Source organism: Myotis yumanensis, unplaced genomic scaffold, assembly GCF_028538775.1.
Source record: "Myotis yumanensis isolate MYYU_CA2020_CCGP unplaced genomic scaffold, mMyoYum1.0.hap1 SCAF_4, whole genome shotgun sequence".
NCBI lineage: Eukaryota > Metazoa > Chordata > Mammalia > Chiroptera > Vespertilionidae > Myotis > Myotis yumanensis.
Genome location: NW_027223755.1, coordinates 87,889,238 through 88,177,595, shown reverse-complemented (window position 1 = coordinate 88,177,595; position 288,358 = coordinate 87,889,238). Strand labels below are relative to the sequence as shown.

The 288,358-nt window shown below is 42.3% G+C and overlaps 3 protein-coding genes and 1 long non-coding RNA gene across 8 annotated transcripts; 1 reads left to right on the top strand and 3 right to left on the bottom strand.

The window, feature by feature from the left end:
• Positions 1 to 110,916: 110,916 nt before the first annotated feature.
• Positions 110,917 to 116,599, bottom strand: RPS15A (ribosomal protein S15a). Its single transcript, XM_070412914.1, has 5 exons — positions 116,503 to 116,599; positions 115,368 to 115,505; positions 114,741 to 114,820; positions 111,937 to 112,022; positions 110,917 to 111,050 (listed from the first exon to the last, which is right to left on the bottom strand). The coding sequence occupies exons 2-5, from the start codon at positions 115,498 to 115,500 to the stop codon at positions 110,957 to 110,959; spliced, it is 393 nt and encodes a 130-aa protein (XP_070269015.1). The 5' UTR covers positions 115,501 to 115,505; positions 116,503 to 116,599; the 3' UTR covers positions 110,917 to 110,956.
• A 3,231-nt stretch (positions 116,600 to 119,830) lies between these two features.
• On the bottom strand, positions 119,831 to 131,517 carry ARL6IP1 (ARL6 interacting reticulophagy regulator 1). The gene is made up of 6 exons (XM_070412913.1): positions 131,386 to 131,517; positions 129,532 to 129,665; positions 128,961 to 129,080; positions 124,916 to 125,033; positions 121,886 to 121,970; positions 119,831 to 121,461 (listed from the first exon to the last, which is right to left on the bottom strand). The coding sequence occupies exons 1-6, from the start codon at positions 131,419 to 131,421 to the stop codon at positions 121,343 to 121,345; spliced, it is 612 nt and encodes a 203-aa protein (XP_070269014.1). The 5' UTR covers positions 131,422 to 131,517; the 3' UTR covers positions 119,831 to 121,342.
• Positions 131,518 to 134,411: 2,894 nt separating this feature from the next.
• SMG1 (SMG1 nonsense mediated mRNA decay associated PI3K related kinase) lies at positions 134,412 to 288,126 on the bottom strand. 4 transcript variants are annotated; one of them, XM_070412908.1, is made up of 66 exons: positions 287,858 to 288,126; positions 273,809 to 273,910; positions 267,574 to 267,681; positions 265,252 to 265,307; positions 214,444 to 214,607; positions 212,861 to 213,016; positions 209,753 to 209,889; positions 208,740 to 208,798; positions 207,541 to 207,754; positions 204,777 to 204,902; positions 204,295 to 204,367; positions 203,069 to 203,166; positions 200,953 to 201,126; positions 198,970 to 199,194; positions 197,132 to 197,233; positions 196,206 to 196,475; positions 194,595 to 194,725; positions 194,272 to 194,433; positions 193,537 to 193,655; positions 192,985 to 193,072; positions 192,794 to 192,895; positions 192,229 to 192,369; positions 191,272 to 191,471; positions 190,458 to 190,654; positions 190,137 to 190,298; positions 187,310 to 187,464; positions 185,207 to 185,349; positions 184,863 to 185,064; positions 180,221 to 180,330; positions 179,435 to 179,582; positions 178,562 to 178,721; positions 177,689 to 177,809; positions 174,651 to 174,899; positions 174,028 to 174,312; positions 171,508 to 171,652; positions 171,252 to 171,390; positions 169,889 to 170,119; positions 169,602 to 169,779; positions 168,321 to 168,482; positions 167,586 to 167,803; positions 167,145 to 167,299; positions 164,484 to 164,706; positions 161,452 to 161,698; positions 160,591 to 160,820; positions 159,012 to 159,260; positions 158,386 to 158,524; positions 158,189 to 158,298; positions 157,865 to 158,083; positions 157,161 to 157,351; positions 155,799 to 155,971; positions 155,371 to 155,650; positions 154,634 to 154,906; positions 154,170 to 154,404; positions 153,681 to 153,907; positions 151,204 to 151,354; positions 150,910 to 151,099; positions 150,268 to 150,737; positions 148,065 to 148,202; positions 146,584 to 146,736; positions 144,951 to 145,130; positions 143,822 to 144,049; positions 142,980 to 143,191; positions 142,714 to 142,820; positions 141,795 to 141,974; positions 141,606 to 141,712; positions 134,412 to 138,875 (listed from the first exon to the last, which is right to left on the bottom strand). In XM_070412908.1, exons 3-66 carry the CDS (start codon positions 267,655 to 267,657, stop codon positions 138,798 to 138,800), a joined length of 11,031 nt encoding a protein of 3,676 aa, XP_070269009.1. In that variant the 5' UTR covers positions 267,658 to 267,681; positions 273,809 to 273,910; positions 287,858 to 288,126; the 3' UTR covers positions 134,412 to 138,797. The 4 variants fall into 4 exon arrangements, with proteins under 4 accessions (XP_070269009.1, XP_070269011.1, XP_070269012.1 ...); XM_070412910.1 differs by lacking the exons at positions 265,252 to 265,307; positions 267,574 to 267,681; positions 273,809 to 273,910; positions 287,858 to 288,126 and adding exons at positions 219,662 to 219,719; positions 245,166 to 245,253; XM_070412911.1 differs by lacking the exons at positions 265,252 to 265,307; positions 267,574 to 267,681; positions 273,809 to 273,910; positions 287,858 to 288,126 and adding exons at positions 219,662 to 219,719; positions 245,199 to 245,216.
• LOC139009020 (uncharacterized) lies at positions 245,783 to 266,324 on the top strand. Of its 2 annotated transcripts, none has more exons than XR_011471245.1 (3): positions 245,783 to 246,068; positions 248,402 to 248,512; positions 266,215 to 266,324. It is a non-coding gene; the product is annotated as an uncharacterized lncRNA (long non-coding RNA). The 2 variants fall into 2 exon arrangements; XR_011471244.1 differs by lacking the exon at positions 266,215 to 266,324 and adding an exon at positions 251,235 to 252,394.
• Positions 288,127 to 288,358: the final 232 nt, after the last annotated feature.

Sequence of the window (288,358 nt, the reverse complement as noted above, 5' to 3'; positions counted from 1 at the left end):
TCTCTGCATCACCGGGCATTAAAAAATATCTTTGGGGAACTTCTCAGAAGGCCCAGGCCTGTATTCTTGTCCTCAAAACATTTCCCCACAAACTCATCCACACCTATAGCTTGTCACCCCGGGGAAATGTCACACTATCTGGTAGTGTCAAGGGCCTCTGAAGGCAATTGATGTGACTTGCATATCTTTAATATTTTATTTTGGACATTCTCCAGTTACGTGCAAAGATCAGAAGATGGCATTTCCATTTTATAGGTTGGCACCGTTTTTATGGCCATGGGGAGTGCTTTGCCTGGTGGTATAGATTATAGTGTGTACTTGTTTATACTGAAATCGTACTTTAAAAAACCTTGCAGACAGAATTTGTTCTTGTATTATTTATTAATCATTGTATTATTTATTTGTATTATGACTATAGACCTACGTTTGTCCACCCCTAAACAGCAATACAAGTGGTCTCGAAGTCTAGAAAACCACTTTACAAAGCCAGTGTTTGAATAGCAGAAGCATCTTTTCCTATAGCAGCCAGCTAAGACTCTACCGCTGAAAACCCTCCACCGGTTCCCATCCCATCAGGAATGAAGTCCAAACTCCCTCCCAGGACCGTGCCAGGCCCAATGGGATTCACTCCACTCCAACCACCTGTGTTCCCACAGCAGGACCAGCATGTTGTCCTGCAGGCTCTTGCACTTTTAGTCTCTTCTGCCTGCACTGGCTCCCCCTCATTCAGATCCCAGTCCTAAGTGCCCATCCTTCTCAGACCTTCTATGGATACACCTGCTCCACACTTTTCTTGCTCCCGCTTGTGGCAGAATTCTTAACACATTGCGGATCGGTTGTTTTATTGCTACCTTTACCCAGTGGCCAGATAAGTTTCTATTGACTGAGTACAAAAAATAACAACATTTTACATAAATGTTAAAGGCACGCTTTAAAATTAAATATCCATTGCATTTTGAAGTGATTTATTACATGTTCTTACAAGCTAATGTCTTTTTAAAGTATGATACTTTGTAAAACACTGTGTAATGTGAAACGAGAATTCTCGTGATCCGTCCACAATGTGTTAAGCTTCTATGCCTTCTCTTGATCCTACAAAGCACCAGGCCAAGTTCATGCAGCCTCCTTTTTGCTCTCCCAAGGGCAGAGCTAAAGCTCAGGTTTATGGTCTTCCCCTGGCCTGCAGATTCTGGCTGGATTTCTGTGCATGCTCACTAGCTGTCCACCAAAGCTCTCTCTTGCCACCACAGGGAGTGAACACAGAAAGCCTGCCACAGGGTGTGTGTGTGTGAGTGGAGGAGGGGGAGGGGGCGGGGAGGAGTGAGGCACACAGAGCACTGGGATACCCATGTGCCAGCTGGGGGGAGTCCATGGGCAAGGCTTTCTCAGAGGCTCATGGGTGGGCTTCTCGATGGAGTCTACACCACAGTTAGTAGGATCTTCATCCCTTTAATGCCCTCTGCGGGTCCGATCTGCTCTTCTCCAGCCTCTTCCCACCCTAAGTGGCAGCTCACAACTCAGGAGTCTGCTTGGGGCACAAGCGGATTGGGCCTCCTTGGCAATGCCACCCCCGCCCCAAGCTGGGAAAGCCCAGCACTCACTCACACGCTCTCACTTTACCCACTGGAGAAATTGGGCTGAGAAGGTGTCACCTGGCACTGAGCTGAGCCACCTTGGGGGAGGGGTGATGTGGGTAAAGTCAAACTGTTCCTTATACCCTCTCCAATTTATCCAAACTCAGATTTTTTGCTCCAGCGTTGTGCTGGAACTTCTTGGATTCCACAAAGGCTCTCTCATCCATAGACGATTGTCCATATCAGTGTTCTCCAGGGCTCCCAGGCCATGGCTGAGAGGGGCCGGAGCCAGTTCATGGGCCCCTGCAGGCTCCACAGCCAGGACCGAGGCCTATGTGCCTATTACCCAGTGCCCACGGAGGGGTGGGGGGTGGGGGGCAAGACACCCCCTGCCCTCCTCAGCCTATGCTTGCTGGGTGTCTCAGCTCCCAAAAGGAACTCTTATCCATGGATAGATGTCAAATTGTAGTTGGGAGAGGGAATACAACAAGGGCTATTTTATTCTGTCATGTTGCTGACTTCACTGCTCTCTTGCCCAATTTTCTGGACCAGTTTTTGTACAAAACCTAGTCTCAACATAGACCCCTATGGTATTCAATACAGACCCCTTCAAACCACAGGCCAACCTCAAACATCTTAAATAGTTCTAGCTTAAGAAATAGTTCTGCTGTATTCACCTCATCCTTGTTTAAAGAAGGGGGATAACTGGCTCCGAGGCCTGCGGGCTACATAGCAAGTAGCATAACACAGATATTCTAAGTCAGTGCTCAGCAAAGTTCTGTAAAGTTCCAGGTAGTTAATATCTGAGGCTTTATGGGCTACACTATGACAACCCCCGGCTCTGCCTCTGTAGCGCCGAAGCAGCTATAGAAAATATGTAAATTTTCTGAGAGTAGTGTGGCTATGCTCCAATAAAACTTTATTTACAAAAACGGTGGTGGGTTTAGCAAAAAGTTAAACATAGAATTACCACATGACCCAGCAACTCCACTGCTATGCCTATTCCCGCAAGAATAAAAAGTTACACACGAATGTTCATACAGCCCTATTCATAAGGGCTAAACGGTGGAAGAACTTAAATGTCAGTCAACTGAAGAATGGATAAGCAAATGTGGTACATCCATACAATGGGATGGTATCCAGCCATGAAAAGGAATAAAGTATCGATTCATGCAACAACGTGGATGAACCTCAGAAACATTATGCCCAGTGGAAGAAGTGACAAAATCATATGTCACATGATTCCATTTATCTGAAATATCCAGAACAGGCAAATCCAGACAGAGAGAAAGTAGAACGGTGGCTGACAGGGGCTGAGGAGAAAGGGGTTTCCTTTTGGGTTGATGAAAATGTTTTGGAACTAGATAGAGGCGATAGTTGCACAACATTGTAAATGTACCAAATGCCACTGAATTGTACACTTATATGTGGAATCCAATGAACCAAATAAACTAACAAACAAAATAGAAACAGACTCATCGACACAGAGTACAGACTGACAGCTGTCAGAGGGGAGTATGTGGGAGGCGGGGAGGGGGGCTGGGTAAAAAGGTGAAGGAATTAAGCAAAAAAAAAAAAAACCACTCATAGACAACAGTATGATGATTCCCAGAGGAGAATGGGGGTTAGGAGGATAGAAGAGGGTAAAAAAGGGGATTATTGGTGATGGAAAGAGACTTGACTTTGGGTGGTGAACACACAATGCAGTTTACAGATGAAGTGTTATAGAATTGTACACCTAAACCTGTATAATTGTATTAACCAATGTCATCCCAATGCATTCAATTAAAAAAAGGAAAAATAAATAAAATGGTTAACTTTATTTATGTGAATTTTCCCTCAATTAAAAAAAAAAGTACAAAAGGAAGGAGGCATAGTTTGCCAATCCTTGTTCTAAGCTAATCAGCCAAGAAGGGGAGGGCCTGAAGCATAGCGTCACCCATGCGGAGAACACGCAAAGCCATCCTGCAGAGCTGGGGAGGGGGAGAGTGCAGTCTCACGCTTCCCGAAAACTAGCATCTGGCACCACATGCCTGTGAAGACAGAAAAGCTTCTAGGACAGTGGTTCTCAACCTTCCTAATGCCGCGACCCTTTAATACAGTTCCTCATGTTGTGGTGACCCCCAACCATAAAATTATTTTCGTTGCTACTTCATAACTGTAATTTTGCAACTGTTACGAATCGTAACGTAAATATCTGATATGCAGGATGTATTTTCATTGTTACAAATTGAACATAATTAAAGCATAGTGATTAATCACAAAAACAATATATAATTATATATGTGTTTTCCGATGGTCATAGGCGACCCCTGTGAAAGGGTCATTCGACCCTCAAAGGGGTCGCGACCCACAGGTTGAGAACCGCTGACATAGAGGAAAACATAAATACCAAACTTATGGAGCACAGCCTTACCGAGGATTTTACGAATTTGACCTCAACGGCAAGGAAAGTAAAAGCAAAACTAACTGAATGGGACTGTATCAAACTAAAAAGCTTCTGAACAGCAAAAGAAACCAACAAAACAAAAAGGCAACCATCCAAATGGGAGAAGGTATTCGCCAACAATACCTCCAATGAGGGGTTAATATACAAAATATATGCAAAGATCTCATACAGTTCAGCAACAACAACAAAAGCAATCCAACTTCTAAAAAATGGACAGACACCGCTCCCAAGAAGACATCCAAATGGCCAACAGATAAAAGATGCGCAACCTCATTAGGTATTAGGAAAATGCAAATCAAAACCACAATGAGCTATCACCTCACACCTGTTAGAATGGCCATTATCCACAAGACAAGTAGTAAGTGTTGGGAAGGTTGTGGAGACAAAGGAACCCTCACACACTGCTGGCGGAAATAGAAATTGGTACAGCACTACGGAAAACAGTTCCTCAAAAAATCAAGAATAGAGTTACCACATGACCTGGCCATGCCTCTTCTGGGTATCTACCCGGAAATTGTTAAAGCAATTACTTATAAAGCTATATAGTACCCTATGTTCATTGCAGCATTATTCGTGGTGGTCAAGACATGAAAACAAGTAGAATGTCCTTCAACAGATGATTGGATAAAGAAGATGTGGGACATATACTAGTATACATTGGAATACTACTCAGCCATCAGAATAGATGGAATACTGCCATTTGTGGCAACAGGAATAGAACTTGAGAATATCATGATAAGCTAAATAAGTCAGAATGAAAAAGTCAAGAACCATCTGATTTCACTCATATGTGAGATATAAAAGCAACAAATAAACAAAATAAATAGAAATTCATAGACAGAAACAACAGTACGGTAGTCACCAGAGGGAAGGGGGTAGAGGGAGGTAGAAAAGGATAACTGGGGTCAAATATATAGTGACGAAAGGACACTAGACTTTGGGTAGTGAACAGGTGGTGTATTACAGAATTGCACACTTTTATTAGCCAACGTCACCCCAATAGAGTTAATAAAAATGTTTTAATTTATTTGCACCTCATAGCCTCCTTAGCATCACTAATTAATATTCTCTCTCCAAACAAATAAGGATGGAGCAGGTTAGAGAACTACAGAAATACTGCTCATCACTGGAAATGAGGGAGAATAAACAGAATAAAAGGATTGGGGTCACTCTTGTGATTACTGTCATAACAAAATGCTCCCGAGGAACAACTTGGCAAAATGCACCTGCACCATAATGTCTGGCAGATTAACGGCTTCCAGACAATTACAAAAATAAAACCAATCTCAGGTTCAGTCACGGAGTTGAAACGTGGGGGAAATGCTCATTTTGCTCCAGCCACAATTCATGGCAGGCTTTGGGTTTTGTTTTGGCTTGTTAAACGCCAGCAATTGATTCTATAATGGGTCTCCTTACAATCTATTTCAAATACGCACCTGAGGGCACTGGACTCCTGGTGGCCCTGAGGCAGTGGCTTGTAGGAACTAGAATCTTCTGAGTATGAGAGATACAAGTTCAAATCCTGATTCTGCCATCAAGTACATACACGTGGCCTTGAGCAGTTACTTAATCACTCTGTGCCTCAGTTTCCTTGTCTGTAAAATGGGGGTAAGACACTATCTAACTTACAGAATTTGAAGGGGTAATGGTTCTAAGGCAATGCCCAGCGCCTGGCAGACGTTTCAGTAAGTGGAGGCTGTTGTGGAATGATTATTGTGCCGAGTTCCTTACCCAGCTCACGGAAAGAGAAGAAACACCACCCCTGAGTCAATCCTGCACCACGCCCACCGGCTTTCAGTAAATCTGTTTGAATGTGAATGAATACATGGTCCTGGTAACTGGTCACTCCTAGTTCTCACCCAGCTTCTAGAGCAGGGGTGGGCAAACTTTTTGACTCGAGGGCCACAATGGGTGCTTAAGCTGGACCGGAGGGCCGGAACAAAAGCATGGATGGAGTGTTTGTGTGAACTAATATAAATTCAAAGTAAACATCATTACATAAAAGGGTACGGTCTTTTTTTTTTAGTTTTATTCATTTCAAACGGGCTGGATCCGCCCGCGGGCCATAGTTTGCCCATGGCTGTTCTGGAGCCATCTCTCACTTTTTAAAGTGGATCTTCTTGTGTGCCCATTATAACAAGCCCTGTTTGACCGAAATATTAAGTCCTTGGAAGGGAACAGAGACGGCATAGAGCCCAGACCATTAACCTTAAGAGCCAGGATCAGAGAGAACGGAAGTTTCAACCATCGGCTAAGTGTGGTCTAAGGAGAAATTTAAAAACTCTAGGTAACAGAGGTCTCTCCTGGACTCAGCAAATGTTGCCCATTATTACTAACAATAACCATAATAATCACCACTCTGCAAGTGCTTACTATGTGTCTAGTGTTTAAATACATTACCTCATTTAATCCTCACGGCGGTACTACCATGCCTACATCCCTATTATTCCTCATTTTATTTTGAGGAAACTGGAAGCCTGGAGAGAAGTGATTCTCCCTGACTACCCGATTGGGAATTCAAACTCAAGGTATCGAGTTCTAAAAACCCAAGTATGTAACCACTACACGTATCGTCTCCCAAGCAAATACAGACCCTTAGACAGATGTCATAGGTACATCATCTGGAGTAGTTCCCTGGGGCTGCTGTAACCAAGGACCAAGGACCGCCAGTTGAGTGGCTTAAGCAACAGAAATGTATTGTCTCCCAGTTCTGGAGGCTGGAAGCCCGAGGGCTGTGAGGGGATAGCTGTCCCATGCCTCTCCCCCAGCTTCTCAGGGGCTAGTGGCAATCTCTGGCATTTCTTGACTTGTGGATCCTGCCATCATCTATCCCTGGTGCTATCCTTTTGTGCGTGTCTAGCTCTAAACCTCCTGTTTTTATAGGGACACGAGTCATATTCCATTGGGAGCCCACCCCCTGCTCCGGGATGGCCTCATCTTAACTGTATATGCTCCAGCCCTGTCACCAAATAAGTCACAGGCTGAAGTCTGGGGGTTAGGACTTCAACATGTGAATTTGTAGGGGACACAAGCTTATTTGTCCGAACTGGTTATTCTCCCATCTTCTGACCCAGGGGTGTGGGGCCGGGAGCAGGGTTTCTACACACTCAGAATGTACTGCAAGATGTAACTCTTCATTCCAAACCCCACGGAGCCATTTATCCCACATTAGAAAGGGGAATTGAAAAGGGACACCGCGCAACAGATGTCAAACCAAAGACAAATGCTTCCTCGGGGGCAACGACTTTCAGGGACTTCAGGGCGAGGCTTTGAAAAATGGACACCTGGGGAACAAAGGTTGAATTTTGGGAAATCATTGATAACCCCCAGACAACACCCAGCTTCCCCCATGATTATAAATTGGGCGGGGGGGAGGGGGGGGGGTGAAATGGAACTTCTATTGTGTGGCTTTCAAAGCCCTTGGTGGCCCAGAGCAGTGAATCATCTCGAAGGTAAAGCACTTCCTTCGAACCCTGGGGAAACAGAAGTAGGCAGATAAAAATGATAACTCGGGAAAGCAGATTTATGACCAACGTGGAACCTGAGCATTGCTTTTTTATATTCCTCAGGATGAACCAGTCCTGTGGCCCAATGGGGCTCAGAGCCTGGGACTGAATACCAAAAATAAAATCTCTCAGCATCTCCCCAACTCGTGCTGGAAATCTCACACAAGCCCCTTCCCAATCATTAATAAAGATGCTGTAAAATGTAGATTCCTTTGTCGAGCAATGGACATCAGTAGATAAACATTTGCTCATTCTTTCCACAGTTACTTCTGAGCGACCGCTGCCTGCTGGGCGTGGTCCTGGGTTCTGAAAATTAATACCTTGAGGAGGGTTTACAGATCAGGTGGGTCCTGGACTCTGAGTAATGGAATCATAGCTCTACAAGGGATTTCTGGAGTCATTTATGCAAACAGAAGGATGAGTGGTAAAGGAGATAAAGGAATGCATTTGTCATGTATTTCTGTCACGTACCATCGAATGAATTCCTCACAGCAACCTCTCAAGATGGCGTTTTCCTGGGAGCCAGTTATGAATCTCATTCCGACCCATTCTGTGGGAACCGTAGTGACTGAATTCCTCTCCTTTGGTCCAGCCTCATTTGTCTGTATACCTCTAGGAGCCACCATTTGGCTTTTGAGCTTCTCCTATCTAGATGGGGCCAAAGTTATTCAAGGAAGAAGGTATTTCCCCTACCTTGGGGATATTAACAGTCCTGAGCAGACTGCAGATGTATGAAAAGGTTACTTCCTCAGCAAAGGTCAGATCAAAAATATTTTATTAGGGCAGAGATAGAAAGTTGGCAACCCCTATAGGTCAACTCCTGCCTGTAGACACTTTTGTTGGGTCTATGTCCCCCCCTCCCACTCCCTCCACACCCTACTCACCTTCTTATTTTGAAAATTCTCAATCTAAAGAAAAGTTCAAATAACAGTATCAATAATATTCAGCTATCCCTAACATTCACATGTGCGTGCACACACACACACACACACACACATACACACACACACACACTCACTCACTTTTTTTCTGAACTATATGGAAATAACTTGAAGACAACAGAATACTCCACTCTGGAATACCTCTGTATGAATTTCTTAATAATAAGGACATTCTCCAATATATCCACAATACCATTATCACATCTAAAAAATAAACAATTAAACCATAGTATCATGTGATGCATAGTCCATATGCAAATTTCTCCAACTGACAAAAAGTATATTATAAAACTGGTGGCTAGTTCATTTTTTTGAAATTTGGAGACTTCACATAAGAATCAAGACTTTCAGTTTTCCTTGAAACATCTGAAGATCTGACACTAAGCCTGGATTCTCACATGAAAAAATATTAGCTAGAATTGAGTCCCCTTTAGACAAGATCTATGGTCTTCATTTCGCCACCATCTCCATCACTCATCATTTTCACCAGGCATCACTGGCCCCTGTGGAAATCTCTGTGATCCCTGAGAAGGGGCTTTCCCTGAGGTCACAGTGGAGCGAGCTTCAGTGCCAAATTCATCCAGGCCAACCCCTCTGTCACAAACACCAAAGACTAGAATTTAATAGGCATCTAATGTTGATTCAAAATGTCAAACACAGCATGTCCCAAGCTGATCTTGTCTCTTCCCAGAAACCCCATCCCATCCACAGCCTGTCCTCTACTGTGTGGAGTTATCCATGACTCCTATCTCTCTCACACACAACCATAAGAAATTACATTGGGCCCTAACCAGTTGGCTCAGTGGATAGAGCGTCAGCCTGAAGACTGAAGGTCCCAGTTTCAATTCCAGTCAAGGGCACATGCCTGGGCTGTGTGCAGGAGGCAACCAATCAATGATTCTCTTTCATCATTGATGTTTTTACCAGTATCTCTCTCTCCCTCTCCCTTCCTCTCTGAAATCAATAAAAAAAATGAATTAAAAAAAAGGAAGGAAGGAAGGAAAGAAGGAAGGAGAAAGAAAGAAAGAAAGAAAGAAAGAAAGAAAGAAAGAAAGAAAGAAAGAAAGAAAGAAAGAAAGAGAGAGAGAGAGAGAGAAAGAAAGAAAGAAAGAAAGAAAGAAAGAAAGAAAGAAAGAAAAGGAAAGAAAGAAAGGAAGGAAGGAAGGAAGGAAGGAAGGAAGGAAGGAAGGAAGGAAGGAGAAGAAAGAAAGAAAGAAAGAAAGAAAGAAAGAAAGAAAGAAAGAAAGAAAGAAAGAAAGAAAGAAAGAAAGAAATTACATTGGCTCTATCTTCAGACCAGAATCTGGCCCTTCTCTCCACCCCCACTGCTCACACTGTAGTATAATCCAGCATCGTGTCTCACCTGTATTATTACCATTGCCCCCTTTTAAAACATTAGTCCTAGGGTCAAAACCTTCCCAGATCTTACTTTCTTCCGTTCAAAATCAAAGCCCTTAAATGGCCTCAAAGGCTCCACATGATCTTGCCATCCATCGCCTTCCTGCTCTCTTCTCTTACCCCTTTCCCCAGGCCCTGCTCACTCTGCTCCTGCCACACTGGCTTCCTTGTTGTTCCTCAAATAAGCCGGGTACCCCAGGGCCTTTGCACTTACTGTTCCCTCTGCCTGTGACACTCCTTCCCAGATATCCACATGACTCACTCCCTCACCTCCTTCAATTCTTTGTTCCAATCTCCCTTTCCAAAGGAAGCCTGTAATGACCATTCTACTTAACATCGTAGCCCACTACCCACTGCCCTGGGACACTCCCAGTCCTCCTCTTACCCTGCTGCACTTTTTTGCCTAGAACAGATCACTTTCCACACTGCACAAATTTATCTATTGCCTCCCTCGCCCTGCTAGCATGTAAGAGCCAGTTTTGTTCATTGATGTATCCAAGCATGTGAAAAAGCACTTGAAATGGGAATGCAAAATGGGGCAGCCCTGTGGGAAGCACTTTGGCAGTTTCTCAACAAGCTGAGCATAGAATTACCCTATGACCCAGAAATTCCATGTCTCCCAAAATTAAAAACAGATACTCAAGCAAATGGTGCGTGAATGTTCGCAGCAACACTCTTCACATTAGCCCAAAAGATGGAAACAATTCGAATGTCCACCAATGGGTGAGGAGATAAACAAATTATGGCATACACATACGACGGAATATTACTCAGCCACGAAAAAGAATGAAGTGTTGATACATGTTACAATGTGGATGAACCTCGAAAACATCATGCTAGTCTTGGCCGATGTGGCTCAGTTGGTTGAGCATCACCCCATATACTAAAAGGTTGCCAGTTCACTTCCCAGTCAGGGCACATACCCAGGGTTGCAGGTTCAGTCCCAAGTAGGGTATGTGCAGAAGGCAGCTGGTCAATCTTTCTTTCTTTCTTTCCTTCCTTCCTTCCTTCCTTCCTTCCTTCCTTCCTTCCTTCCTTCCTTCCTTTCTCTCTCTCTCTCTCTCTCTCTCTCTCTCTCTCTCTCTCTCTCTCGCTCTCTCTCTCTTTCTCTCTGAAATAAAAAAGAAAACATCATGTTAAGTATAAGAAGCCAGACATACAATCTTTCCATTTATAAGAAATATCCCAAGGAGGTATATCCACAGAGACAGAAAGCAGGTTGGTGGTTGCCAGGGGCTGGGGGCTGGGGTGGGGAATTGAGGAAGTAACTGTATAATGGGGGGGTGTTTTTATTTGGGGGTGATGAATGTTTTGGAAATAGAGGTGGTGGTTGCACAACATTGTGAATGAACTAAATGCCACTGATTTGTTCACTTTTAAATGATTCATTTTGTGTTAAGTGAGTTTAACCTCTACTGAAAAGAGCACCTCAAAATATAGGCCCTCAATAAATATTCGTTGAACGAATGTGTGTGAATGGCCCTGAAAACAGTTCACACTAAAACATCGTCCATGGAAAAGCATTTTTGGAAAATTGGGGGCCCTTTACCAACCACATTTATTTACTTATATATTTAGTTAATCCTCATCAGAGGATATTTTTCCATGATTTTTAAATAGAATGGAAGGGAGGGAGAGGGAGAGAGAGAGAAAGAAATCAAGAAAGAAACATCAATGTGAGAGAGACATATCACTTGGTTGCCTCCCGCACGTGCCCAGACCAGGGCTGGGAATTGAACCTGCAACCCAAGTACGTGCCCTTGACAGGAATCAAACCCGAGACCCTTCAGTGTGTGATCTGACCCTCTATTCACTGAACCACACCGGCCAGGGCTATCAACCACATTTAAATCACGCTATTTGGGGGGTAAGTAAGCATCGGAGCAGGTGTCAGCCTGGGGAGTGGGGGAGGTGTCTCTGACCATGCCTGGTGGCCTCAGTTGAGTTTTATTACTCAGCTCATTGAGATCAGGAGACAAAGCTTTGGTCCTGTCAGGGGGGGAAAATCTTCCTGCCTTGGAATTTTCAGAACCTGCTGCCTTCCTTCATAGCACAAGACATTTCCGACTGCCGGGGGGGAATAAAGCCAGCGGGAGCTAGCCCCCTCTGCCTGCAGAGAGGCAGGAACATCGTCTGTCTCAATACTTCTTCATCAGAAGGCGTGTGGCTTGGGGCTTTCCTGGCTCTCACTGTGACCCGGGCCTCGGGACCACATTAGAGAGCATTACCATGGCGTGGAGAGGAGGCAGGAGGGAGAAGACAGGCTGCCAGACTGGCACTAAATTAAAAATAAAGCTCCCTTATTATATTCATAATTACCGGGAAGCTGTGACATCTTATTTTAAACCCCAGCTCCTTTCTTTTGTCCAGGATGCAGGCCGCTTCCTTCTGAATCCCCATTTTGCTTTGTGGACAATCTCTTTTTAGCATTCTGAGCATTTAACCTTGAAAAATAGTGTTGTTTTGCTGCTGTATTTTCTGATTGTTAGTCTCCAGGCATCTCCGTGGCATCTTTATAAATCTGCAGGAGCTGGTAAATATTTCTTGCCGACCAGCAGCTGAAATCTGAAAATACCAGCTCACTTTTTAGCTGTCAGGCAATTAATGTAATTCAAAGGAAATGAAAGGTATGGGCAACTGGGACTGCTTTTCATAACAGGAGGGTTCCTGGCTCAGGCTTAGAAACGCAGGAAAGAAGAATCAATAAAAGGCGAACAGAAAGGGTGGAAGAGGGCATGGAGTTCTCCAGAAACATTTTGTTGGCACCCTGGCAGCACCGCTAATCGGTGCCAGGAGCAGCTGATAAATACTGATGGTCAACTTAGGGATGGCCTAGACCACGGCATCCACTGGCCTGTAAGGTGCACCGCTGGACAGGTGAACTAGAAGAGAGCGCCCCCTGTGGATGGATGCAGCACTACACTAGAGCACACAACCTGATCAGAGAATTGGATCCCAGCCCTCTTCTGCAAACTCATGCTACAGCCAAAAGCCGTTGTGCAGGGCACCAACTGTACAGCTGTGTGGGGCAGCCCGATCACTCCCCACTTCCTCATCCTTCATAATATCGGCCTCCCATCCTTCCCTTCTAAGTGGAGAACCAAGTTTGTTAACCTTGGATCCAGAGGTAAGAGAAGTGGAATTGGCTATAATTTAATATGAGGAGTGAGTCTAGAGGTGGGAGGAGCTCCCTCGTGTGGTGATGCTGTTTCCTTTCTGAAAAAACCCTCAGCAAGCTGGAGGAGCAAAAAGTCTTTCCTTTAATGTGAGAAATAGACTAGCCATTAAAGACAGGGATTTTCCCACCCAGAGAAGGGTAATGCAATCAATGTCTGCCACCTTCCACACACTTCTAACTGGGCAGGCAGGGCTGCACAATGTATGGAGCAGCAGTCACATGCTACTCTGTGTAAACATTGCCATCCTTGACTACTACGGTGTGAATGCTGCCATCTGGGGTTGTGCAAGGAGGCAGCCTCGAGTCCCACGTGCAGTGCATCTGGGAGGCTCAGAGAGCACACCGGGTATATTGCAACCTACCTTCTTAGGAAAAAAAAAACACCAAGCTTTCACAACCCAGTCCATCAAGATAAATATAAAATCAATAAATGTATTTTTATATGCCAGCAAACATTTAGACAACAAAAATGCCTGCTTGCAATGTTTTTTTAAAAATCAAATACCTGGGAATAAATCTAGAAAAAGATGTAAGACTGGTACATAAAAACCTCTAAAGTGTCATTGACAAAAATTTTTAAACACCTAAATAAGTGGAGGGATAAATCATGGTCAGAGGTTGGAGGACTCCATACTGCAGTAAGATCAATTCTCTGCAAACTGACGGCTGGATTTAACCAATTCCAGTTGAATTCCCATTTGGTGTTTTTACACAAATTGAGAAACTGATTGTAAAAGTTATAAGTAAATACAAAGGGTCAAGACTCTAGGACAATCACGCAGTAGAAGGGTATTTCCTACCAGGTCAAATCATTATAATGACAGGAATTAAGAGAGTTATGTTAGCACAGAAATACATAAACAAACAAATGAAAGAGGACTGAGTCCAGAAACAGAACCATGTATCTAAAAACACTTGGTTTATGCCCTGGCCGGTGTGGCTCAGTTGGTTGAGCATCGTCCCATACACCGAGAGGTTGCCGGTTCAATTCCCAGTCAGGGCACATGCCTGGGTTGCATCATTGCTGTTTCTCTCCCTTTCCTTCTCCCTTCCTCTCAAACTAAAATCAATAAAAACATATCTTAATAAATAAATGCATTAAATAAATAAATAAAAACACTTGGTTTATGATAAAATGGCAGGATAGTGAAGAAATCTTTTTTCAGTAAATGGTGCCAAGTCAATTGGATAGCCACATGAAAAAAAATTAAGCTTGACCTGCCTCACACCATATATAAAAAATAAATCCCAAATGGTTTGTAGCTCTAAATGTTAAAAGTAAAATAGCTTGCTTCTACAGGATAACATAGAAGTGTATCCTCATTACTTTCAGGTGGGAAAAGATTTCTTGGGCAGATCCTAGAAAGCACTTACCATAAGATGAAGTAATTAGACTTTATTCAAATTAAGAGCACCTATGAATAAAAAGACACTATTGAGAGAGTGGAAAGGCGAGCCTCACAGTGGGAGAAGAAAGCTGCAGCACAGATAACTGAAAATTAAATCATACCTGAAGCATAAAAGAATTTCTAAAAATCAATGCCAAAAATAATAACTATCTATAGTAACCTTGAACAGGCATACCTTGGAGATATTGGAAGTGTGTACGATTCCAAACTAACACGATCAAGAGGCTAGCACAATAAAGTGAGTCACATGAAATTTTTGGTTTCCCAGTGAATATAAAAATGATGTTTACACGTTACTGTAGCCTATTATGTATGCAACACCATTATGTCTAAAAAATGTATATACCTTAATTTAAAAATATGTTTTGGTTATTAATTCTAACCATCAGCTGAGCCTTCAGCGAGTTGTAATCTTTTTGCTGGTGGAGGGTCTTGCCTCAATGTTGATGAAAACACAGTATCTCCAGGCACAATAGAGAGAAGCACAACTAAGTGAGGTATGGCTGTAGAAAATGGATAAAAGACTTAAACAGGCACTTCATACACGATTGATAGATAGATAGATAGATAGATAGATAGATAGATAGAGATATAGACATATAGATATATAAAATTGGCAAATGGACAGATGAAAAGATGTTCAACATTATTAGTCATTAGGTAAATGCTAAATAAAATCATGAGATACCACTACATACCCACCACAATGGCTAAATTTAAAAAGACTAACAATATCAACTGTTATTGACAGTGTCCACCAACCAAACTCTTGATCACTGCAAGAGGGAGTTTAAATTCACATAAACTTTAGAAAATTGTTTAGCAGAATCTACTAAATTCTAACATATGCTTATTCTATAACCCAGAAGTTTTACTCCAAGGTCTATTCCCCACAGAACATGTGAATCAAAAATCAAGTACAGAAATGTTTATAACAACACTTGTTTTCAATGTCAAAAACTGGAACTAGCCACAGATGTCGAACAAAAATGAAATCCTCCCGTATCATAAAGCCTAATATGACCAGCAGTGCAGCGGGGGGCGGGGCCGCCACCTGGCTCCCAGGCACTGAGGGAGCTGGGCGGGGGTCCAGCCTCGACTGATTGCCCCGCAGGCGGGATGGTGGAGCAGGTGAGGGGGCAGTGCCAGGCCAAGGAGGGGTGCCAGGCAGGGCTGCAGGGCTGTGAGCCTGAGGGTGCGAACTGGGGCCCGATCCCCTCAGGCCACCCTGAGGGACCCCACCCATGCATGAACTCATGCACCGGGCCTCTAGTATATAAATAAGTGGTGGTATATTCATACAATGGAATCTACACTAATAAAAGAGAAACATGGTAATTGGCGTACGACCACTACCCTTCCCATTGGCTAATCAGCATATTCTTATGCAAATTAACTGTCAGCCAAGATGGCGGCCGGCAGCCAGGCAGCTGGAAGCGAACAGGAGGCTTGCTTGCTGTGGACTCCAACGTTCCCCAGTGGCCTCTGAGCTTCAGTTGGAAACATAGTAACATTTATAGAAGATAAACAAAACTCCAGAAACCTCCTGTCAGTCAGCCGGGATCTCAGAGCTGGAGTCGCAACATTGTTTCGAATACAGAAAACAAAGGCCAGAAACCTGCTTTCAGCCGAGCCTCAGAGAGAAAGCCGGCTCTCAGCTCCCCTGACAGCCATAGAAGGTAAATAAATGCCAGAATAAAAAAAAAAAGAAAAAAAGGAGAGGTTTGGAGCTCCAGTCGCCCGCCAGCCTGAAAACAGCCCTCAGCCCCTCACCCAGACTGGCCAGGCACCCCAGTGGGGACCCCCACCCTGAAGCAACAAGATGGCGGCTAATTTGCATACTGAAGGCAGGCGGCAGCAGGCAAGGCTGTCTGCGGTCTGGGACCCGGATCTGTGACCCTGCCGGGCGGGATCAGCGGAGCCACGAGGCCTCCCGGCACCGGGATCAGCGTGACAAGGGGCAACGCCCAAACGCCCTGATTGCCCTGCGGCTCTGTGTGTGACAGGGGGCAGTGCCCCAACCCCCTGATCAGCCCTGCTCTGTGGGTGATAGAGGGTGGCGCCCCAACCCCCTGATTGCCCTGCGGCTCTGTGTGTGACAGTGGCGGCACCCCAACCCCCCCACGGGCCCTGCTCTATGTGAGACGGGGTAGAGCCGTACCTCCCCATTGGCCCTGCCCTGAGTGTGACAGGGTGTGGCGCCTCAACTACCCCCCACCCCCATGGGCCCTGCTCTGTATGTGACAAGGGGGAGCTCCTCAACCCCCTGATTGGCCCTGCTCTGTGTGTGACAGGGGGGCAGCTCCCCAACCCCCTGATCGGCCCTGCTCTGTGCATGACAGGGGGGAACTCCCAAAACCCCTGATTGACCCTGCTCTGTGTATGACAGAGTACGGAGCCTCAACCCCCCTGATGGTCCCTGCTCTGTGTGTGACAGGGGGCAGCGCTCCAACCCCCTGATCAGCCCTGCTCTGTGCATGACAGGGGGGAGCTCCCCAAACCCCTGATGGACCCTGCTCTGTGTGTGACAGAGTACGGAGCCCCAACCCCCTGATCGGCCCTGCTCTGTGTGTGGCAGGGGGTGGCGCCACAACCTCCCCATCCGCCCTGCTCTGTGCATGACAGGGGGTGGCACCCCAACTCCCCAATCGGCCCTGCTCTGAGCCCGACCAGGGGCTGCACCTAGGGATTGGGCCTGCCCTCTGCCACCCAGGAGCAGGCCTAAGCCAGCAGGTCATTATCTACTGAGGGGTCCCAGACTGCGAGAGGGCACAGGCAGGGCTGAGGGACCCCCTCTCCCCGCCCCCCCGAGTGCACAAATTTTTGTGCACCGGGCCTCTAGTACTATACAATAATGAAGATTAACGAACCATAGCTAGATGCAATTGCAAGATTAACCTCACATTGCTTGATTCCATTTATATATTTTTTAAGTAGTAAAAACTAATCTATGGTGTTGGAACTCAACATATAGAATACTTTTGTAGAGACGGGGACAAATGGTGTCTTGGAAGTGTTTGTGATCCAGGTGTGTCTTCACATTGTAATAATATATTGAGCCATACACTTACAGCCTGTACACTTTTCTTTAAACAGGTTATATTTCATTCAAGTTTCAAAAACAATTTTAAAAAACCCATTTCAGATGTCTTACCAGATTCTTCCCAGAACACTGAGATAGTTTTAATTACCCCCTCACCTGTACCTCAAACTCATTTCAATTGTTACACTCTCACAATCTATTACAATTTGTTTTCTTCCATGCTTGCATCCCTGTCACACTAAAACAGCCATTTTCAACCTTTTTCATCTCATGGCACACATAAACTAATTACTAAGATTCTGTGACACGGAAAAAAATATATTTTTTGCTGATCTGACCCAAAAAAACAGGTATAATTTTGATTCATTCACACTGGACAGCTGTAGTGTTGACAGATGTCTTTTTGTTGTTGTTAATCCTCACCTGAGGATATTTTTCCATTGATTTTTAGAGAGAGTAGAAGGGAGGGAGAAAGACAGAGAGAGAGAAATATCGATGCGAGAGAGACACATCAATTGGTTGCCTCCTGCATGAACCCCAACCAGAGCCTGCAACTGAGGTGTGTGCTCTTACCTGGAACCGAATCTGGGACCCTTCAGCCTGAGCGACACTCTGTCCACTGAGGCAAACCGGCTAGGGCACTGTTGTCATTTTTTTTATTTGACAACCTAAGGGAAAAGAGGTCAGTGCCCCTGACTAAATAGTCAGGTAGTGCATGTTTTAAGAAGTCGCAGGGGCCCTAGCTGGTTTGGCACAGTGGATAGAGTGTCGGCCTGCGGACTGACAAGTTTTGGGTTCAGTTCCAGTTAAGAGCACATGCCTGGGTTGCGGGCTCGATCCCCAGTGTGGGGTATTCAGGAGGCAGCCGATCAATGATTCTCTCTCATCATTGATGTTTCTTTCTCTCTCCCGCTCCCTTCCTCTCTGAAATCAATAAAAATATATTTTTTTAAAAAGTCTTGGGGCACACCACTGTGCCACAGCGCACCAGTTGAAAATCACTGCACTGTAAGATCCTAAACTCAGGAGCAAAAATGGGTTTTTGTTGGGGATGTCTAGTTGCTATCGATTAATTGCTGTTTGGCCATTCAGCCTACATTTTCCATCTGACAGTGCTCAGGTTGTGTTTTGAGGATCACTGTTCCTCAGCTCGTAGTCTGAGTGGCCTAAGTAGGGCTTAGTTCCCAGTCTTACAGGTGGAGGAAGTAACTCAGGTCCAGAACAGTCAGTGCACAGCACCCGACCTAAATCGAGCTAGTCCAACTCTATCAGTCTCAGTATTCCTTGGAGAGTACCAGACCGATGATGCTCGTCTTTCACTGAACATGAAGCTGAAGAATTGGGTTCCAGGAGCTACGTCAGCCATCCTGTAACCATGAAAAAGAGGTCACCTGAAAATGGAGCCAGCTCTGAGGAAGCAAAGCCTTGTTCAAAGGGACAAGACAGAGAACCCAGAGAGAGACCCCCACCTGTATGGTCAATTGCATTTACAAATGCATGAAGTCGATTTCGTAGAAAAGCAATATTCTTTTCAAAACATAGTTCTGAAATAATTGGGTAGCGATTTGCAAAAACAATTAAATAAACCTGTGTACCTTAAAGAAAAATTAGCTTGAAATGGATCAGAGACCTGAAAGTAAGACAGAAAACTATAAACCTCCTAGAATAAGACATGGAAGGAATTTTTTGTAATCATGAGTTAAGCCAAGATTTCTTAGACATGACACCAAAAACATGATTCATAAAAGAAAAAAATTTGAAAGCTTGAACTTCATTAACATTTTAAACTTCAAAGGACTGTCAGGATGATGAAAATGTAAGACACAGACTGGGATGAAGTATTTGCAAAAGACATTTCTGGTAAAGCATTGGCATCCAGAATATATAGAGAACTCTGAAAACTTAATAATAATAAACCAACAATATAATTTTTATATGGTGTTATGTTATTTTATTGCCTCTGGATTTTGTGTTCTTTTTCATACTTTTTTTTTTCAAAATAGGCTCTATTATATAGTTATTTTAGTTGGGTCTATTCATACTTGACCTATTAGGATTCTATCCAAGAATGAGGTTTATTTTCCAAATAAACATGAGCAGATTTTTTAATAGCAGCAGATATGAACAGACACTTCACCAAGAGGTGATACAGAGAACAAATAAACACATAAAAAAGTGATCAGCATAATTATTAGGAAAATGCAAACTAAAGCCACCTTGAGATACCTCTGCACACCTATTAGAATGGCTAAAATTAAAAATCAATGATACCAGGTAATGGTGAGTATATAGAGCAATCAAGACTGTCATTCACTGCTGATGAGAATGCCAAATGGTACAGCCACTATGGAAAACAACTTGGTAGTGTCTCACAAAGTTAATCACGGATGTACTATATGATCCAGCAATTCAACTACTAGGTATTTACCAGAAAATGAAAAGTTATATTCCTAAAAAAGCCTATGCACAAATGTTTGTAGTTCTATTTATAGTTACCAAAAAATGGTAACAAGCCAAATTTCCTTCAGTTGGTGAATGGATAAATTGCTGCACATCTACCCAGTGGCCTACTACTCAGTATTAAAAAGGGGTGATCTATGATACATGCAAGAACATGGGTGCATCTCAAAGGCATGATGCTGAGTGAAAGAAGCACCATACTCTAATATTTCATTGAAAAGGTGTTCTAAGCCCTGACTGGTTTGGCTCAGTGGATAGAGTGTCAGCCTGCGGACTCAAGGGTCCTGGGTTCGATTCCAGTCAAGGGCATGTACCTTGGTTGCGGGCGCATCCCCAGTGGGGGGTGTGCGGGGGGTGGCTGATCGATGTTTCTCTCTCATTGATGTTTCTAACTCTCTATCCCTCTCCCTTCCTCCCTGTAAAAAATCAATAAAATATATTTTTTTTAAAAAAAGAAAAAAGGTGTTCTAAGAACAAAAGTAAAATGATAGGTACTAAAAAGAGATTAGTGTTTGTCAGGGGCAAAGGGTAACAGGAGGAGTTGACTGCAAAAGGAAAAGAGGGGATTGTACGGGGAAGGGGAGATGTTCTATATACTGACTGTGGTGGTAGTTACATGACTAGACGTGTTTGTTAAAAACCCACTGAACTGTACACTAAAAAGGATGGCTTTTGCCACACATAATTATACCTCAATAACCCTAATCAAAAAATAAACAAATAAAACACACTGCTTTAAGCCTGAAGTGAGATTACCTCTTGGGCATTCAGGTTATGTAAGTGAATAAACCGCCTCTTATCCTAAACCACCTGGGTTAAGATTTTCTGTTGCTTGCCATCCAGCACTTAGATTTAATGAGGCTAAATGGTCTCCCCATAGTTCAAATTTCCCAGAAACCAGAGTGTTTAGTTAGAAATGGAAAGTGTGCCGTATGTGCTGCCATTCCCCCACTCCGCCCATGATGTTCATTAACCATCACTCATCCTTCATAGGAAATATGGCTTCAGACCTTCCCAACACAGGAGGTCTTGCTGTCATTACAGGCTGATGTCCGCTGCTTCTCCCTCCCTGTAACAGGTAGACTGTGAAGTGTCCCCCAATCCTCCCACCTCTTGCTTTTTGTGTCCCTGTTTAATCCTCTCCCTTTAGGATGGGCACGATCTGTGACTTTCTTCTAATCCACAGAATGTGGCAAAGCTGATGGGATGTCATTTCCATAAGTAGCTTACATGAGATTGTGACTTCCATCTTGCTGCCAGACTTTACTGCCTTCTTGGCTTGCATGCTTTGATGAAGCAAGCTGCCATACAGGAGATGCCCCCATGGCAATAGCCAACTAAGAACTGAATTCCACAGTCCAACAACTCCCAGGGAACTTAATCCTGCCAAGAACCATTAGGGCTTAGAAGGGGATTCTTCCCCAGTTGAACCTTCAGATGAAACCGCAGTCCTGGCCCACACCTACTAGTAAATTATAGCTTGTGAGAGATCCTGAAGTGAGGAGGCAGCTAAGCTGTACCTGAATTCCTGATCACAAAAACTGTAAAATGATGTGTGTGTTGTTTTAAGCTGCTAAATGTGGGTATAATTATTAAGCAGCAATGGGTAATTAATATACTCCCTATCACAACAATCTCAAAAGATGCAGGCAACTATGTAACCTCCTGGAAATACTTCTTTGTGGCATTTTCTTAACTGTACACTTAACTGATAATGACTAAACCTCACTCTGCTAACCTGCCTGTGGCCACTAAATTTTTCCCTAATTAACTGTGGACTGATTTCTTCAAATGAAAGCAAAGCATCTGTAAACACATTTTCTCTTCTTTCTGCTTATTTCTTGATATCCTAATAAAGCAAGTTAATATCTTGGAGCAATGTGGATAATTCTCATGCTGCAGATTAAAATTGAGTCACATAGATAGATAAAATTTGACCTTTTATTTGGAGTTGCTGGTAAGTTGTACTAGGAATGCCATTGTAACCGATGCCACTTTACTGAATCTCTCTCTTAAGTTCATTTGTTAATGTAGAAAAACTGCCAACTCTATTCTTTTTGCTTACTCTCTTCACCTTTTCACCCAGTTCCCCAAACCTCCTCCCCTCTGACAGCAGTCAGTCTGTTTTCTGTATCTATAAGTCTGTTTCTATGTTTGTTTTGTTCATTAGATTTCACATATAAGTGAAATCATGTGATATTTGTCTTCCTCTGACTGGCTTATTTCACTCCAGGTCCATCCATGCTGTGGCAAAAGGTAAGCGTTCCTTCTTTTTTATGGCTCCACAGTATTAATGTACCACAGCTTTTTTATCCATTCATCTACTACTGGGCACTTGGGCTGTTTTCAGATCTTGGCTATTGCAAATAATGCTGCTAATGAACACTTGATTGGTGTTTCAGGTTTCCTCAGATATATTCCCAGAAGTGGAAACACTGGGTCATAAGGCAGTTCCATTTTTAACTTTTTAAGGAAACTCCATACTGTTTTTCACAGTGGCTACACCAATCTACATTCCCACCAAGAATGCACAAGGCTTCCCTTTTCTCCAAATCCTCGCCAACACTTGTTTTGTTGATTTATTGATGATAGCCATTCTGACAGGTGTGAGGTGCAAATTATGGTTTTAATGTGCATTTCTCTGATGATTAGTGACATTGAGCATCTTTTCACATGTATATTAGCCATCTATATGTCCTCTTGGAGAAGTGTCTATTCAGGTCCTTTGCCCATTTTTAATTGGATTGTTGTTGTTGTTTTTTTGGTGTTGAGTTGTATAAGTTCTTTATAAATTTTGGATATTAACCCCTTCTCAAATGTAATTTTTGCAAATATCCTCTCCCATTCAGTGGTTACCTTTCCATTTTGTTGATGGTTTCCTTTCCTGTGCAAAAAGTTTTTAGTTTGATGCAGTACTGTTTTGTTTTTTTCTCTTGTTTCCCTTGACTGAGGAGATATATCAGAAAAAAATATTGCTGCAAGAAATGTTTAAGATATTACTTCCTATGTTTCCTTCTAGGATTTTTATGGTTTTGAGTCTTACATTTAAGTCTTTAATCCATCTTGAGTTTATTCTTGTGTATGATATAAGATGGTGGACTAATTTCATTTTTTGCATATAACTGTTCAATTTTCTCAACATCATTTATTGAATAGACTATCTTTACCCCATTGTATGTTTTTGCCTCCTTTGTCAAATCTTAACAGAACAAAATGGCATGGGTTTATTTATGGGCTCTCTATTCTGTTCCATTGATCTATATGTCTGTTTTTATGCTGGTACTATACAATTTGTATTACATAATATAGTTTGCTATCAGATAGCATGATTCCTCCAACTTTGTTCTTCTTTCTCAAGATTACTGTGGCTATTCAGAGTCTTTTGTGGTTCCATATAAATTTTTGAATATTTATTCTAATTATTTGAAATACACCATTGGTATCTTGATAGGAATTGCGTTAAATCTATAGATTGCTTTGAGTAGTATTGATATTTTAATAATGTTAATTCTTCTTATCCATAAATACAGCACATGTTTCCACTTATTTGTATCTTTTTTTTTTTAATCCTCACCCGAGGATATTTTTTCCCCGTTAATTTTAGAGAGTGGCCAAGTCCTTCTCACAGTCATGAGGCTGCTGGACATTGCCTCCTCCAGGGCAGAGAGGGGTATCTCCTGACCTTCACCTTGACAGCGATTTGAGGTCACTTGCTAGCCCTTTGTTCTTTGGCAAGTTATATTTCCTGTCTGGTTCAGGCTTTTCAAATGTAAAATGGGAATAAAAAGAGGGGCATCTGGGGTCAGTTAGAGGAGAAATGAGCATACGTGTGCGAGGTGTTCAGCTGAGTGCCTGGCTCTTTTTTTAATCTCGCACTGTGTTAAGATCCCCCTCCAGACCAGGAACTGTGTCTAATTCATTTCTGTATCCCCAGACCCTGCCATAGGACCTGACACTTAATACATGTTTGACAAACTTCAAAGGGAGAAAGGGAAGGATGGAGGCAATCCCTGGCTCAAAGATGTCCCAGTGTAAAGGGAGAGACAGATGTGTATGCAAATAACTAGAGCCCGATATGAAAAATACTATAAATGAAATGTTACGGAATCCCCTGGACTCAAAGGAGCAAGGGCCATCGACGGCTAATGACCCCGAGAAATATTGACAAAGGTGAAGCCTGGCTGAGGAGGAGCTCGCCAAGCAGAGCAGACAGATTGGGGCATTTCGGGCAAGGAGCGTGGCCCAGTGCTGATTCCCAAGCACAGGGATTACATTCTTACAGAAGATGGTGAGTTGACACAAATAAGTAGAAGCAGCAGAAGTGTTTAAAGAACATATGTCCTCAACATGAAAATAAGATAAAGGGATAAAGATAATGTGTTGAAAAGTATGTCTATTTTACCTTTGGTGAATAGCATAAAAAGGCAGAGAACCCCAAAGAGATTACCAGGGCTTTTTACATGCCTTGAATTAGCAGCAATCAGTACTATACAACTCATTTTCCATTTGCTGCCTCAAGACAGCAGGAAATGTTTTCAGGACCACCTCCCCGGCAACTGCAATAAGACGCTTACAAATTCATTTTGTTTTGTTGCAAATAACATGCCTGCTCAGAGGCATTTTTTTTCTCTATATCACTGTGGATCCACCCAAATGGGTCTTTTCTGATGTTAGCACTTGAATCTGTTAATATTCACTCCCTGGGGGGCCTCTTGTGTCCCAGAGACACAGAGTATATAAAGCCCTATTCATTTGATGTCCTCTTTTCAAAAAAAAATTTTTTTTATTGATTTCAAAGTGGAAGGGAAGAGGCAGAGAGAGATAGAAACATCAATGAAGAGAGAGAATCATCGATCGGCTGCCTCCTGCACACTCCCTTTTGGAATCAAACCCGAAAACTAGGCATGTGCCCCGCCCCTGAATTGAACCGCGACCTCCTGGTTCATAACTCTCCTGGTTCTTTGGCCTATGCTCAACCACTGAGCCACACCAGCTGGGCTGATGTCCCTTGTAATTTGGACATTTATCAAGTGCTTAATATGGGCCAGACATGGTATTAAGCGCCTTAGATCTATTACATCATATAATCCTCACACCCTCCCTGTGAACATACAAACAGCCTGGTATTTATCCTCAGATGATAGAGGAGGAAAGTGAGGATCATAAATATGAATGCACCCTAAGGCATCCAGCTAGCAAGTGGTAGAGGCAGGATTTGAACCCAGGGCTGTCTGACTCCAGAGAAAGAGCCTTCAACCATGCAGCTGTGCTACCAACTCCGCCTGGCCCAGGGGAGTACCTCCAACCCCTCCGGAATACTCAGGATTCTAGAACCTTGGCCATCCTGGTAAAAACCCCAGGCCAGGCCATACCCTGGGGCCCTTGGCACCTGGGATACACAGTTTAGAACCTCCTCCTGGAGACAGGGCTTTTGGTGCCAACACACCAGAAGGTTTGCTTTCCCTTTCCAAGACTCACTGCAGAATTCCTGCTCCTGCTCTACCATCCTCATCACCTCCCCCTTCCTCTCGCCACCTCTTGTTTCCTTCTCCAATTACACTTAACAGAGGGGGCTCACCTTCATGTACCTACAACCAGGATTCCTCTTCTTCCAAGAGCATGTTCAGTAACTTCATAGTTTTTTGAGATAGATATTGTGGCCTAATAGAGGCAGAGATGGAATATTCTCTAAGTGGCATAATTTATTTGAGCCACATAATACCAGATAGCTTTTTAAACACTCACTATGCTGAACTGCGCTTACTGATGTGTGAGAATTAGCTCATGGGAATCTCCTAACTACCACAGGCTGTATATAGGTACTCTTAAAGCACCATTATACAGACTAAGGCACAAGTGCTTAAATAATTTGGCTGCAGTCCTGCAGCAAGCAAGAGGCAAGGAGTGAACGGTTGCAGAGTGCTAGGGAAATAAGGGGTAAAACAGTGCTAGTCTCTCCTACAAGGCTGATGCTGAACAGGATAGTCTCCATTGGAGCATTCTTCAAAACACAATCTGGCCTTGGGGCAGCAGGCACTAACGTTCACTGCTAGTGGGAGCCCAGTTGGCTACCTCCCCCGTGGAGGACAATTTGGCAACAGCTATCAGAATTACAAACGCATGCACAGTATGACCCAGCACTGCCACTTGTGGACATTCTCCTTAAATATATGTAAAATCATGCATGCCTGAGGTTATTCATTGCAGTGTGTTTAGTCTAACATAGTTGGAGACAACCCAAAGTCCATTCGAGTAGACGGGTTGAATTATGCATGGCACAGCCTACAGTAGGGTCCTCTGCAGTTGAAAATGAAGAATGAGGAAACTCTCCATGTGATGAGAGGGTAAGATCTTCAGCACAAGTGCTTAAATAATTTAGTAAATAAGCAACCATGACTACCAAGGGCCACAGATGTGTGAAATAAGAGTTAAAATTAGTATTTGCTGATATATGTAAAGAAACTCTAGACATACATAAAAATGATGGCAGTGATTACTTGCTGGGGTCGGGGGACAGTGTAGGTAGAGACAGAGATGGGAAAAAGTTTTCACTGAAATTTGTCTTACCTTTTAGCTTTTTAGCCATGTGAATGTATTATCTATATTCCAAAAGATAAGTAAAAGAAAATGTGTTCCACCAAAAAAGGTTGTCCTGAGTTTGGCCACAAAGGAAAAGTACCTAGATCCGATATTAAAGGTACATTTTGGTTTTGCAAGAGCCCTAAGCCCCTAAAACACTGCTTTGGCTGACCTCTGCATCAGCTATTTTTGCATCAGATTGGATTTTACACCTCTCAGAATCACACCGCCCAATCCTACATGTAAAATGTAGAAATAAATCCTCCAAAACATTTTAGCCAAGGGAACATGGTTGTATTCTTGTTTTGCGCATCAGATTCCTTTAACTAGCTTTTCATCCCCCTCCAAATGCTGGTGCTACTGAAATGTAAAGGATTGCATTAATAGCAGCTACATTTAAATAATTGATGATTTGTTTGCTTAACATTCAGTTATTGCTTGATGTAAGAAGTCTCTGGTGCAAAATATTCTCTGCTAATAGCTCAAATAAAATTGATCATGTGAGGTGAGTGGTTTTCTGTTGACTTTTTTATCCAACACCACAGCATTTGCCTCACTCTTTATCCGTGGATAAGAATATTTGAGAATATATATCTGTGGCAATGCTTTTGGCCCACAAAACCAACACCAACTATTAATAGGAAAATAATACTTACACCCTCAAATAAAATGGAAAGACCTACCACTCTTTGACCCATGAGTCTCAGCCCTTAGGATTATTCACAAAACAGTCTGAAATCAGAAATGAGAACATGCCATCCAGGTAAGAAATGTCGAAAGAAAATGGGTTACGCACTCCAAGAAGCTATACAGGTGTTTTGGCCCTGAGGCTCGTCCTCAACCCCCTTCTCACCTGCACACATGTGTAGGACCACCCTCAGACCTGGGCAACGGGGGCCCCGTCCTGGGCACCTCTGTCACATGGCATCTGGCACCTAACACTGTCCAAGCACAACCCATTGCTCCAAACACCCATCCTCAGGAATATCTACTACTGTTCAGGCCTCAGAGAAACACTTCCCCCTGATTTTGACCTCTGTCCAAACAAAAGGCAACTGTGTCTGACAGCCTCAGGGTTTCTGTGGGGTGCCAGGGCCAAAGACGGAAATGTTCACTGCTATAGAGTGTCAGGATGACCCCAGGGGCAGGAGCACTTGGGTAAGAGGAGAGACAAACTAACTGACTTGTCAAATACTCCCTCTCAGATGGAGCGAATGCAATCGCTTCTTAGTATGGAACCATTTCCCCACAGGCTGATCGCCTACTTCTTGCTTCTCTTTGTGCTCCAGTTGGTGGCTCTGCACTTTTGCAGGGAGCAGGATGGCATTTGCAATCGTTGCCTACTGTGGCTGAAGAAAATGCTGTATTAAACAATTCATATTACTCTTAATTTTGTGTACGCCGAAGTCTGGGCCTCACACAGGACCCATAATATTGATTCTTGATCTTAACAACTGAATGGACATAGAAAATTAGAATTATGGATAGTTTTCAAATAGAAATATTCAATAACATCTAATTAAAATTTCACAAAATAAATTTCCACATTATTTAATTGTTTAATATTTGAATATTTAAATTATTCATGTATACTCATAATTTGTATTTTACCTGTTAGTCATCTTTTTAATATATTTTTATTGATTTCAGAGAGGAAGAGAAAGGTAGAAACATCAATGATGAGAAAGAATCATTGATTGGCTGTTTCCTGCAGGCCCCCGCCCCCCAGGACATGTGCTCTGACCGGGAATAGAACAGTGACCTACTGGTTCATAGGTCAATGCTCAACCACTGAGCCACACCAGCTGGGCTACCTATTAGTTTAAATAAATAATTCTGACTACCTTAGGAAGAAATAGCTTTTTTAAAAAAACATATCAAAAATAATCTTCTAATTTTTCAGTTTTTACCTTTACTACAATATATTTTCTTGGTGAAACTGTATCTAAATGTTGAGTATTTTGAATCCAATTAAACTTTAGCTTTAATCACTAAATTAGTAATGTAAATGTTAGTAAAAATCTTGATTATAGCCGAAACCGGTTTGGCTCAGTGGATAGAGCGTTGGCCTGCGGACTGAAGGGTCCCGGGTTCGATTCCGGTCAGGGGCATGTACCTGGGTTGCGGGCACATCCCCAGTGGGAGATGTGCAGGAGGCAGCTGGTCGATGTTTCTCTCTCATCGATGTTTCTAACTCTCTATCCCTCTCCCTTCCTCTCTGTAAAAAATCAATAAAATATATTTTTAAAAAAATCTTGATTATAAAAAAATTAGTGACTTCACTAAGATTAAGGCAAGAAAAAGAAATTTTATGAAATATATATAATTTATGAATTATACATACCTTTTTTTATTCATCCAAACATTGATAGCCAGTCCACCAATAGAATATAGAAAGTAACCAATAACTTAGTGAGTAGTCTTCAATATTGTGCCAACTTTCAGTCATATAAACATCTTGCCTTTCTTTGAATTTTTAATTTTATCATTATGAAGGCTTATTTACCAAGGTGGGAGGATAGAACATATATTGGATTACATTGAAATATGTAAAAACAAAGTATGTGAGCTTCTATTTGTACTCTTAACCCATACCTTGCAAATAGTAGGTGAGGGTCTGCACATCTGGACCTGTAGCACAGCTGAGAGAGACAGAGTAACGGTTGCATCCCTGAGCACATTTCCCAGAAGTGCTCCTCTTAGGTACTATGTTGATGGAATTATCATTAAGACTATGACAGATATTCTGGGAAGACAAGATATATGTTTATTGAGCATTTACTATGTGCCAGACACTGATTTAGATTCTGGGAATACAACAGTGAAGTAAACACAACTTCTGCCCTAATGGAAGGTATTTGAGTTGGGAAGGCAAAAACAAAACAAAACAAGATAAATGAGGAAAATGTTGGATAATGAAAAAAAATGTTTAGGATAAAATACAGCACAGGGAAAGAGTAGAGGAAGAGTTGGTGAGGTGAAATATTAGGTAAGATGTGCAAAGATTCCCATATAGATAAGATGACTATGGAGTAAAGACCAGAAAGAAGTAAGGGAGGAGCCATGAGGATATCTGGGGGAGGGTGAGATTCCAAGGCAGAGGAAATAGCTCATACAAAGGCCCCTAAGAGGGAGTAGGCTTGATATGTTTGAGGAACAGCAAGGAGGAATCCAGTATAGCTGATGCAGTGTATAGGTGGGAAAAAGTGTAGAAGATGAGAGCAAAGAAAGAAATTGGTGGGGACAAAGGGTGTATCCTGTAGGGTCTATAGATCATAGAAACAACTTTGGAATTACTCTGTGTGAGGGGGAAAGCCACCGAAGGGTTTGAAAACAGCAAGGACATAATCTGTTTTAAAGTTGTAAGCATATCTCTCTCTACTTGATGGGTGTGCAGAACAGACTATAGGGATATCAACGGCAGAAGCAGGCAGACTAGTTAGGAGATATCTGCAATTATCCAGACAAAGTCTATGGTTACTGGAACCAGAGTGGTAGTAGTGAAGGTGGTAGGAAGCAGTTAGATTCTACATCTGTTTTGAAGGTTGATTCTACAAGATCTGAGAATGGGAGATAAAAGAGTCAAGCATGGATTTTGGCCTGAACAACTGGACAATGCCATTAACTGAGATGGCCACAAAATACTGAAACATCACTTTCAATAAGTGGCACTGTAACAAGTAGGATTCTACATGCAGAAGAAAAAACTTGACCCCTACCTTACACCACAAACAAAAAAAATTAACTCCAAAAGAGTCATTGACCTAAATGAGCTAAACTAGTAAAACTCTTAGAAAAAAACATAGGAGTAAATGTCCACTAAGCAAAGTCTTACTAGATATGTCCCCAAAAGCATACATGACTAAAGAAAAGATAGGTAATTAGACTACATCAAAATTGAAAACTTTTGACATATGTAATACTTTCAACAATAAAGAATTATTTTTTAAAAAAATTGAAAACTTTTGTGCTAGTAATGATACCATCAAGAAATTGAAAAAACAACCTACAGAATGGGAAAATATTTGCAAACCATACATCTAATAAGACACTTGCATCCAGAATATACTTACAACTCAAAAATAAAATGACAAAAAAACAATTACAAAAATGAGAAGACTAGAAATAGACATTTCTTCACAGAAGATATACATGACGCATAAGCACATGAAAAGGTGCTCAAGCCCTAACCGGTTTGGCTCAATGAATAGAGGGTCGGCCTGCAGACTGAAGGGTCCCAGGTTCCATTCCGGTCAAGGGCATGTACCTTGGTTGCGGGCACATCCCCAGTAGGGAGTGTGCAGGAGGCAGCTGAATCGATGTTTCTCTCTCATTGATGTTTCTAACTCTCTATCTATCCCTCTCCCTTCCTCTCTGTAAAAAAAATCAATAAAATATATTTTAAAAAAAGAAAAAAGAAAAGGTGCTCAACATCATTAGCCATTAGGGAAATGCAAGTCAAAACTACAATAAGAGCCCTAACCAGTTTGGCTCAGCGGATAGAGCATTGGCCTGAGGACTGAAGGGTTCCAGGTTTAATTCCAGTCAAGGGCATGTACCTTGGCTGCAGGCTCATCCCCAGTAGGGGGTGTGCAGGAGGCAGCTGATTGATGTTTCTCGCTCATCAATGTTTCTAACTCTCTATCCCTCTCCCTTCCTCCCTGTAAAAATACAATAAAATATATTTTTTAAAAATAAAAATAAATAAAATAAAACTACAATAAGATATCACTTCATAGTCATGAAGTGTGACTATAATAATAAAATAAAAGAGAGACAGATATGGATAATTAAGACCATTATAAACTGATGAACAAAAATAGATACAGAGGCAGAGCAACATCGAATAGACTGTCCAACTACAGCAGGAAGGCCGAGGTGGGTTGGGGCGGGGGGTAAGAGATCAACCGAAGGACTTGTATGCATGCATATAAGTATAACCAATGGACACAAGTCACTGGGGGGTAAGGAAGGCCTGGGGAAGGTCAAGGGGAGAAAAAAAAAGGAGACATATGTAATACTCTTTGTAATACTTTAATCAATAAAAAAAATTTTAAAAAAGAGAGAGAGAGAGAGACAATAACAAATGTCGGTGAGGATATAGAGAAACACGGTGCTGGCAGGAATGTAAAATGGTGCAGCTACTTTGAAAAACAGCCTGGCAGTTCCTCAAAAGGTTAAAAACAGAGCTATCATATGACCCAGCAATTACACTCCTAGGTACATATCCCAAGATAAATGAAAATATGTCTACACAAAACCTTGTACACAAATGCTTACAATAGCCAAAACGTGGAAAAGTTCCAAATGCCCACCAACAGATGAATGGATAAGTAAAATGAGCTACGTCCATGCCATGGGTCGTTATTTGGCAATAAAAAGGAATGAAGTACTGAGGCATGCTCCAACATGAATGAACTTTGAAAATATTATACTGAGTGAAAAAAGCCAGTAAAGAATGGCCATACATTGTATCATTTCAGTTGTATGGAATGTCCAGGACAGAAAGCAGAGTAGTGGTTGCCTAGGGTTGGGTGATTGGTGAGAAATGGGGAGTAACTGCTACTAGGTATGGGATTTCTTTTTAGGGATGAAACTGTTTTAAAATTGATTGTGGTGATGGTTGCATAACTATAGATATTCGAAAACCACTGGATTGTACACTTTAAATGGGCAAATTGCATGCTATGTAAATTATATCACAACACTGAAAAGACAAAAACTAAAAGGCAGACACAGCCCGGTTGGTGTGGCTCAGTGGTTCAGTGTCAACCCAGGAACCAAGAGGTTGCAGGCTCCATCCCCGGGGGGCGAGGGGTGGGGGGGTGGGGGGGGGGGCGTCGCGGGAGGCAACCAATTGATCACGTTCCTCTCTCATGGATGTTTCTATCTCTTTATCCCTCTCCCTTCCTCTCTACAAATCAAATTTAAAAAAAAACAAAACAAAAAAAAACTTTTTTTTTTAAGGCAAGCATCAGTAAGAGAAACAAGGGCAACCAACTGGCTCTGTCTTTGTTGTGGCCTGTGCCTTCCAGCTTTGTCCTTGCCTGCCCCCATCGCTGGCTCCCTGCCCCATGTCATCATCTCACCACCCTAGAAAGAGAGGTGAAATTTCGCTCTAACCTTCACCACAATTTAATAGACAATTAACTTGAAATGTGTGTGTGAGCATTAAACCTAGCCCACTACCTCATCTCCCGCAGATTAGAAAGAGCCAGTGAAAATGAAATATTGTTCTCTAAGCTAATGTGTAATCTTTGTAAACACCAGCTTTTTAAATTTCCAGAAGCCACGCCTTGAGCGCCAGCCCACTATGGATTTCCTGGCCTGGGTGGAGTTCCTGCTATTAGTCCTCTCCTCTTTGTTTCTCTCCAGGTGTGGATGCCAGCGTTGTCTGCCCCCACCCCCACCCCCACAGCTGGTCCCCTCCAATTCCCTAAAACCTCCCTACGTGGGGGCGGGTGGGGACTGCTCCCCTTGCCGATTCAGCTCAGAGAGGACTGTGTGTGTATTACCAGGACCACGTGCCTGGATTTGATGGAAGTGGCGGCTTAGACACGTAAGCTCCTCACATATGGTTGAATAATCACAGATAAAAACTACTTTCAAATATGGTTAGGCTCCAACGGAAATAGACAGAGGCCAGAGGGAGCACAGCTCGAAAAAGAGCAAGGAGTTGGGCTTTGGGAGCCTAGAATAGGCGATTAGGCCTCCAGAGATCCCCAGGGACTTTCCTAGAGAAAATATTACAGTGATTCGTGCATCCTCTGCGCTGCTGTCTTTCCTCGTCTCCCTCCCTAAGCTTCGTGCTGCTTCTTTCCGCAGGTTCTCCTCTGGGAGCCGGGCAGCTCTTCCCGCTGTGGCATCTCAGCTCTGTAACCCAGGCTGCCTGTCACTGGCTCGCACGGAAATCCAGGAGGGTTTCTATTGGCCATGTTTTCTTCTAGCTGATATTAATTTGTGTTTCTTCACTGGTGTGTGCATTTGTTGCCGGTATCCCCACCATATACAAGCCCCACAAAAACAGCCAAAACCCAAGCGAGGATTATGTATTAGCCACTTTAAGTCCTGCACACATAGTAGCTTACTCAACCTTCATAATAATCATATGAGCTAGAAACTATCATTATCCTTTTTTATAGATGGGGACACTAAGCCCCCAGCCTCCAACCCAGTCAACTGTCTGGCCACAGAGCTGAAAATATTTACTACCTGGCCCTTTCCAGAAAGTTTGCCAACTCCTCGTCTAGAAACTTCCCAGTACCAAATAGGACTGGGATCCTTTAGGATATCATTAACATGGTTAACATTGGGGTCCCACTGGAGCCATTTAACTAGTGACCATTCATTCATTCATTCATTCATTGACTCAACAAATATTTATTGAGTACCCACTATGTGCCAGGCACTGAGCTAGGTGTTTTCAGTTTACAAGGATGAACAAAATTAGACAGGTTCCCTGCCCCTATGGAGCTTAGCTTCTGGCAGGGGAGGGACAGATGTTAGTACAATAATCACTTAAGTAAAATGGGAAATTCCCAGTATGATGAGACTATGAAGGAAACTCCTATGGTGCTGAGAACGCTCAACAGTGGGATTGTTCCCAGACCGGGGTGGGTGTGCAATACAAGAAGACGTCCCTCAGGAAGTGACCCAGCACACAGAGGCTTGCAGGCCACTTTCCAGCAGGTGCCTAGTGTCCAGTGAGAGAAGTTGACACTCGACTCGGGGCCAGAATGATGAGAATGAGCCCCCCACAGGAAGGCCTTGGGAGGAGCATTGCAAATACGTAAAGGGAGCAGCCCATGTATTACCTACCGATTCCAGAGGCAAAACGTGCCTTTACAAGGAAGAGGTCTGGGTTACCTCTCTCACTCAGGGCTCCAGCGTGCGGTCACCGTGAAGGATTCTTGGCACAATGTTTTCCCACAACCCAATCAAGGCTCTGACGTGAACGTTGCGTGTAGAGGAAAGATAGGGGTTGAAGAAACAAGCTGAACACCACCAAGAGGAAAGAAAGGTCAGACAAACCCTGACATGGGACATTCTGCAAGACACCTGATCAAGACTTCTCGATTTAAAAAAAAAAGAATTTTAATCCAATATGGCCTTAAAAGAGGAATCTCTGAGACTTTCTACAGGAAGACATCCACAGATCAGAAAAAAACATGTCAGACCACATTCCTCCATTTTTCTTTCAAAAAACATAATCTCTGCAGATGTAGGTGACCAATCCTTGCCCTTTGCTCCTAGGGTAGCCAGGATTCCAGTGGAACTAGAACAGGGATGCTGACTTGAGATCAGACTCTGCCTGGGAAATGGAGACGGCTGGAGTGGGGCCACGGCTGGTGGAGTCCCCTTTCCCTCTGGCCCTCAACTTTGGACAGGGAGCCCAAGATTGCTACCAACTCAGTCTTTCAAATTTAGTTTCCTCTTCCATTTGCATTTACTAATGCAAATTTTTTAAGACGATCTTGCTTTGGGGAAGCTTATAACAGCTGTAAAGATCTCTATTAACCATCTTTTATCAGTGAGATAAAGACCAGCTGTTTCACTAATTGCCCTTAACTGCTTGGGCTTGATTATTAATGAATGCCCTTGCCTTGAGTTCAAACAGCTTAATTAGCTAAAGTTAAGTGTTCCCCATAAATTTACTAACCTATGATAAGCTTTTCTTTAATAGGAAATGTGCAGTTCTTAATTAAATAGAATAATTTACAACTCCACGTCTATTATAAGTAATGGTTGCCCAGTTACCACGTTACCTAATTAGGTGATATTGAAATTTCTTCCAAAGGGGAATGGAGGGTACAGTTGAACGTGCCCTTGGACAAACCAATTTGTTGTTGGCAGCTCATCAGCGATGTGCAGTGTGGAGTTGTGGCTGGATCACGGCACTGGCATCAGGGCCAGTGTTTCCTCTGCCACTCACAAGGCGCCTGCTGCCTCACCTGTGAAATGAGGACCTAACTCCCTGCAGAGCCTATAGGGGGTAGATTGGATAGCATTTGCAATCACTTAACGAAGAAAAAGACTAGTTAATACCCTCTTTGAACTCCTATGGGGTCACATCTTTACAGGCAAAATTATTCCGTGGGACTAACGAGCAAGCACACAAAAAACATAATCATGAGAAAAGCATCAGGTAAACCCAAATTGGGGGACTTTCTAAATTGGGGAATATCTTGAGAGGTCATAAAAATAAAGAGTAAAAAACTGTCACAGCCCTAACCGGTTTGGCTCAGTGGATAGAGCATCGGCCTGCGGACTCAAGGGTCCCAGGTTCAATTCTGGTCAAGGGCATGTACCTTGGTTGTACATACTGAGTAGGAGGTATGCAGGAGGCAGCTGATCAATGTTTCTCTCTCATCAATTTTTCTAACTCTCTATCCCTCTCCCTTTCTCTCTGTAAAAAAATAATAAAATATATTTTTTTTAAAATTGTCACAGACCAGAGGTGACTGAGGATTCATGACATTAAATGCAATGTGATTCCCTGGATTGGATCCTGGATCAGAAAGAAAACATTAATGGGGGAAATGGGGAAATCCAAGTTAAGTCTGGAGTTTAGTTAATATGTGGCAATGTCTGTTTCTGATGTGGACAAATATACTACAGTAATGTCAGATGTTAACAAAGAGGGAAACTGGGGCAGGGAGCTGGGAGCGGGGAGGATAATATAAGGGAACACTCTGTACTATCCTTATAAATTTCTTTCATCTAAAATTTTTCCAAAATAAAAAAATTTTTAAATACTGCTTGCCTGATGGATAAGAGGAGCTTCAAAGTAGGTTTGTCCAACTGGTAAGTAAAACGTGGTCCATCCACACGATGGAATATTATTCAGCCATAAAAAAGGAATGAAGCACTGATACCTGCTGCAACCTGGGTGAACCTTAATCACATGTGAAGTGACAAAGTCAGACATCAAAGATCACATGTTAGCCCTGACCGGTTTGGCTCAGCAGATAGAGCGTCGGCCTGCGGACTCAAGGGTCCCAGGTTCGATTCCGGTCAAGGGCATGTACCTTGGTTGCGGGCACATCACCAGTAGGGAGTGTGCAGGAGGCAGCTGATCAATGTTCCTCTCTCATCGATGTTTCTAACTCTCTATCCCTCTCCCTTCCTCTCTGTAAAAAAAACAATAAAATATATTTTTTTAAAAAAAGATCACATGTTATACAATTGCATTTACATGAAACACCCAGTGGCTGGGGCAGAGAGGGAAATGGGGGGGGGGGGGGGGGGGGCGGTGCTTAATGAGCACTAGGTTTTCTTTGAGGTGATGACAATATTCTGGAACTAGACTGAGGGGATGGTTGCCCGACATTGGAGTTGTACTAAATGTCACCAAATTGTACATTTTAAAATGATTAAAACAGAGCTTTATGTTATGAGTATTTTACCACAATAAAAAATTAAAATAAAAAATAAGTTTGTCAAAATTAATTATGACAACCTTATTTTTTATTTTCGACATAATTGCCACAACTTTAAGGACCTTTCCTCGAGCTCTTCATTGTGAAGCCTCACTTTTTGGTACATCTCAGCAGGTCCCAACCGGGAACTGTACTTCTGTCGGGTGGGGAGGAAAGGAGACTAACAGACACTGGCTCCAGGCAGAGCCCATCACAGAATTCAACCCACTTCCATGGAGCAGCTGGCTGCTCCTTAGTGAGCAAGGACTGCGCATTAGCTGGAGGTCCCTGGCTCAACATTTAAATTTGCTTAATAACCATGCTCTGTCTAAAGGTTCTTTGTCCCCAAGGTCTCTCTTAGTTTTAGAATTCATGCCTGTTTGTTTTTCACATTTTGTAAGAGTTAAGGAAAACCTGGCTCATCAGAGTACCAAGTAAAATCAAGAAAAATAGTGATTCGTTCTGGTCAAGATGACAGCGTAGGTAAATGCAATACCTGCATCCGCCCAGACCACATCAAAATTACAATTAAACTAGAGAGCAACCATCATTCACAACCACCTGAGATCTAGCTGAACAGAAGCCCTACAACTAAGGATATAGAGAAGAAGCCTCGCGGAGACTGGCAGGAGGGGTGGAGACGTGGAACAGGCTGGTCCCACACCCACGTGTGGTGGATAAAAATAGGGAGGGTTGTCTCAGCTGCAGAAGTCCCCCCTGAATAGTGAAGGGTCCCAGCCCCACACCAGGCCCCCCAGACCAGGATTCCATGATAAGAAGAGAAGTCCCCATAATTCTGGCTGTGAAAACCAGCAGACACTTTGGCTGAGTCACATGGCGAGTGGCTGGAGTCCCAGGCAGTTCCTCTTAAAGAACCCACAGACTTACTCAGACTTACCCCCTCTGAGCCCCAGCGCAGGGACAGCAGCTTGAAAGGGACCTGGAACGTATGGGAGGAACCGAAGTGTCTGGCATCAGGGTGAGAGATGGAGGGGCAGCTTTCTCCCAGACAGAAGTGCAGGCAGAGGCCACTGTTCCTTTGCTGAGCCCTCCCCCCCAGAGAGACAGCAGGCAGGTGCCACATCTGAGTCTCCATCAACCTGGTTATCACTTTTTGCCCCCACTCTGGCCCTGGTGGTTCTCTGAGACTCTGCTCCACCCAACTTGTTGGCCCACTGAAGCTGTTTACAGTGGCTTTTCCATATGAATGGCCTGTCTTGGCTCATGCTTCAGGCTTTCCTAAAATCTCTAAAAGCAGCATTTGGCCACAGTGTGCCCTGTTCCTCTCACTAAGTGGCCCCAGGCCCAGCACTAGTAGCAGCCAGTCTTGGTTGGCAGCTTGGCCTATCCTGGGCATCTCCAAGCCCAGCACAAGTCACAGCCTTTTGCAGATCACTTTGTAGCTCATTCCCAGTGGCCCCCAGAAGAACACAGGCAGCAGCTGAACTTGACCTGCACCTTCTGGGAGGTCCCAAAGCCGGCACACCAGGTGGACAGTTTCAGAGCACTTTGAAACACCACCCAACCACCTCCACAAGCCCTTGCAGCTGAATGGCCTAGGGGTAAATCCCTCTACAGACGTGCCAACAGCAATCAAGTTTCAACTACAACTGGCAGGTGTACACAGCCCACATGGGGGCGGAGGGGAGTGGGGGGAAATATCTGGAATGCCCAAAACAGGGAGTCTGTGCCGCTGGACCCTACAGGACACCTACTAACCTAGTAAGCCCAGAAGATGTAGCAGCCCTACATAGAAACAAGTACAGGCTGCCAAAATGAGACAAAGAAACATGTCCCAGATAAAAGAACAGAACAAAAATCAGAAAAAGAACTAAACAAAATGAAGACAAGCAAACTACTAGATACAGAGTTCAAAGCACTGGTTATAAAGATGCCCAAGAAACCTAGGGGAAGAGTAGATGAACTTAGTGAGAACTTCAACAGCATAAAAAGGACATGGAAACATTAAAAAGAACCAGTCAGAAATGAAGGATACACTAACTGAAATGAAGACTAATTTACAGAGAATCAATAGTATAGTAAATGAAGCCAAGAATCAAATCCGTGATTTTAAATATAAAGAAGCAAAAAACACCCAATGAGAACAACAAAAGAAAAAAGAATCCAAAAAAGATAAGGGATGTGTAAGGAGTCTCTGGGACAACTTCAACCATACCGACATTTACATCATGGGGGCGCCAGAAGGAGAGGAGAGAGCACAAGAAATTGATAACCTATTTGAAAAAATGACAGAAAACTTCCCTAACCTGGTGAGGGAAATAGGCATGCAAGACCAGGAAGCGCAGAGTCCCAAGCAAGATGAACCCCAAAAGGCCCACACCAAGACACATCATAATTAACATGCAAAAAGGTTCAAGACAAAGACAGAATCTAAAAGCAGCAGGAGAGCCCTGGCCGGTTTGGCTCAGTGGATAGAGCGTGGGCCTGCAGACTGAAAGGTCCCAGGTTCAATTCCAGTCAAGGGCATATACCCAGGTTGTGGGCTCGATCCCAACTAGGGGGCATGCAGGAGGCAGCTGATCCATGATTCTCTCTCATCAATGATGTTTCTATCTCTCTCCCTCTCCCTTCCTCTCTGGAATCAATAAAAATATATTTTATAAAAAAAATAAAAGCAGCAAGAGAAAAGCAGTTAGTTATCTACAACGGACTGTCAGCTGATTTCTCAAAATAAGGGAGTAGCAAGAAATATTCAAAGTGTTGAAAACCAAGGACCTATAACCAAGATTACTCTACCCAGCAAAACTATCATTTAGAATTAAAGGAGAGCCTTCCTGATCAAGTAGCTCAGTTGGTTGGGACATTGTTTCAATACACCAAGGTTCTGTATTCAATCTCCATCCAGTACATACAAGAGTCAACCAATGAATGCATAGATGGATAGAACAACAACTTCATGTTTCTCTCTTTCTCTCTAAAGTCAATAAATAAAATAGAATCACCCAGCCGGCATGGCTCAGTGGTTGAGCATCAACCTATGAACCATGAGGTCATGGTTCAATTCCCGGTCAAAGCATATGCCCGGGTTGCGGGCTTGATTCCCAGTGTGGAGGCATGCAGGAGGCAGCTGATCAATGATTCACTTTCATCATTGATGTTTCTATCTCTCTCGCCCTCTCCCTTCCTCTCTGAAATTAATAAAAATATATTTAAATAAATAAATAAATAGACTCAAAGGACAGATCAAGAGCTTTCTAAGACAAGAAAAAGCTAAGAGTTCATCATCACTAAACCAGTACTGTATGAAATGTTCAAGGGTCTTCTTGAAGAAGAAGAAGAAAAAAGATAAAAAATATGAACAATAAAATGGTAATAAACACATATCTATAACAATTGAATCTAAAAAACAAAAGAAATGAACAAGTAGAACAGAATCAGACTCATAGATACAGAAAACATTTTGACGGTTACCAGATGGGAGGGGCCTTGGGGATGGCTGAAAAAGGTGAAGGGATTAACAAGTACAAATTGGCATTTACAGAACAGTCATGGGGATGTAAAGTACAGCATAGAGAATATAGTTAATAATATTCTAATAACTATGTATGGTGTCAGATGGGTACAAGATTTATCGGGGTGATCATTTAGTAAGTTATATAATGTCTAATCACTGGGTTGTACACCTGAAATTAATATAACACTATATGTCAACTGTAATTGAAAAATAAAAAAAATGATTTAAAAAGAAAGAAAAATGGTGATTAGATGCATAGGTCTCGGAATATTTTGGGACTTGGTCAAGCTTGAAGGGGCTCAGCCACAAATCTCTTGTAAAACCCACTGAGATTTATCTCAAAGTGGGCCATGACAGCTCAGGCTCCCTTTCTGGCAGAAGGCAGGAAGCAGGGAGAAAGAGACAGTGAAACCCCTTCTTGTGTCTGTACTGGATTGAATAGGGTTGCTCAAAATTTGTGTCCACCCAGAACCTCAGCATTTGAAACTGGGGTCTTTGCAGATGTAATCAGTTAAGTCAAGATGTCATCCTGGAAGGGGCGGGGGGGGCACTAAATCCAATGGCTGGTGTCCATATAACAGAAAGATTCAGATACAGAGACATGGGGGTAAGGCCATGTCACAGACATTGAAGGCGGAGATCAGAGTGGTGCGTCTCCAAGCCAAAGAGCTCAAAGGATTGCTGGCAACCCCAGATGCTAAGAAGAGGCCAAGAAGGACCTTCCCCTAAAACCTTCAGAGGGAGAATAGCCCAGCCCACACCTTGATTTCCGACTTCTGGCCTCCAGAGCTGGGAGGAATAAATGTCTACTGTTTTAGGCCACCAGTCTGTGTGGTTGCAGCAGCCACAGGAAACTAACACAGTGTGTATATCCTGCGTGCCTGGCCCCAAGGGTCGTGTGGCCCTGAGAAAATATACATCTCCAGTTTTGGCACACCCCACAAGAGTGGTTTTAAGCTCACATGGACTGCAAAAGAGGGGGATGGTTTAGCGACGGGGCCAAAGGGTTATACTTTGAACTTTATCATGACTGAGGAGTGTGAATTCAGTGATGTACAGATCTAAAACCATCCAGGCAGCTTGATTTTAATAGTTTACCTAGGACACCCGCCATTAATTAGGATGGTTATTAATGTCCCTGTCTAATAGATGAAGCCATATTAGACCTAAAATAACAAAAAATTATTTGCTCAAAATCACATCCCTATTAAAAGTATGTATCATTTGTACATTATAATGAATTCCACCATCACGCATTTGGGCAGAGTCGTGAACATTTTCATTAAAAGCTTTTGCATCATCTTGGGAAATCCTCACAGAGACCCTGGAACATAATATGACAGGAGGCAGTGCCCTCAGCACCCCAGATCTGTCTCTTGCGTCAACCATGTTTGGACGGAACAGACCCAGGGACGCCCCTTCTTCCCGCCTCCGGCCTCTCTCCAGCGTCTCATCCAGTCACCACCTTCAGAACCACCTCGGAGACCAGCCAACACGCCGTTTGTCTTTTCTACCTTAACTCCTTTCTGCCGAACAACCATGGGCTCCCAGATTCCTCAGAACTATCCCACCGAGGTGGAGGCTCCCACACCTACCTCTCTCGGGGCTTCTATTCCCACCGCGACGCTGTGGCTCTGGAGGGCGAGGCCCCTTCCTCCTCGAGTTGGCGGCGGGAGAAGAAGCGCGAGGCGCTGAGCGGCTCTTAAAGTGGCACAGCCAGCGCGGTGGCCGCCTTCTCTTCCAGGACGTGCGGAAGCCTCCCCAAGGTGAGTGGGCGACACTCAGGACGCCACGGAGCCGCCCTGGCCTTGGAGAGGAGCCTGAGCCAGGAGGCCCTGGTCCCGCCCGCGCAGACCCTCAGCTCCGTGACCTCCGGGGGAACCACTTCCGGGTGAGCAGGTGAAACTCATCAAGAACATGGGCGACACCTGACTCACCTCCGCAGGCTGCGGGCGCCAAGCTGGTGGGCGAGTATCTCTTCAAAAGGCTCCCCCTCAAGCACGACCAGGAGCCTGGGAGCCCAAAGGCCTTTGAGGGGCCCCTCTGCACCCCCTGGTGTCTGGCTTTTGCCTGAGCCTCTCCCCGAAACTACTAGCCATTCTCTTAGCCACTCTGAAGCCCTCTCCCATGCACTGGGCCCAATGAAACAATGAAGCTTTTTGCAGGGGAAAAACTGACAGAAATTTTTATCCCTGTTTCTCTAATGAAGCAACTGAGGGCCAGGTAAGTGTTTTGTTTTCTTCCCTTTCACTCACATCCCCAATCCTCTCTCCCTCACATCACACCACCCCTCCGCTCCCTGGAAATCCCTTTTGATATCTTGAATAGATTTTTCCAAATGAGTCTCGGTATTCATAAAGTCACACACAAGTATATGGATTTACAGACTCTACACAATACATAGGCATGTGTCATTCAGCCTCCCTCTTTCTCGTTCTACAATATGCCACGGAATGCCCTTCAAGGCATCCGGCATTACTCTAATTCGTCGTATTTTAATGGCTGCACAAAATTCCATGGTGTGGGTGTACTATGATTTAGTCAATCACTAATAAGCATTTGACTCTTTTTCAACTACAAACAATGTGGCAATAAATATCTCTCTACAAATGTCCTTATGTACTGTGGCTTTTATTTCTCTGAGATGGAGTCCCAGGAGTGAGACCTCTGGATCAAAAGGTATGTGTTTGTCTTTTTAACTATTTTTAATAGAACCAAGCAAGAGAATAGGAGTGTGGTTATCTAGAAAGGAGTTTGCAGGGGGCTTCAATGGTATTGGTGATGATCCAATTCTTAGGCTACAAGTGGGTTCACAGATGCTTATCTTATTATTTTTTAACTTGCATGTATGTTATTACCTATGATTTTTTTTTTTGGATTGCCATGATTTATTTATCATTGCCAGATTTCGGAGGAATTACATAAGGAGAAAAACATACTGATCTACTCTAAGATTTTCTGACTTTCCTTGCTAATTCCTTTTCATGGATTTAAAACAAAACAGCAACTGTTGGTGTAAAACTTTCTTTCTATGCATAACCATGCCTTAGACCTTCTATTCTAAACAGGCCTTTTCCAGCTTACTACCCCTGACATGGGCATGGTGACTCAGGCCTGCAAGACAGTATTACAGGCTGCCAACTCTTAGCTGTCTCTCAACAGAGACCAAAACCTGATGGGCACCGTTCCTGCCCATTTGGGCACCTGCCCTCTTGGCAGCTAGCCATCCTTTACTTTTGGGGGCCACCCCATAGTTCCCTTCCAGGACAGCCAGCACACATTCAAACCTGCAAGAGAATTAAAGGTCAATATAACATATCAATACAATGAAACATGATATTGGCATCATGGCCGCTTCAGGCAGCCAAATCCTACTAAAGTCTATTCTTGACCTTCCTATAAATTGTCCTTGTCTCTTTGGAGCCATGTCCATGAAGATGCAGGCATCATCTAAGTCTATTACACAGTATTGTGGGGGCTCCTGGCGACAGGAGTGATTGCGAGTCATGTTACCAGCATCAGGCAGGTCGAGCACGCTGTAGCTTGAGCTTGAGCGGGTTGCATTGATCTCGATCGATGCTCCATTTGGTGATGAAGTCTTCCCGGATCATGGATGGGTCCGCTGACCGGACGTGAGTGTGATGGACCCAGGTCACGATGCCATCTACCTTGAGAGCGGTGGGGGTCATCAGCACCACGGTGTTATTACCTATGATTTTTGATGTATATAAAATCCTATATAATAAAAGGCTAATATGCTAATCGACTGAACAGCGGAACAACCAGTCGCTATGACACACACTGACCACCAGGGGGCAGAGGCTCAACGCAGGAGCTGCCCCCTGGTGGTCAGTGTGCTCCCACAGGGGGAGCGCCGCTCAACCATAAGCCAAGCTCACAGCTGGTGAGCACAGCAGTGGTGGCGGGAGTCTCTCCCGCTTCCACAGCAGCGCTAAGGATGTCCAACTGACGGCTTATGGTTGAGCCGGCAGTCAGACATCCCCTGAGGGCTCCCGGACTGCAAGAGGGTGCAGGCCGGGCTGAGGGACCCTCCCCCAAGTGCACAAATTTTGTGCACTGGGCCTCTAGTATTATATAATAACTAGAGGCCTGGTGCACAGAATTTGTGCATAGGTTGGGTCCCTAGGCCTAGCTGGCAATCGGGGCCAATCGGGGCCATCTTGCCCAAAATGGGGGGAGGGACTGTGGGAGGTTGGCCAGCCAGGGAGAAGGACCATGGGAGGTTGGCTGGTGCGGGAGGTTGGCTATGGGAGCTCACTGACCACTAGGGGGCAGTTCCTGCATTGAGCGTCTGCCCCCTGGTGGCTAGTGCACATCATGTCAACCGGTTGTTCGGTCTTAATGGTCGATTAGGCTTATATATATATAGATTTTAACTAATCTGCATATTTTAATTTGAATAAATGTAGCCCAAAAAACTGAAGGGATTCTTATCTTCACCAACAAATAGGAGAGTAATTCTTTCCATGCTTCTTCACCAGTAATAGATGTGATTGGTCTTTCCCATTTTTTTCACAGCCTGAGAAAAAAATATCTATATCTCTTTGTTACCTTAATTTGCATTTCTCTGACACTGGTAAGTTTGATCATCTTTTCAGACCTTTGTCATCATTTGAATGGACATCCATTTGAATGGATATAAATGTCATTTTAAATTATCTACGAACCCTTTCTCATTAAGTAAAAAGGGGAAGGCTGAGACACAGGCCTTTTGGTCTCACCCCTCTAAATGATCAAGCTCAGAATGTTCAAAAACCACAAACAAAATAATGAATGAACATGAATGTGTTCTCTCTCATCTAAAGTTCTAGATGCCATGATGACATGCACAACCTACAGGAAATCCCCAAATGACCCCCAAGATCCCTGAGACACTGGACACAAATGTAACCTTCACGTGGGAATCCAAGAGACTAACATTATGGCCACTGCCAAGGTGCCATGGACTGAATGTCTGTGTCCCCCAAAATGCATATGTTGAATTCATAACCCCCCAGGTGATGATGTTAGGAGATGGGGACTTTGGGGGATGATTATGTCATGAGAGTGGAGCACTCATGAATGAGATTAGTGTTCTGATAAGAGAGCCCAGAGAACTCCCTTCTCCCTTCTGCAATGTGAGGACACGGGGAGAAGACGGCTGTCTATGAACCAGGAAGTCCTCAGCAGACACCAAATCTGCCAGGGACTTGATCTTGAACTTCCAGCCTCGAGCACTGTGAGAAATAAAATCCTTGTTTATGAGCCACCCGGTCTGTGGAGTTCTGTTATAGCAGCCTGAACTGACTGAGACACCAGATGAATGTGTCCTTTCCTGAGTGAGAGGCTACCTCTCCCCTGTGGGGTAGCAGGCACCCGCTCCCGCTCAGCTGGCTGGTCTCTTCCCATACCTTTCTCCTTGTCAGTATCAACTTGCAGGGGTTGGTGTTTCTATAAGAGCTCTACTCTAGCCCTAGCTGGCTTGGCTTAGTGGGTAGAGCATCAGCCTGTGAACTCAAGGGTCCCGGTTTCAATTCCAGTCAAGGGCACATGCTCGGTTTGCAGGCTTGATCCCCAGTAGGGTGCATGTAGGAGGCAGCCGATCAATGATTCTCTCTCATCATTAATGTTTCTATCTTTCTCTCCCTTCCTGTCTGAAATCAATAAAAATATTTTTTAAGAAAAGAGAGCTCTACTCTGTCCCTTCCTTTTCTCATGTTCCAGCACACCACAGACAGCTCTCCAGGTCAATAGCTAGAGAGCTAATTTATTTTTAATAGCTACATAACATTCCATAGCATACATGTGCCAACTTTTATCCAATCATTTGCTATTGATGGACATGCAGGTTGTTTCCCATTTGTTTTACATCTCATTGTTACAAACAGCACTAAGTTTTTTGTGTGTGTAGCTTTTGTAATTTTAGGTCAGATTCTTCTTCCCTCCAAATATATATATTTAACCTTTTCACCATACCTTCTTCAGCACCAGATATTATTGACTGTTGGGTTTCTGTTTTGTTTTGTTTTTTATAAAATTTGAGGGGTCAATAATGAAAAGAGAATTTCACTGTAGTAGTAGATTCTTTAGTTACCTTTCACATAGAGATCACTTGTAATTTTACAGCTAGAATTTAATTTTTATACTTTCCCATTCCCTTTGATCAACTGATTTATTGGCTCCTTTTTATTTCCTCCTGGGATTTAGCTATCATTAAAGAGCCAGAATTTAATTTCTAAAATTTCCAATTCCCTTTGAACAATTGATTTCTTGTTATCTATAGGCAAGGAGTTCAATATGATATGGGCCCTGACTGTGATTAACAGTCTTACAGGAGCGTTATGACATATGTAAATAAGTACAATTCATAAAATGTAAATACCACCGTGTAAGTATGAATGCCGCACTCATGGGATCCAGAGATGGGACAATTTTGGTTTAGACAGAAAGGCAACTTGAAGGAATGACATTAGAGTTAGGCGTTGAGGCTCAGGTCCAATTTTGACATATGGAAATGGGTAGTAGAAAGAACTGGAGAAGGGGGCAACCATGTATCTTTATTTTTCCAATCCCTGGCCAGGAATACAAACAAGTAACCTTGAACTGCAAATAGGCATTGAGTATGGGTGACTGTTGGTGAAATGCTTGTGTGGTGGTACTATGTATTATGCATGTCTTTATTATGTGAGACTAGAGGCCCAATGCACGAAAATTCATGCAAGAGTAGGCCTTCCTTCTCCTGGCTGCTGGCATTGGCTTCCCCCCGGCATCCAGGACCCGGGCTTCCCTCCTCCAGCCGTCGGCAGGCACCCAGGACCCGGGCGGCTTCCCTCCAGCCCTGGCTTCGTCCAGAAGGACATCTGAAAGGACATCCAGAAGGACATCCAATCTAATTAGCATATTACCCTTTTTTTATTATTATTATAGATATCATTTAATTCATGATGACAGAAAGTTAAGGCATCATGCATTTTTTGATCTAGCTATGACAGCACTACATGAAAGTAAATTTAGTGGAAATATTGAAAGATAAAAAGAAAAAGCTAAAACATGTTCCAATAAACTTCATTCATCCAACAAATAATAGATATTTTAGGTATAAGATGATGTAAAATGATGATGAATGTTAAGAAAGACAGCCAGACTACTACCCAACAGGAGGCTTATAGCCTAACGGGGAACATGAAAAAGTTTAAAGAGCAACAAAAATAAAATTCGTCACCTACCTGCCAGTCTTAGTTTCTCAATGCCATGCTCTTATCAAAGGAACAGAGCTCCTCGGAGAAATGGCTGATTCGAGGGCTGGGGCAGGGAAAATAGAAAACACAAGATAAAATGAAACATCTTCTGGTAATAAAAAGTAAGAAAATGCTCCAAAAAAGGAAGCGAAAAGCATGTCAAAGAAACACAGGAGCCAATTTGAAAGCGCCTGCCATGGGCAAAGCTGGAACAATTTGAGCAACAAAATAAATAGTGCTCTATTGGATTATAACCCAAAGTAAAAAATTAGTAACTCTTTGCCATGCATGTCAATTATGTTCCCATCCTATCTAATAAAGAGGGAATATGCTAATTGACCCTCACACTGTCGCAAAGATGGTGGTGCCCACAGCCAATAAGGAGGGAATATGCTAATTGACTGTCACGCCCTCAAAGATGGCGGTGCCCACAGCCACAAGATGGCGGCGCCCAGTCCCCTCAGCTCTGCCGGGGCGGCAGGTAAATAGCAAGGCAAGGCCCATCCCCAGGCAGTCCCAGCCGCTCCACGCACCTGCCTCCGGAGTCCCCCAGTCCCCTCAGACCCCCAGCCGCCCAGGGCTGGCCTGAGGCGCAGGCAAGCCTCAGATGGCAGCTTCCCAGCTTCCCAGGGCCTCCTGAGGCTCAGGTAACCAGGGCCGGCCGAGGCTTGCGCTGCCAGCAGTGGCAGCAGCAGAGGTGTGATGGGGCATTGCCTTCCCCTCATCGCTGGGTCACCTCCCGCCCCTGAGGGCTCCCAGACTGTGAGAGGGGGCAGGCTGGGCTGAGGGACGCCCCCCCCCCCCCAGTGCATGAATTTTTATGCACCAGGCCTCTAGTTATTTATAGTTCACTCTGTCTTATGCCTCAGAATTTTTATTAGTGCATGGTTAAGTCTGTCAGTTTTTTTCTTCTAAGAGTTCTGGGGTTCCCCCCTTGCTGACATACATTGACTTTGGATTCCAAGACTGACCTGCACAACTCAGAGAGCTCACTTGGCAAGTCCCCTTAGGGCATGAGCCATAAATTCACTACCAGCCACTTAAGAATCCATCTGCCCAATGTGTCTCTGTCTATTTCTCTCTCCAGTTGAACCTGGAGACACACCCTTTGGTCAATGGCCAACTATGCCAACACCTTTAGCCATGAAAATCTAAAAAGGCCCTGTCTGAGTGTGTCAGTTAGTTGGAACATCATCTCGTATACCTAGGTTGCAGGTTCGATTCCTGATTGGTGCTCATGCGGAAGGCAACCAATCAATGTTTCTCTCTCACATCAATGTTTCTCTCTCTTTTTCCCTTCTTCTCTCTCTAAAAATCAATAAAAACATATCTCCAGGTGAGAATTAAAAAAATACAAAATCTGAAAAAGTAATTGTCACCAATACCACTGTTTGCAGGAAAAGAGATGGGTGTTGAGAAAGTGCGAGAGTGAACTGGAACTTCCTTGCTAAGAGCAGGCCCACACAGATGCACTTTCCCCCCAACTTTTAATATTTTAAAACTTCCACTTTATGAAAAAGTTCTAAGAATGGTACAATAGGGGACCATACATTCATCATTTAGATTTGAATAATTGTGAACATTTTGTCACTTTTTTCAATTACTCTCTTCACACACATGTAAATAAACATGTGTGCATATATGTATATTATGCTGAATCATATGAGTTGATTGTAGACCCTTTGATCCCAGAGAGCTTGCCATGTATCTCCTGAGAACGAGACTGTGCTATGAAACTAGCGAGACATACTATGTTCATCTCTTAGAAGACCCAACATAGGAAAGATGGCACTTTCCCCAAAAATGATCTACAGATTTAATATCATTCCAATCAAAATTCTGCTTTTTTCATCAAACAATATACCATGAATATGTTTCCATATCAACAAATACTCTTCTAGAACATAAAAGTTATAGTTACAATGTCCCATTCTGGAGATTTACTATCAGTACAATACTGTTATCTGATGATCGATTCATATGCTAACTTGCCCAGTTATCCCTAAAATGTCCTTTAAAGCTGGATTTTTTTTTTTCCTTTTAGTCCAGGATGCAATCACAGATCACATATCCCATTTAATTGCCTTGTCCTTTTATTCTCCTTTCATCTAGAATAGTTCCCAAACATTTGTTTGTTTTTATGGCATTGATATTTTTGGAAAGTCCAAGTCAATGATCTTGCACAGCGCCCTCAATTAGGATTTATTGGATTGTCTCCTCATGGTATTTTTTTTTATTTATTTATTTATTTATTTATTTATGTATTTGCAAGAATACTGCATCGGTACTGCTGTGACAGTCCCCGTGCTCAGATCAGGGCGCATAATGATGTCGATTATTTGGCTAAAATGGTGTGAGCACATTTCTTTGCTGTAAAGGTACCTTTGCTGTGAATTAATAAATGATCTGTGGGGAGATGTTTTGAGACTAGTGCTATACTCTTCCCCATAATATTTCATCTCACAGGTTTTAACCTAGGTTGATGATTCTTGCATGAACTCATTATTCCCACAGCAGCTGCAAAATGTGAGTTTCTAAGTCTACATTCTTTCTACATTTATTAGTTGACATTCTTTGGTAGATAAGCACTTTCTCTCCTCCCTCTCATGTCTTTTTCCTTCTTAATATCAGTATGGACACATGCATCCGCCTTTAATTCCATGTCTTAAAGCCCATTACTATCATTATTAATTTTGATGCGCAGGTTATCCCAGATTTGGCCAGTGGGAGCCCCTTCAAGCTGGCTCCTGTATCACTGTGCCAAGCCTTCATCATTTGTGTTTTTGGGGGGTTTTTAGCAATCCATACTGTCCTATGAAAAAGACATTTCAGGTATACCTTGTACCTTTGCTGCCCCAGCCCTGGCATCAGCCATTTCTCCAAGGAGCCCTGGTAATGTTCAGTGGACAATGCTACGTAAAAACCGAGACCTGAGCGTTAGGCATGCTCACTGCTCCTGGGATATCACGCTTCAGCACTTTTAGCAAACATGTCACGGAACACCAAGTCCAGAGTCACCTGGACAGCTGTGACATCAACACAGGCCGAGTTCAGCCGGATGGCTCAGCTGTTGAGCGTCGACCCAGGAACCAAGAGGTCACCAGTTCGATTCCCAATCAGGGAACATGCCTGAATTGCAGGCTCGACCCCCAGGTGTGCAGGAGGCAGCCAATCAATGATGTTCTTCTCTCCTTGATGTTTCTATCCCTCTCCCTTCCTCTCTCTCTAAAAATAAAATCAATAAAAACATTTTATTTATTTTTTAAAAATATATTTTATTGATTTTTTACAGAGAGTAAGGGAGAGGAAGAGAGAGAAACATCGATGAGAGAGAAACATTGATCAGCTGCCTCCTGCACGCCCCCCAATGGGGATGTGCCCACAACCAAGGTACATGCCCTTGACCAGAATCGAATCTGGGACCTTTCAGTCCGCAGGCCGACGCTCTATCCGCTGAGCCAAACCGGTCAGGGCAATAAAAACATTTTTTAAAGACTCTTTAAAACAGGACGAGTTCAACATTGGAATCGAGTATTATTCTCAAAGTGCAGGAGGCACTGGTTGTTTTCGGCTGACTAGCACCCACTCCTCGTTGTTCTGATCACAGCACCCCATTTTCTTTTGGGGAAACCACCTCTCCCCTCTGTGAACAGTGTGGGCGGAGTGTAGATCAGTGTCATGAAGCCCTCCCCATATCCAGGAGGTGGGCATTAAGTCCCTAAATCAGACGGGTGCCCCGGGCCCAGGAGGACGCTGGGGGATCCTGAGACGGGTATGAGCCTAGGAGGCTTGACCACGCGTCCAGCGTTGACAGAGCCACGCGGCCTCCGAGGTGACACTGAACATCCCTTTCCGAGGTCGGCTGGTTTCTCATTTAGCGGAGCCTTTATCCCACACGGCCGAGAGCCTCCCTGTCTTTGTAAAAAATCCTCACACCATGGAGCCCATTTGGAACTTCTCTCCTTAATATCGGTTCTTCCCTTCGTCCGTTCCACCTCAGAGAATTCTGTTGTTTTGACAAATGTCCAGATGGCTAGTGATACATTTCCATCTCCTTCCCACGCCTCACAGCCAATACCCTGCTTATCAGCCGGCGTGTGTTTTATTTTTTCCTGAGGAAAAGCTTCTCAAACTTGGCTCATCTGTGTCAATCCCTGCGGGGTTTCTGTATTTGCCTGCTTGCTTGTTTTGTGGCGAGAAAAAAAGAAAAGCCTGGAGTCTTGGTATTTACACCTTCAAGTATTACAAAATCTGTTTATCTCCATTCTACCTTTTTTTTTTTTAACCCTTTCCCCCTTCTTTTCCTTGTTATTCTCCTAATGTCCAACATATGGGTGTTACACAACATAGTAAATATAAGTGAAAAGAAGGGACGGAGGGAGGAGGGAGGGAGAACGTGAGAGAAGTGCGGAAGGGACCAAAGGAAGATTCGCACACTCTCCAATCCTTCATAATGTAACAACAACAACAAAACCACCCACCGTACATTTTCTCTGTTTTGATGCCTAGGCTTTTTGAGTCACCCAACACTTCGACACTGAACTTGTTTGTGTGAGAAGGACTTGATCATTGTGCCATACCACTGCTCTGGGGGACATGGGGAAGCAGAGATGCAAGGGTGCTGAGCTATGGGTGTCACTGCCTCCTCCAAATGAGTAGCAGGAGATGTGGATTTCAATATGAACCTTGGGCGGGGGCGGGGGGAGTGACCAATGTGGTTATTTCAGGGTTACGGAAGACGAAGACACCAAGTGCCAGAGCCCGAGCTCCGCTCTCTGCCCCACCCTTAAAGTCTGAGCTTATGCCCTAGCTGGTTTGGCTCAGTGGCTAGAGCGTCGGCCTGGGGACTGAAGGGTCCCGGGTTGGATTCCGGTCAAGGGCATGTACCTTGGTTGCAGGCACATCCCCAGTAGGGAGTGTGCAGGAGGCAGCTGATCGATGTTTCCCTCTCATCAATGTTTCTAGCTCTCTATCCCTCTCCCTTACTCTCTCTGTAAGAAATCAATACAATATATATTTTTTTAACATTCTGAGCTTATAGGACAAGGTGGGAGGAGGTTCGGTGCTGGGTGACGGAAAGAAAACAGCATGGGGTGGGGGGGGGAGGTTCCCTAGACGCTACCATCCATTTTTCTGAAGTTTGGAGTCACAGACAGGCTTCCAACAGGGGAGGGAGTTGCCTAATGTCCTCCTCACTGAAGACGTTTTCAGCTCATCAATGATTTATCGAGGGTCAGTGCCATCTAGGAGGCAAAAATGCGCAAGCCCTCAAGTTTCTGCTCATAAACGAACCGGGGCAGAGGCCGTCCCTGTCCTCACCAAGGTGGTAACTCCCGCTGGTGCTCTACAATGTTTACAACCAGCGGTGTGCTTCACACCCTTCCCGGTGCACGGCCAGCTTCTGGTCCTTGTGCCAACAGGATGGGGTGCTTTTCCCCGACACCTGGAGTACTTACTGTTGCGGTGATTTCTGTGTGATTTTTGTTGAGCTGAGTGGATCATGCAAGACTGTAGAAAATGGAGTTGAACTTGAGACAGTACATACAAGTATGTATAGCATAGTATAAGGAGCACCAAGAAAAGCTATCCTATTTCCCAGATTCTTGCTACTCAAAATGTGGTCGCCACAGCAGCAGCACGGGTCTGACCTGGGACTTTGGGAAATGCAGGCTCTCTGCCCTCCCCCGCCCCCTCAGACCTACAGCTTCGGAATCTGCATCTTAACATCATTCCTGCTGATTCGTGTGCATGTGGACATTAGAAATGCAGTCACTTAGAACATGGAAGACCTTTCTCAATGAATGTGTGAGAAAATTCAGTCCTGACATTAAACAAGCCAAGAGACGTCTAAGAGATTTACCCAATGATCCGTAGAGAGGGTTGAATAGTGGTAGATGGAGTCAAACCCGCTCCTATGAGCTGCCACAGTTCCTGATGCAAACAAGGACAGCTGAGAATTAGTGTGCCCTACACTTCCATGACAGCAGCCCCTTTGGTAGTCACCACAACCCTGCCAAGTAGGTCGGACAGGCTCTGGGGCCAGCCCCATTTCACAGGTGGAAAAACTGAGGTCCTCTGAAGCGAAGGGGCCCTGGTGAGGCCCAACTGGGATTTGACCACAGACCGCCTGGTTCCAGGAAGGGGTTCCTTCTACTGCGGCTTCCGAACCACGTGATAAGGACCGCGCTGGCTGTGTGACGGAGATAAAATCTTTGTGACTTACACTTGTAAGAAAACAGGATTTCTCTAGTGGGGAGGGGGGAGAAGCAGATAAGCTGACACGATGCTGGAAGCTTCAGATATCAAGTCCCAGGTGTCTGCTCCATGGAGAATCCACCTTCACACTCATATCCTTCCTCCGTCCTGGGTGAGAGGATGTCAACAGGCCACCCCACTGAGACCCAGAAACCCTCCAGAGGGGAGCAGCCCTCAAAACTAGGACAGGTGCCTTCCTTGGGTGATAATGGCCTATTTTTCTGCTCAGCAGGGTGACCGAACTCTTTCCTTCCTCTCCAAGTGAGGTTGGGAAAAAAACACAGATTTAGGGCTTCTTGCTGATAGAAACCTACTCGAACGGAAGACCCATTGTTCAGCCTTGTTCCCTCAGCCACCTGCCTAACCTGATTGCAGTCACTTAGAGAGCCGTTCCCCTCAGAGAGACTGAAGAGTTTTGCTTCAAGGGATCGGCAGAGACCCTCGGGCTGCTGCAGACCGCGGGAGGCGGTTTAGCAGGGGTGCCTGGGTACCTGGTTCTCCAGCCCTGTGCACTCCTCCTGCCGTTGTCTATAAAATGCTGGATCCTGGCGGGCTTCCATAAAAGGGCTATGCGATTCTAAGAAACAGGTCAGCTGGGGCGAGGCTGGGAGCTAAGGGCATGCGTAGGAAGATTGCTATTTTGCGGGCAGCGTAGCTTAGCACTCGCTTGTCTGCCTCCTGGAGACACTGACTTCATGTGGGAGGCCAGGGGAGGAGAGAAAGAAGCACTGGTTCATTTCAACCTGTCTTCACGATAAACAGGAAAGGTGAAACCTCAAGAAAAGCCTTAGCTCCATTACCTGGCACCCGGTCATTGACTAGCTATGTTCAATGCATTGTGATACCAAAAAAGAATTAATAAATACAACTTGGAAGTGTCCCTGGGCCGGCAGAACTAAGATGGGCCCGTGATCTTCTCATACATCGAAGTGGACAATTTCTCATTGTTCCCCTCCCTACACCCACCCCAAGATCAATGGCTTCCTATGCTCGTGGTTCAGAAATCAATAGGATCAGCAAAGCAGATAGCACTCTAGGTATTTCAAACAAAGGAGTTAGATACAAGGGTTTGGGGGACGAATGGAAGAGCAAATAGAAAAGGGAGTCTGAGAGCAAGAGGAAGAAGGACTGATAACCAGAGACCAGAAGCGGCTGACGCCCCAGGTTGGATCCACGAGGCTGCACCTGATGTACAGCTGGAGCTGCTGCTGCAGCCACTTCGGGGTTTACCTGACAGGGGCCCCTCCACCAGGGTTGGCACTGACACAGGCACTGTCTGGGGTCCTGGAGTCTGGAGTCCTTCCACTCCTGCTGCTGCTACAACTACAGAAATTTCCCTCTTCTCCCACCTTCTGAGTTCCAGTCATTGCAACCCAAGAGGAAGCCAGATGGCAGAGGAGCATGGGAAATGGGGCGTGGAAATTCCCAGACCCAGCAGTACAGAGATTACAGAAGGGCAGGTGCTTACCGCCGGCACAGCCCCAGAGCTGTCCTCGGTTGACGGCGCCACCTGGTGGCCAGAACTGGAAACAACATGACCCGCCACCTTTTTTCTTTCTCTTCAGGTAAAAGGAGAGAGAGGTAACCTGCACTTAGCTCTAAGCTCAGAGTTGGATTCAGATCTGATCCACATATGTTCTGAGCCTCAGGCTGAAGGAGAAGCAGCTACCCAAGGTGTACTTTTCTGTAGCAGTTTATAAGAATGCAGGAAGGTGAGCCAAAGCACAATTTGAGGCGTCCATTTGCATCAGATCCACAACTGTCCCATTGGCCACAGCATGTCACAGGACCGACAATATCTCACCATTCACTGGGTGTCAGGCTCTGCTGCAAATTAGAATATAACATGAGTGAGGGCAAAGTTAAAAGGCAGATAAGGATCACCCAAGGAAGAGACCAGCCTGATTTGATGTCACTGAAAACTGACCACACACACACACACACACGTACACACAAGGGGCTCAAGTGGTCCAGCATTTACTTGCAGAAAGAGAGGAGAGAGTGTGCACAGAGCCAGCGCTGTGCAATGCATCGGTCCCCCCTGGCCAGCGGGTCCGTCCCACAGCTGATGCAGCACATACCCACTTTTGCTGCAGCAGGAAGACCCCAACCCTTCCCTCTGGGGTCTGAAATACAGAACGCTGGGGCCGTGTGTCAGGGCCACTGATGCATGCACTTAAGGAGAACAACAGAGTACACATCAAGCCCAGAAAGAAGAAAGATACTCCTGCACAAGGCGAGAAGCCCAGCCCAGCCTGTGGGAGCTCTTTATCTCCCAGTGAGGAAATACTCCAGGCCCAGGCCCATGCTCATGTGGCCAAGCCAGGGTCACAAGGCTGCATGCAGGAGACTGCCTCTCCCAACCTCCAACATCTTGGGGAAGTACACTCTGCTCACCTGATGCACTGCAAGGTCATATGGCAGAAGAATTATGATTAATAATCCAGCTACCACAGAAGGCAGAAAACAAACCGTCTCTTTTATCTCTCTATTCCTACCATCTAGTACCAGGACCAGAACAGAACAAACATCAACCAGTGACTTTTGAAGTTCATTGATTAGTAATGGCTTAGAGTGCTCTGAGACATATAGACCAGTGATGGCGAACCTATGACACGAGTGTCAGAGGTGACAAGCGAACTCATTTTTTGGTTGATTTTTCTTTGTTAAATGGCATTTAAATATATAAAATAAATATCAAAAATAAACATCTTTGTTTTACTATGGTTGAAAATATCAAAAAATTGCTATATGTGACACGGCACCAGAGTTAAGTTAGGGTTTTTCAAAATGCTGACATGCCGAGCTCAAAAGGTTCGCCATCACTGATATAGACAATGCAGTGGTTAAGAACATGGGCTCAAGACTCACAAGGACCTGAGTTCAGTGTGAAATGACAGAGCCAGTTTTAAAAGGTTGGTAGTTTCTTATAAACATAAACCTATCATTAAAGCCAGCAGTTCCACTCCTAGGAATCTACCCAAAAGAAATAAAAACACATCCACACAAAGACTTGCACATGAATGGTCATAGCAGAATTGTTCAAAACATCCAGGAAATGGAAATAATCCAAATGTCTATCAATTGGAAAATGGATAAACAAAATGCAGTATACAGGTACAATGGAACACTATACAGCAATGAGCGTGAGTGAACTGCAAATATACACAACATAGATGTACCTCTGGCTAGATAAAAGAAATCAGACGAAAAGACTACATATTGTATGGTTCATTTATATGAAATGTCTGGGAAAAAAGTAAGTTTAGAGAGAGAGACAGTAGATTACTGGGCTGCCTGGAGCTGAAGATGGAAATGAAGATTGAATTCAAATGAGCACAAGGGACTTTTTGAGGGTGATGGAAATTTCTAAAACTGGATTGTACTGATGGATGCACAACTTTTAAAATTCACTAAACACCCATCAAATGTACATTTAAAAGAGAGTATTTTGATACAATTAAAGAGGATCTGGGTTCAAATCCCGACTCTACCACTTACTGCCCATGTCACTTAGAGTAAGTCATATCGTGAGTGATGTGACCTCTGTGAGCCTTAACGTTGCCATCTGTAAAATGGGAACAAAACAGAGGACTGTTGAGGGATCGGTAAAATAATGCATATTATGGCCTCAGCACAGGGCCTGATGGGTGTCTGAGAAGCTGTTAAGAACTCTCCAGCACCCCATGCTTTCAGGGAAATCACCCCCATCCAAATCCAAGGTCTGATCCCCATTTTTATTTAACCTATTTAATTAATAGGTGTCCAGATTCTCTTGGAAATATGTCAGTCCCTGCCTTGTCCCCAGATCTCTGATACAAGAATCACTCAGAACATTTTGGGAGCAGAAATAAAAGTACTTCAACTTCACCTACTTCCCAGCTCCGAAAACTGAGGCTTTTCCAGAATCAGGTACTGAAATGAAGAGCTCCTGACCAAATACAGGTATTTATTCTCCACTTTTTATTTTACTTTTTTTTTTTTTTTTTTTTTTTTTTGAGACAAACAAACACCGCGGCTTAGCTGGTGAAGCTACAGGAACTGATGGGTTCTCTAAGTAAGCTGCTGGACACGCGCCAGCCTTGGCAATGAACCTTGAGGGAAGGAGCCGCCGAGAAGTGATTCACTCCTCTGACAGCTTCCTGATGAGGGCTCCCACCGGCTGGAGGGCTGGTCAATTTACAACTTCACAGAAGACTCAATAAAAGTCATAAATAAGAGGGCACGTGGGTGTGAGGGCACCGCACCGAGTCGGCAGGTCCCAGAGGGCGGAACACAAGGCCGGCAACTGCGCTGTGGCTCAAGGTTTATCGCCCGCGAGGTGAAGGCTACAGACCCGTGTGCCAAGGATGCTTGTCGTCAGGGGGAGATAGGCTGAGCCTCGGGACCAGGGCGGCCACCGCTCAGACTCCCGGGCCGCAGGTCCCTGGGCAGTGGGTGAGGGAAGGCTGCCTCCCCTCATACGATGAACTGCGGTGCCTCTAAGGTTGACCATGTATGAAGACTCTCCAACCAACTGAGCCACGCCGGCCAGGGCAACTGGATGTCTCACCTTCTAAGCTGCCTGACTTCCCACCATTCAGTCCACACTTGACACTGGATGCTGGGTCTTCTAATACAATAGGAAATATTTACAAAACTGATCCTGGGCTCATGTCCCCTCCTGAAGTAATACAAGCGTCAGGGCACTGCTATGGTGGAGAGTGTTAAATGAGGAAGAGTTAAAAATAAGCCAACCGCAGCACATGCCCGGCACATGGTAATCCTCCAAAGCCGTAGGTATTTGACTTCTCACTATCTAAACCCTTCTACATAAAGGATTTAAAACTCACACATGTGTTATTATTATTATTTTCATTATAATAAATCACACAATTATTAATCACAGTTATTAACCTGTTTTGTGCCACACACAGTTCTAGAAGTTCTGGGGCCTTTCCCACATCTGAGGATGTAGGACATAGATTATGTGTATTTTTCATATATACTAGAGGTCCAGTGCACATAATTATGCACGGGGAGGGGGAGGTCCCTCAGCCCAGCCTGCACCCTCTCCAATCCAGGACCCCTTGGGGGACATCCCTCTCGCAATCTGGGACCGCTGGCTCCTAACTGCTTGCCTGCCTGCCTGCCTGCCTGCCTGCCTGATCACCCCTAACCACCTCTGCCTGCCAGCCTGATGCCCCTAACTGCTCCCCTGCCGACCTGATCGCCCCTAACCGCCTCTGCCTGCCAGCCTGATTGCCCCTAACTGCTCCCCTCTGCCAATCTGATCGCCCCTAACCGCCTCTGCCTAGGCCCCTGCCACCATGGCTTTGTCCAGAAGGATGTCCGTAAGATGTCCAGTCTAATTAGCATATTATCCTTTTATTAGTATAGATAATATTTAGATGTAGGTGCTATATTTATGTAGATTATATATGTTATATATAAGGGGTGGGGCAAAAGTAGGTGTATAGTTGTTTGTATGGAAAATAATACAATTTAACAAATGATCATACAACATAAACTCTGTTTCTTGTACTCACAACTGCAAACCTACTTTGCCCCCCTCTGTATCTGGTAAAGGGTACATGGTAAGGGGCCAGTGGTGATGGCTGTGGATGGTCGGGAAAGTCCTCCCTGATAAAGTGGGATCTGGCGGCATCCTGAGTGAAGTGAGGAGTGGGCCCTGTGGCTCTCTGGGGGAGGGGCATCCCAGGTCATGGGAACAGCAAGCACGAGGCCCCGAGCTGGGAACCAGCACCGGATACTTGAGAGCTAAATGGTCACCAGTGTGTGGGAGCCAAGTGCGCAGAGCAGCCAGGGGGGTCACACCAGACAGTCAAACGCCAGGAGCCAGCTCCCACAGGGCCTCCTAGGCCAAAAGAAAGAGTTTGGATTTTGTCCCAAATGTGGTAGAAAAGTCAATGAAGGGTTTTCAGCCGAGAAGGAACAGGATCTGATTTACTCCCTTAAAGATCACTCAGGCTAGCCCTGGCTGGTGTGGCTCATTGGTTGGAGAGTTGTCCCTTGCACCAAAAAGTTGTGCATACCTAGGTTATGGGTTCGATCCCCGGTAGGGGCAGGGGCAGGGGCAACCGGTCAATGTCTCTCTCACTCTCCCTTCCTTTCTCTAGGGTCAATAAACATGTTCTCCGGTGAAGGGTGGATTATGAAGAGGTGAGGGAGGAAGCAGGGAGAACAGTTAAGAGGCTACTACAGTCTAGGCAGGAGATGATGGGGGCCTGGGTTAGGGCCGTGATCACAGACAGAGAGCAGTGGGTGGGTCTGGGCCGTGCTGTGGAGGCAGAACCGCTGAAACCAATAGAGGCAGCCAAGGATTGGATGGTGGGTGGGGGTAGGAGGAAGGAAAAGAGAAACATGGTGACTCCTGGCTCTTTGACAAGCACCCTGAGAGGAGCATGGTACCTTTCACTGATCGTTAAAGACACAGAGAAATATTTTGGGGACAAAATTGTAAAATGTAAAATATTACGAGTTTGGGTCACACTTTAAACCTTATCAGTCATTTACATCTGTATGTGAATAACGGCATCTCCTAATAATTATGGCTTTTCAGTTCACAAGAAACTCTCATCTCTACTATATTATATACTAGAGGCCCAGTGCATGGATTCGTGCACCGGTGGGGTCCCTCAGCCTGGCCTGTGGGGATCAGGCTGTCACTGGCTCTCTGACATCCCCCAAGGGGCCCCAAATTGCAAGAGGGCGCAGGCCAGGCTGAGGGACCCCACCAGTGCACAATCGGGGCCGGGGAGGGACTGCTGGAGTGCTCCAGGGTGTGTCTAGCCCATCTCACCCAGTCCCAATTGGCAGGACCCCAGCAGCAAGCTAACCTACCAGTTGGAGCATCTGCCCCCTGGTGGTCAGTGCGCATCATAGCAACTGGTCAAACGGTCAAACAGTCGGACACTTAGCATATTAGGCTTTTATTATATAGGATGGCACAGTACCTAGTATATAGTATTATAGTATTATGTATTAGATATATATAATATATGTATATAATATAAATGAAAGTTGCTTATAAACTGTATATATTATAGACCAGCAGTTGCCAACTGGTGGTCCATGAGGTCTGAAAGGTTGGCGACCGCTGTTATAGACTATACTATATTACATATACTATATATATAGTAATATAATATCATATTATATTAGCATAGTGTCTATATTATATAGACCTATAATATATAGCATATTACATATTGTCCCAGCATAATATATTATACTCAATATCCTATATAATAAAGAGCTAATATGCTAATTATACCAGACGGCAGAACAACCTTCTGGAATGACCTTCCAGAATGACCAGTGGCGGGGGGGGGGGGGGGGGGGGGGGGGTCGGGAGGCGGGGCTGTGGGGCCATGAGGCACCTGGGGCTGTGAGGCCTACTCTTGCACGAATTTCATGCATCAGGCCTCTAGTAGTATATAGAATCTATATCAGAGTGTATATTGTATGATTTATATATCATATGTTATATAATATTATATTATAAAGTATTAATATAGAATTAAATACTATAAGTCCTAGCCGAGTAGCTCAGTTGGTCAGAGTGTCATCTTCATATGCCAAGGTTGTGGGCACATACAAGAATCAACCAATGAATGCATAAATAAGTGGAACAGCAAATCGATGTTTCTCTCTCACTCCCTCTCCCTTTAATATCAATAAATAATTTTTAAAAGAATATAAACACTATATAGCATATATGTTACATAGTAGAGATGATAACAAATAGGGAGTATATATTACATACACTGCCTAGTGTGTATTATATAATGTGTTGCATATAATATAGTAAGTGAGCATTTCTTATATATTAGTATATTAGAGGCCTAGTGCACAAAATTCATGCATGGGTAGGGTCCCTAGGCCTGGCTGGTGATCAGGACCGATCTATGGGGCGACGGGTGGGGCGATCGGGGCCCCTGCTCACACCCGCCTTGGCCTGGTGCTGCCCAGTCACCTGCTCCACCATCCTGCCATCGTTCCGTTCTTGTCCAGGGGCCCATTGGGGCCGGCAGCACCTCCACTGCCACTTGCTGTCAGTGCTGCAACACTGATGCCCGCCATGTTCCACACTGCCCCCTGGTGGTCAGTGCACGTCTAACTCCTGGTTGGTCAAGCTCCCGCCTGTGGGGACAATTTGCATATTAGCCTTTTATTATATAGAATATTATATAGTGCACATAAAAATATATAAAATATTACATATTGCCTAGTATATTAACCATACAGTATGTTATATATAGATTTATTATTTACTATCCTTTGGGACTTGAAAGTCCCTCAACCTCCCCGTCGTTTCTCTCCCGTGCCAAAGTAGAGAAAACTGAACCTCAGAGAGAGAAATAACCCTCCCAAAGCCCAGAGGTAGAACTCTGCCTCCCCTACTCTGCTGTGTGAGTTTCAGGCCCTTTCACAAGAAAGTTTTGATAGTAAGAAATGCTTGCTCTTACTTATAAAAGGTAGATAAACTTGCGATACCATGCTAAGAATTTCTAAATTGCATTGCATTGACTCCTCCCCCTTAAAACTGCCCCAGAGTATACATGTTTTCATGGTCATCTTTCCACGGTTAAGAAAACTGAGGCTGTGATGTGTCAGGGAGATTGCCCAAAGTCAAGGTTGACGAGGAAAAATACCTGAGCTCTTAACCCACCACAGGGGGACATGGGATGGAGGAGTCCAGAGGCCAAATGCCAGTCACAACTGTTCAGCTACTGGAACTCAGGAGTTGCTTCCGCTGAGTCTATGGAAAGAAATGTACAATTTTTCTGTGACATTTCCCTTCCAAACTATTTTGTCTGTAGTGAAAGACACTTCCAATGTGGGTGTCAGTACATCAGTTACGTTGCAAAGTTAAACCCTCTTCCTTGGAGGAGGGAATGGGGGGGAGAGACATCATTAAAATTGAGCCTGAAAAAGAAATGATGAGCATGCAGGCAGCGAATTTGGAGTTGAAGCCTTCAAAGACGGAAATTACACAAATAGCAGCCTAGATTCCTAAAATGTAGATTTCTCCTATCCAGGTTTCTCAAAAGCTCCAGATGCTTGGAGGAAAATACCCCTAAATAGACATTTGTTACTTATCTTTCTCTCGTTGCCCTGCAAACTCATCCTCCTCAGCAACACATTTCTCTTATCTCCGTTCTCAATTCTCCATCACATCAATTGCCTGAAGCCCATATTCCTCCATTTTTCATCTCTCAAAATTGCATATAGAGTTTCCCAAAGCATTGCCTGCTGCCTTTGCTCATGTAGAGTTTGAGATACTGGCTAGACCGAGGAAGGAGATGAGAGGGGAAGAAGGCAGAAGGGAGCAAGAGCCTGAGTCTTACCCACAGAGACCAGGAAAATGGGCATTTGCTCAGGTGGGTCAGGGGTGTGGGTTGCAGGAATTTTAAGGACCCTACAGCAATGCCTCTTTCTAGGACAGCGGTTCTCAACCTGTGGGTCGCGACCCGTTTGGGGGTCGAACGACCCTTTCACAGGGGTCGCCTAAGACCATCAGAAAACACATATATAATTACATATTGCTTTTGTGATTAATCACTATGCTTTAATTATGTTCAATTTGTAACAATGAAATTAGGGGTCACCACAACATGAGGAACTGTATTAAAGGGTCGCAGCATTAGGAAGGTTGAGAACCACTGATCTAGCAGAACCTGGTCCACCTCTTGGAAGTGGCCCCAACAGTTCTCCCCCGCATATGTGAACAGGAAGCTGCCAGCTCTTGGCAGTAAAAGACATCAGGAGCTGATGGTTAATGAGCACCCACTATGTACCAAGCACACATTTCCCTAATCCCTACAGCAACCCTGACAGAGGGATTATATCACCTCCTTTTATAGATTAGAAAATAATAGGAGAGTGTAACCACCATAATAGCAGGGATCTTGTCTGTCTTGTTTGCCCACATCAGCAGCAGAGGCCTTAGCACCTAGTAGGTGCTCAGTAAATATTTGGTGAAAGAATGAATAAGGAAACTGAGACCCACAGAAGTACGATATGTGGGGGTAGTAAATAACAAGACATTGGAGCCCTAGCTGGTTTGTCCGAGTAGGTAGAGCATCAGCCCATGGACTGAATGGTCCCGGATTCGATTCCAGTCAAGGGCACGTACCTCAGTCGCAGCTTCCCCGGCCCTGGTTGGGGTGCATGCAGGAGGCAACCAATCAATGTGTCTCTCTCACATTGATGTTTCTCTCTGTCTCTCCCTCACCCTTCCACTTTCTCTAAAAATCAATGGAAAAATATTTTTGGGTGAGGATTAGCTAAAAAAAACAAAAACAAAAAAACCACACAAGACATTGGGGTCGGAGAGACCTGAGTGTGAGCCCAGCTGTCACTTACTAGCTGTGTGACGGCCACACTTCATCTACTAGATGATCCAAAGGTGGAGCCTAGGTCCTGGAGTGCTGGGGAGGATTAGATAAGATAAGGGAGGGGTGAGGAACTCTGGCAGGATCTACATGAACACTTGGGTTGCGGGTGAATTTCCCGCCAAAATATAAGATGGCGCGTTAAAATGCCTATATCTTTTGAAGTATGGGTTCGATTGAAATGAAATATTTGGTAATACGCAGTTACAATCGGCCCGAGTTTACACGTTTCCCGCACTCCACCGCAAATCTATATGAACCGAGTTTAAGACGGCTCCCGCGGAGTACGCACAATTCACGCGAGCCGACTTAACTCGTTTCCCGCAACCCAAGTGTGAAGAAGTAAGTAGTCCTTATTTCTGGGCAGTGGGAGTATTAGAAATGTGTGTTTGCTTCTTACAGTGATACCCATTGTTTTCATCAATTCATTTCTTCCTCCTCTTCTGGTACAAAATGCCTCCTTCCTATGGGAAACCTATTGCTCACTAACCTGACCAATCACAGTACTTCATTCATAACCACAGGGATTGGCTAAAAAATTCACATCTAATATACACCCAACCAATCAAGTCCGTCCCTGAGGCTTTTCTACCCGACCACTGAGAAAAGGCCTTTCCTTTCCATTGGATGTGGATTAGTCTAGTGTTGACAGTGTCCACTTTCCCCATCTGGAGAAGGCCCATTGCAGAAATGGATGGAGAGAGAGCAGGATGGTGTCTTGTCAGCGGTGCTGGGGCCGGGATGCAGCCATGCCTGACCTCACCCTGAAATGTCCTTGGGGTATGAGCCTATATGTTCTCTCCAATCGCCTCAGCCAGTCTGAGGTTGACTTCTGACTCTTACAGCTACACAGGTGCTGACTTTAACACTTCTATTTTGTTCCCCTCTACTGTCTACACTTTCCACAATGAGCCTGTATCACATGTAGAACATGTTTCAGATTTAAAAAAAAAAAAAAAAAAAAAAGACAAAAGAAAAGGAAAGGAAAGGAAAGGAAAGGAAAGGAAAGGAAAGGAAAGGAAAGGAAAGGAAAGGAGCCCTCAGCATTTGTCTGCAGAGGGCTGGCTCGTGGACACCTTTTCTCTGGAGCGTGGGCCAGGCCTGCCTGGCCTGGCGGCCGCTGTGGACTACCTCTGGCTCCATGATCCCGCTGGTCCCTCTGGGTCTCCAGGCCTGACTCACCACCTCCCATGAAAGACTTCACTCAGGAGCACTGCCAAATACACCTTTCCCATCACCTCCCCCCTGCTGGTCGCTGCTTTAAAGCGATAATTAATATAAAGTTGGGTGTATTTTTCCCTCTGGGAGAAAAAAATTATTTAACGGCAGGAAATAGAACAGAGTGGGTGGATTTAACAAGGAGGGAAGGAAGCTTGTGCAAGTGGCATTATTACGTGTGATTATACTGCCGGGGTAAGAGCACCTCACCCCTACTGGGTGTTAAACTGCTCATTAAGTTTGGGGCTCACATGAACTAAATGATGAAGAAAAGCCATGCCCTCCCTCCCTCCCAGCCCCAGAACAATACCAACACATGTTCAGCCTTACTGTATTCCCCTGTTCTAAGCTCCGTCCATATATTAAATCCTCACAGCAACCCCATGAGGGGAGGATCATTATTATGCCCATTTTACAGATGGGGAGACTGAGTTACAGAAAGACTCCATAACTTGCCCAAGATCCCATATTTGGAAGGTGGGAGAGCCAAGATGCCAACCCCTGCTGTTCAGCTCCCCACGTCCACATGCTAATCCTCTCAGATAAGCCAACACCAGAGCCACATACAAAATCAAAAATCAACCAGTCAGCTCTCGGTTGGTCAGATACACTGTAAGTTACTCGGTGAGGGGGAAATAATCAACCCAGCTGTTTTTGTTTTGTTTTGGTTTGGTTTTGGCTTTTATTAGATTGACTTCCCAGGTTTTTGCAAACCCAGACTATCAGGAATTATTAGACAATGTTGTGCATATAAGGCAGAGGGTTCAGACTGGAGGGCCATCCACCCAGTTCAGGCCTCAGATGCATTTGCTTTGGCTGGAACATGTTAGTTTTCAACACTTTTTAGGTGGGACATGTGCTGTCTAAGTTACCACAGCCCCCACCACTCCCTAGGTGTCTGACACCTGGTCCACTAGACTCATTTACAGGAATCTGAGTCCACAGTCTGGGATGTAAGGAATGCTTGGGATCAAAAGGAGAAGGGCCCCATGGGTTTGGCTCAGGGGTTGAGCAACAACCTATGAACCAGGAGATCACAGTTCAATTCCGGGTCATCAGGGCACATGCCTGGGTTGTGAGCTCAGTCCCCAGTAGCGGGTGTGCAGGAGGCAGCTGATCAATGATTCTCTCTCACCATTGATGTGTCTATCTCTCTCTCCCTCTCCTTTCTTCTCCGAGGTCAATAAAAACATTTTCTAAAAAGGAAAAGGAAGTTTTATTTTGTTGGCTTCAAAAGAGCCGTTGGGTAATAATAACAGTTAAAATGTGACAGTGGTCGCACTAGGCCAGCTCTTGTACGAACTGCTTTACATGCCTTGTCTCTGGGTTGCAGCAGCCGTCCTGTGAGAGGGTAAGTGCATGGTGGCCGTGAGAATGCACCTGCCAGATGTGAAATCCATTGCCCCCGCCAATGACAGCACAGAAACCAGAATAATATCAACACTTATGCAGCCTTACGAGGTTCCCCACCTTGTTCTAAGCTCCCTCCATATATTAAATCTTCATCGCAACCTGGAGGACCCAGGACTCCTCTGACAGCCTCACTCAGTCCCTAATCAAGTGCCACCTCCCTAGCGAGGCCCTGACCACCCCCATCAAAAGGTTCCCCTCTCAGGGTGGCCACCTCCTCCCAGTTTGCCCAGTTTGTCCTGGCTTTAAAACTGAAAATCTGTGCTGAGACCCTCCTCAGACACCCAGCAAACTGACAGCTGCTCCCCCTGGGGTCCCCCTCTACCACGTAATCCTGCTTCCTTCTTCGGGTCATGACATGCTCATATCTTTGCCTTTGTGTCTTTCTTCTCCTTCCCTGGAACCTGAGTCCCACGAGGACAGGGAGTTGGAGATATTTGATTCCTGGCTGTTTTCCTGGCACCTAGAACAGTGCCTGGCATGGAACTGTCATTTAATTAATATCATCTGACAAAAATATCAGAGCAATGACCCTCATGGCCCCATTAATCTGTTGCTTACAGTTTAGTTGTCTCTACTGTTTGGCTGCAATGAGTAAAGATTTTTCCAGATTTTGAATTATGTCCTTGGGCTAAATTACCAGAAATGGATTTATTGGGCCAACGAGAATGCCCATGTTTAAGGTTTTTGATACCTGATGCCAAACTGTTTTCCAAAAGGGTGAGACCCCTAACTCCCACTGTGCCAGGGTTCCTGTGCCCACCTCACCCACCCTGGCCAAGCCAGCACTGCCATTGTTAAGATCCTTACTATGTGGAAATGTAGCTGTTTGTTGTTTTAATATGCATTTCTTTTTTTTTAATTTGCATGTCTTTTATTTCTAATTAGGCTGATCATTTCCCCATGTGCTTGGGTAATTGCACTTCATCTTTTCCAGTTGTCTGCTCACACCTCTTCGCTTGTTTTTCTACCCAGTTTCAGGACTTTTCATATTGACTTGTTTGAAGTCATTAAAAAACAACGATATTAGCCCTTTCCCCTCATATGTTAAAGGCTTAAATCTTTGCATTTCCTGGTTTCTGCATTCAATTGTGTCCCTTTCCTATTTCTTTATTCTCTTTTTATGTGTTTACACTCCATTTTGCATTTCTCTTTTTACTCGGTTTTAGATATCCCTCCCTCCAATTAATTATTGAATAAGTACTTAGAAAAAGCCTCTAAGTGCTCCCCATCTCACTCAGGGTACAGATGCATTTCTTAAGCTCATCTCCAAGGCCCTCCATCATCTGCCTCTCCTACCCACCCCCCATATTTCCTCTCTGGCCTCAGGCCCTACCATTCTGCCCCCAGATCTCTCTGCTGCAGACATTCTGACTTCTCTGCTTATCTTTTTTTTTTAAATATATTTTATTGATTTCAGAGAAGAAGGGAGAGGGAGAGAGAGTTAGAAATAGCAATGATGAGAGAGAATCATTGATCAGCTGCCTCCTGCACACCACATACTGGGGATCGAGCTCGCAACCCAGGCATATGCCCTTGACAGGAATCAAACCCGGGACCCTTCAGTCCACAGGCCGACACTCTATCCACTGAGCCAAACCAGTTAGGGCTCTGCTGATCTTCAGAGACGCCAGCCACACTTCCACCTCAGGACCTTTGCACATGCTTTTCCCTCTGCCTGGAAGGCTCTTTCCCCAGGTATCTGCATGACTCTCTCCCTCACTTCCTTCAGAACTTTGCTGAAATGTCACCTCAATGAGTCCCTCCCTGGTCACCTCACCTAAAAGTTCAGTCTGTGGTAGACAGAATAATGGCACCCCCTCCTCCGCAAAGTCGTCCACATCCTCATCCCAGAACCTGTGAATATGTCGCCTCACATCACAAAAGGGGGGATTGCCGATGTTGCAGATGTGGTTAAATTAAAGATTTTGAGATGAGGGGATTGTCTGGGTGGGCCCAATGGAATGACAAGGATCCTTATAAGAGGGAGGCAGGACGGTCAGAGAAGATGTGACAGCAGAGCAGAGGTGGAAGTGATGCAGCCAGGAACGAAGGAATGTGGGCAGGCTGCAGACACTGGACAAGGCACGGAATGGATTCTCCCCCCGAGCCTCCAGAGGATGGCGGCCCTGTGACCCACTCTAGGCTTCTGGCGTCCAAAACTGTGAGATAATAAATATGGGTTGTTTCAAGAACTTACAATTGTAGTAATTTGTTACAGCAGCCATAAGAAACTAATACCGCTCCCAGTACCTCCCATTCACTTCCTCCTTTTTTGTTTTTTCTTGGCATTCATCACTGACTAAGCTTCTATAATTTTATATTTTTTTCTTTTTTCTTTTTGCCTCCTGCAATGGAATATAAACTCCATGAGGACAGCAGTTGTCTGCTTTGTTCACTGTTGTATCCTCAGTAGAACAGTGCCTGGCACACATCAGGAACTCTATCAGCTTTGGAATGAATGGACACAGGAATGGGAACGAAGGAGCCTTTGTTCCCCTGTCAACCACAGAGACTCTTGGTCGGCTGAGGTTGCTGGAAGGTATTACATCCAAAGGACCACTCCGGTAGAAGAAGGTCTAGGAGGAGATACCGGAGGAAGGCACTGGAGGAGGATGAGTCTGATATTCTAGGGAACTCCCAGCTCGCTCCATCCTCCACCCTCCAACAGGCGTGGATGACACACCTCTGCCCTCAAGGGGCAGCAGCAGGTAGAAAGCAGTGGTCAAAAGCCTGAGCTCCAGACTCAGACTCCCTGGGTTCATGTTCCAGCTCAGTGCTGTCCCACAGAAATATGCTGCAAACCAGTTATGTCGTTTTCAATGTTCTAGTTTAAAAAGTGTTGTTAATGTCCTGGCCAGTGTGGCTCAGTTGGTTGAGCTTCATCCCATGCACTGAGAGGTCGCTGATTCAACGCCTGGTCAGGACACATGCCCGGTTTGTGGGCTCAATCCCCAGTTGGGGGGAAGGGGTGTGGAGGAGGCAACCGATTAATGTTTCTCGTTAATGTTTCTATTTCTCTCTCCCTCTCCCTTCTTCTATCTCTCAATTCAAATATATATATATATATAGTAATGTTGGTAAAATAAAATACATAGAAAAAACATAGGCACTAAACATACAGACCTTGATCTCAGAGGAGTCTTTATGAACTTGGCCCCAAAAACAAAGGAAGTAAACACAAAATAAATTAATGGGAGTACATCAAACTAATAAGTTTCTGCACAGCAAAAGAAACCAGCAACAGCCCTACCTGGTTGGGCTCAATGGATAGAGCATCAACCTGCGGACTAAAGGGTCCCAGGTTCGATTCCAGTCAAGGGCACATGCCTGGGTTGCAGGATTGATCCCCAGTGGGGAGCGTGCAAGAGGCAGCCAATCAACGATTCTCTCTCATCATTGATGTTTCTATCTCTCTCTCCCTCTTCCTTCCTCTTTGAAATTAATAAAAATATATTTTAAACAAAGAAACCAGCAACAAAATGAAAAGGTAACCAGCCAAATGAGAGAAGATATTTGCAAATGATACCTCCAATAAGGTGCTAATATCCAAAATATATCAAGAACTCATGCAACTCAACAAAAATAATTTGATTAAAAAATGGCACTTTTTCACTAATCATCCGAGAGATGCAAATCAAAACAACAATGAGGTACCATCTCACACCTGTCAGAATGGCCATCATCAACAAATCAACAAACGACAAGTGCTGGAGAGGATGTGGAGAAAAAGGAACACTTGTGCACTGCTGGTGGGAATGCAGACTGGTGCAGCCACTATGGAAGGCAGTATGGAGGTTCCTCAAAAAATTGGAAATGGAACTCCCATTTGACCCTGTGATCCCACTTCTAGGAATATATCCCAAGAAACCAGAAACACCAATCAGAAAGGATATATGCACCCCGATGTTCATAGCAGCACAATTCACCATAGCTAAGATCTGGAAACAGCCTAAGTGCCCATCAGTAGATGAATGGATTAGAAAGCTGTGGTACATCTACACGATGGAATACTATGCTGCTGTTAAAAAGAAGGAACTCCTACCATTTGCAACATCATGGATGGAACTGGAGAGCATTATGCTAAGTGAAACAAGCCAGTCAATGAAGGAAAAATACCACATGATCTCACTCATTCATGGATAATAAAGACCATTACAAACTTTTGAACAATAATAGATACAGAGGCAGAGCTGCCTCAAACTGATTGTCAAACTGCAGTGGGAAGGCCAGAGAGAGTTGGGGGGCAGGAGGGAGGGGAGTAAGAGATCAACCGAAGGACTTGTATGCATGCATATAAGCATAACTAATGGACATAAGACACTGGGGGGTAAGGGAGGGTAGGGGTTTGTCAAGGGTGGGGGGGAAAAAAGGACACTTATGTAATACCCTTTGTAATACTTTAAGCGAAAAATAAAAAAAATAAAAATGGCACTTTTAAAGATACTGAATAGACACTTTTCCCAAAAAGACATACCAATGCCCAACAGACATATGAAAAATGCCCAACTTCACTAGCTATAAAGAAAATGCAAATCAACACCACAATTAGATATCACCATTAAAATGGCTACTGTCAATAAGACAAAAATAACAAGTGTGGCCGGAACCGGTTTGGCTCAGTGGATGGAGCGTCGGCCTGCGGACTGGAGGGTCCCGGGTTCGATTCCGGTCAGGGGCATGTACCTGGGTTGCGAGCACATCCCCGGTGGGAGATGTGCAGGAGGCAGCTGGTCGATGTTTCTCTCTCATCGATGTTTCTGACTCTCTGTCTCTCTCCCTTCCTCTCTGTGAGAAATCAATAAAATATATTTTTAAAAAAATAAAAATAACAAGTGTGGATGGATGTGAAGAAAAGGGAACCCTCATACACTGTTGGTGGGAAGATACATGGATACAGCCACTATGGAAAACAGTATGGAGGTTCCTCAAAAGGTGAAGAATAGAGTTACCGTATGACCCAGCAATCCCTCTTCTGGGTATCTACTTGAGAAATTTGAAAGCATTCCTTCATAAAGATATATGGTATGTACCCCTATGTTCGTTGTAGTATTATTCACGGTGGCCAAGACATAGAAACAATCAAAGTACACTTCTATATATGATTAGATGAAGAAGGTGTGGTACATATATACAATGGAATACTACTCAGCCATAAAAAAGATGAAGTAAATATTGCCATTTGTGACAACACGGATGCGTCTTGAGAGTATTATGCTACGTGAAATAAGTCAGGCAGAAAGGACAACAACCATACCATTTACCTGTATGTAGGACATGAAACAGAAAGCAACAAACAAATCAAACAAACATAAAGCAAACGCATAAACACAGACGACAGAATGTGGTTACCAGAGGGGAAGAGGGTGGGGAGAGGAAAAGAGATCAAGGAGGTCAAATATATGGTGCTGGAAGGAGACTGGACTTCGAGTGGTGAGCACACAATAGAGTATACAGATGCTGTATTACAAAGTTACACGCCTGAAACTTACATAATGTTATTAACCAATGTTATCCCAATAAATTTAATTTTAAAAATAAAATAAAAGTATTGTGAAAAGGTAAAATTAATGTTAGTGATGTTTTATTTGGATTAACATTTCCAAGACATTTTAATTTCAACACGTACAATAAAAAATTTATTAATGAGATTTTTTCTTTTTTCTATCTGCTAAGTCTTTAAACAGGCCTGTGGATTTTATAACAGTTTCAATTTGGACATTAAATTTTCAACAGTTAAAAAGAAATGGGATCCCACTGAAACAATCAAGCTGTTTTCACAGAAAAATAATGTTACTGCTTCAGTTTCTAAATTAAACGTAAATTGGTTAAAGCTAAGTAAAATTTAAAATTCACTCCCTTCGTCACACTTGGCCCACTTGCAGTGCCCAGCAGCCACCTGTGGCCAGTGGCCACCGCTCTGGGGAGCATGGCCTATGAGCACTCGTAGGCTGTGACCTCGTGCACATATGTAAGCTCTCTGAACCTCCCTCCTTCATCTGCAGAACAGGCCGTGGTCATACCAGCTATTTTTGTGGGTAAAGTGAAGTCATGGGGGAAAAGTAACTGGTACACAGTAAACGTTTTATGAATTGTGGCTATTGTTACTCTGGGGCAGTTTCTTATCTTTCCGAGGGAGAAGGCCCTCCTCAGAAAAATGGAGCACCCACTTGTGCCAGCCCTGAAATCTAGCTGTTCCATCGCAAACTTGCCAGCAAGGCTTCACCATGGAATTGCCACCCCCACCTGGCCCACCCCCCTGAACTGCCTCCCCCAGGCTGATGGCCAGTCTCCCTGCAGGGGGTGGGAGGTGGCTGTCTAACAGGCACCGTCTGGGGAAATGCCTCTGTGCCATTCAGTTACCTTCAAGTGGTTGAGCATCGACCTAAGAACCAGGAGGTCACGGTTCGATTCCCTGTTAGGGCACATATGTGCCCAGGTTGTGGGCTCAATCCCCTGTGGGGGGGGCGATGATTCTCTCTCATCATTGATGTTTCTATCTCTCTCTCCCTCTCCCTGAAATCAATAAAGATCTTTTTTTAAAGGCTGTCTATTGGTCCTTCCACTCTCCCTCGGCCCCTCTTCCCTCCCTAAGCCCCATTCTCTCCTCCCTCCCTCCCTCCCTCCCTCCCTCTCTCTCTTCCTCCCGGGGGCGCTCTCTCTCCTTTGTCAGAAGATCCTGGGCTGCTTCTCCAGTGTGCTTAGAGCGCGCTGTCTCGAGATTTTCCCACAGTGCTTTTCTCCCCACGGGGAACGGGTGACGGCAGATGGTGGCTCAAACCCACTCTTAAAGGGGGAGGGCCGCCTCCCACCGGCCCCTCCTAGTCTAGACTCCAGCTTCCTGAGACATGAGTAATGAGAGAAACCAGGCAATGGAAGGCACAGAAAAATCCAACCGATCTCCTCGGCTTCTAAGATGATCTTGCAGAAGGTGGGCACACAGTTCCTGCCTCGCCCGAAGGTCAGGGTGGAAAGAGCTTGGATGTTGCGGTCTGAAAGCCTGGGCTCCCTGTCTTAGCTTCAGGGCCTTGGGCAAGTTGTGTAGTCGCTTTGAGTCTAGTTTCTTCGTCGTAAAATGAGCACAACGATCCCCTCCTGAGAGATCACTGTAAAGACCGGAGAAGCGTCACCCGTGCCTTGCCCAGCGTATAGTCAGTGCTCAGTAAGTGACTTACCACTCAGCAGCCAGCTCCTTGGGGCAAGAACCACGGCTGTGAGTACCTCACAGCTCCATCCCCAAGCCAGGGCAGCACTGTAGATGCTGCACAAGCACTGTATGTATGTATATGTGTAAATATAGATCTGTATATAGAAAAGTGTAATATGCAAAGTGTCCCCTCAGGAGTTTGACTGACTGGGAGTTTGATCGCTCGCTATGGCATGCACTGACCACCAAGGGGTGGCATGGAATGAAAGAAGGCCCTGGCCGGCAGCCAGGGAAGGGAGGCCCCCAGCCAGCAGCAGGCAGCTGGGGAAGGGAGGCCCTGGCTGGCAACTGGCAGCCGCTAGGGACCCTACCTGTGCACAAATTTCGTGCACTGGGCCTCTAGTATTTAATATAATACTGAGCCATCCCCACCCCAAGACCAAGGAAACATGTGTTGCTGCCTAAGTACCAGGGCCAGGAGGTGGGGGAGGCTGGTGAGGCGCCCTCCTTGGGTGCAAAATTTAAGGGGGCACCAAACACCCAGTTATCAAGATAAATAATAGTTTGCTGCAATAGTTGAAAAAAATCAAAATAAATGAAAAAATACCCATGATGAACAAAAAAATCAAAGTTTTGAATAAAGACAGGCCCAGTATTGCCCATTTTTCCCTGTGCCACCGGCTGCACATGGTGCTGCTGGCATACCTAAGTGCTGTTCAAGATTTAACCCATCCCATCCCTATAACAAGCCTGTGGAGTAAGTACCTCACCTGCTGACCCACTCCGTCCTTACCATAACTGAGATGACTGCTGTGGTCACCCTCCATTTCCAGATGAGGGAAAGGAGCCGGGCAGGTGAGGCACTTGCCCAGGTGGCTCACTCCTACGGGCAGAGCTGAGACGGGGACCCAGGCAGTCTGATTAGAGGCCTGGCTCCTGACCACCATCCTGGCCTGTCTGTGGCACAGCTCTGCCCACTGGATATCATATCATCAGATCATTGCTCTGGCCAAAGCTTTGGTGGCTGAGCAGAGCCTCGCTCAGTCCCATCACAGATACAGGCCACCCCCAGGCTGGCTTCTGCAGACACAGAAATGACTGCAAAGCAGAGCCTGTCCTTCAGGGCTGGGCCTGCACCATGAGTGAGTGCGGGTGCTGGTGCTGGTGCTGGTGCTGGTGCTGGTGCTGATGCTGGTGCTGGTGCTGGTGCTGATGCTGGTGCAGATGCTGGTGCTGGTGCTGATGCTGGTGCGGGTGCTGATTCTGGTGCTGATGCTGATTCTGGTGCTGATGCTGGTGCTGGTGCTGATTCTGGTGCTGGTGCTGGTGCTGGTGCTGGTGCTGATGCGACCGCTGCTAGAGGCTGGACCGGCACTCGGTGAGGCTGGAGGAGGGCGGGCAGACGCGGCAGCCACAGGGCACTTGAAATTCAGAGGCAGTCACTGCTCCCCTTCTGCGACAACTGATGCCCCTTTGAGAGCCCAGTGAGATGAGAACACAAGCAGCCATGTCCCATTTGACATACACAGAAGCAGCTCAAAGGCACGTAACGTAGGCCACTTTCCGTTCTCCCAGGGCTACCCGAGCTCTCTCCCCAAGGTCCTCCAGGGGCAGCCTGATATGAAGATGAAAAGCGTTGAGGCAGACACTCTGTACTTTCTAAATGGGGTGACGCTGGGCAAGCCGCCATCTCCCTGAGCCTGTTTCTTCATCCATAAAATGGGGTGGTGATGCCAACCCCAGGGTTGTGGGGTTAAATGTAATAAATGTATACAAAGTTCCCAGGGCAGTGCCAGGAGTGGACTCAGCACTCAGTAAGTGGTAACCACTGTCATTATTTTTTTTAATGGGTGCAGTGTCCACGGCCAAGTGGAACCTGTGTTGACAAAACAATCCAGCTACTGGACAACATGGAGCAGTGAGTTCATGGAAAGACTCCAGGGCAGAGACCGCATGACCTGCTCACTGATTCGCAACTCTGATCCCCATTAGAATTCCCCGTGCCCCACCCCCAGGGACTGTGGGTCATTGGTCTGTGAGGACTCAGCATCTTTACCTTGTAAAGTCTTCCCAGGTGATCCCATGGGCGGAGGGGTGAGAACCTGAGAGAGGGGGCGGGCAGGGGCTACTTTGGGGAAAAGGTTCTGGCAGATGGAGGCATGGCTGTCGCTGATCTAGTAACAGTTGCATGGATGTTCACTTGATTAATTGCTCATTCACAACACTTCCTGTTGTACGTGCTTCCATATGAATGTCACATCTCATAGTCTTAACTCTTTATTCTAGAGAGTTGCAAACATGCCCTAAGTAAACAAACCAGCACAATGCAGGTTCCTGTGCCACCACCAGATCTCCCACCATAGACCCACAGTCAGCCCTGCCCTGTCCACCCCATGCTCACCTACACTAGTATCCTGAAGCCAATGCCAGACAAGAAGTCATTCCATCTGCAAACTTTCCAGGGGGAACTCAAAAAGGTAAGAGCTCTTTTTAATACAATGGCCCTACGAACAGAACACCTAACAACGCCATAACTGCTTCTTGTCCTCAAATAGCCAGTGTGTCCAAATTGCCTCATGCGTGTCATACTTCCTTTAACTTTTTTCCAGGATTTAAATTAAGATCTGCATTTGGCGATGGGCTGGTTTGTCCTCCAGGTCTCCTATTTCAGTGCTTCTCACACTTCAACATGCATGTGGACTTCCTGGGGATCTAGTGTAAATGCGGATTCTAGCTGAGGAGGTTTGGGGCAGGACCTGACAGTCTCCATTTCTGACCCAGACCCAGCAGGTGATGCTCAGGCTGCTGGTCCGTGGACCACACCTGAAGTGTCAACGCTCTATTTTATAGTAAAAGGATTGTTTTAAGTAACGTTGACATCTTTGGGCAGAACCAGCGATTTGGGAAAGAAGTCGGTGCTGGCTGAGAAGGGCTGTCACCTTCCCGGGAAGTGCAATTGATAATCACACCGGCTGTGGGTGTTTAAATGCCAAGATGATACCTAAGCCTCCAGAACTGGTCCCTGACACCCTGGCCATCCAGGTGTTCACCAGCAGGGACTGGCCCTCCGGGAACCAGAGGCCTCCTCCCTGAGGCCCTCGGAGCCTCTGGAAGGGCGCTGGTTTGTTCAGTGTCTGGCAGGCGGACAGCAACACAAGCTGCCGAATGAGGCGGTTACCTTTTCTCGCAGCTATAGGTTTAATTAAAAAGCCCCATGCTGCCAGACTCCAAGCACCCTCCACTGATCTGCGAGACCCGTTGATTGCTTGGCTCTCCCCGCAGACACAGCAGAGAGAAGACTTTATCTTCCCTTAATCAGACCTGCCTCCCTCACATCCAGTTCTGACAGCTGCTCCTCGTCCGCTTCGGTCGCCCACACTCAGCCAGCCCCAGTGCAGCAGTGGCAGCCACAGCAAGATGAGGGCGTTTGTGCCCCAGGGAACTCCCCACTGCACCAGAGAGGTGGCATCATCATCATCATCATCACATGGTCAATATTGAGCCTACGCCGAGTGCCAGGCACTGTGCATTCCAATATATTGTTTCTCCTGTGTGATGATTCCCCGATGGCCGGATCTCATGTTGCCTGCGCCAGACATGTGTTCTCTGTCATGTCGCCTGTCTGTTTCCTCCACAGCCCTTAGTATTGCGGAAGCACACATTTCTTTGCCTACTTGCCCACTGTGTCAGCCCTGGATTGTGAACGCCATGAGGCCAGGGGTTTGCTTCTCTCGTTCAGTAGAGTCCCCAGCATCTAAAACAGGACGGACAATACAAAGTTCTCAGTAGATGCTGAGAAGGTGCATCTGTGTTGCCGCATATTACAGGGTTGCCTTCTTTAAGGCTGATAGGATTCCATCGTGTGTATGAACTACATCTTCTTTATCCAGTCATCTGTCAGTGAACACTTAGGTTGTTTCCACATCTTGGCTATGGGGAACATGAGAGTACCAACATCTCTTTAAAATCCTGATTTTGAGTCTTTGAGATAAATACCCAAAAATGGGACTGCTGGACCATATGGTGGTTCTGTCCTTAATTCTTTGAAGAATTTCCATCCTGTTTTCCATAGTGACTGCACCATTGTTGCATTCTCAACAAAGGTGTACAAGGGTTCCAATTTCTCCACATCCTGGCCAAAATCTGTCAGCTTCTTTTTTGTCAGAGAGTAAATCTCATGTTAAATGTACTTACCAAGCACACACACACACACACACACAAAATACAATTTTAAATAACTAAATGTGTGCTAAATTTGGCATATCGCCTTTATTCCTCACAGCAGCTCTTTGAACTCACTAGTCTTACACCCATTTTATAGATGAGGAAACTGAGACGAGGGGAGGAAAAGCAGTTCACACAGACGTACCCGCACAGGAAGCTGTGGAGCAGGGACTGAAACCCAAACATATCGAGCTCCAGCACGGGCTCTTGGCCTGGGGGCCACGAGCGTGTAACCCAGGGTCGGTGAACTCGGGTGGGAAAACAAATTCTCTCCTAATTACCCGAAAGTCTAACTGAAATGCAGCATTTCCCTCCCTCCTGAACTGTAGTCATGTCAGCAGCCCCCGGGATGCTGTCACCAACTGGAGTCAGAGACATTTTCATGTCCCATTACCTTTGCTGCAGATATCCTGGAATATCATCTACGCTCATCACTGCCTTGAAATTACACTCACAACAACGCAGCCTCCTCACCACCAGATCTTGGTACACAGTGTGTGAATAAAGACCCGCATGTGTTGCTGGGCCACAGCGTGGCGTTGTAATGTTTGGTTCGCTGTACTGCAGTGTAGTGGGCTGGCTGAAATAAGCCAGACAGAGAAAGATCCGGGACCGCAGTATTCGTTATATGTAGAATCCACATAAATAAATAAATAAGACACACTCATAGAAACAGCCAGTGGAAAAGTAGTTGCCAGGGGCTGGGGAAGGGGAAAATAGTGAGAGGTCAGTAAAAAAGGTACAAACTTTCAGCTGTAAGAGGAATAAGGTCTGAGGATCTAATGTAAAACATGGTGACTATAGGTGGTAACTCTGTATTGCAGAAGGAAATTTGCTGAGAGAGTGTAACTTAAATGCCCTCACCAAAAAAAAAGAAAGGTAAAAATGTGAGGTGATGGAGGTGTACATTAACTTGATGGGGGGAACCTTTCACACTGTAAACGTAAATCAATCATCACATTGTACACTTTAACCATATTCTAATTTTATTAGTCGGGTATGCCTCAATACAGATGACTATAGAGAGAGAATTATGTATATTTGGTTGCCTTTGTAATCCTCTGGATCTTATATCTAAAAACATAACTCTGAGAAGGGGCCCAGGCACCAAAAATATTAAGAAGCAGCCCTGGCCCATGACTCAGTTAGTTGGAGCCTCATCCTGCTCACCAAAATGTTGCGGGTTCGATTCCCGGACAGGGCACATACCCCGACTTTAGGTTCGATTCCTGGCCGGGGCGCATATGAGAGGCAACCTACTGATGTTTCCCTCTCACATCAATGTTTCTCTCTCTCCCTCTCTCTCCTTTCTTCTCTCTAAACATATCCTTGGGTGAGGATTTCTTTAAAAAAATAAAAAAGATTAAGCACCAGGCTCTCTGATTACCTGGCTGGAAGTAGCTTGTGACTTTGCCTGGAGGTGAGGGTTAGAAGGAACCTGCACAGGATGGCAGCTGTTCTCCGGACAAGGGTGGGACGCCGAGGCCCAGCACGGGGGACTGACCTGGCAGGCACACAGGGAGGCAGGGTCTGGTTCTCAAGTAGAATCCAAGCTTTCCTGTTCCCAGCCAGTGCCTTTGCAGCTGGACCACACTGCCACCTAGGGGCTAAAGCGTTTCAAACCTGCCGCAGCCCCAGCGCGCCTGGGCTCTGGTTCACCAAACTGCAGTGACTCCTGCTCACTGGTTCGTGCAAAACAGTCATTATTCACTCACACACTGCTGGTGGGGGTGCGAATCAGTCCCGCCACCTGAAAGGCAATTGGGCTGTGCCTGTAACAGTGGGGTTGTGCATCCCGTTTGGCAGGCTGACTCCATCACCTAGACACACACGCATACACACATACACACACATGTACACCGAGGACAGTGGGTCTCAACCCTGGACGCACATTCGAACTACCTGGGAAGCTTCTAAAACTGCTGTGTTTACCTCCAGACCAATCAGTTAAGACTCTTTGGCCCTACCCAGTTTGGCTCAGTGGTTAGAGCGTTGGCTCTAGGATTGAAGGATCAAAGATTCAATTACAGTCAAGGGCACATTCCTCGCTTGCAGGCTCAAGCCCCGGTCCTGGTCAGGGCACACGCAGGAGGCAACCAATCGATGTGTATCTCTCACATCAATGTTTCTCTCTGTGTGTCTCTCCCCCTGACTTCCACTCTCTCTAAAAAATCAATGGCAAAAATACCCTCAGGTGAGGATTAACAAAACAAATTTTAAAAATAGACTCTTTGGGTGTAGGGCATTGGTGTGATTATTAAAGCTTCCAGATGATTCTATCTGCAGCCCAGTTGATAACCGCTGGCCTCGAGAATCTCTCCAGGGGGGCATGAGGAAGGCCCATACAGTACTCTCCCTGGAGCACTGTTTGCAAGTAGAGCAAAGAAGAGGACACAACTAAATGTTCATCAACCCAGGAATCAGTTGAAAAGAGACAAGGACTGATGAAATGCTCCACAGAAGCTAAGAGAAGTTAACTAGCTCTAAACGCTTATCAGCCAGGGTCAGTCTCAGAAACACACTGTTGGGTGAAAAAAATCAAGTAGCAAAATACACACTACAGCATGGTACGGCTTTGGGGTTTTAAAACAATACTACAGATGCATACAGACGTATGTGAATGGATTTCAAGTCAGACCCTCTCAGGACAAAGCTCCCAAGCATCAAGATCAAAGTCCTAGATTGAAAATGAGGTCATGGCTTATGGCAGACGTAGGAAACGGGTCTTTGAGTTGGGCTGGAGGAAGTGATGAAAGATGAGGCTGAGAAGTGGGCAGGGGCCAGATGGAGAGGGACCTCTTAGGCCATGTTAAGGATTTGGGTCTTGACCCTCAGGGCAATGGGAGCCATTGAATCACGTTGAGCAGGGGACTGTCACCATCACACTGTATCCTCTTGGGTGGGGGTGAAGGAGGGGAATAACAGAGGAAGCAGAAGTCAGGCGGGCAGCCACTGCAGTCACCGGTGAGAGTGATGGTGCAGGGGAGGTGGGGAGAAGTGGACAGAGCCACGAGATGCTTTGGAGGCAAAACTGATGGACCAGGTGACAGATTCTAGCTGAGGAGTAAGGGGTTCAAGAATATGCCCCTTCAACTAAGCAGCTCCTAGCCCTCTGGGGTCCAGGCTGGTGGCCCCATCCCAGGTCTCTATCCCTCCACATTTTCCCTGGTCCCGCACCCTCCAGATCAATAAATCTGACTCAATAAGGACAAATAAATGGCCCCAAAACACATTATCTTACATGGCACCCAATGACAATTAGTGGGACATTGTATAGACAGCCCCTGATTGGATCTAATTTCTCTGACAGGGATCATCATGAATCAATTACTCTGAGCAACTCAACTTTAACACCTTGACACTCTGCCTCCTCCTTTCCACATATACTTCCTTCTCACTGAATCAATTGTGAGCTGTTTGTTTATAGGAACCAGGATATTTTCATTAGTGACTCAAGAAGCAGGTCTGCTCACCCATTAGCAGAGAGTCACAGGCGATTTGCACAGGGACAGGACTGGGTTGAGATGAAGGGTCCCAACCCCCAGGTATTGGTCCCAGACACTGTCCAAGCAGTGGAGTGTGCCACCGTGGGTCCTAGGGACCCACAAAGCCAGACCCTCTCAGAACAGAGCTCCCAAGCATCAGCCATATTAGACACGCTGCTTCAGCCCCAGCCCTGAGGCAGGAACTCTCGCCCATGTTTCCCTCATTCAAGAACGAGTACTGAGTGCCTGTTCCATGCCAGGCACAGTTCCAGAATCCCCCGCCCTCATGGAGCTTACATGCATGTGGAGAGACATACACAAGAAACAAAAATATGTAGTATGAAGTCCTGGAGGAAATTTTAGATAAAGAAGCAGGTAGGGACGCCCAGGAGCAGGGGAGGAAGGAGGAGAGTTGCAAATGTAAGTAGTGCCATCAGGGACAGTCTTGTTGAGGTGACCTTTGAGAACAGCCTGAAGGACATGAAGGAGGAAGCCGGGAGGATGTCTGGAGAGAGCATTCCAGGCAGGAAGAGAGCAAGTGCGAGTGTCCTGGGGCAGGAGGGATCTGGTGTGTTGGCAGGACGGCAGGACTCAGTGCAGCTGGGGAGGGGGAGGGGGACAATGGGAGGTGAGGTCAGAGAGGTGAAGAGCCAAAGGGCAGGGGCCTCTCAGGCCAGTGAGAAAATATGGCTCTGACTCTGAAGGAGATGGGAAGTCATTAGAGGTTTAAAAGATAACTTCGGCTGCTGCTGCTGCTGGTGGTGATGGTGGTGATGGTGGTGATGGTGATGGTGGTGATGGTGGTGGTGATGGTGGTGGTGGTGATGGTGGTGATGGACTTTCTGGTTGTGTTGGAGTTTTTACTTTATTTTTTTTTATTTTGTTTGTTTGTTTTATCCAGCATCTAATCTCTTCCTCTTGTATCCTGGTAGTTCCCCTGGAAGCCCGCGCCCCCCATTAAAGTACCTTTGAGCTTGCCTTACTCCAAATGAATTTTAAGACTTTTTTATAGGGAACATCCCAGTTATTCAGTGACTTCCGGCCCCACTCTGCAGAACACAGCTTCCTTTGCAAATTCTGCATTTGTCTCTATTTTACAAAGAAAAACCTTACCTCCTTCTGGTTTTCAGTTAAAATAGGAATTGCTGGTACTTTCCAACTTCTAACCAAAATCTGTTACTTCCTGTGGTCCTGAGTGGACGCCACTCCCCTTCTCCCGCCTGCTCTGCCCCCCGCCCCTTTGTACAGGCCACAGAGGGCCGCCCTGACCAGGGCCTCTCATCAGTTCCTCCCTCCTCCGGTCTCAGGCCTGCATCTCCATCTGGGAATGTCCCCTGCCACTTCCTCACCCCAAGGCCAGCACCGGCTTGCAGCCCCGACCAACAAGCAGTGTTTCCCCTGTGGCACCCCCAACCCTACCCTCCCTTCTAGACTGGGTGACTCCTGTACTGGAGAGAACCCAACACCAGGCGAGACACACCGGGCTTGAATCTCAGCTCTGACCCAGTGAGCGGTGTGGCCTCCAGCAGTCACTTCACCTCTCTGAGTCTGCCCTTTCAACCACTACTCCGTATTCATGACTGGATTTCGTTGTTGATACTCCAATAGGCTGTGAAAGGCTCCTTGGTGTCCCAGGCCAGAACACAACATTTTAGATGTCCTAGGTCTTACACGCCAGGTGAGGGCAAATAAATAGCCTTTATCTGTTTTAAGCTGCCTTGTTGAAGAGCGTTCCTAACAGCTCCAGCACCTGCAGGCGGGGTCCCTGCACACAGAGCTCAGTCTATTACGTGAGGGGAGGAGCAGAGCCGTGTTGCATTGGGATGCTTGGTCCTCAAGCCCACTGGCCTCAGAGGCATCTGAGAAAAGGAAGAGCATTTCCCTGAGGCCTTAGATCCTTGGATGCCAACAAAAGCACCCAGTACCCTGCAGGCAGATGCAGCAAGCCTTCCCCAGGAGGCTAGAAGCTGCCACGCAAAGGGAAGAAGGGGCATGAGCAGTGCCAGCGCCTGGGGGTCAGAGGGCACGCACTTCCTAAGAGATGGGTCGGTTCTCAGGGCTGCAGGCACCTGCTAACCACCCTCGCAGATCTCAATGGCAGACTCCTGACCCTGAGCTGCCTCCTGGCCTCTCCCCCGAATTGCAGACAGAGGATGTCTCACTGGGCATCACGAACTCAAAGTGGTCAAAGCCAAGTCTCCCCTCAGCCAAGTCTCCCTTCTCCCACTTTCTCATCTGGCCTCATTCTGTGCGTTTAATCACCCCTGGTGAGTTTCCAGAGGGTTGCTGCCAGCTGGCACCCCAGCCTCAGAAACTCCCCAGTCCTCCAGGGGTAGGGCTGGCATAATGGACAGGGAAGGGCGTGGGGCGCCTGGAACAGACCAGCCAACGGGGGGAAGGTGAGCAACAGGAGGGATGATGGGGTCAGGAGTCTGAGATGTGATCCTTCCCAGACACCTCCCAAAAGCCTCCTGGGAGTCTGCTAACCTCAGAGGCCTCGTGTGAATAATTCTCGGTGGTTTTTATTGCTGTTAAAACAAAAACAAAGACCGTGCTATGCTGCAGGTAGGAGGCATCCCACGGGAAAACAGAGCCCTCAGGACGGAAAAAGCCAGGAGTGAGCAGAAATCCTAGAGAGGCCTGGGACCTCCCCAGAAATGGGATGAAAGCAGGGGCGGAGGAAGGGACATTCACAGAAATTTTACTGAGATCAGAAGGCACAAAAAGGCCCCCAGATGACATCTGGCTTACATTAAGAAGCAATGGGGCAGGAATAATAATATTAGAAATAGGGTATTAACATTAGAAATGCTAGTAACAGAGGCCACTACTGACAAGTCCAGAGGTCTTTGCAATCAGCTGAAAAGATAAAAGTAACCTTTATACTCAATAAAAGGTAGTGCCAGTTATTCTCATGTGTACGTGTGTGTGCGAGTATATACGTATATGTGTATATGTATATTAGCAAATGTGCACGTATATCAGCATATATATCAGTGTGTATAGATGTATATGATATTTCAGTGTGTACATTTATGTATATGTGATATGTATCAAAGTGTGTATGGATGTGTATACATTTATTGTATATCGGCATGTATATCAGTGTGCATATATGTATATGATATGAAATATGATCCCTCCCAGAACACCTCCTGAACGCCTCCTTAGAGTCTGCTAAATTCACAGAGGCCTAGTGGGAATCATGTGAATAATTACTTCAGTGCATACGTGTATGTATATACGATATGTATCAGTGTGTGTATGGATGGATGTGTATAGATTTATATGTATATCAGCATGCATGATATATATCAGTGCATATAAGTATGTATACATATATATGTATATCAGCATATACAGGGTGGGGCAAAAGTAGGTTTACAGTTGTTCATATGGAAAATAATACAATAATTAATGAATACTAGAATAAACTGTGTTTTGCATACTCACAACTGTAAACTTACTTCTGCCCCACCCTGTATGATACATATCAGTAGAATAACATCTCCAACTTGTTTCCTTAGAAACGTTTTCCCACTGAAATTTAGAATAGATACAAATCATCAAATGCAGACCTCTGAGGTTTGTGAGGTTTCTCACAGGCCTGAGGGACTTTCCTTCCAGCTTAAGGCTTCACCGCGCTCTGCGGATGGGGACAGGACCCCAAGCCCTCACTCAGAAACCACAGAGTTCAGCAGGGTTTGCAGCTCTTGTGAAGGGAGGGGTGGGGCTGAGGGACTGGGAAGACACACAGACTGGGTGCCAGCACCTCGGACTCACCATAGGCCTGTGGGTACATGGTTTATTACCCCATTTTGCAAATGGGGGAGCAAGCCCAATAGGCAAAGGGGTGTGCTACATACGGATGTTGGGGGAAAGGAAGCTTCTAAGCTAGGGTGCCAGCCCAGTGAGGACTGGGACTGCCTGTGCCTGTCTTGTTCACTGCAGCATCTCTACAGCCTAGCACAGGCACTAAAAACATTTGTTGGCTAGATGGATGGGTGGGTGGATTGGGTACACCACTACTCCTGTCTTCCACATCTCAGGCCAACTCTCTGCCTCAAGTCCAGTGGCATGCCCACTTTACTTCCTCCTCCTCCCTCCTTCCTGCATTCTCCTCTCCCTCCGTCCCCTCCTCGCGCCCCACCCTGCCCCAAACTCTCCCAAGCTCAGTCTGGTCTAGAGCTTTGCAACCAATATTCCAGGACATTTGTGGTTGTGTGCTGCCACCTACAGGGAGTTATGTGGTACTGCAGAGAGGAGTCCCTCTGCCCCACCCACCCCGATTGACTTAGATCCCAAGGAGCCATCGCATAGTCTCATATTATTCAGAAAGAGAAACTGAGGCATGAAGAGACACTTGGCAAGGATTTGGCAAAGCCCATAGTAAATCAGAGGTAGGTTTAGTCTTAGAATTTTCTTTCAAAGGAAGAAAACACTGGGCTATGTCACATACACTAAGTCCTAAAATATCAGGCAGATACTGCAGACGTGCAGGCAGAGCTGGAGAGGGCAGGGGGAGGGCACAATCGGAGGCGGGAGGCGCATCCGTCTAGGACTCGTTATTTCACTTCAAACCCTGCAAGGTGTGTGTCCAGTTAGCGTTATCACTTAAACAAGAAAAGGGGATCTCTCACAGCAATTAGGAAACTCCCAGAACAGAAGAGCAGAATAAAGAGGCCTTGAAAATCAGGAACCAGGATAGTGCAGGAGGTCAGACAAGAGGGAGCCAGGAGCTCCAAGGGTCTCAACCCCTTGCCCCAGAGGTGTTTCTAGAGAAGAGGCCAACCCTGCAATGGAGAGTCTGACTGGAACAGCCTGGGTCACATGGCCACCTCCGAGCTGGCCCCATGACTGGCAGGCCCAGAACTGCAAAGTGTCAAATAAAAGTCATCACCCAAAGCAGACCTACTGAACAACCCAAAGCAATAAGGTCCCCGCTTCACAGGTGAGGCGCCTGAGTGGAAAAGGAGTTTTGATGTGGCTGCTGTGGCGGTCGGGTTCTTGCAGGGTGCAAGGAAGAGAAACATGCTCAGGTTCATTTCAAGAAGGTGAAGACCAGTGTTAGCCACCCAACCAGGCTCCTCCCAGAGGCCGGATCAGCCCCAGGTTATGCAGTGGGCCTGTCTGCAGCTCTGAAACTCCATGGGAACCCTCTCAGATGCCCTCACCAGGGGATCCTAGCTCCACCATGACTCAGCACCTCTGGGTCTTGCCTATTCCTCTGCTGTCCCCACTCACTCTCTATTTCAGTTTCTGCTGACTCACAGTTCCTGTTCATTCATGGCTCCTACTCACCATAGCTTGTATTTTTAAAAATATTTTTTTTAATTGATTTCAGAGAGGAAGAGAGAGAGATAGAAACATCAATGAATGATGAGAGAGAATCATCAATCGGCTGCCTCCTGCACACCCCCCACTGAGAATCGAACCCACAACCTGGGCATGTGCCCTGACCAGGAATTGAACTGTGACCTCCTGGTTTATAGGTCGACACTCAAATACTGAGCCACGCTGGGCGGGCCACCATAGCTTGTATTGATGAAAGGCTTCTGCTTAGAACTGTCCTTCTATCTCTCTGCTTCTGCCCCTGATACTGACACTAATCTTTTCTCCCAGTCTCATATTCAAATTCACCAAATGAAAGCATCTAAATTGTCCAGTTGGTCCCCAGTATCCCTATGGGTTGGATTTCTCACATGGGGCCACCTCAGTCCTCTGACCAGCCCAGATGTCTGACCTTAGGGTGAGTGTCCACTCCTTTCCAATCAGCTGTATCCTGAGCCCTAACGTGCAAAGTGGGGAAACTCGGAGTAAAGAACCCTTCCACAGGGGCTGTGGGCATGGCAGATATGTAGACATAATGGGCTCTTCTACAGCCGTCGTGTATGTGACAGGACCAGGGTTGGAGCCTGGTACTCTGATTCCAAGTCTTTCCCTGAGTACACAGGCGGCCCTGCCCTGTGGGATCAAGAAACAATAGCAACTAACACTGATTAACACTAGATGCCAGGCGCCATTCTAGCTTCACTATGAGTAGCTCAACTCACCCCATCACATTCCTCTTTAATTGTGCCCATTTCCAGGAAACTCATTTAGAAAGAGCAAATGCAGGCTCAAGGTTACACTCTGGTAAATGGCAGAAAGTGATCTGAACCCAGGCCTGTGTGAACTTGTAAAGGAGGAGGAGAGGAAGACACAGAGACTTTTATTGGTAGAAAGCTATGAATTGCCTGGATTTGCACCTTCCAATATGGGAGCCAGTAACCAAATGTGACTATTGAGCGCTTGATATGTGGCTGGTCCAAGGATTGTTACCCCTACGAAAGAATGTGAAATATCTCATTAATGTCTTGCATTGATTACATCTTAAAATGATACTATTTTGGATATTTTTAAATTAAACTTATTGGGGTGACATGGGATAATAAAACCATACAGGGTTCAAATGTACAACTCAGTAAAACATCATCTGCATATGCATTGTACGCTCATGGATATATTGAGTCAAATTATGAAAATTAATTTACTTCTTCCTTTTTACTTTTCTTTCTTTTTTTTTTAATTTAATTTTTTTTTTTTTTTTTTTTTTTTTTTTTTTTTTTTTTTTTTTACACAGAGGAAGGGAGAGGGATAGAGAGTTAGAAACATCGATGAGAGAGAAACATCAATCAGCTGCCTCCTGCACACTCCCCACTGGAGATGTGCCCACAACCAAGGTACATGCTCTTGACCAGAATCGAACCTGGGACCCTTTAGTCTGCAGGCCAACACTCTATCCGCTGAGCCAAACCGGTTAGGGCTTTACTTTTCTTTTTAATGATTTTTTAGAAGAGGAGAAAGGAGAGAGAAGGCGCGGGGGGGGAGTGACATCAATGTGAGAGAGAAACATCAATTGGTTGATTCCCATACACACCCACACCTAGGTATGTGCTCTGACTGGGAATCGAACTGGCAACCTTTCAGTGCATGGGACAACATTCCAACCAGCTGAGCCACATCGGCCAGGGCTCTTTTTACTTTTTAAACTGGTTTTGTTGATATATAATTCACGTACCATACAATTAACTCACTTAAAGTGTAAAACTCACTGACTCAGGGGCTTTTAGTGTATTCACAAAGTTGTGCAACTATCACCACAATCGATTTTAGAACATTTTCATCGCCCTCAAAAGAAACCTCGTGCCCATTAGCAGTCACTCCCCATTTCCTATTTCCCCCCAGCCCTTGGCAACCACTAATCTCCTTTCTGTCTCTATGGATTTGCCTCTTCTGGACATTTCATAGCCATGAAATCCTACAATAGGTGGTCTTTTGTGACTAGCTTCATTTCCTTTTATTGCCAAGTAATAGTCCATTGTGTGGATGGACCACATTTGTTCATCCATTCATCTGGGTTGTTTCCACAGTTAGCTGTTGTGGATAATGCTGCTACAAATAGTCATGGGAGACATATGTTTTCATTTCTCTTTTTACCTTCCTAAATAGGGTTACCAGAAAGATTTTAACTACATACATGGCTGACATATTTCCATTGGAGAACACAGGCCTAGATCTCCCCCCCCCCCGCCCCCCCCCCCACCCCCGGTTCTGAAGAATGTGAAAATACACCAACCCATAAATATTCTACCACAGGGGACCTGCCCCCTGCTAACTCAGGCTCCTCCCCACCAAAGCTGACTGGCTCCCAGGATGCATGTGGGCTGGCATAGAGCTGAGGCAGTTTCCATCAGCCCAGGGCCTGCCAAGAAATCTTAACAATTCCAGGGATTCAACAATATAACTCATATGTGACCTGTAAAGCCAAAAAGATGTATCTGTCTTTTACAGAAAAGGTTTGCCAACTCCTGCTCTAGGTCAGCTCATTTAGGTGCTGTCAGAATGAATGAAACTCTCCTATCACTGCACCACTCTACACATGTTTTTAAAAGTACTTATATTATTTTTCAAGTCTCTATGGATTTGCCTCTTCTGGGCCAGAAGAGGCAAATTCATAGAGGCCAACAGAGCAGAAGACAACGCCATTGACAAGATAGTTTGGAGTGGCATTAGTAAGATGGCAAAGGAGGAGATGCCTTCATTCCCTGACAAAAAACAACTATTAGAAAACTATGCACAGAGGAAAATAATTGGAAGGTTCAAGAGTCCAATTAAGAACCTACAGCCTGGCCAGCATGGCTCAGTGGTTGAGCGACAACCTATGAACCAGGAGGTCATGATTCAATTCCCAGTCAGGGCATGTGCCTGGGTTGCGGGCTCGATCCCCAGTGTGGGGCATGCAGGAGGCAGCCAATCAATGATTCTCCTCTCATCATTGATGTTTCTATCTCCCTCCCTCTCCTTCCCTCTCTGAAATCAATCCTATATAATAAAACCCTAATATGCAAATCAACCAAACAGGGGAATGGCCTGCAGAACGACCAGTTGCTATTATGCACACTGACCACCAGGGGGCAGAAGCTCAACACAGGAGCTGCCCCCTGGTGGTCAGTGTGCTCCCACAGGGGGAGCACAGCTCAACCAGAAGCCAGGCTCACGGCTGGCGAGCGCAGTGGCAGTAGCAGGAGCCTCTCCTGCGTCCCACATCCATGGGAGGGATATCTCCCCTGCGGAGGTCCCTCCTGAGGAGCAAGCCCCACACCAGGTTCCCCAGCCCAGGGTTCCAGTGCCAGGAAGAGAGGTCCTGTAACTTCTGGCTGTGAAAACCAACAGGGATTGTGGCTGAGTGACACACTATAAGGAGCAAGGGGTCCCAGACTGTGAGAGGCCTGGAATGCAAGAGGGATGTCTGACTGCCAGCTTAGGCCCAACCTGAGGGGGTCCCGGACTGTGAGAGGGTGCAGGCCGGGCTGAGGGACCCTCCCCAAGTACACGATTTCATGTGCCAGGCCTCTAGTAAAAATATATTTTAAAAGAACCTACAGCACACAGTGGAGTAAAAAAGGAGAATAACCACACAGAAAGGATTGCTTGGGAGAAGGGCTGGGCTGAGATATCTGGAGATGGCTGGGAACTAAGATGGGAAGGGGCTCTCTGGATCAGCCCCTCAGTGGGTGCCATCACAGTCCCAGAAGCCAGCTCTGCAAAGGACCTTGGCAGCTCTTGCCACAGAGGACCTCAGCAGCCCCTGCAACAGCCAGACTCCCACAGCTTTCATAGCAGAGGACCTTGTGGTGGTCATCGGCATGGACCCCAGCAGCCTGCTCTATAGGGACCACCAGCAACTTTCACCATTGAGGGAAGCAATGGTCATCACCACTGTAAAACCTGGAGAAGGAGGTGCTGCTGGGCACCTCCCCTGGAGAAGGAGTGGCTGTGTGCCAGTGCCCCCAACCTCAGCACACCCTGAACCTGAGAGCTACAGCTGCCCTACATGAACCCACACGCAGCTATAAATCCCCCATGACTAAAAAGAGATCAGGGCTGTCAAGATGGCGGAGTAGGTAAATGTGGTTCTCACATCCTCCCACAACCACATCAAATTACAACTAAAGCCTGGCTCGTGTGGCCCAGTGGTTGAGCATCAACCCAGGAACCAAGACTGGTAGGAGGGGCAGAGACTCCGAAGGGGCTGGTCCCACATCCATGGGAGGGATATCTCCCCTGCGGAGGTCCCTCCTGAGGAGCAAGCCCCACACCAGGTTCCCCAGCCCAGGGTTCCAGTGCCAGGAAGAGAGGTCCTGTAACTTCTGGCTGTGAAAACCAGCAGGGATTGTGGCTGAGTGACACACAGGCTGCTGGAGTCCCAGTCATTCCTCTTTAAGGGCCCAACCGCAGACTTACTCAGACTCACTCTCTGAGCTCCAGCACTGGGGCAGCAGTTCGAAAGGCTCCATACAGAGAACTGAATTGTCTAGCATTAGGTTGAGGGCTGGAGGGGCAGCTTTCTCCCAGACGGAAGTGCCGGCAGAGGCCACTGATCCTTTGCTGAGCCCTCCCCACTCAGAGTTGGCAGGTGGGCAGCACATCTGAGTCTTCATCAACCTGGCTCACATTGTTTGCCACACCCTGGATTCCCTGAGACCCTGCTCCACTCAACTTTCTGGCCCACCCAAGCCACATCCAGGGGCTTTTCCATAGGAATGGCCTGTCTTGTCTCATGCTTCAGACTTTCCTAAAGTCTCTCCAACAAGCACCAGCTGGCCTCATATCACTCACTAAGTGGCCCCAGGCCCAGCACTAGCGGCAGCTCACCTTGGTTCACAGCTTGGCCTCTCCTGGGTACCTCCAAGCCCCCACACAAGTAGCAGCCATCACACTTCTGAGTTTATATCCAAAGGAAAGGAAATCGGTATCTGGGAGAGATATCTGCATTCCCATGTTCACTGCAGCCAAGATATGAAAATATTCACAACAGCCAAGATATGAAAATATTCACAACAGCCAAGGTATGAAAATAACCTAAGTGTCCATCGGTGGATGAATGGATAAAGAAAATATCATATATATGTGTGTGTGTGTGAGAGAGAGTGTGTGTATAATAGAATATTATCCTGCCATTTGCAACAACATGGATGAACCTGGAGAGAATTATATTAGGTGAATAAGCCAGACAGAGAAAGGCAAACACTGCATGGTATCACTTATATGTGGAACCTTAAAACACACACACACACACACAAGTCAAACACAGAAACAGAAAGTAAAGTGGTGGTTGCCAGGGTCTCAGAGATCGGGGAAACGGGGAGATGTTAGCCAAAGCATATACAAACCTTTGGTTACAAGATGAATAAATTCTGGGGCTCTGATGTTCAGCATGGTGATTACAGTTAATAATATTATCACCTTGAAATTTCTGAGAGTAAATCTTAAGCATTGTCACACACAAAAGTAATTATGGAAGGTGATGAATGTGTTAGTTACCTCGATTGTAGGAATCCTTTCACAATGTACACATATATCAAATGGCATTACACACATGATGGCATAGAGGAGAGAGGAAGGGAAAGAGAGAGAGCTACCCTCAAGAAGCCTCCAGTTTGTGGGGACAAATGGGACCAATCAGAAAGAAAATTAATTGAACCTACTCTGTGGGCTCCCAGACACAGCCCCTCAACAAGCCTAGTAGAAGCTTCTCCTCAAGGGCAGGAGTTTTGGGGTTTGGGGTGTTTTTGTATTTTCCTGATCAGCCCAGATAGGACACACTAGAGCCTCTGTGCCATTCTGTTCCCTACACATTGTGTCTCCATGGACCCCAGACCCAAGTCCTGCTGAAGATGTGGTTTGTGTGACCATGTCTGAAGCTGACGGATGGAAGAGCAGGGAGGGAGCGCAAACTCTTACCCCACAGCTGATGAGCATGAAGAATTTACTCCTTGCTTGCAAGGTCGAAGTCTTCCAAGCTGCCGTTTAGAAGCTCCCACCCTAAGAATGAGAGAGTTTAACTTCCTGCACAAACAGACAAGGACAGTGGAGACAGAGGACATGAGAGCGGGATCAACTCCTCAGAGAACACAGACACCCTCCACCCAGGAAAATCCCACTTGTGAAAATAAGGATTATTGGGCTCTGAAATCTACTTAATAATTGAATAGGAAACTTATTTTGGTTCCCAAGGAAGAAGCCAGACGTTAAGTAATGCAAATTCCCATTCAGCCAGGAGCCAAATAAGCAGAAAATATGAATCACCAGATTCTTCCCCACACACAGAACTACATTCTATATATTTCACAGGAAGAAAACAGAGAAAATCAAATTCTCTGACACCTGGATTTTGCTCTAACAAGCAGACTGCCAAAACAGGCTGGGGAGGGGGCTGCCCACATATTCCCAGTCTCTACACCAGCGCCCCGGGGATCACCGCAGACAACCAGCCATATCCTGTGTGTTCCCCTGTGCACCTCTCAGATCCTTGGAGAGGCTGGCTCTTGACCGGGAAGTTACACAAATGTGTGGTCAGTGCCCGGTGAGGGAGAGCCCAGGGGCTGAGGAACAGAGAGAGGGGTCAACTCACCTAACCGAGTGGAGCCGGGGGCTGGGTCCAAATGAAGGAAGATGAGCAGATCTGACCTTCCACACAGCACACAGGTGTTTGTATTTGCTCTAAGTAAAGATCCAACAGAACATGTTGTTCCCCACTCCCCTGGAGAAGGTGGCTGATTGCACCAACACATCTGCCGCTCGAGTTGGAAGAAGCCTCACCTGTGCGTTCGGACTCTGACACTAATAACAGCTGCTACGATGTTCTGAACACTTGTCCTGTGCCAGGCGCTGGACTGAGTTCTTTTTAAAAAATATGTATTTTTATTGATTTCAAAGAGGAAGGGAAAGGGAGAGAGAGAGCGAGAGAGAGGGAGAGAGAGAGAAATATCAATGATGAGAATCATGGATTGGCTGGCTCCTGCACGCCCCACACTGGGGATCAAGCCTGCAACCCATGCCTGTGCCCTGACCAGGAATTGAACCGTGACCTCCTGGTTCCTAGGTCGACGCTTACCCACTGAGCTACACCAGCATAGCTGGACTAAGTTTTTAACATGTCCACTCATTGTCCATGTCCATTCTCATGATAAGCCCATGAGGCCAGGGCAGTGGTTAAGACAGAGCCCAGGGTCTGAATTGGTCTCCTCTAAATACTAACTGTATGACCAAGCGACTTGACTTCTCTATGCTCAGCTTCTTCATCTGTAAAATGTGTATGACAATAGAACTCACCTAGTGATACAGACGTAAAAATTAGATGAGTTGTTATCTGAACATTTTCTGGGACATAGAATGCACAGTACAAGTATGGCTACCATCATCCCTTTTCACAGATGAGGTAACTGAAGCTCAAAGGCAAGAAGGCCAAGCTAATTGCCCACAGTCCCACTCACACAGCAGCAAGGTTACAAGCCGCTGTCCTTCGGACGCGTCTACTCCCTGCTTTGGGAGCAGTCGCTGGGCATGACGTCCTCTCCCTGGGCACCTACCCACCGCCCACACCACCATCTCCTGGGCTAGAACCACGCACTCCTGGGTGCTCTCCCCACTTCTCCCTTGCCATACTGTACGCTTTTCTATAAGACATGCAACCCCATCCCACTCCAGCCTGTGTTGTTACTTTAACAGCAGGAGAAAAACATATCAAACAGTGGTAACTCGGTGTCGCCACACATGTGTAAATCTATTCTAGACACATTCCCAACCTCTTGGCCCCAAAACAGGCCTTTATTTTTTAATGAAGAAAGGAGACGGAGGAAGACATCTGGTGATTTGACTATTTTGGCTTTTCTCCATGCCATTCTTCCTATTTCCAGCCACAAAGGAGGAAATCAGAGACATTTTGGCTGTTAGATATTACACAACTTAAAGGCGTTCATTTATTCAAAAAATATTTCTTGAGAACCTTCTATGTGCCAGACACGTGCCAAGGCCAGGGCTCCCCCTCTGCTGACAGGAGTGGCTTCTGCACGGTTTAAAATAATCCTTGTAATACAACAAAGATTTCTTGTTATCAGAGGCCCTGCTGTCCATGTAATTTGAATTAACCTTAATAACTCATCATCTTACTGGCCATGGCCCTAAGTAGACTTTCTGTAAAGTGTTAGACAGGGTGTCCCCATGTGGGGCCTCCCACACAGTCATTAAGGAGCCCTGTCCCTTCAGGAGGCATCTGCTCCAACACCGCCTCCCTCGCCCCGCCCCCATGCCTGAGGCCTTCCTGTCCATGGCCTAGGAGTGAGATGACTCTTCTCTTTTGTCTTACACTCTTGAGAGGGCTCCCAACTGGACTATTGGGCCCTTCATGTCTTACGAATTTTAGAGAACAGATTTTCAATGTTTATGCTCAACTCCTCTGCTCAGCAACAGATCTGGGTATGTCTCCAAAAAGGGTTGCACCAAATGACTGGAACATACTCAGAAACACCCCTCTTCCTGGATTAGCCAGGGCTCTCCGGCTCGTTCTGGAGCCTCTGATGGTCCCACCCACCCTCCATTTGTGAGACACACCAAAACGTGTTTAAATCCCACTGAGACCCCATCTATACCTGTAAACAACTTTACTTCCAAGGGTTCAACAGCTCTCACCCCTCGTTGAGACAGGTGGAGGTCATCCATCACATTTTTGGGGCTGCATAAATACCTTTTTTTATAATTGAGGTAAATTCACATAACATAAAATTAGCCATTTTAAAGTGTAAAATTCAGTGGCATTTAGCACATTCACAATGTTGTGAAACAATCACCTCTATTGAGTTCCAAAACATTTTCATTATTCCAAAAAGGAAATCCCATACCCATTAAGGAGGCATCTCCATTCCCCCATCTTCCCAGCCCCTGCTTTCTGTCTCTATGGATTTACCTATTCTGGACATCTTATACAAGTGGAATAAAATGTGACCTTTTGTGTCTAGTTTCTTTCACTTAGCTTAATGTTTTGTGTGTGTGTGTGTTTTAAGATTTTTTTATTATTGATTTTTTTTCAGAGGAGAGAAAGGGAGAGGGAAACATTGATATGAGAGAGAATCATTGATCAGCTGCCTCCTGCATGCCCCCCACTGGGGATGGAGCCACAACCCAGGTATGTGCCCTGACTGGGAATCGAACCGGCAACCCCTTGGTGCACAGGATGACGTCAAACCAACTAAGCTACACTGGCCAGGGCACTTAGCTTAATGTTTTTGAAAGTCACCCACATATAGCATGCATCAGTATACTCCCCCCTTTTTATAGATGAATGATTCTCCATTGTATGGATATATCACATTTGGTTATTCATTCCTCACGTAATGGGCATTTGAGTTGTTCCTGCACGTTGGCTCCATTGTGAATAGTGCTACCATGAACATAAATGTACAAGTATTTGTTTGAATGCATTTGTTCAATTCTTTTGGGTATATACCTCAGATTGGATTCAGTTTAATTTGTTAAGCAACTGCCAGACTGTTTCCTGTAGTGGCTGCATCGTTTTACATTCCCATTAGCAATGTATAAGGGTTCCAATTTCTCCACATTCTCACCAACACTTATTATCCACTTTTCTATTACAGCCATCATACTGTGAAGTGGTTATCTTATCGTTTTGATTGGCATTTCCCTTACAACTAACAACATTGAGTATCTTTACATGTGCATGTTGGCCATTTGTATATCACCTTTAGAGATATGTCTATTCAAATTATCCTTCTTTTTTTATTGATTTTAGAGAGAAAGAAAGGAAAGGAGGGAGGGTAAAAGGGAGGGGAGGGAGGGAGAGAGAAACATTGATTTGTTGTTCCACTTGTTTATGCACTCATGGGTTGATTCTTGTATGTGCCCTGACGGGATCAAACCCACATCCGTAGTGTATCAGGATAATGCTCTAAACAACTTGAGCTACCTGGCCAAGGCCCCTCTGCAAATTTATAAGTACCTGGTCTTTTTGTTGTTGAGTTCTAAGAGTCCATTCTATATTCTGGATACTGGATCCTAACCAGATACATGATTTACAGTATTTTATCCCATTCTATAAATTGTTTTCTCATTTTCTTGTGTCCTTTGATGCATAAAAGGATTAAATTTTGGTGTAGTCCAATTTATCTATTTTCTTGTTATTGTTGCCTATGCTTTTAGTGTCCTATTTAAGACTCATAGCCAAGCCAAATCCAAGGTCATGAAATTTTACCCGTTTTCTTCTAAGAGTTTTATAGTTTTACTCTTAACCTTTAGGACTTTAATCCATCTTGAATTAATTTTTATATATGGTATGAGGCAGTGGCCCAACTTCATTCTTTTGCATGTGAATATTCAATTGTTCTGGCATCATTTGTTGAAGAAACTATTCTTCCTCCATTAAATGGTCTTAGAATCCTTGTAAAAAATTAACTGGCCATAGATGTAAGGGTTCCTTTCTAGACTCTCATTCTATTCTACTGATCTATGTTTGACCTTACATCCTTTATGGATGTTAGTATTCTCCCCGGTGGGCTATAGTTCTCTTAGGCTATTTGTTTTTTTCTTGATTCTTTTCTCTTTCTGCTTCTCAGACTAAATAATCTAAATTGACCTGGCTTTAAGTTCACTGATTCTTTCTTCTGCCTGTGCAAATCTGATTTTGAACCCCTCTAGTGAATTTTTTCATTTGTTTTTATACTCTTCAGCCCCAGAATTTCTTTTTGGTTCCTTTTAAAAAATATCTATCTCATTAACCCAGCCGTCATGGCTCAGTGGTTGAGCATCAATCTATGCACCAGCAGGTCAGGGTTCAATTCCCGGTCAGGGCACATGCCCAGGTTGTGGGCTCAGTCCCCAGTATGGGATGTGCAGGAGGCAGCTAATCAGTGACTCTTTCTCATCACTGATGTTTCTGTCCCTCTCTCCCTCTCCATTTCACTCTGAAATCAATATAAATATATATTTTTAAAATGTCTCTCTCTTTATTGATAGTCTAAATGTTGAGACAACATTCTCTTGGTTTCCTTTAGTTCTTTGTCCATGGTTTTCTTTAGTTCTTTGAGCATATTTAAGACAGTGTATTTAAAGTCTTTGTCAGTAGGATCAATACCTAGGCTGTCTCATGTAGTTTCTATTAATCTTTTTTTTTCTGTGAATGGCCATAATTTTTTTCTTTGCATGGCTTGTGTTTTTGTTGTTGCTGTTGTTGAATACTTAATTTAGAATATGTGGTAACTCTGGAATTCAGATTTTCCTTCCTCTCCAGGGTTTGTTACTGTCTATGTAGATTGCTGTTTGCATGTTTAGTGACTTCTTGTAAAATCCATAATCTTTGCCACTGATGTCTATGTTCCTTTAGCTTATTGGACAGCTGATATTTTGACAGTTACCTTAAATGCTAGGAGCCAACAAAGGAAATCAGGGAGAATTTTTTTTTTTAAGTAAGAAATAATGGAGAAACCAAGATGGTGGCATAGGTAAACACCGGAGTTTGCTGCCTCGAACAACCACTTCAAAAATACAACTAAAAGACGGAACGGACATCATCCAGAACCACAGGAAGGCTGGCTGAGTGGAAATTCTACAACTAGAAGGAAAGAGAAAAGCATACCGAGACTCAGAGGAGGCGCAGTATGGAAGTAAAATACTAAGGTGCGGAGGTGCATGTGGAGCGGGCTGGCGGCTGAGAGCGCGGTTTTCGTTTTCAATCAGGAGGGAGTCTCAGGCTCTGAGCTCCAGTTCCGGGAGAGTCTCTAGGGACCCAGACTCATACGGGAGAAGCGGGGCTGTCTGGCATCGGTCGGAAACCGAGGGCAGCTTTCTCTCCGAGGGGCTTGCAGCAATTACAGGGACACTGAGAAGCAGAGCCTCTGAGGGCAAGTCTGAGAGCAGCCATAACTGCTAGCCCCACCCTGTTGATCCCGTCGAACCCGCCCCGCCCAAGCCCTTTAAGGAGGCTTTTGCTGGATAGCCGCAGGCAAAGGCTAGATTAGCACCTCCCTAGAGATCCAGGAGCCAGGAAGCCCAGAGGTCAGAGTGGGACCATCAGTTTGCAGCTCCCTGGAAACATAAAGGACACACTCAGGGGACAGACTCAGTGAGCACCAAAGCCCCATTGAAGCAAGTCTTGCCCCAGAGAGGTGTCTCCAGCACAGAAGTTCTCCCACTGCAGAAACAGCTGATTCTCACAGCCAATTGGCCTGGAGGTCAATTCCTCCCAGTGATAACTACAACAATCAAGGCTTAACTACAACAAGACTGTGCACAAAGCCCACAAGGGGGTGCACCAAGAGTGTCCTCCTCAGGTAATTGGGGAGGCTGAACCACTGGGCCCTAGAGGACACTCACCACAGAAAACCACTTTATCAACACAGGGAAGCATAAAAAATGCCGAGACAAAGAAACAGGACACAAACAACAGAAATGGAGGAAAGCAAACTGCTGGATATAGAGTTCAAAACCACACTCTTAAGGTCTTTAAAGAACTGTCTAGACACCGCCGATAAATTTAGTAAGGCCCTCAAAAAGACTGGTGAGACAGCCGATAAATATAGTGAGATCCTCAAGAAATCTAGTGAGACCCTTGATGTTGTGATAAAGAACTAACTAGAAATTAAGCATACACTGACTGAAATAAAGAATATTATACAGACTCCCAACAGCAGACCAGAGGAGCGCAAGAATCAAGTCAAAGATTTGAAATACGAAGACGCAAAAAACACCCAACCAGAAAAGCAAAATGAAAAAAGAATCCAAAAATACGAAGATAGTGTAAGGAGCCTCTGGGACAGCTTCAAGCGTACCAACATCCGAATTATAGGGGTGCCAGAAGATGAGAGAGAGCAAGATATTGAAAACCTATTTGAAGAAATAATGACAGAAAACTTCCCCTACCTGGTGAAAGAAATAAACTTCCAAGTCCAGGAAGTGCAGAGAACCCCAAACAAAAGGAATCCAAAGAGGACCACACCAAGACACATCATAATTAAAATGCCAAGAGCAAAAGACAAAGAGAGTATCCTAAAAGCAGCAAGAGAAAGAAACTCAGTTACTTACAAGGGAATACCCATACAACTGTCAGCTGATTTCTCAACAGAAACTTTGCAGGCCAGAAGGAAGTGGCAAGAAATATTCAAAGTGATGAACAGCAAGAACCTACAACCAAGATTACTTTATCCAGCAAAGCTATCATTCAGAAGTGAAGGTCAGATAAAGAACTTCACAGATAAGGAAAAGCTAAAGGAGTTCATCACCACCAAACCAGTATTACATGAAATGCTGAAAGGTATCTTTTAAGAAGAGGAAGAAGAAAAAGGTAAAGATACAAATTATGAACAGCAAATACACATCTATCAACAAGTGAATCTAAGAATCAAGTGAATAAATAATCTGATGAACAGAATAAACTGTTGGTTATAATAGAATCAGGGACATAGAAAGGGAATGGGCTATTCTTGGGGGGAAAAGGGGAGTGGGGGGTGCGGGAAGAGATTGGACAATAATCGTGCACCTGTGGATGAGGACAGTGGGTGGGGAGTGAGGGCAGAGGGTGGGGTGGGAACTGGGAGGAGGGGAGTTATGGGGGGGAAAAAGAGGAACAAATGTAATAATCTGAACAATAAAGAATTAAAAAAAAAAAGAAAGAAATAATATTCTCCTGGTCTCTGTGAATTGGATCTGTCAGGGCACTCCTTGAACACTTAGCCAGGCTGTTGACAACTCTGCCTTAGCTTCATTCCTACTTGCAGAGCCTGGAGGCCAGCAAGAGATGAAAGCGTAGTCTTCTCAAACCTTTTCCAAGTATGTGTCTCAAGCTTGGCTTTCTTGATTTCCTGGCACACATGGAAGCTTTGAAAAGCTCTATTCCCACACATATTTCTTTGCAAACTCTTCTTTCCCGGGCTTCTTGCTCAATTACTTGTCGCAAGTGTTGCCTCTTGCCCCACGCTGCTGAGGTCAGTAAATGCTTTCAGCAAAAGCCACCTCAGCCCTGAATGAAGAAATAGGAAGCCTTTCCACTTGTCCTTGAAGGAAGACAGGTTGACATCCACAACCACATCTTGGAGAATAAATTCCTGGCACAAGCAACCAGTACCAGAAATCTGGGCCACCACATGGAATGCGAGGAATGGTGGGTTCAAATATAAAATGCCACAACACTCCTACCATAAAGCAGCAGTTTCTCTCTTCATCAAGTTTTCCCTTGGTTATTGTAAGTTTTTACCAGATTCCAGACTCAAAAGCTGATTCTGACAGACTTTTGCCAGCTCATTAGTCCCCAATTCCATCATTTTTGGTTGCCCAGCACCCTTTATGCACTCTTCCTGAGTAGAGGGAAATTCTTATTTTATGAGTCTACAGATCCCGATGGGAGGCCCAGGACTTGTTTTCTCAGTCTGCCTTGGAGCCAGTATTGCACAGTGAAGGTTGCCCTGCAACTTAGAAATACACCAAGAGATAAAAATTCTCTAGGGAAACCAAGATGGCGGCATAGGTAAACACCAGAGTTTGCTGCCTCAAACAACCACTTCAAAAATACAACTAAAAGACAGAACGGACATCACCCAGAACCACAGGAAGGCTGGCTGAGGAGAGACTCTTCAACTAGAAGGAAAGAGAACAGCATACCGAGGCTCAGAGGAGGCGCAGTGTGGAAAATACAAAGGTACGGAGGTGCGCACGCAAAGCGGGCTGGTGGCTGAGGGCGCGGTTGTCGTTTTCAATCAGGAGGGAGTCTCAGACTCTGAGCTCCAGATCTGGGCGAGTCTCTAGGGACTCAGACTCAAACGGGAGAAGCGGGATTGTCTGGCATCGGTCGGAACATGAGGGCAGCTTTCTCTCCGAGGTTTGCAGTGGTTGCTGGGGTTCTGAGAAGCAGAGCCTCTGGGAACGGGACTGAGAGCAGCCATAACTGCTCCCTCCACCCGCCCTGTTGATCCCGTGAGACCCGCCCCGCCCAAGCCCTCAGGCAAAGGCTAGATTAGCACCTCCCCAGAGGACAGAAGTTTTCCCACTGTAGACACAGCTGATTCTCACAGCCAGTCGGCCTGGAGGTCAAATCCCTCTAGTATTAACTACAACAATCAAGGCTTAACTACAACAAGACTGCGCACAAAGACCACTAGGGGGTGCACCAAGAAAGCGTAAAAAATTCGGAGACAAAGAAACAGAACAAAACTATCAAGGGAGGATATTGAGTTCAGAACCACACTTTTAAGGTCTCTCAAGAACTGTCTAGAAGCCGCCGATAAACTTATTGAGATCTACAAGAAATCTAATGAGACCCTCGATGCTGTGATAAAGAACCAACTAGAAATTAAGCATCCACGGACTGAAATAAAGAATATTATACAGACTCCCAACAGCAGACCAGAGGAGCGCAAGAATCAAGTCAAAGATTTGAAATGCGAAGACGCAAAAAACACCCAACCAGAAAAGCAAAATGAAAAAAGAACCCGAAAATTCGAAGATAGTATAAGGAGCCTCTGGGACAGCTTCAAGCGTACCAACATCCGAATTATAGGGGTGCCAGAAGATGAGAGAGAGCAAGATATTGAAAACCTATTTGAAGAAATAATGACAGAAAACTTCCCCTACCTGGTGAAAGAAATAGATTTACAGGTCCAGGAAGCACAGAGAACCCCAAACAAAAGGAATTCAAAGAGGACCACACCAAGACACATCATAATTAAAATGCCAAGAGCAAAAGACAAAGAGAGTATCCTAAAAGCAGCAAGAGAAAGAAACTCAGTTACCTATAAGGGAATACCCATACGACTGTCAGCTGATTTCTCAACAGAAACTTTGCAGGCCAGAAGGAAGTGGCAAGAAATATCAAAGTGATGAACAGCAAGAACCTACAACCAAGATTACTTTATCCAGCAAAGCTATCATTCAGAAGTGAAAGTCAGATAAAGAGCTTCACAGATAAGGAAAAGCTAAAGGAGTTCATCACCACCAAACCAGTATTATATGAAATGCTGAAAGGTATCCTTTAAGAAGAGGAAGAAGAAGAAAAAGGTAAAGATACAAATTATGAACAACAAATATGCATCTATCAACAAATGAATCTAAGAATCAAGTGAATAAATAATCTGAGGAACAGAATGAACTGGTGATTATAATAGAATCAGGGACATAGAAAGGGAATGGACTGACTATTCTTGGGGGGGGGGGGGTGGGAGATGCGGGAAGAGACTGGACAAAAATCGTGCACCTATGGATGATGACAGTGGGTGGGGAGTGAGGGCGGAGGGTGGGGTGGGAGCTGGAAGGAGGAGAGTTATGGGGGCGGGGGGGAAGAGGAACAAATGTAATAATCTGAACAATAAAGATTTAATTAAAAAAAAAAAAAGAAATATACCAAGAAATACATTCATTAAGGAACACAAGCGTGCTCTTGTCACTAAGGATCATATGCTTAGCACTGACTCAGCATGATCTGTAACCCTAAACAACCCATTTCATAACTAACAGTGCTCAGGCCAAACGATGTTCTCACTTCTTGTCCTAAAATCTCTAAACAAAAGGCAATTATATCTGAATGGCACAAAGGTGTGGGGGTTGTGGCCTCTGCCAATGCTGCAGACAGACACTGTGCTTCAGAGCATGTGAAGAACTTGAGTGTGAAAACACTTAGGCGAGAGAAAGAACAAATTAACTTCCTAATTAACTTCCTCTTCTCAAGTAGCATGCATGCAATAGGTTCCAGCCTAATAAGTACCATTTTGCAGCAGGGCTGATCCCCATTTTTCTGATTCTTTTCATACTCCTGATTATTGTAGCTAAGAAACATTTTGCAATTTAATTCATATCACTCTCTAATTTGTATATGAGATCTAGACACAAGTGATACCAATTCTTTATATTAGCAACTACATTAGCACTGAAAACTAGAATTGCAAAATCATGTCATAAAAATATTACATAAGATTGTTTTGAAAATATTAAATTTAAAAATTTCAGCTTTAATCAATTTTTATTTAAAACTTTAATATTCATTACTTATATTTGTACTCTGCCCAATAATTTTAATACTTTAAGATATTTAGAAAGCAACTTTGCAAAGTTTTCTGAATTTCAAATCTTACTTTCATTTATCGTATATAATAAAAGCCTAATAGGCTAAGTGTCTGGTCATCCGGTCAACCAATCAAAGGGTAATATGCTAATGATATGCTAAGGCCCCTCAACTGCCCACTATGACATGCACTGACCACCAGGGAACAGATGCTCCAACTGGTAGGTTAGCTTGCTGCTGGGGTCTGGCCAATCGGGACCAAGCAAGACAGGCCAGACACGCCCTGGAGCCCTCCCACAGTCCCTCCTCGGCTGGCCAACCTCCCGTGTCCCTCCCTGGCCCCAATCGTGCACCAGTGGGGTCCCTCAGTCTGGCCTGCACCCTCTCGTAATCTGGGATACCTTGGGGGATGGCAGAGAGCTGGTTTTGGCCTGATCCCACAGGCCAGGCAGAGGGACCCACTAGTGCACGAATTCGTGCACCGGGCCTCTAGTATTTCCTATAAAAACATATTCAAATTTTTGTATTCTGAAACTACATAATTACCTTTTATTTGTCCTTTGAATCATTACTGCCAATAGAACGAATGTAAATTATGCAGAAACTTTTATTGTAACAACATATTTAGTGATTTTATGAGAATAAAGGCAAGAGAAATAAGTTTATGGATAATAAATATGTAATAGCTCATAAATCATAAACATTTTTATTTCTCATCCAAATACTGCTGGCCCATCAATTTGCACAGATATAATCAAATTCCATTTTCTTTTGATATTTTGCCAACTTCAAAACCAGGTTTGTTTGGGGGTTTGTTGTTGTTATGAAGTTGTCAGGTAGAAAACTAAAACATTTTATTAATCAGCTTATTAGCTTGATTTTTAACTTTTAAATATATAGATATATGGCACTGATCTCTTGCCCTGGCACTGTCAGCTTGCAGTTAGAGTATAAACCTTTAATCCAAGAGAACAGTGCTTCTCGATTTTGTCCAGCAGGGAAATTTGGAGATGTCTGGAGACATTTTGTCTCACTTTGCATCTAATGTGGGGAGGCCAAGAAAGTTGCTAAACATCCTACAATGCACAGGATAGCCCCCACCCCAACAAAGAATTATCCAACCCACAATGTCAACAGCAGCAAAATTATTCTAGTAAAGGAAGTAGAGAAACCTCAAGCCTCCAGAAACAGCAGGGGCAAGCGCTCAGGAGCATGTTAGTGACATAGAACCACAGGGGGAGTTGTGGAGTCTAGACCTAGCTGGCAGCAGAGTTCTCCAATGAATGGGCCAGAGGGATAATGGAAATACCATTTCCAGCTACAAAGCCTCCGAACTAATTCTCTGGCCCTTTCTAATTCTGTTACCTTATATCCTTCAATAAATTAAACTAGCTAGAATGGTTTGGGTTTTTTTACAACTAAGAACTCTAATAAGGCAGGATAGGACCAATATCCCAGCCCCCATCTGACAGGTGATAATGAGACTGATCCCCAAGAAGTCCCAGAGTAGATCAGTGAGTTTTAAGAGTCGTGTTAGTTTGCAATTAACTATAATATAGCTCAAACTAGTAAATTTGAATTCAGCTTTATAAATTTATTTTAAATTTAAATTTGGCTCAAACTAGTACTTTTTAAAGAGGGTGTTATTCCTTGCTCACAAAATACAGACATGGAAAGGGCAAGGGTATAGATGCTCTGCAGGAACAACTGGAAGCCCAAACTCAAGCACCATGAGGACCTGATCCGTCTCTTCTGTGCTGTTCATAAAACATCCAGCTAGCCGTCCACATGGCAATTATGACAATCAACAGACCTCAAGGTTGTTACCTTAGAATTCCCACCATTTTAAAGAGATAACCCTCACCTCTTCCTGGTTCAAAACATCCTAAGGTATTTTCAACAGGGTTTGATGCAGGTGCCGCATCCAAGGGCTGAATATCTGTGCCAGAGGGCTGGGAGTTTGGAGTGTTTGAGAAACTTGTGGATGCATGGAAGAGAAGGAAAATGGGAGGTAATGGAGAAAGCCTGAGTGTGGGTGTGGATAGTCTCCTGATATCCACTCAAAGGCCAATCCCTTTTACTTCATATCCCACCCATTTCCTTTTTGTAACTTAAGCCGTTACTAATTTCAGAGACTGCTCTAAGCATTTGTATCAGGTTAATAACAAACCCAAATCCACGGTGACTTCTTGCTCTTCCTACATTCCCACTGCTGGGTGGCTGGATCTCTGCATGGTCACCCTAGCCCCCAGGCCTGGGCTAACAGGGCAGCTATTCTCTGGCACAGAGCCTATCACCACAAGGGAAAGACAAGTACATCTCACACCAGTCACTAAATGCTTCAGCCTGGAAGTAACACACCTCACTTCTCACAGCTCATTCATTGGCCAGAATGACATGGAAAGTCCATGTGCCTGGCAGGGAGAGAACCTGAGTATTTTGCAAGCAGCTCTACTTTTTACCACTCCAGCACTTCGAAATCATATCTAATCTTCACAACTACTACAGGAAGCATTACTATCATCCCTATATTAAAGGTGAGGAAACTGACAGGCAACGCAGCTGGCCCCAAATCACAGTTAGAGACTAATAAATAAAGCCAGCATCTGACTCCAAAGTTCATTCTCTTAATCATATTTTTCACTGCCTTCCTTGGCTTATCTTCTGGGTGCTCTTTAGCACTTCCACTGCCTATTCGATCACTTAAAACATAAAAAGGGGAAACTGGGTGCCAGAACTGTGACCTTAAACTGAATCCTGCCCACTCAGATTTTTGGGTCCGTTGAATTCTGTGGGCAGAACACTATAGCACTGGAGAGGACTCCGCTTTAAAAAGCTTGCTCGCCGGAACTGGTTTGGCTCAGTGGATAGAGCGTCGGCCTGCGGACTGAAAGGTCCCAGGTTCGATTCCGGTCAAGGGCATGTACCTGGGTTGCGGGCACACCCCAGTTGGAGGTGTGCAGGAAGCAGCTGATCGATGTTTCTCTCTCATCGATGTTTCTAACTATCTCTCTCCCTTCCTCTCTGTAAAAAATCAATTAAAAAATATATTAAAAATAAAAAATAAATAAATAAATAAAATAAAAATAAAAAGCTTGCTCTCCCACAATGAGGGACAGAGAGGACTTTAAGCCTGCAGATATCCCCTTAGATAGGCTAAATGCTGTGGACAGAGATGAGTAACAGGGTTCCTGCTGTGGAGGACTTCATCTGAAACCAACTCCAACCAGGACAGAGATGTTTTTGCACTTGTACCCACCCCTAGTGCCTGGACATATCTAACACTAGTGAAAACAAAAATGCATGATAGGACATATTAAGGGCTGGTGTTTAAACGCATTTAAATCCCGACTTTGCCACTTTCTAGCATCTTAAACAACCAACTTCATAGCTGTGCTTCATTATTTACCTGAGAAACCGGAATCATTAACAGTAGCCATGATATAGAATTGTTAAGATTAAATGAGATACTATAAAGCTTACTGATGAGTTCCATGCCTGGCATACAGTAAACATTTTACAAGCACTATGCAGCGGCTCTCAACCTGTGGGTCACGAACAATGAAAATACATCCAGCATATCAGATATTTGTATTACGGTTCATAACAGTAGAAACGGAAATAATTTTATGGTTGGGGGTCACCACAACATGAGGAACTGTATTAAAGGGTCGCGGCATTAGGAAGGTTGAGAACCACTGCAAGGCATGTGTATGTTTAGGAGGAAAAAAAGGGTTCATATTCCTTTTGAAGATTTATGGTGGAAGTGACCTTTAACCTGGCTCTTAGGGACAGTTCTCAAGAAAAGGCATTTCCAGGTGTGGTGAGTGTAAGCAAAAGCTGAGATGAGGCACATTCGGTGTCAAGGATTTAGGACTAGCAGGCATGTTTTGGGAGGCAGTAGATGAAACTGGAAAGCCACATGAGAATCAGATTTTGTCTTCAGGGTCAACTTACTAGCCTGGGATGAAGAAAAAGTAACGAGATGTAGGTTGCAGCCTCACCTTGCCCAGAGAAGAGTGCTCTTCTATCCAGCACCGCTAACCAAGGCACCAGTAACTAGGAATATGCAAGTCTACAAATGAGAACACAGCATGCCCTGACGTGCTGTGTGTGGTGTCCTTAGCAGTGGTTTGGCCTCTTGAATTAGATTTCCTTTAGCCTGTTCAAAGGCCCTATTATAGAAGGTCTCTCCAGAAAAATGCATGGATATTAATTTTGCATGTATTTTCATAAAGTTGTTTCCCTGACATCTACCTATAGATTCCAGGGTCTTGGTATGTGTTAATGTTCCTTTAACACCAACTTCAAGTGCATCTGGTGGGCCCAGATGATCGAGATGCTGTCACACCCACCCCAACCTCTAGGTCTGCAGCAGCAGCCATGTTGTAGGGAAGGCTGGATTCCCATCACAGTAGGTACAACTGGCTTGTGCCAAACTATCCTGCCAGCAGGAACCTAATCTGTCTCTAGACCCTCAAAACCTGGGTCTAGCTAGCCCCAGCCAACCAGCCCCATGCCATGTTAGAATTCTACTTACTGGGTCTCAGAAACATGGACAAACGCCATCTGCCTTCTCATTAACACAAAGAACATGTGTTATTTAATCAACTGGTCATCCAATTTTTCCTACCATTTTTCCATCCCTAACCATATCAAAGGACTTAGGATTGATCCCCAGTATATCTTATGACAAATGGAACCATTTTCTTGCCTATTTTAATATTTGTAGTCAGTGTCCATTAAGAGGAGTCTTTCAACTCAACATGTACTTATTGAGGCACCCGCTCTAGGCCAGGCATCATGCTAGGGACCAAATACAAGTTAACAAAAACATGGCTCCTATCCTTCCATATTAAATCCTGGCATTAAGAGAAATAAACAATCAGCTCTTTGAAGATTCTTCTGGATTCACCTCTGTACCTGACAAACACAACTGTATTTATGAGCGTCAAGTGATTGGGGGCCTTCCAATCAGAGCCTCAAACCCAGACACTGTCTCTCAATGCCTGTCTTCTAACATTTAAACAGCTGGAGTCTAAAAATGGGGTTACTTGCCACGTCTGTTGGTCTTGGCACCCCTAGCTATTCCCCACATTTCCCAGTAGGCCCTTCTTTCAGAAGTTTAGTTACTGAATGCTGGCCCTGGGCCATTTTACGTACTTTCATTTACCAACCCCATGAAGAAGGTTCTCCCTTTTGACAAGGGGACTCAGCTGTCACTTGCGGGAGAGATCACCTTCCACCAGGTCAGTGATGACTGACCATCCCCACCCAGGCTGAAACAGAGTGCTCAGTGAGAACTGCCTGAACCATGTTAGTCCCAAAGTAGCCCTACAGAACAGTTACCAAAATAATCCCAATGGATTATTTCTGAAAAGAGAAAAACAAATTTATACAACATCTAACAGCTGTTAGCACTTAACACAGCATCCTATTAGGACTACTGGATATTTTGTAACCAGACCTGCAATGTGGCAGCCATTGTTCTACTTTGGCACCCTTGACTAAAAGACAATTAACCCCTAGAGTGCCGGGGAGCGCAATTGCGCTCCTCCTGTCTTTCACCAAAAGTGCCAGGAGCGCTATCAAAGCTTTGAAATGGCGTCCAGTTCTAAGTCTGCTTTTATTAGTGGTGATGATATTGCTAAATATGTCAATGTAGTAAAGGTTTCCTTAAGTTCTTGAATATGTAACTTCATTTACTTGCGTTTCATAATTTTTTTTCCTAACTGCTGTAAAATCAGTAAAAATGCCTTGGCAATTTTAGCATAGTTCCTAGGATATTGGTTGGTACTCAAAGGGTTAAGGAAAAGTAGCTGCTATCCTGTTTTATAAGGCTGAGCTGTCCCATCCATTCCACTCCCATGCCAGGCAATAGCTGGCTAGGTGCACAGTACCTGGGTTCTCTGCCAAGCCTCCTTTCTCCTTGGCCAGACCCATAGTACTACCAAAATACTGAGGCTAATCTAGGCTGTCCAATATGGAACCACCAGCCACATGTGGTTAATTAAAAGTGGCTTATCCCAAATAAAGTGTGCTTTAAGTGTAAATAAATGTACAATATACATGATTTCAAAGACTTATTACAAAGGGTAAAATTCCACTCACTTTGTATCAATTACATGTTAAAATTATAACATTCTGAACACAAAATGTTATAAAAGGGGAGCGGAGCCCTCATCTATTTCACAGAAGCCAGCCTGCCCTCTCTATAAGCATTTCCAGGTAAAGTCGTCCAGCAAACTCATTCACTCAACTCCAGGAATACAGTTGTGACAGGTTTACAGTAAAACTAGTTTTAAAATGCCGTTTTACAAACACACTGCGAAAATGCTACTGACATGCCATCCAAATTTACTTTGAGATGGGTTTTAGTGAGCTGTGGGCTCTAGCTGTCATAGTTAACCATGTATTTTCAGGACAGTTAACAACAGGGCCTGAAATGAGCACTATGTCAAGCTAAAAACAGGAAAGGCACCACTCCTTCCAGGGTTGACATAAGACTCCAGAAAGGGACAGCTTCACCGCCTGGACCCCAACCCAGATGCAACCATCCAGGGCCGGACGCCATCCTCTGCTGAGCATGAGCGTGATGGGTGAGTTATCACAAGACTTTCTTGGTCACTTCAGGGAAACGGCATTCACCAAATAACACAAAGGCTGCACACCGCCGCAGGAGCTCCTGCCACTCTGCTGTCAAGTTCAAAACGACTGAGTGAAGCACCAGAGTCCTTTGAGGCATTTTATTTCCACATATGTATCACATCCCTAGAAAAAGAATCCCAGGATTTTCCCTCCTGTGTGTTTTCGTCTTGCTTCTTCATGGTCCATGATGCCCGCTGAGGTTGTCAGTACAATGAAACTATAGAAAGTTAAAAAAAAATGCTGGTGAGTTTTTCCTAAATAGTTCAACATAAAGCCAATTTCTGGTACAGAAAGGCACCAACATTCATCAGTGCTTAAGTGATCTTCCTGTAACAGACACAGAAACTAACACTGGCTCCACAAGCTGGCCATGCACCGGAAACAAGACTCAGATCCAGCCCGGCCGGCATGGCTCAGTGGTTGAGCATCGATCTATGAACCAGGAGGTCATGGTTCGTTTCTCAGTCAGGGCACATGCCCAGGTTGTAGGTTTGATGCCCAGTGTGGGGGCGTGCAGGAGGCAGCCGATCAATGATTCTCTCTCATCGATGTTTCTAGCTCTCTCTCTCCCTCCCCCAGTCTTCCTTTCTCTCTGAAATCAATAAAAATATTTAAACTAATAAAAGACTTCGATCCGGAGACCTCAGCCACACAGCTCTGCCCTGAGCTAACACTGAGAAACAATGCTGTTAAGCTTAATTGAAAGCAAAGACTGCATTCCTTATTTTCAAAATGTCACTTTCTGCTCTCAGGAAAGGCGACATGGAGTTTAAGCATCAAAGTATTGCTATAAACTTGATGGACTTGTTTCTGCCACTTAGTAATTCGGCCTTAGGAGGGGATCACATCAAACATAAACAAAAAGAGTAGACACTAATGGGGATACAATCTGCTGTCTCTCAGCCTCAGTTCTCACATGCCTCTCAGAATCTGAATCCTAGCCCTAACACGTGTAATGCAGCTACACATGAGCCAAGTCCTTGAGTCAAGCTGGTTGGGAATGTAGACAATTTCTACTGCTGCAACAACAAAAACTCAGCTCATCGAACTTCATCACAGCAATCTTACTCTTAAATTATTTTAACTGAGGAAAATCAACTCACCCAAATTGACGGGACGGAAGCAAGTTGTTCTGCCATTTTTCTAGATCTTTTAGTTGCACATCAAATCTGGGGCTGATTACTCCACACTGTAAAAACATAACATAAAAAACACTGTTCATACTTCATCAATAATAAAAAAATAGCAACACAAAACAGTATTTATAACTGCTTAACAGTCATGTAAACCAATCAACTCAAAATTTAATGGATAACTATTCTGGACAATATTTGATATAAATGCCATTTGAAAAATATATAGAATTATGACTATGCCAGCCCAGGAAGAAAAACAAAGTATTGAGAAAGTCAATAAAAGAACACAAGGCAACACACATGGCAGTGTTAGGTCACCAGTGTGCACTATTTCCCCATGGGCTGGAAGGCTGTCACAGAACAAATTCTTAGACAAAAAAAAGTCACAACTTTTTTTTTCATAGTAAGGCATGAATGTGTAGGGTCTCAAAACCTTCATCTATATACTAAATATGCAAAACATTAGAATTCCTAAGAAACAAACTCCACAGGCACTATCCTAAAATCTAAGAACATTCACTGCTCCTCACCAATAAAGTACCACTAAACATTTGAGGCACACTATCCTACAACCCCAGGCAAACTTTCCCAAACTAGTCTGACAAAATGGATGGGAATCAGAAAGAGCAGTTCTTAATGCTATCCCACGTTTGCTACTGAGACACAGCCAACTGTCCTACCAGTACAAGTTCTCCAAGAGCCAAAGCACAGTATTTTATGCAACCACATACAAATCCTAAAATACAATGTATGTTCAAACCTCCACTAACAAGCTACATGAGTTTGCCCTGGGGCTCATACAAGATCTGACTAAACTAGCTGGGTTTAGAAAATGCAAGCTGGAAAAAAATGTCTTTAATAAGAGCCCAAAATGACCCAGTGCTCTATAAATCACCAGAACTCCTAACAATATCAATGCAGGCACGCCCTCACTATTTCACACACAAGAAACAATGTGAGAATCAGTATCATCAAAGGGTTAGTATCATCCAAGTGTAAACTCCAGAGGACTAAGAAAACAGGTAGACAGTTGTGTGCACACCCACACAAGACAACCATTAAAAAATTCTAAGATACTTAACAGTAAAACGAAAGATTATGAGGTTAGAGCTCATTCAAGTTTTGGAGGAATTACGCTTCCCCCGGTAGAGATTTGAACCCACAGAAACAGAAAACAGGCCTCTCAGGAAACCTGCTCAAGTACTCCTTTCATATCCTACCAGCTATGATGCCACTTGATTGCCAAGGGCAATCCCACACTGGACTGAAAAAAATACAGTGAGAGAGAAAATCAGTTCTCTAAGCAACCTATAGCGAAAGACCTTTCTGAGCCTCCACTCCACAGCACCCAGGTTTTTTATTCCAGCAGAAAAGTTGCTCTCCTTCAACTAGTGGAATTAAACTACCAGCACACCCCCTTCCCTAACCAGAGGAATCTTGAGAAACTGATACTGGTTTTGCCCGGTCAGACAGGAAAGTGGCAGAACCTATCTTTTAGCCAGAATTTGTCAATCTAGTATACCACAGAACAAGAATGCCACAAATGAGTTCCATTAGGGAAATGCTCTGTTCAAACTTACTTCTCAAACTACTATGTACAGCGAAATGTTCAAGAAGAATTTGGTACGAAGCATTTCTCCAATGTAAAGAGAAATGTTTTAATTTTATAGAAATGCAATCTTCTGAGGACAGTTTGAAGATATGCTATAAAATTGTCTCCCACTGGTTACTAAGTAACCGAGAGACCTTAACAGAGCTCAGATTCCAGCTTCCTAACTCCTAAAAAATAGGAAAAACACTGACATACCTTCTACTTCAAGGACACACTGAATCTACTTCAAGAACAAAGAGTGAATCTAAATCTTACTTTGGGGTTGTGGTCTAATGATTACAATTAGAATAAAACAACATACTTAGTTACTCTTCAAATCTCTCATGAAGGCCTCATATCCAGAAGTTTTCATCCAACACCAAGTGCCTACCCACACATGAAGCAATTTCATTCTACAGGGAGCAACTTTGTAAAAGAAATGTGGATAAGGAAATAACCTTACCAATCAATCTGACCTCTGCCTCTAACCAGGATTCAATTTCTGAGCCCCCGCCCCTATGTATGTTGGACTACAGGAGTTCAGACTCCCTGCAAATCTGAAAGCTACAAACATGAACAGAAAGCAGGGTAGCAGCTCAGGGACCCTGACTAGCTTACAGACATCTGCTCCCAAAATACCTGCAATCAGTTAAACCACAAAGCCAAATAAATCAAATAGATCTACTAGGTTATGCTGACAACTCAAACTGAAAGGGAACACAGACCTCAGAGACACACACAGCAAATAGAGAAGTAGTAATATTGATAGAGAACCCCATTCTGTCTAAAAACCCAACACAATCACCATGAGAGGAAGGCACGAAAGTTTATACACTGAGAGCATTAGTGGCCTTGGCCACCCAAGTTCAAGCCAGTGAGGCAGGCACTACAGTAACATTCAACTACCAGTACCACCAGTTTCACCCCAACCCTCCCATATCTCCCTTTAGACAGCCCACACTCCACAAACCCTAGGTCAACAATTCTACAGCAAGTGCAATCCTGGAGAACAAATGCAAGTAAAATGTGATATAAAATTTAATGATTTTAATCAATTCCTAAAGTCTTCACCTAACTAGGTAAAACAAGCACACCACCACTATTCAGCTTTACAAGGGCAATTACAAGACGTCAAACCATGTTAGATAATTCTTAAAGGTGGAAAATACTAAATTCTTACCTTGTTCAACCTGCCTGTGAGGTTCACAACAATTTTCCCAGCTCTGTGGTCATCAATAATTTCAAATTCGCCAATGTAACCTACAGAACATAACAACTGTATTAAATGGCAGGTATCAATTTGGGAGACCTAAATATTTACTCTCCTAGTATTCCTTCTGTCTGCCTACTAGATTCTTTTCCCGCATCTCAGTTATCGTTTCTCTAAGAAGTTTAGGAAAAGAGTGGCTCTGTACCAGAACTAATCTTTAGTTTACAGCATAAGTAATATTGAAAATTCAGGGGGCAGCACCCAAAACCCAGCCTGCAATTCTTCCAAGTGGATTATGTGCCCTTGCCCCTTCAGACCTTCCCACTTCCAAAGGCAACCCTGTGCCCAAGCCATGCAACCACCCTTTCCATCTCAAGCTCTTGGATGAGCTCAGGAGCCCCTTCCATGCCTCATCGCAGGTGAAGGGCCATTTTAACCCCCAAACACCTAGCAGAGCAAGTCACAAACTTCACCTCTCCTTCCAACCGTCCTAACATCCTCAGTGCTTCCTCAACAGCATCATCTCTCCAGGCTGGTCCAGGCACAGCCCAGGTCCATCGCCATCGGTCCCCAGGCACACAGAACACAGCAACTTACCATGCTTCATCATCACGGTCAGAAACCGGACGATGACTTTGGAGCACGGCCTGATGAGAACCTGGCGCTTGCCTCTCTTTTCGGCATTGTTGATACTCTTCAGAGCATCAGCCAGGACATTCATGCGCACCATTATGGCTGTTCAGGGAAGACAAGAGTTTACCGTCACTGCTAACGTCAACAGGCACCCAGTCCCCTTCACATCCCTTTTTCTGCCTCTATCATGACCCAAGTTTTCCTATTTCTCAGCAGGACTGTTCCCCAGGATCCCCAGCGGAATGTCGGCTACCTGAACGAAAATGTCAGACACTGTCCGTCCGCTATTCCGCACGGGAGCCGGGAGTCACCGACAACTTTTTCCTGACTTGCGGAACCCAGCAGCCCCTGTACTAACACTGTCCCTTGATCCTACTAACCCAATGTCAGTCTTGTCCTAATTTGCAAGATACTACTTTCCACCCAACACCCGTGTCTATAAAGAGAAAACGTCGGTCTCTGTTAGAACATTGTGTCCTACAGGAAGTGTACCAGTGGCGAACAGTGCACCAGAGCGGACTCTCTCCGCATGGGCACAAACTGCAAAACACTTTGACCAAGTTCTGCAAAGTGAGGACGGAATCCAAATCAAGCTTCAAGCGCCAAGCAGGTTGGCAGGGGTCCAATCTGCTTCCTAAAGCTCAACCGAGTGACGGAGGGGAAGCCCTCGAGCACCGAAGCTCCAGGTTAGTTCCCAGCGAACTGCCTGCCTCCCCAGCAGTACTTCCTGCCGAGCCCCCAGCCTCGCTAACGCCCAGCGCGACCGCAGCAATGCGCGCCCCACGACAGTCCCCGTGCCCAATGCTTCCCGCCGCCTCGGCCACTCCGGGGAGATCCCGGCGCAGCTGACCGCGCGGGGCGACCGCCTCTCCGGTTCCCGCCCGCGCCGCGGCCTGGGCCCGATAAGGCAGCTCCCGGGTACTGAGCGTGGGGCACCGAGCACGACTCTCCCCTACGCCTGCCCAGGCTCCTCAAGGCCCGTATCCTCGGCCCAGACACGGCCCAGCATCCTCGCAGATCACAGAAGTCGAGTCTCAGACTGCAGGATGGCGCCGATAGCGGACGGATGACGCTGGATTGCCCAGGCAGAGATACTCACCGGCAAGGACCGATGGCGGAAAGAGAACGGGAGGGGCGAGCGCACGGAGTTATGGGAAGCGGACAGGATCTCGCGAGATTTTCAAAGCACCACCAGGGCCGGGCGGGGAAAAACTGTGGAAGGAGGGGTAAAGGGCGGAGCCTCCTCAGGCATGGGCAATAGAGAGTAGATAGCATCGACCTTACCAGGTGAGGCCATGGGTAGAGGATAGAGAGGGGAGGCATCCAGCGGTTCTCAACCTGTGGGTCGCGACCCCTTTGGGGGTCGAAGGATCCTTTCACAGGGGTCGCCTAAGACCATCCTGCATATCAGATATTTACATTACGATTCATAACAGTAGCAACATTACAGTTATGAAGTAGCAACGAAAATAATTTTATGGTTGGGCCACAACATGAGGAACTGTATTTAAAGGGCCAGAAGGTTGAGAACCACTGGTCCATTCTCTTCTAGCACTTAATCTGTAAAATAAAAAACTGACAACAAGGGCCTATGTTTGCTAATTTTTATTGCAATAACTTCACCATTTAGAATAAATTTTAATATTGCGTATTTATAGTGTCCCTGGAAAGACCCACAGAAATCGGTTATTACCTCTGGGGAAGGGCATTAGGAACTGGGATGGAAGACTTGCTTTTCTCCCTATACAAGTTTGTTTTGTTGTTTGAAATGTGTGTATACATTACATTTTCAAAGCAGTCAAAAATATTTTTTGTAATCTGTTGTTCCTCTTTGACCCTCGCTAAATTTTAGAAATTATTTACTAGGGCTCCAGGCGTTTCTTGTGAGTTCTGGGAAAAAATATTTGGAAGAAAGTCACAAATGTTTCTAAATAAACACTCAGGATTCGGAGCGGGTGGCTTTTATCTGCCTGTCTACACCGGGACAAGAACCAGTTTGTATGTCTCATCCTCTTTGAACTTTCCTCAGATATAAACTGAGGATAATAATAATACCTGCCTCTTAAAAATTATGAGGAGCCCTAGCCGGTTTTGCTGAGTGGATAGAGCATGGGCCTGAGGACTGAAGGGTCCCAGGTTCGATTCCTGGTCAGGCACTTGCCCAAGTTGCGGGCTTGATTGCCCAGTAGGCAGCCTATCAATGATTCTCTCTCATCACTGATGTTTCTATTTCTATCTCTCTCTCTCCCTCTCTGAAATCAATAAAAAAATATTTTTTAAAAAAAGTTATTGTGAGGGTAAGGCAGAGTGAGTGCTCATCAACATTAACATTCCTTAGTATAAAGCCTCTGCCTAACACACCACTTGTCAAATCCTAAGTGAACCGCAGGAAAGCAAAGCTCCCAATTTGGAGATCTCAGGGATATAGAATTCTCTGGCTAAATATATATTACAAAGGACCATTTGCTTTTTAAATGAACATTTCCTTGAAGAACTGGTTCCTCTGCACTTACATGTTTTGTTTGCTAAAACTGTGGAATTCCCTTTGAGAGCCTTAGCAATAGTGGGGAGTTAAGTGAATAAATTCACTTCAAGAGCTTTATCATAAATAGGAAAATAGCAATATCCACTATCTCTTTATACACTTAATTCATTCATCCATTCACTTAACAGAATATCATGTGCCAGGTAGTGAGGGAACAAAAGTACATTCCTGCCTTGAGACAGAAGTCTTAACACAATACCAGCCAATGTGCCATTAGTTTGCCAATATGAAGTGCTGTGGAAATGCAGAGGTGGCCTGGGATGTTGCTAAAGCTTTCACAGAGGAAGTGCAATTTGACGTGTCGTGAAGTCTAACAACTTCTAATTCGTGACTGCCACTAAGTGCTTCCTGTAGATTAATTTATTGAATCCACAAAACAAATGGGATCATATACTGCACCTATGAGATCTATACCATTACCCCCACTTCACAAATGAGAAGACGAAGTTCAATCTTAAATTGACTCAATCTTTATTTTTTTAGTTTTAAAAGTCAAAAAAAAAGGGGGGGGGGCGGGTTTGGATCTAGGTCTACCTGAACCATAAAATGTTAGGGTGAATGGGCAGCAGATATTCTAGCTTTACAACAGCTCCGAGAACTAGGAGGCATGGAATAAAGATGAACAGAAGTCTCAGAATGGCTGGGTTGGAATTGGGAAGTAAGGTAGAGGAGTAGAATTGGAGCAGATGGCCAGGTATAAACTGCCTTTCAAGTTTGTGATTTATGCTGCAGGCAAACTGGAACCTGCTGAGAGGGCTTCAAATAGGATTGATCATGATCTGATTGTTAAATGACAACTAGACCTGGCTGGGTGGCGTCATCCCATACACCAAAAGGTGGCAGGTTCCTTTCCTGGTCAGAGCACACACCTAAGTTGCAGGTTCAATCCTCAGTCAGGGTGTATATGGAAGGCAACCAATCAATGTTTCTCTCACACCGATCTCTCTCTCTCTCCTCCTTCCTCTCTAAAGAGACATATCCTCAGGTGAGGCTAAATAAATGGCAACTGTGTGGAAGATGAATTGGCATTAAAGCACCTGAACTAAAAACTACCAAATCTTTACTCTTTTTAGCACATCTCCAAATAGCCTCCTCTCGACATTTTGTGAATTTGGGATGATAGGACCATCACTGGAAGTAATGCCAAAGCAAGTGTTAAAACGGGACTTTTGCTGTGGTCATAACTGGCACAGGCGTAGCCAGACTGGCATGGGAAGGAAGCCAGCCAGTGTGACTGGCCAGCCTGAGATATAATCACAACAGCATGGTATAAATACAGCATTTCCAAGCATCAGGCAACCAACTATGGTGATTTTGTGTTGAGACTTCCCTGTTTGGAATTACAACAAATCCCCAAGAGGCTCCAAAGAAGGATCCATACATTTTTTTCATATGTGTCGGGGGTGAGGGGTGGATGTAGGCCTCAGAATGTAATTTGATTGAATCTGTTCCCAGGATACCCTAAGTAGACAGTGAGGTCCAATGATAAAACATCCAATTTGAGCTCTAATGTAAAAAAAAAAAAAAAAAAGTTTAAAGTACATGCAAGTCACCCACCACTTACTTACTGAGCACCTCGTGCACCCTGGGGTACAGAGGTGCCCATGGCAGGCACTCTCTCTTGAGCCTGCATTGTTCCCTGCCTGTTCTCCCTGGTTGGCCTTCTCACACATCATCTTTGGTTATCACTTATTCATTTCCTTTTGCATCTAGCATTTTGCCTGGATGTTTGCTGAATGAATAAATTTAAACCTTTTATTTTGTTCTTAAAGAGTACATTATAGGCATGTACTGATCACACAAGATAGTTCATTAATCAGATCCATAAATCCACTCAAGTAAATATTGTACTGGCTAAGGTAGAAAGAAACAGGACACAAAAAGGGATACCAGCTTTTATTTTTCCCCTTTTCACAAAACGAAGTAGAAGAAGTAATACAGAATTAAAATCACAAAAGTAGGTGGTAGAACATGTATACACACAAAAAATCCAGATAAGAAGACAGGCTTATTTACAATGAGGAAACACATGTAAATTAAGGTAGCTTGTAGTATGAAACAAAAAACTCAAACATATGCTACATGGGTGCCACTGTTGACAGCAATATTGAAGGGGAGAAAACAACACTTATGTAGGGACAGATATACCACAAGATCCAGGTTTTACAGCATCAGTGCAATAAATTCACAGAACTATATTACAGCTAGTTAATCAGAGTTAAAGAATTGTTCCCAAATATGTCACATTTTCGGCCCTTAAAAGGTTCATTCCACAGATTTCAACTACTCTAAATATCTAGCTACTGAGAGGGAAAATGCTTTCCAAGAGTTAGAACATCGCTATAGACCTAAGGCCATCTATCATGTACACAAGTTTGCTCTCATCAACAGCCCTTATAATCTTTAGAGAAATATCTAGGAAAAACAGTCAGATGCCAGCTTAGTCACCACCTCCTAGACCAAATCTATGGGGACCAAGCAGCCAACAATACCATAAAATGAGAATTGAAAAATGAGTGGGAGAAAATTATTTTCTACTGAATCTTGATGCAACACAGGAAGAAGACTTTTGTCCTTTATTAGCTGGTCTTAGAGTAAAAGTCATAGGCACCAGTCTTCATCTCTATGTACTTTAGTTTTAGACAGCTGAAAATCTGAAACTGAAGTATGCTAAAAATCCTAAAGTCAAGCTTTTGGAAGCCTGCTATTAAAAAGCCTTTAGGACCTACTAACTTGAAAGCTAAGTGCAACGGGACAAGAGCTCTAAAACTGTCAGGTTCCCCATTTCGGAGGATCAGTTGCTCAGTTTTGCACAAGGGAGAAACCAATACATACTAGGGCATGTAATTAGTTTCATTTTATTTCATGAGGGTGCTTCTCCATGGTATAGAAACAGAATTGGTCTCTTCATTGAAGTGGTAAACTTGGTCTCTATGTTCTTGAAGCTGGACATTTTTTTTAAACAGACTGGGAAGGAGACGGTACAACCAGTTTCCTATAGCCACAGACCACTACACCTTATATCTAGCTAAAGCAAAGATCAACTTGAACAATTATCCAAAGTCATTTAACTGTACTAAAGATTGAAGTTCATCACTATATTATTTTAAAGGAAGCTGCCTATAAGTAATCAACCCTGTGTGAGAAAAATCAAAACAAGCTGTATTCATGAGTTGTCCTGTCCATATAAGGCCAACTGATGAGAATGCACCCAGATACACTTGACATGAAGACTCTGTATAAAGCCTTGTGTGGCAAGTCTGAATTTCTAGTAACTAAGGGCAGAATGCGTGAGAGCAGAGAGCTACTTCTGTAACACTTCAGTATCCAGGTAACAGAAACTGTTCCCACCACAATGTATACTCCATTAATCACACTGAATAAAGAAGATGCGTTACTCGTTTTTCTTTTCTTTTTGCTTAAGAAGCTTGTTCATCTCCCTTTTAGCCATTCCAATGTACTTCGAAATGATTCCATGTTGGTTTAGTCCAGGAAGCAACAGTAAGAAAGTCACTTAAAAATAAACAAACAAACAAAGTTAAGAAGGCAATAATTCACTTCCTAAATGTTAATACATTCTAGAGAAGATAGTTTCCCAGTCTATTAGGCATTCTAATGGGAGGAAGCAATATGAAATCCATTACTTCTGTTGATATCTATATCCCAGAAACTTCAACCATCATACCTCCCAACCTCAGATGACACACACTGCTTATTTTTACCTCCTGTACATTTCTTTCTACCTGATTATGATGTTCTTTGTCTTAACTTCCTGCAAGACCACAAACTTCCTACAAACAAGGACCTGGGTTTTAGACATCTTTCTAGACTCCCACAGTCCCTTGATCAGTGCCTTAAACTTGGTAAGCACACACATGTTTGTTTAAGTTCCTTAGACTTCATTGCCCAGAATGTGCCTGTGCCCTCAAAGGCTTACCTATCAGGTAGGTGAGAAGAAGGTTGTGGACCTGCTGTCCCACCCAAGCAACCGCAGCAAGAGAAATGATCATGGTCATGAAGTACTAATAAAGAAAATAATAAGAATGTATTAACTCCTAGAAACAGACTAAGAATGTCGTTTTAAAGGTTGGAAAATGATTCAGTTTTTATTACTACTTTTTTTAAAAAATGCTTGGTATCTATCTATCCTATCTAATAATAGAGAAACATGGTAATTAACCATAACTTCGCTACCCTTCCCATTGGCTAATCAGCGAGATATGCAAATTAACTGCCAACCAATATGGCAGCTGAAGCAAACAGGAGGCTTGCTTGCTCCAGTGAAGGAGGAAGCCAAGGTTCCCCGCCTGCCGCTGCTGGGCTCTGAGCTTGCACTCTAAGAAACAATGTTGCAATTATAGAAGCTAAACAAACCCCATGCTTTCAGCCAGCCGGCAAGCTGGAGTTCCAACAGCATTTCAATTATAGAACCCAAACAAACCCAGATACCTGCTTTCAGCAGCCAAGGTCTCAGAGCTGGAGCTGAGCCTCAGAGCTAAAGCCGGCTCTCAGTTCCAGTGACAGCCATAGAAGGTAAATAAATCCCAGAATAAAAAAAAAAAAGAAAGAAAAAAAGGAGAGGTTGGGAGCTTCAGTCGCCTGCCAGCCTGAAAACGGCCCTCAGCCCCTCACTCAGACTGGCCAGGGACCCCAGTGGGGACCCCCACCCAGAAGGGGGTGTGACCAGCTGCAAACAGCCATCATCCCCTCATCCAGGCTGGCCAGGCACCCAAGCGGGACCCCCACCCTGATCCAGGACACCCTTCAGGGCAAACCAGCCGGCCCCCACCCGTGCACCAGGCCTCTATCCTATATGGTAAAAGGGTAATATGCCTCCCAGCACCGGGATCAGTGGAGCAGCGAGGCCTCCCAGCACCAGGATCAGTGGAGCAGTGAGGCCTCACTGCCCCAGTGTCAAGCGGAGCCGCGAGGCCTCCCAGCACTGGGATCAGCGGAGCCGCGAGGCCTCCTGGCCCCTGGAGCAGCGTGACAGGGGCAGCACCCAAACCCCCTGATCGCCCTGTGGCTCTGTGTGTGACAGGGGGCGGGGCCACAACCTCCCTATCCGCCCTGCTCTGTTCATAACAGGGGAAGGTGCCCCAACCCCCTGATCGGCCCTGCTCTGTGCCTGATGGGGGGAGCTCCCCAACCCCCTGATCGGCCCTGCTCTGTGACAGGGTACGGAGCCCCAACCCCCGATGGGCCCTGCTCTCTGGGTGACAGGGGGTGGCGCCACAACCTCCCCATCGACCCTGCCTTGAGTATGATAGGGGGCGGTGCCCCAACCCCCCAATCGGCCCTACCCTGAGCGTGACTGGGGGTGGCATCGCAACCTCCCGATCCGCCCTGCTCTAGGCATGACAGGGGGCGGTGCCCCAACTCCCCAATCGGCCCTGCTCTGAGCCCGACCAGGGGCTGCACCTAGGGATTGGGCCTGCCCTCTGCCACCCGGGAGCGGGCCTAAGCCAGCAGGTCGTTATCTCCCGAGGGGTCCCAGACTGTGAGAGGGCACAAGTGGGGCTGAGGGACACCCCCCCCCCCCCCCGCCTGCCAGTGCACAAATTTTTGTGCACCGGGCCTCTAGCAGTATATAAAACCCATAGAGCCCGGCCGGCATGGCTCAGTGGTTGAGCGTCAACCTAGGAACCAGGAAGTCATGATTTGATTCCCAGTCAGGGCACATGCCTGGGTTGCGAGCTCAATCCCCAGTGCAGGACGGGTGTGCAGAAGGCAGCCGATCAATGATTCTCTCTCATCACTGATGTTGCTATCTCTCTCTCCCTTCCTCTCTGAAATTAATAAAAACATATTAAAAAACAAACAAAAAAAACCCCCACACATAAAAAAAACAAAACAAAAAACATAGAAAACTCAATTAGGCCTGGCTTTATAGAATTTAGATCCATCATAGAACTATTATAATTCTATATTTAAATTAAATAGTTTATAATATAAATGATACAACTTTTACAATTAATAACTTCACATAGTAAGTTGAATTAAGAAAAAAAATGCTAGCCCTGGCTAGGTACTCAGTTGGTTAGAGTGTCATGCTGATACTCCAAGGTTGTGGGTTTAATCCCCTGTCAGAGCATATACAAGAGTCAACCAATGAATGCATAAATAATTGGAACAACAAATCCATGTTTCTCCCTCTCTCAAATCAATAAATTTTTTTTGTAGGTTAACATCCACTACCTCTTTTTTAAAGAAATCATATCCTTTTCCTTTGTTTATATATATATATATATATTGATTTCAGAGAGGAAGGGAGAGGAGATAGAAACATCAATGATGAAAGAGAATCATTGATCAGCTGCCTCCTGCATGCCCCCTACTGGGGATCAAGCCAGCAACCTGGGCATGTGCTCTTGACTGGAATCGTACCTGGGACCTTTCAGTCCACAGGCTGATGCTCTATCTACTGAGCCAAATCAGCTAGGGCTTTTTTTTTTAATATATTTTTATTGATTTCAGAGAGGAAGGGAATGGGAGAGATAGAAGCATTAATGATGAGAATCATTTATCGGCCATCCACAGCATGCTCCCTACTGGGGATTGAGCCCGCAACCTGGGAATGTGCCCTTAACTGGAATTGAACCCAGGACCCTTTAGTCCACAGGCCGACACTCTATCCATTGAGCAAAACTGGCCAGGGCTCAATAAATAAATTTTAAAAATAGAAAATAAATGCAAAGTATATGTCTCTTACTTTATTTCAGTAAGAAAAAAAGAGAAAGATTTCACTCTACTAGAATACAAATTAAACGTAATTTTAACTTCTAGTAACTCAGTCTAATACAGATATGCATTTATGAATACACTCAAAAGAAATTAAAGCAATGGATGATAAATATAAAACTATAACTATTAAAACAAAAAGGCTATCATTATATTACACTGAAGAAAAAACTGACTCAACCTTAAAATTTTGCTTTACTTGAATAAATCAAAACAAAAAAAGTACCATTTTTGGCTTTTCTTCCTTTAGTGTGAAGAGGCGTTTCCACCAGCCCACAGTTCTGCGACGAGTTTTTACTAGATTGCTGCAAATTTCATGGAATCTTTGCTGCTGCTCAGTGGTCCTAGAAAAAGAATTTCCCCCTTCACTATAAGCATATCTCTACAGTAAACAGAAATACACCATCCTCTCATATTTAAAAAGCTATCTTCTAAAGAAAATCTAAATAGAAAGCAATGATTCATCATTACTTATAAAGGTGAAAAGTTTTTGTACCATTAAAACATCTCTGATACTGATAGCACAGGAATACATTTTTACATAAACATACTTGTACGTGTGCATGTACAAAGTAATGGTACTCTACAGTTCTAAAGCCACATTTGGTTAATGACAGACTCAAACTACTATAGGCTGTGCAGAAATCATGGCCTATAGTGCAAATTAATTTCTCTATTCCTTTATTTTTTTAAAAATATTTTTATTGATTTCTGAGAGGAAGGGAGAGGAAGAGAGAGATAGAAGCATCAATGATGAGAGAGAATCATTGATCGGCTGCCTCCTGCATGCTCCCCACTGGGGACCGAGCCTGCAACCCAGGCATGTGCCCTTGATCGGAATCGAACCTGGGACCATTCAGTCCGCAGGCCGACGCTCTATGCACTGAGCCAAACTGGCTAGGGTTATTCCTTTATTATTTTCCAGATCCCAGTGAATCCTAGGTTGTAGCCCACCCACCAGTGTCCCACTATTTTGAGGAAGATGTGAAGTTTCTACCAAACTACTGTATTTGAGAACTTTTCCGTGAGATAGTAACTACTAGCATTCACAGCATAATACCTTCAACTGGGCTTCATACATTTGATGCCAAGGTAGCAACACACAACTCAAATATAAGTTTAGTCCCACTGGGGGATAATATAATCATAAACAAAAAAGCAGTAAAAATACAAAAAGATCCTCCAAGAAAGCCCTTTTTTATTTATAATGTAAAATTTTCAGCCCTAGCCAGTTTGGCTCAGTGAATAGAGCGTCAGCCCAAGGACTGAAGGGTCCTGGTTTCAATTCTAGTCAAGGGCATGGACCTTGGTTGCAGGCTCAATCCCTGGTCAGGGCTTGTGTGGGAGGCAACCAATCAATGTGTCTCTCTCATATCAATGTTTCTCTCTTTGTCTCTCCCTCTCCCTTCCAGTCTCTCTAAAAATCAATGGAAAAATATCCTCAGGTGAGAATTAACAAAAACAAAACAAAAAATTGCCATTGTACTGTCTTTGTTATTACAGATACAATGGCTGCTATTAAAAAGCACATCTGCCCTGGCTGGTGTTGCTCAATGGTTAGAGCCCACACACCAAAGGGTCTTGGGTTCAATTTCCTGGTTGAGTATGTATCTGGGTTGCAGGTTCAATCCCTGGTTTTATTAGGGGGCACATGCAGGAGGCAATCAGTCGATGTGTGTCACTGATATGGATGTTTCTCTCTCTCTCTCTCTTCCTCTCCCTCCCTCCCTCCCTCCCTTTCACTCTCTCTTAAAAGCAACAGAAAATTCTTCAGGTGAGGATTAACAACAACAAAAAAGTAGGCCCTAAGCTGGGGGATGTATTATCTTCTCTCCTCTAGTTCTCATCCCTGTGAAACTGCAGTGAGAGATACAGTAAGAGGATTTCTGCTGAGCCCTGGAACTTCTTGTAAACAATTTCGACCTTATATGTTGCCCATGGTCAAGGCTGGATTGTGGCCATGCAACGGTGTCCTTCCTTCCCCATAAAGAACAAACAATAAAACTGCTCTGTTGATTAGACAGAGCCATGAACTGATTTACCATGAAACTCAGTGTTTGTTTCTGAAAACTTTCCTCCCGGAATTATGAATTAGCAGATTAAAATGCCATCTGGCTGATAACGTCAAGGTCAGAAGCTGATTGCACTTGTTAAATTTTTATACAGCATTGTTACAAACTTGCCCAAAACATAGCAGCATAATTCATTACTGAATGTGAAAAACAATTCAATTCAAAGGACAGTTCCTAATATTCATCCATAATGCTATGGGAAAACATCTTTAAATAAACATAATTAATTATTCCATAACTTAAGCAAACTTCCTCAACAATGTCTCAATTTTTCTCAAAGACCCAAGGGCTTACATTTAAAATTCTTCCTTTTAAGAATCCTATCTAACAAAGAGGGAATATGCTAATTGACTCTCACACAGTGGCAAAGATGGCAGCGCCCACAGCCAATAAGGAGGGAATATGCTAATTGACTGCCCCGCCCTCAAAGATGGCAGCGCCCACAGCCAATAAGGAGGGAATATGCTAATTGACTGCCACACCCTCAAAGATGGCTGGCAGGGGAGGGCAGTTGGGGGTGATCAGGCCAGCAAGGGAGGGCAGTTGGGGGAGGACCGGGACTGCAGGGGAGGGCAGTTGTGGGGGGACTGGGCTGGCAGGGGAGGGCAGAGTGGGGTCAATCAGAACAGCAGGGGAGCAGTTAGGCATCAATCAGGCTGGCAGGGAGTGGTTAGGGGATGATCAGGCAGGCAGACAGGCGAGCAGTGGGAGCCAGCAGTCCCGGATTGTGAGAGGGATCCCAGATTGGAGAGGGTGCAGGCTGGGCTGAGGGACACCCCCTCCCCCACCCCCACCCAGTGCATGAATTTCGTGCATCGGGCCTCTAGTTATTTAATAATTTGCTATTACCAGGGGAACAAAAAGCTAAAGGCACAAGTAGGCTACTAATCAAATTTAAATAAACAACTGAGGGAGAATAGCAGCTAGGAAGAAAAAATATATTACAATGTCTAGTTTTGCTCATTATTTCAGTCAAAAGTGAGAATTGGGCCTAGCTGGTTAGCTCAGTGGAAAGAGCATCGACCTGTGGACTGAAGGGTCCCAGGTTTGATTCCGGTCAAGGGCAATTGATGATTTTCTCATCATTTATTTTTCTCTCTCCCTCTCCCTTCCTCTCTGAAATCAATAAAAATATATTTTTTTAAAAAAGTGAGAACTGAACATTACAGAGAAGAGAGAAGTTGAAATTCTTTAATATGATCCCTAGCCACTTAACTATACATATCTTGAGAACTCAGTACATGACTAATTCAAAGAATTGTATAAATGAAATTAACAACCCACTTGTATATATAACTTGAACTTACTCTGAAATAATTGCTAGTCATTAAGCTAACTACCACTGCACTGCCTCAACATCTTAACCTTAAACACAAGACCAATCTTAAAAATCAAAATATTTCATAGCACCCAGAACAGTGCCTAACATAAAAGTAGACATTCAATAGTTGCTAAATGAATGGACAAAAATCTACCAGTTACTGTTTGTGTATTCATTCAAAAATAACTTGTGAAGTTAATATACTATCTTAAATATCAATGGAAACAAATATAAAATATAAAGATAATACTTTTATGGAAAGCTCTTGAGTTCTACAATTCTTGATAAAATATTTTAAGTAAAATATTTACCTAAAAAAACAAACAACACTCTCACTTCAATAAAAAAGTCTACAAAGAAAGTCAAAATAAATGTCAGACCACAAAAAGACCTATCTATATAAAACCTAATATGCAAATTGACTGAACAGCAGAATGACCGGAGGAATGACTGGTCACTATGATGCGCACTGACCACCAGGGGGCAGACGCTCAATGCAGGAGCTGCCCCCAGCCCACAGGCCCCAACCAGCAGCAGTGGCAGGGGTGGCACCAAGCCAGCTAAGGCGGGTGAGAGCTGGGGCCCCGATCACCCCACGGTCACCCCACAGATCAGCCCTGATTGCCAGCCTGGCCTAGGGACCCTACCTGTGCAGGAATTTCATGCACTGGGCCTCTAGTGGAGATATATAAGTACTGGAAATTAATGATTTATATATGAATGAGCTAAAAAAAAACAACTCTTTATATAAAAGCAATAAATCTAACCCCTAGGTATCTGATGGTTAGATACTTCTCTGTGATTAGTTACAGAATACTAATCACAGCCAACAGGGTAATTTCTCAGAAATTAGAATGCCAAATTATCATGCCACCTACCATTTATTGGAGCCAAAAATTCTAGGCGCCAGGATGGGAACAAGGTAGTCAGCCAAGCACAAAAACATAACAAAACAGGAAACACCGGATAGAACAGATGGATCTAGATAATAGATATTCCTGTTTAAAAAAAATTAATAAAGGTTAGAAAAACAGAGTCACTTTTCCTAAGTGAAGATGTTTATTCACTTATTCCTCTGATGTTATTTGCCCTTTTCATTCTAATTTTCTCACAAGTGGTTTTCTGGAAGCTTCATGACATGATGACATTATAGCTGCGATGTAAATACCAAGAGAATAAGGCTCTCTGTGGTCTTCAATACTTTGTAGGAGTGTAAAGGATTCTAAGGCCAAACAGTTTGAGAATCACTGATTTATTCAACTGCATTATGTTACTGAGTTCACAAAGTACTACAAGTTTTAAAAACTGAGCAAACTGCGCTAAGAAAAGGCATTCTTTACAGATTATGCATTACAAAAGACTTAAGACGCTTCCAGAATGGAAGCTGTGTAGTACCTGATTCCTTATTAATAACAAACACAACCTTAAGGAATTGAATAGCTCACTTACAGAAACACCAAGGAAACCACACCCATGATGGCAGGCGGAAACCAGGCTCTTTCCCAGCGGAGGACTTTATCGGCCATCAGCATCACCTCTCCCCATCCTTGCAGCTGCTCTTCCAGACTTGCAGTCTCTGCAGCCTATATACAACCAATATTTAAAGCCATCATTTACTACTCTCAACATTCCTGAGAATTAATCCTAGAGAATTAAACTCTTCTAAGACATCAAATATAGAAAACAGCTGTAAACCAAATCACTATTTTAAACAAATTAGTTTCTAAAAAAAAAAAAAAACCTCTAAAATTTTGGTGCCAGTGACAAAAATCAGTGGAGAGAAAAAATAATAATTTAATGGTCACTTTTCCAAGTCTAAGAACTGGGCTACTCTTCACATAAGGTAGGGATAATTAAGACCCACTTTACATTAAAGAATGATTAACCAACTTTCCCAAAGTCATGCACTACCAAGCACAGTACCCAAGTATAAAATTAGATCTTTCTATTTGCTCATTTCAGGTGGTTAGAATTGATCTGCTGTTTTGTCATTTCATTGATTTAAACCCCAACTTCTAAGTCCATTAGGATGGCAGCCTCTCCCTGAACAGCGCTCAATAAAATTCTCAAGTAGCTCTTTGTGTAATGGAATCATTTAGATGTTGACATCATTTGCACAAATAAGGAAAACTGCTTTTACCAAATTATAAATGTATATATCTTCTACAGCGCTTCTTAAACTTATGAGGACATTTTGGTTAGACTTCAAATTTCTCCGAAAATCTGACAAGTCAACTTCTAGGATGAGTTAATGTGGAGTGGCAAAACGTTTTCTTCTTCAAGTTACACTGCTCTGCTGGAAAGAGTGTTTGAGCTCCAGTCCAGGACCTGTCATTTCAACTCCGTGCTTTGATCAATCCTCTTAAAAGGAACCTGGCAGGGGCTGACTATAGAGGGAGGGAGGTAGGTAGGTAGGTAGAGGGAGGTGTGTGGGTGGGTGTGGTCATGCATTTCTAAAAACAAGTGCACACACAAACTACCCTGCAAAGACTCTTAATCACTTCAGCACCTGGGCTATTGGAAAATCAAAAGCCAAAAATTAAATTATTTGCTCTTTCTGGTCACTGTGGTGTGGTGTGTGGCCTGCCTTTCCCTGGGGAAAGGGAACAGAGAACATGCACCGGTTTCTCTCGTTTTTGACCAGAGCTCTGTGCCGTGAAATCCACAGTGAGGTCACATTTGTCCGCCTGTGACGCAACCTCACTCCAGTTCCTTCGGACCCCTGCTTATTCTGAAATCGTCCTGCGACCCCCAGACGTACAAATTCCAGACAAACGCCTGGACCTCTCCTCCCATTGTCCTGCCAGCTGGACCCCCTCCCACCAACTTCTCTCTCTACGGTGAACTCGCTGCCTCTCTGCCCTTTTCAGCTCTGCCAGCGCCAACAGAAATGTTCAGCCACAGCCCTTTGACCCTCCACCCATTGCCCAAGCGCATGGGGGAAAGGAACCAAGGGGCGTCCCGGTTAAGATCAAAGCGGAGAGATGCGATACAACTGGGGCCTAGGCCCCAACAGCGCTCGACAGGCCCCTCGCGGCCCTCTTGCCACAGCCCCCCTTCTTCCTCAACCCGTATTCGCGATCTGATCGCCCGCCCTCCTCTCCCCTCCCGCGGGGGACTAGACACCGCCAAGCAGAAGCTACTCAAGAAGCCCGAGGAGCAGACGTTGTCGCCAGCGCCAGGAATCCCGGAGAGGGCCGGGCCGCCGCGGGTTATAAACACGAGGCCGCAGCACCGCCGGGTCAAGCCCACCGAAGTGCCGCAGCTCTGCCCGTTTCCCGGGTGACGAACGCCGGTACTCACCAGCAAGTTGGTGCTGCGATTATCTCCCTCCGCCATCGTCTCCCAGGTGCCGCTTCAGCGAGCCCAAGGCAACCTTCCAACCAGCCTCGGTCCAAGAACCGCACGGCAACCCCGGCGCGACGACACGCCCAGCAAACTCCCTATATAGGCCGGCGGCCTTTCCCGACAGCCCCCGCGAAGCTCGTTCCTCATTGGGCACGTCGAACCCAAGCTTCAGGGGAGCCGGACCAACCGCTGCCCAGCGCTTGGCTTGAAATCGAGGTCAAAGGAGAGCGAGGCGTTGCAGGGCCGAGGGGGCGGGGCCACAGGGTGACCAATCAGCGCCCAGGAGGTGTGCGCGGCCCCAAGCAGGCCTTCGGGAAGCGGTTGAACGGCTCCAGCCTACGCCGGGCCTCGGGAGCCCCACGATTGGCCGCCACGGGTTGTCTCGGACCTTCTGCTGAACTTCAGAGCAGCTAAGGAGACGGAAATGTAGTTCTCGAAGAAAGAAGCCGCCCCAGCGTCAGGCGGAGGACAGGATCGGGCATGTCTCCCTAACCTCGGACGATGGGGGGGCGGACTGGCCGGGCACCTCTTCCCAACCCGGCGGGTCCCCTTGCCACGACCCCAAGCGGCCTAACCCTGCTCCCGCCCCCCGGCCAAGCCCGTGAGCCGTTTAGCCCAGGCGTGTGACGCGAGGCCCGTGCCCACCACTGAAGTTTTGAGCTGTTGATGTAGATTTCTGCATTGTTCCTTCCATAGCAAAAGGGCTTTAGCTTGGTAGGGGGAGGGGAGCGGTCATCTGGGCTTAGAGAACTCGTGAAAAATGCACCGCTTTGTAAAGCTGGCTTATGGGGTCTTTGTGGGGCACTTGTTATGGAACTACGACCTCCCTCTCCAAAAGGGCTGGTTTTGACAACCTTCCTTACGTTAGAAACCTTGCTAAGGGGAGACATAAACCTCCTAAGCCAGTGGTTCTCAATCTTCTGGCCCTTTAAATATAGTTCCTCATGTTGTGACCCAACCATAAAATTGTATTTGTTGCTACTTCATAACTGTCATGTTGCTACTGTTATGAATCGTAATGTAAATATCTGCTATGCAGGATGGTCTTAGGCGACCCCTGTGAAAGGGTCGTTTGACCGCCAAAGGGGTCGCGACCCCCAGGTTGAGAACCGTGGGATTCTTAAGCACTTTAGGAAGTGGGTGAACTTTTGAGGCACTTCTACGTCTTTTCTCTCCCGGATTTCAAAATGAACTAACAAAGCGCTTTGCTTTTCATCCTTCAAACAAACTCATACCAAATGTTGACCTGGACAGATGTCTGTTTTAGGAAATCTTACCGAGAGTTTAAAGTACAGCTTTTTATCCTTTTATTCTGTATTATGCTATCGAATTTAAATGTTTTAAAACATATGGGTCTACAACTACCAGGTTCTTTTTTAAAAGTTCAGGGAAGCCATAAATTACTGTGAGAGAATGTAGCGACAGACCACAGAAAGCCAGGCGGACAGAAGCATGTATTTCAAGAAAGGGTAGGATCTTTGAAAATCATCTGGCTCAGATATAAACACTTGACGGGGTGGGAGGGAAGCCTTTGCAAGGGAAAGGGACTCTAATAAAGCGCTACTTTGGGGACTATTATTGGGTGGAAAATGGGAAATGTAGGTAAGGTGCACCAAGCTGATCGAGAGAGCCCATTTTGGGAGATTTTAAAGCTGTGAAGTTAGAGCCAGGCCCTCCCCTCCCTCTTCAAAACAAAGTCAGCAGACAATAATTAGTCTCAATAACTATATCGAGCACGAGTGCACAATTTTGCTAGAGGCACAGTAACACCCACTTCCAAATGAGAGGCCAGTTACTAGCTTTAAAAAGTGACATTTCTAAAAACAAGAAATAACCCATGTCTACTTTGGTAGCTACTTCTGGTTTTCACCCATTTCCCTATGTACAACTTAAGACGACTTTTCAACACCCACTTGTGAAATTGGGTAGGAGAAAAAAAATGGGAGCAGCTCAAGCAGAAACAGGTTCTTCACAGAGTGTTTTGTTCCTGGAGGAATGTGTTCCCAGAGCTATTTGCCACTTCACAACCTAAGAGCACTGCTGTAAAGTCTTCCAACTTTCCCAACGGCTTAAAAAACGGAACACCTACCCTTAGTGTAGCTTTCTTTTGAGCTTTGTTTTTGTACTGCAAAAACAGGATGTGATCTTTCAAAACGTGCCAGATGACTAAACAGCTAACACTATCTAGCGGCAACAAATGCAGTCTGACTTCCAGACGATAAAACAAGCCGGACATTTAAATGTTCCTTCAGGTTTTCATATCCCAGGGAATGTACATGTCAATGTTTTTTTGTGTGTGAGATTTTGTTAATCCTCACCTGAGGATATTTTTTCCGTCGACTTTTTAGAGAGTGGAGGGGTAAGACAAACATCTTTGTGAGACAGAAATCAATTGGTTTGCCTCCCGCGTGCCGCCACAACCAGGGCCAGGGTACTTGCAACCCAGGTACTTGCCTTTGACCGAATGGAACCTGCTGCAACCCTTCAGTCCACAGGCTGACGCTTATCATTGAGTCAAACCAGCTAGGCTATAGATTTGTTTTTAAATATTGACAAAATTAAGCTTAACAGTATCTTGTTAAGAACTTTCCCACTGAAGTAAAATTTCCACTGCTGTTCAAAAATACTATAGAACTTCGAGGAGAGAAAATTTTTTTTAAATTTCTAGAGGTATTCATGCTTTAAAAAAAGCTACTACCTGCCTGGCTGGTGTGCTCAGTGGTTGAGCATGGGCCTATGAACCAGGAGGTCACCTTTCAATTCCAGGTCAGGACACATTCCCAGGTTGTGGGCTCCATTCCCAGTGGGGGGGCGTGCAGGAGGCAGCCGATCAGTGATTCTCATCATTGATGTTTCTATTTCTCCCTCTTCCTTCCTCTCTGAAATCATAAAAATAGACTACTAAAAAAATAGCTACCCATATAGCAAAATTAAGTTTTCTGGAAACTACTTTGACCAAGAAATTCAGAGCTTAAATGCTACATCTTTTTAACCTTTATTTTTTGAAAAACATGTATTTCATACAATCTCTGCCATGGTAATGCAAATATGCACAAAGTAGGCATGTATTTTTGTTTTCCAAACAATGCGTTATGAACATTTTCAGGAAGCTGGTGTGATTTGTTCAACTTTTAATCTTAAATACAATCACAAAATTATATCCATCAGGAGGCATTACAACCTTTTGTACAGAGAAGCCACTTTATTTTATACAATGTTTACTAGGACAAGGAAGATTCAGTTCAACTCAATTTGCTCTTATAAGAAGGGTAAAGTAAATTAACAAGTATGATGTTGCCACTGACATTACAGGTGGAAATATAAGGGAAATTTAAACCAGAAAAATAACTGACACAAGAACTTTAAATAGGAACTGAAACTGGGACTATCAGAAAAAGAAGAGGGGGCGGGAAATCAGCCTGTTTTAAAGAAAGAAAACATTCTACAAGTCTGTATTTCAGAACAACATGCAATTCCTTGTTTACCGTCTTCAAAAGTAGAGCTAATTGTATGACATTTTTACATTAGCACAACCAACAGCTTTTCCCTACTAAGCCCAGTCAAATTCCCATAGAAAGTAAAAGACTCTAAACAGTTCATGTTGTACAATTAACCCTTGAACCTAGAAAGTTGCTCTAAGAGTCCATTTGCCCATTTGGAAGAAAGGCATGGTGATATGGTTACCCAGGCCTAAAAAGGAAAGTGCAGCAAACCCTTAAGGGTCAAAAAACAGTGAATTTCCCCTTCCCAATGTTTGGGAAACTTTGTAATGCTAGTTTTTCTCCATAGGAAGAATCTAATAACTCAAATAATGAAAACATCTATCTTCTTTAAGTGAACCTTACATTACTATATCCTACCTCCTTGATTTAAGGGAGGGTGGGGTAGTTCTAGCTTGAATTACTGTCATTTTACAAACAAGAAGAGTACAGAAGGTCACTGATTTCATATGCATCTAATTTTATGTAAAACAATGGTATTTAAATGTGCTAATAGAAAAGCATTCACTGATTTTTGATGTAAGATGAAAGGACTAACAGGCCAATTGAGGGTGTTTTTCTTTAATATGAAAAGAATTGGGAGAAAAGGACCAGCTTCTTACTGCCAAAACAAGTAAGCCCCCAGAGAAGTCACAAATACGTGGAGGAAAATAGGCCAGGAAGACTTTTCAGTTTAAAGTACTGCCTATAATACCCCAGATTTAAAAGAACCTAAGATTGCACATCAACTCTAATATTTGGCTGTACTTGCATTGCCCTGCGTGGCATTTTTTAAATGGCTCTTTCCCTAAATTTCACACATCAAGAATAACCACAAAACAATGCAGAAACACCAAACATTGGACAAGATTTTAAAAAACTACATACTAAACTTAGTTAATAAAGGCAAGTGTTAAGGGCAGAAGTGATGAAAGTTTTTCTTTGTATTACAAACCCTCACCCTGAACCTGGGTTTGGGCTCTTAATAAAAATAATTTAAGGAAACAGATCAAGAGCTTGATTATCAGTTCTCAAAGAAATCTTACATATCTCAAAAACAACTCACCACAGTGTCAGACACAAAATCTACTGTCACCTAGCAAACTCTTAAGAACTCAGAAATACTGTTAAAACACACCAAAGAAACAGTAAAAGAGAAATACACTCTATAAAACCATTAGGCCTCCACAGCTTTGTAGAGAAATCAATATTTAGGCAATTCTAGAAAATTAAAGACAACAAAGACAATAAACTTCAATTTCCAAGGGTACTTTGAATGATAGGTTGTAGGTTATTCTGTACCCCCTGAATTCGAGAAAGAAAAAGAGAGGAGCAGACCCCTGGTTTTCCAGAGGTATTCTGTATCATTAAAAATGTATGACTTCATAACCACAGCACTCTAAACTTTACATTGTTAAAAGACAATCCCCAAAATATAGCCCTGATTTCTCATTCTGCTTTATCACCAGGGCTTTTTACTGTTGATTAACTCTCTAATTGTTGAGTTCTCTTACAGCAGTTTAAAATGGCAAGGCTACTAGTACTTGCAGAATCACTTCCCAGAGGAAGCCGAACTGTAGAGATTGGGGTCTTGTCCAGGGTGCAGTAAAGAGCAGCTTTGAAGTCATCAGTTATATCTGCCCCACAACCAAACATATATATGCCACACTATTCTCTGAGGGATTATTTAAAAATGAAAATGATGGATAATTTACCAGAGGCACATGTTTTTGCTATAAAGCTGTTTCATTTTTGCTCAGATAAGGTGCCAGGTACCTCTGAAGCCAAAAATTCACAGGTGATAAAGTTCACCTACTTCATTTATCTTCTTTGCCAAAGAGGAAGCAAATTTTGAATACTACCTATAGGGACAAACTAGTATGAACTGGTTTTATCATTTTGATGGAAATTTCTCCTTGTGACAATGTTGCTGAAAAAACTGGTCAATCTTGAGGAGCAGAGGTAATCAAGTGATGAATGCAATAGCCCCACAGCCTCTAGGAAATAAAGCAGTGTGCAAAACACAATATGGCATTATTATTCCAGATAGGTTGTTTTGATTGAGAAAGTAAGGAAAAAGAATGAATAAAATTTGATGCACTAGGTTCCTTAATCTTGCAATTAGACACACACGGGTATTTTAAAAATACCATCTTTCTTGCTCTATCTGTTGAAGTATTAAAAAAGCACTGATACTGAAATGCAGTCTAATGGGTATTTAATTATAGATTAATGCAGCAATCAGAATACAGAAAACGCCAGAGCTATGTGGAATTTTTTCCTTAACAGTTCTCAAGTTTATCTGTGAGGACTGGCAACTAGAAAGTGATCACAGTTCTAATCTCTAAGATGTAGGAAAAATAGACTCAATCAAGATTTTAAACTGTATTCTTCATGTTGTGATTTTAAGAATCCTATTCTAATCTGAATTTTATTTTGGATCAACAATTGAGTTTACAAAGTCAGTACTGAAATGCAATGCTCAATTTAACTTGATCATGAAATCACTATAATTAATGTATTACTAAACAGCAAACTATTAAAATTATGCAAAAACGAAAGTACTTCACAGACTCATTGAACTTAATAAAAGGTACTGGTGGTTCTCACTTTTGCTGATGTTTTCATGTACATGTCCTAAAATACCAGGTAAACTAAAGCACTTCTAATTTACACCTTGTAAATTAAAAGTATCAAATGAGAAAACTGAATTAAAAAAACGTTTCACTCTACCTTCAAGAGAACATCACTTTATTTTTAATCTGTCATCAACAATGTAAAACTCTAATAGGTATTCTATCCTGGTTTTTAAAAAGGTAAAAAGATTACATTGGTTTAGCTACTTTCTATGAAAGAAACTACAGCAATCACAGAAGAGGGAAATTTGAATGACCTCCAAAAAATGCACACTATAAGCAAAGGGGAGTGTACATGAAATCAAATGTCTGTTAGATTCATTACTTTTGAATGCACAGTGAAAATTCTGGAAACTGTACATGATAGAATCACAGAAATGACTTAACCAGAATTACATTTTATATGTGATCATCAGACCTTCAAACAATCCTTGAATTTTCCACGTTATCAGTGGTTTTAGAGAAATTTCTGTTTATCACTCCAAATATAAGTTGTGTAACAGCATCAAGATGGAAGTATATGAAATATAAGGATTGAGCAAAATGAATTTGAAAGATGTCTAATCTACTAGATCAGGTAAAAGGGGAATGGGTAGGTGGTAGGGTCTGGGGAGGAGGATGATGAGTGGGGGTTTTTCCTTTTATTTCAGAAGTAAGTTCTTCCCATGTAGTGTATCTGTTACATAGCTCTCCATTTTCAGTCCATTTCTGAAATTCTTATCACATAGCCTTTTTGTACTTACTGGTCAACCCAACCAGTACTGTTGCCAAGCAACAAGTGTTACACAAGAATCTGAATGCATCAAATCTTCCTTGGCTGTGATTTCTTTGCGGCCCCAGTTCTCTGTTTCTGAGCGGGGTTTGTTTTTTCCTGGATTGTACACACAGGGTCAGGTGGAATGGAGTTCCAAATCACTCTGTGCTCCGCAGCATCCCGATTTCTTTCTGCAGCTAACCTCTTGACACATTTGCAGCTGTTCTGAGGCAGAAAGACAATCTCCGTGTTCAGGCGGTGAGCTTTCTTTCCTTCACCCTTGACCCTAGGGTGGCAGGCCATGGTGTTGGGCGTATCCCTGAGTGCAGCTGCCCTGCAGGATTCCCCTCCTTGCGCACCGAGATTTCCTAGGTTTCCTCAGAGTAAGCCCCCAGTTGCATCACCACCGACTGTGGTGTGGCTTTGGATGCCTGAGGCTGAGTTGATTCTGGTGGACGTCTGACCTCGCTTAACCAGACTCATCTACTGTCTTGCCATTCACACCCAGGCTGTCCAACCTTCATACAGCTGAGCCAAGTTATCTAGATTAGTTGCTTCCTTAATGACATAGTCAACCTGTAAAAATGGGCAGGACAGTATTTAAAGACATTTAAGAAATGACATGGTTCATATATGAGTAATATGAATTACTTAATATTAAGTTTATAATCACCCAAATTAATTACCCAAAGGAAGTATAGTTGCTGTTGTGGAAAAGAGGTTAAGTAAGCGGAGCTTCCCTCATAATTGCACAGCTTACAAGATGGGTGTCAGGAACCTCACAACCCCTCTGAAATGTATGAATCCTTAGATGAAGAGAGCCCTACTGACCCCACAGTTGCTCTTAGAATTAACATGTATAGTCACTGGGAAAATGCTTAGGTGCTATGTAAAAAAGTGCCCAGCAGATTCTGGAACACAGTTGGGTGCTCAACAATGTCCACATTCTGACTCAGCTAAATTTTTGTTTATTATAAGAGATACAACCATCTCTATATCCAGAGCATCCATCAGGGTCCAATTGTATAGCAAATGCTCACTATATGGCTGAATCATAACCTATGAAAAAATTGTATGCAAAGAACTCTATACTTACCCCATTCCTATAACCCTTAACTTACTTTCATACAAAATGAAATGACTATCAAAATAAAAAGTACAATAGCCAAGCCTCCTCTAAAAGATGAACAGAGAGCTATGATGGGACAGTCATGAAAGCATACAACCCATTAACCTATGAGAAAGTCAGAAGTAAAGATAATAACCCATGGTTATTATCCACAAACATGGTCCACGGTTTTTTACCAACTTGAAAAATTGCTTCTAAAGAGTGACTCTTGACTATGAATAGTGCAAGCTCAGGTCCTATACCAGTGAAGGCGAACCTAAGAGACGCGTGTCAGAGGCGACACGCGAACTCATTTTTTTGGTTGATTTTTCTTTGTTAAATGGCATTTAAATATATAAAATAAATATCAAAAATATACATCTTTGTTTTACTATGGTTGCAAATACCAAAAAATTTCTATATGTGACACGGCACCAGAGTTAAGTTAGGGTTTTTAAAAATGCTGACACGCCGAGCTCAAAATGTTCGCCATCACTGTCCTATACAGTGATTTAACAGTGTTTAAAATAAAAAACTTCCCTGCTGTTGAAACTGAATTATGGATGCCAAAACTTTCTATATAATATCCTATATAATAAAAGCCTAATGTGCTAAGTGTCCGATGGCCTGTTCAACCAAAGCGTAATATGCTAATGATATGCTAAGGCTACTCAACCACTCGCTATGACATTCACTGACCACCAGGGGGAAGATGCTTCGACCGGTAGGTTAGCTTGCTGCTGGGGTCAGCTAATCGGGACTGAGCGAGATGGGCCAGACATGCCCTGGAGCCCTCCCACAGCCTTTCTCCAGCTGGCCAACCTCCCACGTCCCTACCTGGCCTGATCATGCACCGGTGGGGTCCCTTGACTTGGCCTGCATCCTCTTGCAATCCAGGACCCCTCAGGGGATGTCAGAGAGCCGGTTTTGGCCCCATCCCACAGGCCAGACTGAGGGGCCCCACTGGTACACGAATTCGTGCACCAGGCCTCTAGTTAGAAAGTAAGACTTTCAAGCCTCAAATTTTTACAGAAAAAGTTACATCTGTAATGGAGAATTGAGAGCACTGTCCTTGACCAAGTGATCTAACTTGTGTCAAAGATGTGAAATTCTGAGGACACATCACTGACATAGCATTCCTGCCAAAATGGTGATACTGAATATAATTATAAGGAAAAAAAATCAAATACAAACAGTCATAATCTGCAAAATAAATAGTCTGGACACATAAAAAATGTCAATGTCAAAAGAAAAAAAAAGCTGGGAAACTATTCTAGACATTAAAAGAGACTAAAAATAGGAAACGCACATAAAATACAGGCTGAACCTTGATTAGATCTTATATGGGAGTGTGGGGATGGTTTAATGAGAGGACATTTAGGGATAACTGGAGAAATCTGAATATGGACTGGCTATTAGACAAAAGTCAATGTTATCAAGATGAAATAGCAAAATGTTATAACATCACTGTTGTTTCCTGATTTGGTAGTTATATAATTATATTGTAGCTATATATTACAATGGTTTGTTTAGTAGACATGCTGAAGTATTTAGACATGAAGTGTTATAATATCTACAACTATCAAATCGTTCTGAAAAACTGTGTCTGCATCCACAGACAGAAAATGTGAAGCAGACTCAGGAAAACATTAACAACTGGTTTCCCAGTTCTAGGTAGAGTTTATGAGCATCCCTACATTTCTGTAGGTTTGAAAACTTCCAAAAGAAACAGCTGAGGGGAAAAGAATTCATTTTCAAATTTCATATATAAAATTTAATAACACTACTGAGAACATTTCAGAATGACCTCAGACAAACTGATGTCCAAGAACACTTTATAGATAGCATTCCTGCACCCAAAATGTCAGCCTCAGTTCATTTGAAACCTTCAGATAGTCCTCTTTAAAGTGCAAATTAACTGTCTTCTGGTGGAGAGAGAGGGAGGGTCAAGTCACACGTTAAATTTCTGTTACAAGAGGGCTGGGGAGAAAATAAATTGCTAACAAAGTAGAGTCAGAATAAAGTGGTGAATATTTGTTAATTCCAGAGTTGTTATTCAAAACCTTCTGAATCCTAAAAATAGATATGTTTCTAATTTCTTGATGAAGCCCCAAGTATAATGGTGAGGGGATCTTAAAACCTCTGCTGTTTCAGCAGCATTAAAATGTGTAATTCAAGTTTAAAAAATGGTCACCTACCTGTTCAGCAACTGACATCCTCCTATTTGGATCAACATCTCGACCCTCTAACTTGGCTTTTACTCTCTTCCACACACTGACTGCATACGAGTTTCTCTCCTGCACAGCTATGAAGCAATGGAAACATAAGTAAATCAAACCACCACTTTGTATGAATATATGTAAGGCATCGTTATTCTAACTAATTACCTTTCCCAGTTTTAGGGTCTCTGACGGCCTTTTTAGGACTACAAGCAACACTCTTGCCAGTTCCAGGAACGGTGCTTGGTGGAGTATCTGCAGATGTAGCAAGATTTTTCTGAATCAGCTTTCTAGCATTCTGTGACATGACATCAGGCTGGGTCTTCTGGCCAGTGTTGCTTCGGACTGCTATAGGGAAAGAGTTGGTAGCTCAATTTACATGTAAACAGAAAATGAAGGGGGACAAAGAGGAGACAGCAGGGAGACACTCTTTCAATCACCAACTACAATGTACGGCCTTGAAAATAGATGACTTTATCCCTTGAAACAGAAGTAGTTCTCCTAAAAATAACAGCCTAAATAGCTAGACATTCAGGTATAAATTTATAGCTTGTTGTGGCATCAAAATACTGTATCTTAACTGTCCAATAAGATTAATATAGAATGGTATATTAAATATAGCCACTAAAAAATAAAAATCAATTTGGCCACTAAGTCATTACAAAAGAAGATTATTTAACTACAGGGAAATTATCAATATTAAATCACAAAAGGCAATAAAAATTACTTCACAGAATGATAACAATTTATGAGTATGTGTGTGCATACATACAAAAAAAGTCAATGAACAAACACAGTCGTTTTACTTCTAATTAGAACAGATACAAATTTTTCTAGATTTTCCTAACGGGTATATATTTCATAATCATAAAATAAATGAATAAAAGGGTATTTGAATACAAAGTATTTTTAAACTCTCATATTAGTACTTTTAAAATTAAGCCAAAATTTGTTCAGTTTGAGATAAGGCAGAATTTAGGGAAGCCCTTTAGATACTTATAACTTACAGTACAGTTAAATATCTTAGCTTCTATATACAGATTAACAGATCAAGATTCAGGTCTTTTTTGAAGTAGGAAAGTCCTACCTGCAGCAAAAGAAGGCTGATATGTAGTAGATGATGTTGGACTTGAACATTCATTTGTTGCATCGGTGATTAAAGGTGATGCAAAACTCACTAAATTATTATAGATACTGAAATACAAAAGAAAATGGCTTACTTATGGGATGCTTTATCAGATTACTACTTATATATAAGACAAAGAACATTAAATGAGTTAAATAAACAAAACTTAAATAAACACCAGAGGTTTAAACTTTACACTTTACATTTAGGTCAGAAGGTGTCCTTACCTCTGACTTTGTGTTTTCAGTTCTTTCAGGGTGGGTGTTATTTCCTGGAGCATTTCAACATGTTCTTGACTTCGGACCTGACCCATAGCTTGGACTAATGTAAACAGCACCGTCTGAATGTTATCCTGCCATGATTTATATTCACCCAAGAACTGCCTAACACTGTTCTCATAGGGAACATCATCACCATCTGCCAGAGCAGCTTCTTCATCCTAGAATCCATTTATTAATGATCAAGAAAAAATGGTTTTTGTTTCAGTAATTACTCTTGACAGCACCTTTTGAATAACAATAAGTGTTTTTCAAATATCAATGTGTTTAAACTGCTTATTGCCATTTAAGATGCCCTTTCCATAGGAATTTTGTTTCTAGCACAAAATAAAAATTCCAAGTAAAAATAAATCCTAAAATCAAATGATTTATTGTTTTATAATGATGACTAATCTAGCCTTTTCTCGGGGCTCAGTTTCCTTACTGTTTAGATTATGTAGGATCCTAGAAAGAAGAGACAATATTTTAATCATTTTGAAGGCAAACTTTGGAGTTTGGAGGTAATGGTGAGAAGAGAAATTGGAGACCTAACATTCTGAAACTAAGTTCAAGTTTCAGCTATATTAAAGAAGTATGTTATTTTGGTGAATCAATTTCCTTAGCATTCACTTTCTCAGTGTACAAAATCAGGGTACTACTACCTGTTTAAAAAAAATAGTTGATGAAAACACAAATTCACTCAGATACAAATTGCAAGATGTGACTTGAAATTGTTGTTTATAATATATAAATAAAACTATGTAATTTTATAAAAGGGGGGAGTGATTGTATATGAATGTTATTAGTCTTACCTTAGCCATTGCTTTCAGGAGGTGTTTGACATCTCCAAGTGGCCGATTATGGCCAGTGAGCACAGTCTTTATATTATCAACCAGATTCTGAATTGTTTCACAGACCGTTTCTATCTGTTGTTCTTTCTCTGTTTGAATTGCTCTCTGAGCAGACATATCCTGGGTCAATTGTTTGTGTGCTGACAAAAGCCATTCAGAGCTGCCAATAGGATGTTCAAGACTAGTGTCCTAAACAGAACATGCATTTGTTTGATGTTAAGTATCAGCTGGAATAATATAAGACTCTTTTCTTCTTCATCATCATCAAAAGGCATTAGTAACTCAAGTTGACACAAAGAACTTCAGTTGTCAAGTTATGAATTAATTACCCAGAAAATACTAGTTTAAACAATGTATGAAATACAGGCTAAGATTTTTAACTTTTCAGCATATCATACAGGGAATAAACAATTAAAGTTTATTCAAACCTAAGACATGTATCTGGAATAACAAGATGACCCATATCCAGGACCCCAATCACTCTTTAAAATGAAACTGGCCCTGGCTGGTGTGACTCAGTTGATTGGAGCGTCATCCCATACACTGAAAAAGTCTCAGGTTTGATCACTGGTCAGGATACATAAAGGAAGCAACTAACCAATATTTCTCTCTCTTCCCCTATCTCTAAAATACAATAAAAAGTCAAAAAACCAAACAAATAATCTAGAACGTCCTGATACACAGCCTAAAGCCTCCCCACAAAATATAAACACCAAATTTATCAACTTGGTATTTCTGTACGTAACTCATCTGTCCAGCTTTTGTCTTGCACCAGCACTGCGTGCTTGCTACCCTATTGTCAGTGCATCTGAGTCATTTGCTATACAGTATCTCTCTCCTCCCCTCTGAACCTCCACAGTACTCTGAGAATGCTTTCCACTTTTTCATTCACTCTATTATTTGTATAAATAAGTTCCTTAAGGTCTAGGAACAAGACTCAACCATCATTCTATTCCCTCAAAACATCACATATAAAGTACACATTCAATAAATGTAAATTGAGTGAATATATTGATTTTTGAGGGTTTAACATCAGCCTTATCATTTTAAGTATTAAGTCTCTATACTCCCTCCAAGGTTCAAGACTCACCACTCTCTGTAATAAACGAAGCTCTAACTCAGAAACCGAACTGTTAAACTGTGATGCAAATGAACACATTTGCTGACACCGTTTGATTAGTTCAAATAATGCAGCATCCAGGTTTAAGGCTTCAGCAGTTCTAGTTCGTAAACTCTCAAAATGAATGATATTGCTGCAGAGGAAAGTGACCTGTGAAGAGGCAAAAGAGGAAAGGAACCATCACAAGAGGGAGGGAAAATGCAATTAATGACAGAAACAACACTACCTATTAATTTCCAGAATTCAGGACCAAAATAGGTTCTGAGAATGTATGAATTATGACTCTTCTGAAATACAGACCTAATCCATATAAATTATGGCTGTAAATAAGTGTACATTTTTGGTTGTTGATACAGTTAGGTTTAAGATGGCCCAAAGCACCTAAGTATAATTAGGTATATATATCTCCTACGTGATTGTTTTTACACAAAAAATTTGTTCCAAGAGAAAATTGTTATCATATTCAGCTGCAATTTGTACTATGTCCAAATTTCAATTTGGAATGTTCCCTTTCTACTCCTAACTTTACAATGAAGACCACAAAATGCTAACTAGATATTTGAAAGTATTAAGTACATTTTTAAGGTAGATAACAGTATTGTGTTCTTAAATAGTTATTATCTTTACAGACACATACTGACATCTTTACAGATAAAATTATAAAATATGTGGGATTTCCATTAACTATGGGATGGGGAGGAGTAGTAAGAAATAGAGAGGAGCCCGGCTGGTGTAGCTCAGTGGTTGAGCATCAACCTATGAACCAGGAGATCATGTTTTGATTCAGGGCACATGCCCGGGTTTCCAGATCAATCCCCAGTGGGGGGCGTGCAAGAGGCCCCCAATCAATGATTCTCTCTCTTTTTCTTTTTTCTTTTTTTTTTTAAAGAAAGAAAGAGGAAATAAAATAGGCCTTAAGTAGCCTCGTTGGTGTGGCTTAGTGAATTGAACGTTGGCCCATGCACCAAGAAGTCACCAGTTCGATTCCCTGTCAGGGCACATGCCTAGTTGCAGGCTTGATCCCAGTAGGGGGTGGGCAGGAGGCAGCCAATCAACGTTTCTATCTCTCTCCCCCTTTCCATTCCTCTCTCTCTAAAATCAATAAAAACATATATATATATTTTTTTTTTTAAGTAGGCCTTAAATTGATAATTTTTAAATTTTGGTGATGGGTATATGCAATATTAGTCTAATTTTGAATCTGATTGAAAATTACATTAAGTTGGGGTTTTTTGGTCCTCTCTGTCCCCCTACCCCAACAAAGTTAACCCACCACCCCTGGCAGAACACTAAGACATTTTACTGCCATCTGGAAAATACAATATTCAAATCTTTAGAGCACCTTAGATAAATGTGGAATTAAACTCTTTATTTTCCAACAGAGGCTGCTGGGATACTTCCAGTAAGGGTCTGGGGAAATAACTGGCTGTGAGCTCAGCCTAAGGAATATTGCCCCCACCCATAGCCTTTATTGGTCTTTCTTCCCAGAGCTTTGACTAGAGGTAGAGCTCTCAAGATACCCCTAGTTATCCAACACTCAACTTCCAATCTGTTACATAATCTTGCAACTGGAAACAAAGATGGCATACATGAGTCACAATACCTGACTTGCTCTTTGGCTCTCCTTAAGGACAAGATTTCTTCTTTCTGCTATTGTTGCTTCAAAATCTTGTAGTACAGGTGCCAATGCAGGGTTGGCACCACCCGCCCACTTGAGTCGCTGTTCAATACTTGCTTCAAGTGCTGCTAGTTTTTCCTATAAAAAGCCAGGAGAATCTAAGTTAATATTTGACACTCTCAACTTCCTGTCTGTTGAGCATTTTATATAAATACTAGGGGCCCAGCACGCAAAATTGCGAGAGACCCAGGACCCAGAGTCCCGTGGCTCCGCGGGACCCAGAAAGAATCCCGAGGCCACCACCACAGGAGGCGGGACCCGGAAACCTGCCCGCTGCCCCAGTGGGACCCAGAAACCCACCCGCACCTCCGGTTAGGTCCTCCAGAGTCAAGTTCCCGCCCACCCGTATGTGCTTTGGCATGCACGCAGCCCCGCCCACCCTGTGCACACAGCCTCCTGCTGATCGGTTGTTACAGCGTGATGACCACAGGCTTTTTATATAATAGATCAGAGATTCAAAACAAACAAGATGAGGCATATGCAATTTAGAAAACACCTTTAATAGTCACCTTTGGAATTAATCTAGATTTTACTTTGAATGTTTAAAGCTAAACAAGTCTGGACAGGTAAGAATTGGCTTTCAGTTTATTGCTTAAAATTTTCAAAAGGAAGTTTCATTTTCATTTTCAGTCTTTTTAAAAAAAAATTTCATTCATTTTATTTTAAATAGTTAGATACCCTTTATTATTTTTTTTTTCAGAGAGGAAGAGAGAGGGAGAGAGAGAGAAACAGCAATGATGAGAGAGAATCATTAATCAGTTGCCTCCTGCACACCCCCTACTAAAGATCTAGCCTGCAACCCAGGCATGTGCCCTTGACTAGAATCAAACCCAGGACCCTTCAGTCCCCAGGGCGACACTCTATCCACTGAACCAAACTAGCTAGAGCTCATTTTCAGTCTTTAAAACAAAACACCTGCTACTCCAAATTCCTACTGCACTATTTGTGCTTTCTATAAGAAAACCCATTGTACTTTTGATTGTGAAAAATGAAAATTTTTCTGTTCCACAAATTTAAAAGTTTTAAAATAATGGTAAAAATCTATCCAGATTATTGTGGCAAGGAAGGTGTTATATAACAAAGTTATTTCATTATTTATTCAACATTTCAGGAGGAGGAATTCACATTCTTTCTCTTTCACCTGCTTCTCTCCCTCTCCCTCCCCTCCTACCCGCTCTCTCTCACACATTACACACACACCTCCAAAATCAGGGGGCGGAAAAAGGGCAAGGGGCCTCTAGTAAAAAAATATAAGTGAGAAGGGAGGGTCATGCTTCTGTGGCTTAGAAGCCAAGAACAAGCATGTAGATATATTAAACAACACAGCACTATTACTTCATTTCATCACAGTCTAGGTTATTCCTAAAAGTAAGACGTGCTGGAAGGAAGATCTGACAAAAACACACCTGAACTGCTGCAATGGAAGTTTCAATTTGGCTCAGAGTATGAAGTTTCTTTTTCATGCTGGTTAGGATGGCAGACCGAGGGGGAGGTGTGACTGACATGGCTTGTGGTCTGTTGATAAGGAGATCTTCATGCTGCCACTGTTCAAAGAAAAAGAAATGTAATAAATTCAGGAGGAAAAAAACGTTTAGATAAACAAATAAAGGGAGCAATGTTGGGACTGAAAGGGGAGACAGAGAAACCCAGCTGCAGCAAAGCGGGCTGGGCAGTAAGAGTAATAGAAGAAACATTACAAAAGGACCACACCAGGTACAGAATGCCTGATAAATTTCTTGGATCAGTGATTTGCAACACTGAAATAGTAATTTTGAAGATAGTTACTATTCTATGTAAAAGACTAGTACACAATCCCTCCATCTGAAAGATAATCTCCAGTTAAGAAGCTGAAACAGGTGTGATGGTGGGAAGGGTTGTCCAGCATGGAGGCTAGCCAAGTGACCAAAAGAATTAATGCAGCAGTCACAAAAGAAAGAATTCTCAAAACAGAGAATCTAGAAGTGAGAAAAAGGGGTGGGCAACTGTTGAAAGAAGATGAAGTCATCCTATATGTGGTAAGGGTGGCCCAAGAAGGCCCAAGGGATGTTTGGACAACTATTTAAAAGTTATGCATTATGCTTAGAGTTTAAATTGTGTTCAGATACAACTGAAAGGACTTTTACAATGTTTTCCATGCAGTTGTTAATTTTTAAGGGAATAAACTCCAAATGTATAAAACAATAAAATTTTTCAGCATTACGTTTTTTAGAAGTTAAAAAACATCCCAAAAACACATCCAAATGTGCTACAGGGACTGCTAATAAGTGCAATTTTTTAATTTGAAATAAATGCAATTTCATAATTTGAATAATTACTTTTCTTAACTTATGAACTAAGGAAACAGCCAACAATAAAACTTCGAGGAGAAGGAAATACGCTGGGGTTCCATGCACTGAGCTGAAACCACCAATTCCATTATTGGGAAGCAGCTTCAATATAAATGGTACAAAGTAAACATTATTTGTGCCAAAACAGATTCCAGGACAATGTAGTACCCAAATATTACTCCATGCACAACTTGTTTGAAGCTATTGACAATATTGAAGACTATATTTGGGGAAAAAAAAAGGGGGGGGGGGGGGAATAAGTAGCTACAATGTTACTGTGCTTGGTGTCTTACATATATTTTTAAAAATATATTTTTATTGATTTCAGAGAAAAAAGGAGAGGGAGAAAAAGATAGAAACATCAATGATGAGATAGAATCATTGATTGGCTGCCTCCTGCATGGCCCCCACCGAGGACTGAGCCCAAAACCTGGGCATGCGCCCTGACTAGGAATCAAACCATGACCTAATGAGCCATGCCAGCCAGACATGCTAAATTCAAGTTCATAACCTAAATCCAAATCACTTCATCCCTAAAGCCTTTTCTAGTCATACTGCCCCTAAATAAGCAAGGACAAACACAGGCTTCTAAGAGCAATTCCCAGATGAGACAGATTTATGCACAAAGCTGTTGTCACATCAGAGCATCAGGGAATTGGAAGTCACTTTAGAAAGAACCTTTAGATGTTAAACAATACAGGAGGCATATCCACATAACAAACATAATAATGACATAGATAATACTAACCTTTACAATACTGACAGAAACCAATTCAAAGGACACAACTGTAAATGCAAAATTATCTCAACTATATAAAAAAGAAATAAGGATAACTGAAAAAGCCAAAATACTAAAGCTAGGTTTGCTCTTGGTTGGCACAGTTCAGGAGGTTTAACCCTCTGAGTGCCAACCAATATCCTAGGAACTATGCTAAAATTGCCAAGGCATTTTTGCTGATTTTACAGCAGTTTAGGAAAAAAATTATGAATCGCAAGTAAATGAAGTTACATATTCAAAAACTTAAGGAAACCTTTACTACACTGACATATTCAGCAATATCATCATCACTAATAAAAGCAGACTTAGAACTGGACGCCATTTCGAAGCTTTGATAGTGCTCCCGGCACTTTTGGCGAAAGACAGGAGGAGCGCGATCTCGCTCTCCGGCACTCTAGGGGTTAAGAAGTTCTCTGTTTATACTGTTTTATGTTAACTCGCCCAGTTTTTCAAATTCCTACATTGAGGGAAAACACAGTATAAAAAAAACCCCAAAAACCCTACCTGAAACATGGCAATATGTAGCTGAACACGCTGCAGGCTTGTCTTACAAGAGGAGATACTGGTTTCCAACCTGCGCACCAAGTCATGCTTCTTCCAGGCAGTGTCGTAGGAACTTGCTAATACAGTTGCCCTGTTCATGACCAACTGAGAGAATTTTCCAACCTGGATGTTGTGCTCCACAGCTTTCTTACACAGATCATCGACAGAAACTTTGCTTTCAGCACCAAAATCCTTTGCCTCCACCTGAGCAATGATGTCCACACCGAGCGCGCTGATGAAACTGCAGAGCGTGAGCCCCAGGGCTTGGTTCGGCAGGCCTATCAAGAGGTGCCTCACGAAGTCAGCTGTGAATGCCTTTATAGGTTTGGCCATCTGGTCTTCACTGAAGCAGGAGTTTCTAAAAAGGGTTTTCACATTAACAATCTGTACCGGCCCATTGACAGCGTTCTGATCTTCCAGGGAACTTGATCCTAAAAGAAGGAAATTGTCTAAAAGTATTTCATGCCATACTAAAATAAGGTAATAATGCTGCTTATTTAAAAACTTAAGATTTTATGAGCGAACAATTAAATTAAGCCTACTCCATCCCACTGCCTTCCAAAATACCACATAAATCCAGCATGTTTAAATGTGAAATATTACCTGACAAAGTTTTAGAAAAGGTACCACAGAGCCTGAAAAACTCCTTAATTGTCTGTAGTCTTTTGAGAAAGAAAATCTCTTCTAGCACCTGCCGGTGATTATCATCATCAAAAAAATTGACTTGGGTACTTCGGGCTTCCCTTATAATGTCGATCTTTCGCCAAGCTACAGGAATTTCCATCTTGTTTAACTATATAAATGAAAAAAAAAAAAAAGTTCATCTCTCCACTTTTCCCACACTGAACAACTACTTTGCTGCATTTGCATTACTCATAATACCAAGTCAATATTTACCTTTTCAACTAATAAGCCAAAAGCAGTCTCAACTTGGGCAAACATGCCATCAAATGCTACCAAAAGCATCTGGCCAGCTGACATTTTTGGTGTCTCATCAACTGAACCATTTCTTGGTTGGATTAATTCACCATATTGAGCATGAAGTACTCTACAGAGAAAAAACAGGAAGTTAAAACCCTCAGTAAAGAGCAATACATTTGGGGGAAGCACAAATGGTCAACAAGTCTCACAGCAGCATGCAGCCTAGAAAAAAAGTCTTTTGCATTAAGGAAGGAGTGTTATAATAAAATGGCATTTGGTGTTAATCACAATGTGAAGTCAATGGTTCCAATTCAGTATTAGCAATTATTCGTGTAATTAAATTTTATGTAAACTTGAATTGTACAAGGCAATTGTATTGCCTAAAAAGGACTATAAAAAAACATTACAGCCTCACATTGCACACAGAATGTGAAATAATACAAACCCCCAATATAAAACAAAAAAAGTCAAGAACCCCAAAATTCCTAAGCTGGTGGAACTAGCAAACACTGTCAAGTATGTTCATATTACTGTCACACAGTAGAGACAACTATTGACCGTAAACTGAAATACCTGCCATTTATCACTATTGAGCTGACATGTTTGTGCTATAATAATTATGTTCATTTTTTTCTGCAGAGTAAACAACTACAAAGAAACATGAGAAAACAGAAAAATTCTGAATGCAGGAGAACAAGAAACATTAAAGAATTATTATTTTTTCTGAAATAATGGCACCAAGATTAAGAAAACACAAGTTTATGTTTTACATATATATTTCCTGCAGTTAATTTAAGAATGAAAAAATATTTGCTTCAAAAAAATTGGGGTGGTACAACTTAAATAAGATTGACCAGGTACAGATAATTACTGATGGTGGTTAAGATGGGGGTTCATTATATTATTCTCTCAACTATCTTATATCTTTGAATTTCCCTTTGGGAAGAAGTGTGATGGGACAATTTATTTCTATTCCCTCAATTATATTTTCTGAAATGAACATCAGAATGCCAAAGAATGAGGCTTTGAGTCACCAGGAATAAAGGGGCTTGGGGCTTAGCTATGGGTATAGTGCATGGGTAGAGATATTGCCCAATCTCTACAGATTCCAAAGTCTAATTGTTTTTCTGGATTTAAGAGCTAAGAAATACAGTATTCAATATCTAAAGCAAACCTATAAAATTTAAGCTAACTTACAAGTATTGTTCTGAATTGAGGTGTATACTCCATTATCTAAGTGAACTGGCTCAGATGCTTCCATGGAGTTCTAAGGGCTGGCTTAAAAAATTCACACTCGTTTGTGCTGTATGTGCAGGTATGGTGAAACTACAGCACTAAAAGGATATATGAAGGTATCCGATAAAAATGCATGGAAGCCCAGCCCAGTGTGGCTCAGAGGCTGAGCATCAACCTATGAACCAGGAGGTTGGGGTTCAATTCCCAGTCAGGGCACATGGCCAGGCTGCAGGCTCCATCCCCAATAAGGGGCGTGCAAGAGGCAGATGATCAATGATTCTCTCTCATCATTGATGTTTCTATCTCTTTCTCCCCCTCTCTGAAATCAATAAAAAAAATGTATTTTTAAAAAACGGCAAGGAATTACACACATGCACACACACAAAAGTGAGTGCTTATGTTACTGGTGAAATCTTAGTTCTGTGGACTGTACCGGTGTCATATGCACGGTGTTACTATTGTACTATAGGCATGCAAGATGCTAATATTGGAGGAGGAGGGATGAAGCATGCACAAGACCTCCCTACCTACATTTTTTTTACAACTTCCTGTGAATCTGTAATTATCCTATATAATAAAGAGGTAATATGCAAATTGACCACCACACCCTCACAAGAGGGCTGCCTACGACCAGGCCAGCAGGGGGGTTAGTGAGGGATAACCAACCGACTGAACAGACTGAACAGGCAGGCTGCGTGGGGCAATCAGGCTGGCAGGGGGGTTAGTGAGGGACGACTAAGACTGAACAAGCAGGCTGTATGGGGCGACCAGGCTGGCAGGGGGGTTAGTGAGGGATGACCAAACAACTGAACAGCAGGCTGCGTGGGGCAACCAGGCCGGCAGGAAGGGGCAGTTATGGGCGACCAGGCAGGCAGGCAGGTGAGCAATTAGGAGCCAGCGGTCCAGGATTGTGAGAGGGATGTCCAACTGCCAGTTTATGCCTGATCCCCAGGCCTAAACGGGCAGTCAGACACCCCCCAAGGGGTCCCGGATTGGAGAAGGTGCTGGCTGGGCTAAGGGGACCCCCATACCCCCGTACACAAAATGTGTACTGGGCCTCTAGTTTTCAAATAAAAGGTTTCTAAAATGACATGTATATAAGCATTAATAAGTAATTATATCTGCTCCAAAAATTAAAAGTAAACTTACAGAAAAATAAGAGCTCAAAATGCTTATCTGGCTTCCCCATCTATTTCAGAAGAAAACAGAGCACTTGCCTTGCAACATCGATGTAATGAGCATGTGTTTCTTCCTCAAGCCCCATAGCTGCATTTCTTAAATAGGCTTGAAGAGATTCAACTAGAGTCTGCAGGGGAACGCCATCAGTTGTCTGTTCAATAAGACTGTCCAGTTCCTGAAGCATACTTTCTAATGTGTATTCTCCTTTCATTAAACATCTCAATGCTTCTGGAAATATGATTTGCCGGAAATTTGAATTTAATTCCTATAAATATGTAAGAAATATAATTTAACATTTTCTGAGTTTAGGTGAAACACTTAGAGACTTAATGCCATAATTTATGCACAAACTTGATGCAAACGTAATTAAGTTACAGATATAAACCTCACACTGATCTTTAAGTGACTGCTTAAGCAACACTAAAAGGGGAGGAAGTCAAATTGCTTTTCTGAAGTAAAGAGATGAGAAGTACAATGTTCAACATCTAAAACAAAATTCCAAAATTTAAGGTCATATAAGTATTCACCTGAAGTGAGGTGTATACTCCATTAGCTAAGTGAACTGCCTCGGATGCTTCCATGGGGTTTGGAATGTCTAAGTCCTGTGGCACCAGGTGGCACTGCTTCAGTAACTGAACCAGACAGGTGACGTTTCCGCTCATACTGCAGAGCTCCTCTAAGAACCAGGCTCCATCCCGAGAAGTCAGGTCGACCAGCTGCTCTCCAGCACTCGAAGCTGCACCTTCCATCATCAGGTTACGCCTAAATGTGATAAATATTTGTATAGTGAAACTGACTTAGCTAAACTCACCCATAAATGAAGATAACTCAAAATCTAAAAGGAAATAAGCAGCTGTAACACTGGGCAAGACTAATGAAAGTAAAAAAAAATACCTCAAGCTTGGGACTAAACAAAAGACTCATGAAATCTCAATATGCATCAGTGTGTCCAAGACAACAAAATAATCTCGACATGAGGTTAGCTACTCACCTTGTGAGGGTACAAAGGGCAGAAATAATAACACTTGCTAGACTTAAAGAACCTTCTTCTCCATTCTCATGAAGAAACACTTTAATGCAACGTTCAATTTCTTTCAACTGATCTTCACAAACGGGCACAGTGACAGCTTCCTGTTTCAAGCGTTCCACTTGTCTAATAAGTCTGCTGTTTATGTCTGCTGCATACCGCTGCAGGGTCATTTCAGTGGCGGTGATGAACTGACACACTGTTGGGGGTGGTTGAGGAGCATACTGCATTTCATATCTATACAAAAATAGAAAGAGGTGCTTGTTATATAACCACTCCCTGCTTATAAACAAGTTTATGGTTTATAAAATACTATATATTGAATATTACATTTGATACTCAAACCTTGAAGAGTAGGAACCATTACTTCCATTTTACAGATAGAAAAAGTCTCGAGAGCCAAAGTAACATCCCAAGATGACTTATTGGTAAGTGACAGAATCAATGTTTGATTCAGCTCTCTTTACCCTGGTCACACCCCTTTTACACTGGGATACATTTTAATAAATTAGAAAGACCCACTGTCTTATAAGGGAAAACATGACCTCAAATCATCTTAAAATCAAGACAAAAGTGACTCCAGACAAATCCCATCTATCAACCTTTTCTTTCAGGAAAAATTAAATATTCTGCAATTAAATAATTGAACACTTTTTTCTAAACCCAACAAGTAGTAAAAAAATGAAGTGCTATAAACTTACTTCCTGTAGAGTTCTTGACAGCGCTCTATTGTGGTGTTGCAGATGAGCTCTTCCATCCAGGTCTTCCACTGTTCAATTCGATGTTTCTGAAATATGGCCTTTGGATACTGCAGCGCCACTGTGGCATAGTGATGCAGCTGTTCCAGGCAGCCTCGGAGCACTGAGCGCCTCTGCTGCAGCAGCGCGCCAACCTCTCCCTCTAGCTGCTCGCACTGGCTAATCAAGTGGGCCTGGCCAGCATTCTGCAGAAAGGCTGTTGCTGGTACATAGCTTGGAGGACCTTGAAGTAAAAGTAATTAATAATTGTGATGAAACCATTTCAAATCAGCGGTCACTACCAAAGGAGCACAAACCAGAACCCCACACATAAAGACACAATTACAAAACTCACATGCTCACATGTGTTATCTAAAAAAGTCAACTCATACCAAGGTCCATCTGTGTGCTTATCTCCTGAAGCAAACTTGCAAGTTGTGTAGCCTCTAAATTACTGAATGCAGCCTGATAGTGTGTTATCCACTGTTCAAACTCATTTAGCTTCACCTGGATTGCTTCTTGGACAGCCCTTTGCTGAGTCTGTAGTTGGGTGTGTTCAGAATACCTAATAGAAGGGGGAAAATGTTTAAATTACTTTCTGTTATTTCTTCTATGTACTTCCATAACCCTGACTGTGCTCACACTTGGACTGCCTTATAAGCTCCTTTTCAATCTTGAGGTCACTGCTCAAATGTTGCTTACTTCTCTGGTTTATCCTGACCCCACAGTTCTGTCCAACTATACTCACAACATTTTAAGCAAAATTCTACCACACTAGCCAGGTTCTGTTCTGAGTTATTTAAAGGTTAAAAAAAGACTGATGTGCCTGGCCAGTGTGGCTCAGTGGTTGAGCATTGACCTATGAACCAGGAGGTCACAGTCCCTGGTTGCAGGCTACATCCCCAGTAGGGGTCATGCAAGAGGCAGCCAATCAATGATTCTCTCTCATCATTGATATTTCTCTCTCTCCCTCTTCCTTCCTCTCTGAAATCAATAATATGTGTGTGTGTGTGTGTGTGTGTGTGTGAATCTACACGCACACGCACACACACACACATACATATGAGCCGCGTGCAGTGTTTGGAACTTGCATATTCAACACTGAGCACCTGTTCTCTGCAAGGTTCATTCACTTAGATCACTCTAATTTAAGGCTTAAAAAACTCAGAGAAGTAGATGAAATCATTGCCAATGTATAAATGAATAAAGATTCAGATACAGCCGAAACCGGTTTGGCTCAGTGGATAGAGCGTCGGCTTGCGGACTGAAAGGTCCCAGGTTCGATTCCGGTCAAGGGCATGTACCTGGGTTGCGGGCACATTCCCAGTGGGAGATGTGCAGGAGGCAGCTGATCGATGTTTCTCTCTCATCGATGTTTCTAACTCTCTATCTCTCTCCCTTCCTCTCTGTAAAAAATCAATAAAATATATTTAAAAAAAAAAAAAAAGATTCAGATACAAAGTGTAGAGAAAAAAACCTAAACCCAGGTTTTTCTGAAGCCCAGTTCAGTGTTCTAACCACTATGCCCACTTACCCTTAACTATTATTCAAACATTTAAAGTAAATATAATAAAGCAAAACAATTTAAGTGAATTCTCGTTTATTAACAGTTTGAAACTGCAATCCTTGAAAAAGCTTTTGTCATTTGGGTGAGTTGCTGCAATAAGTCTAATTCAAGTTGACAGTATTTACACAAATATGCAAATTCTCCTTAAAGGCATATATTTAGAAATGAGTTCAACACTGTTTTAAACCTGTGCTGCAGAGTGTGAGAAGGATGATCCACTCCTTCAGCTCCTTCCAGAAACTCTATTTCTTCCAGCAGCTTGCCCTGCAGTTTTTCCACATCTGTCAATTGCTCTTGCAAGCTTAGGTATTCGTCTAAGCTGCTGTCCAGCTTGGGAAGCACAACCAGCATCTCATCCCTATTCTTAAACCAGTTCACCTGTGAAAGGTATTATGGTTAGGAAGATTCTTACGGGGTCAACTAAGAATCATGCTAGAAGGATATCTTGGACAAATTATTCTATTTAAATCTCAACAAAGCATCACCCATATTTCACAACGATAACAAAATTGTCCAAGTTCACAAAGTAAGACTAAATTCTACTATCCCATACAGTTACTGGCACATCACACAAAACCAGATGAGCATCACTGGCTACGAGGATATTAAAACCAAGACCAAAGGGAGGCTATCCAATTAAAGAACACTTAAAATAGGCATTGGCAAACACATTTCAACCTCTTTAAAAAGATAGAATTTTTCACATCATTGTGTGTCTTTGTATGTATTTCCTAATAAAAAGACATCGAAGTGCCCTGTTTCACTGCCATTTCAATATTATACATTACAGTCTTGCAAAATTTTTTTTAGAAAAACAGTTTTACTCAAATTTTTAATGGATATGTTAACTCTATTAACAAAAAGATGACAATGACTTATCACTGGCTTCACCTTAATTTCAGCTACTCTGGAAGAAAAGAGGCTGCGGGTGATCTCCCGTTCCATCTCTCTCTTGCTCTGCTTGCTCTCGGCCTGCTGGCCACCTCCACCATAGACAGCACCGGCGAACCCAGCCTCACCCCCAGCTGTCCAGTCCACCAGAGGGTCATACACAAAGGCCTCCAGCAACGTCAGCAAAGTCTCTCTGCCGCGCCGCATTATGTGTAAAACCTGTTTTCAGAAGAGTTTAAGTTTTGCCATAAGTTTCCTCAAGAAAATGTAGTTTTTCATGCCACATGATTTTTAATTTAAGAGGTATAAGAGAAAACAACATACCTGCTCACATGAAAGCCTAAAAACACCTTCTACTCCAGTTACACCCAGTGCTGTTTCAATGTTCTGTGTCATCCGAAAAGGTACTTTCTCAGGAACGCGAAGGCTTTTACCTTGAAAAGACAAATCATGGTATTTTTGTCCTTTCACCAAAAAATATTTGACCCTCATAATAAATGTAAAGTCCAAGTTAAATTTACCTTTTTCAAAGCAAACATTGTAATCTATGTGAACAACCTCTCCAGTTGTCATGTCTATGAGAACATTATCCAAATGTCTATCTCCAAGGCCAATTATGTACCCGACCATAGACATGACCGCAGTAGATCTGGCATAAGACTAAAGAAGAAGGGGTGGGGAAATAAGAAAAATGAATTAGCAAATTTCCTTCCAACATGGACCAATGCTCTAAAATTCACAAAATTACATGATCCTACTCCTTTGTTTCTAAATAAATAGCTAGCACTCCTCAGGGCTGCTATGCATGGTCACAGAAGGCTCTGTACTGAGCAGCTGCACACAACACGATGGTCCTCATTGGTCCTGCTTAAGTGATATCAGAATGTTAGGGGAGCAGGCCTAAGCCAGCAGTTGGACATCCCCCGAGGAGTCCCACAGACTGGGCTGAGGGCACTCCCACCCCCACCGCAGTGCACGAATGTCATGCACTGGGCCTCTAGTATCTTATAAGATTCAAATATAGGTCTCAAACTACTAAGTCTGGAGGGAAGCAGGGAGAAAGAGGAGGGTGAACCAGGTAGACAGGACAAGACAGGAAGCAGGCAAAAGAATAAATACTGATTAAAATAAAAAAACAAAAACATACCTGTGTGACTCTCCACCATTCATCAGGTGTAGTGCAAGATGACCAAAGCTCTTTAGCGAGGAGATTTGGGGGGGTGGCTTCCATTAACTCTTCTAACACTGCCTTCATCACATGAAGAGGCCAATCCCGTCGGGACACATCCAGACTAAGTCCAACTGCTTTTAAAGCAGGGCCAATTTTACTGTAATAAAGTTCACTAGGACGGGGCACAATTCCAGGATTCTGAGGGGTTTGGTAGGAATCTTGGGCCTGTAAAAAAATTATTTTAAAAGAAAAGATCAACTTTATTTAAATAAAGGTAAAAGATTACTTTGAATGCAAAGTAGTATTTTTAAAACTCTTTTTTTCTGTGGCATTCTCCACCCACCCAAGAGAATCTCATGCACCAAAGAGCCAATTCTTCTGGACTATGCATCTTTCTTACAATCTAATATCTTTCTCATAATTAGGTACTACACCTACTACTACTACTACTTTATTAAAGTTGGTCTACTGTTCTATTTTCTTCAAGTTCAAGTCAAGCTCAACATCCTATTTACATTCTTCTTTGTAACGTATAATTCTGTTTAGACTTTATCATTTATATACACATTTCATTTTCATCAGTACGACAATCAATAAAAAATTAACAGATACTTAGATAGCCCATCTCTGGTTCCCATCTCTAAGTTACCCTTCAATAATTGTTCTGCAGCCTACTATGCCTACCTTATAGCTTGATTCCTTTCAAAATCTTGCTTCTTCCCATACCTACCAATCATGAGGTTGAGACTGTATAAAATCTATCTTTATATCCATAGCACTTAGTACTACTGTTCCTGGCATATACTAAGCAATAAGATTCTTAGCTAAAATATATTCTCAATAAAATTCCTAGTCTAAACAAAGTATAAATTTCACAGGTACAAAACAGTGACTAACTCTAAAGTTGTTTCTTACTTACTATTTAATTTAAAAGAACCTGGGTCAAAGCTATCTATTATTTACAAATTTAATTTAAAAGACCCTAGAGCCGAAACCGGTTTGGCTCAGTGGATAGAGCGCCGACCTGCGGATTGAAAGGTCCCGGGTTCGATTCCAGTCAAGGGCATGTACCTGGGTTGCGGGCACATCCCCAGTGGGAGATGTGCAGGAGGCAGCTGGTCGATGTTTCTCTCTCATCGATGTTTCTAACTCTCTATCTCTCTCCCTTCCTCTCTGTAAAAAATCAATAAAATATATTTAAAAAAATAAAAAAATAAAAGACCCTAGAAAACACTTAGAGTAAGCCTAACAAAAAGCACTTAAGATGTGAATTACCAAGTTACTAAGTATTAACCACACTACCACCCTCTCTCCCCATATTTGTCTAAAAGATTAACCCAATGTCATTATTTCTATTAAAACTTTATTTTTATAACATGTCTCTCAAAAACACTTTCCTAGGTACCTCAAATCTGTTCCTTCTTTAACTTACAAACTTACAAAAATGCCCCAGTGCAGTAAAGCCTAGAAATATTTCACATATAACAGCAGCAACTAATATAGTTGTTTAGGCACATTCAAATAAAAGGAGACGTATACTTGAATTTTTATCAACCTTTTGTGCTTGTAAGGCAGCTTCTCGTTGTTGCCATCGTTTGTAAAGACCAAACAAGGGTGTGGCTCCATCCACCCACTGGATCAGCCCTGACCGTGTTCCTAGCGGTGTTACAGAATAGTGCCGAGCGTGGAAACGAGGTGTTTCCTGGCGATTGATTGTAGCAAACATAGTATTCACGATAGACAGGAATTGCATTATTCTCTCATCCAGATGTAAATCCTCCAATCCTATGGAAACAGAATTAAAGCAGCTAGTGTAGGTGACCAAATGGGGTAAAGTACAATGGGACAGGGTGGAAATATATCACTTTTTTGTGTCCTTCTCAATTAGCAATAGCACTCAAGAAATGATAGCCAGCCCTGACCAGTTTGGCTCAGTGGCTAGAGTGTCGGCCTGTGGACTGAAGAGTCCCAGGTTCGATTCCGGTCAGGGGCATGTTCCTTGGTTGTGGGCACATCCCCAGTAGGGGGTGCGCAGGAGGCAGCTGATAGATGTTTCTAACTCTCTATCCCTCTCTGTAAAAAATCAATAAAATATATTTTTAAAAAAAGAAAAAGAAAAGATAGCCAAGGAGGCACACTGCAAGCTTTAGAGAACATTCAGTTTGGTCATAAGATATTAGATACTATCATTATTAGCTGTACCTCAGTTGTTCTGCTTATACAAATTCATAAGCAGAGAGAGTGGGAATGAAAATTTTTACTCCACAGCACCCAACTACTTCCATTCAAAATCACATAAGAGACAGGATACTCCTGGCTATTTATGACATAGAAATTCACCTGAAACAACTTTCTTCTACCACACATGCAAAGAAAGCATTAATAATCAAACTAATACTCTTCTTTTAAATCTCACCTTTGAAAAGATAAGGATAGCTCTTCCCATCTGACCCCAGAAAGAGGAGTTTCTTTGGCTTGGTTTTGGTAGGTAAGATTGTGATGGTTCCGCCCACACTGTGGATTGTGACAGTGTCTCTGGCTGAGACTTCTCCAGGAAGAGCAATTTCAGTGTTAGTCATGGCAGCCAGCCACGGGCTGATTTCTTCAAGACGCAAGATGTAACTTGCACGTTTCTGTGCTCTCTGTTGCAAACTCAGCATTATCTACAAGATGGGAAAAACAAGTTTAAATTATGATTATGACCCCTATTTTCTTCCACATTTAATCTGGCATAAAAGTAACCTTGAAATACCAATTCAAATACCTCTTGCTCTAGTTCCTACATTTAATTTGTTGTTATATAGTTGGGTATTCCTAGGAGGGAAAACACTGCTGTAATGGTATGCTCTAGGTGATTTTTACTTTGTTCAAACCCCTTCCTCCTCCAATCCAAATAAGCAATGAAATCACAGCAGATGGAAGGAAACCACTGCTGTGATCACAAGGGCCTGTAGACTCATTCTCCACTGCTATGCTATGTCAATGCCAAATCAAATCAATTCAGTCCTTGCAATAGAATAAAAGATGTAGCCAGTGTTGGCTGTCAGACGGATACATCTTTAGGAAGCCACTTGAAAAGTTGGTAACAATTCAGAGCTGTGATCGCTTGAAATATGCAGAAATATACCGTAATCCCTTCTAATAAATGACAGGGAATGGCTCACATGAATAGTTGTGTCCCTACTTGTAGCTAACAGAATAATCTGCATCCGAATTTTAATGAACTGCAGGCTCTGCTTTCATGTAAAAAACTTTTAAAATCAATCCTTAGCATGTTGTTGTTCATAAAAGAAAAAAGACAACTGGAAAACTCTCAGGTGCCCACGGACAGGACAATGGATAAACTGTGGTATTTCCCCATAATAGATCAATATTCAGCTGCACACAAAACATGAATGAATCATGATGAAAAAAAAACAAGCACCCTAAAGCTATTTCATCAATAATGGAAGTAGTAAGTATAGACACATATATGCCATATAATATCACTTAAATAAAGTTAAAACCAGGCAAAAACTAAACAATACACCATTTAGAAATGCATCAATAAACAAGAACTATTTATTTAAAGTAGGAATCAATTAACTAAAAGTTCAGAACAGCCCAGCTGGTGTGGCACAATGGTTGAATGTTGAGCCATGAACTAAGAGGTCACGGTTCGATTCCCAGTCAGGGCACATGCCTGGGTTGCGAGCTCGATCCCCAGTAGGGGGCATGCAGGAGGCAGCCAATCAGTGATTCTTATCACTGATGTTTCTTTCTCTCTCTGCCTCTCCCTTCCTCTCTGAAATGAATAAAAACATATTTTTTTAAAAATTCAGAATAGTGGCTGCATAGAGGAAGACAGAATTAGGGAGGGACATGTGAGACTTCTAAAAAGTTGTATTTCTTTAGCTAATTCTATGTTTTTAGCTGCACTACAGAAAAAAGGGAGACACAGGTATTCATTTTATTTCTTAAAACTATTCTATAAAATGAAGACAATCATAAAAAAATTTCTTTTACTTATTTCATACATATACATACATCCCACTTGTTTTTAAAAAGCAATCCTCATGTCTCCTCCTGTGGGTTTCTTAGTTAACCCCTAGAGTGCTGGGGAGCGCTGCCTTTCTCCAAAAGTGCCGGGAGCGCTATCAAAGCTTCGAAATGGCGTCCAGTTCCAAGTCTGCTTTTATTGGTGATGATGATAATGCTAAATATGTCAATGTAGTAAAGGTTTCCTTAAGTTTTTGAATATATAACTTCATTTACTTGCGATTCATAATTTTTTTCCTAAACTGCTGTAAAATCAGCAAAAATGCCTTGGCAATTTTAACATAGTTCCTAGGATATTGGTTGGCACTCAAATGGTTAATCTACTGAGAATGGTACAAAGAAGCAAGAAACCGCTATTGGAAAACAAGGACACAAGGTTTGGCTAGGCCACACAAAATAAGCTCCATCTTTCATGTTGGTGTTGTCTTGTTGCTTGTAGCTATTCCCTTTCAATTTAGCAGCTTGCATTTACTAAAATTAGATGCACATTTTGTTTCTACCCTATACCTTTTAATAGTTTTCTCACTACTAAAGTAAAGAAATTAGATAGAGCCAAAAAGGTAAGCCACACAGAACGAAGGGACAAGAAAAAAAAAAAAAGAAAAAGCTACAAGGTGCCCTAGCCAGTTTAGCTCAGTGGATAGAGCGTCAGCCCGCCAACTGAAGGGTTCCAGGTTGGATTCCGGTCAAGAGCACAACTTAGGTTGTAGGTTCGATCCCCGTGCAAGAGGCAACCAATCGATGTCTCATTGTCTCTCCCCACTCCACTCTCTCTAAAAAGCAATGGGAAAAAATCCTTGGGTGAGGAGAGAAGAGAGGGGAGGGAGGGAGGGGAGGAAAGGAGAGGAAGGGAGGGAGTAAAGATGAGGAATAGGAAAGGGAAAGGGAAGGAAGAAGCGCTACAAGGTAATAAACAGGCTCCCCCAATTGACAGTGCTATTGCTGTAAAAGATAAAAACCAAAGAAAATATAGAATTAAGGGGATCAAAACTTAAAAGGATTCTCAAATATTTAAATAAACTAATCATCTCCAAATGGTCTACACAGAATTGATTTCAAAACAATGACTTAGAAAAACTATACAGGTACAAGATTAAATTTCTTAATCTTCCATGAGAATACCGCAGGTAATCAATATTCAGCTCAAGGCCAGAGCCCTAACCTTGGCTAATCTTTTAGAGTAAATTCTTCCTTGGAGCGAACCTAGATGAAAGTCTGCCACCCTAGGCCCACTCAAAATGAAGAAAACACCTTTCTCTATATTTCTCATAAGTAACTGGTCACAGGTTGCTTTCCATGGGCTTACAAAATCTTCTCTGTGTTCCCAGTAAGAAAAGTCCCCTTATTTAAATTTTGAATCTCACAAAGAGGACTTCCCATTTTAGAAACATTCTGGAGATTTTTCCGCACCTCTTTAAATGGAATCCAGCTGCTTCCAGGTTTTGCGGGGTTCGACGGTGTCTTCAGTTTTTCCAGGGCATTTTCAATTGCATCACCATAGTTATCCTGAAACCACTTTTCATGAGGTGTTTCCGCAGGGGCCGCCGTGATGCTCCTTACATGCTCCAGAGCAAACACAACAGGCTTCATCAGAGCTGTGTGCTTCTCCCGCATGATGGCAATTTTCTCTTCTCTGACCAGGAAGAAACAGAGTTTGATACAAATAAGGGACAATTTAAATATATCAAGTTTAAGTAAACAGTACAGAAGAATAAGAAAAAATAAAGTATTAAAATATTAGCAAAGTGCTCAACAGATGTGGCTCAGTGGCTGAGCACTAACCCTGGAGCTAAGAGATCATGGTTCGATTCCCGATCAGGGAACAAGCCCAGGTTGTGGGTTCGATCCCCATTAGGGGGTTGTGCAGGAGGCAGCTGATTGATGTGTTCCTCTCCCATGGATGTTTCTATCCCGCTCCCCTTCTCTCTCTAAAAATCAATAAAAACATACTATATATATATATATATATATATATATATATGCAAAGTAACGTCTCACATGACATTGTAACAAATCTAGCACATTAACAAAAAAATTCAGCACATAAAAAAGGCAGCGTCCCTTCGCAACAATAGGTGCTAGGAAACTGGATACCCATTTGCAAAAGAACGAAGCTGAACCCTTATCTTACCCTATATGCAAACAAAACCAAACCTCAAAATGAATCAATTACCTTAAGAGCTAAGACTTTTTTTTTTGAGAGGTAATTAAGTTTGTTTATTTATTTATTTTTATTAGAGCTAAGACTTTCAAAAGAAAACACAGGGAAAAGGCTCCTTGACACTGGACTCAACAATGACTTCTTGGATATGGCACAAAGCACAGGTAAGAAAAAAATATGTAAACTGACTACATCAAAATTAAAAACTTATATGTACATCAGGTCCTGGCCAGGTAGCTCAGTTGGTTAGAGCATCATCCCAATAAGCCAAGGTTGCATGTTCAATCCTCAGACAGGGCACATACAAGAAGCAACTAATAAATGCATAAATAAGTGAAACAATAAATTGATGTTTCTTTCCCCCTTCTTCTCTTTTCTCTAAAAAATTTTTTAAAATGTAAAACAAAGAAAACATATACATATGTCAAAAGACATTACCAAGAGAGTGAAAAAATTAGTATTTGCAAGTCATGTATCTGATGAGTGATTAATATCCAGAATATGCAGAGAGCTAATAAAATACAACAAACAATCTAATTAAAAAATGGGTACAGGATCTGAATAAGGCATTTAACCAAAGAAGATATACATATAGTCAACAGACACATGAAAAGATGCTCAACATTGTTACTCATTGGGAAATGCAAATCAAAACCACAGTAAGATACCACTTCACACCCATTAGGATGGCTGTTATCAAAACCCAGCCAGCATGGCTCAGTGGCTGAGCACTGACCTATGAACCAGGAGGTCATAGTTCAATTCCCGGTCAGGGCACATGCCTGGGTTGCAGGCTCCATCCCCAGTGTGTGCTGTGCAGGAGTCAGCCAATCAATGATTCTCTCCCATCACTGATGTTTCTCTCTCTCCTTCTCCCTCCCCTCTGAAATCAATTAAATATCTATTTTTTTAAAAAAGAATAAAAACCAAAAAGAAATAACAAGTACTGCCCAGGATACTGAGAAATTGGAATTCATGTGCACTTTTGGTAGAAATGTAAAATGATGCAGCCAAAGTGGAAAACAATTTGGCAATTCCTCAAAAAGTTAAACACAGAATTACCATATGACCCAGAAAATTCACTGGATTATATACAAAATAATTCAAAGTAGGGACTCAAACAGTTATCTGTACCCCAATGTTCATAGAAGCATTGTTTGTAAGAGCCAAAAGGTAGGAGGAGCAACTCAAGTGTCAACTGACAGATGAGTACATAAACAAAATGTGTCATATCCATACAATGAAAGATTCAGCCATCAAAAGAAAAAAAATTCTGATATACACTACAACATGAATAAAACTTCAAAACATTATGCTAAGTGAAATAACATAGACACACAAAAGGACAAACACTGTATGATTCCACTTAATGTGAGGTACTCAGATAGTCAAATTCAGAGACAGAAAGTAGAAGAGCAATAACTAGGGGTTGGGGGCGGAGAGGAGGTACTGTTTAATGGGTACAGAGCTTCTGTTTGGGATGATGAGTAAGTTCTGGAAATGGGCAGTGGTGACGATTGTACAACACTATAAATGTACTTAATGCTACTGAATTGTACAGTTAAAACTGGTTAAAAGGGCAGAATTGTATGTTATGTATACTTTTAAAAAAAAAGGCAAACTGAACTAACAAGCAAAATAGAGACAGTCTCATAGATAGAGAGCAGGCTGACAACTCTGGGGGCGGGTAGAGGGAGAGAGGAGACGTGGAGGGATTGAGCGAAAAAAGAAAAAAAAGAACTCATGGACACGGACAAGGGGAGGAGGTGGGTGGTGGTGGAAGAGGGTATACAGGGGGGATAAATGGTGATGGGAAAAAATTAAATTAAATTTTAAAATTTGTTTTAAATTAAAAAAAATTTTTAAGAAAAAAGCAGCTTCATTTTTGGAGTGTATGTATGAAAACGTACTTGCGTAAGGTGTTGTTGTTCTGGACTCTCTTCACCTCATCTTCAAGCTGCTGGATTCGTCTCAGGACGTACATGTGTTGCTGTAATAGAACTCCCAACCAGAGCTCATCCCAGAGAACAGTGACCCTGCGCAGCTCAGCCACAAGCATCTGAACCTGCAGACACAGCACATGCAAACATGCTCATCTACAAGTCCGTAGACAGCACAGCTCTGCAAACACTGGAAACTGAAGGTTAAATATCTTTTGTTCATGATATAATCACAACCTTCACTAGTGATTCTGCTTATCAATGTATATTTGTAAAACCAATTTTGATTATTCTAAAAGCTTTGTTCCTCAAATATTTCCATGACAGTTTCTAATGGGTTTTGTTTATAGGTTGTGTTTTGGGGGAGAATGGTTATAATAAAAATTGATTTAAAACATGGGTTTTCTGTACCTGTAACACCATAGTTGGATTTGCAGAGGATAGCTTATCTACAATTTTGCTGTAGCAATCCTGCATCATGGCTTGGTCTTCATTTAATCCACTTTTGGGTTCATCTTTATTGCTCTCTTGAGAAGCAGGAGGGCTTCCTCCCTCACATTCAGAAACCAGCAATTCTTCTCCTTGAATATTACCAAGTAGGGTTGGAATTGAAGAGGAAAACTTATTTCCTATAACAAAATGGGAGAATAAGGTAGATTTTGGATGTTTCTCCCATGGGCATATGTCAAGTGAGGAAAAACAACTCCAGAGCACTCATTTAAATAACTGGCATTCTGTGCACTAAACTGACGAAACATCATGGATATTCTGCCTTTTTACAAACTGAGCTTTTATATTTATTAATATTTCAAGCTAACAGAAGATTAATGGGGGGAAAGTAAGAAATAAGTCTCAACAAATAAAGTGTTCTCCCAGCCAGAGTCTAGAACGTGGTTTTAATCCTTATCCACCGGTTACTCAGCTCAGCAAACAATTTCCCATGCTCAGTGGGTTACTGTGAGACTGAAGATAATGTGTAAAGCATATGTCCTAGGGGCCAGCACAAAGCACTTATTCTCTCAATAAATGGCAATTATTATTTTGCAAACTCCATCAACTCTGGAATATAAAGCTCAAAAAAATTTACCTAATAAACATTATTTGCAAAATAATTTATACTCAAATTAGCATTTTAATATTCCATACCTGAAGCCTGTGACTCGCTACTAAGCGATATGGTACCCACTATTGCAGGATACAATATGAGATGTGGGGAATCTTGAGCCACACGGATGAGAAGGTTACAAATACTCTGGCGCACATACACTTCAGGGTGGTTTAAGCGTGAGAAAAGCTGTGGAATAATTCCTTCAGGATAAGAAGAAAAAAAACATTTTAAAGTTATTAAAAAGGGTCAACATAGTGGATGCAAACGGATAGAACCTAATGTGCCAGCATCACTTCTAATGGCCTCAATTTCTCCTTGTGATAACAAAGACCTGTCCATAACTTCTTTTGGTTTTTTTTTTTAATCCTCACCCAAGAATATTTTTTTCCATTGATTTTTAGAGAGAGTGGAAGGGAGGGGGAGAGACTGAGAAACATCAATGGTTGCCTCCCACATGCGCCTTGACTAGCACCAGGTATCAAGCCTGCAACTAAGGGACATGCCCTTGACCAGAATCAAACCCTTGAGTCCTCAGGCTGGCGCTCTAATCACTGAGCAGACCGGCCAGGGCTATACACAATAACTCTTGCTTTCCCAGTGTGGTTAGGGTACAGAGCTATAATCAAAATCTAGAGCAATTCAAAATTGTTCTAAGAAATATATTTTCTGTGAATGACTGTAAAAGAAGGCAGAGATAATTTTTACAAAGGGTATATGACATTATTTTTTCAATTATAGTTTACTACTTTCAATATTGTTTTGTATTAGTTTCAGGTATATAGCACAGTGGTTTAGATAATTATATACTCTACAAAGTATTCCCTCCAGTATTTCCAGAACCCACCTGGCACCATACATAGTTGCTGCAATATTATTGATATTGACTATACATCCCCGAGACTATTTTGTAACTACCAATTTGTACTTCTAAATCCCTTTATCTTTTATACCCAGGTCCCCGACACCGCTTCCCTCTGGCAACCACTGGTCTGCTCTCTGTATCTATGTGCCTATTTCTATTTTATTCATTTACCTTGTTCTTTAGATTCCATAGAGCATATAAAATTTTTTGGAACTTAATTTTAACCACTCTCTCCAAAATTCATTTTGTATATAAAAAGCTTCTGCCTCTCAGCTTTCCATTCTTCTGAAAAGTGAGAGGGAAGTGGTCTAACAGCAGCTCAGGGTGTCATAAGAACTAATGTATCCATTCAGTAACACTGTAAATAATAGATATAAAGAAGGAACTTCTACGTTTTTATTGTCTTAGCTATCCTACCCAGAAATAATTTTTGCTGAGACATTTTTTAGACCATCACCTCTCCATGGAGCAGTAGGTGTTGTCTCCAAGCCATGTTCCAGATATTGCCTAAGCTCGCCGGCATGCTTCACGAGCAGCCTGAGCAATCGCAAGGTGGCCATCACGATCACATCATCAGTGCTCTGCTCTACTCTGTGACTTAAATGTAGCCTTGGATCATCTTCATCTAAAGGAATCTAGGGCAAAAGACAAAAGGAAGAAATAAGTAATTCAGAATACTGTTTTTGTCTATTAGGAAAAAAATTTTGAAAAAATTTTGCTAAAAGAGAAGACTGTGTGACCTACCTGACCAGCATTGAGTTTAAGGAAAGTAAAATATGCACTGCAAGACAATTTGTATAGGCTGAAGATTCTATCCACAACTTTCCTCCACACCTTAATAACTCCTTCTGTTGCATTTTCATCAAGTTCTGACAGCCATGGGCAGCTTGATATTAACTGACGCCAGATAACATCAACCATGTCATCTTCCTCATTATCTTCACTTTCTGTTATCTGAAGTGTTATATCTTCATCCTAAATAAAAATTGGGCATAAAATGCTGTTTATAATACAAATTGAAAAGGGAGAAAGGTACCTGATTTTCCTGTTAAATTGAAAATATTTTTCTCATTATGAAAGACCAAACTACTCCATATTTAGCATTATATAGGCTATATGTCAATATGCTTCTCCTTATGGTATATTAATGTAGCTAAGAAGATATAAGCATCTCTCAAAGATTAAAGACTGATTTTTAGACTTTAAATGTTCTAAGTTACAATATAATATTCTGCCTGCAGAAAAGAAAACAATCTGTTCAAAAGGCTGAAGGTACACAGAATAAAGTCACAACAGACCTTACTCCCTGTACAGTACTGTGCATGCACATAACACAGGCATTGGCAGACAATGATATATGCTAAAGTCTAGGCAGGAGTGGGGAATCTTTTTTCTGCCAATGGCCGTTTGAATATTTATAACATCATTCTCGGGTCATACAAAATTATCAACTTAAAAATCAGCCTGCTATATTTGGTCAAACATTTAATTAACTCATCCCTAATGCCTTGGCAGGGCGAGACCAAATGATTTCGCGGGCCTTATGTGGCATGCAAGCCAGACATTCCCCACACCGGTCTAGAGTAAGAACAGAATCAGTAAAATCCAGACTTTTAAAGTCTGCAACTAAATACTTAATAGTCATAAGATAAATTTTGAGAGGGGAGAGAGGTAGATCCTACAGATAATCTAGTCCACTGGTTTTCAACTCTGGCTATATACTAAAATCACCTAGTAAGCTTATTACACATGCACACATGTGCATACACACACTCCATCCAGAATATCTGGGGTGGGGCTCAGGCACCAGCATATTTTAAAAGCTGCCAAGCCTATGTTAAGACCCTAATTTCTGATCAGAACTGCATTTCAAGAGTAATCTACTTTACATAAAATGAATTTCACCCTTTTTAAACAGGACCCTAAGAAATTGACTTGATTTCTCAAGAAATCAGAAAGCTGTTAACTCACTTTCATCTTAAACACCAAAGATTTATTTGAAACAAAACAACACTGAATCAACTATATGTAATCAACCTCAAAACGAATGAATTAGAACAGTGACCTTGACACTATTTCCCCCAAACACTGTATCATGTTTCCTTGCCTGAATCCCTGCTGGCCGACACACAGCCTGACCAAGAATGGCATATATTCTCTCTTTTTCTTCTTCAGTTATAGTGTCTGGAAGCAGATTTTGAACTTCAGATTTTTCTCTAGGCAGCAGACGAACACCTTCTCCCTGACTATAAAAATAAACAAGTAATCGGTATTTCAGCTACTAAAACTTCACCATGTCAGCAGACATTTTAAACCTCTATTTCGCAATGCATTAAATAAATTACACATTTCAACATACATACCTGGCATTGTCAACCACCTTTCTGCCCCACCTATAAGCCCAACTAGCCAAGGCTGCCCAAGATTTGGCTACTTCAGGTGCCTGTACTGAAGATAGGTGATACAACTGTCCCAAAATGAAGTCAGGTTCTCCAACTCCAATATGTACTGCCATGAAGGAAAAAAATAATGAAAGCAATCAGCAATGTTACATTCATAGATTCTCTTTTTTTTAACACTAAAACCAGTAAGTTCCACAATACTATAGTACATAATTTGATAAAGCATTTATTTGTATTTTTTTTTAAAAGGCTAATATGTTGAGATGAACCACTCAGCTTCGAAAGTAAGCTTAAATTATAACCCTGTAGCCTGGATGGTATGGCTCAGTGGTTGAGCAATGACTTATGAACTAGGAGGTCACGGTTCAATTCCCAGTCAGGGCACATGCCTGGGTTGCAGGTTGCAGATTACAGGCTCGATCCCCAGTAGTTGGCAAGTAGGAGGCAGCTGATCAATGATTCTTTCTCATGATTGATGTTTCTATCTCCTCTCCCTTCCTCTCTTTGGAATCAATAAAAATACATTATTTTAAAAATCCCACCAAAATTATAACCCTGTAAAAAATGTTCACGTCTTTCATGATGCTGAACTTGAACACCTTAAACAGTTCAGGTGTCAGATATGTTGTAGAATGTCTTGCATTCTGGATTTGAATGGCTATTTTCTTATGATTAGATTCAGTTTAAACATTTTGGCAAATGAATATAAAAGTGATGAGTATACAATCTCATTCAGAGATTCATGAGGTGAATATCTTTTTCTGTAAGTAAAATTACGTTTATTTTTACAAATAAAAATATTCATTATACAAACAACACTTTTAGCAGAATGTTAGCTGTCATTATCCACTTTAAGTGAAGTATGAAGTGTCTGCAACAGTTAACACGAATAGTTCCATCTCTCTAGAACCTTCATGTAACTTCTTTACATTCCTCAACTTCCCCAAATTCTCAACACTATTTCAAGAATATAAGTGAGGTGAATATCTTTATTCCCAGTTTAAAAGTAAAAATATCGTCTGCTCTAGTGTCATTTGCCAATATGAAGATTTATAAAGAAATATCCCTTGTGGCCGTAACCGGTTTGGCTCAGTGGATAGAGCGCCGGCCTGCGGACTGAATGGTCCCGGGTTCGATTCCGGTCAAGGGCATGTACCTTGGTTGCGGGCACATCTCCAGTGGGGAGTGTGCAGGAGGCAGCTGATCGGTGTTTCTCTCTCATCGATGTTTCTAACTCTGTATCTCTCTCTCTTCCTCTCTGTAAAAAATCAATAAAATATATTTAAAAAAAAAAAAAGAAATATACCTTATGAATATCTAGACCCTATAAAACACACATTATAAATATAATACTAATGTTAAGTAATTAACACATTTCGTACTGCTCAGGAGTTTTCTCGTGTTTTGCGCGCCATCTGTTAAGGACCGCTCACGAGTGTTCTTGTTTTTCACGCCCATGGAAAAAGAAGCAAATCTAGATACTTATGTAAATTTTGTTTGGTCCCTCTTCATAGAGGAAAATGTTTTACGCAGTACCATACGTTAAAAAAGTACTAGGAACTTTAATTGTTTAATTGTTTTTGTAAATAAAATGTTATAATTATTGAAAAACAACACCTAAAGTGCATTATGACGATTTAAATAACGTGCAGTTTGCCCAAAAACGTGCGGTCCCTGGCGTATGTCTTAGAGATTTCTATGCAGTACGCAATGTGTTAAGATCCTAGGCTTTACAGCAACAAAATGAAAGTAGATTCTCATGTTTAGCAAAGAGGTTAATTACCTCTGAATCTATAAAAACTGGACAATGGTACCACTCAAATGTTGAATGAATTAACTATCCTATCTGTCTTGTACCTTTCTGTTACTAACACTAGTGTCAGGATGTAAAACTTGAATCTTTCTGTAATTTCTGTGCTCCACCAGTCAAGGGGACCACAAACTACTATTTTATATCTTTTTTTACTTCTTCTTGTGTGACAAAAATTTTTAGTTATCTGGGGCAGAATCTGATTGCCAGCAAAAACATTTAAGTCCATAAAAGCACCGTGAATTGGGAAGGTGGGAAGTATGGCCTGGCGGGGGCAGAGTTCAATGACTTCCATAGTGGCGTTAGATATTAAAAAAATGTGTTTTAGTTACTTCCAGGTAATATAATATATTAAATTTCCAGAGACACTTTTTGTGGCCAATTACAGTCAGCGTAACATTGTAAACTTTATTGATTTTAGAGAGAGAGGGAGGAAGATAGAGACAGAAAAATCGATCGGCTATCTCCTGCATACCTACTACTGGGGATCGAGCCCACAAACCGAGCATGTGCCCTGATTGGGAATCAAACTGGTAACCTCTTGGTTCATGGGTCAACCCTCAACCACCGAGCCACGCAGGCTGGGCCACTAACACTGTAAACTTTAAAACAGGGGGCACAATAACTTTTAAAATTAATATTTTAAAGCTAGTAAGAGAAAGAAATCCTACCTGTAGATTCACTCTCAATCCGAGGATACTCTTCATCCACTGTATTAACTGATGACAGTTCTATTAGAGTGAGTATGTTTTTAGAAAAAGTAGAAAGACCTGTGAAGTTCTGCTGTTGCTGAGCTCTGTAAACCTGTTTTAGCTGCCCTGAAATTTCTTTCCATTCTGCCTGGATCCATTTAGCCAGTGTCAGAATTGACTTGGCAACTGCATATTCAGCTTTGGCAGACTTGCAAAAAGATATGGCACAGGAACTCAACATTTCCATTGCGTGTGTTGACTGGCCTATAGAAAACCAAAAAACAAACCCTTAGAAGCCTTCAAAGCCAACAATGGACATTTTGGGGTAAATGAACTTTTAAAAACATGTAAATTCAGTGATAACTAATAATCTCTTAAAGCAGGTCTTATTTCAATAACCAGTAACAAAATTACTTCTTTTAAAAGCACTAAATTATAGAGATAAGTCAATACACATAAATTCTTATTTAGGACTCAAATGTTCTGCAACAGCTGGGGGAAAAAAAAATCAACATTTCTGCTACTATCTAACACTATACATAGTAGTTGTGTTAGATACCACTATCATAGTTCTGTATTTACCATAGTTCATTTTTACTAACCTGCTGTATGTAGCAATTTGGTTTTTTCAATGTCAAGTTCAGGCCCCCATTTTTCATCCACTTGACCTTGAGTTGACAGTTTTTTAAAATGCTGGACTAAATCCTGTGCAGTGGTGGTCTTTCCCAGATGAACTTCACTACACTGTGCCAGCAGTCTTGTTGCAAGTGACACATTGCCCCGTTTTCTAGCAAATTTTGCTGCTGTTAGACCTAATTCCATGAGATGGCTTCTAATTGGAATTGTTTGTTCTGGAGAGAAGAAAACATTTTATTAGTCCCTGATTGGTCTAGTCCCAGATTTCACAGAAACACAACCAAAAAATTCTTCCCCAACTCTTGCCTTCATAAATAATAAAAACTCATTTTTTTTTCACCTTCTTTAAATCTCTAGCAGTCAGCATAGTGCTTGGCATACAACAAACAATAAACACTTGTTGAAATTAACATATATAACAAAGTAGACAAAAGTAAAAACCATTCACTATAAGAAATTCAGTCTTTTAATTTCTGAAATTTTTAAGTAAAGAACCTAGGCCAAAGGGTGGGGAATGAGGGTAAGGCCAGACCATCCCTCCTTCCTGTATAAGTACCCCCTGCCATTCTCTCCTGGTTTATTCCTACCTTCCTGAAGAATCCATCTCCTCCATTACCCATCCATTCAAGTTGGTGTTCTTCAGGTCGGTCCTAAGGCATTCTCCCCTTCAGTCTACAAACTCTCCCTGAACAATAATAGTACCTGATCCTGTGGTTTCAATTACCATACCAATGGTGATGACTCTTTAATCTTTATTCCTAGCCACACCAGACATCTCAGTTCCACCAGCTTACCAGCAGCTACACTCAGGTTTTTCAAAGGCATGTTTAACACTTGGAGTGGGGGAAACGAGTTAAGTCGGCTCGCGTGAATTGCGCGTACTCCGCGGGAGCCGTCTTAACTCGGTTCATATAGATTTGCGGTGGAGTGCGGGAAACGTGTAAACTCGGGCCGATTGTAACTGCGTATTACCAAATATTTGTTTGTTTGCCGTTCACAAAGATACCTACCTGCGTATGCGAACCGTTTCATACCCATTGGGGTAATAGGTATCATAAAAATCCCTGATTTTGCGCGGGAAACCTAAATAATTGCCCGCGCCATCTTATATTTTGGCGGGAAATTCACCCCACACTGGAGTGTTAACTTAAGTCAAGTGAAATCCATTTTCCATCTTCAAACCTTTTACTTACTTCTCCTGTTTCCCTTTCTCAAGGAAAGGCACATGATCAACCTGACTACTTGAGCGGGTCCTGGCAGTCATCTTAGACTTTACTTTCAATCCTCCTATCACATCTGCTTTTTTCTGTCCCTAATGCCACTACCTTTGGTTACCTTTGGCAACGACTTCAGCCAAACTGGTACCTTTGCCCCCAGTCATACCTTCTTCTAATCCATTCTCCAACCTGCAACTGAAGCAATCTTACACAGAGGAAGTCTGAACACTTCCCTTCCCTTTGATGGCCTCCCACTGCCCTTTTGACAAAGCCAAAACTCCTGAATGTGGCATTTAAGGCACTGATGCTTTGCATTCCATAGCAATCTCAACCTCATCCAGCTTCATCTCTCCCCTTTCTCCCTTAGGCAAATTAGGTCGCCTAAGCATCTTTCATTAATACAACCATTGCATTACTGACTTTTTCTTTCCAATTTTAAAACATGGTCAATAAGAAAAGGACAGAAAAGGAGATATTTAGAGTCCTATTATATGCCATGCTCTGTGCAAGTGCTTTTATATACCTTGTCTCATCTCCTATAAATCCTTACAAAGAATCACATCAGTGGGGCAATCACCATCACCAAAAAAGAAAGTGACTCAGAAGTTGAATGACTTGCCCTAAGGTCCCCCAATTTACAAATGCTGGGCTAAAGATCCAAACCCAGGTCTCTATGACATTAAGGGTATGAGTCACACTTACCAATAATCATCCTGCAATGCAAGTGCATACCCCAGCATTAGCATAGTTGAAACTTAACATTCAAATTTACTCAATAATCCCAGCTGCCACATTTCCAACTAAAATTCAACAGATTTCTGGCAAGTTTTCCATTTTAGAGCAGTAAAAGTAAATTACTGTCATCCTTTTAACATGATAGACATTCTTTCTTAGAAATGACACATTTTTCTACCTATTCCTTTGGAGTGTTTAAATTTAACATTTACAGCGTATTATATCTGATAAAGAATCTATACCGCAAACACATAAACAAGTCTTATGACTATTAGAAATTGACCAGATCTAAACACTTTACAGAATATAAGATATACAATGGCCACTACGCAAATAAAAAAATACTCAACATCACTAATCATCAGGAAAATGTAAATACCACAAGATACTACTATATACACACTCCAGGGACTAAAATTAAAGACTGACAACCCCAACAATGCAATGCCAGAGGAATGCAATAAGTACAACCAGTTTATAAGAATCTGCCAAACTATTTTGAAAGTTAAACCATATGACCCAACAGCCCTACTCCTAGACATTTACAAGAAAAATACAAATACATGTCCAACCAAAGACTTGTACATGAAATTCACAGCAGTTTGGTACATAGTAGCCCAATTTTTAGAACTCAAACATCCATTAAAGGGTCAACAGATAAACAAGTTGTGGTATATCCATACAATGGATTCTACTCAACAACAGGAAGGACCACACTGATACTTGTACTATGCGTGACCCTTAAAAATAAAATACTAAGCAAGCAAGTCAGACACAAGAGAGCATATTTTATGATTCCATTTATATAAAACTTTAGTAAAGACAGGACTAGTCTATAGTGATAGAAAGCAAATCAGTGGTTGCCTGGGATGGGCAGATGGGAGAGATAACTGGAAAAGACATAGGGAAACCTTTTGGAGTAGATAAATGTTCTATATTTTTATTTTATTGGTGTTTACAAAGGTGAGGATGTGTTAAAAGTCAAAGAACTATACACTTATAATGTATAAATTATATCTCAATAAATCTATTTCTTAAATAAACCTAGTTACCTTTTATTTTCTCCAACAACTGACTCTGGTACATGGTATATCTTAATGCCTGCATCCACGGCCTCACATCATGTTGTTTACATGAACGCAAAGCTTCACTGAAGAGTGGAATAAGACAGTCCTGCCAGGGAAAAACCAAAACTCCTTAATGGAAATAGGCTCCTTACATGTTTGTAGGCTGAGTTTAGTTACACCCCCATAGGACAGCTACCTCAGCTCTACTTCAGGTTTATATACATTAAACTCTCCCCTTTCTTCACTGTATCTTCTAATCACAGGAGGAAAAGACACTCTAAGAGAAAACTTTGTTTCACACCCCCCCCCTCCGAAAAAATTGTTTTTCAGGATGTAAATCCAATTTATCAATATATTTACCAATAAAGTACACAATTTTTATAAAAAATAAACAGCATATTTACTGTAAAGCAGAGGCTAAATTACAGAAACATAAAAAACTATTTCTTCATAAACACATTTTCAAAGATTATAATTCCTTTGGGAAGAGCTTATCTTTGACTAAACTTTAACCTATCTGGGAAAAGGAGGGAATGTCTTCATTTTAGTCAAATCTAAAATTTATATAATCTGCCCAAGGGAGATATGTTTACGTACACCAACATCTTGTCCAAAAAGAGAAAGGAAGAAAAAAATTAAGCAATTAGCATCCTTGAGATTATGTATCTTAGGTTCTTTGATCTGCCTTACACACTTCTCAAATGAAGATCTGCCTGAAAATGGCATTTCAGATTTCTGTATTTGCTAGCTTGTCCAAACAAAACCCACAAATGCTATTTTAAAAATTGAAAAATAGTCTTTGCTCTACACTAGTGCCTATTGATGATTGAAAGAATATCCTGGTAAAGATATACACACCTCTGTAGAAAGTCTGTTAGAAACTGTGTTCTCCAAAGCAAAAGAGCAATACAGCTGTAAGGTACTCAGAACTGGAAGAGATTGGGAGACTGTCAAAGTAGAAAGTCTCAGTGGTCCAATAGCTATACGTGAGGTTTGCTTCAAGTACTTTACCATGTTTCTGAAACAAAATATTTATTATTAATTAATTAATGAGATGTCTCAACTTGTAACCGCTAAAGGGTATAAAGCAGTTTGATAAGATGCTTCCATATTGGCATCCAAAGTGAGGAAAGGAAGAGGATCTGGCCTGCTCTTTAGTAAAATGATATAAGCAAGTCAGGGCATTTGCTTTTGGGGGGAGGGGGGAGTTATATTTTATTTATTGTCAACTTCAGTGTATATTGGCAAGTGGCATTCACATATTATATAACTTCTACAACAAAATGAAGCTATCATGACTAGCACTGTAGTGCTCTGTTAACTGCCTCACCCCACCAGAGTACATACATTTGTTGTGAATTATCTATCTATATAAAAGCCTAAGCGACTGTCACAACTGAAACAACCAGACGACAGAAAAGGCTGTGTGGGGCAACCAGGCCAGCAGAGGGGGTTAGTGAGGGGCGACCAAACAAGTGAGCAGCAGGCTGCATGGGGTGACCAGGCCAGCAAGGGGGGGGGGGGGGGCAGTGAGGGGCGATCAGGCAGGCAGGCAGGCAGGCGAGCAGTTAAGAGCCAGCAGTCCAGGATTCTGAGAGGGGTCCCGGATTGGAGAGGATGCAGGGTGGGCTGAAGGGACCCCCCCCCCCCCCCCGCACCACGCACAAATTTCATGCACCGGGCCTCTAGTACATATGTAATGCACATTCACCTCCTTAGGATTCAACTTACTCAGTGATAGACTGCCACTTCTGATCTTGTTCTAGATGGTTTAAAGCAGTTGCCAAACAAACAGAGCTTCTTAACAACTGAACTTCAATGGCTTTCTGGAGTTCCCTTGGATCTGGACTCAACATGTTAGGAAGCAGTTTTTTCATATCTACATAAGTTAAATAGATTCCATTAAAAGTTAATTCACTTTTAATGTACGAGTAATAAGATATTTTGACAGTGTTAAGAAATTATCAATTAATACCTCCTTTCATATTAGTTTCAAACAAGTAAATACTACTTCTGACACCTATGAAAATGATTCTTTATGTAAAATTTTAATTTAGAACTCCCCCAAATGAGTTCATTTCAAGGCTTAGAAATCAGTAAGTCACTATTCATAGGGGTTAATCTAGAGCTACTTTGGCAAATCTTACTGAATCTAGCAAATCAATGCTACAACACAAATTACCCAATACTACAGTATACATTATACAAAATCTTTCAGTTGTGATAAAAAACTTAATTAATGAACCACATCAAGATGTCAAGCACAAAATATATTTAGCTTAAACACTACTCATACTTTTCCAAGCAAACTGGCTAGATAAATTTCAAAGTATTACTTTTTAAAGTTTGCTTAATTTTAAACTATTTATTTGCCAAATAAACAGAACAGTCCTAAATTAGCTGATTTGCATGGAACTCTGCCCCAAAGTTCATATACAATAACTTCCCAGATTCCCCAGTAAAATCCTAAAAGCCAAACATTTTGAGCAACTTGTGAATAAAAATTATCTCAAATACCTATTTTTTCTTTTGATCCTCCAGCAAGTAGATTGATATTTTCTCCTGGTAACAGTTCTAATTGCTCAGTACATTCAACGAATTCTCCAGACTCAAAACTGCTTAGTGATCTGTAATTAAAATATAGGTTAGCTTGTATTATGTATTACACCATATCCAGCCTGTGGAACCATTAAAAAATTTTTTTTTCTTAAAAGACAGCAAAATTACACAGCATTCTTTTGATGAAGCTCTTTCCACAGCAGCCACCATTTTATTTTTATTTTGAAGATGTGACTACCATCTTAATTAGCACTAAAATTGGACTGGCAAACCGGAAAGTCACAGCTTTAGATATTACGCAGTTCAGCATGCTCACCCCTCCATGTCGCCTTCCTCTTTTTACATGCGCCTATTTTCATTGAGGCCCCTCCAACAAACTGGCAGTGGACTTCTGCAGGGCAACTTCAACATCTAGTTCTCCCCAAGCTATCACCAGACATCCTATAGGGCTACTTTTACAGCCATCATCTAAAGTCCAAGACCCTGTAGGTCTTTATTATTTCGATCTTATATCCTAGTCCTGCCTTCATTCACTGCTGACACCCCTCCCCCATCTCTCTCTACCTTTCCTACTATGTTTCATTGAATCTGTTTTCTCTTCTTTTAAGGAAGTCTTCCTTCCCATCTCCTTCCCTTACCTGAAAATGGTGAACCCTCTGAAACTCCCTCCTATAGTCCTAGAGCATCAATGCCAAGATGAGAGGCCTCACCTTCTAGCTCCTCTCTGCTACTTTCAGATCCCTAACCCTGTTCCCATTCCTATTGTAGCTGCTCTCTAACCAAGATGACTTAGTTTCTTAATCTCTTCTCTGTGAATCACTCATCTTTTCCTATCCCCCTCACTGTGTTGCTTCCCTTACATCTCAGCCTGAATCCAGCACTGTAAATAGACATCACTTGACTGTACCTGCTTCTACCTTAATAAGCCCCACGCCTGGCTCAATGTAATCACCAGCCTCTCAGGTGAGCTGTATGGCTGATGAACTGTCAAAACACTTACCCTTCTGCCACTACAGGGTCTAAGTCTTCTCCAGAGGTACGTTCTGCCTGTGCCCACTATATTCTACAATACCCTCACACTTTTAGCTAATGACTGGCTCCTTAGGAAAATAAAATAAAGAAGGAACAAAAACCACAGGCTTTAATTTCCTCTACCCTTACCCAACCTACCATCTACTCCCAAAACTAACTGTATCTAACTTTAACTGATTTCCTTGAGGCACAGAAAAGGTGGGCGGGTTCAGTTAATCCTTTAATCAACGTTCTTTACCCTTTTTCTTCAACCTCTGCTTTCTAGTGTCTCCTCCCCCTTTGCCTAAAAGAACACTTAATTTCACCAATCATATCCTATCTAATAAATCCTAATAATAGACAAACATGGTAATTGACCGTACCTTCACTACGCCTCCCATTGGCTAATCAGTGTAATATGCAAATTAACTGCCAACAAAGATGGCAGCTAATTTGCATACCGCAGGCAGGGTGGGACAGCACCATCTAGCCTGCCCTGCCGCCATCCGGGCCTGCTATCTGTGACCCGGGGCGGCGGGTGTCCGTGTGTGACCCGACCCGGGGCGGCTGGGCGGTGCAGCAGCTATCGGCCAGCCCGCCCGGCCGCCATCCGGGCATCCCGTGTGCGACCCGCCAGGGCGGCACCCCAACCCCCGGATCGGCCCTGCCATGTGTGCGACCCGGGGAGGCGGGTTAGGCACTGAGGGATCGGGCCTGCCATCTGCCACCCGGGGAGCGGGCCTAAGCCAGCAGGTGGTTATCTCTCGAGGGGTCCCAGACTGTGAGAGGGCACAAGTGGGGCTAAGAGACACCCTCCCACCCACTTCCCGTGCACAAATTTTTGTGCACCAGGCCTCTAGTATTTAAAATAAACACACAATATTCTACTTCAGCCACAGCTTCTTCCCCTAGACTTCAAGAAAAACTCACTACTGCTCTAGCCAGTTTGGCTCAGTGGATAGAGCATCGGCCCGCAGACTAAAGGGTCCTGGTTTCAATTCAGGTCAAGGGCACGTACCTTGGTTGCAGGTTTCCCAGTCCTGGTCAGGGTGCATGCATACAAAAGGCAACCAATTGATGTATCTCTCTCACATCAATATTTCTCTCTGTCTCTCCCTCACCTTTCTACTTTCTCTAAAAAACAATGGAAAAATATCCTCGGGTGAGGATTAACAAAAAAAAGAAAGAAAAACTCGCTACCCAATTAACCTACCTAATGCTTTTCACTTTCAAATTTCTCCACCAACAGTGTTCAACCTGGCTGTTTCTCCTTCTCTCTCTATAAAGCTCTTCTTGCTTGCATCCTGGAGCTTCTGACAAGGCTGACTATTCCACTCTGGCTCTCATCTCCCACACTTCCTTTCTCAATGTCCTTGTGTTCTCTTCAATGGCTCCTTCCACATCCCTTAACAGATGCTCAAAAGGATTCTGAGCCCTCTTGGCACACTTTCATTTTTACTCATTCTTCTCCAGAGCTTTACCTGTGGTTGGTGGTTTATAAGGGCTCCAGAGTATAGAGTCATGCCTTAATTATTACCTATATGCTCGTGATCCCCACATCTCTTTCTAGCTTAGATTTTCCTCCTTAGTTCCAAATCCAATTCTTAACTGCATACTTAATTTCATCTGCATGTTTCACAAACACTTTTCTTAAACATGCCTCACTGTTCTTTGTGCATTCCTACTTCAATTAATAGTATGTTTTCTCCTTCCTCTACTTTTACAGCCACAAATTAATGGTCTATATGCTTTCCTTGCCTCCACATCTCCTTTCTCTTTACAACACAGCAGAGTGAACCACTAACACAGATCATAACATGCCTTTCCTGTTCAAATTCCACCTACGTTTTTTTTTTTAGCTTATTAGGGGTCAAAGTCCTTTTCACACTTATTTCTTTTTATTACTAATTTTTACTTGGTTCTTATTTGTTTTTATTAACCTTTCAAAAATGTATTTATAGCTCACATTTATGTCAATGTTTAGTATTAGAAGGGTTTTGGGTCTTGACTTAGAAGTTTGATGCTTTTGTGATAGGAACTTAACTTTTGTTTATATTAATCCTATGTAATAAAAGCCTAATATGCTGTGTCTGGTCATCCGTTCAAACAATCAGTGTAATATGCTAATGATATACTAAGGCTACTCAACCACTCACTACAACGTGCAATGACCACCAGGGGGTAGACACTCCGACCGGTAGGTTAGCTTGCTGCTGGGGTCTGGCCAATCAGGACTGAGTGAGATGGGCCAGACATGCCCTGGAGCCCTCCCATGGTCCCTCCCCGGCTGGCCAACCTCCCACGTCCCTCCCAGCCCCGATCGTGCACCGGGCCTCTAGTTAGCCTATAATAAAATTAGTTTCCTTATATGTTATTTCACTTCACTTAAAAGTCAATTTCCAAGAACCTATCAATGATATCAGTGAGGATTTACTGTATTCATATCTAATTTAGAAACAATGCCATCAAATGTGATCCTTTCTAAAGCAGTGAAAAATTTATCTTTATAATAGTCCCTCCCTTATTCATGGTTTCACTTTTTTTTTTCTTTTTTAAAAAATATGTATTTTATTGATTTCAGAGAGGAAGGGAGAGGGAGAGACAGAAACATCAATGAGAATCATTGATTGGTTGCCTCCTCCATGCCCCCTACTGGGGATCGAGCCTGCAACTCAGGGATGTGCCTTTGACTGGAATCGAACCCAGGACCCTTTAGTCTGCAGACCAACGCTCTATCTGCTGAGCCAAACCAGCTAGGACACGGTTTCACTTACCCACGGTCAACAGTGGTCCGAAAATGTTAAATGGAAAATTACAGAAATAAACTATTCATAAGTTTTAAATTGTGCACTGTTCTGAGCAGCATGATGAAATCTCACACCATCAGACTTGGGATGGGAATCATCTCTTTGTCCAGATATCCACATGTATACACTACCTGCCCATGTATACTTAGTAGCCATCTAAGTTATCAGTAGGTTATCAGATGAGAGACAAGAGTCATACCACATTCGCATAAGCTTTATTACAGTATATTATTATAACTGTTCTATTTGATTATTAGTTATTGTTGTTAAGCTCTTACTCTAATTTATCTTTATCATTGGTTATGTATGCATAGGAAAAAGTATGTACAGGGTTTGGTAATATCTGCAGTTTCAGGCATTTACTGGGGGTCTTAGAAAGTATTCCCTATGGATAAGGTGGGAGGCGGGGGACTACTCTATATTCAGTTTTATTTTAGAATAGGCTGAGAATCATACCAAGTAACTGTTTCAACAATTATGAGTCTGTTTTCGCATAGCATGAATGCCCTCCTCACTTGAATAGGCTCTGAGAATCATACCAAATAACTGTTTCAATCATTATGAGTCTGTTTTCGCATAGCATGAATGCCCTCCTCACTTCTAATGTTGGTTTCTAACTACAGTCATTTTTAGAACGCAGCATTGGGGCTACAACCATCTTGCAATAGTAGATATGACCAATTTCAACATTTTTCTGCCACAGAGGAAGCCTTAAAGGTTACTGAAAATTTGTTTTAATGGGGTTAAGTATCATAATTTACAACTGAAAAAAAAATCCTTACTTTATATAGTTGAAATCCGCTTTTAGGTTGAGAGAAGTACTGCTGGTACTCTTTTTCAAGTCGTGGATAGCATTCTGCCATTCCTGTACAGCAGCCCAATCAGCAATTGAAATGTAGCACTCACATGCTTTATTTCCCAAATAATTTATAACCTCAGGGGAAGAGTCAGGTGGTTTGGACAACAAAGATTTCCTGGAGTCACCTGAGTGAAATTATTTATAATACATATAGAGAGATCCAGAGCAGTTATGAATATATCAGAGTGCAGAAATTAAAAAGCATGCAGTAAGATCATCAGTATAAATTGTTTGATGACTACTTTTATTTAAATGTTGAATACTCACCGTTTAGAGAATGTTTTGGGCTGGCGCTATTTCGCCCGGCATTGGCCAATGTAAGAACAGATTTGTCGAAACTGGAGATGCAGCAATCAACCCCTGTCATGGCACACAGATGCTCCTGGTACTCCACAGAGGCCTTTTCAAACCTTCAACGCAAATTGAGACAGCCTTATTCTTAAATTATCCACATATTCATTTCCATAAAAACTAGAAAGAATGAATCACTCAATAAAAAGAGCTAGATAATTAGTTGATTATTTTGCGTGGGGCGTGCAAAAAATTAGATCTCTTCCTCCCAACAACTGAAAATAAATTACATTGTTAAATGTTGAAAAAAAGATGGCAAAAAATAACAGAAAACATTTGGATAAATATCTGATCTCAATGTGTGCAAAGGCTAATAGAAAAATAAATACAAGAAAAGAATCCATAAAGTAACAGATTTAATGGCATAATAATCTGAAACTTCTGGGTATAAAAAAACCCCACCATAAACATTAAAAGCAAATTACAAGTCAAGAAATTAAATAGCATCAATAATCTTGGTGTATATTAAAATTTCACAGATCAATAAAGAAAAAAATGAGAGGCCATGAAAACTTAATCTGGGTTTTCAAAAATCACAAATGATCAATATAGCACAAAGAGATAAGTTTTACTATTAACCATTAATAAAGCAATGTAGCCAGGGCAGTGTGGGTCAGTGGTTGAGAGTCCACCCATGAACCAGGAGGTCACAGTTCGAGGGCACATGCCTGGGTTGTGGACTCGAATCCCAGTAGGGGGCATGCAGTGATTCTCTCTCATCACTGATGTCTTCCCCCACCCCAAAAATAAAGCAATGTAAAATAAAACAAATACTTTCAATGATGATGGTGACCGGGTTCTTGTTTCTCAGTGACATTCAGTGTTCACAAAGGTGAAGATAAGGTATTCTCTACTGTTAGGGATTTAAATTGGAATAAACTTTTCTGTAGGGTAACTTAGTAACAGTATGTATCATAGCCTTTTTTAGATCCATAGCCTTTCTTCTAGTAAATCAGCTTGTAGAAATGAATTCAAAGAAAATAACCACAACTATGAGCAAATAGCTAAATGCCAAGGTGTACTAAGAAGGTGTAGTAAAGCCCTAGCTGGTTTGGCTCAGTGGACAAAGCATCAGTCTGTGGACTGAAGGGTCCCGGGTTCGATTCCAGTCAAGGCACATGCCAGAGTTGCGGGCTTGATCACCAGTAGGGGGCGTGCAGTAGGCAGCCAATCAATGATTCTTTCTCATCATTGATGTTTCCATCTCTCTCTCCTTCTCCCTTCCTCTCTGAAATCAATAAACATATATTTTTTTAAAAAATGAAGGTGTAGTAAAAAACAAACAACAGAAACAACCTTATTGCCCAACAACAGGGATGTTAAATTCGGGTATATTCACATATAAATATAACTGTGACGTTAAAAATCATATTGTAGAATATTTTAACATGGCAAAGTACTTTTTAAAATATTGCTCAGTGGAAAAAGCAAAACCATGTGGCCAGCAAAAACACTGCTATTTCTGTGTAAAGAGGGGAGAAAACGACATGAGAAGAAAAAAGAACAAAAAGGCATATACACAAAAACTATAGTTACCATTAGGAGATGGAATTATGAACAGTTCTTTTATTTTTTTTCCTACATTTTATAGATTTTATAAAACTTACATCAATGTACACAGATTATGGTACATTCTCATTTATCTAGAGAAATCGAATGAGTCTGAATGTTGAGTGTACAGGGCTAATAAGCAATTACTCTAGCCATAAAGGATAATTTGTACCAGACTGATGTGAAAGGTTATTAATTAAGGATCAAGTTCAAAAGTATTTATAAACCAAATAACTGGCAGATCTTGTTTTAAGAAAGAATTCTTATTAATTCACAAATAAGAAAGACACTTAAGTTTTGCTACTAAAGACTGACTGAAGATGTGTCCTAGTAAAATGATTTATAAGCAAGCTCCAACTGCTAAAATTGATCAAAGCTGTTTTAGCATTTAAATACAATGTTAGCCAGTAATACAAATGATTTAAACATAAAGAAATTCTATCACCCATTTCCTTCCTTCCAACTTACCTCCCTTCAGCCTGTTGGGCCACTGAGTTAATCCAAAGAAGATTTTTCCCAACAATGGAAGATGACCAGACAGCAATTCCCTGTATCGCTTCAGGACAATGAAGTTCACACAGTGCTTCTACCACCATCATGATGGTTACTTCCAATTCATTCCCCTGAAAATGGCACTCAGAAAAATTAAACTCAGACATCAATACCATTAAATTCAAAATCTCTTCTAAATTTACAACTACTGGTCATAATCAAAGCCTATTTAAGGTCAAATGTACTTAATTATTTTAACAACCATGATATTACAACATTTAGGGTACAATTATTAAAATTTAATATATAATGTAGCTACAAAAGGTGACTGACAGAACCTTAATAGCACATGGGTGTTAATCTTTACAAAATAAAAGGCTCCCCAATATTTAAACTATGGCGTCTGTAGGAGTAACACATGAAGTAAATAAAAGCCAAATTAAATGTAAACATGAATTAAAAGATGATTAATTTCATGTCTCTGAATATTACCTGACTTACCTTCATTAGCAAACATTTGTTATATTTGGATACCCCTTATTGAGCCCACTTAGAACCCAGCACTTTTCCCATACATTGCAACATTATTATTATATACTAGAGGCCCGGTGCACAAAAATTTGTGCACTGGGGGGGGGGGGGGGGGGGTCCCCCAGCCCGGCCTGTGCCCTCTTGCAGTCTGGGACCCCTCGGGAGATAATGACCTGCTGGCTTAGGCCTGCTCCTGGGTGGCAGAGGGCACACCCAATCCCTAGGTGCAGCCCCTGGTCAGGCTCAGAGCAGGGCCGATTGGGGAGTTGGGGTGCCGCCCCGTCATGCACAGAGCAGGGCGGATCGGGAGGTTGCAATGCCACCCTCAGTCACGCTCAGGGTAGGGTCGATTGGGGGGGTTGGGGACCGCCCCCTGTCACACTCAAGGCAGGGTCGATGGGGAGATTGCGGCGCCACCCCCTGTCACGCACAGAGCAGGGCCGATCAAGGGGTTGGGGCGCTGCCACCTGTCACGCACAGAGCAGGGCCCATTAGGGGGTTGGGGCGCTGCCCCCTGTCACTCACAGAGCAGGGCCCATCAGGGGGTTGAGGAGCTCCCCCCTGTCACTCACAGAGTAGGGCCGATAGGGGAGTTGGGGCACCACCCCCTGTCACACACACAGCAGGGCGGATCAAGGGGTTGGGGCGCTGCACCCTGTCACACTCAGGGCAGGGCCAATGGGGAGGTTATGGCTCTACCCTGTCACACACAGAACAAGGCCCGTGGAGGGGGGTTGGGGCACCACCCTCTATCACCCACAGAGCAGGGCCGATCAAGGGGTTGGGGCGCTGCCACCTGTCACGCACAGAGCAGGGCCCATTAGGGGGTTGGGGCGCTGCCCCCTGTCACTCACAGAGCAGGGCCCATCAGGGGGTTGAGGAGCTCCCCCCTGTCACTCACAGAGTAGGGCCGATAGGGGAGTTGGGGCACCACCCCCTGTCACACACACAGCAGGGCGGATCAAGGGGTTGGGGCGCTGCACCCTGTCACACTCAGGGCAGGGCCAATGGGGAGGTTATGGCTCTACCCTGTCACACACAGAACAAGGCCCGTGGAGGGGGGTTGGGGCACCACCCTCTATCACCCACAGAGCAGGGCCGATCAGGGGGTTGGGGCACCGCCACTGTCACACTCAGGGCAGGGCCGATGGAGAGGTTATGGTTCTACCCTGTCACTCACAGAGCAGGGCCCGTGGGGCCGGGGGGTTGGGGCGCCGCACCCTGTCACACACAGAGCAGGGCCGATCAGGGGGTTGGTGCACCGCACCCTGTCACACACAGAGCCGCAGGGCAATAGGGGGATTGGGGAGCTCCCCCCTATCAGGCACAGAGCAGGGCTGATCAGGGGGTTTGGGCGCTGCCCCTTGTCACGCTGATCCCGGTGCCAGGAGGCATATTACCCTTTTACTATATAGAATAGAGGCCTGGTGCACGGGTAGGGGCTGGCTGGTTTGCCCTGAAGGGTGTCCTGGATCAGGGTGGGGGTCCCCACTGGGGTGCCTGGCCAGTCTGGCTGAGGGGCTGAGGGCTGTTTTCCCGCTGGCAGTTGACTAAAAGCTCCCAACCGCTCCTTGTTTTCTTTTCTTTTTTTTTTTTTATTCTGGGCCAGCTTTAGCTCTGAGGCCTCGCTGCTGAAAACATGGATACAATGTTTCGGTCCGGGGCTGACTGAAAGCGGGTTTTGTTTAGCTTCTTATTTGCAACATAGTAATAGTTCCCTAGAGTTGCAGTTGAGAGGCCAGGAAGTGAGGCGGGGAACGTTGGAGTCTGCAGTCCCTGGAGGAAGCAAACCTCCCTGCTCCCTTCAGTGCATGGCTGCCGGCCGACATCTTGGCTGACAGTTAATTTGCATAAGGATACGCTGATTAGCCAATGGGAAGGGTAGCGGTCGTACGCCAATTACCATGTTTCTCTTTTATTAGTGTAGATACTTCTGCATACATTACAATTTACATATACTTTTCTATGCATTGTACTAACATCATTAAAACTTATAAAAATCATTTCTTCTATAGACAAATTTCTTAGAATTAATTATCTTTAATGTTCCAACCTTATGTATAAGTAATGCATATTTTGACATGTTCTAAGTCCAAAAATATGAATAAGTGACTTTGGAAGTTATTGCTTTTATGAAACATTAGATCAAAAACTTTAAAAATGAATAAAAGTTTTCATTTATTTTACCCATGGATTAAATAATAGCAAAGGAATTAAAACCAAGTTTTTCCATCCAACAGATTTAAAATTAACTCCAAACACACCACTTTACCTGAGATAGATTTGTCTTCATTTCTGAAAGCAAGTCAAAGCCATGTCTCACTGTCACAGCAGGCTGACCTGCCAACAATCCAACCCTCATGATGGAGAGTCGAATCCGAGTCAGCCAGTCTTGACAAGTCTGACGATTGGTATAGAAAAAAGTTCTAATGACCTTTAGAATAAAAAGAAAATAGGTTCAAATTATAGGTTCAAATGTCTCAAACACACATACAACAAATATACAAGTCTACTGTGAAGTCGGCTCTACACACCACCACCAGGTTTGACCATGAAACTGCTACAGAGCAACACTTAGCCCACTGAAACCAACCTTGGGAGGGGATGTTAGTGCATTAGCACATCCCTCATATGCATTATACATTAACTTCTCCAAATTTTCCAAATACTGCAGAAGAAGAACAAGTCTAAGCTGGTTGCTACTGTGGCCTTCATCATTGTCTGCAGTTGTCCACTGACTAACATCTTGATCAGGATTTAATGTGTGAGCCGCGAGACTTCTAATGATACCTAAAAGCAAAGACATCATTCCATATTTAAAAGAAATCTTTAAAAAGTGCAGAAGTACTTGGAGATAATTTCACAAATTCACATTTTATCAAGTTTCCTCTGTATAGCCATCATTTAAAAACAAAACTCTCAATATAAAAGAATTTTCATTTTTTGGGAAAAGTGTTTTCTCCATACAAATCCCTTAACTGTTTTTAAAAATATATTTTTATTGATTTCAGAGAGGAAGGGAGAGGGAGAGATAGAAACATCAATGATGAGAGAGAATCATTGATTGGGTGCCTCTTGTACATCCCCAACTGGGGATGGAGCCCACAACCGGGGCATGTGCCCTTGACTGGAATCGAACCCGGGACTCTTCAGTCCACAGGCCGACACTAGCCACTGAGCCAAACCAGCCAGGGCAAATCTCTTAAATTTTTAAACAAAAACAGACAACCATGTTGTTGCCAACACAATTATTCAATGAAAGCTTATTCTAACAAAATTGTCTAAAAAATAAACTTAAAAGGAAAAATATCATACTCTCATATTTTTGTTTTAACAAAGACAAATGTCTTAATATAAGGCGTGAAAGTATTTACATCACAATGTTTGCCAAAGAACTAGTCAATTACCTTCAATTGTCTGGAAGGTATCTTGAGCTCTGCCCAGTGGGGTTCTCAACTTAGAAAGGACAGTGAACTGTGCTGCTTCCCAAATAGCCCACTGCCAAAGGACGGCATCTGTCTTTAGAAGATTGCGGGGAATTGTTGATTGGTCACGCTTATCCAGTCTCTGGCAGCTATAGAACAATCTTTCTAACCAATTGTCCTTCCTGGGAAAAGTAGTTTCATATTTAACAGACAATGACAACTTCATTTTAATAATAATAAAAATTACGAGGGGAATGGAAGCAGGGAACTACAATTTTTCCTACTCCAAAAAGGCAAAAACTGCAAGTTTGAGAAGCATTATACCCCCACCTCTTATTCTGCGGAGGTCTGTTACAGCCGAAACAGGCTGGAGGTATGGTATGGATGGGTGATTAGGGTAAAAGGCTCAAAGACAACCTGGCTAGCAGGCCAAAACATTCACTCCAATAAGCATCTCCAGAATGTCTATCCCCCCAGACCCTGCTCAAAGCACTGATGACAAGTTTAGATCAGTTAACTGTCAACCACATTTCATCTCTCAATTTCAAAGGCCATTTTTCTTTATCCAGATCAGGGGTCCTCAAACTTTTTAAACAGGGGGCCAGTTCACTGTCCCTCAGACCGTTGGAGGGCAGGACTATAGTTTAAAAATGAACAAATTCCTATGCACACTGCACATATCTTATTTTGAAGTAAAAAAACAAAACAGGAACAAATACAATATTTGTATTTGCATGTGGCCCGCGGGCCGTAGTTTGAGGACCCCTGATCCAGATGCTAATTTCAAAGCAATGGTTCTTACTGAAAACTAAAATAATCCATTTTATAATATCATTTTCTATACCACTCCTGACATTTTCTCCTTAAAAGTAGGCGTAGGGCCAAGATATTCAAGTATATGTTACTTTCCCCAGTTAAAGAGTCAAAGAAATATCTCACCCTGTTCTATGAGAGTTCCCATATAAAATAAAACTAATAACATCAGAGAAATCTTGCGGGTGGAATGTATTACTCGGTGCTTTACTCATGTGACTTCTCAATGCTAAAGAAATTTCTTGAATTTCGGTGTGATTGTTATTGCTGTAGACAGAAAATAAAGTCACTGTCATGAAAAATGTTTAGTTAAAAGGTTAGTACATACTATAAATGGGCCATTTCTTTGATAACTAAATTTGGAAGTAAAAAAATAAAATTGAGGCTTCAAAACACAGAATGCTACTACAACTATTAAATTTCTGGCTCTTAAACATCCCAAATTAACTTGATCAAAACAATAAACGATCGCAGTTTAGTTTTTTTCAAGTAACTGAAATACTAAGAAACACATTTTGGCACTACATGAATTACTCTACACTAATTATCATGAGCTAATCTCTCTTCAATCACTGAGAAGGGCCATACAAAATATGACATTAATTCAATAATAGGTGACTTATCTTTTCCTAAACTATGTTAGGCAGTAAAAACATAGTGGAATGTCTTTGCCCCAACAAAACTGTTATACCTCAGGACAACATCTAAAGGAATTGACTTCAACAGCTTTCCAAATGCTTGTCGAATGCGAGTCCCACTGTGGACTAGCTGAACACGGCAAACATCAACACACCTATGAAAAAATGAAACAGATGATACAGGTGTGGCAATATTTCCAAGTTATTAGGGCTAGGGTCAAAAGATAGGATCTTTAATCCATACCTCTGTAAAAGATCATCCGGCAAAGAAGAGGACAATGCGTGGAGACTGCTGCATGCTTGCAGACAGATATTCACATCTTCGACAAGAGCTATTAAAAGTTAAAAGATAGTTATTTTCAGCTTGCCAAAAGAATTTCTATGCCAGCATATCATAATTTTCTGACATTCAACAAACAGTGAGGGCCTACTATGGAGTAGGCTCTGCCCCTGCCTAGAATTCTCACTGGCACTAACGTTTGAGAAAATGATAGTTCAATAAAATCCACTTACTAGTAAAGTGGCTAGTCTTTACCCAAATCTTTCTCTGAGGGAAATTTCAAAAGTTCATGAAACATAACATCACATAAGTTTTAAAATGTGACAACTACTTAAACACCTAAAATTACTTATTTTTGACATATTAAGAATGAAGAAAAAAAACATATTATACATCGCTCACTAAAATGGGGATTATACATTTCAGGACATGGGAGTATTAAATGACTATCTTTCTCCCATTACCAATGATCCCTTGTTAAATGTTAACAAAATTAAAATAAGCACAGAAACTTACTGTTGGCTAAAAGGCCTTTGCAAAATTTATGGAAAGATGGAAGAGAGAATAAAGGTGCATATGTTTCAGACTTCTTCATTAAAACAGCCACTTCCAAAGCCCAAGTCATTAACAGTTTCCTGAAATACAAAATATACAGTGATATTACATTACGAAAGATAAAATCAATGTTAAATATCTCCTCTTCTTACATTAGTTTTATTTTGTTTTTTTAAATATCTCAAGCAATAGGAAACGAAAGTTAAAACTTTAGAAATCCCTTTGTCAAAAATTGCATGCCTTTAAAAAATCTATATAAATATATTTATCCATAAAATATTGGGGTTTACATAATTCTTTTGAAAAAGAATAAGAAATCCCAGATTAAACAATAATCCCAAATTTTAAGGTGCTTCATAATGAAGAAGTTGCTCTACCCCAACTCAAAAATTTTCATTCCTTACTCTCAAATCATGAAGTCAAATTAATAAAAAGTGCCCTAGATGGTTTGGCTCAAGTGGATAGAGCGCCGGCCTGCGGACTGAAGGGTCCTGGGTTCGGTTCCCGGTCAGGGCACATGCCCAGATTGCAGGCTTAATCCCCTGTAGGGGGCATGCAGAAGGCAGCCCATCAATGATTCTCTGTCATCACTGATGTTTCTCTCTCTCTCTCCCCCTCTCTGAAATTCATAAAAATATATTTTTAAAAAATTAGTAAAAAGTTAGAAAGTGTTAACATAAAATATTACTTGGTTACCTTGTGTCCTGGTTAAGATTATCTTTCTTAAGCAATATTCCCAGGAGATTTAATATAATTGAGAAATGTTTCTTTGTAGCTGTAGTTACAGTACTAATCACGGCTCCATCAAACAAAGACGGGGATGACGAACTAAGACTACTAGATATAAAGTGATCGTGCCTGGAAGACAAAGTTCAGATCATCTTTCCATCTCTAAATTTTTTTTTAAACAAGCAATTCCAAAGTTAAATCAGCACATATTCTTTTAAAACTGTACTTTAAAGGGCCTATCTAGCCCTTTAAAAATTTTTTCTTCTTAAGAATATTTGTACATACAGTACCTGGTACAATGAGAATACAAAGTGTAAAGCACTGCATACTGAATGGCAGGGAAGTGAACAGCCAGGTCATCGTGCACAATCATCAGATTCTTACTCAGGAGTGCAAAGACAGTTGGAGACAGCGCCCACATCTGATGATGTACAAAAGAAAGTGTTTGACTCATCCAATACGTGTACCAAGGTAAATGTGTCTATACATATTATAAAATTAAAATGACATTTAAATTTGGAAACAATATAATACACTGAACAAGGGGTTAGCAAACACCTTTTGTGAAGATAAGAGAGTAAACATCTTAGACTCTGGGGCCATATGACACTTCTATTGCAATGTCCAACCCTTCAATTCTGCCAATGGAGTAAGAAGACATACATAGACAAAACAAATGAGTGGCTGTGTTTCAATAGAACTTTCTTTACAAAAACAGGTGTTTGGTGATAGTTGCATTCTGTGAATATACTATAATTCATTGACTTGAAATTTTAAATGGGAATTGTATGTTATGTAAATTATACTTCAATAAAGATTTTTTTTTTACAAAGAGGAAACAATTGGCCCATGGGCTGTAGTTTACTGATCCTGGCCTAAACAAAGCCCTCTGTACCCTTTACTGTAATACATTGGATTTCCTCAATTTTTCATATATTGCAAATGGCAAAATGCCCTGTCCACTGAGAAAAAATATACTGCCACCCTAAGCGTTTTACATGCTAAAATGCTCCACTCCACCTGACTGCTCTATTCCCTTCTCCTTGTTCCCAGAGAGCAGGACATAAACCTCCTCAAATCTGTATACAATGTGAATTACACAACAAATTTTTAAAGTGTAAAGAAAGGAAGAGTCTACTGCAGCCTTCCAACATAAGCCATAACTGGCAGTGAGGGAAGGAATAGCTATGGAAGGATAGAGAGGAGGCAATCTGACCTAACAATATGAACAGCATGCAAGTATAAACATCCAAATCTTGATTTTTTCCCTCCCTTCTCTTAGAAAGCATAATCTTAGTTATATGCCATTACTCTTTATTAGAAATAATGTTTTTCAATCCTGCAAGGTCCACTAGAAAAAATATATAAACTGTAGCTATAATTACAAAGAAAAAACAGGGGGTCACTTCACATTACTAAAAGGAAAGAAACTGTTATTCTTTCTCCAAAGAAATCATATATATTCCTAAAAAGTGGGGAGTCAAAAAGTGAGGCCATATGTAAGCACTGATTTTAGTAAAGAGGAGGAGAAAAGTACCAAGGGAGGAAAGGGCTGCACACAAAAGAACTATATAAATTTGAGCTGTGGAAAATGTTGTCAACTTTTCTATAAGCATGTTAAAGTAAATGGGAGAAATTCATTAAAAAAATTTTCTATGAAATATAACAAATATTTTAGAAATCTCATCAAGAAGTTGTCAAGAAAAGGAAGGAGAGAGAGCTAAACATACGGCAAGAAAATATTCCTGTTAATTTAAATTATTCAGGCACGTCCTAAATATGGCCATTTGTTCCATAGGGATTCTGTAGATGCATTGACATGACAGTAAATGAAATTCATAAATATGCAATGAGAAGAGAATTCAATGTAGATAAAAAAGTGATTACAAGTAGAGACTCACCCCAATTAGTGAATTTTTGGCATTTCCAATTGTAGTCAAAGCACTGAGGTCAAATATAACTACAAATTTTGCATTGTCTACATTGAATACATGATTCTTAAAAGCCTCGTGCTTTATTTCAGAACAGGCATCAGGAAGTTGTAGACTATGTAGCAGATTGTTTAGGGCACAAGTCATTTCTCCCAAAATTAATTTATAGGCAGTCTCCAAAACAGGAATATTCTTCAGGCTGAGCACTGCTTGATAAACAGCATGGGCTGCAGCAACAACCTGAAAAAGAGAATTCAGGAAAGTAACAATTCAATGGAAAACAAATCTTCTATAATTATATAGAAAATAAATTACTATCCACACATGGTGATGATGCAAATCAATTTAAGATTGGTAAATTTACAATACAGAACACTAAAGATCTTAATTTCAAAAAAAACCCCAACACCTTTTGGGAACCTACACACTTCAGTAGGTTTCTTTGTAATAAGTCTTTACTATATAGAAAGGAAATTCTAAATTAAAACTGGTCATATGAAATTTCTTAAAAGGACATTTTAAAAAAAACAGCCAGTGTCAAAGCACATATGCAAACAGAATTTATTAAGGTTGGTTTCACTACATCTACTTAGAAAGTCTATAGTGGTTTAGATATGGAGTCAGTTGAGAAAGTAATAATGAAGTTTTATGTATAATATACACAATAGTTCTCAACAAATTTAATAAAAACTAATGAAAATCTAAAAAAAATATCTGGCAATCATTCATCAAGGTATATAGCACTACAATCTACAAATACCAAATTAAAACAATCATTATAATCACTATATTCTAAATCAACTATTTATGAATTCATTTTTATAGCCTATAAACAAGATTAACCAAACTCTTTAATGACCTAAATTAAAAAGAGTAATTATGAATGCATTACTTACCTCTTTTTCTTTATGATAACGCAAAAACAGTAGTTTTGATGATGGTACAAACAATTTTTCTACAAATGATGATGGTAGTTTTGTATTTATCTGTTCAACAATCTAAGTGAGTAAAATAAAAAGAAACGAGCTATCAAGTCACAAAATGACACTGAGGAACCTTAAATGCATACTGTTAAATGAAAGGAGCCAATCTGAAAAGGTTATATACTATACGATTCCAACTCTGTAGAAGACAAAACCCTGGAGACAGTAAAAATGTCAGTGGTTGTTGGGGTCTTAAGAGGATGGAAGAAGAGAGGAGTAGGTGGAGCACATGGGATTTTTTAGAGCAGTGAAACTATTCTATATGATATTATATATGATATTATATATATTATATATATATGGTAAATATATGGCACTATACATTTGTCAAAACCCACAGAATGTAGAGTGAACCCTAAACTATAAAATTTAGTTAGTAAATTTTCTGTAAACCAAAAACTGCTCTGAAAAACAATCCATTTATTAAAAAAATAAAACAAAATACTATATATCTATATCTATATCTATCTATGCTATACATTTTTTAAAATATATTTTTATTGATTTCAGAGAGGAAGGGAGAGGGAGAGATAGATAGAAACATCAATGAAAGAATCACTGATTAGCTGCCTCCTGCACACCCGCTACTGGGGATTGAGCCCACAACCCGGGCATAAGCCCTGAAGGGGAATCAAACTATAGCTTCCTGATTCATAACTTAATGCTCAACCACTGAGCAACACCAGCCAGGCAATGGTATACATTAAAAAAAAATTTTTTTTTTAAATTAATTTTAAGAGAGAGAGGAAGGGTGAGAGGGAGAGAGAAACATTGATGGGCTGCCTCCTGCACGTCCCTCTACTGGGGATGGAGGCCACACCCAGGCCTGTGCCCTGACCAGGAATCGAACCAACGACCTCTTGGTTCATGGGCCAATGCTCAACCAACTGAGCCATACCAGCCAAGGCTATATCTCCTATACTTTAAATTTCAATTTAACATTAAGACTTTTTTTTTTATACTGGCAAAGGGAAGTGCAGCTGTGGTAGACGTGTTCAGCAGAATATCATCTAGAATTTTCTTTTAAAATAACCCAGTTGGGGATGGAGGGACAGCAAGGAAGAGGGGGAAGTCAAAGGCCTAGATGAAACTAGATGGGCCATGTGTTTCTAAATGACAGAAAGTAAGTAGTGTTAAGTATGTAGAAATTCATTATACTATTAATAATAAAAGGTTAAGGGGAATATTTATGGTTAACAATTAAAACTATAAGTTTCATATGGCAAACAAAACATACCAAGGTCAGCCCTAACCGGTTTGGCTCAGTGGATAGAGCGTCAGCCTGCGGACTCAAGGGTCCCAGGTTCGATTCGGTCAAGGGCATATACCTTGGTTGCGGGCACATCCCCAGTAGGGAGTGTGCAGGAGGCAGCTCATCGATGTTTCTAACTCTCTATCCCTCTTCCTTCCTCTCTGTAAAAAATCAATAAAATATATTTTTAAAAAAACAAACATACCAAGGTCTTTCAAAATAGCTATCAAGTACCTTCTCTTATACAGTATTTATCAAGATATTATAGTCTCATGTGAAGGATGATGTTTCATAAAAAAAAAAAGAAAAAGGAATATATCTACACTGATATAAGCCATCAAACACCAAAAGTAAATAGATACTAGGGGCAAAAGCAAACTAGATTATATAAATAAGACTAATGTGCTCAAAAAAGCCCCCAAACAACCATATCAATTTAAATTTTAGGGCCTGAATACACCAAAACATATTAAAAAGCAACAAAAAAGAATTCACATACCAATGTGAGTAAATTCAAGACTGAGATGATATAATCTGTGCCACAAGTCTGGCAATTCTCCAGTTGATCTAATCCATATGTAATGACCATGTCACAATGTATAGTCATGCTAGGATCCAAGCTGCCGAGCAAAACACCAACACACTCATTAGCAGCTGTCAACACAGCCTCAGAAAAAAACACTTGATTTGCAGCCGTCACACATCTCATTACTCTGTATAGAACCTGCAAATGGGGAAAACAAGCAGCTTTTTAAAAAAATTCACATGCTTCCACAGAGCAAAAAAATATTTTCTATTTAATGCAGTTTCAACTGAAAATTAACTGCCTGCCTTGTCAATAGTCTCTTAATATTCTAGTTCTCAGAGATTGAAAAATAATAAGGTTATCTTTAGTACAATACACAAAAGTGATATTGCCCAAAAAATTCTAAAGTACTATTGTGAAAGGAAATGGAATTTGCCATCCTCTATTTCCATTCTACCAGCTTCCTATGCACCCAATTATCACTAAATGGCTGAAGTTCAGAATCTTTATAATCATGAAAACACACCAGAACTTAGAACAGTAACAGTATTAACAGCATTGGAATAACCTGTCATGAGAATAACTTTTTGTAATTTAGCATCTGGGCTTTGGACAATCAATACCAATACTTAGAACTCCTAGAGACCCTCTTTTAAAACTAAACATTTAAGTCACCTTTAGCTTATGAAAGTTCATGTATTGATGGTCTCTTTTGAAAGAAAAGTATTCTCATTCATAGCATATGATACCTACATGAAGATTATGAAAATCGTGTAGTTTCCAATCAAAACCCCCACTATAGTAATCAATATTAATGTACTAAATTTCTAATAAGAATAACTTTGGGGGAAAAAATACCACATTGACACAAAGATAGCTCTAAAATATTTCTGTAATAGTCAACAACCACTACACATAAGTTTTTAAAACCTATGTATAGGTTAAAAAGGCCTAAAAGACCTTCATAAAATAATACATTTAATCTATAACTATCCTAGAATACTATTATATTCCTTTTGTTTTATATGAGTTAACATATTTCAACACTGAAGCAGTCATCAAACAACCTCTTTGAGATAGCTACGAAGAAACAAAGATTAAACCATTTTGATCAGGTTTAAACTATCAACATGCTGGTTTTAATTATCTTCAAGATCAGTCATTTCTGCTCAAATACACAAATAACTTACCAAGAATTACAAACATAATTAATGTCCTATTTTATCTAGCAATATGTTCACCAAAAGTAAATGCTCATAAAAACTAGAGTTTTGTCCAAACAGTAAAATTTTAATTGTTTAGATTAATTTTTTTTGCTGTATCACACAATTCTCCTTTCTCATTCAAGTAGAGTATAATGATGGGGTTCCTGTCTTATGTCTATTATGCTGACCCACTCACCAGACATTAATACAGTGCAGCTGATATTGGGGGCTGTAGAAGTGTGGCAATCTTATAAGTGGCCTCAGATTTCTACACATTTTAAGTCCTTATATCTTTATATCCTTTGATGTCAGCCTATCTAGTTGTTTCATCCTGTCATGCTCACAGAAAATTATTTTTTGAGGCTTTCTCTATAGTGTGCTATTTTTAGCATGTTGAAAACTAAAAGGAGACTCAATAATTTAAAAGTAAAATAATAATTATTAAAAAACAAAAAATTTTAATATATGTTCAAAACCAAGAATAAATGGGATCAATGAAGGATCTCCTAATAGAAAAGTTCATGGACATTTTAAAATTCACAGTGGCCTTTTTTTCATGGGGGGAAAGGAGGAAGTAGGAGGAGGATTAAATATAGAATTTCCAACTTTCCTGGCTATTTAAGAAAGCAGCCAAATACATACATGCTAAATAAATAAAGGGTTAATAATAGAATACCAGGTAAACAGAAACATGTATAATACAAAACAATTTTATTCTTGAATAATACTTACAACTCCTAAAGACACTTACATCTGTTACATATGCCTCAGTAATTGGAGGACCCCGAATTGGGCTGAAACGTTCCCCAATGCTCCTCACCACAGTACTAAAAACCCTGAGAAGAGCTGCCAGCTTTGGTAATGACACTGAAGGAGGAGGTATGTCTTCATCCACTGACTCCCCAGAGGCCACATGGCTGAGGTCCTAGAAGTGAATTCACAGCATTCTTATTTAAGTAAGACACTTTATAGATTTTTACAAATAAAGAAGTATGAGAAAAGGAAACATGAATCTAGTTGTAAAAGTAGATTTTACTTCTAATTAAATAAGGCAATATTAACCTCAGCAGATTAAGGAAATAACCTCTGTACCAATTCAGATAGGTATTGAGAAAAAATGAATTGTGTAGTACATATACTATATAGTTTTATGTTGGTATAAATAAAACCAAAACTATTGCCATTCCTAAATTGTTTTTTGGTAAAATCTAATTCCAGGTATTCAAAATACTCAACTAAATAATAAGTACCCCACACCAACATTATGCATGCATGCACACACACACACACACACACACACACACGAGAAAGAGAGAAGAAAAAGAAGGAGGAGGAGGAGCAGGAGCAGGAGGGGGGGAGGTGAGGAGGAGGGAGGTAAAAAGTATAAGATCTGGTTTCCAGATTTATAATCTAGTTGCAGAAATAAGATATATTCAAAAGGAAAAGATTAGTAAAAAATGGGATACTAGAACCAATATATCACTACTGATAATTAAACAATCACATAATGAAAGAGAACTAGATTTTATGGATATCAAAGGGATGAATCTCTACAAACTAGAATAAGTGGCTTCAGAGAGGCAGATCAGCTTGAAAGGTGGGAGAGGAACAAAGACTTTCGATGTATGGGGGGCAAGGAAACATGTGGAAACAAAATATTCCCTCGCTGTTCTCTGAAAGGGGGCAAGTAGACTTGTGCCATTAAAAGTAGTGAATTCTTGCCTGCCCAGCATGGCTCAGTGGTTGAGTTGTCAACGTATGAACCAGGAGGTCTCGGTTTGATTCCTGGTCAGGGCATATGCCTGGGGTTGCGGACTTGATCCCCCAGTGTAGGGCTTGCAGGAGGCAGCCAGTCAATGATTCTCTCTCATCATTGATGTTTCTATCTCTCGCTCCCTCCCTCTTCCTTTCTGAAATCAATTAAAAAATATTTTTTAAAAATGCAGTGAATTCTTATTGGCTAGAAGTAGCCAAGGTATAACAAAAATATGAAGCTAAATCTTAACGGAAGCTTGAACACCAAACAAGAATTATTGTAGATCTGAGTAGGGAAGAAACCCAGAAAGATTCAGTCAGATAACAGTAGGTTTAAGCCATAACAGTAGGGCCAGGAAAGCCAAGAACCAGTAACAGAGACTTCAGCAGCACCCTTAAAACTGCTACAAGCACTTGTACAGCTGCAAAAGTTGGTGGAAGAAACCAAGTCATGTCCTCCAAAGTATAATCTGTGCTCTCCAATCATGTAAGAGGAAAGTCTTCAGGGGCTTTTATACTTTTAACAACTCACCTCACTTTTTTTTTTTAATCCTCACCAGAGGATATGTTTTTACTGATTTTAGAGAAGAGAGAAAGATCAATCGGTTTCTCATACATACCCCCACCAGGGAAGAACCCGCAACCTGAGTACTTGCTCAACTGGGAATCAAACCAGTGACCCTTCAGTGCACAGGACAACGCTCTAATCAAATGAGCCACACCAGCCAGGCCTCCCCTCACTTTTTAAGTCTCTTTTAGTTAACAAAAAATAAGAGTGAACTACAGAAAATGTCTTCAGAAAGCTACCAGCTACCAAGACGATTTCAAGCTTTGCAAAATCAGGCCTGCAATTTTTCTTTCAGTCTTTTCAGTAATTCTGCTGGTAACTTAAAAACTCATCTAAGAAAAATAATACATTGGCAATGGTCCTATAATTCCTGTTCAAATGTCAGGTGGTCTGACTTATTTTAAAATAAATATAGCACTTTAAGATTTTTTTGTTTTGGTAGCAATTTATTTTTTTCCTTTTTTTGAATTTACTGGGGTGACACTGGTTAATGTTTTGGTTTTTTTTAACTGAAATTTTAGGAAATAACTTTGTCTATACTCACCTCAGCATATGCCTCCATATCCTCTAGAAACTGACCAAGAAGAGTAGTAGAAAAAGCAAGATCAGCTACCCAAAATGGCTCCAGACTCTGCAACCACCCTAGGAATCATATAAGAAAGTTTAAAAAAAATATCCAAATAAAAAATATATTTGAGCCTTATTTTCTGGTTTTCAACTTGCCAACTCTTAAAACACGACCTGTATCACAAAACCAGGACTACTAACTATTAAGCATGCTAACCATGATTAACCAACATCTTTTAAATACTGCAAAAATAAATGTTCTCCAGAATATGTATCTCACATCCTTATTTTTCAGCAGATTTAATAACCATATTGTCACTATACACATGGCTTAGACCAGTGATGGCGAACCTTTTGAGCTCGGCGTGTCAGCATTTTGAAAAACCCTAACTTAACTCTGGTGCCATGTCACATATAGAATTTTTTTTTATATTTGCAACCATAGTAAAACAAAGACTTATATTTTTGATATTCATTTTATATATTTAAATGCCATTTAACAAAGAAAAATCAACCAAAAAAATGAGCTCGCGTGTCACCTCTGACATGCATGTCATAGGTTCGCCATCACTGGCTTAGACGAAAATGCCACAACCTACCAACAACCAGCCTGGTTATTTATCCTAGGGCCACAGCTAGCCACCAAAGGTATGCACTGATTTCCCCAGAATAAATGACACAGAACCAGATTCACCTGCATACCTTATTTTCAGAATTTTACTGCACCAAATAAGAGAAACTATAGCATTTAGAACGGGCTGAAGTGCCCAAGTGAGTCTTGCTAGTCATTCACTTAAACTCAAAAAATTTTTTTCTTTATCATTTATGACAATTTTCTAAATTAATCCATGTTTGTGTGTGTGTTTTAATTTAAAAAACAACAACACAAGTCACAAATATCTAGGACCTTCCGTTCTATATTTCAGGATATGACCACTATTATATCCCCTCCTACCAGCACATGCCACAAAGGATTTAGTTAAGTCCTTTCAATTTCTTACTGGAGCATTATAATCACTACTTGGACTCTCCCTATCTACTACAAAGTACACAAATTTCTTTTGAAAAGCTAAATTTACCTAACAAGTAATGTTCATTTATAATAGCCAAACTGTATCTGTGAAACAATTAATAGCTGGTCTTTGAGGGATCAGTGCTCCTTCCCACAATAGTTACATAATTGGTATATGCTGCACCACTTACCAGACACCTGCTGTGTGAGCGAAGGTTTCTGAGTATGATCTATATGCCATCCAACTAATATATCAACCGTATCCTGGATGGAAACAGAGAAGGGCACCAAGCAATTTAAATTTAAGGTCTTACTACTATTCCACCTGTGGATGATTTCAGAGTAAGTGGCCCTAGAAAGGACATCTACTGTCTACCTACTTGACATTTAAAGTGAAAAAGAGAGAGGGCAGCCAGAAGAAAATGGAACTTTGTTTATGACACTGATAAAATGATATATTTTTCTTTAAATATCTTAGGGCATGCGTGTCAGAAAATAGGTAGTATTTTTTATAAAAACATTAATGCTGCACCATTCAATCCTGGATCCTTGAACATCACTTAATTATACTCAAAGGAGCAGAAACTTTGTTTTCTACTTGAGTTCCCAGGTCCTTATACATGCAATCAATCTCTCACTCCATCATCAGAAAAGAGGGGATTGGAATACTCACCCTAAAGTTAGTGCTGAAAATATGAGGGTAGCATCGAGCTACCAAAAGAATGCACTTAACACATTTGCAAAGTAATTCTGGTGTATCCACATTTTCAAGAATGGACTGCAGGCTGGTCATTACAAGCTAAGAAAAAAAAAAATTGCAAACCATGAACATTCAACAAAACAGGAAGAAAACAAGCAAATTAGGTTCATTATTTAATAGTGACTGTATCCAAATCTGACTATAATACCAAAGAAAATAAATTCTATAGTTTTAGCTCAAAAAAAGTTGAAAACATTTCATTCCACTAAGGTATTAGGCTGGAAACAAATACTGTTTTCTCCTCTTTGATGTCCGTTAAAATTATTTCTAAGTAACGTCTATTTACATTATTCCTAAGTGCTCTCTCTTTTTTTTTTTAAATATATTTTATTGATTTTTTACAGAGAGGAAGGGAGAGAGATAGAGAGTTAGAAACATCGATGAGAGAGAAACATCGATCAGCTGCCTCCTGCACATCTCTTACTGGGGATGTGCCGCAACCAAGTACATGCCCTTGACCGGAATCGAACCTGGGACCTTTCAGTCCGCAGGCGACGCTCTATCCACTGAGCCAAACCAGTTTCGGCCTAAGTGCTCTCTTTAATGCATTGATGTGATTACATTTCAAATACAGAAACTAATATGTGCTTAGGAACATTTAAAAAATACCACAGTTACTTTCTAATTAAAAAAATAGAGCAGTTTATGCTTGAAAATATTAATACATGCTTCAAACTGGAATGACTTAGAGATTAACATGACCCCAATTCATGAGTGACTTACAGGCTCATATTATCACTACATATTTCTTTTAAATAAATAGATGGCATACCACTCACATAATATTTTGCAGCCATTTAAAGCCACTTTTTTCCCCAAAAAATGAAAGCTTGTGTTTACAAAAGAATGTTATAAATATAGAAATGCTAGAATTAGAAAACAAACATTATGCAACAGCCAACGTTATATAATCTATAGACAGAACATGAATGGATGCTAAAAATCATTGAAATATTACCAAAAAACAGGATACCCAGAAGGTCTCAAAACATCATGCCCAGATTAATCACTAAATACAAAGGGAGAAAAATAAACCTTCACAATGGAAAGACCGAGTAGTCTTCATCTCAACCAGGTAATCAAACTCTTCATCTCAGGGAATAAGACAACCTGAAGTTATATGCCTACTGATGTGATGCAATAGTAAGTATAAACTTTCTATAAAGTATTGGTGACCAAAATGTCTAAACTAAATCTAATCAGAAAGAAATAATCAGACAAGCCCAGAAAGTAGATCATTCTACAAAATAAGGGGGACAAAAAGGTACAAAGAACTGTTCTGAGAAAAATTAAAGAGGCACAAACCAAACACAATGCATGAATCTTGATGAGATTCTGGTTGGGTAAGACAAAAGATATAAAAGACATCTCAGAGGTAACTGTAGAAATCTGAATATAGGTTGTATTATGTAATAAAATTAATTATAGTTTTGTTATATAAGAGAATAGCCTTATTCTTAGGAGATACATGTAAAAGCATTATGGGGTAAATTGTCATAATATGTGTAATTTGTTTTCCAATGATTCAGCAAAAAAGTATATGTGTATGTATAAAAATAAAATAACTGTAGCAAAATGTTAATAAGTGACAAATCTAAGTAAAGGATGTACAGCAGGGGTCCTCAAACTACGTCCCGCCGAAAACATTTATCCAGCCCGCCGAAAACATTTATCCGGCCCGCCGGGTGTTTTTGCAGCCGCTGCCTGTCCTGCTTAGCAGCCGACTCGTCCTGGGCCAGCAGTGCGCATGTGTGGAATGTCTAAGGGACAGTGAACTGGCCTCCTGTTTAAAAAGTTTGAGGACCTCTGATGTATAGTGTTCACTATACTGAAGTTTCCTGTGGACTTTAAAAGTTTCAAAATAAATATTTAGGGGAAAGTTCATAATATAAAAACTATATACGATAGCCTGGCCAGTGTGGCTCAATGGTTGAACATGGACCTATGAACCAGGAGGTTACAGTTAGATTCCCAGTCAGGGCACATGCCAGGTTGCAGGCTTGATCCCCATTGGGGGTTGTGCAGGAGGCAGCAGATCCATGATTCTCTCTCATCACTGATGTTTCTATCTCTCTCTCCATTTCTCTATCTCTCTGAAATCAATTAAAACAAATAGGATAAGCTCTTTTGGTGTTATGCTGTTTAGTTACAGATAATTTTCGAATCTTTTCAAAATTTTTTTTCATGACCTCTATAATCAAGAAAAAAAAAATGCATCCTTTAAAAAGGCAGAATAAAGTAGGACTGATATTAATTTATACACAATTATTTTACATCACTTGGAATAAGAATATTTGACATATTATCAAACCTAAAAAAGCCTAGTATGACTTGTGATGTTCAGTTTTTGTCTCCCTCAAAAAAATGTGAAGCCCCTCCTATTCCATGAAGTTCCTATTTTAAAACCTGCAAATAATTCTAGTACTAAACAAATTCAAAGGAAAGCTTCTAAAAAGCAGAGAGGTGGGGGGTGGGAAACCTAACTTATTTTAAGGCTATCTTTAATGTGTGTCCTTTACTCAAATTCAAAAAGAGGAATTTTACTTATATCGCATTTACTATCAGTAGATAGCTCTATTCTAAATTTCCTTTTTTCAAGCTCCTCTTCGCAGGACATATATTAAAGACAATTTTCATTCCAAGCACATCATCAAACACCCCCTCCCCCCAATCTTACCTGCATTACAGATGAAAAGGCTTTCTTTTCTCCTACAGTCTCTAGTGCTTTGTAGGTGGCACATAAGTAGAGGAGTTTAACTTCATCTTTTGCAGATGAGCTAAATTTGCTAAAAATCCATTTGAAGATCTTCTCAGCCTCATAGCTCAGAGAAGCACAAAGAAGGCCAAGACAGCAAGCGCCTTCTTGTCTCAATTCCTGAAGCAATTTGCTACTGTGTTTATTTTAATGCAAACAAAACAAAATACACAAAAAGCTTAAGCTTTCAAGGATAAGAATGACAATATCTTACAAAAGAATGTCTTAAATGATTTTTTTAAAAATTCTATTCAAACTACATAAAAGGTTGAGATTTTATTCACCTTAAATATTCTCTATTCTTTCTATCCTGCAGTACCCAAAAGCACCTTAATTAGACACTGGGCTTTCTTTTACAGATTCAATTACTTACAAACAGTAAGGAAAAAACAAAAAACACTAAAATTCATGCTTTCAATTCCATCTCAAGCTTCACTAAATGATTCACAGAAAAAAGCAGCAACAAATGATTAGATAAAACACACTATAAATATATGCTATATAATGTTCACTATGTAAGGGCTATAAAAATAGGAAATTCCTAAGTTAAATATAATAAACTTAAAAGAATAACAACACTCATTTAAGTATAATAGGTAACTATGTAAAATAAAACAGTAAGCTTCATGACCTGCTGAGATAAATTGTGGGTGCTTTCCAACACTGCAATTCTTTGGAAGCCACCATACAAATAAATGATTGCATACCTTTGGAGAACCCCAGTAGCCTCATAGACTAGGTTTGAGCTGCCCAAAAAAGGAAGATCCATTTCACCTTTACTCTCTAAGCAATTTCAAAATTCTCTAGTTTACAAACGGTAATTGCATTCATTCATTCATTCATTCATGCCTGCATTAAGAATTTATGTCACTCTATATGTCAATCCTCAATTATTCAGTTATGTTAACAAATTTTTAAAAAATTATATTCCCTTTCAAGGATTCCATTTGTAGTCAATGGTTATTAACATATAAATACTTTAACACAGATAAAGATGACAAGAGAATCCAGTGAAACATTAAATAGATGTTCATAAATGAAACCAATGGGTTTATCTTGTTTATTTTTTAATAATTTCAAAAAATATACCTTACATTTTAAATTTAACCATTGTTACTTACCTTTCATTAAGCACATCATGTACAGCAGTCAAGATATTATCCAATTGTTTAACCAGTACCTTAAAAAAAAACAAACATTTATAAAAACTTCAAATTCCTGTACTTTTAAGAATAACACTGTGTACTTTTTCTTGCGTACCCTTCCAAATTATAATTGGACAACAGCTCACAGTCCCCAATTAGCATATTTCAGGAATAAGTTTTTTTTCAGACTATGAAAAAAATTCACCCATATAAAACAGAGCCATGATCATCAATGGGGGTAAAAAACTCAAAAGGCTTGTTTAATTTACTCTGAAATGCATTTTTTAAAAATAAATTGATGGGGAGAGATGAGTATATAATAAAGCAATATGGTAAAATGTTAATGACAGAATTTAGATGATGGGCACATGATGTTTACTGTAAAATTCTTTGAATTTTCTGTATATTTATAATTTTTCATAATAAAATTTAATAAAATTTGGGGGTTGGGGGAGAAGCTTGCTTTGAATCAAATATTATTTGATTGACCATACAACTTCTCATTAATTTTTCTCTTCATATCAAATTCTTAGTTTAATATTAGGAGAATTACTTGGGGTAGAGAGAAATATGTAACTGCTCCTACATTTTGTCCTTGAAAGAATTTTTCCATTTATTTGGTCCTGATCACCAGACCAAACTTACCCATGAACAAAATATGTAACCCCTACCCCAATTTCACATATGAAAAACAACAGATATTCTGTTCTGAAACACAGAAAAAAAAATTCGAGGACAACATAATACATGTGTTAAAAGCACTTTATTGCAGAACCAATGTGGATCCAACAATGGTAGATAAATTACAGAATAGGGGCATTAAATTCTAGATCATCATAATACAGGCCAAATTTATCTGGAATAAGAAATCCCTGTTACTGCACCTTAGAAGCAAACCTTTTCCCTTCCTAAACCACTCTGGATAGCATTTACCTAGTTTATTATGGAAACACAAAAATTATCAACATTTCCAAGCACGCTATACTTACCAGTTTATTTTCTGGTTGCTGAATAAATTCCTTCAATTGCTTTACAGTAGTCAGTCTTCGGTCTCTGTCGTCTTCCCGGGTGATCCTCCGAAGAAGATTCGACAGTCGAGACTCATCAGAGTAAGACATCGATCGCTCTGTGAATATAAACATTTTGTTACCCATTGAGTATAAATAAGCGTAGAATTATATCCCAAATATTTTAAAGTACATCAAAAATTATAGTCCGCTGGACAATGAAAGCAGGTCCCATCACACTTTTGTTCATCACTATATAAACCAAGCCCCAGCAGACAGCTGTGAACATGACAGACCCTCAGAAGAGAAAAACCTCATTCTAGAGCAGTGGTTCTCAACCTTCTGCCCCTTTAAATACAGTTCCTCATGTTGTGACCCAACCATAAAATTATTTTCGTTGCTACTCCATAACTGTAATGTTGCTACTGTTACGAAAGGTAATGTAAATATCTGATATGCAGGATGGTCTTAGGCGACCCATGTGAAAGGGTCCTTTGAGCACCAAAGGGGTCGCGACCCACAGGTTGAGAACCACTGTTCTAGAGGATTAGCTGAGAATTCTGTTAAAATAAGATTAGAAGACTGGGTAAGACTTTAAAGATTTTAAAAAAGGGTTAGAAATTGTTTTCTTCAGATCTGCTCCAAACTGATTTCAACTTCCAAGTAAAGAGCATGGGTATGGTAAAAGACTTCAATAGGTTAGGGGTAAATTCTCAACCAGGGAGAATACAGGCTATATGCTTCTATTTCTCACCTAGGTATCCCACTGGGAGGCTCAGAGCCTCTTGTTCACATTATGATCATTTTCCAAGCACAAAGTTTTGATGAACTGAAATCATGTTTCACTACTACCTACTATGTGCAAGGTATGCTGCCAGTCAGAAAGTGGCAAATCAGAAACTTTCTTCCCTTTACTTTTTAATGACAAGAACAAGTGGGAACGCTCAAATAATGTTTGACAATAATAAAGATGCATTTAGATACTGAAATTTTCTTTTGAAGTTTCAGCTATGCTATCTAATCTAATAATAGACAAACATGGTAATTGACCATACCTCCGCTATGCTTCCCACTGGCAAATCAGCAGGATATGCAAATTAACCCAACCAAGATGGCGGCCGGCAGCCACACAGCTGTAGCGAGCAGGAGGCTTGCTTGCTCCAGTGATGGAGGAAGCCAAGCTTCCTCCCTGCTATGGCCGGGCTCTGAGCTCCATTCTAAGCAACAAAGTTGCAATTATAGAAGCTAAACAAACCCCAGATGCCTGCTTTCAGCAGGCCCTGGCCTCAGAGCTGGAGCAGCAACAAAGTTTCAATTATAGAAGGTAAATAAATCCCAGAATAAAAAGAAAAAAAGAAGAGGCTGGGAGCTTCCGTCGATGGCTTGGCCAGCCTGAAAACAGCCCTCAGCCCCTCATCCAGACTGGCCAGGCACCCCAGTGGGGACCCCCACCCTGAAGGAGGTGTGACCAGCTGCAAACAGTCATCAGCCCCTCACCCAGGCTGGCCAGGCACCCAAGCAGGACCCCCACCCTGATCCAGGACACCCTTCAGGGCAAACCAGCCAGCCCCCACCCATGCACCAGGCCTCTATCCTATATAGTAAAAGGATAATATGCAAACTGACCCTAACAGCAGAAAGACTGGGAATGACTGGTCACTATGACACACAATGACCACCAGGGGGCAGACGCTCAATGCAGGAGCTGCCCCCTGGTGGTCAGTGTGCTCCCACATGGAGGAGCTCTGCTCAGCCACAAGCCAGGCTGATGGCTGCCAGTACAGCGGTGGTGGTGGGAGCCTCTCCTGCCTCCTCAGCAGCGCTAAGGATGTCTGACTGCAGCTTAGGTCTGCTCCCCGCTGGCAAGTGGACATCCCCCAAGGGCTGCCGGGCTGCCAGAGGGATGTCTGATTGCCAGCTTAGGCCCAATCCCCCCGAGGACCAGGCCTAAGCCAGCAGGTGGTCATCCCCAGAGGGGTCCCAGACTGTGAGAGGGCACAGGCCAGGCTGAGGGACAGGCCCCCCCCCAGTGCACAAATTTTTGTGCACTGGGCCTCTAGCCATATCAAAGGGTCTGACAGTTTCAGTTCAAAGGCACAAAAGAAAAACTACAATAAAAGAAATTACAACATATGAGACAAGAAGTAAGAATTTCTGAAATCCCTAGCCCATTGAATATTTCAGTAAGGACGAATACAGAATATGTCATTAGGATACCAGACTGGAAACCTAGGCTCTATTTACAATTCTGCCAATTGCATAACTCGGAGCCTGTGAGGAGAAAGAATTAGACTAACTTAGTGTTAGAGTCGCTTTCCAATTTCTATCATACGTAAGTCTAAGACTTCAAACACTATTTAGAAACAGTACAACCTCTGATTTAGCATTCTACTTCTGGAAACTTATCCAAAAATAATCATTTTTCAAAAGCTATATGCACAAAGATGTGCACCAAGATCCACATAACACATACATACACACCCCGCAATGGAACTAGTCATAAACTAAATGTCCAAAGAGTAACTCTTTCCAACAAAGTGTATAAATCAGAAATCTTGATTTCACACTCAGTTTTACCAATACAATAAATTTCTCTTGTAGGAAAAAAGTTTTTACCTCTAATCCCCTGAATTTTCAGGGTACTTTATCTATATACACTGAGGCTCGTGTTATAAGGCAGAAAGAGGCATGATTGCATTTAACTTCAGAAAGGGTCCACTCCAAGTATACTCATATCCCCCATAGGCATTAGGGTTCATAGACTTGCAGCAATAAGAGCCCACTGTACACATTCAATAGCCACAATAATCAGGAAAACTCTTTCTTTAAAATCTTACCCAGTCTTCCAATCTTATTTTAACAGAATTCTCTTCTAAAAAGTATTAAAACCTTTCTGGTAGGAATTTACTCGTAAACAATTCACAGGAAAAGGAATGCAAAATATTATTGTGTGCACAGGTTTTTCAACTCAGAGTAAATTAACCAATTCACACATATGCAAGGTATTAGTACAAAATAAGGTATCTAGGAGAAGAGGAGATACAGGTCTTTGTGGAACATGTGTGTGGTCCGCAGTTTGCCCAGTCTTACCCTGTGATTTCCTCATGTCTTTGATGGCTAATGCACGACTGCCATGCTGAACACTGGTGAACTCAGGGTTGGTCACATTGTTAACCCTCAGCTCTTGCCCCAACGACTTCCGACCATAAGTATTTTCCCCAGATCCTCCATTGACACTGTAACCACCTAAAAACAGCAATATTTACGTTATTTACATAAGGCTCTTTGTTTCACTCAATGAATTCCTGAGAGTTCAGGATCTTATTACCTACTCTATAGTTCAACCAGCCTTTGCTTCTCTTACCTGTCCCTGCGCTGCCGGCCTTGAAACCATCTTTTAATTTCATTTTAATAACTTCAACAGAAGATAAGAGAAATGCAAACTAAAGTCAGATTTTCAGGGCGGGAAGAGATTAACAAATGAACTTATATGCATAACCCATGGCCTGTGGAAGGGACTGGAGCGGGGTGGAGGAGGTCAAGGGGATGGGGGAGGGGGTCTGCAATACTTTCAACAATAAAGATAAATTTAAAAAACCTTTTAGGCCCTGGCTGGTTGGGCATTATTCCAAGACTGAAAGGCTGCAGGTTTAATTCCCAGTCAGGGCACATGCCTGGGTTTCGGGCTTGACCCCATTGCAGGCGAGTGCAGGAGGCAGCTAATAGATGTTCTGATGTTGTTGTTTTTTTTTCTTTCTCTCTCTACCTCTTCCTCCCTCTCTCTCTCTAAAAAGATCAATAAATACCTAAAAACAAAAACAGAAAAATCTTTTGGGACAATCCTGGCCAGGTAGCTCAGTTGTTTAGAACGTCAACCCGATATGCCAAGGTTGTGAGTTTGATCCCCAATCAGGGCACAATAATCAACTAATGCCCTAGCTGGTTTGGCTCAGTGGACAGAGCATCAGACTGTGGACTGAAGGAAGGGTTCTGGGTTCAATTCCAGTCAAGGGCACATGCCCAGGTTGTAGCCTCAATCCCCAGTAGGGGGGTGTGCAGGAGGCAGCCAATCAATGATTTTCTCTCATTGATGTTTCTATCAGTCTCTCCCTCTCTCTTCCTCTCTGAAATCAATAAAATATATATTTTTTAAAATCAACCAATGAATGCATAAATAAGTGGAACAAATCTGTTTGTCTCTCTCCACCCTTCTCTCCCTTCCTCTCTAAATATAAATCAAACAATAAATCAATCAATCGCACTTTGGGCAAGTCTAGAGGAGAGATGGTAGTCGACAGAGACTTCAGTCTTAGTGATACTGTATTTTTCTTTTTTGGCAAGGAAACTGCATTTCTGTATTATATGTATATAAAGTGTTTTAATTTTTTAAATTTAAGGTGGTAAACTTACGAAGTTTCAAAAATCTCAATGTATTTTATATACATATATTTTTTAAACCACCTAGCTCTATCTAAAGTCCAGGGTTTCTTGCCTCTGCACCATGGTGTGCTGCCTATTATGAACTGCTGTTTACTTTGACATTTTATTAAATATAAAATAGCTATATTCTAAGCATAAAGAAAGAGGTGCAGAAGGGAGAGAAAGGGGAGGAAAGGATGGGTAGGTTAAAAAACATAAAAAGCATGCCCCTACCAATAAGGAAATATATATACCCTTTTCGTCATTCTGTATGTCAACGTGGACTCTGGTATCATCGTGCCTTTGCCGAGACACCACAGCTGAATTCGAAGGTTGCAGTCCATAAGAGGAAGACCCACCCCTATCTCTGGATGAAGAATATTTTAAATTATCTGGGTCGGCTGATGCACTATCAGTTCTGTAAAGAGAGAAGAATATAAGATTAGAACTTTAAACAAATATTTCAATAGTAATTTTCAACCGGTGTGCTGCAAGAGGCACACTAGTGGTTCCACAAGAATTTTTAAAACATGCAATGCCAGACTATTTAGTCAGTAATACTGACCTCTTATCTCTTAGATTGTCAAATAAAAAATATGGCAATAGCCAATACAACAATAGCTGTCCAGTGTGAATGGATAAAAATTAATATCTTTATTTCCCATTGATTTCTAGAGAGAGTGGAAGGAGAAACATGGACAGGAGAGAGACACATTAATTGGTTGCCTCCTGCACACACTCCTACCAGGGCTGAGAACCTGCAACTGAGGTATATGCCCTTGAATGAGATTCAAACATATGACCCTTTGGTCCTCAGGCCGACGCTCCAACCACTGAGTCAAACTGGCCAGGGCTATACCTTATTTTTTGGTCAGACTGGTGTGCCACAGAATTTTAGTAATTAGTCTATGTGTTCCTTGAAATGAAAAAAGTTGAAAATCACTGGCCCAAGTAATAAATCTTTCTTTTATATAAGCCTCTCTTTCTTCTCTCCACCTTTTATATTTTTTAAATCATTACTCTTATAAATAAGCACTCCAGTGTCTAATAAGTCTCAATGGATGAAATGCCCATTTTTCAGCTCCTTCTACTACTATTCTAAGGATCCATTTAGAAATATGAGTAACTACAGGATTAAGATTCCCAACTTATCCCACTTTGCTCAAGACTTAACTGAATTTAGCACTAAAGTCCCACATCCTAGGACAGTGATGGCGAACCTTTTGAGCTCGGCGTGTCAGCATTTTGAAAAACCCTAACTTAACTCTGGTGCCGTGTCACATATAGAAATTTTTTGATATTTGCAACCATAGTAAAACAAAGACTTACATTTCTGATATTTATTTTATATATTTAAATGCCATTTAACAAAGAAAAATCAACCAAAAAAATGAGTTCGCATGTCATCTCTGACACGCGTGTCATAGGTTCACCATCACTGTCCTAGGAAGTCCCTCAGCCCTAGGCAAACTGGGACACTTGGTCACTCTGGTCCAGGATTCTCTTCACATGACTTGATAAAAGAAGTTCCTTAGGGAGAATGCCTTAAAAAAGAGGCTTTTGTCTGATTCATGTTTAGAATATGGAAGGATTTATCTTCAGTTGCCCATTACCTTTGCCTATCTGGGAAGTGACCCTGTCAATTGTACACAGTGGCACAGAGTGATATGGCAGAAGGAGGGCCAGAGTTTAGTGTTCCGAGTAGCTTTTGGATCCTGCACTTCATGGGGAGGACTCAGGACTTCCTGTTAAGACTTTAAAGCAGTGGTTCCCAAACTTATTTGGCCTACCGCCCCCTTTCCAGAAAAAATATTATTCAGCACCCCCTGGAAATTAATTTTTTTAAAATTTTAATAGCAATTAAAGAGAAAGATATATGTATTAATGCTTCTACCTTTTTTTGTAAAATATAGTAAAGAAAGGTGTAAATTAGAAACATTGAAGTTTGAAATTATGAAACTATTTATTGAACTCAGAATAGAAAGGTAATACAAAAAAAGTTAAAACAAATGCACCTGTGGCCATCACTGCCCCCCTGGATCGCTGCAGCGCCCACAAGGGGGCGGTAGCGCCCACTTTGGGAATCACTGCTTTAAAGGATTGTGATCCTGCTTTCAAGACTACTTGGTGAGAGGAGAGCTAATCTGAGAGCATAGCTGGAAGTGGATCCCTAAATTATGAACTCCGTGGAAGACATGGCCCCTGAAAGCCAAGGTGATACCAAGTCAACCATAGAGTACCACCTAGAGAGAGAGGAAGAGGGAGAGGGAGGAGCAGGAGGTAAAAGAAGCAGTTCTTTCTCCCAGGAGAGATTTATCAGTGGGAAAAATTAATCTTTCCAGTGTAAAAAACACTGGCAACATATGAGGCAGTTGCAAAGTTTTACCAAATTACTATTTTTTTAATATATATTTTTTTTATTTCAGAGAGGAGTGGGGGGGAGGGGGGAGAAACAACAATGATGAGAGAGAATCACTGATTGGCTACCTCCTGCATGCACCACACTGGGGATCGAGCCCACAACCTGGGCATGTGTCCTGACCAGGAACAGAACAGTGACCTCCTGGTTCATAGGTCGATGCTCAACCACTGAGCCATGTCAGCTGGGTCCAAATTACTTTTAATGTACTGCCTCATGGCAATGTAGCATTCTCTCTCTCTCACCTGAATGTGTAACTTATTTGGTGGAAAATAAATTATAGAATGATATTTGAAAGCAAGTTCAGTGGGATATAAGGAAAGAACACATTAGTTGCAAAGTAAGATTATTCTAATGAACTGCAATACTGAAAGTTTCACCAAAGATTCCTTAACTATAAAAAATATCTATTAAAATTCTAAAAAGTGAGGAAAATGAAAGATATCAGGAACCCAATAAAGCTAAGTTTAAAGGTTGCAGTTCATAATCTATTTAAAAATCAAACATTGTCAGCTCTGGACGGGTAGCTCAGTTAAATAGAGCATCGTCCTGATACACCAAGGCTGCAGGATTGACCCCCAGCCAGGCACATGCAAGAATCAACCAATGAATGCATAAATGAGCGGAACAGCAAATCAATGTTTCTCGTTCTCTCTCTCCCTATATCTCTCTAAAATTAATCAATAAATAAGTGTTTTTTTAAATCAAGCATTATTCAGGATAATCCTGGATACTTGAATATTAATAAATGAGGGGTGCAGTTTTAGGGTAAAATTAGTGTCCTTATCCAGGATCAGCTCTATGCCTCAATGTCCTCATCAGTAAACTAGAGAGCTAAGCTTCATAATTTCTCATGAACCTTATTCTTCCAAGCATTGATCATAAAGTATCAAGAAATAAGACAACACTACATACCATATGGCAACATTTTTAAAAGTTTCTCTCCTACTGATACTTCTTATGAGAAAAACGGCCTTTTGAAAAATCGCTTTTATGATACTTACTGAAACACCTTCTGAACTTATAATTATTTGGAAAAATTAAGGACACTGGCAAGAGCAGAAGCTACTCTATTCCTCAACCCCCATGACCCTACCCCATATATAAAATGACTGCAGTGTTTATAAGTATATTTAATTTAGTTATCATCCTTTCATTGCCCTCACCCACAAAAATACTAAACATGAAACTTTGCACAGGCTCAATCAGTCAGACACCCTGATCTGTACTTCTGTAGCCACTGTTGATACAGAATACAAACAATAAGCCCAATTAAACTTGGATCCCTAAATGTCACAAGTCTAAATTATTCCTAAAGGCTCTCCATTTGAAACTTGATAAAATTCCGTAACCCTTCATAATGGAGTATCTTCTTCAAACATACAGGGTTCACTAATTGATAGACAAAGCTCAATACTTTCAACATATGGGAAAATAAAATCAATGAAATTTCAAGAAAAATGTATGAGAATATTTTCTAAGTATACTAAATCTCTAAGTACTTAAGTACCGTTAACTCTAAGTGGAGCATGAGGACTTTAAAAAAAAAAACGAATGTAAAAACATTCCCCATGTATCCAAAAATAGCACATTAAATATTCACCTATAATAATCCATAACATACCATTAATTTAAAGGAAATTGAAAAATAAAAGAGAGCATATGAGCTTTTCTGACAGGTTTTGAACTTTCTGTATGTTTGGCATCTAACACAACCTGGGAAAGAAAGATGTTAGGAAATGAATGAGTGAAGTAAAATAATTCTGCAACACCTAGATAAATGAAGTCTACTAATATTCAAATATCGGAATTTCCTTTTTCATTATGTTTATGTATCACATATATTTCTCTTTTAAATATTTGTATTATTTTCTGGTAGCATAGCAGTAGACTTAAAGCAGCAGAAAATACAGATCTAAAAAAAAGATCTGGTCTCAAATCGCAGCTCCAGCACTGAAAAAGTACGTATGACTTTTCACAAGGTACTTATCTCCAAGCCTTGGTTGTCTCTGGCTTAAAATGGGGGTAATATCTATCTAATATGGACAGTTGTTGTGAGGCTTAAATAAGATGATGAAATCTTAAAAAATACTCAGCTTATAGCGTACATTATCATAGTACTAAATTAACTCGTTTCCAGTCTAACAAATAATGTATAAGTAGTTCATGAACATATGAAGACAATCAAAATAAGTTCTTATGCTCAATATATAGCAGATTCTAAGTTCTTCATTGAAGAAATTAAACAATCTATTCCTACCAACAAATACATTTCTGACTAGCGAATACTGATTTCAAACTAAATTGAAAAAAAAAAAGAAACAAAAAAAACACAACGAGAAACAGGAGTGACTTCCCAATTTGTTAGAAATACAGGTTTTTAAAATTCCATGAGTTAGGACCATCAAGATTCCCACCACCTCCATAATTTGGGTTTTCAGAGATATAAATCAAAATTTTCACTAGGGTAGAACCACTGTCTAAAAACTCCCTAATTGCCAAGTTCTTTTAATACTAACTGATTAAAACATTTCCAACCAGAATTCAAGATACTGGTATTCTGAACACAAAAAGCACAAATGGTTCAGCATTTACACAAGATCTCTATTTTGTAATTTCTAGACTGCTTAGGTCTCAAAAAAAAAAAAAAAGTCAGTAGCAAGCTGTAATCACCAACAAGATTATCCCAGTCCAATAAACAGAAAACTGTTAAAGAACAGAAATGAACACTTAAAATGAGGCAATCAAAGGCACAAAATAGAAAATGCAGATTTGAACTCAAAGAGGCAGGCATAAATGTTAAGCTAGTTATAAGGGCTGAAAAAGCTATCATCTGCCAGAATTAGTGTCTCAATTTAGTGATAAAAGAAAATGTATCTGTTGAGACTAAGAACTCTAGAGCAAGGATCCAAAAATACCTCCACAGCCCCTTTAATACTCTAAAAATATTATGGAGAGAAAAAAAGAAATGCATAAATTTCCCCAAAATGATTAAACTGAAGTTAAAGCCTGATGTACATGCCACACGAGAGGTAAGTTTCTAAAGCTCATACCTCAAAAATCGCATACTGTATAATATGGAGCCTTTGTGATGTTTTGCATCAAGTCAATCTGTAAGACAGTAGTTACAATATTAGTGAAGGCAGCGGATTAAAACATTTGTTGTTCACACATGAAGCAAATATCATTCATGGATTAGGTGCTTTTAGTTAAACTATGGCCCTCTAGGTTTCATATGTTGAAGCAAAAATTGAAATGGAAAGCCACTCTGTGCCTTAGAGGATAGAGAGGCTTAAGGGGGCAACCAAAAAAAAAAAAAAGTTTAATATATAGAAGAATTTAAATGTTCCTTATAACATACAAATCACATGCAAATATAGTTACCGCTCATTTTAGTGGTCTATTCTTAGTATATAGAAAATGTAACAAATCTGAGGAGTCATTCATTTTTGAATGACCCAAATCCTTAGACCTCAAATGAACAATCCACCATATATTAGAAGATAGTATCTCCTGGATAAATGTGGTCTTGTGGTCCAGTTCTTATAAGCATTATAAAGAATAACAAAAAAAAGAAAAGAATAGAAAAGAAAAGAGAAAAAAAGAAAAAGGAAAAGAGTCATTCTGGAAGTATGAAATCAGGGATTTGGAAGTATGAAGTCAGGGAATTCCCTATCAGGAAGCATTTCCATAAAGCACCCTGAAATGACTTGATGCAAACACCACACCTGGTGGTGCTAGGGGAATAAGCATCATATTGCTTCAAGTTGTTTTTAAGTAGGCTAATTAAGGAATTTTGCTCTCATGGTGAGATCTAATTTGTACTGGGTATCAACCAGGAAATAAGATTATACTAAAGCCAATGAGGTGGGAATGCATTTGCTCTCTAAAGCAGGGGTGGGGAAGGTGCAGCCCACAGGCCATGTAAGGCCTGAGAAATCATTTGGTCTGGCCTTGCCACGGCAACCACAGGTGTGACTTGAAATTCAATAAATCTAGAAGCTTTTTTCATAGCAACATAAATTTATATTAAGGGAATTATATTAAGCGAATGATGTTATAAATATCCAAATGGCCCTTGTCAGAGAAAAGGTTCCCCACGCCTGCTAAATCAGTGGTAACTCAAAGATAGTGTCACTGTCACAAAGCAGTTGTAGGATATGCCGAGTTTTTCATACTAACAGTTAATATCACTTGAAAATGATTTACCTTTTTTAGAAATAAATTCAAGGATATCCCTGTGATGTCTCTTACTCACCTGGATTCAGACATGCTTTCATGAGGAATAAGAAAAAAAGGTGAAACTATGCATAACCTTGGGCCTTGTGTACACCACTTTCACATTAGAAACACTACTCTAAAATGAGTCTAGGGCTAAAAATTTCATTTGGGAGACTCAGGGATTTCATTATATGAAACTCCTCTTGTAGGAGAAAATAGTAAGTTCAAATTTAATGAAACAGAATTGAACCATCATGCCAAACTTATAAATGAAATATCAGTTTTACAATATTAAAAAATATTATGTATATATAAATTCTTGATAAAATTTCCTTAGCTCCTTAAGTATTAACTGTCTATAAATAGGTTATTTGTTACCAATTTTTAAGTATTACTCAAACTCTCAACTAAATAGCCACTGTGGACTCAAAATACGAAAATACCTTTATTGTAAACTTGTAAGACTTTTTACCTTTCCCAAAGAGAGGTCTAGCCTTTACCCTGGAAATTAATCTCTAAACTCTTGGAACGTCATACCTAATAAGAGTGTTACTGTTCACCAGAGTTTAGGGCCACACCAGAAAATGTCACTTTATGGTAAAGGATTTCAGTCACATGAATCATCTCAATCTGCAGAAGGGCTGGAGACTAAGTTCAGCCATGTGGGCAGTCAATCATGGAGCCCCAATTTTTATAAGTACCTTACACCAAAGCTGGGGTAAGCTTCCATGGGTGGTTAATACTCCATGCTTATTGTAATGCATCGATACCAGGAAAGTAATACTGTTCACAACTCCACAGGGAAAGAACTGGATGCTCCACATTTACAACTTTCCTATACTCTGTCCTATGCACCTTTACATTTGGCTGATTTTACTCGATATCCTTTAGCTGTAAAAACCTGTAACCATGAGTATAAGATTTCAATGAGTTCTTTAAGTTCTTCTGGTGAATTATCCTACCTTAAAATAGTCTTGGGGTCCTCCCAACTTGCAACTGTCAGAATAAAGGTGGTCTTATGGATCATGCCCCCTCTAACTCTGTACCTACCAGTATATTTTAAATCACTGAATATATTCTAATCCAAAATTTAAAAGACTAAATTTTTTTAAATAATATCTTTAGCAAACATAATAAAGAACTGACTTTCAGTGCAGTAAGTCCTCATTTAACACTGTCAATAAGTTCTACAACTTTAAGTGAAATGACATTACTACTATAACAAAACCAATATTGCCTAATTGATATAAATAAGAGATAAGATCCTATGGTATTTTATGGACATTATACCAAAACAACATTATTCAAGGACCTGCTGTAGTTTATTTCCCTTCCAAGGAATCTCATGCACCCTCTATTGGCAGACCTTTAATCAAATTAACCAGAGGGAGAAACAAAGCAAGTTAACTCTAGGAGGGTACTACATTGGATTTTAACCTTTGCTTCCGGTGCACAATTGTCTTCAGTGAAAGGTTGGTGAACACACCACTCCTATGTAATTCTAACAACTGGGTCTTCAATGCTGTGCACATTTCCCTACTCAGGGTCTCACCTTTCCAAAACAGCTTTCAAACTTTCTGTACCTTCTTCCTCCTTTCCCAGCACTGCCAGTGGACTTACAGATCCCTGCTTCATAAGAAAACCCCTGGTGAACAAACCATTCTATAGCATTCTCAATTACAGCTAGTAATTTTGAGCCCTTACAAGTCTGGTAGGCAACTTACCCAAGCAGTTTACATACATTTATTATAATCCTTAACATAATCCTATCAGTTACCATCTTACAGATGAGGTAATTATCGTTCCATTACTGACCTAAAAGGCACACAGCTTGTAAAAGGCAGAGGAAGAACTCAAACTCAGGTCTGTCTAACTTTAGAGTTCTTCAACACTCTGCCACTGCTGCCAACTTCTTTCCAATATTCCACAAATTCACCTACATCTGCACACACAGCCTTTCCATCACGCTTACATAATGGAACAGGTACACCTCGTATCTACAGCAACCCTCTGGATCCAGACATTCCCCCTATCTTCTAAGGTATGCCTGGGATCTCCCACTTTCCTTTATCACATCATCAGCATATAATAAGCACTCTCTAGTCTTTCCTTTGTCTCTAGACTCTTCACAGACAAACCTCTTGAGAAAAATTTATCTTCTTTGCCTTCACTCATTTTTCAACTATCTGTAATCTGTGTTCCACTGTCAGCACTCCACTGAAACTGTTCCTACCAAAGTAGGAACTTTCACTTATGGCCTACTTGTCTCGAAAATGCCATACACCCGCCCTGGTCAGTGTTGCTCAGTTGGTTGGACCGTCATGCCATGCACTGAAAGGCTGAAGGTTCGATTCCTGGTCAGGGCACACGCCTAGGTTGTGTATTCACGGGGCACGTACAGTTGGCAGCCAATGTTGTTCTCTCACATCGACCTCCCTCTCTCTAAAAAATCAATCAGCCAATCAATAAAAAAAAAAAAAAATCCCACACATTCTTTTCAGTTCACCTTGCTCAATGCTCCAATGACTTGCTTTAGACAATTGTCTACTCACAGTGTTTCTCAATACCACTCAAATTTTTTTTAGTAACTTGAATTCCAGTGATTCTTTCTACTTTTTCCCAATCTAAGTTCCTTCTTCATTCCCTTTTAATCAGCATAGATTTCATGGTCTATCATTTTTTTCTCTCATATTTTTATTGATTTCAGAAAGGAAGGGAGAGGGAGAGAGAGACTGAAACATCAATGACGAGAGAGAATCATTGATTGGCTGCCTGCTGCACACCTCCTACTGGGGATTGAGCCTACAACCCAAGCATGTACACTTGACAGGAATCAAACCTGGGACCCTTAGGTCCGCAGGCCAACTCTATCCACTTGAGCCAAACTGGGTAGGGCTAGTGTAACATTTCAATAACACTCTTGCCAATCCCCTAAACCTCCTTTAATATTTTCCTCACACCAATCTGGCAAAATCCAACCATGGATAAACCCAATTATCAATTATCCATCATCCATCAGTAAGCACCACATTCTTAGGTACTTCAATGTTAATCTCCCATTTGCTACATGCACTATCCAGAACTTTCCCATTCTCTTCAGATTCCAAAATACTCTAAATGCCCCCACACATTCTGTCTCAAACACACTCACAAACTCTCACCTGCACCCAATTCTAGAGGCCTTGATTACAACTTCATCTACTTCCATCTTTTAAGTTTTCCCACCAAACTGAATCCTCTCCTTAAATATATAAAACATTCTAATGTCTTTTCTTTAAAAATACAAATAAAGCCCTGGCCAGCATACTGGAAAGTTGTGAGTTCAATTCCTAGTCAAGGGCACATACCTGGGTTGCAGGTTCCATCCCCACCCGAGTCAGGGCACATGAGGGAGGCAACCAATCAATGTACGGTATCTCTCTCCCATTGATGTTTCTCTCTTTCCTCTACCCCCCAGCCTTCCACTCTCTTAAAAAAAAAAAAAAAAAAAAAAAAAAAATCAATGGGAAAAATATCCTCACTCCTCCAGTGAAGATTAACAAAAAACAAAATTTTTAAACACCATAAAAAATTCATCAATCCCACATATCCCTCCACCAACAATCTGCAGTCAAACAACGAGTTGTCTCTACTCTCCACTCCCATTTCTTCACCTCTACTAGCTCCTCAATCCTCACTGATCCAATTTCTATCTACCCCATCACTTTTGGCAAAACCATCTATGACCTCCAGGTTGCCAAATCCAAGATATAGTCCACGCATCATCTTACTCATCCTCTCAGCAGCTTTCACAGCGCTGCTGAGCAGGGTTGAGCAGGTTGTGGCCTGCACAAAGGTGCCTTTCAGAGAGGAATGAGGTGGGCCGAATAAAAACCATTTTAAAACATCCTTACAAGATTCCTCTATGCTCAGATCCTGAGGATTTAAAGAACTGGACTCTTCCCTTTCTTTGGCTTATGGGATGTTATACTCTATTTCTCCCCACCTCTCCGGTCCTATTATTTCAGGAGCCTTTAATGTTTGCTCAGTCTCTTCTACCAATCCACTAATCTTGGAGTTTCTCCAAGCTTAGGCCCTCTATTCATCTTCCTTTGTACTCTCCCTCAATACGTGCCAATGGCAGTATTTATCACCTACCTGTATTCCATCAACTCCCAAACACAACTGGCTCCTTTCCTCCAGAATCCCCATTGTAATAAATAGTAAAATCGCCAGCTATTTTTCTAATAAATGGCACTACTTGATCAGTCAGATATGTGTCCCCGATTCCAAGTCTCACCTCTATCCTATCTCTTCTCCACATTGCAACAAAAATAATTCTTGTAAAACACCAATCTGATATCTCCCCATGCCCTTATCCTATGTATCTCACTTCCTTTTTAAGCTAAGTTTCTACCAACCACCCCTTATACTGTACACTCCATACCCCATCATCCTAATCATTCAGTGCCATGGAAAGAACCACCTTGCTCAGCCACTGTCTGCCTGGAACAGCCTGTCCTGATCCCTCGCAAACCCTACCTAATTTCTCTTTATCCTTCAAGCTTCAGCTATCCTTTGGAAAGTTTCTGATTCCCCTGGAACAGGCTAGGAGTCCCTGCCTATATACATGTGCTGCAGAGAACCTAATAGTTTCCTTAGCTCTTACAACATTTGAAAAACTTATTTAAAACTATGTTCTGGCCCTAGCCAGTTTTGCTCAGTGAATAGAGCGTCGGCCTGTGGACCAAAGGGTCCCGGTTTTGATTCCCGGTTTCATGTCAAGGGCACAGACCTCGGTTACAGGCTCCTCCCTGGCCCAGGCCCTGGTCGGGGCTCTAGCAGGAGGCAACCAATTGATTTGTTTCTCTCATACTGATGCTTCTCTCTGTCTTTCCCTCTCTTCCACTATACCTAAAAATCAATGGAAAAATATCCTCGGACGAGGATTAACAAAACAAAATAAAACAAAACAAAACTATGTTCTGCCAGGAGATTATAAATACCAGAAGGGCAGGGGCCCATTAATTTTGCTTATCACTATATCCGTTGACTAGATGGCATATAAATTACTTGTTGACTAAATGATTGCCTATTCTCATAATTGAGGCTTTTCTCTTGACCATGGAATGCAGTCCCCTAACCTAACCCTTTGGCTTATGGGATGTTTTACTCTGTATTTCTTCAAGATTATACTAACTTTTCTTCACGATTCAACCTTCAACCCACACTTCCTCTCCAAAACGTTTTATTAAAATCAACAATACTTTCTTGATCATTTACTACAAGGGCATTAATTAAGAGTTAGCAACTCCAAATGGTGAACTGAGACCCTCTGTTAATTTACAATCTAGAAAGAAAAAAATTGTAAGTCAATATAAGTTCCAACCCTATATAATAAAAGGCTAATATGCAAATCAACCAAACAGCAGAATGACCAGACACTATGACGCACACTGACCACCAGGGGGCAGATGCTCAATGCAGTACTCCACAGCAGTACTAAGGATGCCTGAATAACAGCTTAGGCCCGCTCCCCATGAGCCATCAGTCGGACATCCCCCGGGGACTCCGGGACTGCGAGAGGGTGCAGGCCGGGGTGAGGGACGCCCCCCCCCCCCACCCGAGTGCACAAATTTCGTGAACCAGGCCTCTAGTTAGGAGTATAAAATGCTGTGATTTTAGGGGGGGAAAGCCCATTGTTCAGCTCATCCTTTAAACTCTTATAGCACTCAAAAAGCATGTACAACAGTAGATTGTAATTTACTGGTTGTATACTAGCTTTAATTTCCTCATTTGTTTGAGATGTTAGTATTGAAGGCAGGAGGTACTAACTTATACCACACACCATTCACAGGGAAAAGAGAACAAATAGTGGTTGCTACATGCAGAGGGGAGGGCAACCAATTAGAAGATGACCATTGTCATCGTTTACGTTAAGTAAAAATTTTATCTTCTAAGTTAATATTTCCATAACTAAAATTTGGTCTATGCATATGATCTTAAGAGTAATTTTTCTGCCCTAGCCAGTTTGGCTTAGTGGATAGAGCGTCGGCCTGCAGACTGAAGAGTAATTTTTCTGAACACAAAAAAAGAAGCCAGCAATAAAAGGGGCTGGCTTCAGCAATATATTTAAACTAGAGGCCTGATGCATGAAATTCGTGCAAGAGTAGGCCTTCCTTCCCCCGGCTGCTGGCACCGGCTTCCCTTTGCCCCCAGGACCTGGGCTTCCCTCCGGCCACGGCAGGCACCCGGGACCCAGGCTTCCCTCGCAGCCCCGGCTTCATCCAGAAGGTCGACCAGCCTAATTAGCATATTATGCTTTTATTATTATAAATTCTGAATTTATCTACTCAATATACATTTTTTAAACCTTATTTATTTTTGTGCATCAAAGGACACTATCAAGAGAGTGAAAAGACAACTCACAAAATCAGAGGAAATATTTGCAAATCATGTATCTCATAAGAATCTAGTATATATAAAGCATTTCTATAATTCAACAAAAAAGACAAACACTCCAATCTAAAAATAGACAAAATACTTGAATAAAAATACTTCTCCAAAAATATACAAAAGGCCACTAAGCACATGAAAAGTTGTTCAACTTTATTAGTGACTAGAGAAATGCAAATCAAAACCATAATGATAAACCACACTCACTAGGATAGCCATAAATTGAACCCTTATACATTACTGGTGGGAATGTAAAATGGCACAACCACTCTAGAAAAGTTTGGCAGTTCCTCAAAAAGTTAAATATAGAATTATCATATGACCCAGCAATTCCACTCCTAGGTATATGCCCAAAAGAACTAAAAACAGGTGTCCCAACAAAAACTTGTATGCAAATGTCACCAAAACACTATTCACAATAGCCAAAAGGCAGAAACCTAAATGTCATCAAAGGATGAATGGATGAACAAAAGTGATATATCTATGCAATGGAATATAATTCAACCATAAAAAGGAATAAAGTACTGATACCTGCTACAATATGGATGAACCTTGAAAAGATCATGCTAAGCAACAGGCCAGACACAAAAGGCTATATGAAATATACACAACAGGCAAATCCATAAAGAAAGTAGGCTTCTGGTTGCTAGGGGCTAGGAAGAGGGGAGAATGCAGTGACTGTTTAATGGGTACAGGTTTCCCATTTAGAGTGATGGAAAGTTCTGGAACTTGATAGTGGTGATGGTTGCACATCATAAATATACTCAATAACACTAAATTATAAAATAGCAAATTTTACATTCATTTTACCACAATTTAAAGAACTTTATTTATGATACTCTTGAAAAGATAAATTATAGGGGAGAAAAGACCATTGGTTACCAAGGGGTGGGAGTAAAAGTTGACTAAAAAGAGGCACAAGGAAATTTGGGGGGATAATGGAACTGTTCTATAGCGATTTTCAACCTTTTATGGCACACATAAACTAATTAATAAAATTCTACAACACACCAAAAAATATACTTTTTGTCAATCTGACAAAAAAATACCCAAAAAAGACATAATTTTTATTCATTCACATTGAAAGGCTATTTTTGACAGTCTAAGGGAAAAGAGGTCAGTGCCCCTGACTAAATAATCAGGTATTGCATTTTTAAAAATTCTTGTGGCACGCCGGTTGAAAATTGCTGCTATAGCTTAATTGTAGTAGTCATGGTTACAATACTATATACATTTTTTAAAATATATTTTCTTATTTTTATTGATTTCAGAGAGGAAGGGAGAGGGAGAGATAGAAACATCAATGATGAGAATCACTGATTGGCTACCCCTTGCATGCCCCTACTGGGGATCAAGCCCACAACCCATACATGTGCCCTTGACTGGAATCAAACCTGGGACCCTTCAGTCCACAGGCTGATGCTCTATCCACTGAACCAAACCGGCCAGGGCAATACTATATACATTTGTTAAAACTCAAAGAACTACACAGCATATAAATTGTACCTCAATAAACCTAACTTTAAAGGAAATACATTTCTTTACAGTAAAGGTATAAAAGTAAAAGACTTGATTTTTTAAAAAATATATTTTATTGATTTTTACAGAGAGGAAGGGAGAGAGTTAGAAACATCGATGAGAGAGAAACATCGATCAGCCGCCTCCTGCACATCTCCTACTGGGGATGTGCCCACAACCCAGATACATGCCCTTGACCGGAATCGAACCCGGGACCTTTCAGTCCGCACGCCGACGCTCTATCCACTGAGCCAAGCCGGTTTCGGCAACTTGATTTATTTTTAATAATTCAGTATTTCATGTCTTGTATTGCCTACCATATTTAGCCATTCTAAATGGAAAAGCATAAAGGTAACAGCACTGGCTTAAAGTCACTGTGCTTTCCAATGAAACTAAAGACTGTTAGTGTCTGAATTAATTAATCAGTTATAAGAAGATCTAGAATTTACAGCTTGAAAAGGATTATCTTAGCCAAGACAGACAAAGAAACAAAACAGTGCACGTATACCAGTGAAAGACAACTCTTACCTATATTGATAATAAGTTTTAAATTTATAGCATAAGAAGAAATTTTACTCTGTATCAATGCCCAAGAAATTCTCACAGTCTTTTAGGACTTAATTTTATTTTATTTTTCTTAAATTTTATTTATTTGATTTTTAGAGAAAGGAAGGGGGGGGGGGGGGGGGACATTGACATGAGAGTGAAACATAGATCCAAGCGCGCAACCAGCCATCAAGCCCACAAACCAGGCAAGTGGCTGGACTGGAGATCAACTGGCAACCCATTGATGCACAGGAAGAGGCCAAACCAACTGAGCCACACCAGCCGGGGCTAGCACTTAATTTTTAAAAAAGAAATGCACCATATTTTATTGCTTACCCATTTTGATAAGCTTTCAAAATTGTAGCTGAAGTCTTATTAACTAACAACTGAGACAATGCAAAAAATTTAGAGTCAAAGCACTAAGGCTGGTAAAATCAGAAAATCATTGGCTAAGACAGAGATATGAAATCCACTGCTAATTTAAGTATTCTGAAGTCCTGAACCTCAACTGGCATAAATTTGTATCTTACTAAGTATCAAGTATATTGGTAGTTATAAAATCTTGTATGCTTTTTATCTCCAATACAAATGTGAATTCAATGTTCAGTATTTAACAAAAGGAAACCTTGCTTAAGGTCCCTTTTGCATTGCTTATCTTCCCCTTTTGTCTGCAAGTCCTGGAAGTACTTTAGAAACATCCATTTCAGCTGGGAAATGGCCAAGATTGAAAGGAAATCTCTTATTCCATGACCTCCTAGCACAGGAAGAATAAAAAGACGAAAGCCAGGCTCTTCAGTTAAAGCCAAACACCTTAAGGACAGAGGAAATCAAGAATCACTAAGAGCTATATACACTACAGCAAGCATGTTTGACATGCTTGCACTACTGGAATCCTAAAAGAATGAATCTTGAAACCAGACTGGGACTCTAGAATCAAGGAAAAGGCAAGAAACTAGAGGCCCGGTGCACGAATTTGTGCACCAGTGGGGTCCCTTGGCCTAGCCCACCCATGGGCAAACTACGGCCCGTGGGCCGGATCCGGCCCGTTTGAAATGAATAAAACTAAAAAAAAAAAGACCGTACCCTTTTATGTAATGATGTTTACTTTGAATTTATATTAGTTCACACAAACACTCCATCCATGCTTTTGTTCCGGCCCTCCGGTCCAGTTTAAGAACCCATTGTGGCCCTCGAGTCAAAAAGTTTGCCCACCCCTGGCCTAGCCTGCAGGATCAGGCCAAAACCGGCTCTCCGACATCCTCCGAGGGGTCCCAGATTGCGAGAGGGCACAGGCCAGGCCAAGGGACCCCACTGGTGCACAATCGGGGCAGGGAGAGATGCGGGAGGTTGGCCAGCCAGGAGGGACCATGGGAAGGCTCCAGGGTGTTTCCAGCCCATCCTGCTCAGTCAAGATCGGCTGGACCCCAACAGCTAGCTAACCTACCAGTCAGAGCGTCTGCCCTCTGGTATCAGTGCACGTCATGGCGACTGATCGACCTGTCAACTGTCTGCCCCCTGGTGGTCTGTGCACATCATAGCGAGAGGCTGAGCAGCCTTAGCATATTAGGCTTTTATTATGTAGGATAGGATATACAACTACCTTTAAAAAGCCCTGAAAACAGTCAAATGATGACTATAGAATTATTCTGATAAAATTCCTCTAGAAAACAGACTCAAGCACATCCCCATGGGACTTACATGCATGTGAGATTCTCTAACAATCACATATTTTAAATCTCCTCTTTAAAACGAATCTTAAAGCCCTGGCTGGGTGGCTCGTCCTGTGCACCAAAAAGTGGCTGGTTCGATTTCCGGTCAGGGCACATATTTAGGTTATGGTTTCAGGGCATGTGTGGGAGGGAGGCAATCAATAGATGTTTCTATTGGGTGAGGATTAAATGATAATAGTAAATGATAATCTTAAAAAGCACTGTGTGCACCTTTAAAAATAAATGTATTGTGTAACAGATAATATTACCTTTTTTTTTACAGGTGAGAGTGATCAGAAAAATGTGGTTCCAAAAATCACTCGTAGCACATTAAGAAAAAACAAATATCATGCAATTCAGACATAGGCACTTTTAAAGAAAACTAATAGCAAGCTAGGCACTACATTGACACAAAGGTATAGTATACCCTACAAATCTTGGGCACAGTCAAGGTTTTGGGGCATTAATAAGAGCAATATTCTAGCATGCATCCCTTAACATGTAACACATGTTAAATAATGACAAATATAGAAAAGACATTTAACTGAATTTCAAATTCCGTAACAGTGATTCTCAACAAAGATGAGCACATTATTAGAAATATCTTTAGGGAATTTTCAAATTACACATGACCCCCACCACAACTTTCTTAAAAAATAAATATACCTTAGGAAAAAATCTAAAACACCCTGGGTTTCTAACTCTACTAATTAGTGTATTTATACTAAGACAGTAATTGGATTTTTAAATGGACTCTGACTCCTTTCAACATCCTCAATAACTCCTACAGGACCTATGTCCTTAGGTATCTTGAGGTAGGAAATATGCTGTTAAACAGCAAACTGGTAAAGAAACATACTATCTATAATCAAAGGTAAAATATGTATGGTAATTCCTCCTACTTAAGCATTGGAATTTCTTTTAAGAGGTGCTCTTGAAATAACCATTTCCTACTACTAAAACATAAAGAAATAAAAATGTCTCGTAGATAAATCTCAGAAGATATGGTCTCCTAAATCTAATAGGAAAGATACTTTTCAGAATAATCACACTATTCTAACTATAGGAAAATGTAATAAATGAAGACAGTTTCTGTAGTTATTGAAATATACAAGTAAGCAGCAACCAAGAGCCAAGAAACAATGCTCCCATTCTGCTCAACAGAAGCTAGAAACATACTGAGGCATTTAAAGTAATTAGTCTTAAGTTTAAGAAAGCTATGGAACAGTTCAAAATCATCACTTCGAAATTATCACGTAGGCCATTTTAAGCCCACAAGATCTATATGAATCCTATCATTTTCTTTTGTTATATGATATACAAAACACAGTTTAACCAGATTGATTTATGTGGTTTAAAATAAGAACCTTTAAAAATTTCCTTTTACAACAAGAGAAAAACAATCAAAGTTTCTAGATAGAAAGTTCCTTAGGAAACATCATTTACTCATCTTGAATCAATCTATAGTGCCATAATTTAAAATAGCACCAAAATCTCACTCTGGCCAGTGTTGCTGGCTGGTTAGAGCATCAACCCTCGCACTGAAGAAACGAGGGTTTGAGTCTCAGTCAAGGGCACTTACATGGGTTGCAGGTTTGATCCTGGCCCCAGTCAGGGCACATGCAGGAGGCAACCAATAGATGTGTCTCTCTCACATCTATGTTTCTCTCTCTGTCTCTCCCTCTCCCCAACCCTCTATATATAAATCAATGCGAAAAATATCTTCAGGTGAGGATTAAAATAAAAAAGTACCAAAATTTCACGATAGCTTAATACTATATATACTACTACTATATACTCTTATAATAATATGAAATCTCATTAATTCCTATTTGTTTAGAGGATACATGTGGGGTGGTGGTGTTTTTTAAGTAATACTTCAAACTATTGCACTGGCAGAGTATACCTTTTCCATGATCCCATGGATCCATCTCCTTACTTACTCCCTTTAAAAACAAACGTACACACATACTAGACTGGGGGAGAGCAATGTAGCATTCAAGTGGTATTCTTATAAGAATTAGTTTTCGGGGAACCAAGATGGCAGCATAGGTAAACACCTGAATTTGCTGCCGTGCACAACCACATTAAAATTACAACTAAAAGACAAAACGAATATCATCCAGAACCACGGGAAGGCTGGTTGAGTGGAAATTCTACAACTAGAAGGAAAGAGAAAAGCGCATTGAGTCCAACAGGAGGTGCAGAGGTGTGGAGGTAGGGAGGCACGCTCGAAGGAGGCTGGCAGCTGGGTACGCTGTTGTCTTTTTCAATTGGGAGGGAGATACAAGCTCCCGACTGCTCTGAACTCCAGTTCCGGGTGAGAATCTGGGGACCCAGACTCATATGAAGAGAAACCACACTGTCTGGCATCCGGCCGGAACCGGAGGGCGGCTTTCTCGCAGAGGTGCTTGCAGCGATCATTGTTCCTGCATGGGCCGGGCCTCGGGACACAGACCCCAGGACCTTTCCGAGGCAGAGCAGACTGGCAGCCATTGCGGTTTGCTCCACCCTGGTGATTCCCTGAGACCCCGCCCCACCCAATTTACAACCCCACCCAAGCTGTGCGCAGAGGCTTTTGCATATGAATGGCCTGGCCTTACTCCGCCTAAAAACCTGGGCAGACTGAGTGAGCGCCAAAGCCCCATTGAAGCAAGTCCTGCCCCATTGAAGCAAGTCCTGCCCCATAAGGGTGTCTCCAGCACAGAAGTTCTCCCATTGTAGACACAACTGGTCCCCACAGCCAATTGGCCTGGAGATCAATTCCTATCAGTGATACCAACAGCAATCAAGGCTCAACTACAACAAAACTGTGCACACAGCCCACCAAGGGGTGCACCAAGAGTGCCCACCTCAGGTAAGTAGGGAGACTGAGCCACTGGGCCCTATAGGACACCTAGCACACAAAGCCACTCTACCAACACAGGGAAGCATAAAAAATGCAGAGACAAAGAAACAGGTCACAAATGACAGAAATGGAGGAAAGCAAACTACTGGATATAGAGTTCAAAACCACGGTTATAAGGTTACTCAAGAATCTTCTAGAAACCTCAGAGAAATATAGTGAGACCCTCAAGGATATGAAAAAGGACCAATTAGAAATTAAGCATACACTGACTGAAATAAAGAAGAATATACAGAGATCCAACAGCAGACTAGAGGATCCCAAGAATCAAGTCAAAGATTTGAAATACGAAGAAGCAAAAAACACCCAACCGGAAAAGCAAAATGAAAAAAGAATCCAAAAACACAAAGATAGTGTAAGGAGCCTCTGGAACAGCTTCAAGAGCACCAACATCCAAATTATAGGGGTACCAGAAGATGAGAGAGAGCAAGATATTGAAAACCTATTTGAAGAAATAATGACAGAAAACTTCCCCCACCTGGTGAAAGAAATAGACTTACAGGTCCAGGAAGCGCAGAGAACCCCAAACAAAAGGAATCCAAAGAGGACCACACCAAGACACATCATAATTAAAATGCCAAGAGCAAAAGACAAAGAGAGAATCTTAAAAGCAGCAAGAAAAAGTCAGTTACCTACAAGGGAGTACCTACAGAAACTATGCAGGCCAGAAGGGAGTGGCAAGAAATATTCAAAGTGATGAATAGCAAGAACCTACAACCAAGATTACTCTACCCAGCAAAGCTATCATTTAGAATTGAAGATCAGATAAAGAGCTTCACAGATAAGAAAAAGCTAAAGGAGTTCATCACCGCCAAACCAGTATTACATGAAATGCTGAAGGGTATTCTTTAAGAAAAGGAAGAAGAAAAAGGTAAAGATAAAAATATGAACAACAAAGTGACAACAAATACAATCTATCAACAAGTGAATCTAAAAATCAAGTGAATAAAAAATCTGTCGAACAGAATATGATCAGGGGCATAGAAAGGGAGTGGACAATTCTGGGGGGAAGGAGGTGTGGGGGTGCGGGAGGAGACTGGACAAAAAACGTACACCTATGGACAAAGACAGTGCGGGGGGGGGGGGCGTGAGGGGGGTTAGGGAAGGAGGTGGGGTGGGAACAGAGTGGAGAGGAGCTATGGAGGGGAAAAGAGGAACAACTGTAATAATCTGAATAAAGATTTATTTTTAAAAAATTCCCATGATATAAAAAAGTTAGGAAAGATACAAACTACCTTATAACCTACCCTTTCTCTATTTAATTCCATTTGTACCTGCCCTCCAATATATGTACTCACAAAGATCATATTTCCTAGGTCACAATTTCAATTGGTATCAAGTTCTTAACATGTGAATAAATAAAAAAATACAAAAAAAAAAAAGAATGATGGCGATCTATAGTCAAATTCCTCATGGGCCACTTGAAACAGGTTTTTAGGCTAATGAAAGCACAGTTGAAAATGTAGAAAGAACACCACTACTATACTGGAGAGCAATTAACTGCATCTCCACCAACATACTTTTTAAGTATGAATATGAACAATGTTACAAATGTCATATGCCATACTTAACAAAAACTTAACAATTATGAGCTTCCACTCATATATACTGACATAAATACCCTTTATGAAATCTTTTTAAAATAATTTTTATTGATTTCAGAGAGGAAGGGAGAGAGAGAAATGTCTATGATGAAAGAGAATCATGGATCGGCCTCCTGCATGCCCCACACTGGAGATCGAGCCCGGAACCCAGGCATGTGCCCTTCACCTGGTTCACAGGTCAATGCTCAACCACTGAGCCATGCCAGCCAGGCCCTTTATGAAATTTTTATAAGTTACTAAACACACACCCATACACAATCACTCTAGAAGAGAAAAATGAAATTTGAACTAGAGTGTGTGTACATGTGTAGATAATTCTAAAACTTTTTGAGGAAGAGATAAGAGAAAAAGTTCCAACATCTGATTCAGAAATAGCACTATAAGTAGCATCTGTGTAGCACTTTAACAGTTTCGAAAGTAAGGTCCCCAACTTCTCTTTAACCAGCTCTAACCTTACATCTTAGGAAGGCAAGAATGATCTCCTCAGAGGGACAGTACAAAAGACCTTTGTCATCCCATTCTTAGCCCACTGCTATTTACATGACACCAGCCTCTACTAAGATAAATATTTGTGAAGGATCAATATTAAAAATGCACACATTCTTAAAACTAAGTAAACCTTAAAGAGGAATCTGAAACACCCTAGTTTCTATCTTCTCCAATGCAATTCTACTAAGAAAACAAGCAGAAAATTTTTAAATGGACTAAAAGAGTGGGGAGAACAGCACTGTTGGTGTAATTTTTATATCCTTAGTAAGATTACAATAAAAATGCAGGAAATATTAGCATTATAGTAACTATACAAGATAGGCCACTTTAAATAAAAGGCTTCTTTTACAAAGCTTTGTCTTATAGTCAATCAACTGATAATCCTTCACATCAAGCCTAATTAATTTTTTAAATTTTTTAGAACATTGGATTTTTAAAATTTAAATTCTTTATTGTTTAAAGTATTACATAAGTCTCCTTCCCCCGCCCGCCGGCGCCGGCCCCGCCCTCCGGCCTCCCCCGCAACTCTCCCTAGCTGCTCCCACCCCCAGCACATGCCCTCACTCCCTTACTGTCAGTGTCCATTGGTTATGTTCATATGCAAGCCTAAATTAATTTTTAATTTCAATATTTTCCAAAAAGGGACAAGATATCACATATTAAAATGCTATCAATATTTCAAATAATGATAGAATTAATCACTTTTAACAGAATTCTAACTCAAACCCTTCAAAAACAATACAAACCGTGTCTTCAGATTCCTTTAAACCCAACTAATAAATAAACACTAAATCTCAAGTTGTATATATAGTCCTGCTCTGGGAAACCTGCTACATTTTCACTTTTCTTCACATTTATCCAAAGAATATAAGGACAGGCAAGGAAAACAACCAGAGTGTTAGGAAAGAAAATCCAGGATGTGTTCTTTCCTATTAAATATATATTAATTCAACTGTGCCACATTATGTGATACTGATCATCTTTGGGTTTTTTTAATCATCTAATCAGAAAACAGTCCAATTCTATAGAGATAACAAAGTTTTACATCTTTCCTCAAATTAATAGGATTTTCTATCTAAATTCTGGCAAATCTCAGGAAGCCAATGAAGGGGACGAAAGTCCTGCCTTTTGGGATATTGATTTTAAGCTGGTTATTAGGAAACAAAAGACCCTCCCACCTTCCTGCCCAAAAGATTCAGATCGAAAAATCTGCTCCAGGAAAGAAACCTTAGCTTATTCACCTTAGCTTAATTTGTATTAAGATAGAAGGCACCAAGCAGGGGTTAGCTAAATACCCCTGTGTCCCACTGAAGCAAGAATTTACCTGCAGTATGTTCAGCTCTTTCTCAACTACCTATAAATTGCCTTCTTCCTTTAAAATCCCATCACTAACCATCCCCTTCTCCTTTGCCCAAAAAGAAATATATACACCCAATTTTGCCAACTGTCTTTGGAATTTTCATGCTTATGTGAATTCTCATGTTAATTCTCCATGAGCATACACTGAAATTTGATTTTCTCCCGTTATCCTGTCTCTATTAATTTGGTTATTAGCCCAGCTAGAAGAATTTAGAAGGTAGAAGAAAAGGTATTATTTTTTTTTAGCAGCACACTATCATAGAATCTGCCATTAGGGTAATGAATCTGAATTTCCAGGGTTAGAATGAAAACAAGGAATTTGGAAATAAAGAAAGTGTGACATTTCAGACAAGACATTCCAGGGTTCATATTATCAGGAATATAAACCAAGGAGACCCTGAAGAGGATGAATAGCAGCAGTCATGGATTGCTTCAAAGAACTAAAAATTTCAAGATGAAAGTTAAAATTTCAAACGCACATAACACAATTCTTTTAAAATCACAAGATTAAAATGCTAAAGAAGAAAGACACATTTTCAATTAATAAATTTAAAAGAGGAAAAATTTTAATTCAGTAAAAAAATAAAATAAAATGTTGCCAATACTATCAAATATGAAGGAAAAAACTAACCTATGTTTGTTATAAAATCCAGTATGTATGTACTAGTGGAGCCTTTTTCCTAATCAACAGAAAAGGCATTAACATACTGGATACAGTAAAAATAAATAATGTAAATAAAGATGTAGTAAATATGTAGTTTAACAATTTTTAAAAATCTGTAGACATACATTAGTATACAATTACCTCAAGCCACTGCAGAGCCATTAATAATTTTGGTTCTTTATTACAATAAAAAGGGTAAGGTAAAGGGAAAAAGTAGTGCCTCTCTTATATACAACCAAAGTAAAAGCATAACTTAGGAAGTTCCATATCAAAAAAAGTCTACAATTCTGATACCAGAAACCCCTCTGAAAAAAATACTTTTAAATAATTAATACAAAAAGTATGTGAAAGGTTTTCAACTATACATGAGGTCCTAGACATACTCTGAATAATAATATGAATAACAACCATAACCTCCAAAGCAATAATTTCTAAAAGGACTATAATTTCCTTTTTTGAAAGAATATAAAAATTAATATAAGAGAAGTAATTTACTGTTTAGAAATCTGTTGAATCTGAAAATTGTGGGTTTCAGTCATTCCCCACTCAGCAGGCATACAACTGGCAAGTTTTGTTTCTTCAAGTGATTCTGATAGAAAGCCAGAAAGCTCAACTCAGCACTTAACTTTTAAATGATTAGCTTAAAGAATGTACAAGCAGATTCAATAGATACAGGATAAGACAATGTGTAAAAGAACTTTAAATATGAGAGCAAGGTATTTTTTTCAAGATGGATAAAACTTGTAAATCTTAAAGGACCATGTTCTTTCTTCTATAAAAGATCTAGCCACCTCAGTCCACTAGAACGCTGTTCCTTTGAACCTGTTCCATCAGCTTATTTAAGTTGCTGTCTCTGGCTAACTGGGCTGCTGTACAAAAAATGTTCCTCTCAATGTGCCTCCTACATTAAGTGTTATAAACTCTAGATTTGACTCTACAGAAACAAACTTGCAGCATTCCATTTTCATGTATTTACTTAAGAAAACAGAAATACACAAAATAAAGTGTAAACTACTTGATGCACTACAGTAGAGACGAAAGAATACAGAGGTAAAATGATTATACAAGATGCATGCACAAATGAAGGTTCTATTTTATTGGGGAAGAATACACAGTGAAATGTTAGAGAATGCTGCTGCTTCTCACTGAGGAATGACATTTAGGCCGAGAGAGCAGGAGAGTACTCCAGGGTCAAGTATGCTAAGAGCAAGCTGTGCAGTAGCATGCAGCAAGAACAGCACATGCAAAGGCCATAGGGCAGAAATGAGCTTGAGGAGTGCTTTAGGTAAGAAGACACAGAAGCAGGGGAAGAACTGGCTCTGGCTCAGCCCTTAGGGACTTAAACTAATTGGGGAACATGAGATCAATCATTGAAGTGATAAGCACAGTTAGCTTTCATTGTAGATCTGTCCAAGATCAGAAAATAGAGGGATCACTGAGGGCAGAGGAAGCAGGGTAGGAATCTTAAGGGTTATATTGCTGAGAATATAAAAAACAAGAGCTAACAAGAGTAGATATGTAGCCCTAACTGGTTTGGCTCAATGGATAGAGCATCAGCCTGCGGACTGAAGGGTCCCGGGTTAGATTCTGGGTAAGGGCACATGCCTGGGTTGCGGGCTCGATCCCCAGTGGGGAGTGTGCAGGAGGCAGCCGATCAATGATTCTCTTTCATCACTGGTGTTTCTATCTCTCTCTCCCTCTCCCTTCCTCTCTGAAATCTATAAAGAAATATTTATTTTTTAAAAATACACTTAAATTAAGACTAAACATATGTAAATTTTATCTTAAAAAAGTAACACAATGGAATTAAAAAATTCAAATGAAAGTACACTCACCCTGGTCGGTTGCTCAATGGTTAGAGCATCGGCTCGTGGACCAAAGTGTTAGTTCAATTCCCAGTCAAGGGCACATACCTTGGTTGCAGGTTCCCCAGCCCAGGTAGGGGCGAATGCAGGAGGCAACCAAATGATGTCTCTCTCACATCCATGTTTCTTTCTCTCTCTGCACCCCCTCCTCTCTTCCTTTCACTAACTCTAGAAATCAATGGAGAAAATATTCTCAGGTGAGGATTAAAAAGAAAAGGAAAAAAAGTATACTCAACTAACATAAGATGGAGTAGATCTATTTTAAAAACACAAACATCTCGCCCTAACTGGTTTGGCTCAGTGGATAGAGCGTCGGCCTTCGGACTGGGGAGTTCCAGGTTCGATTTCGGTCAAGGGCATGTACCTTGGTTGCGGGCACATCCCCAGCAGGAGGTGTGCAGGAGGCAGCTGATCGATGTTTCTCTCTCATCAATGTTTCTAACTCTCTATCCCACTCCCTTCCTCTCTGCAAAAAATCAATAAAATATTTTTAAAAAACCACAAACATCTCTACATCAAAAAACTAAAACTATAGGAACTTAATGAGAAACACTCTACATTTTAAAAAATTAAAATGTAGTAAAAGCTGGAGTGTTTCATATAGGAATTAAACCACAAACTGTCTGCAATCCTTACTTTTAGGCCTCTATATAAGAGGGTGTGTGCATTTTATTTTGTAGTCCCCAAAATAAAATGGGTTCTGAGAAAACTTTAAGATAGACAAAGACAAATAACCAAAATAATAATATGAAAAACCAAATAAACAACAGCTTGTGTGACTTCATAAAGGGAAGTCCACTATAAGGAGCCCCAGGGATTTATCTTAGGTGGTTAGAATAGGAAAAGAAAAGCAAATAAGCAAGTGCTACTTTATGCCAGGCAGTGAAGGCAGGAAATCTTAAATTATTAACAGAATATTGAGGTCCTTAGCAGTGTCTTGTCCAGACTGTTCTAATTACCTCCTACTTCAGTGTCAGAGCACACCCATCCCCCCCCCCAAATTTTAATCTTCCTAAATTACACCACTTTCCTGCTGGTAGAAGGTTGATCGTTTCCTAAATAAACTTAAACTAAGATTCAAGGCCTACAATCCAGCTCCAATCCAACTCTTGAGCTTTATCTCTTATTTGTATCACTCCTCACAAGTACACTATCCTAAACAAACTAGAAATGTTTTAGCAAGGACAACTTACATTTTTCCATCTCCCTACTTTCTGTGTGTGTGTGTGTGTGTGTGTGTGTGTGTGTGTTTTAAGATTCCTGCCCCCCAAGATTAAAAATGGCGGCAGAGCAGGTGGATGCTACACGGACATGCTCCCAGGATCAAGCTGGAATTACAACTGAAATATGGAAAGGCTTTCAGAAAACTCACAGGAGAGAACCCCGATACCCGAGGACAGAAGGTGGAGACTGCATAGAGACTGGTATGAGGGGCAGAGGCGCAAAAGGGCTGGCTGGGCACAGACAGCAACTGAAGTCCAGGAGAGATACCTCAGTTGGGGGGGCCGGGGGGGGGTGCCACTGAGAATTCTGGGATCTAAAGATTCCTCCCCCTTTCCCCCCCCACACACACCATTTACTGTCAAAATAGTAGAGATCAATTTCATAGCCCCACTGCTTCCCCACCCCCCACTCAACCATAGCTTTCCCTCCACTGACTCCAGGTTTTAAAATCTGTTAATCACATATAGAAATAATTATACCAAGAATTGTATCACAATTAATATCCATATAATGCTTTACCTTTTACAAACTCCTTTCTTATCTGCCATACTAACCTACTAAGGTTCAATTTAAACATACAATTGCCAATTATTTCATAAGGCATATATTTTATTTTATAATGGAAAAAATATATTTCCTCCCAAAATTAAACACTCATACACAGTTATCTGAAAAACAGTGTGCCTGGAAACCTGCGGTACAAAATTGGCAATCATTAAATCCTATTAATACTCTGTAGTTATAAAATACGTAACTTAATTTTTTCCCTCATGTAGTTTATTATATTATGTATCTATGGATATTAGACAGTACAGACTCATAAAAGTCTGAATAGACAGCTCTGACTTCAAAAATCCAACTTCTCACAATGTCAGATATACTGGTTTCTGGCTTTTCTATCTTCCCAGCATTCTTCCTTGTCTTTTGGTCTGTGACAATGGAGAATAAAGGTATTTGTACTTTTGAGAACTTTAATCTTTCTATATTTTACCAAAAATTGAAGATATTTTTAATATACAGTTGCATCCTTTTAGAATTATGAAAGATCGCAAGTCTGGGCACTGTAAGGCACCTAGTTATCTATCTGTTAAACGAGTCAAGCCTTAAGATTTCCAAGTATAGAAGCAAAATCTATTTATTTTCCATTGACCTGGGTGCTTCCTCTTGTTGAACTAATCTATATTTGACTTCAATGTCAAATTAATCATGTCATTTGGAATATTAAAATGTACAATAACTAATTATACATTTAATTTTAAAAACAAATCATTCTGATCTCTATCTTGATTGGTACTAGATTACTTCCCAAAATAAAGTGAAGAAAGTGAAAGCTTTGGCTAGCAGCAATGATTAAAAAAAACAAATATTTGCCTAATCACTCTTATTTGAGAGTACAGTGAGTGGAAAGGAAGACTACAGTGCTAGATACATGCTTTCTGCTGAAGGTATGCTTAGCAAAGGTGGGCTTGCTCTGATGCCCTATGACACTAGTCTTTTCAGCCATCTGGAACACTTCCTGTCAATATGTGTGAAGTAGCACGTGTGGCCATGATTGACTCAACAGTCGGTTTTCAGACTGACAAAAGCCTGTATCTAGGGAAATAGAACCAAATGAAGCAAAGGAGGAATGGTACAGAAAGGCAAAGAATCTTTTAAAAAACCAAAGAGTCTCAGATGAACCACAGGAATCTACATGCATTTGAAGATGTTTAGAAAAATAAGCCCTGGCCCAGTAGCTCAGTTGGTTAGAGTGTCATTCCGATATGCCAAGGTTGTGGGTTCAAACTCCAGGCAGAGCACATACAAGAAGCAACCAATGAATTCTTAAATAAGTGGGACAACAAACTGACAAATGGATGTCTCCCTGTCTCTAAAATCAATCTATCAATAAAAAAGTAAAAAATATTTACTAAAAAAAGAAAACCCCATTTAAATAAGGGGGAGGATCAAGCTCCATTCTGTCAGTTAACTAGAGACTGTCACCTTTCCTGAAGTGAAGTGGGGACAGGACAACCTCAAATTTAACTTACGAAAATTTATGACCTGGCAAGCATCTGAGGTTTTTTATTGGCTATTGAACAAAACAACTGAGATGACCATGAAAATAAAGCTACAGTGTATTGTCCATACTGCTCTGTTCCCTCCTCTACATAAAAGTCAAGTATTTCCAACATCTAACCAACTGTTCCTCTGTGTAATCAAGTATATCTCACAGTATCTGTCCACCTAGGCCTAAGTTCTGAGAATTTATTACAGCGCATAGCTTGAAAGCAAGCATACACTGCCTTGCCCCCGCCCACCCCACATATCCAGGAAATAAAACTTTAAACAAAAAAACATGGATAATATTAATAATCCATGTACATAGTCCATAACTGTGTAAGTTATTCTGCTTCATATTGGTCAAATAAAAGTCAGGTGACCCCATCAGATGGATGCAACTCTGCTCATCCATTTATTTAGAATTATAAGCTACAATTTATTCTTTTCCAAAAGCTCTAGGACTCTTTGAGAAGGGCATTTTATATAGTCCTCTAAAGGGATATTACATTATTTTATATATGCTGACCACAATACTGAAAAATCCATTGTCAAAGAGCTCTCAAACGTCAAATTTTATCATCCAATTCCTTAGATGCAAAAAAAAAAATCACACATTTCAATGAAAGTACAAAACAACTAAGAATGTTAATTACATATAAAAACACTTAGTCAACTGATTTTATTTAAAGCACTCACAAACCCTCCCTGGCTATACTTTTTCAATTTTTTAAAAACTACATAACATCTCAATTCCAGATTCAGAAATGGACTTTTAAAGTCAGCTAGTTATATTCATCAGTTCTCAACAGACACCCAATTTAGTAAGGCATATTAAATGGAATAGGATGCATACCACCCATTAGCCAAAAGACTATTTTTATTTTTCTATCAAGTCTTAAAATGTTACACCCTAACATCTTACTCAGTTATTTCTTCCCAAACACTGTTGGAATTACCATCAGGAAGCAAAAGTTGTCCCAACAACCTGGGTAACTTACATGTGTTTGGCCAGTTCCTGGACAATCATAACGTAAGTGTGCTTCAAAGTATGAAAGCTCCATGAATCAACTAATCCTTAAATACTGTATACGTACACTTAGGGAATTCCAGGCACCGGGCTAAATTCTAAGTACTAGTCTCTGAATATTACAGGCACTTAATTCAATAAGAGAGGTAACAACCAATCAGTGCCAAATTAACTCAATTAAGCACAACTGCCCACGAGTAATCAGAAAGACACCACATTGAAGTGGATGTTCCTATTTAACACATTCAGCATCAGCTAGGCCCCAAAGCGGTTTGCGAACGAATCCTCCATACAGGAGGCAATTCGCTGCTCCTCCGAGTGAGTGGTCAGGTGTGAACTGCTCTCCACCAAAACTTCCTTTCCCAGGACCAGAGTTGGTGGGCCTCACTAGCGCACTCCCAGTCTCGTCCCATGCCCCACAGCTACCCTGCCTGAAGTCAGAGCAAAGCCTTCGAGTTGGGTGGTGTTCCTTAAATTATTAACACGTGGGGTGGGGGTGGGGGGGTGTCACAGAAGAGCTCACAATTAAGGAGGTCTTTCCTATGGGCGCTGAGAGGGCGAGGGGCCAAGGAAGTAGGAAGTACAGAGAGGGTCCTGGACTCTCAGGGTCCTCCCACGCTCACCCCAAATTGGGGAGAAGATGGGAACTAAAATGTGTCCCCACCACCGAGGCCCCTTTCTTCGCCACCCTTGACCCCAACTCCTAGGCCGGTGCCTCCGCCGGGCGCGCTGGGTCTCGGCTCCAGCCCGGGGAGAGGAGAGGCATTGAGGCCTGGCCTGCCCGCGGCCTTCCTCCCGGAGCCGGGGCGGGAGGGGACCCAGGAAGCCGCGCCCGGTTCCCGGGGGGGTGGAGGGCCTAGGCCGCGCCTCCCAGCCCCGCAGCCTCAGGCCTCGGCGCCCGAGGCGGGCCCAGGGGTCGCGGCGGCGGGCAGCGCTGCGCTCACCCACCTGGGTTGCCAGTCATTCCAGCTCCGCGGGTACCTGGTGCCGCCGCCGCTGCTCAGCCGAGACCCTGGGGCTCTGCGGCTCATTACCTTCCCCGACACGACATGGCCAGGCGCCGCCGCCCGAAGAAGCGCCAGTCGCCGCCCGAACTGATCGCTGCCGAGACTCTGCTCCGGCCCGGGGATGAGGAGGAAGCCGGGGAGGAGGAGGCGGCGGAGGGCGGGGGAGGCAGACGGCCGTTCCGGGTTCCGCCTGAGCCCACAGCGCAGAAGGAGGAGGAGGGAGCGGCGCGGCGAGCGGGAGGCGGAGGAAGGGGAGGCGACGTCTCTTCCAGGCCCGCGCGCGGCCCGCGACGCCGGGACCCAAGAGGAGGAGGAGGACGGCGAGGAGGAGGCGGTGGCGGCAGCTCCTCACGCTCACACACAGGCACAGCTTCCCCGCCTCCCGACTCCGCCCGCCGCTGCCGCACGGCATGCTGGGAGCGGGAGGCGGGGCGGGCGCCCGCCCAGCCAGGGCACAGGGGCGGGGCCTGGAGGGTGGGGCGGGGCCTGGTGGGCGGGGCTAGAGGGCCGCCCTCCGGCGCCCGGGGCACGCCTCCACTCCCCGCGAACCTCGCCAAGGTCCCTGGGCCCGCAGCTTGGGCTCCTGGGAGAGGGCATGTCTGCCACCCCTGCACGCACCCCCTCCCAGCACGCCCCGGAAGGCACCTGACCCTCGAGAGCCCCACTGTCAGCGGTCAACAGGCATCCAATCCGAGACCTGGGGTGCCCGCGCGCGCTCACCTTCCCCACCCTGTCCGGTGAAAAGTAAAAATAATAAAAAAGAAAGGGCGTGGAGATCCACCTATCCAACCCCCACCTGAAGTGTGCCCTGGAGGCCTGACACCTTGACCATTTCTTCACTTTGGTAAGTACTAAACTAAATGGAGGGAGAAAGGGGATTAACCACCAACCCCTGTCCTCACAACATGAACTGTGCTTTGACATCCTCTCACCCTAGCACTTGCCCACCTCCGCCACCAGAAAGGGTTTGGCTAAAGAGGGTCAAACTCTCCCTCCCCAACCCCTCCCACAGTCTCCCCAAAAGACTTTCTTTACTAAAGCACCTAATGTGGTTGCAGATTCAGAGAGTAAAGGTGGATAAGATTCACGTCAATCCTTACTTCCCCATGTAATCTTTGTCTTACCCTATAAAAGCAGCTGGCTTATGGGGGGCTGCAGGGCAGATTTTTGTGGATGACCTGCTGCTCTCCCATACTTCCAGCAGTATTGGAATAAACGCTCATATAGGATTTAAAAAAAAAAAAGATTCACATCAAACAGGTAACTGAGGAGTTACCTTTGGAAGAATAGTCAAAGGGTCTTAACCTTATCTGTCCAGAGGATCTTAATCTATTGTTTTATGCTGCAAGGAAAAGTCTTTGTGTGATTTAAAATTATTACCAAAAGTACTTGAAGATTATGAAATGTTGGTACTCCACATTTCAATTTGCTTATCCCCCCAGCCCCTCACTAAACTATGATTCTGCTGATTCTAAAGGATGGAAAGTTAGATTTTCAAAGGAGCCCTCTCTCCCCACACCCATCTCCCCATTCAAGGGAAAAGAAACTCCTGCTCTGAACTGGAGCTGATAGCTGACTCAATGCAGAAATTCCCCCTAGGTCTGACCCAAGCATCGTCATCCACATGTGTAAAAAAATAATGTAATAATACACCCAAGTTAAGAGGGATATGTTCCACAGGTACAACTCCATCCTAAAATTTGCCCTCCTACCTCCACATTTGCCCACCTCCTTCTTGCTAAGGGGAGGATATGAAGAAGGGTCCTATTAGTTGTAAAAAAAAGGTCCTACAAGAGGTGTCCTTCCTTCTTGATTTATTATTTCCTCTTCCCTGTTCTTCTATGAAGAGAAAAAGTCCCTCTTGAATCAAGTCCCAAGATTAGGGTCTCCTCATTAGTGTGGTCCTCTCTGGGAGACTGTTATTCCTGCCACAAGGTTTTGTATGTTTGTGGTTAATGTTTCATTACATAAGCAATAAGGAATACATTATCCTCATGTATGGTTTAAATGTACAGCCTAGTCATGATTTATTCTTTCATTCAACATTCAGCAAAATTTATTGAGCATCTGTTAACCAAGTAGTTGGGAACATGGACAGTGGTCAAGACTTAATCCCTGTCCTCAAAGAACTCTGGAAGAAAGGGTCAGAAAGATAGATTTATTATAAGAAATGACTGAACTATTTAGGTTTGCCCTCTCTCCACCACCCTGCAAGCCTGTCTTGCATTCTGACTACAATGTCCCCCTCTCCCAAAGCCTTTTCTTAATTTTAAATTCCAAATGTCCTTGGACCTGTTTTCCTCAGATCCTTTACTTTGTATGCACCAGGTGAGTTGATGCTTCCCTCCTCTTTGCTCAGACCCATGAGCAAATGGTTGATGTGGCCAATAAAGCTTGTTTACTTCCTTAAATAGTTGATTGCAATAATGATACAGTGAACAAATTATGTCAATTACTCATGTTCTAAAATGATTTGCAGCCGAATAACTAGAACCTTAGACCCCTGAGAAAAATTCTAGGAGTCTTCTAACCTTTCCAAATTATAAAACAACAGCAGAGTAATTTGAGGAATTACTTAAAAACCCCTCAGTTTTTAAGTGAAGGACTTAAAAACTGAGGGAGTGTCAGCAACCTCCTGACTCTCACAGTGCCCCAGTTTTTCATTTGTAAAATGGAGATGATAACAGTAGTGCTGATCCCTTAAGGACTAATAGAGATTGTAAAGTTCTTTGCACAGTGCCTGCCACACAATAAGCAATCAATAAATGATAGCTAAATATCAGATCTATAACTTCTGTGAAACACGTGGTTATTTGGATATTTGACCAATGAAGGAGAAAAAAAAAGTTACTGGCAGGTTGCTCAAACAATTGCTTCTTATTTATCATTGCTTTTTGTACTTCTCCCACAGAAATCATTAAAAACACTCAGTGTTGGCAAAGGGGTGGTGTAAGGACACCAAAGATAGGTGTCATTTGGCACAACTTCCTGGAAAGCAATTTAACAGTGTGCATGCAAAGACTTAAAATTGTTAATACCCTTTCCCCCAGTAATTCCACTTCTGGGAATCTACCCTAAGAAAATTTGCCACACTGCAGCCAAAGTGATTTTCTTAAATTAAAAATCAGATGTTACCATTCTACTTTAAACCCATCAATGGCTTTCCATTCTTCTTAGAATAAAATTCAGACTTGTCGCCACTAAGAGCCTACAAGAGCCTATAAAAGCTGGTTCCTTTTACATTGCAAATATTCCACAGCAGCTCATATCCAGATCAGGATCCTAAAGGTGGGTCTCAATTTTATCTTCACTATGCCTAGCCTGCACCCCAGACCACTGGGTGGGCCCAGGCATCAGTATTTTTTAAGACTTCCACAGGGGATTCTACTCAAGGTTTAGAAACACCACTTTCAAGTCCCTAAGCACTGAAAAGGATATCCGTGCCTCCTCCAACCTCAAATCCCAGCAAGTGTGGGTTACAAAGACAATTCCAAACCATTGAGTAAAAAATAATAGTTGAAAGCCCAGTTTTTCCCATGGCAACTACTTGTATACTTTGAAATGTATATATCAAATATGGTCAAGTCTCAAAATTTAAAAAAAAAATTTTTTCATTTCTTTTGGTGGTTCTGCTTCACTGGTTCCATTAGCACTTCTCTACTCCATTCCATAGGGACCACTTTTCTGTTCCTGAAACACACCAAGCCAGAGCCTCTGGGCTTTAGCACTGCTGTTCCCTCTGCCTATAATGCCTTTCCTACATTTTTTCCATCAGAGTTGTGTTGACTGCCAACAAAAAGTCAGCCAAGATATTCCTTCAGCAAAAAAGGATTTTTTCAGGGGGTAAGGCATGTAGTAGATTACAATCCAGCATGCTTAGCTCTAGCAAGCCATAGTCAAGTCCTGGGAAACCAAAGGAGAGGAAGTTCTTTAGTAGAGGGGAAGAGGAAGTTGCCAGAGGCAGTGCTGTTATAACCAAAGAGTTCTTCCTGTAGTGCTTTTGAAACGGGTGTGTGAGCTCCTCCTCCTAGACCTCCCAATTCCTGTCCAGGTTGAAGTCTTTGTCATTAATTTTGACTGGGTGAAAGTGAGTGAAGTCCTTATGGTGCCAAATTCAAGGAGGCACTCACTCTCAGGATTGTGTGTGTGCCAACCCTTTCTCACCCTGCTCCTGGCAGCTTTCCATGGCCCATCTTAATTCTTCTAAGAGGTTTTCCCTGACCTCCCAGCCCAAGAAAGCTGGCCAGTACCCTTTCCAGGGACTCTGCTACACACCCTACTTCTTTCATTGGTAACACTCACCACCAGCTGCAAGTACAAGGTTCCTCCCACCCCATTCATCTGTCACACCCTTAGGAAATGGGCTCTGCCTGAGAAAGCAAAGTCCACACCTGTCCCAGCTCTATCCTTTTGATCCCCAGTATATAGCACAGCAACCTGACCCAGAGCAGGCACTCAAAAATCATTGTTAATTGGAAGAATGAAAAGGAAATGAATGAAAACATAGACTAAGATTAATACAAACGTATTCATCTCAGTTTTACTTATTAATAGAAAGAAAAGTCCAACAATAGGAAACTAATTAGGAGATAGTACATTCATAGTTAGAATTTTATGCAACCATTAAAAATTATATGTATGAAGAAGTTTTAATGAAATCAGGAAAATATTATGTTAACTTATTAAAAAGAAAAGCATGAGATTTAGAAATGAGTGTGTGCTAGAACCTCAACTGAGTTAAAAATGGGAGGGGGAAGTTTCATAGAAAAAAAAGGTTAGAAGAAAATATATTAAATTTACCTAATATTGGTGTCCTGTGAAAACTGGAATCATGGGTGACTTTTTTCCTGATTATTGCTAGTTTTCTAATACAGAAGTGATAGTTATAAAACAAACAAAAAAAATTTAACTAAAATTAGGCACTCAGTATATATGTGTTGAATGAATGGACAAAGAATGAGTACTCCCAGGGTGTGGCACTGACCCACATAAACCAGTTAAATAAACTTTGGCCAAGGCATTGAGTCTTAACTCTAATAATAGTGACTAACTCTAGCTAATATTTATTGAGCATTTACTAATGCCAAGCACTGAGCCAAATGATCTGTGTGGGCTACTTCATGGAATTCTCCAAAACCACACTATGAGCTGGGCACCTCTGATGCCAGGAGGTACTGAGCAGCCTGCCCAAGGTCACCTGCTGGCAGTAGGCAGTGACTGTCATTGGCAGGGACAGAAGGGACATTTGGTCCGGACCTCACATTCGTCAAAGGCCTCAGATCTAGACCTTTGGCATTATTGCCTAATGAGGTTATGCAGAGTCCCAGGGGCATGGTGACAGGAAAGAAGTCTGGATTTTAAAAATAGTGTCCCCTTACTGGCCCACGCACCTGTGGAGGCTCTGCATGAACGCTTCATAATAAAGATATTATTACCTGGTGAATAGATCATTATATTGCATTGTAGTTCCCCACCTTGTGTTAAAAGTGCTCAGTTGTGCCCTAGCTGGTTTGGCTCAGTGGATGGAGCATTGGCCTGTGGACTAAAGGGTCCCAGGTTCGATTCCAGTCAAAGGCATATACCTTGGTTGCAAGCACATCCCCAGTAGGGGATGTGCAGGAGGCAGCTGATCGTTGTTTCTAACTCTCTATTCCTCTCCCTTCCTCTCTGTAAAAAATCAATAAAATATATTTTTTTAAAAAGTGCACAATTGTAAAAAGGAAAATTCTTAAAATATACCATAAATTTTGTGCCCTGTCTGCTATTTCTTACAATTTTTTTTATTTTTTTTATTTTTTTTATTTCTTACAATTTTAACATACTCAGAGCCTCAAACACTGAGAGTTGTTGACCTGAGCCTTTCTTAACTTCTGAAGGACCCTGGAACCCAGAGTCCTTAACCACCAGGATTTTCCCAGATAGATCTTCCAAATTTCCTAGATAAATATTCAAATTTACATCCTAATAAACAAAAGATAACGTTCTCTCTTTTGTTCCCTTTAATCCCCAGGCCTGGCACTGGATTAACTCCAGTTAGGCACCAAGCATGGAGGAACTTCACCCTCCAACAGGAGATTTGAGTACAAGAGTGACTTTAAAACACAATCTTAAAAGCAAATCCACATCAGAGAGACATTACAGAAGATGTAAAAAGAAGAAAAACAGCAGTCCTCTTATTCCTGCTCCTAGATAGGAAATCGTTGTCACAGTCAGGCTCCCTTGGTAAGGGCTATTTTTATAGCCAGTTTTCAAGCTGGTGCTGGAGGAATTTGGCTGGGAAACCTCATGACACATTTGAAACTTCTACTCAGGCTGCCTCAGCTTGAGGCAAGGGCCAAGCTTCTATGAATCAGGACACAAGACGTGCTGCCTAGTAGCTCATGCATTCTCCAAACAATAAAATAGGAGGGTGATGACGCCCAAAGTTATTTGAGACTTATAATGTGGAGAAAAAGAGGGGTGAGATTCCCCCAGGCTTGGCCTCGGTGATGCCCAAGTATTTGTGTGGCAGTTCTAAAGAAGCCACCTCCTTTGCTTCCCAAGATTAGAGCTCTATCAGGGACATCCTATACTAATAAAAGGCAAACATGCAAATTGACCATACTTTCGCTACGCCTAAAGCCACACCCACCAGCCAATCAGAGCGACTATATGCAAATTAACCCAACCAAGATGGCGGGCGGCCGGCAGCCATGGAGCTGGAGCCAGCAGGAGGCTTGCTTGCTCCAGTGATAGAGGAAGCCAAGGTTACCTGCCTGCCATGGCCTGGCTCTGAGCTCCACTGAAAGCAACCAAGTTTCAATTATAGAAGGTAAATAAATCCCAGAATAAAAGAAAAAGAAAAAAAGGAGAGGCTGGGAGCTTATGTCACCAGGGTGCTTGGCCAGCCTGAAAACGGCCCTCAGCCCCTCACCCAGACTGGCCAGGCACCCCAGTGGGGACCCCCCACCCTAAAGGGGGTGTGACCAGCCTGAAAACAGCCATCAGCCCCTCACCCAGGCTGGCCAAACCTCCATGGGGTGAGGGTCCCCACTGGGGTGGACATCCTCCGAGGGGTCCCACACTGCAAGAGGGCATAGGCTGGGCTGAGGAAGTCCCCAAGTGCACAAATTTTTGTGCACCAGGCCTCTACTGTGTAAATAAAATGCAGATTATGTAAATGACAGCTCCAACAGCAAGTCATTGCCATGTATTGTTTGTAGTTATCTTTTAACAAATGCATATCTCTTTCCTTTACCTAATAAATGTCTTTATGGAGGTCAGACTTTTTACTTTTTAAAAAAAAAAATAAATGTTTTATTTTAATTTACTGATTTGAGAGGAAGAGAGAGAGAGAGAAGGGGTGGGACAGAGGGAGGGAGAGAAACAGATTTGTTGTTCCACTTATTTATGCATTCATTGGTTGATTCTTGTATGTGCCATGACCAGGGATCGAACCCGAAACCTTGGTGTATCAGGAAGATGCTCTAACCAACTGAGCTACCCAGCCAGGACCAGATTTTTTACTTTGAATGCTAACTGACAAGCACTGTTTGGACAGAGAGAGTGCATCTTCCTTTCTGTCTGGCTTTTATATAGGAATGTAGCTTTGGTTTTTAACTCATTTCTTAAAAATATTATTTTTCATTCAATATTATTTTGTACTAGAGGCCCAATGCACGAAATTTGTGCAAGGGCCTTGGCCCCAGCCCCTGCCTGCTGCAGCTGCGGCCGGGGCCTCTGCTGCCTCTGCCTCAGCCCCTGTCCACTGCGGCCTTAGAAGGACATCCGGTCTAATTAGCATATTACACTTTTATTATTATAGATTAGTTTCAGATATACAGTGGTGGTTAGACAATCACACACTTTACAAAGTGTTCTGATATTTCCAGTACCCACCTGGCACCATACATAGTTATTACAACATTAGAGGCCGGTGCACAAAAATTTGTGTAATGGGGGAGGAGGGTGCCCTCTCACAGCCCAGGAGCCCTCAGGGGATATCCGACTGATGGCTTAGGCCTGGTCCCCACAGGAAGTGGGCCTAAGCCACAGTCTGGCCATCCTCTGTGGGAGGCGACCAGGCAGGCCGATCAGGGGACAGTGCCAGCCAGTGAGTGGCCTGCCCTCCCTCACCTCCCCCCCGTGATCACCCCTCTGCCACCGCTGGTTGCTGCTGCCTCCCCTCCCCCCCCATCGTGGTCCCCTCCCTGTGCCTGCTGGCACGCGCCTTGGCTGGCCTGGCACCACCTGCTCCCTGGCCCCGCCCCCCCCACTAGTCATCCCCGTTCAGTCGATTTGCATGTTAAGCTTTTATTATAAAGGATTATTGACTATATTCCCTATGCTGTCCTTTATGTCCTCATGACTACTTTAAGTTATGGCTTCTAGTGTCTTTCCCTGGGTTCTTACCCAACTCCAGCTCCTTAAACATCTTGCTGAAAGTCAGGGCCCTCCAGGATTGGGCTGAAGAGAAAAGATATTAATGTGTGGTGGGGGTGGGAAGAGGAAGTATGGATAGTGAAGTTAAAGCCAGGTAAAGGAGGGGTGTGCCTTCAGTATGTGCTGTCACTACTTGAAAGTCACCCAAATCTGATGATGATGATGATGATGATACAATTCATATTAACAGTAGCTATTATTTATGGGGCTCTTGTTACTAGCCAGGTATGGTGCAAAGAGGCTTTATATAACTAGCTCATTGCTAATTGAATCCTAGAACTGACCACATAAAATTGGTTGCTCCTCTTATTCCCATTTTACAGATGATGAAGTAGAGGCTTATAGAAGACACAACTTGCCCAAGGTGACATAACCAGTAAATAATAGAGCTGAAGTTTAAACTCACATGCAGTTGTCTCGCCTGTCTCCACGCTGCCCCTATAATTTACTTTAGCCAACAATCAATCTATCAAATGGTAGCCCATATTCTTAAAAGCAATCAGGTGTCACAAGTTTAATTCATTACAGTTAAAGAGTTGAAGAGCCCACCAAGTAAGGGAAAGGTAAATATTTCCCTCCAGAGCTTCTTGCTAAAATAGGAATGTCCGGCCTCTTTGGTGATCTGCTATATGTCATAACTAAAATGATCACTTTGCCCCATGCCAAGGAGGCAAATAAAGGCTTATTCTGGAAGGTCTTTTATGCTAAAATTATTTGAAGGTCACAACGCTTGGCATGGTGTTTGAACCACCCTCCAGGCATGCCATCTCTCAGGGGACCCTCCCCGCTGGGCCCTGGAAGAAGCTTCTCGGAAAAAGACTTGAGGTGACTTTTGGATGCAGGGGAAGCAGATGGCCGAGTATGACATCACCTCAGGTCAGGGAAACAGAAATATGAAAATAATAGGATTGTAGAAAAATAATAGCCTAATCCCCAAATTATCAGCAAGTGTTTGGGAAGTGTTTATTCACAGCAAATACCAGGATGGAAGAGAGCTAATAAATGACAAAGCCTGGCCTTGTGCTGCCCAATTTAAAAGCAGATAACACCTTTTCCACCATTTTGTTAAAATAATAATGACTACTTACTGAAAATTTTTAATTACATTTAATGTACATTTTAATTTCTAACCACCACCATTCCTCAAACTCTGGGAGGAAAATATTATCAAATCCTCATTTTCACATAGGAAGAAATGGCACTCAGGAAATTTAGCGAGTTACTTGCCACCCACCTGGTAAGTGGCAGAAACTGGTTTTGAACCTTGGGTTTCTGATATCAAAGATACCCCCTACCTGAAAACCACCTGAGTGGCATCTGAGGAGGAACATTTTTCTGACCATCCTTTAATGTACCAAACTTATGAACACCAAAGGACACTATCAACAAGTGAAAAGGCAACCCACAGAAGATAGAAAATATTTGCAAATCATATACCAGGAAAGGGGTTAATATCCAGAATATACAAAGAACTCTTAGAATTCAACAACAACAAAACAAACAGCTCAATTGAAAAATGGGCAAAAGCCCAGCCAGTGTGGCTCAGTGGTTGAATATTAACCCATGAACCAAGAGGTCCCCAGTTCAATTCCCAATCAGGGAACATGCCCGGGTTACAGGCTCCATCCTCAGTGGGGGGTGTACAGGAGGCAGCCAATCAATGTTTTTTTCTCATTGATGTTTCTATCTCTCTATCCCTCTCCCTCCCTCTCTTTAAAATCAATAAAAACATGTTTGTTTTTTTAAATGGGCAAAGGGCCCTGACCGGTTTGGCTCAGTGGCTAGAGCATTGGCCTGCAGACTAAAGGGTCCCAGGTTCGATTCCGGTCAAGGGCATGTACCTTGGTTGCGGGCACATCCCCAGTAGGGAGTGTGCAGGAGGCAGCTGAATTGATGTTTCTCTCTCATTGATGTTTCTAACTCTCTATCCTTCTCCCTTCCTCTCTGTAAAAAAATCAATAAAATATATTTTTTAAAAAATGGACAAAGGACTTGAATAGACATTTCTCCAAAGAAGATACACAAATGTACAATAAGCACATGAAAAGATGCTTAGCATTACCAATCATTAAGGAAATGCAAATAAAAATCATAATAAGACACCACTTTATTTTTTTTTTATTAAATTTTTATTGTTCAGATTACATTTGTTCCTCTTCCCCCCCCCATAACTACCCTCCTTCCAGTTCCCGCCCCACCCTCCGCCCTCACTCCCCACCCACTGTCCTCATCCATAGATGCACGATTATTGTCCAGTCTCTTCCTGAATCTCCCATTCCCCTTTCCCCCCCAAGAATAGTCTGTCCATTCCCTTTCTATGTCCCTGATTCATTATAATCACCAGTTCATTCTGTACATCAGATTATTTATTCACTTGATTCTTAGATTCACTTGTTGTTAGATGCATGTTTGTTGTTCACAATTTGTATCTTTACCTTTTTCTTCTTCCTCTTCTTAAAGGATATCTTTCAGTATTTCGTATAATACTGGTTTAGTGGTGATGAACTCCTTTAGCTTTTCCTTGTCTGTGAAGCTCTTTATCTGACCTTCAATTCTGAATGATAGCTTTGCTGGATAAAGTAATCTTGGTTGTAGGTTCTTGGTATTCAGCACTTTGAATATTTCTTGCCATTCCCTTCTGGCCTGCAAAGTTTCTGTTGAGAAATCAGCTGACAGTCGTATGGGTATTCCCTTGTAGGTAATTGAGTCTCTCTTGCTGCTTTTAAGATTCTCTCTTTGTCTTTTGCTCTTGGCATTTTAATTATGATGTGTCTTGGTGTGGTCCTCTTTGGATTCCTTTTGTTTGGGGTTCTCTGCGCTTCTTGGACCTGTAAGTCCATTTCTTTCACCAGGTGGGGGAAGTTTTCTGCCATTATTTCTTGAAATAGGTTTTCAATATCTTGCTGTCTCTCATCTTCTGGCACCCCAATAATTCTGATATTGTTCCGCTTGAAACTGTCCCAGAGGCTCCTTACACTATCTTCACACTTTCGGATTCTTTTTTCATTTTGCTTTTCCAGTTGGGTGTTTTTTGTCAAATCTTTGGTTTGATTCTTGTGCTCCTCTGGTCTGCTATTGGGTATAATATTCTTTATTTCAGTCCGTGTATGCTTACTTTCTAATTTCTTTATCGTAGCATTGAGGGTCTCATTAGTTTTCGTGAGGCTCTGCTCAAGTTTATAGCAAGCCCTCAAAATTGCGATTTTTAGCTCCATATCCTCCATTTCTGTCATGTTTTTTTGTCTCCGCATCTTTTATGCTTTCTTGGTGCACCCCCTTGTGGTCTTTGTGCACAGTCTTGTTCTAGCCAAGCCTTAATTGTTGTAGTTAACACTAGAGGGATTTGACCACCAGGCCGACTGGCTGTAGGAATCAGCTGTGTGGAAAACTTCAGTCCTCTGGGGAGGCGCTAATCCAGCCTTTGCCTGAGGCGATCGGCAAATGGCTCTGCGCAGGGCTTGGGCGGGCCGGGCTCAACAGGGCGGGGGGAGGGAGCAGCTATGGCTGCTCTCAGTCCGTCCCCAGGGGCTCTGCCTCTCTGTCCCAGCGACCGCTGCAAACCTCGGAGGGACCGTAGCCAGACAGTCCTGCTTCTCCCGTTTGAGTCTGGGTCCCTAGAGACTCGCCCAGATCTGTAGCCCAGAGTCTGAGACTCACTCCTGATTGAAAACGACAACCGCGCCCTCAGCCACCAGCCCGCTTTGCGCGCGCACCGCTGCACCACCATACCTTTAAATTTTCCACACTGCGCCTCCTCTGAGCCTCGTAATGCTGTTGTTTTTCCTTCTAGTTGAAGAGTCTCTCCTCAGCCAGCCTTCCTGTGGTTCTGGTTGATGTCCGTTCTGTCTTTTAGTTGTATTTTTGAAGTGGTTGTTCGAGGCAGCAAACTCCGGTGTTTACCTATGCCGCCATCTTGGTTTCCAAGACACCACTTTATATGCATTAGAACAGCCATTATAAATGAACAGGCAAATAAATAAACAGAAAATAAGAGTTGGTGAGCTTGTGGAGCAATTAGAACCCTTGTGCATTCTGGTAGGCATGTAAAATGGTGTAGAAACTATGGAAATTCCTCAAAAGGTTAAAAAATAGAATTACCATATGATTTAGAATTCCATTTCTGGGGATAAAAGAATTGAAAGCAAGGACTCCAGCAGATATTTATACCCATGTTCATAACAGCATTATTCAAAGCCCAAAGATGGAAGCAACCCAAGTATCCAAAAATGGATGTTTGGGTAAACAAAATGTGACATACCCATATAATGGAATATCATACAGCCTTAAAAAGGAAGGAAATTCTGAGATATAGTATGTTATAATATAGATGAACATTCAGGATATTATGCTAAGTGAAATAAGTCATATAATAAAGAACAAATACTGTATGATTCCACTTATAGGAGGAACCTAGAGTAGTCAAATTCATAGAGACAAAGTAAAATGGTGGTTGCCAGGGCCTAGGCAGTGGTTCTCAACCTTCCTAATGCTGCGACCCTTTAATACAGTTCCTTATGTTGTGGTGACCCCCAATTTCATTGTTACAAATTGAACATAATTAAACATAATTAAAGCATAGTGATTAATCACAAAAACAATATGTAATTATCTATGTGTTTTCCGATGGTCTTAGATGACCCCTGTGAAAGGGTCGAGACCCACAGGTTGAGAACCACTGGAGGGGAGTTATTGTTTAACTGGTACAGAGTTTCAGTTTGGGAGGAGGACAAAGTTCTGGAGATGGATGGTGGTGTTAGTAGCACAACACATGAAAGTACTTAGTGCCACTGAATTGTATACATAAATGATAAATTTTGTATTATGTACTAGAGGCCCAGTGCATGAATTCGTGCACAGGTGGGGTCCGGCCGGCCCGGCCCCAATTAGAGCAGATCGAGGCTGGGCCTGTCAGGAGGAGGAGATGGCGGGAGGTTGGCTAGCTGACCCGCTGGATCAGGACCCAAATTAGGGCCAGGCTGGATAGGGGGAGGGGCCGCAGGTGATTGGCCAGCAGGCCCCACCCCCAACTGGGGTGGGGGGTGATCGAGGGCGGGGTTGGCTGTGGGGAGGGGCTATGGATGGTGGGCCAGCCACCCCGCCTCCGAATGGAGTGGGGGTGCTGATCTGGGGTCAGCGGCCAGGGGAGGGGCTGGCTGTGGGGAGGGGCCATGGGCCGATCAAGGTGGTGGGGGCTGATCAGGGGTGGGGCCGGCTGTGGGGAGGGGCTGTGGGTGGTGGGCTGGCCAGCCCTGCCCTCAAATGGGATGGGGGGGTCGATTAGGGGCCAGTGGCCTGGGGGAGGGGCCATGGATTGTTGGCCAGCAGGTCCTGCCCCTGATCAGAGTTGGGGGGGCTGATCAAGGGTGGGGCCGGGCAGGGGGAGGGGCTGCAGGAGGTTGGCTGGTCTGCTCCGCCCCCTATTGGGGTAGAGGGGGCGATCAGGAGTGGGGCTGGCAGGGGGGAAGGGCCACAGGGGAGTTGGCTGGCTGGCCGCACCCCCCCACCCCCCTCCCATTGGACAGGTTTGCAGCCGCAGTGGGCGTCATAGTGACCGGTCGTTATGGTGTTTGGGTCGCTGCCTTTTTATATATATAGATTTTTTGCCACAATGGGAAAAATGGTAAAGGGAGAGAGAGTACAAGTCATAGGAGCTATTACTATTCTCTACTTAATAACTGCCTTCCTAATGATAACAGGAAACAATAACAATATATATATTTTTAAAGTATTCTGTCATTTATTTGCTCTTCGGCCCCGCCCCCACCCCAGGTCAACCCAATTACTCTGATCAGCAGCCAGAGACTAAGTCCGGCCCGGACATCTGGTCGACCCCCTCCACCAAGCAACCATCTCCCGCGGCCGCCCCTTTTGGGGAGTGCTGGTCGACCGGGATTTTCGGGGGGGAAAAAATGGGTAGAGAGCGGGCCCTCAGCCGCCCTGGGAAAGGGGCCGCGTCCGCCACCATCCACCCCCTGCCCCTTGTCCCAGCCCAAGGCCCAGAGGCCCCGGTGGGGTTCGGGGAGAGGCAGTGACGGTCGCCGGGCTGCACTCGCGGGTCCCCCACCCTGGCCCCCTTTCCGTCCCAATAACAATATTTTAAAATTATTTTTAAATAATGAATTAATATTTTTTCTTACATGTTATTTATAGAAATAATTTTTAGATTAAAAATTATTGCTAGTACAAGTTTGTTCACAGAATAGAGTTTGGAAAAACTGCTGAAAACCTCATTAACTGTATTTAAACTTTATGAACAAGAGTTGCAGTTTAGACTGACATTATCCCATATGGTAGCTACTAGCCACTGTGGCTACTGAGCACCTAAAGTGTGGCTGGTTCCCATCAAGATATGCTGTAATAAAATATACACCAACTGTCAGACTTATTACCAAACATAGAGTGTAAAGACAAAATTGACAAATTTTATACTGATGATATGAGGTGATAATATTTGGATATATTGAGTTAAATAAAATATATTAAAATCAATGTCACCTGTTTCTCTTTGTGTGCGTGATGCCTACATTGTGTCTGGGCAGCTCCAGAGCTACAAGCTGTTCCTGAGGCACTGGCAGCTCATTCACAGTCTCTGCTGACAATTATGAACCAGGGTCTCCTTACAAGACCTAACCTTCCTACCCTTCAAGGCCCAAGTCAACTCTTCCATAAAGTTTATCTTTACCTTCATACCTAAACTCCCCCTTTTCTAACCCTATAGGATTAACTTAACCACTCATTTAAGGCACTTACATGTATTACTAGTTCTTAATTCCCCAAGCAAACCAATGTGGGTAGTTTGTAAGAAGTCTCTGATTTGGGGTGAGGAAACACACAATAAGCATCCTATACATTCTGGCTAGTCTACCACCACATCTGATATCAATAATCAATCACAACACTATGCCCATGACAGAACTTAGGAATCAATCACAGCATATTTTTCCTCCAAGCCCATTGAAGGTCTTATTATCAATTTCAATACAGAGCTCCAGGCAGCTACTACCCATTGATCAAAGTTGCCATGAGACAAAAAACAAACCTATTTGCCATCCTTTTAATAGAGTCACTTAGTGGGTAGGATTGACAGAGTAATTTAGCAAAGAGGCACACATTTAAATTTTTCTCTCTGCATCACAGGCTATGTAACAATAAAATAAGGCTGATAAGTAGATATTATCAATAATGTGTCCAAGTATGTTGTCATTGCCTGATATCAGGGATGTGGGTAATTCCATGTTCCTAATGAGTAATGTCATTATATATATCAAGGCAGGGTGTCCAAGAGTGAGTTTCAAGGAACACTGGTTCTGTAGGATATTAATAAATATCCAATAAAAAAATGGATTCTCTATTCAAATAAATGAGAAACATCAGGTTTATAAAAAGTTAAAATGATTTATTGTTACTCTCTGAGAAAGGGATCTAGTGTGCTCCCCAATTTTTTCAACATGGAGTCCCACTTTCATATCTTAGGAGCTATGTTCTAAGAAACATATCTTAGTAAATACTGTTCCAAAGATTAATGCTTGTTTTATTTTTGAAAATGGGGAGGGGGTACATTGATGCTAGGAATCATTGTAGTCTTTCCTTTATTTTCAAATTTATTTCTTCAAACCCAGGCATTTATTGCCATCAATTATCTGATGGTAACCCGTGAGCGATGAATCATTATAATTATTTAGAGTGAAAGGCAACTCAGCCACAGCCTGATCCAACTCCCTGAGTTTGCTGATGAGGAAACTGAGGCTCGAGGAAATTAAGCATCCTGCCCAAAGTCACCAAGCGTATCAGTGTCTAAGATATTGGAAGGCTAAAAAAGAAGTTAAAACATGAAGTGGCTCACCTCCATAATCTCCTGTCCCTAGACTGCCCTCATCTATCATTTGTTTACTTGCAAGAGAAAACTACATTTTGCAGGAGGGCTGTAAATATAGAGAAGAGATTTATTACAGCAGAGAGCAGTGCAGCCTCGGAGCGCTCTCAGCCTTCCCGAGGAAACCAGGCAAAGTGAAAGTTCACGTTGGGGCTCTTTATATTAATGATGATACCACTCAAAGAGCTTCTCTAGCTTGGTTTCTAGAGTTCTGGACATAATTTTTCACGTTGTCCTCAAAGCATGGGCCCTGTGCCACGTAAGGTTAATGGTTGGGGTTGGCCTCTCAATGGGAAGCTTAGTAGAATTTGGACAACTCAGCAGACCTCCACTTGGGACTTAATGCCATATTCTTGCTGATGCCATCGTAGAGGCCACACAGCACGTGTCCCCATACTCCATGACGTTTACTCTCATATAGGCCAAGCAGCTTTCTCCCTTCATTAGGTCAGGATTTCTCAACCTCCACACTGTGGCATTTGGGCCTGAATAATTCTCTGTTGTGGGGACTGTCTTGTGCCTTGTAGGCGTTTTGTAGCATTCCTGGCCTCTACTCACTGGACACCAGTAGCATCCCCCAGATTGCAGTAGTCAAAAATGTTTCTAGACCGGCCAGTGGGGCTAAGTGGTTGAGCATCAACCTATGAACCAGGAGGTCATGGTTTGATTCCCAGTCAGGGCACATGCCCAGGTTGCAAGCTCAATGCCCAGTAGGGGGTGTGCAAGAGGCAGCCAATCAATGATTCTCTCCCATCATTTCTCATCATTGATATTTCTACCTCTCTCTGACTCTCCCTTCTTCTCTGAAATCAATAAAAAAATATACTTTAAAAATATTTCTAGATACAGTGGGGCCTTGACTTACGAGTGTCCCGACTAACGAGTTTTTTGAGATACCAGCTGTCTCTCGGTCGATTTTTTGCATTGAGTTGATAGAGTAATTTGAGTTAACGAGCTCCTTAACGAGCTCAGTCTCCGAACGAATTAAACTCGTGAGTCAAGGCCCCACTGTATTGACAAATGCCTCTTGGGGAGCAACTCTGCCCCTGGCTGAGAACCACTGTTCTAGATGAATTCAATGAGGATGACTGCTATTTTAACTAGAGAGTCAGTTTCCACTAGACAGTAAGCTTCTCAGGAAACATGTATTAATCATCTATCTTCCCTCCCTGGCACATAACAAGTGTTCATCAATTTCATTTCAAAAATATTTATTAAGCACTTATTATGTGCCATGCACATCTCCGGGGAATAGGAGTACAGCAGTGAACATCAGATAATCCCTGGCCTCAAGGAGTTTACATTCCAAAGGGGGGAAGACACATAATAAAAACATAAACAAAAGCATAAGTAAATATATAGGGTAATTTCAGGTACTAAGTGCTTTGAAGAAAGAGGGATGCTTGCCCTAGCTGGTTTGGGTCAGTGGATAGAGAGTTGGCCTGCAGACTGAAGGGTCTTGGGTTTGATTCTGGTCAAGGGCACCTACCAAGTTGTGGGCTTGATCCCCAGTAGGGTGCGTGCAGGAGGCAGCCAATCAATGATTCCCTTTCATCATTGATGTTTCTATCTTTCTCTCCCTCTCCCTTCCTCTCTGAAATCAATAAAAATATATTTTAAAAAAAAAAAAGAAAGAAAGAGGGCTGCTTTAGCTAGAATAGTCTATTATTTGGAATTTAGTTGGTAACAGGATCCAAAATAACAGTGGCTTAAATAAGATAAAAGTTTCTTTCTCTCACAAATAGAAGTCCAGAAGCAAGTAATCCAGGTCAGCTATGGCCATTCTGCTCCATGAAGTCCTCAGAGATCCAGGCTCCTCCTATTTTGATGCTCTGCTGTGCACAGCCTCCATTTCCAAGGTTACCTCATGATCTTAGATGGCTGCTCCAGCTCCAGCCATCACATCACATTCCAGCTGGCAGAATGAATAGAAGGTGGGGGGAGGCAAAGGGTATATGCCAATTATCTTTTAAGGATGGTTCTTAGAAGCTGCCATATTATATTATATTATATTGCATTGGCCAGAACTTAGCCATGTATCCATAAACAGTTTAAGGGGGATTGGCCTATTTTGCACTCAGCTAGAAATAAGAGGTTCCATTTTTTTTTTTTTTTTTGAGGGAAAGAGGGAGAACTAGAAGTCTCTACCAGAGAGAGTATGCACATGGTGAGAAGTGATCACGTTTTGCATATAATGCCGTGGAATATTGGTGCCTAAGTACACAGGGCTACTTGAGGGATTAGATGTGGGGTATGATGGGAATAAGAAAAAAATAAGACTATTTCCCAGGGTTTGACCTGAGCAACCAGTGTATGGCAGTGTCCTTTACTGATCTAGGAAAGGCTTGAAAGGAGTTAAATTTGGGTCAAGAGTTCTGTTTTGACCATGTTAAGTCCAAGACGTCGATGAGATCTCTGAGTAGAGACGCCAAGCTGAGAGCTGAATATAAAAAATGAGGCCTAAAGATGTAAACTTGAGAGTCATCAACCTAAAGATGGTACTTAAAAGATAAGTATGAAAACAATGTCAGAGATAATTGGCTCAAGGAAAAGGAATACCTTTTTCAGTGCAATTAGACAAATTAAAACCCTAAAATCATCCATCCTAAAGGCCCTTGAACTTCCCCAGAAGCCCCCTTCAGGATCATCAAGTATGCGACTCTTGATCTTGGTCTTCTAAATAAACCTGTCTTGGAATGTCAAGCACCACTCATAACAAGCAAAAAGCTTTGTAACATCATTTGTCAAAAAAAAAAAAAAAGGAACCCGAAAGAGTTCTTCAGTTGTACTTGCCTCCCCATCAGTGCTGCTTTTTTTATTTTTCAAAAAATTGCAATTGTGCAACATTTAGACCATCCTATAGTTTACATAGGCTTTTCCAGATTTGCCTTGGGGAAGTAACCAACAGATGCCGTCTCCATGGGAAACAAACTCTGAGGCATACACTTTGAGAACACAACCTGCTTGCTGCTTACAAGTTACACATTGCCACTGCACAATTGTAATCAGACCCAACCCCTAACTCCAAAGAGTTTATAATTTAATAATAAAAGTAATAGTGCTAGGTGCCATTATTTATTGAGCACTTACTATATGCCTGGTACTTTATAGATAGAATTCTAATCTTCACATAGGCTTGATGGGAGGTATTATTCTTCCTAATTCACAGATGAAACTACCAAAAATCACAAAGATTATGTGTCTCGGTAAAGAATCTGATCTGCCTTTCCTTAGGCTTTTCTACAAGTCCAATTTTTTTCAGGAAGCCTTATTATTTATTGGGGCATCTCACTTAGCTCTTTGTTCACCTAAGAGTAGAAACTCCATCTCATTCTTTAAAAGAAAATAGTTTTATTAGACAAATAGTTTTATTTTCTTTTAAAGAGGAAGGGAGAGGAAGAGAGAGGTAGAAACATCAATGATGAGAGAGAATCACCGATCGGCTGCCTCCCGCGCGCTCCTCGCTGGGGACTGAACCCTGACCGGGAACCGAAGAACCGTTACCTCCTGGTTCATAGGTTGACACTCAACCACTGAGCAACACGGGCCAGGCAGTTTCGTTCTTTTTCTTAACCAACTGCGGTTTCTAGCTTATAATGAGCACTCAAATATTTACTGAAAGAATAAACTGGAGACACAGAGATGACTACACAAAAAGCAACAGATTCATTAAAGGGGTAGAATTCAAATTCTAAAAGAGTCCTGGGACATCACTTAGTCTAGGGGTCATTACCTGGCTGGCCCCAGGTGAACTATGGCCTCAGGAGTGTTTTGTGTGGTTTCCAAATTCTGCAAAAAAAATACAACAACAAAAAGTTGTATTGCTTTTCAACATTCAAAAATTGTGAAATTACAAACAAAAATCCAGATTTTTTTTTTTGCTTCCCTTGACATCTGGCAACACTGGACCCACATTCCCAAGGTTAACAGGGAGAGGAGAGCAGAATAGGGGCTGCCCTTAGTCCTTTTATGTTTCCTCCCTGGCTCCTATAGGCATTTGAATTTGCAACCTCAACTGTCAAACTCCCTTATTATAGAAGTGAGAACATTGAGGCCCAGCAGAGCAAGGTGACGTGCCACACGGGACCCAGGTGTTCTCACTCCCAGCGGTGGCCCTTTCCACACACCCCTGCACAGGCATCTGGAAAGTCCTATCTGACAAGACTACACATAAACACACAGGTACAGAGATGAGTGTGCAGCCACATCTCATTCTCAGTATGAGGAAAAAGACACTCTATGGGGATGGGTATTTTAAAAAAAAGATCTTGTCAGTTAAACAAATCCCAAGGCAATAAAGATTCCATTTTCTTTCGTCACAAAGCTGGCCTATTCTAATCTGAGGCTCTTTTCACTTCCTTAAGAAAATAGTAAGTACAAGTTAATATATATTCCAATTCTGAGATGGCCTTGGTTTCACTTTCTAAATCACTGGGCGGTGATCTGATGAGAAATGAATGAAAGAAGAAATGGGAGGGTGGAGCAGACAGAGAATAAGAAACAGCTGGTTTATAAGGAGGCCTCCTGGGAGCAGCTATTAGACAATGTGGTAATTAACACGGTGAACAGAATTGTCCAGAATATATCCAAATGGGAATGAAAGTGTTTCCTCCTCCCTTACACATCTGTACCTCCCTCCCCTGAGGCTTGCTCACTGAACTTAATTCCTCTTTCTCATCATTCTCCCCTCCCCCAGCCAGAGCCTCCATTGATGGAAAGAGGGGGAGAAGCACCAGAAAACCGGGAAAACAAAAGCAGCAACCTCTGGACCCGATTCAGTAAATCATTGATCTCTAAGTCAGAACGTTTCAGACACATGCTTCAGATTGCGTTTTTTTTTGTACCCAGGCCAGTGCTGGTCACATTTTACTGTGCTTACGAGTCCCTGGGGATCTTGCTCAAGTGCAGATTGACTCAGCAGGTCTGAGCTGGGACCTGAGATTCTGCATTTCTAACAAGCCCCCAGAGGATGCTGATGCTGCTGATCCAGAGACCACACTGTTGAGTAGCCAGGCCCCAGAGCAAAGCACTGGTCCTCAAAGGTGCCTGCCCCTCCGAATCACCCAGGGCAGTGGTTCTCAACCTTCCTAATGCCGCGACCCTTTAATACAGTTCCTCATGTTGTGGTGACCCCCAACCATAAAATTATTTTCGTTGCTACTTCATAACTGTAATTTTGCTACTGTTAGGAATCGAAATGTAAATATCTGATATGCAGGATGTATTTTCATTGTTACAAATTGAACATAATTAAAGCATAGTGATTAATCACAAAAACAATATGTAATTATATATGTGTTTTCCGATGGTCTTAGGCGACCCCTGTGAAAGGGTCGTGACCCACAGGTTGAGAACCGCTGACCTAGGGGATCTTTAAGAACTACTGATACTTGGGACTCACCGCCAGACTCTGATTTAACACGTGTGGGTGAAGCCCAGGCATTGGGATTTTTCAAAGCTTCCCAGGAAATGCCAGTAATAAACACAATTTGAGAAGCACTAGAGCAGCAGTGGCTCAGTTGATTGAGCATTGTCGTGTGCACCGAAAGGTTGCCAGTTCGATTCCCGGTCAGGGCACTTAGCTGAGTTGCCTTTCAATCCCCCATTTGGGCGCATGTGGTAAGCAACTAATCTCTCTCCTTCTCTCTCTCTCCCTCTCTCTCTCTTTCTTTCCCCCTCTCCTCTGTCTAAGCATGTCTTTAGGTGAATATTTTTTAAAAAGTTGTTTAGAGCAGTAGTTCTCAAACTGTAGTGTACATTGGAGTCACCTGCACGGTCTGTTAAAACTCACAGATTACGCCCTAGCCAGTTTGGCTCAGTGGATAGAGCGTCTGCCTGCAGACTGAAGGGTCCTGGGTTTCAGTCCAATCAAGGGCACATGCCCAGGTTGTGGGCTCGATCCCCAGTAAGGGGCATGCAGGAGGCAGCCGATCAATGATTCTCTCTTATCATTGATGTTTCTATCTCTATCTCCCTCTCCCTTCCTCTCTGAAATCAATAAAAATATATTAAAAAACAAACAGACAAAAAACACACACAGATTGCTGTGCCCCACCTGGCAGGGTTTCAGTTGGTCTGTGCATGGCCTGAGAATCTGCATTCCAACCAGGTGTGCTGATGCTGCTGGTCTAGGGATCATGTTTGGAGAATCGCTGTCAGTAAGCTGGTGAAGAAAAGAAACCATGCAGACCGCTGCTGTCACCAAGGGGAGGCACTGATCTTCACGTAAGCATGAACTGTCAGTGCAAAGAAGCTATGTTGGCTGCCCTCCTGCCACCTGGAGAGGATTGCCCACCACCAACAGCCAGCCGATGGCCCCTGCTTTATGCCGTAAGACTTGCCAGCTCTGCACCTGTCCACTCCATGTGGACAACCCCCTTTGCTATAGTTCAGGCCAGTTGTAGCTCCTCTACAATAGAGGGTGGTGGCCTTGTCCCCCGAGAAGTGGTGCTGATGGGAGGGTGAATGTCTGCAGTGGGCAAGCTGGAGATCGCCTACCACGTCTGGATGGTGGTAGAACATCCATCCACCCTTGCTTCATGAAAAGCCCATGATTCCATCCACAGAGACGGTTTACTACCCTGGTCCCAAGGCAAAGGGTAGAAGGGCTTCACTATAACCACAGGGATACTGAGATATGATAGAAGGAGTAAGAAGTCTCTCATGGAGGCCAGATGGAAGAATCAGAATTGTCTCTAAAAGAAACACTGAGCTCTTTATTCCAAAGAGTTATTTCCTGAATCGGTGTAATCTTTTCTCCAGCTTTTAATTCATGTTTTACATTAAAAATAAGCAAAGAGCATGTGATAAATTTACAACTATGCTTCAAGATGAAGCACAGGTGAGGCCCAGCAGATCTTTTTAAATATCTATTTTTATCTTCCCCAAAGAAAATTTCTTTATTTACCTATTTATTTTCTTTCAGGGATATTTTCATAATCAGTGGTCTAAGTTAAACTGCACTTAAAAAAAAAAAGGTAGCCCTAGCCGATTTGGCTCAGTGGATAGAGCATCGGCCTGCGGACTGAAGGGTCCCGGGTTCGATTCTGGTCAGAGGCACATGCCCCGGTTGTAGGCTCAATCCCCATTGGGAGGATGTGTAGGAGGCACAAATGATTCTCTCTCATCATTGATGTTTCTACCTCTTTCTCCTTCTCCTTTCCTCTCTGAAATCAATAAAGTTATATATTTTTTAAAATAATACAATTTAATGTACAACATTGTAAAAATTTGAGGTCTATAACATGGTAATTAGTATATCTATATATTGTAATATGATGGCCACTGTAGTAATAATTTAGCGCCTCTATCATGTCACATAATTACCATTTTTTAAAAATTTTTGTTGTTGTTATGTATTTTATTTTATTTTTTAATACATTTTATTGATTTTTTTCAGAGAGGAAAGGAGAGGGATAGAGAGTTAGAAACATCGATGAGAGAGAAACATCGATCAGCTGCCTCCTGCACACCCCCTACTGGGGATGTGCCCACAACCAAGGTACATGCCCTTGACTGGAATCGAACCTGGGACCCTTCAGTCCACAGGCCGACGCTCTATCCACTGAGCCAAACCGGTTAGGGATTACCATTTCCTTTTAGTGACTGGAATAATTCAGATCTAGTCTCTAACAAGTTTGATGATTATGATACAATATTTTTGTCTATATTCACTACAGTTGCATTAGATCTCTAGCACTTATTTCCTGTTTGTTACAAGTTTGATTAATCCTTAGGAGAAAATAACCCCAGAGATGTGGAAAGTGTCATTTATTAAGCACCTACTATGTCTCAGGGACAAACCTCTTTGTCTTCATTAGATCAGGAATTCAGTATAAAGCTCCGTTATCACTGGGAAGTATGACTGTCTGGATTTTTTTGGAAAAATATATTTTTAAGCAAAATAGCCTACTCAGATAAAACATTCTCGCAGAGCAAATGATGCAGATATTGAAGAAGCATGAAGAGCCGGGAATGTATGTGGGCCATTAAGCCATAGACATTTTCTGGGCCTCACATGGTAGCCATTAAGCCTCCTGTTGAGAGCTGGTTATGTAATGACACCACAAAGTTTTAGCAATTGTTTTTAATGGGTTCCCAGGCCTAGGAGGCCCTAGGAAGGGTTGGTGGGTGGTAAGGCTAATTTTTGCCTGCTGGCAGAGACTCTAAGTATTTTTTTGTTTTGTTTTGTTACACGTAAACCATAAATTATATAGCAAAATAAAGCCATGAATTAGGCGAGGGACTAATTTTCTCCCCCCTCCTACATACTGTATCAAACATTGGCTTTGAGCTGGGCAGGCATGGCTCAATGGTTGAGCTTCAACCCAGGAACCAAGAGATCACTGGTTCAATTCCCAGCCAGGGCACATGCACGGTGGCAGGCTCGATCCCCAGTGGGGGACATGCAGGAGGCAGCTGATCAATGATGTTTCTCTATCAACGATGTTTCTATCTCTCTATCCCTCCCCCTTCCCCTTTCTTTAAAAATCAATAAAAACATATTAAAAACATAAACCAAACATTGGCCTTGAAAATGACTATGTTCATTCATTTCATAGGCATATTTTTGAACCTACTACATGGTAGGCACTGGGTTTACAATGGTGAACATAATTAGCTATAGAAGCAAATATACAACTGCGTGCTGTATATTGAGACTTCTTGCTTTGTTGTAGAGATACAACCCCTAGTTGTACATGTAAGAGAAAAATAAGAGGAGATCATTTATATTGGAAGTCCAGGGAAAGTGACTTTAGCAGGGCCCTAGAGGGTGAGGAGTTGGTGAGAGGAAGAACATTTCAGCTAGAAGTGAAAGGTCCTTGGGGTGGGAAAGAACTTGGCAACCTCTGGGAACTGAAAGAACCCTGGAGGAAAGAGGATGGATTAGTCATAGTTCTTGAGAGAAAGACACTATAAGGAATTGGCTCATGTGGTTATGAAGGCCGAGTCTCCAATCTGCTGGAAGCCCAGGAAAGCCGGTGGTGTAATTCCAGTTCAAGCCTGCAGGCCTGAGAACCAGAGGAGCCAACGGTGTAACTTCTCCTCTGAAGGCAGGAGAAGACTGCGTCCCAGTTCCGCAGTCAGGCAGAAAGTGAGAATTCTCCCCTTCCCTTTCCTTTTGTTCTACCCAGGCCTTTAGCTGAATAGATGAGGCCCACCCACATTAGAGAGGGCGATTTACTTTACTCAGTCTACTGATTCAAACACCTAGAAGCGTGTTTAACTAGGTACCTGGGCATCTTGTGGCCCAGCCAAGTTGACATGAAACGAACCATCACAGAGGATGACAGCTAGAAGAGGCGAGAGAGGAGGGCAAGGAGGTGTGGTTTGTACAGAGTGCACTTGGTTAAGTTGGAAATGTCTCCTAGAATCCTCTTCCCTGTCAGGTTAGCAGGAAGGTGAGTGCAGCAGCAGCCATCACCAAAGATCATCATGGTCAGGCATAGACAGACAGATGCAGAGACACCTGCAGGTTCCACCTGTCCTTGCTCTCCTCTGCTCTGCGTCCAGCTCTCTGCCTGACTGCTGACCCTGTTGACCAACAGTGGCCCCTGTCCCACGCCCAGATGCTTTGTGGCAGTGACTGCATGAAGGCACAGCTTGCCATAGAGCCTTTCCTTGGCCAAATGTTATGCTCGTGGCCAAATATACTTGGTTGGTCAGATGGATTGGTTAGTGCCTCCTGTGATCCTCCAGCTTCCCTCTCAGACTGTCCATTCTCTGGCTCTTCCTACAGCTCTGCAAGATCTAATTCCTAGAATAAATCTCTCATCCCCTAACCCAGTGGTTCTCAACCTTGGCTGCACATTAGAATCACCTGGGAATCTTTTTAAAATCCTGATTCTAATGTGCAGCCAAGGTTGAGAACCACTGTCCTAACCCATAGTGTTTCTTCATTGAACCCTGACTGATACAGTGGACCAGTGGTCAGCAAACTCATTAGTCAACAGAGCCAAATATCAACAGTACAACGATTGAAATTTCTTTTGAGAGCCAAATTTTTTAAACTTAATCTATATAGGTAGGTAATTGTTATTAACTTAATTAGGGTACTCCTAAGGCTTAGGAAGAGCCACACTCAAGGGGCCAAAGAGCCACATGTGGCTCGTGAGCCGCAGTTTGCCGACCACGGCAGTGGACCATACCACGTAGGCCAAGTTGAAGGCCAGGGGAAGCTATTGAAGACTCTAAACCAGCGATTTGGTCTATATCTATGATTGGGGCTCCTCAGTATACCACCAGGACTCAAGACCCCCCCTCCCCCCCATATTCTGAACAGGGCAGGGCACTAGGCAGAAAAAAAATGCCATTAGACTATTTCCCAAATCTGTCCCAGGTTCCGGGTGCATTCCTACCTCACTGTCAAGCGGTCATTATGAGTTTGCTTCTCAGTTGGACAAGAAGAGGTGTTGTTTGTATCTAACAGGTAGGATTAATGAGTAAAAGACTGCAGCCCTCTGTGGCGGTGTTTATATGCAAAAGCTTTGGGGCAGGCACAGGAACAGGTTGAATGAGTTGACTTCTGGACCCAGAGCAGCTGGAAATCTGCCCTCCTTCAGTTTGTATGTGCACAGCTCCAGCTGAAGGAGGCAGTTGTGGCTACGACTCAGAATCAGCAAGGGCTTTAAAAATATACTGTCGCTCCACTGCAGGCCATTTCAATCCGATTTCTAGGGGTGAGGCCCAGACATATTCGTGTTTTTTTTAAGCATCAAAAACGATCCCCCAAAGTAGCCAGGGTTGAGAACACATACAACCATAGTGAAGAGGCTACAAAGCAGGGGGACCCACAGGCCACATATGATATAAATACTGTTTTGATAGACAGTATTTTCTTCCAGAAATTTGAATCCAAAGCTAATATTGAAACAGGGAGATTGTAAATGTAAACCTGAACTTCTAGTTTCTCTTCTCTGACAACCTGGCAGGATTGGCAATCCCGGGCCCACATTCTCATGTGGCAACAACAGTTAAGAGCTGAGCAGTCGCTTCCCTGAGGGAGCCACGGGCTCTTCTATTAGCCACAGTCTCCACTAACCCCTAATGTTTGCCCAGCCCATTTCACTCATTTTATTATCTGCCTATCCACTGAAGACACTGGATTTGGGGGCCTCACGGGGTCAAAAGCAGGGATCAGCAAATGATAGCCCTTGGGCCAAATATGGTTCGCTGCCTGTTTTTGTGTGCCTTGCAAGCTAGGAACCGTTTTCACATTTTGAAATTGCTGGAAGAAAAAGTGAAAGAATGATATTTTGTGACACTTGAAAAATTAGATAGATTTCAGTGCCCATATTGAAACAGGGGTCATGACCATGCTTGCTTGTTTATGAATTGTCTGTGGTGCTTTCGTACTACAAGGGCAAAGTTGAGTAGTTGCAACAGAGAAGGCATGGCCAGCAAAGCCTCCAATATTTGCTAACTGGACCTTTACAGAACAAGTTTGTCAACTAAGACAATAGGATTTAGAATTGAAGAAAGGTTTGAACCTCAGATCCATTATTAACCATCTGAGAGCATTTGGGCAAATTATGTCACCTCTCTATAAAATGCAGGGGACTGCCCTAACCAGTTTGGCTCAGTGGATAGAGCGTCGGCCTGCGAACTCAAGGGTCCCAGGTTCGATTCCAGTCAAGGGCACGTACCTTGGTTGCGGGCACATCCCCAGCAGGGGGTGTGCAGGAGGCAGCTGATTGATGTTTCTCTCTCATCGATGTTTCTAACTCTCTATCCCTCTCCCTTCTTCTCTGTAAAAAAATCAATAAAATATATTTTAAAAAATGCAGGGGACTGTGATGATGCAAATTAAGTGACTATGTATGGCCCACAGCTTAGTGCCTAGAAAGTGCAGAATAAATTGTACCCAATAGAAGAGTGAGACCAAAAATCACTCTTTTTGAAATTGATAGTGTTTTTCAGTGAATAATATAAAAAGAACGAGGACTCTTTAACTATCTCTTTGTAATAATTCAGGTTGAATTATTATTCTACATTAGATATCTTCTAAATGTGAAAACTGTAATACTTACCAAATACAAAATCAGCTTTTAACTAATCATTAATCATTGTCTTTAGCATCAACAATTGGAGAGCGAACTGTCCAAATTGAGTGAAAGCTGTCTTTTCTATGATATCACTTTTTATTATACATTTGAAGTTTATTAATTATCCAGGAGCTGAAACTCTCATTAAAAAATAAATTTTTGCCCAGCCAGTGTGGCTCAGTAGTTGAGCGTCAGTCAGCCCATGATCCAGGAGGTCACAGTTTGATTCCCAGTCAGGGCACATACCTGGGTTGCAGGCTTGGTCCCTAGTAGGGGGTGTGCAGGAGGTGGCTGATTGATGATTCTTTTTCATCACTGATGTTTCTATCTTTCACTCCCTTTCTCTCTCTGAAATCAATAAAAAAATTTTTCATTTCCTCTGATTAATCAAAGTTGGCCAAATAAGAGACTTGGCTAGAAGTATTTTAATCTAATTAAAGCATCAGAACTTATCATGCACTTAAAATACACATAACATATAATGGACCATTTTAAAGTGTCCAATTGTGTGGCACTAGGTATATCCACAATGTTGTACAGCCATAATCACTATCTAGTTCTAGATTTTTTTCATCACCCCAAAAAGAAAGCTGGTACCCATTAAGTAGTCACTCTCCATTTCCTTTCTCTTGAGTCCCTGGCAACCGCTAATATGCTTTCTCTTTCTGTGAGTCTGCCTATTTTGAATATTTCATTTCCGTGGAATCATACAGTATGGGGCCTTGCGTGCCTGGCTTCTTTCACTAAGCATGATATTTTTAAGGTTCATCTATGTTGTGTTGTGGCTGAATAATATTTAATTGTATGGATAGCCCATGTTTTATTTTTTCATTCACCCATTGATAGACATTTGGGGCTATTGCAAATAGTGCCGTGATGAACATTCAGGTACATGACTTTGTTTGAAAACCTGTCAGAGCTCTAGTATCGAGAGCCTTTCAGACAGTGCGAAATCTCTTTGAAAAACATGAACTGGTTGGTAGTTCAGGGAAAGACTGAGACCTGGATGGAAGGGTCTTGATAACGCACTTGTTTGCTTGCTTAGTGCCTGTCTTTTACCTCTTTGAATGCAAGCGCCATGAGGACCAAGACTGTATCTGGTATGTTCACTGCTGCACGTTGAGAGCCTGAATACACAACTAGACAATGGCCTGACCACACATAAAAATAGAATTCTGACCCACAATCCACATCAACCAGCCCAGCAAACCATCCCATTATCCACAGTAACCAACCCAGGGAGCCATGCTGCTATCTCCAAGCCAGACTGAGAGGAAGGCAGACCACTATCTCTAACAACCAGCCTCCAGGAACCCCTGTAACAATCAGCTCCAGAAACCTAGCACCAACCAGAGAAAGCCAAATGTGCACTCCTAACAAGTCACCTGGGATGCCCCACTTCTAGTTAGGCGCCTGCAGAAACCCCATGCCGACAGCCTCAATCAGGGCACACGGGGAGCCTTCCTTTCTTCCATTATAAAACTTTCCCACTCTTCTGCCAGCTTTTGAGTCTCTGCCAGAACACAAATGATGGTGGCTGAGTCCTTGCTATAGCAACCTCTGAATCAATAGCTTCTATTTGTTCTCCTTTGGATAGTCTTTGTCTGTTTCTACAACCTCCATCCTCTGGGCAGGCCTTGCACACAGAGGGAGTCCGCACAGTCACTGTTGATGATGTGAGCACACATGGCTGAGGAGGGGCCGGCGTAGTCTTCTCAGCCCCCTGCTAGGACACGCAGGCCCACAGCTCACTCTTTGGTCTTATCACAGCCCCATCCTCTCTCTAACTCCAGTCCTGCCCACACAGTGGCCAACTCACTATCTCTACCTGGACACCCCCAGGTCCCTGAGCTACGGTAGGTAGTTAGATAGTTAAGTATTAACAAAAGAGAAGGGAGAAAACTGGCTAAGCCTGATTAAGTCAGGAAACTACAGTTTCACAGAAACTCCAGGGAATAGCCAGAATCGCCCGGCCAAATGGATTAATGTCCAAGTGGGCAGGAAAGACCGGCTTTCCAATCACCCCAGGGAACAACTGGCCAGTTCCCCTAGATTAATGGGGAGGAGAAGGAAGGGTAAACAGCGAGGGGGAAAATTTCTCTGCTGAGGCATGCGCAGTAGAAGCCTAGATGGCTCAGGGGGAGGTCCTTTTACTATGAGCAAAAATGGTGACCATAAAGGGGAGGAGAAAACCTAGGAAAGGGATTGAATAGGGGGAGGCACCAGCCCAGCCCCAGGAAGATCCAGGAAAGAGATTGGATGTCTGAAAGGAAGCTTACTCTTGCCCAAACCCAAGGAAATATAATCAAAGCTTAACAAAGGCCCAACTCTCTCTCTTCAGCAGCCAGTCAGGCTGAAGCTCGATGCTTATCGCAGGCTGCATGGGAACAGAGACGGTGCTGGACTACTGGAGCCTCGGATGCTGGGCTGATGGCACAGGAGCTCTGGGTCCTGCCCCTCCTCCTGGGCTTGGTGGGGACAAGTGCAGGCCTGCAGCCCCAGAGGCTGGACTTCTGCAGGGAGACAGCTGAGCCACCTGGTCACGGATGAGAGATCGCTTAAGGCTAAACCCTTTCCTTGTTTTTGCTCCAATAAATCTTGCCACTATGCCTCAAATCCTCCTCTGGGTGTATCCCCGAAATGCATTTCCTGCGATGCTGTGGAAGAATCCTATTTGTTCTGGCAACACCTGGAACTCAACACGTCCCAGACCTACTGGTCACTTCCTCCCTTCCTCTTGCAGCTCTTTGCCTGGTTTTCTCACCCAGGATCCCCACCGAGTGCCCCAGCTGGAATGTGGGAGTCAGCCTACCTCCTCCTGTTGTAGGCAGTTAGACAGACATGAGCAGAGCAAGGACCATGGGCTAGGTACAGAAGGTAATCAGGGTGGAAAGCCCCAGGTGCCTAGCAATAGACAATCAATAGTAGGGTGGGACCGCCCCCCCGGGGTGACTTTCCTCCCCTAGCATATAGCTGGCCACGTGGTTTGGACCCCTGGCCTTTCCTCCCTAGAGGTAACATCTATGCCTCAGTTGTATTCCAGCTCCAGGCCCAGATAAGCAACCAGCCACGGCTGAAGTCTGGACCAGCGACATTGAATAATGACCTCCTGCCCGGGCCACAGCCAATCAATCAGTGAATGGACACACCTGGAAAACTGCTGAATACTCTATTGAGATCTTCCCCTGGGACCTTCCCTAAAATCTCCGCCCTTAAAATCCTTAGGATGGAGGACCCAGTGTGCTCTCCCTCCCTGGAACACGCCTGCCCCCCACCCCTCTGCCTTCTGCCTTTCCCTTTCTCCTCTCCCCGAACTCATACTCCCCCGACCCTCACCTCCACATGTTACCATTAGCTTCCCAAGCCCCAGGGCCCTTCCTTTACCTCCATAACTTGTTTCCTAAGCCCATTTCTTCCAGGAATTACTTTTTCCACCTCTGTAATTTACCAAATACATGTTCTCTTACAGTTTGGGTCTTGCTCTGAATTCTTTCCTAGCCAGAACCCAAGTACCAAGGCTGCTGAACCCAAGTTTGGTCTGACCCCACCCGTCAGACACCTGGTACCACCTACAACACTCCCTCTCATCTGCCCCAACCTGTAATCCATCAGTCAGTCCTTTTGGTTCTATTCCAGAACACCCGGTGAATCCGCCCTTTCATCCTGCTCCATTCCTAGGTCAGGCCTTCATTGTAGCAACAACCCAGAACTGGTCTAACTGCCCTCAGTCTGGCCGCCAAAGCAGCCAGGGGACATGTCCCTAAACACCCCATTTCTGACCAGGAGACCTCCCTGCATAGCAGCCTCTTTTGTAACAGGTCACCATTAGGTTAGAGTCTAAATTTAAGAAGCTTTCTGGGGCACCCCAGACCTGGTCCCGGCCCACCTTTCCAGCTTTAACTCGAGTGCAGCCTACATTCTAACCTTGAGCACTCACTCCCTGCCCTCTCTCTGTCAGGCACACCTCCTTTCTTCCCTCCCTCCCCTTCCCTACTTGGCAGGTGGCTCCTCTTCTTCAAGCCTCCGGAGTCACTGCCTAGGTAGTGGAGCCTCCTGGCTGCTGCCACATATCCTCCTGCTACTTGATGCTGTGGGCTCATTACACTAGGACAGTGGTCGGCAAACTCATTAGTCAACAGAGCCAAATATCAACAGTACAATGATTGAAATTTCTTTTGAGAGCCAAATTTTTTACACTTAAACTATCTAGGTAGGTACATTGTTATTAACTTTTTTTTTTTTTAATATATTTTTATTGATTTTTTACAGAGAGGAAGGGAGAGAGATAGAGAGTTAGAAACATCGATGAGAGAGAAACATCGACCAGCTGCCTCCTGCACATCTCCCACTGGGGATGTGCCCGCAACCCAGGTACATGCCCTTGACCGGAATCGAACCTGGGACCTTTCAGTCCACAGGCCGACGCTCTATCCACTGAGCCAAACCGGTTTCGGCCATTGTTATTAACTTAATTAGGGTACTCCTAGGGCTTAGGAAGAGCCACACTCAAGGGGCCAAAGAGCCGCGTGTGGCTCGCGAGCCGCGGTTTGCCGACCAGGGCACTAGGATGAGATTTGTTGTTTAGCCCCTACCTTCCCCCATCATGTAAATTCCTGGAGGGCAGGAGTTTTAGTTTTTAACCATTGTCATCTCAGAACCAAGCGTAACGCCTGGCACTTGGCAGAAATAAAAATGTCAATATTCGTTGAGCAAATAAATATTTGCTAAAGAAAAAAGCTACATCGGGGCAGGATTTCCCAGCACAGTTTAGGGCCAGCAGTGAAACAGGGAAACCCTCCTCCCCAAACTATTGGGAAAGGGTTTGATATCTGATAGTTGGGTAAAAGCAATGAAGCCATCATTCTGAGACAATGAGGAAATGAAAACTTTATTGAGCTTCCTTTCATGCCTTTTGCTGTCGAGGCTTTACCCCCTATATTTATGTTCTCAATTTTATTTGTAATAATTGACCCATGAAACTTGTTTTTTAATAGATGTTAGGAATATGGAGGATATGAACAATTACATAACTTTTTTAGTAGTTTATGGTAGTTCTGCCTTTTTAATTTAATTTTTATAGATTCTTTTTAAAGGAAACATTTATTTTTCATTGATTTCAGAGAGGAGAGGAGAGGGAGAGAGAGATAGAAACATCAATGATGAGAGAGAATCATTGACCGGCTGCCTCCTGCACACCTCCCACTGGGGATTGAGCCCGAAACCCAGGCATGTGCCCTTTACTGGAATTGAACCTGGGATCCTTCAGTCCACAGGCCAGTGCTCTATCCACTGAGCAAAACTGGCTAGGGCTAATTTTATTTTTAAATGTTTATTGTTGCAAGTACTACAGATGTCTCCCTTTTTCCTCCCCATTTCTCCCCTCCACCTGGTTCCTGCCCCACCCAGGCCTTCACCACCTATTGTCTGAGTCCATAAGCAATGCATTTATGCATATAAATTCTTTGGTTAATCTCTTCCCGCCCAGCCCTGCTTCCCTCTGAGATGCATCAGTCTGTTCCATGTTTCCATGCCTCTGGTTCTATCTTATTCATCAGTTTTATTTTGTTTATTAGATTTCTTGTTCATTTATTTTGACTTTTAGATTCAATTGTTGACAGATATGTATTTATTGCCATTTTATTGTTCATATTTTTTTATCTTTTTTCTTCTTCTTCTTCCTCTTCTTAAAGAAGACCCTTCAACATTTCATGTAATACTGGTTTGGTAGTGTTGAACTCCTTTAGCTTCTTCTTGTTTGTGAAGCTCTTCTTCTGACCTTCAATTCTAAATTATAGCTTTGCTGGGTAGAGTAATCTTGGTTGTAGGTCTTTGCTGTTCATCACTTTGAATATTTCTTCCCACTCCCTTCTGGCCTGCAAAGTTTCTGTTGAGAAATAAGCTGACAGTCATATGGGTGCCCCCTTGTAGGTAATTGCTTTTCTCTTGCTGCTTTTAAGATTATCTCTTTGTCTTTAACCTTTGGCATTTTAATTCATGTGGTCTGGGCCCCTGATCTTGATGTGCCTTGGTGTGAGCCTCTTTGGGTTCCTCTTGTTTGGGACTCTGTGCTTTCTGCACTTGTAAGTCTATTTCTTTCACCAGGTAGGGGAAGTTTTCTGTCATTATTTCTTCAAATAGGTTTTCAATATCTTGATCTCTCTCTTCTCCTTCTTGCACCCCCATAATGCAAATGCTAGTCCATTTGAAGTTGTCCCAGAGGCTCCTTACACTACATATTTTTGGATTCTTTTTCTTTTTGCTCTTCTGGTTGAGTGTTTTTTGCTTTCTCATATTCCAAATCATTGATTTGATTCTCAGAATCCTATACTTTACTGTTGAATCCCTGTTCTTTATTTCAGTAGTGTATGCTTAATTTCTGACTGTTCCTTTTTCATGTCTTTGATGTTCTTGAAATTCTCACTAACATCATTGAAAGTGTCACTAAGTCCCTTGAAGTTCTTATTAAGATACTTGAGTAACATTATAACCATTGTTTTGAACTCTGTATCTAGTAGTTCGCTTGCTCCCATTTCTTTCATTTGTGACATTTTTCTTTGTCTCCACATTTTGGCTACTTCCTTGTATTTGTTTCTATGTATTGAGTAGAGCCGCTATGTCTCCTGGAATTGGTAGAGTGGCCTTGTGTAGTAGGTGTCCTGTAGGGCCCAGTGGCTCAGCCTCCCCAGTCACCTGAGCTGGGCACTCTAGGTGTGCTCCTGTGTGGGCTGTGTGCATGGTCTTGTTGTAGTTGAGCCTTGATTGCTGTTGGTGTCACTGGGAAGAATTGACCTCCATGCCAATTGGCTGTGAGGATCAGCTGCGACTATAGTGGAAGAGCTGCTGAGCAGGAGCTACCCCTATGCAGAAGGACTTGCTTCAGTGGGGCTTTGGTGCTCACTGATTCTGCCCCTTAAGTGTGATGCTTGTGGATGTGTAGAGTCATAATCTGGTATGGTCTGAAGCGGACACCAGGTGCACTGGCTCTGGGGCTACCTGGCAGGAGCTACAGAGTGATCTGCAGATGGCTGCAACTTACAATGAGCTTGAAAATGTGCAGGTGAGGTCAAGTGGTGAAGCAAGGCAGGCTGGTGCTAGTGCTGGGTCTTGGGCCTCTTATTGATAGGTATGGGGCACACTAACGCCAGCTACTGCTTGGTTGAGAGATTTTAGGAAAGTCTGAATCCTGAGGCCATTCATATGGGAAAGCTGCTGCAAACAGCTTGGGTGGGGCTGCAAATTGGATGTGGTGAGGTCTCAGGGAATCATTAGGGCAGAGCAAATAGTGTGAGCCAGGCTGATGGAAACTCAGATATGGCTGCCAGTCAGCTCTGCGAAGAAAGGGGTCTCAGCATAGGAACAATGACCCCTGTGAGCACCCCTGTCTGGGAGAAAGCTGCCCCTGAGTGCTTGCTCTGATGTCAAACAATCCAGTTCCTCCCCATATATTCTGGATTCCCACAAGCTGCTGCCCCAGTGCTGGAGCTCAGAGGGAGCGGGGACCATGTAAGTTCACATTCTGGCTCTTCAAGAGGAACTGCCTGGGACTCCAGCAGCTTTCATGTCACTCAGCCACAATCCCTGCTGGTTTGTACAGCCTGAAGTTATGAGGGTTTCTCTTCCCTGGGCCAGGGCCCCTTGCTCCTCACAGGAGGCCTCCGCAGCTGAGGTATCCCTTCTGATTAAAAACACACTACAGGTGCATGTCAGACCAGCCCTTTCCCCCCCAATACCCTTCCTACTAGTCTCAGTGTGCTTTCTTCCTTACTTCTCTAGTTGTAGGACTTCCATTCAACCAGATTTCAGATGGTTCTGAATGATGATTGTCCTGCATTTTAGTTGTAATTTTGATGTGGTTGTGGGAGGTGGCAAGTACCAGTGTTTACCTATGCTGCCATCCTGGTTCTCAACATAAACTCGTATTAGCTTTTTAAAATTAGGGATCATGGGAAAAACTTCTTTCATATTTCTTCCCTTCCTCTTAAAAAACCATCTTAACCTCTATTGAGTAACTTTATGTTTTTTTAAAATCTTGTTTTCCTCTTTGCCTAATTTCCATAAAGTTTGAAGCTGAAATTGTAGCCCATATTTTATAATTATATAGTAATACAGTGTGTACACTTCTGACCACTAACTTGACAGGTTATTATTTAACCTTTATTTTTCCTTTTGATGTTTTTGCCATTTTTCCAAGCTTAACTATACTATGGTTTTAAAAATTTTTTTTTAATTAATAGACTGTTACAGTTGTTTTATAGAAATACGTTTACAGAAAAATTGAGCAGAAAATACGGGGAGTTTCCACATGTTCCTTCCACTATATACTTCCCCTATTATTAACAATTTGCATTGGCATGGTCCAATTTGTTACAATTGATGATACAATATCAACATGTTATTATTAACTGAAAATTTATAACATATTAGGGTTCACTCTTTGTGGTATACAGATCTGTGCGTTTTGACAAATGCATAATGCCATGTAGTCACTATTTCAGTATCACACAGAATAGTTTCACTGCCCTAAAAATCCTCTGTGATTCACCTGTATATCTGTCCCCAGCACTTAGTTCTGTTTCTATTATGAATTACATAAGAAAATGACAGAAAGAAATCATTTTATCCTATCATCTTATTTACAAAAACTTTCAAACATCCTTAAAGGCTGGAAAAATGATATAATGAACACCAGGACACTTTCCATGTATATTCAACAATTTTTAACATTTTGCTGTTTTTGCCTTCTATTATTTATTTACTAGGGGCCCAGTGCACAAATTTGTGCACCTTGATAGGAACTGTGGGCCACAAGGCTGTGGTGGGCATAGGGGCCAGTCTTGGCCCATCCTCCATGCCCCGGCCTGGCCCCTCCCTCCATGGCTCCGGTCCCCTGGCAGCCCGGCTCCCACCACCACCGCTCCCAAGTGCTAATGGCGCAGGCCCCGCTTGCTCGCATCCGCTGACTGCATGGAGCCATTGGGGCAGATGCAAATGGGGCTGGTGCTGTCAGCGGGTGCGAGTGGTGGCTGCTGCCCTGATCTCCCCTCAGGAGCAGGGGGAGGTGGAGACGCCCTCAGGGGCCATCGGGGCCAGCAGCCGCTGCTCACACCCACTGATGGTGCTGAGCGATTGGGACCAAGGCAGCGGGTGCAAGTGGCAACTCTGGCGCCGGCTGCGGGTGCGTGTGGGGCCTGTGCTGGCAGTGGGTGTGAGCGCCAGGCAGGACCGCAGCACGTGAGAGCAAAGAATTTTCAGTAACCACCAGAGGTTTGCCCTGATGACAGTGACTGGTGGTGCCCCACCTTGGTCTGGTGCCCCTGCTCACCTGCTCCACCATCCTGCCATAGCCAATACCCACCATGTTTCGTGTGCGCCCCCCCCCCCCCCGGTGGTCAGCGCACGTCATAGCAACCGGTTGTTCGGTTGTTCCACCATTTGATCTATTTGCATATTAGGGTTTTATATCTATAGATTTTGCTTTATTTGACTTATTTTATTTTTCTGAACCATTTGAAAGTAGTTGGAGCCATTGTGAACAGTTCATTCCTAGATACTCAGCATGCATCTTGTAGGACTCAAGACACTCTCCTGCACAATCTCAAGTCCATTATCACACCTGAGGAAATTCACAATGATTCTATGCTGTTGCCTAATGTCCAGTCCACATTCACATTTCAGAATGCCTTTCATGACTGCTTCGTTTTCTCATACCAGGATGCCATTAAAACTCATGTTTGGCATGTATGGTTGTCTCTTTTTATTCAGAACAGACCTCTCATCTTTTTCTATCTTTTTTTGGTGGGGGGGGGGCATTGACTTTTTTTTAATTATGTAAGATATACATAACATCTCTAAGTGTTCATTCAGTTCAGTGGTATCAAGTACATTCACATTGTTGTCCAGTCATCACCACCACTCATCTCCAGAACTTTTTCATCTTGCAGAACTGAAACCCTTTATCCATTATCCTATATAATAAAAGGCTAATATGCAAATAGACCGAACAGCAGAACAAACAAACAACCAAACAACTGGTCGCTGTGACATGCTATGACCACCAGGGGGCGTGTGTGGAAAGTAGTGGGCCTTGGCCATGGCTGGCTGGTGGAACAGGTAAGCAGGGGCGCCAAACTAAGGCGGGGTACCGGTCACTGTCATTGGGGCGACCTCTGGTGGTTACTGAAAATTCTTTGCTCCCATGTGCCACGATCCCACTCAGTGCTCACATCTGCTGCTGGCGCCAGCCCCACTCACACCCGCTGCCGGTACTGGAGCCACCTCTCGCACCCACTGCCAGTGCCCGGCGCCGGTCCCGATCACTCGGTTCCATCAGCGAGTGCAAGCAGCAGCTGCTGGCCCTGATCACTCCTAAGGGCTTCTCCACTTTCCCCTGCTCCTGAGGGGTGATCAGGCAGCGGTGACCGCTCGCACCTGCTGTGGGTGCTGGCTCCAATTGCTCCATGCCATCAGTGGGTATGAGCGGGGCAGCACCATCAGTGCGTGGGAGAGGCGGCGGGAGCAGGGCTGCCAGTAGACGGAACCAGGGGCCGCAGCAGGAGGGGCTGGGTGGGGGTGCAGATGATGAGCCGAGACTTGCCCCTGTGCCTACTGCAACCTCGCAGCCCACAGTTCCTTTCAAGGTGCACGAATTCGTGCACTGGCCCCCTAGTACAATAATAATTCCCTATTTCTTTTCCACCCAGCCCCAGGCAACCACCACCTTCAAACTCATCAAGATGTATACATTAAATATGTACAGCGTTTTATATGTTTAAAAAAGTCCATGTCATCTACTTTCTGAATGACATAGACTTTTTAAAAATATATTTTTTATTGATTTCAGAGAGGAAGGAAGAGGGAAATAGAGATAGAAACATTAATGATGAGAGAGAACCACTGATCGGCTACCTCCTGCATGGCCTCTGCTGGGGATGGAGCCCGCAAACCCAGGCATGTGCCTTTTCTAGGAATCGAACCCGGGACACTTCAGTCCGCAGGCCAATGCTCTATCCACTGAGCCAAACTGACTAGGGCTGACATGGACTTTTTTTTAATATATAAAAAGATGTACATATTTAATGTATACATCTTGATGAGTTTGAAGGTAAACACAGCTGTGAAATTGTCACCATAAATAGTGCTGTAAACATAACCATCACCTTAAAAGTTTTTTCCCTCCCTCTTTGTATGTATGTGATAAGACTATATTTTATTTTTTTACAGAGAGGAAGGGAGAGGGATAGAGAGTTAGAAACATTGATGAGAGAGAAACATCAATCAACTGCCTCCTGCACACTCTCCACTGGGGATGTGCCCGCAACCAAGGTACATGTCCTTGACCGGAATCAAACCTGGGACCCTTCGGTCCACAGGCCGAAGCCCTATCCACTGAGACAAACCAGCCAGGGCTGTGATAAGAATATTTAACCTAAGATCTACCCTCTGAACAAAATTTTAAAAATACAATACAGTACCATTAACTAGGCACTACATGCACTATACAGCAGATCTCTAGGACTTATTAATCTTGCATAACTGAAACTATATACCCTTTAACTAACACCTCTGGATTCCCCCTTCATCCAGCCCCTGGAAACCACCATTCTACCCTCTGCTTCTATGAGTCTGAGTGTCTTAGCTTCCTCATATGAGACCATGTAGTATTTGTTCTTCTGTGTCTGGCTTATTTCACTTGGCACAATGTCCTCCAAGTTCATCTGTGTTGTAGACTTAATACCAATCTTTTTAAAACTCTTCCAAAAAGTAGAAGAAGAGGGAACACTTCCTAAACTCATTTTATGAGCCTGGCATCACTCTGACACAAAGCTGGACAAAGACATTACAAGAAAAGACAACTATAAGCCAATATCAATGAATATAGATGTAAAGCCCTCAAAATATAAACAAACCAAATTCAATGACACATTAAAAGGATCACCCGGCTGATGTGGCTCAGTGATTGAGCATCGACCTATGAATCAGGAAGTCATGGTTCGATTCCCGGTCAGGGCACATGCCTGGATTGCAGGCTTGATCCTCAGTGGGGGGAGTGTAGGAGGCAGCCGATCAATGATTTTCTTTCTTCATCAATGTTTCTCTCTCCCTCTCCCTCTCTCTCTTCCTCTCTGAAATCAATAAAAATATATTTTAAAAAAACCTCACTATCAACACAGTGAAAAGGCAATTCACAGAATGGGAGAAGACATTTATGAAGCAAATATCTAATAAGGGATTAATATGTAGAATATGTAAAGAACTCAACAACAAAACAACCCAATTAAAAAATGGACAAAGGCCTGGCTGGTGTGACTCAGTGATTGAGAGTTGACCCAGGAACCAAGGATCAAGGTTCAATTTTGGGTCAAGGTACGCATCCAGGTTGCTGGCTCCATCTTCAGTGGGGGCGTGCAGGAGGCAGCCAATCAACGATTTTCTCTCATCATTGATGTTTCTATCTCTCTATTCCTCTCCTTTCTTCTCTCTCTAAAAATCAAGAAAAACATATTTTTAAAAAATGGTCAAAGGACTTGGATAGTCATTTCTCCAAATGATATACACATGGTAATAAGCACATGAAAAGATGCTGATGCTCAACATTACTAATCATTGGGTAATGCAAATCAAAACCTCAATGAGATACGAGCTCACACTCATTAGAATGCCTGTTATAAATAAAAACCAACCCCAAACCAGAAAATAGCAAGTGTTGGTGGGGATGAGGAGAAATTGTTACACTTGTGCATGGAAGGTGGCAGGTGAAATGGAGCAGCCATGTACACTGGCTTCTCAAAAATTAAAGACAAAATTACCATATAATGCAGAATTTCTAGTTCTGAAATTCTAAATTTCAATTTTTTGAAAGAATTGAAAGCAGGGTCTCTAAGATATTTTGCACACCCATATCCATAGCAGAATTATTCACAACAGCAAAAACATGGATGCAGCTCAAGTTTCTGTCCACGGATGAATGGATGAACATAATGTAGTGTGACACATACAATGTAATATTATTCAGCAGTAAAAAGGGAGTGAATTCTGACTCATGCGACAAGATAACTGGATGCTAAATGAAATGTCAGACACACACACCACAAAAAACAGACACTGTATAATTTTACTAATATGACAACTTATCATAGTCAAAATCATAGGGACAGAAAGTAGATTGGTGGCTGCCAGGGGGAGAGAGGAGTGAAATGGAGAGTTATTAAATGGGGACGGGGCTTCAGTTTTGCAAGATGAAAACATCTAGAGATGGATGGTGGTGATGGTTGTACAATAATATGAATGCACCAATACTACTGGCCTACACACTTAAAAGTGGTTAAAGTGATACCATTTTATGTCATAAATATTTTCCCATAATTAGAAAAAGACAATAACAAGTGTTGGTGAGGATGTGGAGAAGCTGAAACCTTTGGATACCGCTGGTGAGGCTGTACAATGGTACAGCCAGGTTAGGACCAGTCTAGCAGTGCTCCTGGTGGTTAAACATGGAGTTACCATTTGCCCCAGCAAATCCACTTCTAGGTACATACCCAAGAGAAATGGAAACATATGTCCACATAAAAACGTGCACACAAATGTTTATAGCAGCATTATTCGTAATAGCCAAAAAAGGGAAACAACACGAATGTCCTTCAACTGATGAATAAACAAAATGTGATGTATCCATACAATGGTATATCATTCACCCATAAGAAAGAATGAAGAACTAGTTACACTACAACATAGATGCATCTTGAAAATATCATGCTAAGTGGTAGAAGCCAGACACAAAGAAGTCACAGAATATTTGATTCCATGTATGTGACATGTATGGCATGTCCAGAAGAGCCAAATCTATAGAGACACAAAGTAGATTAGTGGTTGCCAGGGGCTGGGGAAGGGGGCAGCGGGGAAGGACTACCGATGGGGGTGATGTTTGTTTGGGTGTCATGAAAACGTTCTGAATTAGACAGTGGTTATGACTATACTAAAAACCAGAGAACTGTACATTTAAACACGGTGAACTTAAGTATGTGAATTACATATCAATTTCTAAAACTACAAAAAGGCTCACCTGGCCCTAACCGGTTTGGCTCAGTGGATAGAGCGTCAGCCTGCAGACTCAAGGGTCCCAGGTTCGATGCCGGTCAAGGGCATGTACCTTGGTTGCGGGCACATCCCCAGTAGGGAGTGTGCAGGAGGCAGCTGATCGATATTCCTCTCTCATTGATGTTTCTAACTCTCTAGCCCTCTCCCTTCCTCTCTGTAAAAAATCAATAAAATATATTAATAATAAAAAAAAAGACTCACCTGGAGATCTTGATAACATGCGGATTCTGAGTCCGTAGGCCTGGAGTGGGAGCCTGAGAGTCTGCATTTCTAACCAGCTCCCAGCTCATGCGGACACGGCTGGGCCATACTCAGCGGCCAGTCTAGGCTGCAGCCTGCTCCTGACTGAGCAGGGCAGCTTACACAACACGGCAGCTCTACCCACTGAGCTCCCGAAAGGGCGGCGGCCCAAGAACAGGACCCTGAAGCCAAGTGCACTTTAGCCCCCTGTCACTGAGTAGAAAATAGTCGCTGTAATGGGGCAGTGTCATGAGGTCAGAGTCTCTGTTATGAAAACAATCTCTGTGCTTTGGCCTGGGTGTTCACCAGCAGCAAGAGACCATTACACAGCAGCAGCCGCCTTGTATCACAGCCTCAGTACCCACATGGAAGGTACAAATAAAATAAATCCAGGGAAAGTTCACAAATGGATGTAACTTGCTATTTCTTATGACTGGGCAAAAAGTCAGTATGTTGACGCTT

Bases quoted from the DNA above. Each gene is read 5' to 3' on its own strand.
- RPS15A (XM_070412914.1), bottom strand. From the start codon at position 115,500: ATGGTGCGCATGAATGTCCTGGCTGATGCTCTGAAGAGTATCAACAAT. The intron at 114,821-115,367 runs GTAAGTTGCTGT...TATGTTCTGTAG, and splicing joins GACCGTGATGATGAAGCATG to GTTACATTGGCGAATTTGAA. The intron at 112,023-114,740 runs GTAAGAATTTAG...ATGTTTTTACAG, and splicing joins TCACAGGCAGGTTGAACAAG to TGTGGAGTAATCAGCCCCAG.
- SMG1 (XM_070412908.1), bottom strand. From the start codon at position 267,657: ATGATCCCTAGACCAGCAGCATCAGCACACCTGGTTGGAATGCAGATT. The intron at 204,903-207,540 runs GTAAGATTGGGG...TTTTTTTCTTAG, and splicing joins CCTTTTCATCTGTAATGCAG to CTTGTAATGACCAGCCTGCA. The intron at 145,131-146,583 runs GTATTGTGACTC...GCCTCTTCACAG, and splicing joins AGAGCCAAAGAGCAAGTCAG to GTCACTTTCCTCTGCAGCAA.
- ARL6IP1 (XM_070412913.1), bottom strand. From the start codon at position 131,421: ATGGCGGAGGGAGATAATCGCAGCACCAACTTGCTG. The intron at 129,666-131,385 runs GTGAGTACCGGC...GGTTGTATATAG, and splicing joins ATCGCAGCACCAACTTGCTG to GCTGCAGAGACTGCAAGTCT. The intron at 121,971-124,915 runs GTACTTTTTTTG...TTTCTTTATTAG, and splicing joins AGGAAGAAAAGCCAAAAATG to TACTTCATGACCATGATCAT.